Source organism: Melospiza georgiana, chromosome Z (assembly GCF_028018845.1).
Source record: "Melospiza georgiana isolate bMelGeo1 chromosome Z, bMelGeo1.pri, whole genome shotgun sequence".
Classification (NCBI taxonomy): domain Eukaryota; kingdom Metazoa; phylum Chordata; class Aves; order Passeriformes; family Passerellidae; genus Melospiza; species Melospiza georgiana.
In genome coordinates this window covers 64,306,081-64,560,616 of record NC_080465.1, presented here as the reverse complement: position 1 = coordinate 64,560,616, position 254,536 = coordinate 64,306,081, and the positions used below count along the sequence as shown (strand labels likewise).

The following is a 254,536-nucleotide window of genomic DNA, read 5'->3' as shown; positions in this document are numbered from 1 at the left end:
CAGCCCCATGCTCACTTTTCTTGAGTGCAAAAGGCTCTTCAGGAAACTGCAGAAATACTACTTTCTCTTTACTATTGATTTTGATGCAGAGATAAACCAAGAATAAATAAACCAAGAATAAAGTTTTGGTTTAAACAGTAGTCATGACAGACTGAAAAATTTGTAGGAAACTTTTCTTCAAATCTTTTCACATACTAAGAAAAAGTTGCACAATAAAGCAGCAGATTATTGGACCCACAACCATCAATTTTTCTCATTTTGAATTGATGAATTTGAATATTCTGTGGATTTAATACGAAGATCTTGAATATTATCTGACTTTTAGGACTTGCCTGGCTTTACAATATTTTAGCTTTTGAATGTTTTAAAGTTGCAATTGGAAGAAAGATTTTAGAAGTCACAAAGAATAGTATATTCCATTTGGCATTTAACTTGTTAATGTCAGGCAGAATGTAGGACTGTTGTCTAACAGTGGTGCAATTATATTAGGCAGCATCCACATTTGTTTCTGTTGATGTCCTCTGATAACAGCTGAAGCTCAGAAAACAGAAAAATCTAAAAAAATATGATTTTTTTAGAATAAAGACTGAAAAGAAGATTTCAGCAGAAGTATTTCTAACAAAACTGGTGTTCTAATACAGGTTAAACCATTAAAAGCAACTTTGTACTTTGGTGTTGATTAAAAAAACTAATGCTCAAATGTTAGTCATTACAAAATTTTATATTTGAATTTAAAATAAGAAATCATATTTCCACTACAGCTCATAGTAAATTTTAAGCTGTAAGGGGGCTTTTTTTTTGTGATCTGTGATTTGTTTGGTATATTTTGTAAGTGTCTACATATACATACGATTTGGAAGTTATGTGTCCCCAGTTTTTATATTGACTATTATATTGATGTTGAAGTGATCAGCATTGTAAACAGTCATTGGAGTAATCATCTACACAATGTTTGGCTCAGATGCTTTCAGTTTCTGTGAGCATTTAGAAGAGGTTCCTATTGTGTTTTTTCTTTTTAACATAATTTCATAGAACGCTCCCATATAATTCCCCATCAGATTATACTTCTCATTTTGCAAAATATATAGTTTCCTTTGGCTCTTCTTTTTGGAAGCAAGCCAATATATCAGAAAACTTAGCTTGTCTGTGAAAGAGGTAGTTTGATTGCGTCTCTGCAAACTGAGGGTGAAGTTTGGTCCATATACCTGCAAGGTAGTAATTCTGTTTCCTGTGGGTGTCATTTTAAAATCTGACTTTGGGGAGACATCTGCTTACATGAATACATATACACTTTAAAGAAAGACATATCTTAAAGACCTTTCTTTAAACAAAGATCTTTCTCTCAAGGATCTCTAACTATTTGTCTGCCTTTGAATTCAGTTAAGTAAAATGACATATAGATATGTCTTTAAAGTCAAAGACAATGTAACTCCTGCCCTGATAGTGTTGTTTTCCAGAAATGTTGCCATAAATTTAGAACACAGATATATTATGCACAAAAAAACCCCAAAAAAACTGTAGGCCAGGCTGGGCCTGAGCGCTTCTCATTTCTTACAAGTTTTGAAGGTATGCACAAATCAGATGACCTTTTCTTGGCAATGCTCCTATTGCCTGCAAGAGTGGGTGGCTCCTGCATTCACAGCAACATTTGTGAGAATTCTTATGATGTAGAGCTAGCTCAGTGTAGATTAATCGTATTCCTTCTTTTCAGTATCTGTCAAGGTAAATACTACGTTACAGTATGAAATGGGGATCCTTGCAAGATACTAATCTGTGTTAAAATGTAGTTTATTTAATTTTGTAGCTATTTAATTTTGATCAGCATGAAATATTAAGTGGATGAAACAAGAAAAAGAGGCATTTCAAATTGTTCCACCGTATATTTTTATCCTTGCAGTAATTTTTCAAAATGTGGACGCACTAAATTCAAGAAGTCCAGTAAATCTGCTGGCTGATGAATTATGCCTCAGCTTTCTTTTTATGTTTTTTGGGAATGCTGATTCACATTTCACTAAACTGTAAATTTAAGTATATGATGGAAGACCTTCCACCCCTCCCTTTTATATTTCAGTAATAAATTATCTTTAACATAATTCAAAAAAATTTCTGAGATCTTTCTTACTACAAGTTCTGTACATTCTTTAAATTGTCTTTTGATTTCTAAATACTGACTTTAGATTGAAACACATGCCTACTAAAACATGAAATAAAAACCCCAACAACCTTATAAGGGGACAGCAATAAGCCCCACTAACACTAAAATTTGGGTTCATGTGAAATGAAAGATGTGGAAGTCAGGTTCTTTCTCCAACTGCTTGACAACTAGAGTGGAAGAGGAAATCATGTGTGTCAAACCAAACCACAGGAGTTTCTGATTATTAGAGTCAATATTTGTTTATGCTGAAAAGCACATACAGGGATTTGTTTTATAATTCTGGTGGGTTCAGGGAAAAAAAAGTCCTGTTTACTCTGTTCAAATAAGTCAGGCAGTAAAGTTTTGAAAGAACAAAACAAAACAAAAAATCCACCAGAGTATTTATAAGCTCACTTTTTAATATGAGCTTAAAAGAAGCTTACTTAAGAATTCAGTTGGGATTATCCACAGTGAAATGTTGTTTTGGCATCTGCTGCATTGGAGATGTAGCTTGAACATGTGAAAAATATTCAGAAATTGAAAACCTCATACTCAGGAAGTTTTGGGTTTTTTTGCTTTCATTCATTGTTGTGGTGTATTTGGAGTTATTATTTTATTGTTAGTGCAATAAAATCAAAAGGGATATTACACATGTATTTTCTAGAAATGGACTTGTATTTGTTGTAGTTTTGTCAGTCTATTTCCTATTATTTCTAAAGAGTAAAAGAACACTTTCAGAATTTTTCTGTTCTTGATAGGTGTAAAATGAAATAACATTTCTGACAACTAAGGGAAACAGGTAAAAGTAGCATACAGAGAATAATGCAGTTATTTTTATCTTTAATCTCATAGTAATAAACATCTATTCTATATTTATCACATGGTTTCCAGCTCCTCTTTTGTTTTAGTTCCACAGTATTAGTTTCTATTATTTCAGTCAATATAGCAAGAATACTTCTACCCCCATCTCATAAGCCAAAATTTAACTTACAGAAGAAGAAGGTAGATATTTTAAAATACTTATTAGTTGTTCAAGCACACAATACTTATTGTGTGCTCAACTCTTAGAAAACTTGGTAAATCAAATCAGTCTTGCAGGTTTTTGAAATATAGATGTCACTGCTTTAATATGACAGTCTTTCTTATTTTTTACTGCAATTTTAGTTCTCTGATGTGAAAAGCCTGTATAGCCACAAATGTAAACAAGGAGCTGACATAAATGAATAGCAATCAGTTATCAAATCTGCTACATTTTGTATCTGTTTTCTGTTCTTAGGATGCTGATGTCAGTTATTTTTTGCTGAAAAATTGTTCCCAGAGATAAAGAAAAACCAGTCTGCATTGGCCTGGGCCTTCTCATCAACTGTGGCCACATCAGAGTAGTCCGTGCTTCCCTTATTGCCAGATCATTTGCAAGATCTGTTATGCTTTTCTTCACTGTCCTCATCATATCTTGACTTATTCTGGAAGACAGTTTGATCTCCCAATTCATGGTAATTACTTCTGGGGAAAAAAAATTCAAACTAAAAATAGGCAAAACCTATTCTTCTTTGACACTGAAGACTGTGTCAACAGTTATAGTGCTCTGCCCATTTGCCTCCAAAGCATTGTTTCTGTTTGCAGATCAGAAAACAAACCAGTGCTTCAAAATACCCCAGGTATCCCATTTAGATGTTAATATGCAGTCGTGATAATGTGCTTAAGGCTCAAGAAGAAAAATCAGAGAAAAGTTCTGCAGGAAAGGAGTAACTTTGTTGCCTAAAGGAAGTCCGGCTGTGTTTTTTGTGTCAAAGATTTAGGTAAATGGCTAAAACCTTTCATTTCTCAGGTTGCCACTGAAAAGAATACGATTTAGGTTTGGCACTTTGCAGGTATCCCAGCCTATATGAGGCTGGCAGAAAGGAGGAGGAGATGAAAGAGGAGGAGAGATGAGGAAGAGGAGGGGAGGCTGAGGCACAGAGAGCAGTCTGACTTCTGAGCCCTTCTGCTGCTGTTTTGTCCCACAGAGATACTGCCAATATCATGTTGTTTCTGTGGCCTGCAGCGTGAGGCAGCAATATGAACTAAAACACAACTGCACAGTGGAGTCAGGGTGGCCTGGTTTCAGCAGGTGTCTCACCTGATGGTGAAGAAAGAGCTGCTTCTCCTCAGATGACCCCTGCTATGACATTCGAAGTGTTAATGTGCCCTCTGAAAGCATCTGAGCAGGAAACAGTCAGGTCAGCCACTGCTAAGGAGAGCAAAGGAGGTGCAGGGTGGTCAGCTAGGAATGGCCATGGATTCCTCCTGTCCTAATAAATGGATATGAGGCTGGCCTTGAGCAACCATAGGGAAATGTGGTCTGGATTGACTTCAGGTGGCCTCTGTGCATTCAAGGAGCCCAGGCTGACCCTCAATGATTGCTTGGTGTGGCTAATTGGAATTAAGGTTGATATCAGATGACACATCTGCAGGTTAATTTGTTCTGAATAGGACTCCAAACAACTTATTGAATGAAAACAAGGAGCAGTGTGATCCCAGGGAATTTACTGAGTGTAAAGCTGGCCCCAGGCATTGACTTTAGATGGCCCCAAGCAGATCACCAGCTATCATATGGTCCCAAGGTGACCTCTTTTATCTAATTTGCTAGCATCTTGACCTCAGATGAGGTCAACATTTGAGCCTTGGGGCTCAAAAATGAAGCCAATTGGATCTTAGAGTGACTCCCATACGTTACTTAAACTCATGTTTTCTTGAATTGACCTGTGCCATTACTGTGAGAGTTGACTTTACATGACTCTGCAGTAAGAGTTGCATCTTCAGTTGATCTCAGATGACCTCAGACAGGAGTAAGGACTGTGACTGACTTATTGGCACCAAATGAGGGGCAGGTTGATGTCAAATGACAAACCAAAGAGTTAATTGGATCTGAGGTTTACCTGAATGACTTCTGGGCTCTGAGCAAAGGCTGCTCTGACCTCACATGAACCCTAACAGGCCCTCTGGTGACCTCCAATGAATCCTGATTGCTTAATTGGATACCAAACAGACTTTAAATATTTGCCCCGCCTCCAAAGGAGAAGAGTGATGACTTTAAAGGACCTCTGTGAAAGTCAGAGGTATGTCAAGTCTGTCAAGATCTCTGTGTGTCAGGTTGACCTCAGATGATCCTAGGCTCCAAACAAAAGCCTAGCTGGCCTCAAACAGACCTTGCATGTACCTGGGTCTCATGATGGTGCCAGAGAAGCCCTATTTGACAGGTTAACTGACCCCTCAGGTTCATCTCAGGCAACTCTACAGAAGTTATTTAGCTCACAAGCAGATCTCAAATGACCTTCCTGAGAAGTGATCATAGACCAGGTAATTGATTCTCATTTAACCTCTACTGGTCCAAGGAGTTAATTGGATCTCATGCTCATCTCCCGTAAAATGGAGATTCATGTCCTATAGAAAAGAAAATACCTCTATTCAATGTCACTCAAAAGTGTCACCAAGATGATAAACAACACAGGCACGAATGCTTTACTTTGGCAAACATCAAACATTCTCTCTGTCCTTTATGGAATGGTGTATCTCGAACAGGATCCTTACCCATGGTAGGTCTGCTTATGTGACCTTCTTTTTGTCAAACCCTGTCCTGGCTACAGAAAACAGGGGCAGAATCTTCTAGCACTGTCTGTTCAATACCACCCACATCATTGCTGGGGTTGTAGTTTTGACATGACAAAGATGGGGGCAGAAACGGAAAGTTTGCTATTTTTCCTGGCTGACTCTGGAGCGTGTGGGAGCAGGATCAGAGCCACAGGGCTGCTGGCACCAGGAGAGAGCCCTGGAGAGCAGCAGTGGCAGTGCCCTGTGCCAGCCTGGAGAGCCCCGGGCACTGCTGCTCCAAGCTGCAGAGACCTGCTCGGAGATGTGGGGCTGCCCTCAGCCCTGGGACACAGCCACCACGCCAGGAGAGCCACAGAGGAGCCCAAAGCCCAGCTGGAGCACAGGCAGCTGAGTGGACGCTGCTGAGCACAGCTGAGAACAGTGGGCAGCATGGCACGGATAATCTAAGCTCCCAAGGGGATAGTTTTGTCCTAGTTATTTGTTGATTTGGAGTTGTTTTTTTTTTTTTGTTTCTTTTTTTTTTTTTTTTTTTTTAATGGGGAGGTGGAGGGCAAAGTTTGGTGGTGAGCATGCTTGAGGGGTTTAATCTTTCAGATGTGTTTTAAATCACTACAGACTGCTTAAATCTTAAAGGAGCAGCACACAGAGTCCCTTCCAGAGCATGAGGGTAGCCTTCACTCTCCAGGGAACCTGCTTTAATTAACTAAACAAACACCTCAGCAGTGTTTAAATAAATAAATAAATAATAAACAGTGGAGTGCTCATGCTTCAATAATTTCATGAGCCTCCCACTTGCTTGTTTGTTGCATCTCATTCCTTCTTTCTTTTTTTCTCATCTTTCCTACTCTAAAATTGTTGTAGGTAAGACGTAAGGATCAAATTGGTCTCTTTCTGCTTGTAAACTGGGAATAAAGAATAGCGGCCTCTGTTTACTGCTGCAAAATACCAAAAATCTGATGTGCTTTTCATCACAGGTTGCATTTCAATGCTGAGGGAGGCAACTGCTAAACTCAGACATTTATGGTAGGACAAAGTGATTAGATTGTCTTCTGCTGGTATCTCTGTTCTGGAAAGGTAGACAAGCTAAACAGTCACCTCTGTATTGAAATAATAGAAAGTGTAAAAAACCACATTTGCAATCAGAAAGTTATACTGATATTGATATTACTAGCATCTGGCAAAGCTTAACCTCTTAATTTGATTTCTATTGAGTGCTTCATTTGAGTTCTAAGCCTTTTGTACTGTTTTTTTCAGGATCAGCACATAGCTTGCACAGTGGTTGCACTTGGTTTCCAAATATGTGAGGCTGGACATGAACTAGGAGAAAACTGGATTACTTTTATTTTGCAAATCTCATATCCTATAGCTTCTTGCCACCACATCCACCCAGCACTATTTACACAATCAGTTACACCAATAACATGAGTCTAGATTATTTTTGGTTTTCTTAAGAATAAGCAGACTCAATGGCATAGAAAAAAGAAAAGAAGAAAGAAACAAAAAAATCCAGAAAAATAATCCTGTCACAATTTTTTTGGGAGACTCATATGCCTGTTAGATTAGATTTGGAAATTAGAATATCAACTGCAAATTTGACACCTCTGTTTTGCTACATTTGAGCACAAAGCTGTTCTTCACAGATTAATCCAGCTACCTTTCCCCATGCAGAGCAAGAAAGTCTGTGGCTCAAAGGGCTTGTGTAAAGAGAAACTGTGGAAAAGGATTTTTGAGTTTACATAGACTCTCCTGACTCTCTTCTCCTCAGAAAATGTAGATCAAGGCTGCAGAAAGAGCATCCAATTGCATCCTGCAGGTCCGTGAAGAAGAAGAAGAAATGATAGACTGAGCTAGTGCCAGCTTTCCAATTAAGATACTGTAAAATCAGCTAATTTTAACAAGGGTATATGTTAAAAAAAATAAAAAAGAAAAACCAAACAAAACCCCCCACAATACCACCTGCACCCAAGCCTCAAAACCAGGACAACCCCAAAAGTCCTTATAGAAGTTTAGATGTTTACTTTCCAATTGCAGAAAAGAAAAAAAAAAAAAATTAAGAAAATGGAGTGTGTGGGGAGGAGGGAGGAGCAAGGTGAAGATCTTTTATTTCCAACCCTGCAATATCAGGAAGCACAGCTAACTCCATGTGATTCCAAACCCCTCTTATCCTGTAAGTCTGCTGTTTCATACAGGGACATGCTAGAGTGAGTCTTATGAGGTGGTGACAAAATTTCTGTAATGGCTTAGGGAATCAAGTATTCATATTTTAATTAAGATTACTGCAACAGCCTTCAAATAGGGCTAGAGAGGTGTGATTTTTTTGGAGCACCTGAAGTTTATTGCTTGGCTAGTGAGCTCTGGAGTGTGATGTATAATACACAAAATAAATCCCCTTTAAATAGCAGCTGGTAGGTGTGAAAACTCAATTTTCTTTTCTTTTTTCAGAACTGCATGTGTTACTAGGGCATGTCTGAAGCTGAGGATTCAGACACAATAGTTAAGGGAAGTTTAGATGCCCTGTGAGGACATGCCTGCAGTTTGAATCCAGCCTGAGGTCCCAGAAGAACTGAGATTTTGGCAGCCTTCTTGATTTTGGTAGTACCCTCCAGGGCCTCTGACTGTCACAGCTTAGCAACTGCCTCTCAGCAATTCTTGATGTTTGGAAATGTTACACCCCTTCCCTCTCCTTGGAAGATCAGGACTTCCCTACAGATTGCAAAATGGCTTATGGAATTGCATGTTCTAAATATTGCTATTCTCTTCAATTTTCCAAGCTCAAGCTTATGCAAAAATGGCTCCTATGCACTACGCTCTTTGAATCCATGTAATGAGGAAAAAACTCTAGATGATGACTTCTTGTTTTAAAGATGCGCCATTTATTAGATACTGGATTCTATTTAGTTTTCTATCTTGAATTTGCGGTTCCATGCACTCTGCTTCATTACCTAGTGTGAAATCCAAAGAGGCAGACACTAACTAGTTATTTCCAGCACTGTGCCCTCTGTTCAAATGATTAGGCAAAAGGGAAAATATGCTTCCATCTCTTGCTGTTCTAGACCATGCTGAATTGGAAGATCCCATGAAAAATCCCATCTCTTTTTTGTTTATCTCAGTCCTGAATTCCAGTCCCCACCTACACGTTGAAGTCAGGTTAGTAAAAGTATTATGGCACTGAGCTTCCATGCTGACTCTATGATAGCTTTTCCTTGAATTTCTCCATTATCTGAACAGCCCTGTTTACCAAACTTATTATCCTTCCCCCTTGGTTTTCAAGCTGAGAGAGCAAAAGGAACTTCATTAATGGCTCACAGATTGATAATTAACAATTTACATGTCCCCTGTAAGGCTGGTAAGCAAAAGAATTGCTTTTGGACAGTGAAAATACTGGAGAGAAGGAAGTGGGAGTCAACTTACGTGGTTAAGTTGTGCTGCTTCATTAATCACAATCTATCTTTTATCGCATTGCTCAAAGCCAAATCCATTCTGTTTCTTGGGAATGAGTTAGATTAAAATCAAGTGCTGTTAATGCATCTTTGACATCTGGTCTAGCAGCTGGCTATCACTAATATTGCTCTTTAGAAATGTCAGGAGCCACATTTACTGTGACCATTCCAGTCCTTCTGATTTAAGCTACTGTAGAGGGCAATGAATTACCTTAAAGGAGCTCCTCCGGAAAGTCCTAAGTTTTATGCTGGATCCCCTGCCAGCCTCACCACTTCATGAGTATGAACAATCATACAATTGAACTGATTTGACTTTGCTGCTCCTGGAGTTTCATTGCTTTTAACCTTGGGATGTAATGATGGTAATGCCACGCTAAGTGCCCCTCCTACCTGGGTTTGTCTGCTCAAGTAGAGCACCCATTCTTGTTAGCTGAAAACTGCACTGATTTACAGAGAGAGGGGAAATGGATTGAGCATGATTAATACCACTATGTATGCAACCTATTTTCTTGCAAGGCTTTTGAAGGTGGTAGTCCTTCAGAGATATTTATTTCTTTATTAATTGTAAGCTTGTGCCTAAAAAAGGCTGGGATTTCACACCCTCTCTCCCCCAATAACATCAGTCTAAAGCCCCTAGTCTCTCCTTTCTCCAGGTAGACTTGAATATGGACTGCATTAAATTTGGGGGCAATTGTTCCCCTCTAAGGAAAGTGCAGTGGGAGGAGAGTGCAAGGGGAGAGCAGCAGAGTGACCAAGTAAGTCACCACTATGTGGATCCTGATGGTGTCCAGTCCTGATCCCTCTGGGCTGAGGGAAGCCCAAGAAACACAGAATCTACCAGGTTTATGTTTGTTCACAGTCAGGCGAAAAAGTCCAGGTTCCTCCTGTGGGGCAGGGAGTTTTACACTAGATGATGTTAATGCTTTGGCTCATGGGACACTTCAGGAACCTTTGAAGATGGTTTATGACATCTTCAAAGATGTTACAGCAGCCTCTTGCATCAGCAAAGTTGAGTCAATTATGGCTCATTAGCAGGAATGGATATCTTCAGGCTATGTGTGAATACTGGAAAAGCACAATTTGTCATGGAGTAGAATGGATCTGTTAAGTGTGAAGCACTCCTAACACGACTGCTTTGCTGGACACAGGATGAAATACACGTTTTAACTGTGAGTTGAGAGTAATGTGCCAGCAGCCTTCTGTGTTGCAATGCTGCTCCACATTGAAAGGAACAGCACCTCAGAGATCCCAGTTCAACATAGTAGTGGAAACAGGATCTCTTGGAAAAAAGCCTTAAAATATACTGGCAAATGTTTTTAATGCCCCGAGCTCAGCTAACAGAGACTAGTCATTAGTTCAAGTGGTTCAACCCTACGTAAATTGAAAACAGAATCAGAGATACTGTCTGTGCTTTGGAGCAGCACTTGATGGGCACATTTTGGTTCACACTGAGTGGTAAATAATGAGTTGTATACAGTCATCAAATGACTGAAGAAATTTGAAAAGAAATTCTTTTATCTGTCTTCTGTGATGTGTGCTGGTTCCTTCCATAAAAGAGATACGGTTTTCTTTTAAATTTAATGAAATAATGCATCATATTGCTATAATTTTCTTTTACTTTCCAACGCACTATTGCTCATAGGAAAAACTGTGGCCACAGAATTTTAATTACTAGATTCAACACTAATTGCAATTTTTAATCTTTTGACTGTTTACACTTTTATTAGCTTCAGTCACAAATGCTCTCAGGAGATTTTTGGTGGATAATGTCTTGCTTAGGGGTCTTAAGGTTCAACATTTCTAAAAGTGCAAAGCACATTTCTATTGCATTTCCATTTCTATTTATTCTCACTGAATGTTGTCAAATTAAAAGAAAATTAACAAATTTAGATAACCTATTTCAGACAAATAGTTTTAAATCTATTGATTCAGTTCACTAGTGTGCAAAAGGCACGATACCTCTGCTTTGCTAGCATTTGGAGAAGGCGAATGTTTTAGAACAGCTGGATATCCTTTAGCATGCAGCATTGAAGGTTAAGAGTGAGGAATTTAAATCCTGATTTGTGAACAGCCACAGCTTTTCAGCATATTGTTTCAGTGAAGTCACAGGACAGCTGAATTTTCCCTTAATAATGTGAAGGTTGTTACAGTTCTAACTAACGTGCACAGAACAAGTCACTGTGAGACCCTGGAACAATCACTGTTCTGAGAGAGAAGAGTGGATTTCATTAATAATCCAGATGGAAGCAAGAGAATGAGGAGGTAATTGCCAAGACAATAGGTGTTTATGTGACAACATGTGAAAATTTTGAAATAAAGATGAAATCGGGGCTTATTCTGCAAAGTTGACAAGAAATAGCTAAATATGTATATGTACAAGTGTCAAATTATCTGTTTGCCTAGAAGTGAGTAATCCATGATCAGAGTCAGCATCCCTAAAATACAGTGTTTAAACTTGGTGGTGCTGTCATTTCCTGGTAGGCCCCTCAATTACCTATAGAAAGGTATTTTGATTTAATTTTTGGACATAAAATATAAATTCCTTATGGCAGTATTTTTCAGCACAATGTTTAGCTGCTAAAATGTTCTGTACTTGACAAAGGTGCATGGGTAGCTACACTCAGTTACTTAAGCACAAATCTTTGTTTTCACAGAGGAGGTAGTGATTTCTTTTTATATGGCATGCGTTTAAAAGCACACACCAGCTAATACCACTGACTTTCTAGGATGTCATTCCATTTGATGAAATGCTCCTGAATGCATTGCTGCAAGAAAAATTGGGAGGGGGGTGGAAATTACAAGCCTAGTATAAATGACTGACCTAACTTCTAAGACAACAGTAGATTTTTATTGGTACAGGAATACCAAGCATGTATTTGCAAAAACTTTATAGAGTTACATGTGTGACGTGCTGTCACAAAGCAGCAAAGGATATACCAAATCTTGTTTGTCTCAATCACTGAGTTGTCCAGAGGAACCACACAAAGCTGATCAATTATAACTGCAATTTTAGCAGTGCTGTCTTTATAACTGGATGCACTTTTGAATGCCAAAATACAAAAAAAACACCAGGGTAGAGGATGCAATTTTTGAAGCCCTCTGATAAGGCTTCTTTTATTAGTCTGATGAAACTCCAGATTAATTCAGCATTTGCTTAAATCTGCTACTGATTAATTAGTGGAACTGGAAGCACGTTACATGACACTTCATTAGGACTGAGCTGAATCTACTGATCATGGAAGTGCTCTCTTAAGTCCTTAAGTAATGCAGTTATTGTTGGGAAGATTTTTGAAGGCAAATCACAGTAATTATTTCTAAATCACTGATAGTGTTCAGTCTGTTTACTTTCATACGCCCACAATTCCAGGCATTCATATTAAATATAGATGCTGTGCACCAAAACCTTCTGTGGACATCTGAACACCAGCACACAGCTACACTGGAGTTTCCATAGGTTATTACAAATGTCAATGTACTGGAGAAAGCCATGAGGAGCAGCAGCACAATGTCATGTGAGGCATCCAAGAACAATGCAAACAGCACCAGTGCACCTCTCTGGACAAATGAATTGAGCCCTAACAGGCAGAATGTGCAGGTGAAGGATTTGCCAAGATTATAGCATACTTTTAATGCACATCTGTAGGGGGAGGTAATATTTTTATTAGACTGCCCACTCTAATTGGAGTAGAAGCCTTCTGGGATCAGTCCCTTCATTGGGGTTAACTGAAACTCTTACGTCTCCTATAAATTTCACTTCTCTCCTATATGCAGACCATTAAAACCACAATTAAACTCCTGCAGGCATAGGAAGGTAAACAGACATTTGTCAGAAACAGAAGCAAGACCTTTAACACCAACATTACAGCTACACCTGCACCAGAACAAGTCAGAGTTTGTCCTCCCAAAGCAATCTGCAAGCCAAAGGACTTTTTCAAAATGTACTGGGTATATGAGAATGGGAAGTGAGATTAACAATAAAGGAGTAAGAAGGAAGAGAGGCAGAAAAATTGTTTAGCTAGATTTTGATTAACTGAATACAAATACTGGACTGTTTTTAGGATGTTGATCACACTTCATGAGACAGTTTCTGTTACAAAGATGTTGTCTGAAGAGCATGTAATTTATGATTGAATGCATCTATGATACATCATGATCCAGGAGGCTGCATTTGCATGGGTTTGTAACTAATTGAAGTATGAAATAATTGTAAGTAGGTAATTTTTCTGGGACTGGCAACTATAATTATTAAATGTTATTTTGTGTAATGCATTGTGTTTCTAGAAAGCATATATTCATCCATCTACCTTCAAGAACCTGCAATGTGAAAAATGTATAAAATAGTTCATTCTTGTAGGAGGAGATCTGTTGTGGGCCTGCACATACTGAAATATGCAATGACATTTAACCAGCACAATAGTGTAGGAAGTTATGCCCTGTAAGACTTTTATGTAACTGTGTCTAAAATAATGTGTGTAAATGCAGCACTCCATTTATTTCATATTGCTAGTAAACTCTTGAGCTTCATCATATCTGAAATAAAAATGTTTATATATGAACTCCCCATTACACTTGTCTGAAATTTTTCCGAATTGATCTTAAATATTTACAGTTAGTATCATTAAAAGGTACTGATTACAGCCTTGTCAGCTAGACATACACAGACGTAAACAAATATTTGACATATTGACCATTTTAAATAAAATATCTTCTTTTAAATAAAGTAACCTTCTGTTACACTACTGAGCAGCTTGCTGTCACACAATTGTTTCTATGTTGTTTCGCTTTTCGACTGGCTGAGGCTTTCCCCCCAAAAAACAGAGAAATAAATAAGTACAGCAATTTCCATATTCAAAAGTCACAGCTGTTAGTTAAAATGCAAAACAAAGACTCTTTACCATCAGCTGATGTCTCAATATGCCACATACCATACCACCTACCATTGGTGAGGAAAACCCCTGAAAGTACAGGCGCCCTAAAAGTACATTACCTTACTTAGAATGGTAATGGCTGGAAGGAGATCTTGGTCTCGCTAAAGCTGCCCTGCTGTGGGTATGGACACATGATGTTAAGGACTATTTTCTCTTTTGAAAATGCACGCACTGTACCTTTTCCTGATAGATATAGGTAATTTGAAGGGACAGGAAAAAAAAAAGCCCAAACCAAAACCTACAACAGAATTTATTTTCTTTCTTTTTTTTTTTTTTTTTAATTTTGCATTAAAGAAAGGAACTTCATCAACACTGATTGTCATTTACAGAAAACATTCAAAAATCATGTGTGCATTATTATGAAATGCTAACAGTGTTTAACTAATAATTTACAGGTCATAAAATAAGACAAAGATCTATTACATTCTAAAGTAATATAGAACCTTTTCATTTGACATGGATGCTGGTCCTACAAGATTCATGATAAAAAAACCCTCAATGGTCACTTTCTAAATGAATCAGGCTGTCTTTTTACTCACATACACATAAATTAGGTCAATTATATTAAACAAGGGAGCAAGATCAGAAGAGAATTGCAGATGTAAAAATGCTGGATGAACCCCTGGCACTGTTGAAACCAGTGAAGTGTTTGTTGCTGGTTTCAATGGAGCCAGATTTTTACCCAGTACATCATGATTCATTTGCAGTTCTGCTTTTTGCATCTACAAGCCAGTTAAGATACATGACAGTTATTACACAATTAAGATTATTAAAAAAAAATAAAAAAATCACTGTTGACTCTATGAGGCATTTGATTTTAGAAAGGAACTTTTATTTGTCTTTTGAGAGTGATTAATTTTGAGTGTTACTCATTATTTTATTAGATTGTTTATTATCATACTTCTTGACAGGCAATGCAACTCTTGTGTGTTACCAACAGTGGTAAACATGCTTACCAAATAAAAAACAACACACGCCTAAAATTAAAATTAAATTGATTTACAACAATATAACTACAGCCAAGCACCAAATAGCTCAGGGCTTGGATCCTGGATCCTTAACATCTCATTTCACTCTAACAAAATGAACTGGAAATAGGATAAAAACATTAGATATTTGAAAGTGGGAAGTATATGAAAAATCATTTCTTCTCATAATCCTAAAAGCATTTTCAGGGATATTCCAAAAATATTAGAAAGCTTCATTTAAATCTAAATATCTATCTTAATTATGTTTTTATTTTTTATAAATTGGTAATCACAAAATACTAGCCATTAAAGTCACATTTGGATGCCAGAACAGCATCTAAGTACTTTGCTAATTATTTATGCTCCTGCCTGTATTACATTACAGCTGTTGATAAACTGGACATAGTTTCTTTTTTCCATTATGATCTTTAAAATGTGCATTTGGTGAAGATCAGTTATGGCTTCAGATTACAGCTAATGAGTGACCTGACTTCAAATCTGAATAAGAAATTAAAGGCATACAAAAATATTTTGCTCATTGGAAAGAGAGAAATGTTTCTATTAATATAAGTAATGTCAGAAGGATTCATAAAAGCCATATGCTATAAGGAAGCATTATTTCCTTGAACAGCTTTTCTTGAAATCAGTCAAATGCAGTCTGCAGGAATTATTATAGTACTCACTGTACAGATTTCCTGGGATCACATTTCTCTGACAATCCAACACTTTTTTCCGAATTATGAACAGAAGCATGCACTAAATATCAACGGCTGGTCAAAAGGCTTTATCTATTACAATCAGTTTCCATAAAAACTGAAGAGTACATTACACTTACAGGAAGCAAGTACATAATTTGCTCTTTGATGTTTTTCCTCTTTAAAAAAAATCCAACATTACAAAGTCTTATGTTTAAACAGAGACATAGAAAAAATCAGTGTATTCACTGTCCCGAGTTATTTACAGCAAAAATTACAGAGACAGCATACATAGTATTGGACCTTCCACAAGCATATATTAAAAGTAATTACATATGAAAAAATATTTTATTTGTCTTCTACATTTCTACAATACATACTCAGGTTTCTTTCTTCTTGTTTTGTTTGTTTAGTTTTTAAGTAACTTCTTTAGTGTTAATCAAATGAGGCAGAGAGTGCAGCTGTAAAATAAGGGATTTTGTTGCTGTTATGATTCCTATGTTCTTTATATTGTCCATTCATTACAACTGAAGTAATTAATTTGACATGGGAATTATAGCGATTAGCATAAATCTCAAAATACCCAATGTATTTGATTTAGCTGAGTGTTGATAACAGCTTAGAGTTCAGTTGTGCTTTATCTGTTGCCACAAGTACAATCACAGAGCCGCTCCAAACGTGTACTAGAGGTCACATGGCAGTCACACAAGAGGCAAAGACTATCATGGCTAGTTCACTGGCTATGCTACTCAGTGGCTTTTTAAAAAATAAGTGCACGAATAAATCCCCATATACTGCATGAGAATGTGTGGTCCACACTCTGTAGGGTTAAATGATTATTAGCTTTTTTTACTAACAACAAAACAACTTTTTTGCCTGATTCTGACATTGAAGTGACACGTTAAAAAAACCACAAATGTAGTGCATCTGAATCTGAATCCCCAAAGTCAACAGCCTAATGTAGTTACTTTGACTTAATTAAGCTGCGTGTCTAATCAAGACAAGTATAAGTGCTTTTTTTTTTTTTTTTTTTTTTCCTTCAAATAAGCTGGTTTTATCCAAAGCAGTTGTCAAGGTAAAGCCTGTTCTTTCCTGTTCTTTCCTGTTCTTTCCTGTTCTTTCCTGTTCTTGGTGGTTAACCATCTACTCCTGCTTGTGTTTCAATGCAGTTGCATTCCTGTTGCCCAAATAAGGGGCAAATGTGTTCCTAATATTGAAAACTAGGAGCCATTTTTTAAAATTCTCTCCAGACAGAGTCTTATATTGAACATACTTTACTGCCGTCCATGTATAGTCATAAACAAGGACCTCAGCATTTTCTTGAAGCAGAAAAAAATTTCTCAACAGCAGTACCTTCATTCATAAATTAGCAGCTATATCCAACAAATCAAAAAAATATGCAAATCACCATGATATCTACATTAGTTGAATTTTTTCTTTATGTTATTGTACAGAAGACCACATGCAAAGCAAACAATTTCTGCAAGTACAGTTACAAAGAAACAATTACAATTTACTTATTGCTGCTATATCCAACGCTGTTTTCTTTCACTTTCCCTATGTGCTGTGCTTGAACTGTGAGGATGATGAAATTATGCAAATGTTGTACATCACGTCACTGAACTCACTGTGAGCAGTATTATCCTCGCTGCCTGCAGTAACACCCAGGAAATACTTCTGCTTTCCCAGAGGATGTTCAGCCTGCCTTTTTAGGAGAGTTACTGATCTGTGAGCTACCACTGTGGAAGTTTTAGTCCTCTTCTTTTCACCATGGCTCTTGTCTGCAGACTGCATGCACAAGTGGCTTCCAGAGTGGCAAACAGCTTCTGGGATGATAACTTACTGGGTGTTGGGCTCATTGTCACACAGTCGTGCAGGGACAACACGTGCAGGGACGATGCATGCAGGGACAGCACAGCTAAGGGAGAACATGAAGGGAAAGGAGGAAGGAGCTTCCTTTCTACCACCTGGGTGGAGCTTCCCTTGCAGGTTGCAAGCACTGATCAACTTTGAGAAAGAATGGAGATGAGTCATTTACTACTCCAAGCCTCGTTCACTAGGAGCTAGGAGTGAAAGGAAAAGGAAAGAGAGGCCAGATCCTCTGACCAAAAGACTGAACCTTTTAATGGGAAGCTATCATGCTAACAAGAACTTCAGTCACTTGGGCATGGCTTCTAGCAACCTGAAGGATTAAAAAAAAAATTGCAATGGGATGCTTGGCAAAGAATATGATGGTGATGATCCTGATGCATAGGGATGCTGGCCTCTTAACTCCTGAAGTGTCCATCAGTCTTCAAGGTGGGGAGGGTTCAAAGGATGGAAGGAGTCAAAAGCCACACATACTCATTGTGATAACAGGAGCAATGATCATATTCAGAGCTGAGGAAAACCTCTTGGTTGAAGACATGGAATTAACTTAATGACTGGCAATGTAATCCATTGCAATTTATCCTTCTGTGTGTGTTCTTGTAATGACAGAAAACCTGTGGTGTAAAGCTAGGGATAAGCACATTTCAAAACTCTAGGAGGTGGGAGTACTTTTCACTAGCATAAAACGGGGTAATGTTTTCTTGATGTGAGAAAGGAACTAATCATACCATGGAGAAGTATTGCTACAGAGTCATGGGCTAGCTGTGATTTTGTGCATCCCTGAGAGAAAATGGTAGCTGTTAGCCACTTGCTCATGTCTACTTGTTCTTCACAGTCACTTCTCCATGTCCCAGCTCAGCGCTCTTATCATTGCTGACATATTTATTCCATGTCTTAACCTTTCCTCTTACACACCTGCAGCAAGTCTGAATATGAGCTCACATTAATGGTACCTAAACTGAGTACTTTGCAACTTTGTCAGTTGTCTAAATTCAGTAATCCATACAAAGCTTGCTTACACTTTATTCCCAAAAGGACCTTAACATCAGGAGCCGATGGGTCAGTAGACTCTGCTGACTGTGAAACAACAGGCAAAGTCTGACAGATCCAGCTGAGGAAATGCTGACAGTGAATTCAGTTTATACCAATGTTACTTCTAATCATTGGCTTGAAAGCCTTGTCTGGGTCACGTTCACTTGAGCAGCTCAACCCACATCCTTCAAAGCCTCTAACATTCTCTTCCGTATGACACTGTTATATTTATAGTTATTTTCAGTAATGAAACATCCCTGAGTGGCATAGAGTGCAACGTTTGCATCGAGCAGTGATTGTCATTTACGAAGCATGAAACTTAAAAAGTAAAGACAAGGACAGGGCCTCCAGCACACTGTTCCTAATGGAGATGGGATTTAGTTTCTAGAGTGGAGGCAGAAGGTGCTGGGACAGGCTGGTAGGTGTAAATACATTAGTATTTTATTGGCCAGGGAAAAGCAAGCTGCTCTGTCTCAGGGTTCCATTTCACACATCCTTAGACATAATGGATTGGACAAAAAAAAAATTTGTGTTTCAGTTTGATCTTATGAGCTATATTCCTGGGATGTCCAAAAGACAATGACTGAAAATAGGAATGACCTTTCAGGCTGGACCTTAGCTCTTCTGGAAACAGCACAATCAATGCAGAGTGAGAAGGGAGGAGGAGGATTGGGGGAGCCTTTCAAATGACATTTGAAACACAGCTTCAGAGGGGTCAAAAAGTCAACAGGGAAAGAGGCTATCAGCTGCACATCTCTAGCTAAACTGCCTTACCAGTTTGTGGGACTGCTGCAGTCTTAGAGAAGCTTGTACAGCCCAGTAGAGGGAGGCCAGGAGGCTATCACAGAGGAGCACTTTGCATCCTCTTTGTATAGAAGTTGTTACATCAGAAACCCTGCAAACTGTCCCAAAGGGAAACACACCCCTACACCAGCTGCCACAGTGAAACTGAACAAAGAAAATCACGTAACAAAGCTCATCTTCATGGGCAGCTCTGGCAGCTGCTCCACCTCAGCACCATAACCTGGCACTGGTGCCCAAGGTGCAACAGGACCATGCATGCCCTGCGAAACTGAGCTGAAATAACAACAGGGAGCTTGAAGTCAAAGCATTTAGGAGAGCAACATCTGCCTTCTGCTCAATAGAGCTCAAGTGGGACCTCTCCATGCCAAGGGCCCCAGTCTTGCTATCAGCTGAGCACCTTCTTTGCTGAAATGCCTCAATTTTTGTTGAATTTAGTTAGAGTTAAGGGTCTGAAAACTTGCGGAATCAATTCATTCATGCTGTTCATTCACAAGCCAATCAAAAACTGTACTTTGCTTTCAGAAACAGGTTTTCTCAACTGAGGTGCCTTCTAATACCATGTTTCTTTTCTAGCAATTTCCATTAGAAGGAAATATGAATCTTACAACTAACTGTTGTAGGCAAGAGAGATACTTACAGCAAAATGAATTCTTTGTGATAGTATAATGAACACTGTACATCTGCTTCCTCAATGCCAAAGGTAATTTAGAATAATATGACTGAATTACTGGAGAGCAATGCTAGTAGTAGTAGATTCAATACATGCTTTAAATATATGCTTTAAATATGATTTCAAATAACCTTTTGTTACAGGTCCCAGGTTAATCAATCATTAAAAAACGTGTCTCATTTGAAAAGTCTGTCACTAAAAAAATCAACAAACATATCTAGTTATTATAGAAAGAAGATGTGACGAATTTTAGTTTTAGACACTTATTTGAAAAGTTTCAGGTTTTACCGTAGACTACCGAAAGCCAAAAAAACTAAAATGAAGAACTAATATTATGAATTATTAAGTTATTTACTAAAATTCATGCTATTTTGTCCTTAAAAGTCTATGGACAACTTGAATATGTGAAGCCCAATATCAAGAATTTGAAATTTTGAGTGTAAGTGACTGTGTTAGCAAAACCAATCACAAAAATCCAGCCTGTGGCATGTGATCATTATGCGTTGTTCCACACTCAGTCAAAGAAGGGCAAAAGAGGTACTATACCTATGTGGCCAAGCCCAAGTGACAGAAAATTAAATAAAATCTAATTGCAGTTACCATAGCACAGTTCCATAAATAAATAGTGTTTGAAAATGAATTCTCATTTTCCAAGTAAACCACAACACTATTTGCTCAAATCCTGTACTAATAGTAACAAAAATTTGTTTGGCAATAATTGAAAATCTCGGTAGATGTTATTGCCTATCAATGACAATGAAGATCTTGTATGGCAGAGTATTAGAAGTTTTAGGACAAAAGCCAAGAATTCACTTTTATTTCTAAACTGGATATTTCTACCTTTGTGGTCTCTCACAAGTTACTTAATCTTTTTTCTTTCATTTCCACATCTTTAAAATGTGATCATAATCATTACTGATTGGAAAGGTCATGACATTGCAGTGATATAAGAATAGTGTTTTAAAGATTAAAGGCCCTGCAGATAATGATTAGTGTCATTTTCGCTGGTGACCTCCATTTAGTTATCTTGCCTGAGTAGTAATTCAAAAATCCCAAGGAGCAATTAGCTTATTAGAGAAGAAAACAACATTTTCAAGATGTAACACACAATTGTGAAGGACTATTTATAAACATGACAAACCTCTTTATTAAGCAGCACTACGAACAGTAGTATTTATCGCTTATTCTATATTTCTATGGGTTGGCTAAATATATACTTTTGATATACTGTAAATGAATTTATAAAATATTTCGAACAATATGTGTGTGTTCTTGTGGTGGGAAATCAAGAAAAACATGAATCCCCTGCAATTAAAACTGAGCACTTCTAGAGTTCAGTATGACTCCATGTTTCTCCCAATAAATCTACACAAATAACATGTAGACATTAAGTTTTCATATACACATACTTGAAATTTGGGATCTTTTTCTTGGATTTGCCCTATAAAAAGGGCTGCAAACAGGTAAATCACCTTGTAAAGGAATGTCAGTCTTACTGTTAGAGTGGTATAAAGAAGCATCAAGAGAAATGCTTTATTATTTTAATCTAAGACATTTCAAGGTACTCACTAGAGAAATGTGTTCTGAATTTGGAGTAAAAATGTAACTTTAGTAACTGCTGTTCTATATAGCATTAAGAAATTTTGAAGAGTATGTCATATTTGCAACAAAGTTCTCACAACAAAATTTGCTGGACAGATTTTTTTTTTCTAAGTTGTAATGGACCTGCACAGAAACATTTATTAGCTGAGAGTTTGTAACTACTCTTGTACCTGTTCTGGCACTGTTAAAACAGAACAAATAAATTGTGATATTCTCAAGACTTGATTCTGCCACAAAATACATATGCAAACTTGCAATGGAAGGCAAGGGAGAGCTCTCAAAGTACTTGAAATAGCCTGTGAATTATCTGCTCATGCAGAAGAGAGAAGCCTGAGACCAGAGCTGCCTGAGGCATTATCACTACAACAGACCCGATTTTCTTCACCCACCTCAGGGGCCACCTGTGTCCCTGTGGGCTCCCTGTGACACTGCCCCTCCATGAGCCTGGCAAACAGGCAGGTCCTGGGTGCTTCCCCTTGCCTTGCACTGGCTTCTGCATGGTTTGAAATAAAGAACATCTGCTTGTGATCCTGGCTTCACTTCCTTTCCTCTCTACTGCCTGCTGCTTCTTATTTCTGCTCTATGCCCTTTGCTGGTATCCCAGAGGAGACTGCTCTGAAAAAGTTCACAATGGGTAAAAGTGGTGGTAAAGGGAGATGTAGCAGAAACTGAATCCTTCTTTCAAAGCTAAACCATCTGTGTCTTGTACTACTGGCAGAATGCAGATACATTAATAATGACTGCTGATTAAACTTAATTAATCCAGAAGATTAATTCCATGGCTGCCTTCCACTCCCCTCTGTGTTTGCCTTTGGTTTTGCAAGCAAATGCATGTACAGTCAGTTCAGAGACAGACAATAAGAAAGCTCCAGCCCTTTGCTCCACTCCTGAAATGCATTTAAAATAAATCCTATATATGCATATATATATATACAGTTATATACATACAGATATATACATACATATATGCACGTGTTTAAAACATACACAGATGTACGAGTGTAATGGAAACCATCAGTCCCATCTAGATGATGACTGTCAGAAACAGTGACAATTACACTGTTGTTTGTAGTAACCATGGACTTCACTCACTTTTGACTTTCTTCCTCCTTCCCTCCTTTCCTTCAGAGATACATTTTAGGCTTTCCATGGTTTTCACTGAGCTTACTACCTATCTTTCTAATGAGTTCAGCAAAAAACAAACCAAGACTTGAAACTACTTTTCAAACCAGTATATATAAAACAAAATCCTGTGTGAAATCACAAAAATGTACATATGGGATTGTCTAAATTTTTACTCCATGTTTCAGATACTTTACTGAGATCAGGTCCTACTTTTATATATGTTATCCTCCTGTAACAGTGAGAAAATGAAAAAAACCCCAATCCTATTCCTCCTTTCAGTAAACCCATCCAGACAAGGCTTTTGCACCATTGATACATTCCTGATGTTTGATTTACACACAGCACGCATGCACTACATTACGCACATCTCAGAAGTAATCCTGTCATTACAGATTGGCAGCTGACAATTTAACTCTGGCAAAGCAAATCTTGATTGCCCAAAGTAAATCTAATACATTACTTGGAGAATGGGAAATACATGAGAGCTGGGTTGAGCATCCTTTAAATGTAGGCATGTGATTTTAAGTTACAGCATGTATGCATATAATGCATACACACGTATGTACATACATACACATATATATGTATATATATGTGAGTGTGTGTGTCTTCCATATATGCACATAACTTCCAAGACAGCTACAGATTTCCACATGCATTAAACTATCTAAAAACATAGAACTAGGCAGTCTAATAAGTGGAATTTTCTTAAATTATATTTTAACAATAAACAGCAAGAGTAATACTGCAAAGTACTGCTCTATTATCATGTATATCTACAATAAAATTCTAGGAACAGTTGTCTCCCAAAACATCCCCCAATAAAAGTAAATTAAAAAAAAGGTAACACCCAGTGTCCTACATTTTTATATTCATTGTCAGTTCAAAAATGAAAAAAAAAAAACAACACGAAAAGTAAACAAAAGAGAAAAAAGACATCCCCACTCAGAGTTGCATATTTACATTCTTCAAACTGTAGCGGTGAAAAATAATTCTATTAAGTGCAGGACATTCCTAGTGTTGCAGTAGTGACATTTTTAATAATTTCTTCATGAAAACATTTCTCTTTGTCTTACTAGTGATGCATTCCATGACTAAGTGAAAATTCTATTATCCCCTTCACTTGCAGCCAGTGGTTGAGTCTGGATTGAAAAGCTCCTTGTATAATGGAGGAAACAGTGTGTTCACTATGTCTGGATGAGATTGCTTAAATACCTGCAGTTTCTCTCCGTGCAAGTTGCAAAGTGCAGTAATTGTTGGTATCTTGGCTATTAACTGTAAGACATTGAAGCAAAAAAAAAAAAAAAAAAAAAAGAAAAGGAAGAAGGTGGAAGCATATTTTGTATAAATTACACTTTCCAAAATGAACTATGTTAGCTTCTTGCTGAGTAACTGAAAGCGATACTTTAAGCTCATCAAAACCCGCCCACAGGACTAGACATTGTTCTTACTGTGAGAGCCTAGAAACAGCTGTCCCCAAAGTTTTAGCCAAGGGCCAAAAATGCATCTGACAAGGAATAGCCTCAACGAGCACATTTTTAAGGCAGTCACATTCTTTATAGGGTATGAATTAAAATTATTGGTATATTGAACAAAAAATGGAGTAAGAGGCAACAGGGACAAGAGTCAGACAAGCCTCTACACATGGCAAGAACACAGTGCATTTCTTTTAGCTTACATTAATGTGGCAATACACACAGAACTGGCTGCAGAAAGAGAAGAGTCATGCTTGAGGACTGCTTGGTGTTCTGTTTAAAGAACTTACCTTTGTCAATGTCTCCTCATCGAGGTGGTTCTTCTGAATAACATGTTGAAGTGCAAAGTAAATCTTTTCCTGAAGCTTCTGGACCTTCCTTGGCTCTATTAACCAGGCTCGATCTGAGAAAAAGGAAAATAAAAGTTAAAGAATGCACAGTTGTGGGGCATGCTCATGGTGCATACAGGGTACTGTGCTGGCAAGTACCCACAGGAATCATAAATCTCACAGGGAAGGACTCCATCATGGTTTCAGAGGCAAAGTGTCTTAACCCATTAAAGGATCACCTGAGAACTTAATTAACACATACAAAACATACAGGAACAGTGTTGGCTCTGCATCTATTTGTTTAAAACAGGATGCTAGGCATCAAGATGGGAATAGAAATGAAACATGGCTCAACATTTTATTATTCTCTGTTGGTACAATCAGTGTTCTAATTTCATACTGGCTGAAAAACATGTCACGTTATCTCAGTGTTTTAATACATAAATAATAAACTTGCTGATCAAAACAATTCTTTGAAAATAAGATAATTATTCAAACATTATTATATCTCATTATTTACTAGGCTAATATTTTGAGAAAAATATATTCTAATTAAAAATAAAAGGCTTTCTTCATGACAACTTTTCAATAATTCAAAAGAATTGCAAAATGCAAGTTTCTAATTTTTTTAAAATGTTCTCTTAAACAACACAAAATGCAAGATAATCTGGAAGAATAACAGCTACATAGTTGTTTTAAAACCTATATGGCTGCTACTGGACTCAAATCCCACTTGCAGGAGGTTTTCCTTACAGTCTGTATTTTCACAAGTCATAGGTTCTGGAGAAAGCTCAAAGAGAAGAAAGTAGCAGACCCCAAGACAACCCAAACCCATTAATGCAGTGTGCTTGGTGCACCACTGAACCTTCTGTTTTCCCACACTGCAAACTATTTTTTTCTCCCTCACTCCAGACCAATTAGTGGGTATAGATTTTAGCTTTCATAGGGGAAATAGGAAAACTTCTTTTACCACAGGCATGAATCTTCAGGTACAAATTGAACAATTCAGGAAAAACCCCTTTCACTTTTCTTTCATCCATTCCCCATCATTAAAATAAGTCACAAAAATGAATTAATTTAACCTTTTCAATGAACACACACGCCACACAGGCTGGAACCGAATGACATTTTATCACAGGAATAGCACAACTCTGCCGTTTGTCTGACTGTCTCTGGGGAGAGGGGCATGAAAAGAGTTGGTTGCCAAGTACTTCGAAAAGGGAAAAAACCAAACCTCGGCTACTTAAGAGATGATCAGGAAAAGAAAACAGTATTTTGTAAACGTTAGAGAACTGTGTTCCCTGAAGGTAAGCCAAGGGATCCTGTGCCATCAGTGGCCATGGAAATAGAATTAGCTGAGAACATATGCACTTTCTACACAATAAGGTATGTTTAGACTTCAGAAGTTAGGTACTAAACTTTATGCTACTGCAAAACCTGGTCTTTAAATAGTGTTAAATTAATGCCTATTGTGGCAGACTGGAGCTAGAAACATACAGACCAGTCCCTAAAGGTCTACCTTTCTTCACAAGAATAAGTTTAAAAATAGACTGAGGTGGTTAAAGAACAGGTTCATCACTCACCTGTCATGAAGCATGCCGTATTTTACACAAGAGTTCTTAAACTCATTACAAGAGCCAGGTAAAAATTTTTAACAGATGCTAACTTTGTCTCCCAAAATGTGGTTTCTACCACCTGAACACCATCTGTAAATTTGGCTGGAATTTCAGAGGTAACTAGCTATATTCACAGAAGTGCAAGAAAAAGTCAATAGATCGGTGACCACCTTTAAAGGACACAAGAAGCAGTGTAGTGTACTTTTCCTCTTGGGTTTTGAACTTCTCCATCTTCAAAAAGTATGCTGTCCACTAGGCTAGAGAACAGTGTAGGAAAGAAGATGAGAGACAGCTCAGAAACAGACAAGATCTGCTTTTGCCAAAAGGAAGGTGGGAAGAAGGAAAATGCCAAGTCAAAGTCTCAGGAGACAGACTGGCACAAGGGAGCAGCCATGTTCCTGTCTTACCACGTGCCTCTTTTGTATGTTCGAAGGTGGAGATGCCTCTGCAGCCTTTACTGGATTTGTACAACATTTCAGCTTTTGAAATCACAAGTCAATCTAGAGAATCACCTTCAAGCAGTGTGGTCATGTTGATCATGAAATGGAAAATCTGGATTTCTGCTCTGAATTAGGTGGATGAGACACCGGCCTTTGCAACATTTGCAAGACTACTGATGGATTTTACTCATGGACACCCCTCTCAGGTGCCCTTACTCCAGTGGACTGCTCTGGTTTCTGTAAGGGGCCTAAACACTGAGATGAAGGCTGCAAGAATCACCTTTCAGGTGGCGACTTCTGCAGAAAAGAAACCTGAATACGAGTACTTCCTATATGGAATCTTTGTACGCTTGTATTAGTCGATGAAAGGACTGGTGCAGGGACTTCTGTGAAGCAGTGCTTTATTTTTAAATTTTTTAATTTGTTCCCATGATGAAACTCTTTATTGTGAAGGAACTGGACCTTCAAGTGTGGAAGGAAATATTTCTTTCTCTATTGTTTACTATTATTGTTTTTGTAAGAAAATAAATGGCATATTTTAGTATCCGTTCATTCTGGACTATTTTCTCTGTCTTCCCACCTCAAATGTAGCAGCCTAGCTGAAAGGGGAGTTTTTTAGGCAATCGAGGTTTACAGGTTTTTTTTGGAAGGAAGATTGCTTTCACCCATGCACTTGTTCCTGCAGCCCATAATTTCCTTCTTGCTGTGTCTTAGGACTAGTTACACATGCTCACACACTACAGTCTGCATGCACCAAACACTTTTGGTCCTTTTAATTTTTTTTTTTTTTTTTTTTTTGGCTAAAACAATGGGAGATGTTTCATGTATTCTCTGGCTTGCAAACTAAAGGGATGTATGCAGAACTGCAGAAATTAATCAGAATTTTGATTCCAGCAGCTAGCACCCTCTGCCACCCACCCATCTTTGATCTTTTCAGACAGAGAGGAAGGTTGGGCAGAGACCCATTGGGACATTGCTGATCCAAAGTCAGGACATCCGGGGGGTGGTGCAGAGGCAGCTCTCATGCCTGCACACAGCTGGGACACCTTTGAGGTGGCAATCATCAATGTTTGGAGGGTTGTAGGTGCAATATTTTGGTGTAACCCCATGAAGAGTCACTGGTTCAACTACTTCACTTCTGAGCAGACAGTGTCAAGAACTGCTCCAAGTGAAAGGAAAAGGAGTATAGTCCTTTCAGTAGGTGTTGTTAGCGATGAGAATGAATGTGTTGACACCATCTGTGATAGTCTAATTCTGACTAACATAACCCCAAACACAGATGTGCAAAAGCACAAGGTGACCTAGAAGAAGTCTTCAGCAGAAAATGTTTGAAATATCATGGTGTGGTTTTTTTTGTAAGGCATTTTAAGAGGTTAGCCTTAGATGAAAATGTGTATCTATATTGCCTGAGGCATATTTAAAAATCCCACACTAGACTGTGAGCTTGTATACTAGATCCACCTTCTGAGCCAGCTTAAATCACAAAACAGACTTCGTCTGTGTTCAGCCAGCCGTCACTCCCTTAAATGCATGTTTGCCTATGTAGAGTTATGATACATGAATACATGAAAAAGAGCATGTTGCACTTCTAATCACTACCTCTCACCTGGAACTAAGTTCAGACAGGAGTGATCACCAATTTTTGCATTCTCATTCCCAAGAAAAAAGCCCGTCATAGTTATGGACTATATAATCTACTCAGGGTGGTGATTTTTTGCTCCCTGAAAAAGCTAAGAGAAATATGCACCTCTTGAGTAACATGCTTCTTTTCACATGGCCTGGAGGAAGGCCAGCCTGCATTTCTTGTCTGCACAGTCCTGCTCCATGTTTGTTACACTTAGGATCTACCTCAAGTGTATGTAATTCCTGATGGTATATTTGGGTGATTCAGGCATTCTTCCACTGCTTTATACATTAGTTAACATTATTTGATGCAGCTTAAACAGCTATTTAAGTATGTAGAAATAGAGGTGGATAAAAAGCAAAAAAAAAAAAAAAAATCAGTGTTTGGAATGAAAAATTACCTGGTGATATCAGAACAGCAGATGAAAACAAGGCAATTTCCTCCTCAGTCAGCTGTAAGGAACATAAATTCTTTGCAAAGTCAAATGCTTCATTTACCAGATCATCAGAACCTGCAGACCAAAGAGAACAAAACCAATGCTAGAAATCAGCTCTTTAATCTGCAGGGATTGTTTTGGTTTCAGAAAAAGTTGTTCTTGAATTTCTGTACTGCTAAAGCAAGTGCTTTTTATTAACTACTGAAATTCCACCGAACCTGAAAATGGCACTAAAATGTACATTGAAGCAAAAAAAAATACCAAGAATTAGGATCAAGTACAAAAATTGCACAGACATCTTAGAAGAGAGTACTCGTTTTCCTTGCTCTGAGGAATGAATTGGTATTTCTAAACAGTTATTAAACCTAAAGAGGAGGAAAGACCAGCCCTAAATAACATTCATAGATAATTTCACTAATTAACAGTACAAATGTTTATGAAAATTTGCAAAAGCATCATAAAGATAAAAATAAATCAACCAATAAACATTCATAAATGTTTTAAACTTGTAAAGTAGTATGTTTATGATACACACTAAGAAAAAAAAATATGATAAATATAGACATTTTAAAGCAGTATTTCTCTTTGAATTTGGTCCTGTATCAATTTCTGATAGTATCAGTCTGATGGATGGACAAAACACCAACATTTCACTATTAACATTTCAGGTAGCACTAAATATCATGTTGAGAAACCAAGTAATTTTTTCAGTACATGAATCTAAATGAGCTTACTTAAAAGTTTTAGGCAAAACAGTATTTTCAGCAAGTTGTACCAGTTCATTATTTTAGTCTCCTCATTGCTTGGGCTAAAATTGCCTTCTGCAGGACACAATTATTGGGAGGGATTTGATACATCAAACATAACTGAACAGAGAAGATAAAGAGCTTGGCTCCTGCCATAAACTCATGACTCATCAAAACTTCAGAAGGCAAAAAAAAAAAAAACCAACCAAAACCCCTTGCTGTGCTCTTTTATTAGAGAAAAAACACCTATCATTTCTAGCAGCTAATGGAGTCATCCTTTTTTTCTTTTTCTGTTTCAACCTAGGCATTTGGAGACTTGAGGATTCAACATTTACTGGAGACTTCCACTGTGGATCACAATTCTCATAAAGACAAATTTTCTTGCTATGTGGCTCATTGCAATTTGTTGGAAAAAAAGAAGAGCAACATACCCAAAGCTTTAAACATTTGCATCCCTCCATACTTTCCTTCAAACAGAACAGTATTGTTAAGTGGGTTGAAGGCACGGCACATTCTCACCAAAACCACTTCCAAGCAGCCTAGCAGACAGAAAAAAGAGCAAAGGTACCAGGTATTATTGGCTATCAGAGCACAGGAAATCTCAAGAAGATATTTACAAAGTCATCAGTCATTAAAAACACCAGAAGACACAGACAATCTTTGAAGACATTTAGATAATACATCTATGAAGGTGACAAACAGTATTTCTGTTTGCTTTGAGTATAGAAAGGGGTCATTTCTGGTCCGGTCTAACCACCTTTTCTATAGGTTGACTTTTTCACCTTTTGCAGAAAATTAGCAGCCTGGACTGAATCTGAATTTAGATCTTGGGCAAATAATTTCAGTTTGAAATACTTGATCCTGAAAATTAGAAACACTTCTTTTTTCACTCCTAATTTCCAACTGCAAAAATATGCATTTGGAAAAGTGGAAGGAAGAATTTTAACATCCCTTAACTAAATTCAGATTTCCTGTAACATAAACTCTGAATCTGAGGATTCTTCTGCATACATGCTTTTGAGAGAAAAGTCCTCATTTTCTAACTCCTGGTCAGTACTAACAGTAGAAGAGAAAATAAAACCTCATATATTTTTATATGCTATAGCTTAGCAATGTTTTCCAACAGCAGAGGGAGATAAAACTTTTCCTATGTAGTTAGCTTTGCCAGTCAAATGAAATTTCCTGGGGGCACAGTGGTATCTGCAGAATTTTCAAATTACTACAAGATTTAAAAAAAATAGTTTTTGTGCTATAACACCCTTTTTCTAGGAGGCTGCCTGTGTCTCTGTACTGCTTCCCTTTGCAGCTGTGCCCATCATCAGAGCCTAGTCCCTCACCAAGACACAGTCAGGGTGCTCGCAACGCCGAGCTTGCGGGTTTGATTGCCCTGTGGGCCACTTGAGAGCTGGGCTCCATGTTCCTTGTTGGGTCCCTTCCACCTCAGAATAGTCTGTGAGTCTGGTTTTGCCACTGAGGTTAGCTCAGTTGGTGGGAGTCTGGCATTAGTAACACCGGGGTTGTGGGTTTGATCTCTGTTCGGGCTATTCACAGAAAATCTGGCCTCAGTGATCCCTTACAACTCAGAATAGTCAGTGATTTCTGTGTATGGAGTGCTGAATCACACAGGCTTTCAGCCTTAGTGAAGAGATCTCTCTTCAAAGAGAAGGACTTTAAGTTTTAACAAGCTGCCTCACACAGCATCCTAGCTTTTACACATGGACAGAGCAAGAAACTGATATGACAGGGTAAATGTAGTTAATTACCAGTCATGGTTCTTGTGGCTCACTTAGTCGTGCCATTTTGTCCTTCTGGGCTTGGCAGTGTTACTGCACAGTCACGATAAATCTTGTCAGGATTCTTTTGGAGGACAGAAATTACTGAGTCCCTTGATATGAAAGGAAAGTCCTTTTCCCCTTGCCCTTATGCACACACATGCAAACCTGGCATGCAGAGAGAGCATGGCTGGAGCACACTGCTGTAATCTGCTCTCATTTATTCTGAAACCAACTGGCACCAGCAGGAATTTTCCCTCCTGTGCACTGGCTGTAGTGTATTTCTGTAGTCTCATTAAGAAGATTAAAGATGACCACAGAGGCAGGCCCCAGGGATCTTGCCTTCGTTTCGTTAATGACAAGTGGGGATTTTACAGGGGGGCAGATGACTGATTAAACCAGCTCAATTTTCAGGCTCCTTCCACCACATGTCATGTTGAAGACTGCAGTTTTTGCAATGGTTGTGTGTGTCTGCGTGTGTGCGTGTGTGTACTTAATAACCACAACTGACTGTAGAGGGAAGGGAATCATAAGCCAGTAACATTATTAAGGTGGAAAAATACAGCAAGGTTAATGTACTTAATGCAACAGACAGAAATTAGGGCTCCTTCAAAATCAAAATGATTTGCAGGAAAATAAAGGAGAGCATATTTCTAGGGTGCTGGGTGCTAAACTAGTCTCAAGCCTCTGGTGTTTACCCACCTGACTTAAGAAGGAGAATTTGGTCATTCTGGCAGAGCTCCATGAAGCCTGTTATGCGCTTTGCAAACTCCACCACATACTGGATAGCATGGGTGATCTGAATGGCACACTGCTGCCACAGAGCTTCTCTCGTCTTCCAGGAGAACACACACGGAAAAGCAAAGTGGTGAGCAAGCAGGTACATCAGTGCATCAAGAAATTCAGGCGGCCTTGCAGACAGCAGCACTCCCCACACTCCACCCCATACCCAGGCACAGCTAGCAGCCCCTCTTCTTCTCTAGGTACCCAGCACTTCTCACTAGAAAGAAGGCTGTTTTCACAAGCCATTGCCCCACTCATCTGAACTCTGGCGTTGCCTCTTCAAAGGAGCAGAATGCAGCGCACAGTGTTAAGGTGTGGTTCTAATGTTGGCTTTTGTGCAGGACAGACAAATAATGGCACAAAAAATGCACACATTCCACAGCACTCTTAGGCAAGAAGTGGTGCAATGCTATTAATTTGTTCAACAGACTATTTTTCCTAGTTTGATACTTAAAACATATAATTGAAGTATCTGAACACAGATTACATAAAAATTTGGAGTTCCTGATAATCATTTTCCTTGCATACACATGCATGTAAATATAAATAGATGTTCCTAGTTTCATGCCACAGCTCTGCAAACTGTGGTGTGTTTTTATTACTGCTAATATTGCATAGCCTCTCAGATTTCAAAGAACAAGCTGGAGTCTCTCCTGTGTCTTACATGACCAGCTAATGTGCCAACTGAAGTCTGACTGAAGACACATCACTAATGAAGCCAGTGCAAGAGGCACAGAGGTTTCTGCTGACTCTACTACATCTGGGGATGTGACAGGGGAAAATAGACTGAACTTGACCTGAGAATTGCAGGAACAGAAAAAAATGTAGTGTAATGAGATAATTTTTCCACCCAATCTTAAAAAGCTTCAATTTAAGGAGTATTTTCAGCTTGTTATTATCTACTGTTGTAAGTGACAGGTATTTGTTATTAATTTAAAAAACAAATGTGTTTTCAAAATTAGGAAAGGAATTGAGGTTTATGTTGGCTAATTTTCTTAAAATTCTTACAATAGAGGATCCAATAATAATCACATTGAAGTTAACCGAATTTGTGCATGAGGTTTAGATCTGTAACAACAAGCACAGAAAACATTACAAAGAGCCCAATATGCTGGAAAGCTGCTGCATCTTTTTATGAAGTGTCACTGCTTTGCTCTCAGTAACTAGTTCCCCAAAGATAGTGAAAAGTGTATTTTGACCTGTACAAATTCTTGCCAGATAAATTACTCTGTTAACAATTTCAAGCAGAAGATAACGCATATTACAGGGTTGTACCTTGCTCTGGTAAACCTTTATTTCTTCATATGTGTGGGTCTGCCACGCTAGCTGATGTAATTCCTCCATTGTATATTGACATGTCTCCAAATGAGACTTAATGATATTCTGTGCAATTCGATCTGTGAAAAAGAGAATAAAAAATAGCTTGCATGAAACAGTGAACAGTGATCTGCAACAGCAAAATGTTGAAAACAATGAAGGTGTTGGAAAATGCACATTTAAGAAAATTAATCTTTTATTTTCAATGCTGCCTTTCTCATTTGTTTTTAATGTGGAAGTTGATTATTGCAAAATGTTTCAGTATTCAACCCAAAGCCAAATGATCTTGATAAACATTGGATTTGTAGATGAAAATAACAATGACTTTTGTGAAACTATACAGAATCTTCATTCTGAAAGTGATTTAATATGTTTAAATAAATTTCACTAGGAGACCCTGTTTACCCAATTGCTTTTGTCTGCCCCAAACCTATTCAGTAACTGGTGGACTCTTCTAGCCTGGAGAAGAGAAGGAACACTGCTGTTGATTACGAACCCAGCAGGGTACCCCTTCAGGCTTTAGGCCACAACCTCTGCATGAAGGCAGTATCTCCCCTCCTGCTGTGTGTGGGTGTTTGCTTTCTTTCCTAACTGTCCATTTCTTTCTAGTTCTACTACAGGAACTTATCTGCTGAACTCAGTGGTCAGCATGTTTCAGAGCTGTTTCGGTCTCTCAAATTGACTCACTGCTTGAAATTGCCATGAACATTTGCATTACATTGAACACTGCGTGACTCATAAAAGAAGAGTAAACAGGTCTCTTTTTTCTCAAGTTAATTTTAAGCTGGATCATTTTCTGATTGAATTTGATGAGCAAGAACATGGCAGACTGGTTTTAGCAAGGGATAAAAGCTAAAACTAGTATCCTGGGGTTTAGAAGGAGAAATGAAGGACATAAATCTCACACACAACACTAAGCTACCTTAAAGTTGTCCTGAAATTGCAGCCTTAGAAACTACTTCACAACATGGAATGCAGGATACAAGCAGAAAAGAAAGCATTCAATGTTGCCCTGGAAACTCACTGAAACTATGAGTAAACTTCTTTGACAAGTATTTTAAAGCAAACCTTTGCCCTTAAAGCCAATTGAGTGGATTAAAAAAAATTCACAAAAAACTTCCAGCATGAGTTCATTAGCATTAGGAGTTGAAATGTTGTGATAAAACACGTTACTGAAAACTGATGATTTCCTATTTTGCAACTTTGGGTCCTACAGATCTAATGAAACTCATTGCTTCAGCCTGGAAACTTTGCTTAAGCCAAACAAAGGAACAAAGTTGAAGCCACAGAAGTGAGCTGAAGCTCTTGTAGTAGAACCAGCATTGCACAGAAAACATTTGTCAAAAAAGAGAAAAGGGCATTGAAAATGCATTAGCCAAACCTGAGCATGGGAAATAGAAAGACCTAGGTATACCATTGCTCACTTGTTCAGATCCTCAACAGTTTGTGTAGAGTGTAGGGATCTGGAGCCTGGAGTTCCAAAATAAATCTGCCTCTTTGGCCTGAACTGACTGAACTTAGAAACACCAGCAAAAAGAGAAGCCGAAAAAAGAATGCAGAAGTGCATGTTCCCTGTAAACACTGCTGGAGGAGAGCTATTTGAAGGAGAGATGCCTGTGCTACTCACAGTTAATAAACTGCGACTCAGTAGAAAGGTGCTGAAGATAAAATGCTGTAGGTTTGCATAGGAAAAATAAAACCTGCTTAATTGAATTTGCGCAGGTGTCCTTTTATAGGTCAACACTATCTTTAGGTTTCCTAATGGAAGACTTGACTCCAGCCTATAGATAACTAAGAATGCTTATTAACAGAGTGATCTACCCATTGTTCTTTTATAGAAGGTTAGATGGAAGTCTTAACCTTTGAGGTGTTGCATTTTATAATCAAAAGGTGTTGCATTTTATAATAAAAATCTTGAAGATAAATGGGCATCTCTCTTACAATAAATGTCTCACATAATTCCATATTACTGCGTAGACAGATTTCTAATCAGATAAAGTGACCTGATGTCAACATTCTGAAAACAGGACCTTTTTTTTTTCACTGACTTCAAAATTTATTCCATTAACAGTTCTACATGGCTGCAAAGCTCCTCAGCTCCTCTCCTTTTCCTAGTATTTATGTATTTACCTGAGGAATGAAGAGCTGAGAAGCTCTGCAGAGCTTTCTAGGGATGGCATCCTCTGTTGTACCCCATGCATCTTTTCCTTACACACTTATGCTTATGCTGAGCTGACATTAAAACCCATTTAGATGTGCAAAGGCCTGGGGCAATCGCAGCACGCAGCAGCTCTGACTGCTGACATCCAGAGAGGAATCAGGTGCAAGACAGACCTGAAACCCTTGTGCCGCAGGCTAGGCGAGGCTGAGTGCGCGATGGAAAGGGTACACGGGCTCTCTGAGGAGAAGGGAAATGCTCATTCAGCACAGCAGCCTGCCTGCTGAGCCTCCCTGCTGGAGCCCCTGGAAGGAGCTTTATGCAAATATAGCCTGCAGCTGGGTGGCAGAGCTGACATGATGTAAAAAGTAAAAGAAGAAAACCCCTGTCTTGGCTTCTCAGATGGTCCAGGAACAGAAGATCCAACAAAGGCAGAGCAAAGAATGTCACTCTTAATGAGTTCCACACACCATAGCATTTGTTTTTGCCCAACATTTTCAGATTTTAGCATAGTTTTGCTAATAAAGTTGGAGTCAGTGCACATCTTGGCAAATCCCAAGGAGAATGACATTCCTAAACCACTGGCAACAATATAAATGACATGTGATGTAAACATGTCCTATCATAGGTACACTCCTGTACCCAAAATATATGAATTTCTGGGAGACCTGGCAGCTCTGAAATAAGCTGACCACCAAGTTCAACAGGTTAGTTCTCTAATAGAACGAGAAAAAATGGACAATGGGGAAAACAGGACAATATCTATACACAACAGGAAGAGAGATACTGCCCTGATGCAGAGGTCCAAAGCCTATGGAGGTACCCAGCAGGGGTGATAATCTAATAAATAGCTATGTTGTCCAGGCTAGAGGAGTCCACTGCAATTACTTCACATATCAAGTCTTGACTTTCAGTAGATTTTGTTTTCAAAAATCTTGGGCCGTAGATTTCAAGGGTCCCCTATCACTGGGTAACTGCATGTACACAACTAGAAATCCTGTTTGGATGAACTCCAGGAACTACAAAAGACAACTCTGTTCTTGAGACTTCAATGTGAACTGCATTTCTACTTGAAATATTGTCAGTTCCCATTTTACATAAGTTACAGCAGGTTTGCTATATGAAAGGGAAAGCAGAAGAGATTATTCTGGCCACATGGGTGTGAGAATCTAAGTCTGCAACGTCTTATTTTCTAAGGACCAACTGCTCCAACTATTGAGTGAAAATTAGTATTTCTAATGGAAAGAATTCCTGAGCCAGGACAACAGTACACCACCAGCCTGTAAATGGCAGGATTTGTAAAGCTTATCTATCTGCCACATAGGTAAACACAAATGTAGACTAGGTGCTTTACTCCTCCCCGTTTGCCCACCTACTGGCTTTATTACATTGGGGCTAAGTCTCCTATCTGGATCACTTGATCACTTGATACATGAAAATCACAGCATATCCTAGCAGATCTACTCTGTCTGGGAAGCACGGTCCACAGAAAATAATGTTCCCAGTATCCAAACTCTGGTATACACTGGGATGGGAAGCATTTGTATTAGGCAGGTTCATTCTATATCTTAGGTTTTCTTAGTATTGCTAACTTGACATTTTTTCTTGAAAAGCAAACACTTTTTCTAAAAATGCTCTGCTTCATTGAAAAAAAATCTAGAAAGAAGCACTTGCTTCCAGAGAGATAAACCAGAAACGACATACTCAATCAAGGAAATTGCCAATAATTGTTACCAACAGTTTCAAAAACCAGAAACACTCAAACAAAATACATTATGGGGTGTCCACTTACATTTCATTACTGTCCTGCACGTCTCTGACTGGTTTTCTATAATGGCCCACTACTCTAGCTGTAAAGCCTCATCAGTTCTTAGAGGACAAGGAAATCCAGATGGTTTTTTTGGCATGGCTAGAGAGCAGACACCTGAGAGGTCAGGCTGGTCCCACTCCACGCAGCACAGGGCATGCTGCCCTTCCTATAGCAGGGCCTGGTGAGGTCTTGAGAGGTGCCAGACCAATGGGTAGGTTATTTAATTGGAATTTACAATGCAGCAGTTAAAAATATAGAAAAGTTCAATGTATAGTAGGAGATTTCCAGGAAAAACTGAAAATTGTACATCATGAAGCTGAAGAGGACCACAAGAGATCCACGCTGTTTCAGGAAAAGAATGGTTTTTACATTTGTCCTGGCCTACCTAAAACAGAAGACAGAATCAAGAGACAATTCTGTGAGGACTGCCCAGTGAAGTGAGCTATGCAGAGAAGTTAGTGCAACAAACCTGGATGCCTTCAGATGCATCAAACATCACCTGCCCCTCCCCTGGACCCTTCTGTCCCTGGTGTTGGGGTGGGTAACATCCCTGGTCCCTGGTCAGGTCACAGGGACTGCTCTGGTCACTGTCACTGGTCACCAGCCACTGGGGCTGAACACGGGACTGGGCTGTGGCATCCTCCTCTCCCTAAAGCTCTCTGTCTCCTTTGCCTGCTGAGTAGTCACTTCTCCAAAACTTGCAGGAGCTCAAGTGTCTGAGACTGCTGCTTCACTTCAGTGGTGCTGGGGAGTAGCTAAAGAATCATTGCACAGCCCTGACAGAAGGACTGGGGAGTCAGAGAGACTGCAAAAGCCCTATTTCATCAACAAAACAGGCCAAAAGCATATGCTGCAAGAGAAGAACAACAGCACATAAACTTGGGACTTTCTGTTTCCAGTTCTGTTTGCTCTGGCAGGCTTTGCCCCGCCCCAGCCCCCCTTTTTTATTTTTCTCCTGCCGTAGTTTCCTATTTTGGATTTCAGGAGTTATCTCACAAAAGGCACTCTCCAAAGACTACCAATTGCTCATACATTATTGGTGGAGTAGGAATTGCTTAAATACAAGCACATACAGAAAACTGAACACTGCAACCTAGACAGCAATCAAAATCAGCATACCACAGAGCCACAGGGGTCTACCATCAGCTGATAAATCAGTACTGCCTTTTACAGGCACTTGCGATATTCAGAGATCTCCAACTACAATAGTGAAGAAAAACTCCAACTTGAGGTCAAGTACAATGCTGGTGGGGATGGATGTAATCCAGGGAGTGCACACAACATTCACCAGCTGTGAATTTCGCCTGCTAAGTGGAACTCATCTACAGCAGCATTTGTTTCCTACAGTTCTTTTATTTGTCTCTCCTAGTTCTTTTTTATTTGTTTTCCTAGTTCTTTTATTTGTCTCTCTTTTCTCAGGAGACACTCTAGTTTTTCTCAGCATTCCCTTCTTTTGCACAGGGAACTGAAAAACTTTGAAGTGTGCCTTCTAAAACACTGATAATCTTCTTCAATTAAAATGAATAATGAATCTTTAATTTGCCACTTACCCGTAGGATCTAGTTGGGTAGCTAAGAGCTTATCTCAGCTTATATCCTAAGTTGAGCTCTTGCAGGGATCCACTTTGAATTAATGCTGCAGTAACATCACAGCTTTGGCTGGCTGCTGTAAGCATACATAACAAAACTCCAGCCAGGCACTCTAAATAAAATCTCTGTTCTAGGACCTAAAAACTTGCCAAGATAGCATCGGATCAACGCTTTTTTGTATGCTAATTCAAGGGTATTATGACTAAAAAATGAAAATTTTTGAAAACTGAATCATTGAATTCAGACTATTCTTAAATTCTTTGACAGTTGTAGACACAGTGGCACAGCTAATGAAGTAAAAATATCTCTGTGTTTGCTGTCAAACATGAATAATAGGTCTCATTTTTTTTACATGAACTGGACGAAAAGTTTGATTTTTTTTTTCTCAGAAAAACAGGAACATTTTTTTCCTGAAAGTGGTTGCAAAAAGCTCATTCCAGGGTTCATCTGTCTGTGGCATTCTCAATGCCATAATGCAAGAAAGTATTTCCCTCTAAAAAACAAGCTACTTTCATAACCTCTATTTGCTTAATAAATTTGCAGCACTACACAATATGCAGCCTAGGAAGATAGTATGAAACATAAAAACACTCATATGAGACTAGAAGTGCTAGAATTTAGTTCAGGAATAACCTTTACTTTAAGTTACTGAAAGTTTAACGTCACAAATGGAGTCCACAAAGAGTAAAAGCTATGTGTGTGAATTCTCTATTTTGTCTCTCTCCTTCAAAGTAAATCAGTGCTTCGTTTGCCTTTTTAAAAATGCTAATAAATTAACAGAAATGACAATACAATGGAATGAAGTCCTTATCTTCAGGAAACTAGAGGATGGACCCAGAATTCCGTTAGATCCTAGAGGATTTTTTTAAATGCTTAATGGTCTCTAGTTAGTAATAATTCTCCTCGGACTCAGCCAATTTAGCAAAAATTAGAAGACATTTGACTGGCAGCAAAAGCACTAGCCAAGGAAATAGCTGAAGTTCAAATGAACTCTAAAGCCACCATATAATTACCACAAATTTATTGAGATGAGCTGTTTCTTAGCTTCTTCTAGCATAGGTTGCACAAATAAACCCTTATATTAAAATGAGACTGTTCTGAAACAAGAAAGTGGTTTTATTTTTTACAATAAAACATACATTACCTGAAGTGGACATTGTTCTCTATTAAAATGAGAAATATATATGTAATAATTAGAATATTACTGCTTTTAAAGCATGTTTGTGAGGGTTTGCTCTGTCATAGTCTGCAAAAAGCTGAGAGAGGTTAATATATCTTTAAGCAGTTGTTTCACTGTCACAGTCCTCACATTAGCTTTCTATAAAGATTTTAAGCAATCTGTCTACAGAAACATGTTAAAAAGCAATGGCAAAACATTCTACAATGGTTCTATTCTCCAGTAGTGTGGCAAATGAGTTGGATCAAGGTGATGTTAGTGTTTAGTGTCAGAAAGTGGAATAACTTGGTTATCATACACAAGGACAGAATCATCACTGATCAAAAGAAAAGCCATCCATGCAGTCAAAAAGGAACACAAAACAGGGCTCCACACCTTAATATCCTGTATTAACTATTCCTATTTACTTGTGACTTTCATTCCTCGGAGATTACTGCACTATAAAATCTGCATTCTGATAATCAGTTTCAACATTTGTCTCTGAGCCCTGTGTTTTGTCATATTGAATTTTTTCACTGTGCACATCTATGTTTCTTTCTTGTGCATTTCACTCAAATTCTTTCTCATATCTTTTCACTCTTGTATAAAGGAATTGTTGCTGTTCTGTGAAATAAAGTATCAAAAGCTGAATGGACTGATGAAAGACATCAGTACCTACAAAGCCGGAAACAGCATCACAAAACGCAAACCAAGCAGATTACCTTATTCTCAGGAATAAAGTAGGAAGTAGTGAAGTGCATGAAGTGAGTGATGAAAAATGGCAGACAGAAAGTTTGCCTTGGAAAGGCAAACTTAGGATGCTGCATGTATACTGGGAAAGAAAAAAGTTGTAAACCCAAACTTCTGATGCCTTCCTTGCGCCTTAGGATTAAGGAATGATCAACCAGTGCCGCTCAGGACGACAAAGAAATGTAACAGGGACTCCAGGTTAAGCTCTCAAGGTAATAATTACCTTGTAATTATTGGGGCTGATTGCCCAGAAATCAGCCCCAATAATTACAAGGTAATTATTACCTTGTAATAAAATCAGACAAAAACACTGGTGGGAAAGTCGACACTAAATCCATGAAGGGGTTACACGGAGGAGGATGGAAACAACAAGCAGCCACTACTTCAAACCACAGCAATTCTGGCAGATAGTGTGCCACTTCCATACACTGCAGTGACTCCTAGAGCATCACTGCCTTGACCCCTCGATTCTCGTCTGCAGTTCCCCTCTTTGTGGGCTGCGTGTGAGTCACAACCCCAGAAGATAACATACTTCTCTCACACATCCCAGCCCCTCTGTGCTCTGGCACCTGCTCCAGTCTTCTTTTTTCGAGCATTACTTGCAGAAAGCCATCTCCTCTGCTACTGGCATTGCTGGTCCAAAGCATATGACAGGGAACCAGCCACAAGTCTGGTCTTACAACTGGCAGCAGCAGCAGCGTGCCTCAGTACTTACCACACCATTGGATCTACACTGATCTCCCTGTGAGATTTGCAATCTGACAACATTCACAGCACAATGGTATTCCTGAATAGATCGCCATGATATATGGTAATATATGGGATATATTATACGGTATTTTACATATTTTGACTGCTACAAATGGTTGATTTCTAACAGCTTTTTTTGGACGCTCAGTAGAATGAACATATTTTGCCAAGTTTGGTAATGGAAGAAAATATTCTCGTCTTTGGAGAAAAGGAGTAATTTTATATACTTTAAAGGATTAGCAATTTGACCTCTTTAAAGAACTGTATTATGATGTTTAAAAAATGTAGTCTATAGATAAGTTTGTTTTTAATACCATTCAATGCATATTTTCAGCTCATTTGTAAAACAAGCTGAAGTTCTAAGTGAGCTGAAAGGGACACAGAATTGAAATGTGAACATACTCTGATTGTCATCTTTAAATAGGTAACGATGGCAAGACAGTGCCCTGGTGGCATGTGCATAAAATGCACATGTTGCATTTTTAAATGCTCACTAGATGGCAACATTGCCTTTCTTTAATACAGCTGCCATGGTGTAGACAGCAGCCCTGTAAAATTCTGACTGTCACCTTTGTAGAAGGAATATTAAACCATGGCTTGGAAAAAGAAGTGGAGAACATTACACAGGACTAAAAAACATTATTTCTGTTTCACTGTGGGGTGGGTGGTGGCTTTGTAAAGGGAACATAAACATAGATGCAACTGTCACCTTAGGTATGGGCTTTAATTGGTGAGCTCGCTGCATTTTGAATATGGTTTGGAGTGTCCCTTGAAATAGCATCTAATTGGGCAATACATGTTCAGTAATGTTAACACTTGATCTGGCACAGGGAACAAACCCTGGCGATAAAGAGAAAGGTGTTAAGGAATGAGAAACGCTTATCTCATGGAGAAGTGCTTTCAAAACCAAAGCACAGTGGACTTTTTAAGATATCAGTCTGATGCTGATATGCATTTATATATTGCACATCCAACATTAAGTCTTGTGGACATTAATGAAGAGTATAGATATAGAGGAATAAATTAAATTCTTGTTAAGTTAGTGAGGAGATTGCTGAAAGAGAAAGGTGTGGGACTGGCTTTCAAATAGATCTTCAGCAGAGAACTTCAGAATGTTTACAGGTAAAGACCTCCCTTCTTTAGGAGAGAGAGTGAAATAACTCCTGCTTGTACAATATTGCAGCAATGGAAATTAAATAACTTCACAGAGTGTAAAACTGTTCACTGTGGTCTTGGGATGAATGTATTAATACAGCTAAATTACAACTAAATTACAAACGCACAGAATGTAATTTGTGGTTACCAAGAGGACTTTTTTTTTAAACTATCCTGAGCAAGTTGAAAAAAAAAATTAAGGTTTTACTTTGCTATCACTTTTCAGTCCATGTGTGCAGGTCAGAAGAGCTGTGCCTTACAACATAAGGCAGGTGATGCCTCCTCCAATCCACATTAGGCATGTGTCCTAGGGAGTTATTGCTCACCCTAAGATACACATAGCAGGGCAGGCTTAGAAGGATTGGGGAAAGGGAAGGCTCACCTGCTTTACTTTAATTTTATTAGAAATGTAAGCTCTCAAAGCCACTGGGTACAAACAGGCCTGATTTTGAAGAAATGTCATGTAAATGCATGTAAACAATACTTTCATCTACAATTAGAGGCTGGGCTGTGTTATCTCCTGTACACTCCAGAGGTGTCTTACTGACTACCTACACACACACAGCTACAGGGCACCCTTAAGTTTGGCTTGCAGTGAATGCTTAACCAATCTGTTTTCTCCATAACAGTTGGCTAATCATTTCATCTTGTCCTTAAGAAATCACAGGGTGGCAATCTCAACTGCAGTTAAAGCAGGGAAGCCTTTTCATTAACTTTTGCAGACCAAGATTGGAGGCACATATTTAGGGAGGAAAATGCGATATGCAGCTCAGTGGCAGATAATATTATGCACATATATTTAAACAAGATAGTCTTTTAATTTCACCAACTCTAAAAATAGACCTTTAATGCCTCATAATTTAAAACCACACTTGGGAGAAAGCACTGACACCAGGAACTGGAGCTCCCTTCTCACTTCAGAATTGCCCACCCACCAGCTGACCTCTATGATTTGCTGTGTGAGGAGAAAGCCATTCTGCAAATGATCAAATTGTTGCTTTTGACATCGCAAGTGGATTTCACCCCATGGTTTGAGCTCCCACTGCATCATTTCTTCCTCCCCAGATGTGTAGATGGTACAGTGGTCATGGAGAAAGAGGATGATGTTGCCAAGTCCTTGGCAGCATGAGTCCTTGGGATGTGGGCATCTCCCACGCTGATGGAACACACCTGGATCATGCCACCCATGAACAGGACAGGCAGCGACAGAGCCTGCCTAACTCATCTAGTCACTGCCAGATGGTCACCTCACCTATTTTGTGTTCTGCCCACCCAAATCTGTATCAAGTGTCCAACAAGATGCTTTGAGTTAAGGAAAAAAATACATCCCTTTAAAGAAAAGGGATCTGAACTGGAAATGCACTTGATGACAAGTTGAGGTTCTGCTGTCGTATGTGTATTTATGAGGTTTGGAGTGATATCTTTATGCTTTGAGGGATTTTTCTAACATAAGTGGAATATTGATGAGGGCTGTGCCTAATGGGGAGCTACCTGATTTTGTACAACTTCTCTCCATCGTAAGCTCTGGCAGTTACATGAGAAATTTGTGACTGTATCTGAAAATGCTTTTTGTTACACTTAACCCTCTCTTCCATAGGAGGCATTGCCTATCCTGCTTCTCATGGAGATCAGATAATGTGCAGTTGTATCTAGGCCTATGTAACTCATTTGGGGAACTATAATAATACCAAGTACGAGTGACAGAGCCCTATATAACTTTAATCTGTCAGCATGTCTTTCTCCTACACCTATTTGCTAGCACAGTAGATAGATACCAGTAACCATGCAATGCAAGATAAGCGATATTTTCCTCGCCATTCCATTCTAATACTACATGTCAAAACAGTTGCTATGTAAAAAATTTTGCATTTCAAAACTGTTAAGTTGAACAATTTCCATTTCCACTACAAAGTCTTCTGTAGATGAATGTATGTTCGTGAAAAAGAACATTTTCACATTCAAATTAAAGCATAGAACTGTTAAAGATCAAAGTAGCTCTAACCATTTAGATTACTTTTTGGTGGAACTAGAAAATTAACATGTGAAGAAGAGCATGTAAATGATGTGTAAATTATAGAGTCATAGAGTATCTTAGAAAATATTATTTTTATAACTGAATGAAACTGACAGGGAAAGGAAGACTTGTGACTTGGATTTTACAGAGAACTTACTGTTGGATAGCAAGCCAAATATAAATACTAAAGTAATATATGCAATTGCAGCAAGTATTTTAGGTGCAGCAGGGATCATTATTAGGATTTGTTTTGCAAGCATTTAACATTTTCATAATAATCTGAAAGAGAAGGTTCATAGCAGGCTGATTAAGTTAGGAGACAATTCTAAACTGAAGGAAGTCACAAAGCATCAATGAAGACTGAGACATAATGTGACAGGATTGAAAGAATTAGGAAAATAAGAAAGAGAAAATTATACTCAAACTTGGAAATGTACAGTCAACTATATCTTAATTTAAAAATGCCCTACACAGGAGAGAAGTGAGTTTGAAACAAACAAAGCATTAACACCAAAGGAGTAAGTGAATTAGATTTTGGTTGACATGTAATCAGAAACTGCATAGATTACTTTTGTTCTGAGTGCTTGTGAAGAAGTCTGCTCCTTGGAGAGCTTACAGAAACTTCCAGGAACTCAAGACTGAAAGAAGTTCCCACACATTCATTCATGAGGGAAAAAAATACAATAGTTGCAATCAAGATCAGGCAAGTGGCAGTGGAGATTGTGCTTATAGACATAAATTTATTTGAAGAGTGTAAGGACCAGAAAAAAGTTAGGACTGGAAATTTCTACCTGGTAGAAAATAATCAGTGCAGAAAAGAAGCATCATTATCTGGGATACTTTAGTGTTTCGCTAGATCACCAGACATGTTGGTACAAAGAAATTTCCATCAGCCACAAGGATCAATGCAGCATAGCTTTTCTATCTCCTATATATTCTCCATGATTTCATCTAAGAGTTAAAAGCAGTAACATCTATTTAGCATAAGTTGAGTTTATTCCTAAATGTCACTGTAGTGAGATGCAATTCTGCAGTGAAATTTAGGCACACTATAATGTGAAATCAGCACATCCCAGGACTGCAAGACTGCAGCTCTACAGATGGTCCAACAATCCGCTGCAGCATTAAGAGACATTTTCTACTCCTTTTTAAACACTGAAAATATCATTTGCCTGTGCACTAATCCAAATATTTTATGGTGCATCTCTTCCAGTTTTCAGCTGATTTGTTATGCTACATTATCTCTCACTGTCTCCCTTACCCCTCTGCTGTACATGCCACAAATGAAAGACAGCACACTTGTGTAAAATCATAGCAGTTTAGGAGCCCTAGTTTCAATTTCAAAAGGAAAAGAGGTAAATCCCAGAGCCTCTGCATTTTGCTGTCAGCTCAGAGTTGGGCCATTTGCTATGTAGCACTCCCTCTGCTCTGGGTTTTCCCCTGGTTTGTCTGCTTCAGAGGAGGGTGATAAACTTGGAAATGTGGGGTGGATTTACAGCAGGATGTTTTAGAGCTAGGAGAGAAAAAAAAGGGTGAAAAACGAAGAATGTTGTATTATTTCTAAGTGAACCTGCAAGAGACAAAAAGTTATCTTGATTTAAGTTAAAAAGATAAAACTTTGATTGTCTGAAATCAAAAGGTCCCATTGACTTCAGGGGGATTCTCTGGCCACTAAGGACATAGTGGCCATATTCTGTCTTTGCACTCATTTCTGTAACTGAGCACAAACCCCAGCTCATGGACTACCAGAACTCCTGCATTTCTGGACTTCCCTGGCTCTCTCTGGAAACTGGTACCGGTACGCTTTGGTAGTGGGTCTGCAGGGAAACAGCTCTTAAGGACTGTTTGCATTGCCTCTCAGTGTAACCCACAGTTGCAGGACTGAGGTATGCACAAGCCATGTGTGAGTAATACTCATATGGCCATGACAGCTGAGGGAACAAATGCTCATCTCCAATCCTGCACTGTGGCTGTACAGTTTTATTGGACAGTGTCCTGGGCCAAATGTGATAATAAGGCAGGTCTTTGTTTGAGTGCCATCTAAGTTTTAACTTTCTCCTGGACAATTTGCACCTAAAGCACACAACGTGTTATGGCGCTCCCTACAAATAAGCACGCAAGGGCAGAATACATGCTATCAATTTTAGCTGCAACTTCATTTTTTTACCAGACAGTAACTACTATATATCCCACTACTGTAACGTATGTTGAGGGGAGGCCACAGTCCTCAGTAGGACTGAGCACAAACACACATTTACAGATCTCAGTGTAATCCATGTACATGAATCAGCAAAGTTAGGCCAGAACTACAGGGTTTTTTCCATGATTTGAAATTAATTAATTTGTTAAGAATGCTCTTGAAGATGAATTTTTACCTTCTTCTTTTTTTTTTTTTAAATTAAATTCCATTAACAAAGTGTTACCCTTAGATTAAGTTCTCAGTCACAACTGATTCAGCGTATTTCACTTCTTCAGGTACCTAATTAGGATTTCTTTATAATAGAAGTAGTACTTCCAGTGGCTTTGGTGAAATACAACTAGAAGCATTAGATGAACAGAAATCCTCCTTAGACAAAAATCACCTTTAGTCATTGAGTTTCTAACAGCCTCACCTCACAGAGGGGTCTCTGTCAGTTATCAAAGATGAAAGCAAAGGGACAGGCTCTCCAAGGCCTTCGGGCAGAGAGGCAGGGATACCCACAGAAATAAATTCAGAGTTTGTGCACTTTAGGAATTTAGTGAGCGTGCTCACATCTGTGCAGCTGAAGTAGGAACTGGTACTTTTTCACAGTAAGTACCCTAGAATTTGCTGCTGTGGGGATTCTGGGTGTTGACAAGAATACGGATAGTTGGCTGAAGCGATCATTTAACCCTGCCAGTAATGAGCTTATTTGAAACAAGCCCCTTCCTAATTATCACTTGGTTATGATTGATTCATCACCTGCTTTGATGCTCTTATTTAATGAACAGAAATGAACTGCTGGTTTTAAGAACTGCATAATTTTTAATAAAAAAAGATCTGCCTTAACGTTATATCAATTAGTTCCAGACTTGCTTTCTTTCCCATACCCTCTGTATGTGTGTGCACACACACGTGTGCATATGTAACTACTGTGTACCTGTGCATGGAATACCTGTATGACATTTTAATGAAAACAGTACTGGATCTTAGCTTATATATGCACATTGCACTACAGGAATAAGAATTTTTCTTACCGATTTCGCTCATGGATATCCCTGGAGCTAATTGGCCGCTGTTGAAAGAACTATAGGTAAACAAGTTTGGTACAGAGGTGAGGTCATAGATAGGTTCCTGCTTTATCTGTTTGATTCCAGTCATGTCTAACCCAGACTGGTCTGGGGAGGGCTGGGCAGAATCCACGCTGTAATAGCCCTCAGACTTGGGCAGGTCGATGACGTGCCCGTTGGCGTAGGTGCTGCCAGTCTCGCTGTTCAGATTGTTCAAGCCATTGCTGATGCTGCTGCTGTAAACCCTGGCCAGAGCTTCTGCCTCACCACTCTGCTGCTGCCGCTGCTCCTGCAGTCGCTGCTGGTGCTTCTGCACTTCAGCATACAAGCTATCCCTCTGCTTTTTGGACATTCTTCCAAATTTCACAGCTGAAAAGCAAAGCACAATGTGAAACCATTGTCGTCTTCAAATTTTTCTCGATTCCCCTCAACGACACCACTCTTCTGTCATTAACTTTCAGGGTTAATTTTGCTGTGGAAACACCTTTTTCTGTGGAAATGAGAAAGGATGCAAAGCTTTGCGTCACGCACATCTCATAAAGGAAAAAATATTGCGTACTTGATTTTACCAGGTGACAAGAACTCCTGTTTACTCCTGAGGGCCTCAGTCAAGTAATTCACTTCCCACTATGAATGTTAAAAAGACCGTGCATCCTTTTATATCTCTGTGTTCACTGAACAACCACCCAGAGCTGTATGAAATGTACAGTCTGTGAATTCATATCCATTTACTAACTTTCCACAGATCTTTACACAGTACACTAACAAGATTAGTATTCTGGGTGAAAACAAGCCCCAAAAAACTTATTACCGTATCCTTTCAATGGGGTGTTATCTTCCTACTTAAAAAAAAAAAAATAAAAAATAACAGATTTGAAAGTAAACAGCACAAATGAATGTCATCTTTTCCACAGAGCAAAGTCTTAGGGACTTATGCAATCTCCATTTCAACAACCTTCATGCACAAATCCATGCACTCCTTCTGATGAGAAAGGGAAGAAAATATAAGAGGGCAAATCATTTTCCCCAGAAACAGGGTTCATTACACCGAGACTGAAATTTTCAAAGGTGACAGGCTGATTGCTGTGGAGCTAGGAGGAGTAAATTCACAGCCTGTATACACAGCAGATCACAGCTGATTATCACTCTCCACCCCCATCTCTCTATAAATTCTGGTCTTTTACTGGGCTCGATCTTGGGATCTTAGAGCAGAGACAGTTGTTGATTGTGCTCTAAAACAAATGAGAGATACATCCAGCAGAATTCATCAGAACAGGTATGGGGACATAGCTCCAGAAATAAAGAGTTCTACGTATTATGAGGTGTATTTTCTATATTGTGTATTTCCAGTCTGTCTGAAATTTGGATCAATTCAGAATCATATTTATTAGCACATGACTCTCATTTAGCCCTTGAGAAAAATATGAACTTATATGTGGATAAAAGTAAAATTCTTCATTTAGGAAAAAAAACAGAAGAAGTAGAGCATAATATGAAAATACAGTGCCAGAACAACAAGGTGACAGCTGCTTTATTTTCACTTTTTTTTTTCTTTTACATCTAGAGGGTTTTTTTCTTATTGCCAACCTAAGTTTAGTTGCAGCCCTACATTCAGGCTACAAGTTACCTCACACAAACTCAGCCTGCCCCTGGAATCAGTGCATGGTATGCTGCATACCCTTATGGACAATGTGCAATGACTGCATTTTAAATAATTTTGAATAATGCAATTGTGTATTTTCTTCAAATTTAGGGCCTCAGCAATAAAACCAATGCTTATCCTCATTATATATTCATTAACTGGATTCTCCAGCTGCTGTCAATTAGCATCCTGCCTCTGCATGATAAAAATGCATTTGTTACATGGCTGAGAGGTAAAAATCAAATTAAAGTTTTCTGTCAAAAAGTTCACACAGCCAATTTTAAATTTGCAAGAGCTGTTAGTAGCCTTAATCCTAAAGAATCATAAAGACCTTTACATCAACTAGGACAGAACTAAGTGATCTGTTGGAAGAATCACTCCTTTTGTCTCTCTGCAGTGGTCTCTGAATTACTGGTTGGGAAGATGGCACTGTCAGTCACATTAAAATGCCCCTGTGATTTATCTTAAATCATTGGAAGATACTATTTTCAGGAGGAAAGCATGTGCTGTTAAATTGTTGAAATGTTACTTCTTTAATCACCATGAAGAATTAGGAGCTAAGGTGTCAAGTAAACTGGGTACTAGGACCAAAAGGAATTCATGGACTAAAGGCCCTTCCCAGGTGATGCTGGTAAACAAGTAACTTCAGTGAGCCATAAGACACACTGAGGCAGAAGAAGACCTATTATGGTCCAAATTTTGACAAGTTTATAGTCTGTGGTCCATCTAAATAAATAGCGCTTTATGTAACTTCTCCATCAATGACTCAATTTAAAAATACACATTTTGAGTCAACCCTTTAAGAGAGAAAATTGCTTCCAGGAAATTGAAAGTAATATAAACTGCTTAAAAAAATTAGAACATTTTCCTCCAATACTTTCTTACTATATGAAACATGTTTTTGAGCTGGAAACCCCCTGCACGAGGAGTGGTGCCCAGGGCACGCCAGCTGTGGGCAACCTTGCTCCCACTGCCTGCAGCTTTGGCGTGGTGCATGCTCTCAGCTGCTGATATTGGCTGGTCACACCACTGCCTGGAAGGTGGAACTGAGCTCTACAGGGAGCACAGGATCCTGAGATGGCACAGGCTGTGGAGCTTTCCTCTGGCATAGGATATACTTTCAGTACTAAATTAGGAAACTTTCTTCTGCAGACCCAGATAGGGACAGGAGGCAGTGTGCAAGTAAAAGAAATGGGGTTTCTTCCAATGCAAAATATTTGGTCAAGTGCACTGAAAAAAACAAACAGAAACCCCTAAAGATATCAAGGTGTAAATTTGTGTAGGGTTGCATCTCCTTACTACCAGTCCTTCAGAGATCTCAGGGAAATGGATGCTTTCACACATCAATATGAAATATTAAGAAAAATGCTGATGTTTAATGCAATACTTAATGTAAACCCACCTCTCCAGAGATGACTTTTTTGTGCTCTGTGTTTTTGATTAGAATAACATATTTCACTTCTGCCTGCCTCTTTTTGCTCTAAACTGACACTGCTCTCCATTTTGTGATTTTTCCCCACCCCTGCCCATGAAAATAGCCTTCTTTGTTAAGTGCATGGCAAAGATCGGCTCACAGCACACGCCTTACAAAGCACGGAGCTTCTCCTCTCTCTTTTTGCAGAAATCTACAGGGAGTTTGAGTAAGTCAGCAGCCAAGAAAAGTTCCAAAGGGCTTAGATGTGAAGCACGTATTTGACTCCTTACCATCTCGAGACATTCCCAGGGCAAGACATTTCTGCAGTCGGCAGTGCTGGCAGCGATTTCTGTTGGTTCTGTCAATTAAACAGTTTCTCTGTCTTGGACAGGAATAGGATGCATTGTTCTGCTGACTCCTCCGAAAGAATCCCTTGGGGCAAGAGAGCAGGAAAGACCAAGCATTACCACGAGTACATTTATGTGTGTGAGCATGCATGCAGACACACACACACACAGAGGAGCATGAAAACAAATACAGCAAAACCCTGTTTAGAGCACTGCTACTTATGCTGGTATGGTGGTATTGTATTAAAGAACATTTCATTATAACAAGGAGAACTGTGTATTATTCTGTAAAGAATATCATTCTTCTTTGTTAAAACTAAATTATGTTGCAGAGTGCATTTTTACTATGCAATAATGACCCCGCATCATCTAATACTTGCTCCTGATAGAGGAAAGACTTGTCAGAATTTGTAAGAGATGACTTCAAAGTACTTGTTTTGACATTTCTCCCTTTAATGAAGAGACTAACTGTAACTGTAGAGGTAACTGTTACTGGGTACACATAGCATGAGAAGCTGAAGTCTGCTGTTCACTTTTACTTGGCAAATGTTGATCTGATCTGGAGAAGCATATGATTCAGGAGTGAAGTAATTAAAATTCAGTCTTCACAAAAGCACTAGGATATAATGACTGTATCAAGTAAAGCCAACACACAAAGGAGAAAGCAGCACCTTCAGGCACTACCAAGAGAATATAATGGCATTTTCCACGGGCTGTTTGTCTAGAAATCTGAGGGCTAGAGGGGAAGTTTATACACCCAGGTAGGTCTTTATGAGCTGCCAGCCGCTACGAGGTGGTGCCAAGAGCAGCACCAAAAGGTGCTTCTCCTGTTGTGGTAGAAGTGACATGAAGCAGCTGAGCTGACAAGAGAAATGAAACCAGGAGGTGAAGAGAAATTAAAATAAATAGATCTGTACCTAAAAAAAAAAAAAAAAAAAAAGGTCAGGAGTATCTGTATGTCCAGAGGGAAAGTAAAGTAGAGAACTCCCCTAACCAGTTTAGCAACTTTAAATGTTTAAATGCAAGCAGTGCAGGTTGTGGTGGGAAAGCTGAAGGATAGCCTGGCCACTGGCTATGAGTAGTAAAACAGCAGAAATATCATTACTGCAGTTACACCAGTCACCAGAAGTGACACCAAAGTCCTTGTGCCGTTCTGGGGTGGCTTGCAAACACCTTGGAATAAAGCCAGAAAGCAACAGCTGACTTCATTTATCAGGAAAAAAATAGGGCATCTCTGCAGAGGTTGATGGATGTTAACATTGAGCAATGGACAAAGTCACAAGGTGACAGTGCTACAGGCCTCAGCTCACTTGCTACAGCTTGTACATGAATTCTGTCTCAGGTCCTGGCGAGCTGAATGAGGGTGGTGTGGTGTCAGTGGCAGTGACAGGCATGGGGTTCCACCAAATCACTGCCACTGCGAGCACAGAGACCCGCCTGAACTGGGTCGAGCTTGTTCTATCAGTGATTACAGTGCACCTAAAATATAAAATAAATTTTATGACTCATACTTTTCAGAAAATAGATGTCCTTTTGGGGAACTCTCAGAAAAATTCTGGTGGAAACTTAACTGACCTTAGCTGACCAAAACTTTCCTGATATAGTAAAGCTGCCTTTAATTTAAGACTAAATAGATGCTAATTGCATATGTCTTTGCTGAACTTTATAGCCAGTATTGGTTTTGACTTGTGAAGGTTTTCTGTTTTCAGTTTTAAATTTCAGCAGCATCTATGGATTTCAGAGAAAAAATTAATGTTAATTAATGTTAAAGTAATGTTAAAAAACACACTCAACCATTTAGCATTGACAGTGCTTTCTCCTGCAGTACTTTTTGTTCCCTTTAAGGTTGATCTCATCTCAGAGGAATTTGTTTCATCTTTGCCCTCCTTAGGAAAAAAGGACCATATTATGTATCAAGGGTTACATAAGAGAATTAATTTACAGAGGGTAATTAATTTTTCTGAGGAGAATTTTATGTTCTCATTCTCCTGCATAAGATCTAAATGTTGTCTTTTAAAATAGAGGTAATACTTTCATTTTATTTTTATGTTATCTTTATATAGATTTGGCTACATTGTTTTACATTGAAATAATTCAATTTTGTGTGAAGGAAGATGTATTTTATAGCTGAGGAGCTGAAGAGTCAAATACAGATTTCTCAACATGGACAACAAGTCTTTGAACAGATCCCTTCAGCCACCACCCACAGCCAGTCTGAGAAGGGAAATTGCTGAATGAACCACTTTCTAATTCATGACAAAACAGTGGTGGAAAGTACTTTGCTGTGGGGGAAGGCACAGGAAATGATAAAAGGCTTCTTAGCGAAGAAGCAGCTGCAGAGATGTGATGCAAACTTATCTCCAGGTTTCACCCTTTCTGTAAGAACAGTGTCAGACCTGCAGACTCTCTCAGTGGGTCCAGCAGGCCCACTGCGCGTGCACATTCAGCATAAGGCAGGCATGCACACAAACCAACAGCAGTATTTCAGACGACCCTTAAGCACTTAGAATATGGGTCTGCCACAGCATAGCTAATGCAGCAACACAGAGTTAAAGGATTTTCTGTTCCTGGAAGTTTGCAGCACCGCCACTGGCACTGTAATTCTCGGATGTGGTATCCAACAGGCTGCCTGGTGCATGGCTCAACTTGTGTGTATGCTTGTGGAGTGATTCCACCCTCCTCCTTCCACTCATGGCCTCTGTTCCTAATCATTTCAGATTTCCAACAAACCGAGACAAAAAGAGCCAGAAATGATGAGTATGCAGGCTGAGTGAATAGCTATTTAAGTGCTGGGCACTTAAATGGATAGCAGAGCTGCGCTGCCAGAAACAGTGCTCACCTTAACAGGGAGCCCTGCCAGACTGGGATGCCTCCCAGTGGAACTGACACGAAAAACCGACACCTTTTTTTCACACAGGCTCACAAAACAAGATTAGAGTAATTGATCTGATACAGCAAAACTGGCACAAACCCAATAGGAGTTAAAACTTAAAAGTGGAAGAGAATATCTTTATCTCAATAAGCAGTCAACTTACTGAGCACAGTGGTATCACCTCCTCTTGAGGCACACAAAAGGGCTAGCATTAACCCTCATTATTTCTACGGAAGACTATACCCCTAGACAGTCTGTGGGCTCTGAGTACTGAGAGAAGATGCTCTTTTTCTTCTTAAAATAATTTCCTTCCATAGCTTTTGTGCCAATTTTGAAGTATCAGATCAATTAGTTTAATCCTGTTACATGTGATCATCATAAGAAGATGGTTATTTCTAGTCCAGTGCCACAGTAAGACAAAGACACACTGCAAATTGTTCTGTTTACAATTGTCAGTGTTCCTGAAAAAAACCCTTGATCTTTACCAGTATATTGGTTCTCAATGTACTGGCAGTAAAGCATTTCTTTTGCAAATGGGTGCACCCAAATTTTCAGGTTTTTCAGCTGTTCTAATACTTTGTAAAGCATTAGCTACAGACTTGTGATTTCACACTGCAATAGGCACCCATTTTCAAACGTCCTAGCTTCTGTGTTCTACGTACCAGAAATCAGAGACACTGCCTCTCTACCTTTGCAATTTCCCATTTACAATTAAAACTGAAATACCAAAATGTGGTATGAAACTTTTGTTTGTCATGAGTAATAATGTAATTCCTTAGGTAATAAAATTGCAGACAATTTTTAAAATTGAAGCCTTTCTTCTCTCTGATTGGGTCTGATTTGCGTTATTTGAACCAATGCCTGAAACAATATGTTGATATGTCTAAGCAGCAAGTCGATGCATTTCCCCCCCTCCACCCCTTTTTTTAACCTCCAATTCCCAGAAACTGCTCCTGCACTAAAGCCTTTAAGGAAGAAGACAAAGAATCCTTTTACACTGCTCATAATGTAAGGCATTCTTTCTTTTTGAGATTACAATTTGGTCTGCAGATTGTGTGAAAGGAGATAAGAAAGGACCCAGGTCACACCTGAAAGCTCTTAAAAAAGGCTGACCAGAAGTAACATGCCAACTGTAATGCTACAGGGGTTGTATAGGGAACAAGATAAGAAATCCACCTCCTTCAAAGCTGATTTAAGGCAGAACAGGTGTGACTTCCAGTTGCCAGCCTCTACTGGTGTCAGCACTTACACTGCACCAGATGTAATTAATTCATGTTTCAAACAAGGAGGTAGCTCTAAAGACTATTTGACAAAATGGAAAGCAACTAGGAAAATTAGGCATGAAATGCATCTTTATCATCAGTAGGCTTCACAGCCTTTGGCACCACTTGTTTGAAAGCTTGTAAGAGTGTATCACCGTACAGAAGTGCCTGAGGCTAATGCAAATGATGATGACTATGCTGTATTAAAATCTCATACCTTGCAGCCTTCACATGTGATGACTCCATAGTGTATTCCAGAGGATTTATCACCACAAATTTTGCATGGTATCACTTCAATTTGTGCTGAAAGAGAAAACAAGGCAGATATTTTGAGTATATAGTTGTATTAATTTCTTTTTTTCTCAAAATGAGATCTTTAGAAATAGAGAGTAGATAACCAGCCGAACCCCAACAATACAAAAATGCTTTGCATTGTATGTCTGTTTCTGAATGCTTTTGTTTGGAAAATTTTAAATGCTTCACATTATATAGTTTCTGCCACATCCCACAAAACTCTACAACAGTTTAAAATGTCTCACAATTAGTAAGCTTTTTCTCATATTCCTTTTTTAAAGTTTTTTTTTAACTGGTTAGTTTTATAATTATTATAAATGATTATTGCTAATGACAGTCATTAGGGGTCCTAAAGAACAATCTGGATTGTCCTTTCCTACATACTTCAAATATTTGTGACTTTCCATTTTTCTGAGGTAGAGATACAGGGTGTATTTTGATGCCCTTTTTAAAGAAGAGTAGACATGATGAAGTTTTCACTTTCTTCAAATTACGTTCAAGACATGAAGATACCAATACCACTGTCAGAGACAGGCAGGTAAAAGCTTGCTTCATCTTCCTCTCTTCAAACTACTTGCTTTAATCCTAAGTCATTGGCAGGCAAGGCCCTCAGATGGAGTTTAGGTAGCCAGTGGCTATGTGCTCGGAGAGTCAGGTACAGCCTGAAAAATGTTTACATATGGGTGTGCTTCAGATCCTCTTATAAACATAGTGGTCATCTGATTCTGAGAAGGAAAACACATTTCATTGTATTTTAAATTTTTTTTTTTTTGTTAACGCAACTGTTTGATTCTCTCAATTACTTTGAATCCTGTGTCTTTCCTTTGATGATGCTGTAAGAGCACATTAGACATGTAAGGAAAAACTGTGCCTTTATTTAAGTCAGACGAACTGAGAAGAAATGTTAAACTTATTTTCTCTCCCTTTCATTTTCTTCTGTGTAAGATGCATGCCTCCCTGCTATTCTCCTCCTACTTATTTTCTCCTGGCAGATGCTGTTTCTCCATGCCCAGGCCAGGAACAGCAGCAGTTCTCTGCAACTCAAGTCATCCATCAAATCCTTGCGTAGAAAAGCTTTTTTAGTAGAGCTAGCCCAAGCACAAGGATAGGTAGCTGTTAGTACATTTAGCAAGACACGTTTAACTCTGAAATTGATTGAGACAGAGAAACAAGATTATTGTCCAGATGCTAAAAAGAGCATCCCATTTCAAACTTGTGGGCTGTTGAAAAGACTAAAAAAACTGGAAACAAACGATGCCTAAAAATGAATGCAATTGTAAGCTAAGCACTAAATATGCTTGCACAGCGGATACTGTGAAAATATAATCATATAGCCTGGATTATGCCCTGTTTCTACTTATGATTATCATTTATGTCTTTTAGCAGAAGCCAGAAGTTTCCTTCCTGCTACTTCCTTCCTCCCACCACCTTGTAGTTAAACAACCAAAACTCAGTACCGTGTCCCAGTGAGCCACCACTGCCATAGTTCCCACCGAAAGGTGCATTGCATACCCTACTCCTTTATCCTCCTATTTAATGTGGAGGCTTAAGGCATAAACTGCACAGGGGGAACACAGGCAGGCCCTCTACTTTGTAAAGTCAATTAACTATTCCCTTGGGACAGCATATTCCAAGGGACCCAGGCAAGAGGAACTTATGGACGGCTGAAGAGACTTCAGCTCGCCACTGTGAGCTCATTTTCCTGACATACTCTTTCTGATCTACCATAATTTTAGGTTCAGGCAAGTAAACCAGTTTTAAAACTGCTCCTAATCCATGCTAGAGGGAACAGAGGGAACTCCTTAACAGAGAAGCACTTGCAGTTCTTTGGAAATTTTTCCAGGTTGGTCCTGCTCAAAAATTCCTACGCCTTAAGCCCACTAGGATAAAAAAACCTTAAATATGTGCCTCCGGGCGCTGCTCTTTGTGAGGCTACTTTGAGTAACTGCTCACAGGTCTCTGCCTGAGGGTCATGTAGATGGAGAAAGTCTCAGCTCTGGGACCATGTGCTGCTTTATGTTACATTGACATATGTCAATGTCAGAGGCAGGAACTACAATGAAAATATAAAGAAATCTTCAGGAAAAGACAAGACAGAGGAGAAAAACCACCACAAAAACATCAAGGTACTTTTAATGTGACTTGCATATACCATTTGTAACTCTGATAGGAACAGAGAAAGAAGAATTTATCCTGAGACACTGATTGCATTTAGCACAGTACTTTTTACGGTAAGCAAACAACAATTCCATGCATGAGTCTCAACTACAAGCTCTACATTCATGGTATTTGTGGATCAAGTCCCTAAATGCTAAGGCTTTGGGTTTCAATTAATAGGTAAAAAATATTTTAGACTTGTGACTCTTCAGTTAATTCAAACCTTTTTTTGAAGATAACCATTCTATAAATTAGTAAATTCATTTTTGTCTAGGAAATGGCAACCATTTCTTGTTAAGAGAACTCACAGAAAAGACTTCCTTAGGACACGAAAGGCATTTGAATAAGTTTGGAAAAGTGTATTTTGGAACTGTCCCCGACATTTCTTTAATAAAAGAGCCGAACAGTTTCCGGATTCCTAACAGAAATCTTGATTGTACAAGCCAGGTAAAAAAGAAACCACTGTACTCCCAGAAGAGTCTTGAGATACTGTAATGAACATAGAGCATACCATGTTTCTTTTGCAGATAAAATCACAGGTCACAGACTGCAGAATATTCTGAGTTGAAAGGGACACACAAGAATCCTCAAGTTCAACTCTTAAGTGAGTGGCCTGTATGGGGATTGAACACACTGCCACTGCCTCGGCATTAGCAGTTGGCACAGGGCACTACACTTTTTGCACATTCTGGTTTTATTTGTCCACCTATGATCTTACGTTATTTATCTTACTCCCTTCACCTATTAAGCCAACAAACAGTTCAGGGAGCTGTATATCTGACTTTCCTTACAGCTATTATAAAATAAGCAGCTTTCTTCTGAACTCCTTAAAAATATAAAAGGCATTGACCAAGTGCCACTTCCTAAATACTGAGGGCAAAAATTGAATGAACAAACAATTGTGGAGTTGCCACAATGGTAGCTTTCACCAGCACAGGAACAGAACTGACAAATCCCAATGTGATAAACTTGAAGAAGGAATTAGAGCAAAACTACTTAGCTCCACTTCGAAAGCCTTTCCACTTGCCTTCTCACCCATTTTCCTCTGATACTATGAGCAAGAAAAATGGCTCCCACCTCTTTTCAAGCAAGTCTCAATCTGAGCCCACTTGTCCAATTTTTCAGTAAGCACATTGAGATGTACCACTCAACAAAAGCCTGCAAAACCACTATCACCCTTATGTCTAAGAAAACATTTATAATGTTTGTATATATGCTGCACAGTGATTCCCCCCTACCACCAGCTGTAGCATCCTTCCTCAGTACCACAGAGTCATGTCTCTGCAGTATTAATCTCTTATTCTATACTGAAGTTGAAAGTTCTTTAGGACAGGAAACTGCCTCCAGTTTTATGGGACAGTCTAGAAAATGTAATGCCACAATGGAAATTAATTAATTCTATATGACTAGTAATTCTCATCCACAGATGATGGGATAACAACCTGGAATCTAATTCAGTCTCTCATGAAAACAGAAAGTCGGGTGGAATTCTATCAAGGAAGTAAATCTAAAATTGTCTCACGTATTTAAAATGAACAGTTACATATAAAAAATCAGTAATTAGAAACATCTTAAATAAAACATTAGCTCAAATGTGCAGCAAGAAAAATCACAAGCACACTGTTGGGTTTTCTTTTTTACACCAACAGAATATTACACATGGACAAAAAAATCCTAAAGGCAGGAAAATGATCGGGTTTCAAAAGTTATGCGGGTGAATCTGTAATGGGAGACCATTTTCTGAATTCCTCTTGAAAGGAAGGTAAGAGTCAACAAGGCAGTTAATGTGTCAGAGGTGTATTTGTGGGGATTGTCACTCACATGCATGTGATGCCTAACAAAGAAAAACAAAGTTCATATTTTATATAATTTCAGTTTAATACCTGAAGAACTTCACTTGAGAAAGACAGGACTATAATCTCACAGACCTGTAGCTTTGGTTTAAGGGGAAATAAAGAATTGAGGTTTCAGTATTTAGTTCTTGATCAAAAGATGCTAATAAAGCATGCCAGGCAAAAACTTTGAAAAGCAAGTCCTTTCTCTAATTTGTAGATCCAAGCAAGGTTGCACTTGGAAGCATCAAGGCTAATCAGAAAACTGATAGTGAAAAAACCCCAACTGCTTCACCTTTCAAGAATTCCCATCACCCTTTTTTTTGGAGTTCCTTGAAAATTGCTGGTAGATTGGCCTAGTTCACTTCCATGTTTTGATTCCTAACTGATTTCAAATTAAGTACATTCACCATTTTTATCTACTTGTCAACTCTGCCTTTTTTATCCTGACCTCTGTGAGTAGGAAATGCTTTTTTTCCTTGCATGTAACTGTCAGTGGAAGTTTCCATGGTAAGTTAGGCTGGCAATGAGATCTTGGCATACCCTTGCTACTGGAATAGATGTTCTCTAGCTTCTCAGCAAGATGTTAGGTGCTTTGCATTTAATAATCTGAAAATATACAGCTGAGGAAACTACTTATGTTTAGAGCCTCTGTCATACCTCATGCAGTGAGACCTATATAGTTAGCATTATCTCAGCAAGTTAATTAATTCCAGATAATGTTAATTAATGTGCAGATACATTAGCTGTCAATCATAACCCAAATGAGCCATTAGAGGAAACTGATATGGTGCAGTTAACCCAGAAAAGTAATGTTTTCATAAAATCTCAGCACTTTTGCACAGAGATACATTAAACTCTGACTGTGGGTCTTTGTTATAGCAACAGAGACTCTCTGCAAAGCTGATGGCTCTCAAGTAAGCCAGTACATCTCATGAGCACAGATGCACAAATCTCAAGAAGCAGCAGTGCTTGTATATCTCAGTGTTGCACTGGGCATAGATAATAGATGTCATCTGTACGTAATTATAAAAACGTGTCTTGAGATCAAAGTAAGCAATAGCCCTAGAATTTGGATATTGAGAAATCTGATAGATCATTGCTCAAAATAGAAATCGGGTACATTAGTGAAAAGATGAATGCTTTTTCCAATAAGTACATGCAATAGCCATGCCTGATTTCTTTCACTGTCTCACACTCATAGCTGAAGTTCTTTTAGTTTATAACAAATATCACTTGGAAGGCTATTTGGTAATATGTTTTCTTTTGCCCTTCCTCTTTCATGACTTTCCAGTGGGGAAAAAATGAACAAAAAGAACCCCAAAACAAAACCCAACCCAATCCAACCCAAATCAAACCATGATGAATTGTATACCAGCTCCCCTTACAGATCAATTCTGCCTTTTGCATGCCTACTCCAAAGACTACTGAAAAAGAGCGTTTTAGAACCTAAACTTTTTTTAATGGCAAGTCTTTATGTAGTTACTCTCTGCATCCTTACTGCATGCATTTAAAATCTATTAAAACAAAAGAGCAAACCTTAGAAATATGTGTGATGATGATTGTAGAGTGATAAAAAGTTTTAAAATTATGTGCTGTATATTAGCCTTTTTGTATATGAAGAAATATGCTTATATCTGCACTGTAAATACATACTTTGGAAGATGTCTTCCTGATTTCCACGGCAATAGTAATGTCTACTGAACACTGTCAAATGGTATGAAATAGCTGAATATGAGTTCAAATGATTACGGCTGCTCCACAGCTAGAGGTAATTTAAAACTGCTCATATTATCTCATCTTTTTGTATCTTACTGCTACACAGTAATTTTGGGGCAAGTCTGGAAAGAATTATATACTTGCCTTTATATTCACCAGAGAAGGTGAAATTATAAGGAGAAAAAATGAGCACAGTATAACAGCCTTAAGTGCTAATAAGCACTGAAGTAAGAAAAAATGTTTTTTTCAAATACTGTTTCTTTCCTTTCCTAAGTGTAATAAGTACAGTGGATCTAGCTCTATAATTTAACAACTTATGAATGTTACATTTGTGATGATCCAGGGTTACAGATGAGATGAGATTTTCAGATAGATGTAAAATCTTTCATTAGAGCAAGAGATATATTCTTTTTAAAAGAATCACTTTTGGACCTTTAGCTTTTTACCATAACTTAGGAGCAAAGACTTCAAGCCTCTGCAAGGCTGGATGTTTCTCTGTGAAGCAAAGCCAGTTGTGAGCAAAAAAAGGCAACAATTTTAAGAGCAGTGATATAATGTTGGACATAATGATATATTTTGGATCACAAGAATTTTCATTTTCTGCAGACCTAATTATTTCAATTAATTAAAAGAATTTGTATTTTTGTAAAATTTTGTAAATTTGTAAATTAACAAAACCCCTGGATTTTCACCGCGTAATTAAAGGATTGGTGATGCAATTTCCTGGACTCCAGAAAAATACTGTACACTTGGTTGCCATGAATGTCAGCCCAGCCCTCAGTGAAACACTAAGAGATTAGGAATCTGACAAAGGTACACAAATTGCTACCTGGAAGCTCATTTGTTTCTTTAATGTGGACAAAACAGAGCGGCAGAAGTGCATAACAAGCACAAGTGTTCAGGGCTTTCCCAGGTTTTTTTGAATGGTTCACAGGCAAGGATGGCAGCAGAAGAGAAGCAGAACTGCCTGTATCCTCTGCTGGGCAGTGATGGCTAAAACCAAGTACAGCCCCTTGTCCATTATCCCAAAAGACAGAACTCAGGTGCCTTGTCAGAAGCTGTGGCTCAAAACGTGATCCCTCAAAGTCTGTGCTCACAGAGGTCAGAAAGTGCCAAAGGATCAGTAAACTCTGATGGCTCACCCAGCACTCTGTAAATCTGTATAGAAGCATTTTCATTGCCTCTCAATGTGAACATCTCTGTATTAATCCATAAACCATTTTCCCCAGTAATTCAAATTCACAGAAATTATGCGTGTAACTTCAAAGGATGGTACTACAGTAACACAAGTCATTACACAACACAAACTGTTGCCAAACTGATGATCTGGGCTCCACATGTGAGTTAAATCAAAGTTATTTAACTAAATGATCAAGGCCTTATCCTGGGCCCCCTAAAGAGCTCAGAAACTTGCTCTATTCACAGTGAAAAATTTAAGTATATAATATATGCTGAATTATTATGGTATAGTTTCTGTTTCCCTCAGACTCAAGCAATGGTTCTGCTGATACTGCACACCTTCCCTAAAGAGATTATTATGCTAATCCCAAATATTATACTACCCAAGCTATCCTATATTTGACTTCATCAGATCCAATGTTCTGCAAATAATCTCTAGGAGCTTTAGCTAATGTTTATATAAGCTGGTCAGGATGACTGAATAGTGGTGACCATGTTGTCTATGCAATACTCAAAAACAGTGGAAGTTTGGCACTTGGCCAAAAAATAGCTGCCTACACAGAAAATGCACAGCAAAGTTCTTTCCTATCAGAATTATACTTAGTATTTACTCTGCCAAAATGTTTATCATAATTTCATAATAAAATGTCATAATTTTCATAATATTTACTCTGACAAAATGTTTGTCATAATTTCAAAATAAAAGTTAATCATTTAACAATTAAAATATTTTATAATATATCAGGCATTTAGCAGGACATATTATCTTCCCTCTCTACTTCTCCTTACTCAGAAAGCTACTTAGAGTGTGCCAGGTATCGCTGACCTGTTGTTTCCTGAATACAACAATCCACATCTGCATTCTTTTCCCTTCTGAATAAATGGACTAATGAACTCTGCAAAGGAAGGGTTCAGATACCATGATAAACACTTTCAGTCCATTTTGCACGTTGAAGCTGGCTGAAATGGTCATGCAGTAGTCAGGGCCTGTTTTTTGTGTCAGACACGCACAGGTCTCTGCTATGCAGTTACAAAGCTGAGCGACACAGAGAAAGATGCTGCAGGAACACGCTGTGCAGACCTGTTTTCCAGGCTGTGGGATCACACACAACCTTATCTTTCCTCACACCCAGCCAGGCGTTGCTGCTTGCTGGAGTGGGATGGAAGTGAACTTTAGACCTAATTCACCTTGTAGGGGAAGGAGGGTGTAGTGGTTATTTTCAGCTCCGTCCGTAGCAGCACCCTCTTCTGCAGCGCTCTGCCCCCGGACCGCAGCTGCAGCGCACCGACAATCTTTGCAGCCCTCACCTCCTCCCCCTTCACCTGCCCAGACTCATTTGAGCGCCCGCAAATCCCCACGCTTCCAGTAACACTCAAACCTACACCCGTCCACACCATGCAAAACCTTCAAGGGAAATGAGGACTGCTGCACTGTTAGATTAGAGCACTGCAGCAAAATGAGGGTCTAACTTGAATTATCTGGGACTTTGTGTGGCTGCCATCACAGTCAAAGGAAACATTTCCAATCCACTTTCCTGCACCACTTTTCTTGCAACACCTTACTTTAGACACAATATAACTCCTACAAGGCAAAATTATGAGTGACAGAAGCAATAAAAACCAAATAATAGTGATTTCAACCTGAAATACTCTGAAATCATTCTGATGTTGCCTTCTTAAAACTTCCTGAACTTCTTCATATTTCCTTATATTTTTGATTATCACTATGGATTTTCACTTTTGCACATTGCTATTTAAATCTTTGCTCCATCTTTTGAAAAGCATTTAAATCAGCTGGAGATATTCTTGGATTTGCATCTGTTGCTGTTTGAAAAAATGTTGTACTTACCAGCTGTCTACTTACCAATTTAATCTGCCATCTTTTAAAGACAGGAGGAAGAATTAATCTTAGTAAAATTCCAAGTACAGTTGTCTCAAGGGTAGACTTGTAAAATATGTTTAATATCTCCCTCTTTACTTTTCACTGTAATGCCCCACAATGTTAATGAAGTGAAGAATAAAAATATTTCAACTCACCAGTTGCATTAAGTTTTATATTGGTTTGAATATCACACATTTTGTTGTAAATAAATACGACTTCCAGGAGCAGAACAGTAGTCTCGCTACTAGCCTACTTACTTAGAGTTACACCTGTGCTGTTGCAAAAGTGGAGTCTTAACAGACTGCATTAACAAGATTAAATGGAAGAAGTAATAAGGCACAGACTGTTCCATGTCTTTAAAGAAGGGAAGAAGGCTTTTGGAGGCACTAAGTAATGAAAAAATATTTCTTTTTGATACTCTATTCATGTATGCATTTCCTATTTCATTCCAATAATTTTTAAATTTTTTCCCCTTGAAATTCTGAATAAATCCCAGCTTTCCTTTGTCATCAGTTTTTGTTTCAGATATGTATAAAGGTATGGAGGATTAGAGTGGCAGATGTAAGATGCCAAATTATTATAGATAAAATCCCCATGTTGTGAAACATCATGAGCCTACATCTTGCCCACTTTCAGCCAGAGTTAAAAAGTAAGTTTGTGTTTTTAGATGCCACGTGACAGACCTGTCTGAGTTGCCCCTCTTGAATCCCAGGTGCCCTCAGGTTGTACAGAAAAGGGAAACTCAGGGGTAAGCTCTCAGTGTGAATCTCTAACAGAGCTGCTCAGGGCCTGGCACTACCACAATTTTCCCCCCAGCCTTCTATAATGTTCATCACTGCACCCTGTCTCATGGGCTGCATGTGCAAAGGCACACAGCGGCTGCTCTGCCCCCAGCGCGGTGCAGCTGGACACAAAGCAAGATTTACACAGGCTTTCTGTCAAGAATGAAACACAGCAAAACAGTATGTGAGAAAAGAGCATTTCTACTATTACAACTATTACATTACATGCACTGCCTCCTACTAATTAATTTTTCCCTTTTGAGTCTTTGTGGACTTCCTGTGCTTTGAAAGAATTCCTCTTCCCATCCCCATTACATATTCCCAGGCTTTTCTGTGGCACTGTTACCCAACTTCCAGGTAACCTTTCCTTTTTAATCCATTTTCTTGTGCCCTAACCTTCTGCATAAAGAAGTTGTTGGAATAAGTAAGAAGATTCTAACAGTTCTGTATTGCTAACCCTGCATATCAATTTCCTTGGAATTCAGGCCAAAGATAAAACAGAGAGAACTTAATTTTCAAGATTCAGTGTGCCTGATACATACGGAAGACTGCTAATCATACATACTACTGGGAAAAAAAAAATCAAAGTTGCCATCTCAAGCCATCTTTGCTTTGAATGCTTGCTTAGTTTAAATAAAACAGCTGAAAGAATTTCAAATAAAAAAACATATGCAAGAGGAAATATTAGGGGAGAGTTCTGAAGTTTGTGCAAATAGGCAGTATTATTGGAGATTGGGAAAAGTACAGAAAACAAACAAATACATGAGCTGAAAATAGTCAGTCTGAAGAAATATTTTCCCAATAGTACAGAAAACATTATTTGAAGGATAGTAAGGATGAGTTAATTACTTGCAACAACTCATTTAAATTTGCATAAGCATTACACAGCTATTTTTTTCATGTCTGTTCCTAGAATCAGCCACATATAGTCACATACATGTGCTGCTCTGGGTTTATAATCTTCAATACAGTCTCCAACTATTGGCCTGTGGCATTTTGATGAATAAACATTTTCTGGCTTGGTAAAAAACAGTTCACTCTCTATTATTTCATTAATTGAAGCTCTTTGATGTTATGGAGCATAACTTTTCCTGACTGGGTAAATAATTGGTGTATAATTTTCCTTCTGTTGCAACAGTGTTTCATTTTGCTGAAGTACTGATTGCCTAAGAAGATCTTTAAGTCTCACTGTTTCATAAAATATTAGAGTTTCCCATTAGACACACCGCTTTCCTCTCAGATAAAAAACATGGATCAAAGAAATGGCCAAAAGAAATGAACAATATTTAAGTGGCTTTTTTCCCCCTCTTTTCCCTCTGTAATTTGTGTAACTGAAAATTAGTTCTGCATGAGTCAGAAAGAAATAATAGATTGCTGCCAAATACTGTGTACCCTTCTGATGCATGATTTAGTATCAAACTGGTACTGAGCAATGGCTCCAGACACACCAGGTTTCAATTCCAGAACTGCCATTGACTGGCAGCCCAATAAATCTCACTGCACGTCCTGCTGGATATGTGCTGCCTCTGCAGGGATCAGGGTGGGATCTTCAAGACTTCAGGAGCACACTGAACTGCCTCTAACTCTGGGAAAACAGGAAGCTCTTGTAAAATAAGCCACCACAACAGGAACGCAAGGAAAGCACAGATGGCAAATAGGGAGGCATTAATACCAGACCTAAATGGGGGGTGAAGGTTTGGAATTAGCACATTGGGCAAATTCTACAGTGCAGACACAGTAGGAAGAGTGCAGGTGGAAACAACAGGAAGATGCCAGGCCTGGTGAGGCAGATCTGGGTAACCTATCCAGGCAAAAATTCCCACCATGGCAAACGGTGAGAAAGCAAACAGCTGCTTACAGACGTGCCATTCCAAGTTGTGGGAACAGCATCTATGCCTCATGGACGGTGGGAACCTGGACCTGGAAATGGGGTACCTCCAGAAGAACACTTTGGGACCCCCAGGACTGAGCAAACCAGTGTGAAGAAGAACAAGCAGGATGCCAGAGGAATCCATGCAGTGGTATCTCTTGCTGAATCTCTCACTCTTTGTCTTCTCCCTCTTCCTCCTATTCCTAATGCTGTCTCCACCTCACATTAACAATTAAATAAAATCTGTACTATTGATTTTGGTCTTGTTTGCACCTTAATTCAGTCAGAGGCATCTCTTACCAGCTGGATCCTAACAAAGAGCAGGCAGAACTTGGATGAGGAAATCTATGCAATATTTACTTTTTGAAATGAGACCTGATTTCAAGAAGAAAATGGAAGTATTTTAACTCTTACAGAAATATGATGATACGAGGTAATTTTCAGTTTGTATTTCTAGAAGTGTACCCCACCGACTCTCAGCTGGAAAAAATCCTATGTTGAAAAATGATTTCAAGAGCCAAACAAATACAAAATGAATACTCCACTCATCTACAGCGCAGGCTACAGCAAGCTCTGAAATCCATACATTAAAAGCTCCCTTTTGACCATGAAGCTGCCCAATGAGCTGGCCTAATAGCCTGAAGCAAAAGACAATCTCAATAAAAGGCATCCCCATGCACCTAGCGTTCTTTTTAACTGTTTGAACACAAAGAGATCATAGAATCATAGAATAGTTTGGGTTGGAAGGGATCTTCAAAGGTCATCTAGTTCAGCATTCCTGCAATGAGCATAGAAAAGTCATATTTGCACATTCATGACAAAACATCACCCGATCGTGTTCAAAAGGAAAGAGATTTCTTTTTTTGTATGATAAAGATTTTTGAGGTAAGGGTCTATAGAGAAATGAGGTGGAGTTTCTAGAAGAGGGTGGAGGAAATGGAGTAGCTTCAGTGGGTATTATTTTACTGCTGTGTTTTAAACTAGCACATTAAGAAAGGAAGGAATTTGACACCACTTTCACTTATTCCTAAATGAATTAATTCTCTCATCGGTCTAATTTGCTGAGCAGTTAATAGCATATTATAACATCCACAATCACAGAATGAACTACAGAAATGAGGAATGTAAACAATTTATCCCAGTAATTTAGAAAGAAAATAAACTATTGAAACTTTTACACAGAAACTGATTATCAGAGTACAGTAAAAAACTCCCACAAAACTAATAGCATTTTCCTGAAAGACAAATATATTAAAATTCAAAAACTGACTGGGTATTATTTTTTTCTTGGTAAAAACTACTAATACTCAACAACATGGTCTGCTTGATAGTGGAGCCCTGGAAAAAGTTAAAGATAGAATCTAAAATGTTAAGCTTTGTGTTTTCCCACATCAACTGCACCTGCGTAAGCAGTATGATAAATTATATAATTGTTAGATGTGATGATTGTTTAGTAATTAAATATAATTATTATATAACCATAAGAAGAGTAATGAGAACCTATGTTGGAAATTCAGAGGGGGGCTAAATCTATGTATACAATAGAACAATATAAGTTTAATAATTAACATGAAAGTTATGTAACGATAGAGTATAAAACATGATCATTTCGGATGTATGGTCGGAGTCAGATTTGGGTTGAATATACCCCTGGCACCCAGAGCTCTTAATAAAAAGCACCTGCATATAATCCCTCCGTGATTATGTGTTTTTGAACACTAACATGCTGAAGCCACCCTGTGCAATTCTATAGCTCAGGGAGTCCTTCAGCTTCTTGTAGGTAAAATCTGGTTTGGTTGACAGCTGAGGTAAAAATTATTTAGCTAAAGCAAAGAAAATCTGGCCATCACTTTAGAGACAATAAATGTAGAGAGCAGGATGAAGGCGCAGTGGAATTCACTTCCACCTAGCAACCTTACTCTTTTAAGAAGCAGACACAAGATGCACCCTGTCTTGGTTCTGGTCAGATTGTTACTTTTTTTCAATGGACAAGAGGACCACAGATAGGACATGGAGGTTATTCTCTACTGTCTCACGTTGTTGCTGGGGGAGGAGGAAAGGGAGTCTTGTCTGGGAGGAAAGGGCTCCTTCTGGCTGAGTGAGCGGCACAAGGAGCAGTCAGGTAATGCTGGCTTGAAGCTGGAGCGTGCAATTGGGAAACGATCACGTTCCCAAGCACTCACATGTGAATCCTTTGCCCATCATACACACTTAGTTATTAACATTGATCTCATTGCTCTTTCCAGTAAATTGCTCTCATCCCCCTCTGCTCTGTGCTGAGGCAGTCTCCCTCTAAGTACTTTGTGCAGTTTTGGGCATTAAACTGTTGGAGGGGTCCAAAGAAGGGCACCAGGATGGTGAAGGGCCTTGAGGGGAAGCTGGGTGAGGAGTTGCTGAGGTGCCTTGGCTTGCTCAGGCTGGGAGGAAGCAGAGGGGCAGGCACAGATCTCTCCTCTCTTGTGGCCAGGGACAGCACTCAGGAAACAGCATGAAGCTAAGCCAGAGGAGGTTTAGGTAAGATATAAGGAAAAGAGCACAGTATTTAATGGGTATATTATACTCCTTATCATACACCAGCCTCTGGGAAAGCTGAAAAAACCACATTGAAAGCAATGGGTGGGGGGACCTTCACACACTGGGACTTTCACTTAGCCAAGGACACCACCTTAGCTACCGCCAGAGGCTCCACCAATTGAGCTGAGCTGGCCCTGCCCAATCAAAACCTTCACAGATCACAGATGGGATGCACCCTGTGAGGTACATCTGATGAATGTGTTAGGGAAGAGACAGTTTGGATTAGTCCAGGTTTAAGCTAAGACAAACCTGTCTGTGGGACTGTTTTTGCTCAATGACCCGGGTGTACTTGGTATCTAATGCAGTTGGATGGGGAAACATGATGCGTACCTGAAGGGAATTTGATTTTTAGGTGAGAGCAGTCTGTAATATTTTGTTGTATAATATTAGTAGCTGAATGCTGTAACTACCATGGATAGTGAGTACGGACTGCTCCAGATACACTGGTCATGAGCTCGTGATGCAGCTTGCAACCACCCGACAGCACAGCAGCCCTCCTGCCCTGGAAGGGATCTAGGACAGACAGAATCCACAGCCATGGGCTCAGTGAGCTCAACAGATACCTTGGAAAGACAGATATTGACTGTGGAAATTGTGCCTGTGTCTATATCTCTCTATAAATGTTTATAGTTGGAAGGTGTAGGATCAAGATACCGATGGTATAGGATATGGGCTGGATAATGTCTTAGTTATAGTCAGGACAGAGCTCACGATTTGCAGTAGCCAGGAGGGGCTATGGCTAGGATCCAGAAGTTATTCTACACCACCTTAAGTCATTGCCAGGGGCAGGAGTAAGGAAGTCTCTTCTGGGGAGAATGTGTTCCTTCCAGTCAGGTAAATGGGGCAGATGGAGTGGTCCTGTGGCTCTGGTTCTGAGGCTGAGAGTGGCTGGGTAACATGCATTCTGAGCAACCATGTGTGAATTGTTTGCCTTCTACATTTTGTTGTTATTATTGTTGCTGTTACTGCTAATTTTCTTACCACATTGCTGTTTCCAGTAAATTGTTTTTATCTCAATCTGTTATCTTTACTTTTTGTGCCTGCAATTCCCCTCTCCCGGAATGGGAGAGGGGGGAGAGTGAGTGGCACACGCAGAGTCTCAGTGAGAGCACTAAACTGGGGAGTACCATTCCTAAACCATGCCACACCCATAGGTAGAACTCTTCTTCTGCCATTGCTCTTGGGAGTTGTATCAAAAATTATCCAGCTGTCTAGACAGTAGTCTGGGAGTGAGAGAAATGGGGAAAAAAAAAAAAAAAAAAAAAAAAAAGCGTGTTTATCTGTGCAGAGGCAAGAGAGGCAAGACTACTGGTTCAGAACCTCGTTTGGTACGGACTGATGCAGGGTGGCCAAAGTCAGTGAAGCTGTGCCAAACAATATTAATTATATTGACTATAGGTCAGCTCCTCTTTTCATTTATTCTGATGTCACACAACAGTTGAAAAATAAAGTAGGGTGTTATAAAAAGGCTGTAGGTAATTGTATGATTCTCCTTCTGAAGGCTGCCCATGATATATCCCCCCGGTCCTCACTGCCAGAACTGTAGAAAATTGAGCTGCAGCTTCTAGACTGTGGCCCGCACTATTATGAAGAAGATGCTTCTGTTCATTTATTTTAGGAAGTAGGTATTGTCCTTGGGGAATGTGATCAGATGAACCTCTCTCTGTCTTTTGCTTTATATATTCTTCAGCCATGCAAGGTCTGATCAACCTGGCAAGTGCCCTTTCGGATGTTGGCCTTCCTCCTTTGCAGACACAGAACAGAAAAAAAGTCTTACTGTATCCTGAAATCCTTGTGATCTGTAAATCTAAGTCTCTGCAGCCCTAGGGACATTTCAACAATGTGAATCAAGTTCTATTACACTTGCAAGCTAAAGATACAAAAATGGTGATGCTACTTTCTAGTTTAAAGAAAAATCAATAGAAGCTTAAAGAGAATGCTAGTGTTTTAATCAGAGCTGCTATGTATGACAGAATATGGATGGCATAATATATATGTGACTCCCCGAATCACAGCAAAAGGATCAGCACAAGAAAATGGTAGCAGGATTTTCTGTCAGCTCTTTTTTTATTCTATTTTATTTTTTCTGGTAAAAAGTGATTGCAGCAGACTGCATGAAGGGGAGCCATGAATAAGAGAGAGCATGCTCTAAAGGACTATTAGTCCACTGTGCAGTACATTTTAAGTTAAACGACTTCAGAAATGATAAGAGAGGCCATACCTCTATGTACAGAAAATAAGTATCTTTGGACAACCTTATAACATTGAGGTGACAGGCTTCCTCTGTTGGTATGAACTCTTTAGGTCTTTGAAAAACACTGAATGAATGTTAAGAACCAGGGACCGGAATATCACCCATGGAACATCTGGAAAAGAAATTATGAACATGTACAGAATCATATCTTTGAACCGCACTGGAAATGGTGAGCTAATAATAGAGTGGTCTGATATCATAGTTCCCCATTTAAACTTGCCAGATCTGCGGGACTTGCTTTGCCTGACTCTTTGTCTCACTGGTTACTTATTGTTTTACCTTCTAAGAAGAGACTGACGACTCCTGATAAAAAAGTCTCTTCTCTAAAAGGGACAACTCACGTCCCTGACATCTGTAAAGAGAAGTTCACAGCTAAATACATTCAGGAGCAAATCAGGTATTTTAGACTCCTACAGTCCAGATTACAATTTGTAATGGGCCGTTTTCTGGGAAGCTATTGGTTATTCCTGTGGGTCAGTTTAGTTCTTCTAGTGGCCAATACGATTTGCTCCAATATTCACTGGTTGCCAAATTTATTGATATTTTTACTACAATTCAAAAAGTCAGAAAATTTTTAAATTGTGAGTCACCTTCTGAGAAGGAATATGCTGATAGCTCCTTCCAAGTTGAAAGCACTGATCTATATTACACACTTGATAGTCTGAATATGAATGCCATAGTTGGGACACATCGAAGTACATTCATTTGCCTGCACAGGATAAACAGCTACACGCCCCAAATTTTGAATGTTAAGGGAAATTATTTTGATATAGCTCTTTTCTTTGTCTGCTGACAATAAATTTCAACTTTCTGCAGCAACAGAACCATTATCTCCTGAGCACTTGGTCTGAACTGTTGGGAAAGCTATGCTCTACACAAACTTGTGTCTCACAAGAGAAGCAGTTACTGAAGTCATCTGTCAAGAAGAGTAGTGACTACACATTGAAAATAAAAACCAAACTATAAGGATTTATATAAGGTAGGTAATTAAATAAACTATATTAAACGAATGCTTTTTCAAGAGTTTTTTAGTATCTAAATGTAAGCCTTACTCATTTATACCTCAATCAAAGTATGAAATGAAACCTCTTGGGTTTATTCCTATAAACGGCTGTAACCACACTCTGCTTCCTATAATGTGTTTTAATTTAAATTCTAGACTCCCTGTAACCATAACGTCTTGTTGGAAACCTAATAAAGTGGGATAATTTATCTGTCAATGACGACAATCACTATGCATAATTCAGTGTGAAACCTCTGTATTTCCACTTTACTGTAAGGAAACAGTAAATTCTCTCTGGGACCTCTTCATTATATGCATTAGCAAATGGTATTTGATTGGCAGCAATGCTGCTTCTGAACTGTACTCATATCATGTCCCTTCAGTTTGCCAAGCCCAAACACTGGAAACCAAGCAGGGAAATGACAAATATCAGAAATATTTCAGTGGGCATCCTGAACCTAATGAATTTATGCTCCATCCAGCTGGAAGGAGAATAGGGACCTTGTGTCTTACGTAAAACTCAGGTAGTTTTCATGAATAAGAATACTGCCTGCCATATTATAAGGCCAGTCAGAAAGAAAGCATAACTGCTGGGCTTCTAATAATGAATCTCACACTCATCAATAATACACAAAAGAACATCAAACCCTTCTAAAACAACAAGCCCAGAGCTTTGCTGTAATACCTGTGCCAACACTTCTCTGCACTCCTGAAGACACATATTCTGTGGTTTTTGACAGAAAGAGTGAGAGCTTTTAAGTCACTCTTCTAGATACTACCTCATGCCGGTTTCCAAGCACAGCATGTGAATAATAGATGCAGAATTTAACAAATTTAAAAATAGTGAAAAAAAGTTATTAACTAAAGATCATCATTGCAGGCAGAAGACAGATGATAGAGTGAGCATGAGCCACTCTATGTACTGTGCTGCTATTTCAGTTATTATGTTCCACAGAATCTTCAAGTGTATGCCAAGCTTGTGGCATTGTCCTTCAAAGTCCTCCACGGAGGCATGAAATGGAGAGAAACTCCAATCAGTATGACAGCTTTATTCAGACTGGTGACATGCAAAACATTTTCATCCACACTGAGAAACATAAGGGTCAGACCAAAAAAAAAAAAAAGCCCCAAAGATCAGAGACACCTAAGAACTTGGTACTGTGATATCTGTCTCTTGAGACACTTAAAGTGGGATTAGTAAACCTCTATGTGCTTAAATGTTTCTGCAGGCTACAGGCAGTCCTGTCATCTGCCACTGGGTCTGGGTTTGTGAACTGCTAACACGCAAATGCTGGAGAAGAAAAGAGTATCTTAAGTGCCCTGGGCAACATACCTAGGGATGTATTTAATTTTGAAAATTTGCCTAATTTCCTTCTCAACAACAGCTAACTAATAAAACTGTACTAGTGACATTAGAATATAGGGGAAAGAGTGAACAAGCTGTTTTTATAGCAATCATTAGATACACCAAAGGTAGGCATTTGTTTACAGTGAGGTTTCTGGCCCTCTGCCTAAAGTATCTGACATTTTTTTTTTCTGACAAAACTTTAATGAATATAGCTGTAACTTCATTAAGGCTAAATGGAACACAGCTTTGTCATCCTAGCTTTGCAAAATATACTGGGTAGGGTTTTGTTTATTTGTTTTGTTATTGCTACAGGGCAAAGACTAACCTGTTTGTAAGCCCATACCTAGCAGCTTCTGGGATACTGCCACATCTAAGGCAAAGCACTCTGGCTTGTAGGACACAAACACTGATGCAGAACAAGTAGAGCAAAATGTTGGAGCCACACGGAGCTTCAGGGACAATTTGGTAAATAGGCAAACGTGTATTGGTGTACCAGCAGCAATGTATCAGAACACTTTCACAAGGAGGTTCTCATGGTGAGAGGCCTCAGTGAGAACCTCCCTTTCATCAAACGATAAAGCCTATCACCAGCTGTGGAACAAAGGGAAGCAGTAATATCAAATGAATCACAAATACAGCTTCCTGCCATGCTAGTGAAATAATACATTCCTGTCAGAAGCTTTTCATCCAGACATTTTAAAAGAAATGAGAACAAGCTGTAAGAAGAGAAGAGACCACTAGCAGAACAGTGCTGTTACTGTAACTTTTTTGCCGCTGTCGCACTACTCTCTCATTATGTTGGGCATACTTTTCTGGCTTTCCCTTCCAGGAGCTGCCAATGAATTTAGAGAAGTGAAATATAAACTTCTATCATTTACCTCTTAGATTCCAAAAAACCTTCAAAACCAAAGTTAAGGACGAAATCTGTTTGACCAGCAGCGTTAGTCATCTGCATAAAACACAGAAGTGTCCAGCAAAAGGGTTCTAATTAATGTTTCCTAGGCTATGAAATTTAACACTTTTTCACTGGTTTATACTGATTGTTCTTGGAAACAATACAAGATATAACTACCTAATGAGGTAAACTAGCTGATGAAATCTAAGAATACAATAAAAAAGAAGTAAAATAAAAATATTTTTATTGGCATTTTTTATTCTGATATGTGTCCAAACAAGACATATATACTTGAAAGTGAAAGTTTTCTCAGTCTGTGCTGAGACAGAGAACTTAATTTGCTTTAAAAAGCTAAATAAATGGTAGAACAGAACAATCATATTTATCAATGTTACATACTACATTATTGTTACAATATTGTTTGCTGCATTCTTAAAAATAGAAGTACAGTTGTGGTACAGATGCAAAAAAGAGAATTGTTATTAAAAATGCCTTAATGGTACGGTATGCTCAGGTCTGCCTATAATCACCTTTCTAAATGTTTTTCTTCTCCCCACAAATGCTATTTATCGGGAAAGAAAAGTGTGTATCATCTACCCCTTCACACAGGTGTCATGCATAATGTAATTCTTACGATTTTCTGCACCTCAAAAGTGCAACCGTTTCCCACAAGTACGCAGAGAAAGAAAATTACCCTAACTCAAATTACTGTACAAGAGACAGTCCTCACTAATATAGCTCTTATTACTTTAGATGACATTGAATAACTATGGATAGCATTAGTATTTTCAATTCAGGTGGCTCTACACTCAATTATTAACCAACCCTACCTCATGTTCCCTTGGACACTAATTATTTCGGTCATGCAGCTCAGGAAATCTGAGCAAAACTGTAATTCTGGTCCCACTGAGAGCTACCTACCTAGGTAATGGGGGAAACAATAAGCCAGGGATATAAGCCATAAGTGCAGCCCATGCTAACATCTTACTCACTGTAGCTTTAGTTGTGAGGTGCCAAGAAGGCAAAAGAAACAACATTCTGTGGCACTTGAGTTTTTTCTCACACTGTCTTAGCAAGCATTACTAAGCAAATCTGGCATTCAAACTAAAATGTTTTGCTCTGCAGAAAAATGCTGAAAAAACCTTATTAAAAATCTCGTGAAGATTGTTTTGTCTGGTAAAAATCATAAACATTAAAAATGGTAAGAAAAGCAATTCAGGCAAGATGTTTTCAATATATCTACATGAAACATTCTGTAACAAATTTCTCTCTCCACTTTCTCTCTCTTTCTCTCTCTTCTTTAATTGACAGACAGTAAAGTCTGATGGGAAAATAACAGTGTTTTAAATACCTAGGAATGAAAAGCAAATTGAGTTATCACAGTGTAAGATGTAAGTAATTAGACAATGCCAATCCTGTTTTACACAGTTCATTCCTTAAACAACACATCTAGGAGAAAATATGAATCTCCTTTCTTCAAGTGACTCATGCTCTTTTCCCAAAAAGTAGTCAGGGCTATTACTTGTAACAGCAGGCTCTTTGCTTAAGGGTTTCTCACATGTGGATGATGCTAACAGTTAATATGCAACTATTTCCTCTTTGTCTTGTCAAATACAAGTATCAGTAAATAGCTATGAGAAAACAAGTCTTCACTGGGCAAATTTCAAAATTATCTTTTCTGCAGAAAGAATTTCTATTGTCTCTCAGAAAACGCCCCCACAAAGAGACATAAAAATCTGATTGAAGTCTCAACAATATGTACTATGCAGCTGTGTATTTTCATTGATACATTAAATATTCTGCTGAAATGCAACTAGATCACTGAACAAAAACCAAAAAAAAGGCATTTTAGATGGTTTGTGTCACAGTTCCTGACTGGTACCATTTCCAAATTTTCCACATCTGCTGTTTTTGTGGCATCACTTGTCCTTATGATGTGCACACTGCCTCAGCTGGATGACACCTAACAGACTGAATATCAGGGAAGGCTTCTACAGAGGGAGCAAGACGAGAGGCCAGAACTTTCTCTCTACACCTGCCTGAGAGGACATTGTGTTCAAGTGCGAGCCAGCCTCTTCCCCAGGCAGCCACTGAAGGGATGAGAGGACAAGGTCCACTCAGGCTGGACATCTGGAGAAATTTATTTATGCAAAGTGTTGTTAAACATTAGAAAAGACTCTCCTTGGAGTGGGTGGAGTCACCATCCCTAGAAATGTTCAAGAAATAACTGTATGTGGCACTTAGTACTGTGGTCTGGTTGACAAGGTGGTGATCATTTAAAGACCGGACTCAATGGCCTCAGAGGTACTTCAAAATCTAAGTGATTCTGTAGCTTACTGACAGATAACAGCTAATTTTTCTAAGCAAGATGGTCATGTGATACTGTAAGAATTCTAGGAAATATCAACTATTCATTTAACTTTGACTAATTTGCAATTATAAACTTTCACCTTATATCATTCCAGGTGTAAAAATTACCCAACAGCAAACACTCATCTCCATTCTGTGTAGGAAAGGCAGATGACTGTGGTCCACAATGGTCCATTTACTTGAGCAACTCGGATTATCTGTGAAGACATGGCATCCGAGTCCTTCGTGTAAGTAATGCAGCTAAATACAGTCTTGGCAGGATCACAGACACTGGCTCATAAAACAATTACTTGAGAACAGCTATTATGAGCATTATTATCTTTTGTTACCGGCCTCCACTCTTAGTCCTAGCAGGGTGCATGCATTTAAGTTACAATGTATGGCTATTACAAAAGATGATAACCTTTGACCACTTAACTTTTCCAAAAAGGGATGGATTACATGTTTCTCCAATTTAGGTTGATGTGAATTTTAATATTTTTTTCTGATAGGGTACCTACAAGCATCTGGAAAACAGTATTTGCTTCTTTTTCTTTCTCCTCTTCAGAAGAAGTGAAATTAGCACTGTGGCTTGGTGTTCAATCTCCTTTCCCAAAAACTGGGTTAAGATATCTTCCTGCTAGTGTCCCAACCTTTTGACTACCCATCTTATGCTCAAAACCTACTTGCTAGCTTCTTTCCTGAAAGTACTCACGGATTTTTAAATGTTTTTTTTTTAAATAACATTGTTCCCCTCTGCTTCCCAGTAGAAGTTGCAGGCATGTACTCCTTCTTTCAAATTCCCCTTTCTTCCCTAGAGCCAGAATGAACAAACAGGAGACCATCTCCGTTTGCCTTGCCGCTGCCACCTCTGGCTCCTCGTGGAATGTGCAGTTTGGGAAGTGGATGGATGGCAGGTTTTTGGGGCAAGGATCACCCACCTGCCTGCCTGCCTGCCTGCCCACCCAGCGTGTGCCCGTGGCTCCTTCACCTGCCCTACGCACGGGTCGCCCGCTGCGCCTACGCTACATCGCACGCTGGCATCCCTTCTGCTGGACCCTGCAAAAGTGCTTCAAGGAGTTCTGTAAGCTGCAAATATTTATTTGAGCGCAGCAAACAACTGCAGTACCAGGGCCCAGATCGTGCCATGTGGAACTGGAACAGAAGGAGTCCTTGGTAAATATTTTCAGATGAAAATTACCCAGCCACAGCCAGTTAAAAGGAAAACAACAGGCTACTGGAAGATGTCAGAACTCCAAAATTATTAGCATCCACCCAAGGTGCTTTAGGAGTCAAAAGGTATTAAAGATGCTCAAAATAAAACCCTCTATAACAGAATTGGTCCAGACTTCAAACATAATTTATTTTGAATCAAAACTGATGATGAATATCACATAAAGTGCAAAAAAAGGCATAAATGTCATGTGTTGAGAAAGACAATTTTTACCAATCAGAACACCTTGTTACACAGACTTAAATGAAGAGTTAACTAGGGATTTTGAAGCAGCAATCATATTACATTTGATAATTATGTTTTTGTTGACCATAGGTACCTGAAAGTATTTCTTGCCTAAAGCTAAGACATGAGTTATAGCTTTTCTTTATAGAAACTTCAAAACAATTCAAATCAATCAAATGAATTATCCTTTTAGAAAGAGTTATGTTTATGTGGGATTTAAGTAGTAGTTACTGACATATTCAAGAAAAATATCCTGACCCATGAGTCTCTGAAACTGTCATGTAATCACTCTAATTATTTCAACTTTGTGTGTGTCCAAAGTTTCTGCAGTGCGTTGACATAATGTAAGACATGCATATTTCTTTTGATAAAGAAATATTTCTTTTGGACTGTAGGAAAACAAACCTGTTACAGACAGGAGAGTATTGAGGTCTACAGAATTGGCAGTTTAGACTACTTTCTCTGGTACATAATCAAAACCATATTATTACCAGTACTAGCCTTTTATTAAATGAACAAACTGTGATCTCTTCTACTCCAGGGTTCTTGTTTACTAGGTGTTAGTTTACTATAGGAAACCCATTTTGGAACCACAAACAATTACTCCCTCTTAGGACAAAGTGTTTATGGATTTGAATGCAGATCAGATCAGAATGGGCAAGGAAATGGAGATGCTGACACTCCCTTTTACCCAACAGATCAGTTAATGACTGTGGCAGGCTAAGTATTTCTTGTTGCCTAAGGGATTTCTAAGCACATGTCTTTCCTAAACTACTTTAAATGCCTCAGCAAAGTCTAAAATGGGATTCCTATCTCTCTCAGAACTGAAGTGTGTAAATTCTGGAGCGGAAAAAGCTTTCTTCAATTCCAGGACCTGTGAATTTTACAGTACATGAGAGGTTTCACATGACCAAAAATACCAAGTGCAGGAACAGTCATTTACTTGTATTTTCTGTAAGGAAATTTCAGTTCAGAAGATGCAAGTACAGACTCTAGTGTGACAGACTGCCCTTGAGTGCAGAGTGCCTTTAGTAAGTCAGTCAGTGTGGTACAGAGGAATCATGCGCCCAAGTCACTCCCACCTGCACTCCATATGCAAAAAGAGAAGTTGTTGCAATCAGAGTTCAGACATTGCTTCAGTTTTGGACATTTAGGGAAGGAACCCTGTTTGTTTTTTTTTTTTTTTTTTTTTTTTTTTTTTTTTGAAAAGGACATTGCTAAGTTTAGCCATTTTGAGGTTTACAAAGAACCAGCTCAATCAGAGATCTTAGAAAAACAGTCCAAATTGTTACTGTTGTCATTAAACAGGGAGTTAGAGAAAGCTAATGAGAATCTGAGCTCTTTCTGAAATGAGTATTAAGAATGAAGTTAAGAGGGATAAGGTGCCTGGAGAGTAGCAAGGTGGTGGTTGGTGGAGGAGGGACTAGTTTTTATTTTAGGGATGATGCTAGTACACAAGAAAAAACATCTCTCCTGAGAAAAGATCTAATTCAAGCACACTTTTCCATTTAATCCTGGATTACACTGCCATTAATCTCCACATGAAGCCATAGGTTCAGCTTTTTCCTTGACAGGGACTCCATTAACAGAGGCTTCAGTGAACTTCCTGATTTACAGGTAAGCTTATCAGGTGCTACAGCTCTATGTGAACTCTATCTCTCCTTTAGAGATAGAGTGGATAGCTGGCCATGGATCACTGGGAAGCTTAGAAGAGCAAGCAGCAAGAACCATGAGAAATCCTTCTGTGGGACTAATGGAAAAACCTTATTTGTGGCTTCAAATCCATGGTACATATGTGTAGAGGTCCCAGTGAGAAAGGTAACTCCTTAAATCTGTTGCTGGCATTTCTATTTATTTTACCCCAGAGGATGACTTCAGAAAGACAACAGATTTGTGAACTACAAATGAACAGGAAACCATCAGAAATAGCAAAATGTTCCAAGGTAGGAGTGGGGACTAGTTGTAGGATGTTGGGAATATTTAGATTTAGTACTTTGTACACCAGTTAGAAGGGCTTTATGAAACTGTAGAAAAGCTCTCAAACCCCACATTAAAAATTCCCTCTTTCCTTTTTCATTGCAAGAGTACTTTTGTTTCTATTTCTTCTAATTGTAGGTCCTGAAATGGCAGCACCTGAGAATCCAGCAGGTTCTTTTTTATTTCATAAACAGTTAACAGTTTATCTAGAAAAAGAACCTTTATTTCTGGCTCCACTGTCTTGTGGTTAATCTTTGGTGACATAGAAAGTTCAAGCTCCTTACCTGAATGGCCATAACTATTTGAAATTTAACAATCAACTGGTTGAAATACAACAGTAAACAGAGCATAGTTAACCCCCTCTCACTTGATTTGGAACTTACAAGTCAAGCAAAAGTGTAACATTTCAAACTAAACATTCATTTTGGACTAAAGTTACTAAAAAAAATTGAATACATGAATTTCAGTCCAAAGTTTTCATTACAGAGGCTCCAATATAATGGAATTATGAACAAACAAAAAAAATTACAATGAAGAATTTATTACGAGAAATGAAAATTCCCAACACAACACTCTCAAGACTGTAAAGAGCTTACCTAGCTTCATATATTACCTAGATCTATGCTATCCTCTTTTTATCTACAATGAACCAAAGGTAAATTTTCTCTAGATTTAGCCTGCTGACTAAACCAATCGTCTGCACAAATCTTCATACAGCTATGAAATAATTTACACTACAACAATTTAAAAATTTTGTTTCAGGAGCAAGTTAATCTTTCTAAACCACACTGTTTAGATGTAGAAAAGCACTGATGATTATTTTGATCACTAGTGGCTGATGTCCGTCCACCAGTGGGCTTTTTTGCAGTTTTAGTGTGCTGTCCCTTTACCTTGAGAAGGATCTAAGATCTGTTTGAGTTCCTGAGTAACACATCAAGCCCAAACTTCATTTGAGCAGTACCACCCTGGTAATAGTTTATACAGAGTCCCTTCAGGCAATACAGCTGAAAGCTGGCATTAGCCAGTCAGACACCAATGGTGTGCAAGGCTGGACACTCCTTGTGACAGGTTTTTCACTGCTGTTTCTTCTTCTCTGGTTTCTAAAATTCTACTCCCGGCGGGAGGTGCTGCTTCCCATAGCAGAGGGCGCAGGGACTAGTTATCTCTAAGGTCCTTTCCAGCCCCCTAACATTCTATGATTCTATGATTATCTAGCCAAAACAGACCCAGCTGCTGCAGTCCCTCCTCACAGGAGATAGTCGAGACCTCTCATCATCACTGTAGCCCTCTGCTGGACCCTGTCCAGTGGCTCCTTGTCTCCCTAGTGAGGAGCCCAGAACTGGACTCCAGAATTGGAGCAGTCCAGATGTGGGTTCACTAGGGCTGAGGGGGAGGATCACCTCCCTTTACCTGCTGGCCACACTCTGCCCAGTGCACCCCAAGATAGCATTGGCCCTCCTGGCCACAAGCCACACTGCTGGCTCACAGTCAACGTGTCATCCAAGTCAACTTGCCATCCACCCAAATTCCCAGGCTTTTCTCTGCAGAGCTGCTCTTGAACAGGCCAGCCCCTGGTCTGTGCTGCTTCTTGGGGTTACTGCTCCCCACGTGCAGCACTTGCCCTTGTTTATTCTCACTTGCCCTTGTCTGAGCTCATTAGGTTTCTCTCCAGGCAATTCTCCAGCCCATGGAGGTCCCGCTGAATGGCAGCACAGCCTTCAGGTGTGTCAGCCACTGCCAGCAGAGCGGCTGATACATCACACTAGGTGCATCTTTTATTCATTGAGGAGACCCAAATGCAAAATTCACTGCTCCAAGATATAATGCTGTTTTGTGAGTATCCAAAGTTCTTTGCAGCCATAAATGGATGAATGCCATATGTTAACATCTGTATGCAGTTTATCATCCTTGACATACAGATGGGCAACCTTAAAGATGTAACTCAACTACTGTCCAATGAAGGTAACTTGCATAAATTAGAAACATCACACACGGAAAATTTCTGATGTACCCTTATTCTGCATCAACAGGTCCACCTGGACATCCTAAGTACAAAATTCTCAATTAGAGAGAACATCAAGCTTACACAATGTAATTTTTGTGCACACAACTCATGAAAATACACAAGAAAGGAAGGTGAAACAAGTATTACATCATTTGAAGGTTGTGGTGTCACATTAAAACAATGTACTTCCACTTGAATTACATATTCACCTTGCTAAAACTTATCAGCCCTATATGATAAGATGAACTGGAATAACATACAGCTTAAGGACTGTTTGCACAGGTTGACAAATAATAATTATATTCACAAGATAATCCTTCATCTCTATGTACATGAACAGCTATGTTTTTCTTCCAAGCATTTTGAAATAATCACCTAGTGCATTTGAACAATAACTTGTGTTGTGCTTTTGAAACCTTATTCTCCAATTCAGTAAACACACTAAAACCACATGCTGCTCCCCTTCTCTCCTCCCCTCTGCCCTGAGTGCACCAAAGCAAGGAATTGGGGGCACAAAAAGTAACCACTGTGTAATTTACTGGAAACAGCAATGAGATAAGTAAACAAACAGCAGCTGCAACAATACCAATGACAGAGGGTACAAGAAAAGTAACTCTTCACAAGAATCCACCTACCCAACAACAGTCATGGATCTCTGCCATGTTTATTTGTGCGGAAGAAGCCCCTTCTACTTGGGAGACAGTCTCTTTTCTCAGGCCCTGGAAATGTTGTGAAGTGGTTCAGAATATCCTCCATGTCCAAGCCATACCCTCTCCTGGCTACTGCAAAAATTAATTCTGTCCTGGCCAGATCCAGGAGAACTTTTCATAGATATTGTTAAGGGATGAGGCAAATTCATCACCCAACACAGTACACTATATGATGCATCAGTACACTAAATGTATGCATCCTATGCCAAGAAATAGCCATGACCCAGCTAATTCACTTTTTTCTTTAAGGAAAGACTGTGACTTAAGTTTGTGGCGGAGAAGTGGCCAGGACAAAAACAGGAGGAACAGCACTGTGTAAGTGTTTCAGCTGTTCTTCTTAGGCAAAACAACAGAGCAAAGGGAATTACTAATAGTAATTTCCGAAAACAATTTTGCTGGGGTGGTCTGCTCAACACCAGGGTACTTGGAGTGTAAATGAACAGCATTTTCACAAGGAATATGTGCCCACTGTCTACCATGGCAACCTGGCATTAGGCCAATATGGAAAATTGACCCTGAGGGAAAAACAAGTCCCCAGAGATGCTCCTCTTTATCTGAGGCAGCATTGTGTGACTGGGATTGCTGCTACACAAAGCTGGCAAGTCAAGGTTTTAGAAATATGCATGAATAACTACCAATAAAATGTACCTAGCATGAACGTTTTCTGCAATACCATGCAGTCATCTACTTAACTCGTCCTGCATGGCTTTTTTCAATCTCCACCCTTAAAGACAAACTTTACAAATAAGCTATCTTCCCAAAGAACGGGTGACTAGTGACAAAACTTGATTTGCAGAGAATATGGGTAAAGTAATAGGTCATCCAACTTGAATAAGACACCTCAATAGAACCCACATGAGCAGGTATCTTTTATCTTTATCCCTTAGGTATTCAAAAATAATCCTCTTTGCTTTGCCATTTTGTTGCAAAACCAGCAAAAGCAACAATGGTACTCTTCACGACAAAACCCAAAGCAAACTAAGCCAAAAAGTCCCAAGTTATAGTTATACAGATTAGTAACAGTAACTGCACAGATTCCAAAATATTCACAAGCAGAACCTGGCCCAAAGGAAAGTAGATTGATCTGAAAGAGCAAAAGGGAAAAATGGTAATCAAAAATCATCACTGCATAAAATTAGCTTTACAGGGAGATACTGAGAAGCTCATGCTAATGATGACCTGAAAATGGACTGCAGTTTATTGATTCTGCCTTAAGAAAAGGCTCAAATTAAATATATTATACATTATATTAATTATATATATACATATTTTCATTTATCCTTTAGCTAAACAAATGGCAAGAAAAGACCTCCTGGAGTTGTTTAGCCACTGTACTTAGAAACTTTGAATAAATCAGGAAGTTCACCACAGCTGAACAGTGGAGGAAACACATCAAATGTCTTTTTGAACTACTTTTTTAAAAAGAATCTGTTGTAGGTTGACAAGGAAGTGAGTTTTCTTGGGAAGCTATAGTCAAACCAATCAAAATATATTCTGATATATTTATATATATAAAAATATATTTTCATGGGTGCACTGGCACTGCACCAGCACCAACCCAAGGCTTCATTGACAATGGATGCTTCTCCTAGCATATGCAGTCTATTGTAAGTTGCTTTGAAATACTATCTAAATAATCAAATAAATCAAATAAATAAAGTTTTCTGTGATTTTGTATCAAATCTTATTTTGAGTAAAACAGATAAAGAAATATTCTTTTGAAAAGAAGCTTAAGAGTTTTGAAGACTAATTTAGTAGATGAGGAAGAAAGGCTCCAAAATCCTCAGCAGGGAATAATTATGATGAAGAACCATCTTAAAAAAAAAAAAAAGACCCATAATGCACAAAAAAATGAACTAAAAAGACCCTACCATTTAAAAAACACAATACCAATGGTCTGTGAGATTTCAGTCCTAAGGAAATAAGTTCTAACTACTAGAAACTTTGAACAAAACACAAACAGATTAAGAAAAGATTCAAGAGAAGGCTCAAACAATTTACTCTGGTAAACAATTTATTCTAGTTTGATATAATCTACAAATATATTTATGCTGTTTATTCCAAAGACTTCTGAGAAAAATGGGACCTTTGCAAAAATTGCAGGTTGGTATTAAAATGCTATTTAGGAACAAATGCATCTATTTATATTCAATGCTATCTTAACAATAAAATTCTGTCCCACTTACTTCTCAAAGAGCCAAAGCAGACATATTTCTATAGCAAGCAGACAAAAATATGCATTTCAATATAGACATTTTACAGAATATACGTATGACCTGAGAACCATATACTGCCAGTGCCTGCTAAAAATGTTTGCCCAGAGCAGTTGTGGATGTCCCATCCCTGGAAGTGCTCAAGGCCAGGCTGGATGTGGTGTGGAGACTCCTGGTCAGATGGAGGGTGTCCTGCCTGTGGAGGTGGAGGGCTGGAACTTGATCATCTTTAGGGTCCCTTCCAACCCAAAGCACTCTCTGATTCTGTGAATTCACTTGAGCCACAATTGGTCATAGTCAGCATGGGTTTACAAGGAAAAGTCCTGCTCAACCAATTTAAGTTCCTTTCAGCTTTATAATTCAGAGTCAAAGCTGTGCTCCGATTTTATTGTTCAAATGTATGAAAAACACATAGGTATCTTTAAAAGTATATGGTAAATAAAAATCTAGACCACTGACAACACCGCATGAAACATGTTAATTGCCCATGGTATTTATTTACCCCAGTGCCAAACCGAAGGGGCAATGGAAGTCAAACACAGGTCAAGAGTGAGCCTGGCTCAAAAACCTTATGCATTTTAAAACTTTCTTCCAAGTGTCAGTACTCCAGGGAGAGAAATACAGCACATGTGAATGAAATGATAATGAAAACAGAATATAATTTTGACTAGCTTTATTCTTGGACAGTTTTATGTAACCTTACAGAACTGTACTGATCAACTGTTCTCTGTTGAATTACAAAATAGCCCTTCCATTTATGCTCAGTCTTTGATAATGTCTAGTCTCTCATTGTTGTAATCACATTCAAGGTGATCTTTAGGAGATCCTTTCAGACAGTATATTGATTCCCTACAATGTTTTAGGCAACCTTAAGCACTAGTCAAGAATAAACACAAATCTTAAGCGCATCAAGGCCAATTTTCTTTTTTCTCTGCTCTGCATGGCATATCTGCCTACAATATTTTTCTGTTATGAACTTGGCTCTCAGCTATGATATTCATTCATGGATAAATGTCATCCCCATATATTTTAAGTAACCCTTTCTCCTTTATATTTTTTCCCAATGAAAATAATCATTGCTTCTTCACAGAATGTAAATATTTTCTTTTGAAAACTGAAGCTGAAGCTTCAGTGAAACTGAAGCTGGTTTTAATCATTATGTCAATGAAATTCTTCTTAGCAATGAGAGAGATCTTGTTTCCCCAGTGCAGTAACTGATTATTCCCTTCAGACTTGGTAGCAAAGGAGCAGTTCTGATTGTTAAAATATAAATGTTCATAGGAGGCCATATTGTAGGTCACTGTTTTTAAGCAAGGCCCAATCTAAGAGACCTGAACTTCACTTGAATAGCTAAAACAGTTTATTAAATTTATTAAATTTATTAAATTTATTAAATTTATTAAATCTATTACATTTATTAAAACTGGTTTAGACTGCACAACAGTGGATACACAAATCACTCAGAGAGCAAAATGCAACCATCTTTATTGTCTATCGTTTTGCTATTTCTCCTATTTCAGGTGGGTGGAATAATTTGGTTCTACGAAACGTTAACGGTGAGCTGCCTTATCCTTCCTTCCACACATAAACCTGTGCCATAATAAGAAGCAATCTGTAGACACTCTACTATTTAGCATGCCTTCCTTTGCCACTGGGTAGCTCCTGCCACCCTTAAGCTTCTGTTCACAACAAACCTTGTAGCACTGGCTACACTTGCCAGTGTTCATATATAAAACTTCTGGAAGCTCAGCTTTTCCCTGCAAAAGCTCACTAAAGATAGCATTGTAAAGCCCCACATTTTCTCACAATAATCACCATTCTAGATGCACCCAGTTTAAAGTAAAAGAAGTGAGTTTGTCACTTTTAGCTTTGTACACCCAAACACCCACAGAGTCCCAATGAATCCTTTTTGTATTGTATACTATCACCTGGACAATACCTTTAAAACAGTAGCTTTTAAAGCCCTGGTGACATCGTCTGTTACAGACATATCATGCGTCCCATGCCCTCCCTCATGTCATCATGTCCAGCCCTTGGCATGAAATTCTCAATACTTATGTTAGGTGACACACAGAGATCAAGAAACTGTCATCCAGTTAATGGAATTATCCAGTTAGTATCTAGCTCTCACATTTTTCTTGATAGCAACTGTAGGCTTGACCATCAGTGCAGTTTTTAACAAAACAATTCGAAGTATCAGTTGCAAAACGTAACACACTTTTCTCTCATGCAGGTGAAATGTGGCTAGAACTATATAAGCAATTCTGCTCTTATCTCTGGGAAAAAATTTTTTTCTTTTAAAATTGTAGCCGTAGAATTTGCAAACAAAATGCCTTGCATTTGAGCAGTGACAAAAATAAACTCTGGAATGCTGAAATTCAGCAACAGCAGTGGCAACTAGAATAGTCTTTTCTACATCTCCTCAGTCCTCACTAGATGGTTGCTTTTTAACCAGTTTGTCCCTGGGTCTACAATGAGCAGAGACCTCGTTAAAGCTCACAATGCATAGCAGAAGACTCCAGCTAGGTGGGCATCATCTGGTTTTTGTAAAAAAATACATCACAATGAGTACTTAAAGCACTAAAAGATAAAATTTGTATTTTTTCTTTCATGCAGTGTTATGTCGTATGGAGAATTTTAAAAACATAAGATGTTCGTAGACTCAGCTTTTCAAACATAGATAATTTTTATTTACTTTCTCCTAAAATGAGACCAAATCACAAATCTTAAAAAAAAAAAAAAATTATCTTACACCCATCACAGAAAAACAGTTAATTAAATGTTAAAAGCAGAAGTCATTCAATTAAACGATAGCGCCAGCTGTACAAGGATGTGTGCATTTTTATTTCTTGTAACCACTTGAATGCACTGTAAAAGATTATAATTTTTTTCTTGTTTTTTACATTACTATTACTGCAAAATCTGCAAGCCATGAAAACTAATCATACACTTGTTGGTGAGTTGCTGTCGGACATCACAAGTTGTATATTGAACCCCAGTGATGCTAAAGCCATCCCCAATTACACAAGTGTTGGACTTCCACTTGTACCCATGTTCCCTCCCCTACACAGGGCACATTTGTACATATAAAAGTGTAAATACACAGTGATTTGTCTGTATATCCCTGTGACCACAAATTCAATTCTAGCAACCAGTGATTACTGGTCAATAATCCAATGATTATTTCTTTGCATGGTTGCAACTTAGGTTACCATCCATGCAGAATGAATATGCAAAATGAAATCAGGTGGCAGGCTTGATTATTTAAACTTACATATTCAATATTAATACATGTCTATTGGCCAAGTTCTGAGAAGTTTTTTATTAAAATATCATGAAAAGGAGGCCTGTTTCTATTAAATCATATGAAAGCGTAGTGGGATGCTAAAAGGATCTTTATCTGCCTGATCTATGGACCTTCAGGTACACATTTCACTTTCTGAACATCAGTTTCACTTATAAAACAGATAAATAAATCTCTTTGTTTTCAAAAATTTTTGAGGCACTATCAGGTAATACAAACAAAATAAAAATTCCAACATTGTACCTACTTATTTTAAACTGATATGGTGACCGAGCACAACAATTTAATAAATTAATTGCTCTGAGGGTTCATCGCATACAAATAGCTACACAAATATAAGTTATCCAAGGAAGAAAAAGGTTTAAGAAAGCAGTAGGAGAAAAGGATGATAATGATATGGTATATTAAAGATTCTTGGTGCTATTTTAACATATCGAATATTGCTTAACAGTAGTTCTCACTTGTATCATTCAGTAAAAAAAAATTATAAAGAACAGAGCTCCATAGAGCTCACTTTTGAACAGTTCTTAACACATTTTCACTATCTTAAGAAAAAAGATTTAGGAACAACTCAGTGAGCAACACATTTAATTTTGAGTTCACAACATCCAGGGCTTCCTGTTATTTTGCAGGAAAAATACACCCAAACCCACTCTCTAAGATAGAGTGAACTTTGAGGATTCATAGTATTTGTATAATTAATATTTTATAGGTGATAAATTTTAATAACTCCCAGAGACATGATGGCACAGAACATTCATCAGAGGGTGGGCTCAGTCATGCCTACAGTAGCAGACAAATGGGGTCAAGCTGCCATTTCACATTTCAACACATTTGACTTCCTCAACTCAGATTCAGTTTTAATGCACCTCAAGATGCTGCTTAACTTGCTTTTTTTCCCAGCTAAGGAGGAACACTCTGAATTTGAAACGGCCAGTAAATATGAATTTGATAGTCATGTTCTCCTAAACATCTCTTTCCTAACATGGATCTCCTTTACAGGAAGGAGAGGACATTTTAGATTCATCTCTAGCTCTAGGAGGACTCCCAGTCTCTTTAGGCAATTTTTTTGCTAAGTGTCCAGGAATCTGGTGCACCAGGTTTTCCAGATCTGTAGGTGGCACTGGAGTCACAGCAGTCTTTCCAATGTCAACTAAACAAGTGGATGTAAAAACTGTAGGGCAGGCAGCACCTAAAATCTCTCTTGTCATTCCAGTATTGATCTTGAATACAGAGTAACATTTGGAGTGTCTAAAGCATGTGGCAGAGCTTGGTACCTGAGAGGAAAGGTCTCATCTGGTTCATGCCACAGGCCTGGCACAGCTGTCATGCAAGACACAGCTGATCTCCTGTTCCATCTTTCCCCTGACAACCGAGATCCAGTTGTAATTTACCCACCTGTGTAGCAGGAGTCCTTGTAAAATATATGTATTGTGTAAGTGGCTGTGCCTCAATCCTAGTTGTTCTAAATGAGCTACTGCTGTGAAGTCCTTAATTGGGCAGCAGCTGTGGCTCGTGAAGGCAACTGGGATAAAAGGGGGGAGGCTTCCTGGTCAGGGAGAGCCTTGGAGGAGCCCTGGCTGAGAAGTAACAATGACACTGCTGAGAAGAACTGCTCATAAGGTATGGGACTCTAGAAATAATATAACAGCAATGTGAATGCAATATATAATAGCAATATGAATACAATAACCTGTATTTACTACACCTCAGCAGACTGCTTCAGCTTCAAGTGCCTGGAGAGAGCCTCCTGCCCTATCTTCTCTCCAGACTCCATGCTATACTGGTATTCAGGCACGCAGTCCCAGCGGGAAGTGTCCCCTTCCCATCCATGTGTGGATTCAACCACAAGAAAGCAAAATTCAAGTGCCTGTCATCAGCAGTACAAATAAAACAAACCTATTGACCAATGAATTTTAAATACTTCCACAGACCCCCCACTCACAGCGTTCACATACCAAAGCCTTTGTTTAGAGATGCAACCTTCATTCTATAAAAAAGTAGGTCAGGTAGCTAATAGAAACAGATTAGCATCTGAAAATACTTAGCAGTGAAGTCAACAAGTTAAAGTCCCATTTTGGAATATGAACAAAGTCCGAATTGGTGATTTTGCTCAGGGACCGGTCATAAAAAAGAACTTCAAAACTGTTCCCATTTAATCAAGAAACTACATTCTCTCAGTTTTTCATTTCTACCTCATTATGAACAAACCTGTTACCTTAATTTTCTTCACAATAGGTGTCTACTTGTTACTAGCATTTTAGGCAAAGAGAAGCAAACCAGGTCAGGAAAAAGGATTACATGGCCTGTGTGAAACCCAGTTCCACTTCAGTTCTGGGTAAGGAAAGAAAAATTGCTTTATTACTGGTGTTCACATTGCTGCCTACCTAAGATTAGATCTACTACTACTACTAATTTAAACCTTCAAGGTAAGAGGATTTAACAGTGAGAAAAATTCTCTCTAATTCTCTTACCTCTATAAATGGCTCCAATATGCTTACCAAAGGAGAAGCTTCTATCTCTTAACCATGGGTATACTTGCAATCACATTAATTGCTCCACCTTCTTTCTGCCTTCTCTCACGTTATTACAGCTTTAGATTCACTAAAAGCATTTCCACTGCAATTAAACCTTTCTGCAGGGCTATCTACTTTTTACATACCTGTTGCTGTTCTAAACAGAGTGGATAAAAAAGGATTATAATTCATGATTTAATGAATTTATTCTCTGGACCCTTTATCTCCATTGGGGCAGTGATGTAGTTAGATCTGGAAGCAGAAAGCCAAAACATGGAATTCTTTGCCACTTGAATGGTTACATAATTTTAAGTGTAAATTATCACCTAGATGTATTTTACTCCTTCAGGAAGACTTGTTGCAGCCCTTTTATGGATGGAAGGCTCCACCGTATGCAGAGCATATTCCCAGGTTACAATGCATCTTTTTCGACAAAGTCTAAAGTAATTACTACATGAAAACAAAATGCAGAACTTGGGCTCCAATACAGTATATTCAACGACGGCAGGATGCTATGATTTAATTATTTTCAATACAGCAATTTCACATACTGTAAACCATTCTCTCAGTGGAACAGACGATATTTGAAAGATCTTAACTTTAAAAAACTGTTTCAAGAGGAGGGAAAATACTCCCTTCTCCTCCAAAACTATTCATTTCTCCATCTTGTAGAAGGTATAGGAAACAAATACATACTAAAACATAAAAATAATTAGAGAAATTGTGTGAGGACAGTAAAAATTTGATATTTTTAAAAACACAATATTTATACCTCCTCCAGCCCTTACACTGCACTTTCAGAGGCAGATTTTCTTCTGTTGTAGTCATATAAATTGAGTTCAGCTCCTTTGTTTTGAATTGAATTACTTCAGGCTTACCAACATAACCAAGATCAGAGTCTGACAAAGTGGCTATCCCAAAGGGAATCATGAATACAAAACAGCAGAGAAGGAATCAACTCTCTGCAGGACCAGTCTCCTCTTACATTCACTGTCATTAATGAGAAATGCAGATCATCATCTGACTCAGTGATGAAGCAAAATACTGTATTTTCAAAGTGCTCCTGACTTAACAATTGGATCACACGAACCATCCCATGGTGTGAGTGTCATCATTCACGCTACAAAATGTGCACAGCACACAAGAAGAAGGTTCAAGCTATCTGGAGATAGGAAATACTAGAAACAATTTTCGCCTCTGGTGTGCATGCTTTATGATACAGCTGTGAATTACAGGACTCAGTTATTGCTCTCCACAGAACTGCACCTCACACAATACACAGGGTGAGTGGTGTTCATTGAAAAACAATGAATCAATAGCCTGTTTTCTGCTAGTTGTTCAACGTTTGGCCTGGAGTCTTATTTACTATACATACTACACGATACTGCTCTAAAAAGAAAAATCTCAATTTTCTCATTAGCTTTTTTTTTTCTAATATTCAAAGGTATTCTAATATTTAGAATTATGAATATACTTGTTTTTACAGTATATTAATTAGATAAGCATATGTAAATTTTAGAAAGCAGCAGCTGAGGAATAGGGAGACTGAAGTAAAAGAAGTAAATCTCTTCAGAAGTTTCCTTAATCAGATGATTTACCTTCTAAGATGCTGATTTGTCAGTTGTTTATGAAAACAATTTTGATGAAACCTAAAGGATGTGTTAATTTTAGGATGTTTGCCGTTTCCTGACCATCAAAAGCTACAGAAAAGCTCACTACCAGGGAAGATGATACTCAGCTACAACAAAAGAAGTGAATGTTTCAAGCCTCTCACAGACCTCAGGAAGGCAACACCAACTGCTGACCAAAAATTCCAAGCAACTGGCCATCCTACTAGCCATGAAGCAGTTGTCTTCGCAGCTCATGTACAAAATACTGTGCTCTTGGGGTGAACCTCCATGATAACGGAAGGATATGTATGTCTGTGAATCAGGGAACTCCTACCTAACCATCAGTGTTTTACGGAGTATCTGAAGCTGGAAAGGACCCTTAAGGATCATCACATCCAACAGCCTGCTTCTGGAAGGACTAAAACTAAACTATAAAACTATATAACTATAACTATATAAAATATAACTATATAAAACTAAACCACACAGCTAAGAGTAGTTCAGAGACTCCATGAACTCTGGCAGTCTTGGTGCCCTGTTCCAGTGACTGACCATGGCCTCAGTGAAAAACCTTTCATTCCCACCCCATTTGAACTTCCCCTGACTCATTTCACTCTTTTGCTTTGTGTCCTATCGCTGGTCCCCAGAGAGAGAAGACCAGTGCCTGCCCTGTACCTGCCCTAAGAAGATGTGCATGGTGATGGGGGTCACCCCTCAGCCCCCTTCTCCAAGGGGAACAAAACAAGTGACCCTTCACTGTCTCAGTCACTCCTGTCTGGACGTGCTCAAGGAGTCTGACATCCTTCCAGGAATGCGGCACTCCTACAGTACTGGGGGTAAGGCTGCACTGGGGCAGGGCAGTGTGCTCCAAAAGGCGAGGGTTAAAGGGCAATTTCCCCTCTTGCCCCCAGTGTGTTAGTGTGTCTGATGATTGGGACTGCTTGGTGTACAGCACAGTTCTTACAAAGCAAGTCAGGATGTGGGGAATTGCAGCACAGGGGCATGAATGCCTTGGTACAGCTCTGATTTAGAAGAAACTGTCAACTGAGAAGACTGAAACTGTAAATTACGGGATTTGGTTCCTGATTTACTTTGGAACCCCTTCTAAGCTGCCATAAACAATGTGCTACATGCACTTGCTAACACGACAGGCATTTCTACACTCAGGGGCAAAGCACAGCAAATCTGAAAAGCTTAGTTACTGGGTTAGCAGCAACACAGTTTTGTTTTGGTCGTGACTTCAGGTTCGACAATAAGATTTACTATTCTCAAACCTTCATTCTGTGAGTTAAATTCTTTACTAAAATTTTCCAGGAGCAATTGTTGATAAGGAAATCTTAAGTTTTGGGGGAAAAAAATGGTCCAAATTATTTAAATTTTAAAAAGCTATTATCAGTTGTAATTGGAGTTCTATGATAGCAGGATAAAATGCTAATTTTATACATACACATTGATGTAAAGTGTTTTTGTGCAAACAAATGAGAGGTGTCACATCCACTAGGAATACAAGTATTTTAAAACATTAAATTATCACTGTAAGTTAATATTGATATATTGGTAGAGGACTACAAGGAAGAAATTCAGTTTGAATGACACATATATAATTTGCTGGAGAATTGGACTTGTCATCCTCCATTAAAGGAGAAATTATTACTGTCATTGTTATTCTACAATTTAAATGGGGACCACCTCGTTAATGCATTATGAAGTAAATTTCAACACTCTTCCCCTAAAAGACTTCACCTTTTCAGACAGGGTCACGAAGTGACCAGCAAATGGACCACAGGTTCCAGGGGCAGCTCAGGCAGACATCACACACTTTCCACCTTGCCCTGGTGGGAGCTTCACGAGCAGAGCTGCTGTGTTTAAGTGCTCACTTGGCATAGCCCAGCCTCAACTCGTGGGATGTGCAACACCCCGAGCTCAGCACATTCCTGGGTGTGCAACACCCTGAGCTCAGCACACTCCTGGATGTGCAACACCCTGAGCTCAGCACACTCCTGGGTGTGCAACACCCCGAGCTCAGCACACTCCTGGGTGTGCAACACCCTGAGCTCAGCACACTCTGGATGTGCAACACGTCTGAGCTCAGCACACTCCTGGATGTCCAACACCCCGAGCTCAGCACACTCCTGGGTGTGCAACACCCCGAGCTCAGCACACTCCTGGGTGTGCAGCACCCCGAGCTCAGCACACTCCTGGGTGTGCAACACCCCGAGCTCAGCACACTCCTGGGTGTGCAACACCTCTGAGGTCAGCACACTCCTGGATGTGCAGCACCCCGAGCTCAGCACACTCCTGGATGCGCAGCACCCCGAGCTCAGCACACTCCTGGGTGTGCAACACGTCTGAGCTCAGCACACTCCTGGGTGTGCAATACCCTGTGCTCAGCACACTCCTGGATGCGCAGCACCCTGAGCTCAGCACAGTCTGGATGTGCAACACCCCGAGCTCAGCACACTCCTGGGTGTGCAACACCTCTGAGCTCAGCACACTCCTGGATGCGCAGCACCCCGAGCTCAGCACAGTCTGGATGTGCAACACCCTGAGCTCAGCACACTCCTGGATGTGCAGCACCCCGAGCTCAGCACACTCTGGATGTGCAACACCCTGAGCTCAGCACACTCCTGGGTGTGCAACACCCTGAGCTCAGCACACTCCTGGATGTGCAACACCCCGAGCTCAGCACACTCCTGGGTGTGCTACACCCGGAGCTCAGCACACTCCTGGGTGTGCAACACCTCTGAGCTCAGCACACTCCTGGGTGTGCTACACTCGGAGCTCAGCACACTCCTGGGTGTGCTACACCCGGAGCTCAGCACACTCCTGGGTGTGCAACACCTCTGAGCTCAGCACACTCCTGGGTGTGCAACACCTCTGAGCTCAGCACACTCCTGGGTGTGCAGCACCCTGTGCTCAGCACACTCCTGGGTGTGCAACACCCCAAGCTCAGCACACTCCTGGGTGTGCAACACCCCGAGCTCAGCACACTCCTGGATGCGCAGCACCCCGAGCTCAGCACACTCCTGGGTGTGCAACACGTCTGAGCTCAGCACACTCCTGGGTGTGCAATACCCTGTGCTCAGCACACTCCTGGATGCGCAGCACCCCGAGCTCAGCACACTCCTGGGTGTGCTACACCCTGAGCACAGCACACTCCTGGGTGTGCAACACCCTGAGCTCAGCACACTCCTGGGTGTGCAACACCCCGAGCTCAGCACACTCCTGGATGTGCAACACCCCGAGCTCAGCACACTCCTGGGTGTGCAACACCTCTGAGCTCAGCACACTCCTGGATGCGCAGCACCCCGAGCTCAGCACCAGGGCAGTGCCTCTGGGTCTGGGGCTCACAGGACACCCCGCCCAATGCCGCACTTGGTTCAGCATGCTGTCACCTGCTGCTGCACCTTCTACTGCTTGCTATGCTGCACAGTGGTTTTACAAACCACTTCAAGAGCACTTGAGGACAAAGAAGCTTGTATTTTCTCACCCCCCTTCCAGTAATACACAACACATTTGTTCAGGGATTCATTAGCAGAGCGCTCTTTAACATAAATCTAGAGAAAAAAATCCAGCAGTGGTTCCTTAAGCTATTGCTCCATTAACATTGGGAGTAACTAGTCTGCAGGCTGGAGATTGCAAAATGCTTTGTCCTTTCTACTTTGCAAAGCATTATAACTCATTAACAAGCCCTGCTAATTGAATTTGATTTAGTGTCAACACTGTCACAATCACACAGAAGCACACTACTAAAATTTCAATCCTGCTTGCTGTGATCATTAAGTCCCATTGTCAAACAGAAGCTCTGCCTTTGTGGTGAAGGTTGTCAGATCAGACTCACAGGGGCTCTGCATTTCAGATGCTATGTGAAATACATAAAAAGTGGCAAAGCTACCACCTAACATGTAAGATTAATAGAGAAATTAATTAGTTAAAATTACATTAATAAATGCTGCTGGTGGCTTCTTCTTCCATTTCTGATCTCAGTTATCCTCTTCAAAACACAAAATCCTGTAGACCAACAGAGATTTTGAAAGAATGAGTGTGCTAGGGAAACGACTAGATTTTTTTTCCCATTTAAATCTCCTTTCAAATAAACAGAACAAAAATATGGAAGAAAAAGGTAGATTCAAAGTACATAATTGAGAACTACAGAGTTTCTAATATAGTGAGCTTGCTGGAAGATTTAGGCTATATATTTTTTTGGCTCTTTGTCTAAATGAAATAGATAAGTAGCAAACAAATGTTTCAAATACTCTATCTGGGGGCTTTTGGTTAGCAATGATACCCTTACTAGTAATAACATGAAACAAAAGAAAACGAAATCCTAAGAACAAATATTGTCTAGATTCTGACCCTTAATGAAACCAAAAGAAAAATATTAAAAAGCTGAAGGTTCTATTCAGAATTGTAAAGAATCATTAATGGGACTGACCGTCCAAGCTGACTTTCCACTTTGCTCCATCAATGGCTTAAGGAAACACACTCTTCATTTTCAAGACTAGTGAGTATTTAATCATGTACATAAGGCAGTTTCTTTTCTCTCTGGATGGAGAGGTGCATGGACCACTGGATTTTCATGATACTCCACCACATCTTTCTATTTTAGTATTTTACATGCAGGCACATATCTATCCCTCACCAATGTGTGTGCTTGGGGCTTCCCTGCCTCAGCAGCAGTGTCATTAAATCCCTATCTCACAGATCACAAGAAAGTGACATAAACACTGAAGTACTACAAAACTATAAAGTCATACTCTTGCAGCTGAGGGACACCTTATTGGCACCAGGCAATACGGTGAATCTATTGAAATGTCCTCTGGAATCTCACCTGAAAACTTAAAACAACCCCAAACAAACAAAATAAACAATCAATCAAAAAATCCAAACCAAACAAAAAAACAATCATAAGATTCCCCAAAGACACATCTGATGATTTACCACCTTATGTTGATCCTGCTCTTTGTCATTTTCCACAGCTAAATTCCTGCGTTACAGAAATTCAGTCATTATATCCTCAATTATAGACTGTAACATTTGTATTACAGTATTTTGTCCCTTTTTTATTCCTATTATGGCCATGTCTGTTTTCCCTATAGTAGATCCCAAATGCTGTACATCCCTAATAATCATGCTATAGTCATTAATGGAAATATTCAATAAGGTCAGCACAGAAACTGATGCCCAAGGAATTCCCCTAGAAAAAATACTCTATTCCCTCCATTACTGTATGTCCCTGTCAGCAATACCTCACGTTGTCTTACATGGAATCCCAAAACCCTGAGATGAAATAAACCCAAGCTCATAGTCAAGATTAATCCAGCTTTTCCACTGATAACTGCCTGTTTATTGTCTACCTGTGTTTTGAATGATACTTATCATACATTGAAAGTTAAATCAAACAATCTGAAATGGTTCAGGGAAATGTTTATCTCACAAGAATACACTCTCAGGCTTTATCAAGAGCTTTCTGTGAAAAGTGGAGGCAAACTAGGTCTCCCCAAAGATGTACTTTGCCACATCCACACATGAAACTCAGCCTTAAGGTGAGCTCTTGCAGAGCTCTAACCCAGCACTGTTCTGTGCAGCCTGGACATAGCCTAAATATCTCCACTATGAAAAGGTAACTGACTGATTTTTGCAAGTTTCCTTTCTAGCATCACTGTTCATTGGTGTCACAGACTGAATAATTTTCAATCGTGTAGAATTTCCTCTGGCAAGTTACAGCCTTACTTTTACAAAAGCTCTGGTCATAAGAATAGTGCAGTAAAATATTGAGGAATATTTTGATATTCAGAGGACAGTCCACTCAAAAGCTGCATCACATAAGTGTGTCTAAAAATACTCACTGCTGGTCTAACACAGTATATATACATACTTCAACTTGCAGAAAAATAAAGCAAAACAGCATCTGAGCAATCTGCATGCTCTTCTGTCTCCTAACTCAAAATCTTTGCGGTTAGCTATTTTTTTTCCATCTGTTGATGCTAATACAATATTATGTGGGTTTTTTTTTAATGCAGAACCACTCCCCTTCCCCTCCCCTCCACATCCTAGGAACTTATTAGTCTTCTTCTTCTGCGTAAAACACATATTCTGATGATCCTGCAGTCTGTCCTTTCCAGATAGGCAATGAGTACAATAACTCATCTGTTGGACAGTTCTTTGTCTCGTCTATCAGATTCTGAATTTCTTTCTTCCCTGCTGGGCTGGAAATGATTCAGCTTTGATAAGAAGCAATACTGTGCTGCTTACAGATTGCTTTCACCCAGGCTGGCCGTTTCCCTTCTCTTTTCATGAATTCTATGGACCCTTATTCTGTGTCTATGAGAACATCCTTCCCTATCAGGGTTTTCACAATGAATTGCTGTCACCTCTCCAGACCTGGCTTGTAGAAACTTACCAACCAGCCCTCTCTGTGTTCTCTTTTCCCTCTGATCCACCTTGAGTCCTCAGAAGTGTGCTCTTACTATCCAAGGTCAGAATAACATGATCGATGACTTGCTGTCTTTTGTCCCTATCCTACCCTGTGCGTAGAGAGACTAGATATGCTTCTGAATTTTCTTCTCTTTTCTGCATCCAAATCTCTGGGTGGAAGAAGAACTCAGAAACCTGTTTTAAGCATTTGCTCCCCAAATTGCGTGTGGGCTGCTGCCTCACTTCATTCTTGCCACCGTCTAGACTATTCTGTGAAAAAATCTAGTCCTTATGTAAAAGAAACAGACCAGACGTCTCAGTTGTCTAGTATCTATTTTTAAATTGTGCAACTTTGTGTCATTCCAGTTCTCAACAACTACATGAAGTATAAAAAGATGTCCATTTTTAAGCTGCCGAAATCCAACCACTTACATAAGACATGACTAATTACCAAGAGGAAACCAAACTTCCACAGTACAATTTTGCTGTTTTAAGTTCTGCACCATTCTCCCCATCATCTGGCCAGAGGAAATAATTGCCAATTGCTGGGCTGGCAATGCAGGGATACAAAGACTTCAGTTAAGATCAAAAAAATCATCAGAAAAAAGGTTATTTTGGTTTGATGATTTCTGACGTTCCTGAGATTTTTACACCTAATGACTGAATTATCTTTACACTGGGGGATTACAACTGCTAGTATGGCACTACAGTTTATAAGTAGAAAATACCTTCCATTAAATTCACAGATAGCACACAGCCCAGATTTTTTCACTAGAAATGGCTTTCAAAGAACTGAAATGGAAATAAACTGTGAGGGATGTTTCTTCTGTTCTTCCTAAACATGCCTTGATATTTTCTAAAGGGCCAGGAAGAATCACAGTAGATTCTGAGCTGAAAGGGGCCCACAAGGACTAAGTCCAACTCTTAAGTGAATTGAACGCACAACCCTGATGTTACAAGCACCATGCTCTAAGTTATCCCTATTTTCAGAAGGAAGACGATGAAAACACCATCATGGGACCATTTAATATACCTCTCCTGATCTGAAAATATTTCTCATTAAATGTTTACTGCATCAAAACTTTTTTTGTAAGTAAAGAAGATCAGGTATTTACACATACATTTTAGTTATTGTCTCAATGAGACCTTGGCAGCTTAATATGACAAAAAGTCAAGTCAAAGTCTGAAGTGCAGTAAGTCTCAATGGTATTATGCCCTTAAAACAGAAACTGATGTTTCTAAGACAATTCCTATAAAGCCATATGTCTTGTCAGTGAATAAAACAGCAATTCTTAACAAAGAGTAAGTAAGTTCAGACCTGAAATCTTTTGGTCATGGTAGTAATGTTCAAGAAACAAGTTAATGAACTGTACTGTATGGTCTAAGTATCATACAAAACAATGAAGATGTATTTTTGCATTCAAGTCTAAGGATCCGATAGCACCATGGAAAACAATTATGTCTTGAGTTACCAAATATTGCAGAAATTTCAAGAGAACTGCAGTATGAAGTTCTACACGATTGCCTCTCAGGTTATATATTTTTTAGAGATGTGATCATTTTTCAAACTTTGCACATCAAGAGTTTTGGCACTGCCATGGGGAACTTTGTATTAAAAAGATTCCTGAAACTGTTTATATGGTGAACTGTTCACAACATAGTTCTCAGGTAGCTGCCACTTTTGTTCAGCAGGACAAACTTTTCAGCACAGCTGGAAGTTGTGGTATACAGCTTGTGAAGTTTGAAGAAAGGAGAAAGAGCCTGGAATGACAGATTGATTTACAGGAATACCTGCTTAGATTCAAAAAACCCCAAAAACGCAAATAAAAACATATGGCTTCATCTCTCTAGATTTGTGAAGCACCATATAAATATATCTGTTCTAAAATGGGGAACAGACACTCAAACCCATGTACATAATCTTGAAACTGCCAATTGAGCTGAGAACTCAAGCTGAAGAAGTTGATCTCCATCATCCCTGGCTTCAGCTACTGCAATCCACTGACTGCAGAAGATTGCTAAAGTTGTTCTAGATGTGGTGGGAAGGTATTTTTCTACCCTGTGGAAATTTTGGACATTTCACAGGCCTTCTCATTCTGAAATAGGAAATTACCTCACAGAATCATCTGAGCTGGAAGGGACCCACAGGGAACAAGCCCAGCTCTTCAATGAATGACCCAAGCAGGGCTCAAACCTGCAAGCTTGGTGTTAATTAGCACCATGCTCCAAACAATGGAGCTAACCTCTGTGGCTTAAATTCAAACTCTCTTTAGATGTAGTTTATGCAAAACACGTCAGACATATCAGCTTTAGAACAGATCATGACTTGGGTAAATCACTTATATGAATGTAACAAAATTTAATTCTGTCCTGCTTCTTCCAAAAAAAAGATAAGACTTGCCCTCTTGTAATGAAGATGATCTCCTCACTACTCATCCACTGGCGATTCTGTCCCACTTAGAGTTATGCTACCTTGAACTAATATTGAAATACTTATTGCAGTAAAGACTCTTACTGCTTTACACCAGAAGTCCATTTGGCTAGTTTACCCTTCAGCAAACACTGTGTGCCACAGGAGAAGGTTTTGCTAGTTCGCACTTTCTGTCTTCACAGCTCTTGTTCTAATCCAAGTATTTTTTCCTTGTAAATGTGGCATGCCTGCTGTCAGAGACAATTTTGATTTTATTAAACATTCAACAATTTCAATGAATATTAAACATTTTCAGACTGAAAAAAAACCCCAAAAAATTACAGGATACGTGTCATCAACTCAAAAATTTAGGAATCTCCACCTAACTAAAATCAATTGCTTTTCAAAATTACAGTTGTCAAATGTTCTTCACCAATATCACCAATAAGTTCCTGCATTACAGAAATTCAGTCATTATATCCTCAATTTATAAACTATTATAGACTTGTACAAGATGCCTTTCCACTGGTGCAGGAAAAGGGATTTCAATACAGTCGATCACACTGAAATACTACCTTATTTCATAGTGTCATGCCCCAGATTTGGTTATAAAATATCATAAAATTGAGGACTGATAGGTGCATGAAACTAATTTAGAGGAACATAAGGCAAAGGTTCTTTTACTCTCTCAGACTTAGAAGTATTTTTTCTATTTGGTTTAATATCACTTCAGTAATGATACTTAATAGCACTATGGCTAGATTTGCCCACTCAAACAGTTTTGGCTACCAATTCAGTGTTTATCAGCACAGTTTATCACACACCAGTGTGTGGTGGTTCCCTGACCCCCACAAGTTACTGGGTGACTCATACTGTAGAAAATGCAGTTTGCAGTTTTCTACTTGCTCTAATTTTTTGCTTTAAAACTAAGCTCTCTGAGTGACCAGAATGCTTTTGTGGTGGGTCCCACCTTAATTCCAGCACTGACACTATCCCTCTTTCCTTGGGCACTCAGAATTTGGAGACAAGCCCAGGCATATCCAGTTACTTAATTAATAATACATCACAGTTATTTCAGAAAAGTCTCTGATTTCTTTAGGCTATAGTGTTTCTGTTAATTGTCTAATAAACTATCATGCACCACAAACCTTAAGAAAAGCGTGGATTTTATCTTAACACTATGACAACATAAAAATCCACTCCATGTTTTTCTCCTGATGTTACAAGCAAGAAAAACTCTGGGGCAAACCCTCAAAAAAATTAAAAGACAGGAAAATCAGGCTCTAATTAGAAACTTACAATGGTAAGGCTCAGTCAGAATTATTTTTTAACAGATTGGGTATCAAGTAGAATAGAATGTCCCCATTTTAATGCACTCATGAATTTATTGCACCAGCTGGATGAAGCTATCAGCTGTATGATGAATCACTGAATCACTATCAGCTGTATTGTGTCATGGGTATTTACACAATCCTAAATGTGAAATTTACAAAATACCATGTAAAAAGATAATCTGGATATAATTCCTTCATGTACAGTCTTATTCACTGGAAACAGGTCAAGTCTAATTATAACAAGGTTGAGCTTGGTCCAAAAGCTATGTCTTCCCATATACAAAGACCTTGTATTTGTTGAATTTGTTGACTTCTCATGGTGGAAGATGATTTTGTTTTGGGTATTTTTTTTTTTTTTTGTTTGTTTTGCAGTCTTTCTGACCTGAAGTTGTGGGATGCTCTTTCTCTTATACTTTAGCACCCAGACATTGCCAGGGTGCTTGCAGGTGTTGTAACACAAAGCATATACCATCCTACCCATGAACCTACCCAATGGGAAGACTGTCTCCATCCAAGTAATAACACTAGTACCTGTGTACTAGCCAAAAAAACCTTGGCTGCTCTAAGACTACAGCTCAGTGTGATTATTGATTTGCTGATTCTACCACATGTTATTAATTTATTAATCTGTCTGACTGCAACTTGAAACTAATTAAACTAACTTAAAATTTATTTTCCACAATTACTTTTGGAGAAGGCTAAAACCAGGGAAGGAGAGCTCATCTATTATTAATGAATAGATTCATAAATGTCCAACGAGGTTCACTTGACATGGTTTACTACAGTAGCTTAAATGCTTTATATTGATATAGAAGCATGCCAGAGCCAATCTGGTTCCATCTAGTGGAAGTTACTTGACTTGCTTGTAATTTAAATGTTTATAAAACATTACCAACCATACACTAATTTATATATCTTGCCATAACTGAATAAATCATTAACAACTGGCTAAATGTATCCAAACATAGGCTAAATAACCCACAACAGCTTATGAGAAAGCAAAAAATTACTAAGATCTCTGGAGATGGAGCTTAGGTCCATAATAATTAGTCTTTGCAGAATCAGATTCCCTACCCAACTCTAGTGACAGTCTGAGACTTATGAATACTTCTTGAATGTACAAGAAGTATTCATAATGTGACAAGCACACCATTAGCAGGGAACAACAGGAATATTTTCCTAAAAGTCCTTTTTTAAGACTTATGCTTGCATTGTAATATTGAAAGACTATGGTAATTTAAGAAAAGAAGACTTACCGTGTTAATTAGACAATGCAAATCTATGTGTTTACATGAGGTAAGAGGTGTGCATGTACCTGTGTATACTCTCACACGTGCTTCCTTTCCTGCTCAATTGCCAGAGAGATAAATCTCTGCCATGCATGAGAGGAGTGAGAGGTGGTCTTGGCCTTCTCAGGTGTGCACTGTACTGCTCGTGAGCATTCCCTGCATGTGGAGCACCTTCCAATACTGGCCTGTCACCACCCAGCTGTGTGTGCCCCACAGGTGCCCGACCTGCGCAACGCATGCCAAGTAAAACTCCACACTTCGGATTTGTACTTGTACTTCAGATTAATATTACAGCAACCTTAATGGAGCTATTAACTCACCTCAGCAGAGCCTGGCCAAGTTTGCTCCTATGACTTTAGATTTGAGAATTACAAGATTAAAAATGCTATTTATAATTTTTTTTAAACTGGTGTAGAAGGTATTAACAAAATCTTGTAATTTGTTAGATTAGTTACTTGTGAGTTCCACCTAGGCTAAATTATTTATGAATGCAGTCCCACTTGCACAGCATATCAGCTGTACAAGGATAATTTTTAAAACGTCTCTGATGACCAGCCCACCTTCCCTGCAAACATCCACCATAAAGCACCTTCACAGGGTCCAGAATATGACTGTGACAGCTTGCATGTAAAGAGCAACATTTGCTGCTTTTTTTGCAAATTTTTTAGTTGCGAATACATGATGCTGAGATTAATGAATTTCACCGCTTGGATCCACAGCATGAATTCCAGAAACTTGGGGGTTCAGAAATGCTTGCATTTTTTTGATGACTCAAAGTACTATTTTCTATTTAAAAAAATCCCAGAATGTTGAACAGCAGAACATTTCTAATTTGCCTTATTTTGGTTTTGTTTTAAATTATGAACAGAAGATTGAAATCTACAGGTTACTTTTTGTGAAAAGTAATCTGTTATGTTCTAATTGGATCTTCTGGAGAGAACAAGAGATTGTTCTGTTTATAGGTACATTCATTTTGTCACTTTCCTGTATCACTAGATAAAATAAGAAATACCATCATCAGCAGCAGCATCATCATCAGCATCATCATCATCACATTGACTTTAATTTCTGTAAAATTAATGTAAATTAATGTTGCAGTCACAAATACAAAATGAAGCCGTTTTTATTTGACTCATTTTTCAAAAAATGTTGTCTGTGTGGAATTGTATTTAATTTTGCATTCTACCATGTCATACATATTCAACATCGTTACTGGAGACTGAATTTTGATATGTGTTTCTATGGGCAAAGATGGAGGAAAATGGAGCCAACTGACATTTAGCAAAAGGATTAGAGGGTTTTGCTACTGACACATCATAAACTGTTTTTCAATTCAACACATACAGTGCAGCTACAGAAGTTTTAACAGCTAAAATGAGACTCACAAGTTAAAAAAATTCTGAAAGCCTTTTAATTAGCAGACACCTAATCAGGTACCCTCCACAGCAGCTCGGCCAAAAATCTGCTTTCAGTCCCTGCGCATAAAACACGGGCCCGCTGTCCAAGAAGTGCCAATGACCTGCAGTTCCCCAGCTTTCAGAGCATTTTAACAGGCAGCTGAAATGTTAGATGACCTAGTCAAAATGGGGAAGCGGGCAAGAAATAACCTCACAGAGAAATCCAGACAATCAGACACATCAGACTGAGGTGGGGGGAAGAATTGCTGGCTGATACTAATCTGGCAACCTTAACCACGATAAAAGACTTTTATAGAAGCAACAAGCATGCCATTGGGGATTTGAGGGCAGATGTACAAGATGCCTTTTTAATTTTTGCATTCTGTGAACTGCAAAAATTGTTCCTGGAGTATAAAAAAAAAAATTGTAGATAGATCTGCTAAGAGTTCAGAGCCTGTTACCATATGCAACACTTCCTCTGAATATCTTCTACTCTCACACCAGGAAGTAATATCAATTTCTGCATTCCTGTAAGCAAGAGTGACTTGGGCATTTTATAAAATTGTGTGCATGCTCTATTGTGCATGATTTTAGCACTAACTTTCAAGTTTAAGGTCTTCAAATGGTTTGGTTTAGTTAAAACTAGGAAACTAGGATATTTCCTAAGGCTTGCTCCCAGACAAAATTTTGTGGGAGGAAAAAGAAATAAAGCTTTTGCACTCTGTAGTTCTACAAAATTCATAGAAGGATCAAGATTTGAAATTATGAGCTTTTATGTATCTTTGCATGCCCTTCTTTTTGGTGTCAGCCTAATTATTTTTCTTGATAGTCATAAAATCTGAAATTTCTTAACAGTACAGTTAAATACAAAAATGTACAAGTGTATATTAAATTCTCTATCAAAGAGAATGTTTGAATAGAGAATATTTGAAAGAGAATATCAAAGAGAAAATTTCTCAATCACTCCTTTAAAATATTATTCCTAACCTTCTAACTGTTTTAATAAATTCAGCAAATTTTACATGGACCCCTAACAGTTTCGGGATTATACATTTTGACCTCAATTATATGACAACTATTTGATTACATAATTACCACAAAAATAACTGAAATAAAAGACCTGCAGGAATCTTTACGAATTTAAAATTATCATAGATTCTGCAAAACATTTTAGATTATTAAATCAAGGTAGTGTACAGAAGGTAAACTCAAGGCCCAGTACTATTTTAAAGGAAAAAAAAGGAAGGAGAAAAAAAAAGTATTTCAGTTTTAAAAAAAGTTCAAGTATTTAGATATTTTCTAAACTTTTTTTTATTATTAATTTTGTTTCATGTTTTTTCTTACTTCAAAGCAAATTCATATTTTTCTGGTTATTACAGTGGGCAATTTTGCAGAGATTCTAATTTAATGTACAGGCCAGCTAACACTGACTATTATTACTGTGTCATTAGGAAATAGCTGAATACAGTAGACACCTTGGCTTTTTCTCTATTAATGTATGTGCATGCACACACCCATTTATATACACAGGAATGTGGGTTGGTGTTCAGACTTTAACCAGTGATTTATACTGAAGAAATTTCAGTTTCTGTAGGAAAAACTGAAACATGCAAATTTAGGTCAAGGTATTAATTATGCTGACATTGTCTATTAGGCTTTATTTAACATGACATACCTAATAAAATCATGCAACCTTTTTTTTTTTTTCTTGCTCCCACCTTCTTGGGCAACATTATATTCAATATTGCAATGCAAACATCTCATTCTTTGTGGTGCTTCCTACCAATTTAATAATTTCTACTGCTTGATGGAGGCATTATGTTGTCACAAACAGATGAACATCAAGTTCTCTGAGTGAAAACAAATCACCCTAAAGCTTGTAAATTGTAATTAAACACCTGAAGTCTTGGACATGCACATAAACTTAGCATACCCTAAACATTCTGTGTAAATGTGAGTTAACATTAGTAATAAAAATATCTAGTACAAAACACAGTTATGCATTGTAATAAATTTTCCTGTGAAAAATTTATACAATCATCCCAGTATGAGTGTAATTCCTGTCTTTGCATGAAGCCCAGACAAATAACGAGTAGGCAGAGGAGAGCTGAATGTTTTTATAAATTCAAGCACTATAGAGGGATAATATGAAATTAACTTCACTTCAGATGATTATATTAAGAAATGAACCCCAAAATGTGGTAAGAATTTCAACATCTCCCAAATGTTGCACTCTAATGTATAATGTCATTTAAGCTTGTGCAAATGTTATTCACCAATTTATAAAACAGCACGTGTTTTAACCCAAGTATTGAGCAAACAACACTGATTTTAATAACCCTGTAATTTTTCTGTTTTCACAGCCTCTCACCCACTACCTACAGTTTTCCCAGCATTTTTCCTTTATATTTATTTGAATAGAAAAAGAACCCCAAACCTCTGCCTTGCATATAAATATGTAAGTTTATGCAAAATACACTCTCCTGCATTTTCACAGCTTCACAGAATAACTAATAAACAACCAAGAGAAAACTCTTCATCCATTGTTGTTTCATCACGTTCATTTGCATTTTCTGCCTGTTGGAGCATTGTGTTTAGAGAACTAACGGGTTCGTCTTAGTCCCTATGACTTCCCTGAATGTGGTTTTACACATCCTAAGGCTTTATTTTCTTTTCACTGTGCAGATGAACAAAACTTTTATTAATATTCCTAACCAAATCAATTTTCAGACTATTTGAATGTAAATGGGAGCTTTACTGGACTGCCTGTTTATCCTAGCTGTCTGCAGAATAATTGATTGATCTGTGCATGCTATGGATCAATAGCAACATCAGCAGTTGCTTAACCATTTATGTTTGCAACTTACGTACTGTAGGGAGGAGCAAATATTCCACTGGCTAGCTAAGCCTTATCAGTCTGCAGAGATCAGGAAATCTGTCCTGTGCTTCCAGGGAGATTTCGGCATTAAGAATGATAAAGACCCTGGCACAATGTTTTCTAACTAATCTATATGAAGCTCCTTAATGGCTCAGAAATTCAGTGTAGAATTGGTTAGCTCCATGGTTTAATTCTTCCAAAACACTTTCCTCAGAAATGTAGGTTAAAGTGACATATAGGCAGAAGATAGATGACACTTTGTAACAATACAATACATGATTTCAGTGGAGTCTAGCTAAATCTTGGCAATACAAATACAGTAACTGACAGGATTTTCAGGCTTAAATATATATTTTTAAGTGCCTAAACTGTGTATTCAGCACTGTTGGCTTGATTTATGTCTTCTACAGGAATTCTGGTAGGCTTACAGATACTTACTCCTTTATTTCTGACATGGGAAGCTGCCATGTCAAATCCACATTCAGAAGTAGCTAAGCATTACATTATTGGCTCTTGTTTACAGTTACTTAAAAAACAAAACAAAACAAAACTAGTCCAAGTCCTGGTTCAGTTTTGTAGTACTGTAAACAGTCAAAACTTTCAGGAATTAAAAAGCGTAGTTACTAACAAAATACTGCCTTCTTGATCACAATGGCTCTCATAGTTATGCCTCCAGTTACTAGCTTCAGACCTGTAATATTTTAAGGAACATCTGCTCAGTATTTTTGAAGGGATCATGAAATAAATACAAATTTTTATCTGTTTCTATTTCTTTATGGTTTTTGCTTGTTCACATGGGGAGTTGTGTTTTGTTGTTGCTGTTGTTTGGTGGTTTTGTGACAGAATTTTACCTTCTCTCTGCATTACTCCTGGACTAGTTGAATTCCTCCCGAAACAGCTCCTGAACATGGGTCCTTTTACAGCTGAATAAAGCCTGGTGAACCACAAGGGACAAAGGTCTCTATTGAAGTGTATTTTAAAAGGAAGACAGCCAGTCCTATGCTGTATTGAGCAGCATTGTTGAATAGAATATAGCATACTGCCTCTTTGACAGGCTGAAAGAAACCACACGCCAGTTCTGATTTCAGACTTGCACAGGACGCAGACCATGTTCTAGCTTCAGCACATCAGGAAATCAAACAGTCAAAGGAATGAGGAAAAGGGAAACTGGGGAAGAAAGGAAGGTTCAACCTGATTTTGTTTTCATCCTACATAATATTCCTAGCTTCAGCTTTTCTCAATTTACATATTCATCAGAGCATTGGATGGCACTTTTCTGCTTTGAACATGGTAACATAATGAGAAACTACAAACAATATTCTGTTTAACACCATTTAACCCCAAACTGTCTGGGGAAAACACCACACAATCTCTTGTTGCTTAAGTACTATGGATCATCAGAACAGGCAGATTAGTTTTTCAGCTACTTTCTGTTTCTTCTGGAACTATCTGCTTTAATTCATTCTTTAACAGAAAGGGAACTTATCTACAAGCTTCAGTCAGATAAGGATTCTGTGAAAGGAATAATGGCTTGACATTTATTTCTAAAGATATTCAAATGCAATTTTCAAATAAATTAAATGTCAGGTAGCAGCATGTTCTGTCCTCACTTTTACTAAGGATTTATGGAGAGGAAGAATTAAAAATTATGCCACCTAGGTGACTACTATCCTAAACACTCAAGAAAAAGAAGAGAAACAGCGAAAAACATTAAAATGTTTAGATGCATACAGGGCATGACAAAACAAAAAAAAATCATACAGAATATAGTCTGACCCATATGCTACAAGCATAATCAGTGAGCTTGATGGAGAGAATATATGGACTGTTCTTAAGAACAAGTATGATTTTCAAAAGAAATGTTGTTAAGTTTTACAATTTTGCATTAATTTCTCTCATATAAATGATTTCTAGATTGAAGCTGGTCACTGATATATCATGTACAAAGTACATGGCACTCGAAGGTCTTAACTTACCTCCTAAAATGGTGACATTTAAAAAGTTAATGGCAATTTTTAGTAGTTTGAGTTGCTCATACTTACTCCAGGCATGACCACATGTTACATATCTAGCATAAAAATTAGCTTAGGTTGTTAACAGAAGTAGTTTATTTCCAGCCCCCAAATAAAATTATAGTATTTGTTAAGATATATTTATACTGAAGTTGAACCACACTCTAAATCCCAGTTTCAAAAACACCCAGACATCAGCAAATTATTTGGGAAGCTGAATGCAGATTTTGACTAAAACTTTATGCAAAATCCTTATTCTCTCTCTCTCTCTCTCTCTATTTCACTCTCTCTCTCTCTCTGTCCCTCATCTTGCTAGAACAATCTTTTGATGCACATCTGGACGCATGAAATGTCTTCATTACAGGCATTTACTGGTGCAACAGGAAAATTTTTAAAGAGATAGCCATACACCTGCAAATGACACTGTACTCACATCTTTTCATTGTACACAATTTCCTCTGATCACATCCAAGCCTCCTTCCCTATGCATGCGTTACACATGACAATAAAAAGGACATCATTTTTTGAAGCCACATTTCATTGGTTGAATTATAGCAAATTGTTTAAAAGTAAGATGCACAGACAGCAACTAAAACACATTACTCTTAGAAAAGCAGGATGTGTCATGCAGGATCAGAGAAGAGAGTCCAACATGCTTGATATCCTCCTTCCATGCAGTACAGCCCTAATTCTTTAGGGCAATATAAAAGCCTCCAGAATTTCACAAATCCCAGCCTTAGTTCCAGAGCTGGCAGAACCACAGAATCATTCAAGATGAAAGGGAGCTCTGGAGTCATCTTGTCTGACCTCCTGCTTTAACAGCAAGCTGAACAAGGCCTTCCTGACTCACAGCACCACTGAGTTGATAAAGGAACACACAACTTTTCTGTAATGCATACACATGAGATATCAATATTTCTGGACATAAAATGGCCCACTATCAGGCAGAACTATCTTAATACCAGTTTAGGCTGACCTCTCCTTTTATCTATGAGTGAGGGACAGTTTATCTCTATCAGCACACCCCAGCTCCCGGCACAATATAATGTACTTAAAGGCTTCTACTGATCACTTCATTGGTTGGGTATGACCGAATTTTATTACTTCATCTTTGAAAGCATTTCAGCTCCACATCATTCCCTGAAGTTGTGGTCCTGTTACTTTTTCTCCAAATTATTGTTACTTATCTGCAAGACAGAAAGGAGGTAAAGAGAGGTCCTATCTCATTAAAGGCCATCAAACTTAATTTAACATGTGCATGACTACAGAAGAATAAAGACAGAAGACCTGTACCTTACGCCAGTCTAAACTGATTTCTTTAATGCACAAAAAGAAATTTGGAATGATTTCCCGATTCATGTTTTTAGGAGCACATATATAAATCAGATTTTCAGTTGCATCCATTTACAAAGCCAATTCCATCAATGGTTTCAGTGGAATTAGTATGAAATTAAAAAGAAGAACATAGCACCTTTACTTCCCCTCCCCTTCCCTAATACAAAACCACAAAGCATTTCTAAGCACACTAGTAACTTGATAACTTGATTTCTTTTTTTTTTTCTTTTTTTTTTCTTTTTTTTCTTTTTTTTTTTTTTACTTAGGGATTTATATTACCAACTATTCATTGACTTATTCAAAGGAAAGGGAACAGAAGACATTCTCCTAAGTAAAGCTTTCTGTTCCCTGAAAAAGCTTAACAAGAAATGGATACTTTAGGAAGGGATCAAGGACAAGAGGTGTTTCACACTGAATAGAAAAAGAAATCTTTTATAAACAGTTTACGTTCTGCCTAGCACATATCCAATGGCCATTTGATTGTGTACCTGCTATTACAGAGGGTAGCCACTAGCTTTAACTAAATCTTTGTAGAATGTTCTCACAGATTTGCACAATGACTTACAAGATCACTGGCAACAGGAACACTGCCTCTTCCCCCCAGATTTCACACTCATCAAGACTCAGACCTTGCCCAGGCATCTCCCTGAGAAGATTGGTTTTGGATAGCTCTGGAGCAACTGCTGAAGTTTTAGATCCTGAACACTGACTCTAGTGTTGGTTATCACACCTTGCACAGCTGATACCAGGCAGAACTGGCGCTCTTCTTCCTCACTGGTTGGGTGGCTGTGAGTTGCAAACATTGCACAGTAAATAATCTACATATGTACAAGAAGCTGCAAAAATCCCAGTGAATCAAAGAGCTCATAGCAGGAAATGTAGGAACTTAAAATAAAATAGAATATCCTTCAGCAGTTAAAGAATGGGTTTTAACCACCTGAACACCTGAAGATAAAAGCACTTTGAATACATGCTTACCTTTTGAAACTAAGGAGTAACTTGAAGAAAAGTTATCTCATGGATTTGCCTCCATCTTTTGGAAGGAAACACTTGCAGACTAAGAAAATACAATTTTGTTTACTTCACTGTTGTGATATGAAAGAACAAGACGTACTTTTGACTCAGCTTTATGATTCTGAATGTTGCTTTTGCTGACTTGTGACTTTTGCCCCATAAAATGTGAAAAGAGCAGGGCATGTGGGTACCTACCAACCAAAGCTGCACAGTATTAATAAACAACTGCATTTTCAAGACTTTCACTATAGCATGCCTGTAGGAAGGGCAAGTAAAACAGGTCTTGGACAGAAAGCTTGCTGAGGTAGTTAAGACTAAAATGGAGAACCTGCTATGCATGTTCTCAGGAGATTATGCTTATTTAAATAAATGTTTGTGAAAAATGGCTTCACTGTGAACTGCATCAGAAATATAATTGTACCTTTGAAATGAAGAAACTATATAGTCATCAGGACTCCCTCCATTCTCTCACACGCTGCCCCGTTTTCTGAAAGCATTGGCATGCAATGAACAATCATTCCTAGATCTCTCCTCAAAAGATGGTTTCTTTGCCTTATGAAGAAGTATTTAGAGTCCTGAACCCTTTTCTTCACTTCGAAATAATTTTATTCCTCCACCTGCTCAAAAAAGGTCATCCTTATGAACTGAGGAGAGCAGGATGGGTAATTCTTTATAGAATTATTTATATTTATATATTCACATACCCTGTAACACCTCTGGAAGCTGGAACTCGCTTATTTACGTTTAACTGCTACCCCTGCTAGTGGCTGAATTGCATGTCCCTGGGGTTCTTCAAGTCCTGCAAAACATAACCTTGCTACCCCAACTAAAAAAAATTACATGTGAAAGTTATGTATTAAAACTTTTATGGAGGGAAGATAAATCACAGACAGCTTGCATTCTGGAAACTCTGCAGTTTAAATTTGACTGCTTTCAGAGTTATCTCTGATGATCTGCCTCCTGGAACCCCTGGCATGGGGACATTTTAAACATGGCCATATCACTTCAGAATTTACAGTGCTGAAAAAATGTATTTTTTCTCACAATGGAAAGATCAGCAAAAATTCCTGAATTTATTTCCTACTTCATATAAATTTAAAAGATTCTTTCATTTTTGTCAAGACTCCAGAATTAGGTATATACCATAGTATGTTGATGAACTAGGTATTTCCATCAGTTATGTTCACTAAAAATATGAAATCTCTGAGGCTTTACCCCCTCTTGAGAAAAGCAAGCCATTTCAAGTCTTGTCCCTGCTTCACTGATAGCCTAGACCATCATTACAATCAGTATCAGGCCTAGCAAACCAGGGATCCAGAACAATACACCCTGCATAATTACAACATTGGATGGTTTCAAAGCTGCTACTTGAACCTGAATTTTCTAATACCAAAGGTCTGCCTGGCTTCCATGCCAGTCTCAGTGACCAAGACTGTAATCTGTCCTTTTATGAGTCACTCACAGCCCAGGCTGCTACAGCACAGTGCCATTTTCTGAAATCTTGCATGTTGGCACTTCAAAAAAGCAGCAACTGCCTCTCGAGCAGATAGAATTGTTTCATGTCCAGCCTGGGGTCTGTGATCTTCACCAACAATGAAGCAACATTTTCAGACAGTGAATGACATTGTAGGAAATAAACTAAGCCCAGACAGTTATACACAAACTGTAAAAATAATTAAAAAAAAAAATCAGATAAGCCCCTCAAATGCAGTTTCAAGACTGACATGTCCAGATTAGTGGCTGGTCTGTAAGTTCATGCTCAACTGTCTTCAGTTGAGACACTATTATTTTATTTTCATTTAAATAGAGTTTTAAATTAAAAGTTTAGGGCTAGGGCTGAATAGTGGTCCATACAAAAATCTGAATACCATTTAGGTATGGTGATCAGAGAAAGTGTGGTCGCTATCACGTGAAATGCAATGTCATTGACATACTCGACAGTCTGATACTGCAGTGCCCCAGGCAGATCTCCATTAGAGTCACATCACATGACAGAAAACAGAACAAGTCTAACACGGAAGTTAAACTAAAACAACATAAAGTTGTATAACCTTATTTACTAATTTGTCTTTCTATACATCTCTCAGATTTCTGAACTGACAACTGATTTATTTTAATTAACATTTTCAGAAGAGGCCGTAAGACTGACACAACTAGTCTTCGGTATTTTCCGTAGTCTCATGTTAGAGAGAATAAGCACATTTTGTTTGTGCCCCATAGCTTTTGTCAACAATAAAAAGGCTTAAAAATCCACTTAATTCTTACACTTATTTATTTTAACTGAAGTTTTATACATTTCAACTCCATATCCCTATTTCTATGGTTACTAACGGCTTCATTCAACATCAAAACGTACAAAATTCATATGTTCTTCAACAGCTCTTTGAAATATCTTGTTTCTAGAGTGCCTGATCAACTGCCTCTAAATGAGAGCCACTGCGTCTAACTGGAATGGATTTGCTGGCATGTCCAAACATTTTTATAATTCAAATGCTACAGACAACCAATGTAACCTCTAAAGCTACTTTAAACATATCTCTTATCCATGTCACTAATTTCTAACTAAACCATGTATTTCCATGTCAAAGACAGATGATGGTATTTACCATATCTACACTATTCTTCTCCTGACTATCTATCAATTCACAAACCTAAATCTTTATCTCAAGATTGTAGTTTTTAGATTTGTATATTCAAGTTAATGCAGTAAGAAAGAATTTAATTTTTAAACAGGCCTGAGCTGAGAGGACAAAAATATGTTACAGAAAAATAAATAAACATTACAAGAAATTTATTTTGTAAGGTTTGTTTTCAATTCTTCCTTGTTTGGCTTCTATCTACTCGTAAATACAGAAATATATGACGTCTTCTTGAGAAAGAATGTTTTGGGGGAATTAAGGGGATTAGGTATAAAGTATTGGAATGGAAAAGGCCACTGTTTTCATCTAAAAAAATGGAATGTTTTACCCTGTACTCTGGGCTTCCAAATTGCCAAGCTTGTGATGGGCTGTCACAACTTAGGCGTGACTGACTGGTTAGAGAGCTTGCTGATCTATATGGAGAGGTGAGAATTTGTCACTGTGCACAAGCAGAGAGATCAGTCAGATATAGTGATAGATCTGTTCTTTGCACAGGTTCGTATGCTGCTATATTATGGGGGCTCAGTGGCTGCCAAATCAAATTCTGAGCCTATTTCTGTGGTTGAAAAAACAGGAAAAAGACATAGGCATGTCCTGACACAAACATTTTCTGTAGAAAAAACCTCTTAGAACCTCTATAGTGCTGTGCTCTCTCTTCCAGGGCAGCCACCGTGATCCTGGAGTTACTGAGTAATCTCCTCCTGCCCCTGCAGTTCACTCACTACACAGTCCAGCATAGCACAATGTGGAAGCAGGTATCTACCTCTCCTGGGCTGTCAGTAATGAAGGTATTTTGTACAGTTAAATGTGCCACTACCAAAGCACACAAAACAGTAGATAACACTGTAAAGAGAACCTGGAGATGGAGAGCCTTGAGGCTGTGTTTGAAGTAGAGAACAATGGTCAACTTGATTTTCCTAAGGCTTGCCTTAAAACTGCAGAGCCATTGCTGGAAAAAAAGCAAGTCCTGAGTGGGCTACTCAGACAAAACCACCCCTGTCTAGAAGCACTGTTAGTGGGGTGTTCAACCTGCAATCCCATGTCTGGATGACACTGACTTTTGAAGTGCAAGCATTGCCTTATGCCAGCATTACTCAGTGGACTGAGATAGTTTATGCCCCCCCCAGTAAAGAGCACAGCTAGCAGCGAGAATGAAAGAAAATCAGTCTCTGCTCAAATCTGACTCCCCAGGCAGGACCTCATGTGACCTGCAGGAAGAGCCCTTTTGTCTCTCCAAACCTACCCTACCCTGAGGAGATGCTATGATGTCTCGACTAAGGATGAGGGTTACAGTTTACAGAAAACCACATACAGCATCCACTCAAAGTGAAAAATAAAAACACAGGAGTGAAAGAAGGGATAAGAGCGTGGAGATGGATATGCTGGGTGCCTGCATACGTAGTGCTCTATTCCTGCCCTGTATCCTCCTATCTGTTCTCTCTTTTGCAGGGGATCCTGTGACTCTCTCCACTGCAATCTCCAACATGTTGTGCTTTGTCAGAACTCTTGACCATAGGTCAATTAGACCTAAACTTTACTGAAAAGTAAATTTAAATACTTAAATTATAAAAGCACATCAAAATCACAAGTACCTTGCAGCTAGAGATACATTTTAATAGAACTGTTCTGGCAATAAAATTGATAAAGTGAGGTGAAAGGCACACAAGATTTACAGAAGTAATTGCCAGCCCTTCTCTGTGCTTCTTCCAGAGAGCAAGAGGCCTAATGTAGGTCAATGTCTGACTCTCTTTAGTGCTTTTAGACAATGTTGTCTATGCCTTTCTGTAAAATTTGGCTGGTGGTCTCCTATTTGTGGTGGTGCTTTATAGTCTCAGTTATTATTTTTTTTAAGCTAAAAATAAAGGAATAACTTTAGAAAGATAGTATCCACTCCATCAAGTGTATTTAACCATGCTGCTTAAAGGCTGCTTTTTTGCTGAGGGACAGAACACTCCATTCAGAACATCATGTTCCTTACCACTCACCAAAGGAATAGCACTAGAATATATTTTACTTTTTTCTGCGCTATATAATAGTAACTGTATTAATTTTCCTTTCTAGGGATTAATGTAACTTGTATGTAGCAATTTGCAGTGATGGGACAAAGAACCATTGTTCCTCAATGATATTTCCAGACCTGACTGACTTGCGGCTTGATCTTGGGCAAGGCATTTACCACATCATCCACATGGACAACTCTGCTAGGGCTCCAGGAGCAAATTCATCTGAGAAGCTGCCATGCTTCCAACTGCCTGAATGCACCTGCTAGTCTTCAGAGGAGAGACCTTGCTGCAAACACAGTGCACAAACTTGGTCACTGGTTTACTAGATGGTTTGTCCATCACTGGGGCACTGTGAAGCGGGCCAGCTGCTCAGTGCCATGGCATAGCTGAAAAGCAACATAACTGTCTGCTTACACAGAGTGAAATAACCACTGCCTCCACACCTGAAGCACAGCAGTGTTACAAACACTGTATTGCTCACAAGAGTCTTTTTATTTGGGGTTCCACTGGAAGCAAAGGGAACACTGGTTTATAATAAAATTAGCACAGCCCCTGAAACAAGAAATAAAGAGGGCTCTTCTAGTCCTGCAACAAATCCTGAAATTAAAAAATACTGCACATTTTCAGTTCCCCTGAAAGCAGCAGCAGCACCAACAACCAGTAAACTTGTGAACAATTATTGTTATGTGTTGTGCTGTTTCTTACAGAAATGTTTGTTTGTCACTGGTGTCTATTTAATCATGCCTGTTATGCTGGGTTTTAAAGCTTAGTAAATAACTTACAAATCCACTCTGGTTTTAGAGAGGCTTGTTCTTTGTGAAAGCTCAAATGACTGGATTCATCAAGGGCAAACTTCACACACAGTGCAGGCCTAATCCTTCTGTGTACTGCAATATGATAAAATCCAAGGTGGCAGGAAGAGAGTACACCAAGGAGACTTACCCTGCTGGTGCTGTTGGAGTACTTTCTTACTTTTCTTTCTTGTAGAACTGACTTGTGAACTAACACTGTGCTTGCCACATAAACTGTCTGTCACAGAAACGTATTCTTCCTGAATAATACAACTGACATGCAGAGTCATATTTAACCAGAGCTTATTGAGTCAACACACAAGAATAGGTTCAGCAAAAGGATTTGTGTATCAATATTTGTATAAACCCTAAGGGAACATGATGCAGACTTCCACGAACGCTGTGTATATACAATCACACAAGGTAAAAAAGAACACCACTGTCAAATCTAGGGTTTTTTTTGATTAATGAAAAACTTCCATTATTTTGCTTTTGACCACTAACGATTCAACCAGAGCAAAAATTGAGAGAACGTGACCAAAACATGACCTGAGATGTGGCTATATAAACACGTGTACCTCCCTGTGTATACATCCATATCTGAATATGTATTACATATCTTATTTATAACTGTATACATGTAGGTAGATAGATACACACACACAGAGATAATTTCAAGTAGGCCTTTCTAGTATGGTGGCAGATTTTCTCTGAACCTGTAATTTATCAGTGACTAGATGTTAGCAATAGACAATGCTCCCACTTCACTTTTTCGCATTTGTACAAATCAACATCAGTAGATGCATTACAATCTACTGCACTGTATGGGTGTTTTCAAGACTTGACAAAGGACTGGGAGAGCTGCCTAAAGAAAAGTAGCCTTGATAGAATGCACAGCCCAGAATCTGGTTTCAGCACACTGAATCAGTTTATTTTCAGCCAAAGAAACATGTCAGCTTGTCTAAGAAAGGTCACAGGGACTTCTTTGTGTAGGGCTAGCTTTAGAAAAGTTGAAGAGTTACCAAAACACTCTAAATGCATGAACTCCACCATGAGTTGAGCCAGTATTCTCAAGGCAGACTATTTCAACATACAAGTGCCTCACTCTATCCATGTGACTTACAGACTGAGTCTCAAGGACTGTGTGTACGAGTGTGTATCTCCCACTATGACTAGTGGGAGATCCTCAGACCACCTAACAAGACTGCTGCTTTTCAAGGTCAAATGGTGTGATGACTTTTGACATGGCAAGTTTGTAATTTCTAACAGTTCTGTTTTCCACAGAAATAGCAGAGAGCCATAGATAATCAGGCATTCCCTAAAATTTAAAATTTCTTTAAAAAATACCCAAACCAAACACAGAAAAAACCCTCCGTACTTCAAAATAATTCACATCATGCATAGTTGGAGAGGTTTCTCTTCAAAACACTTTTTGAAGGATTGACACCTAACTATAAGCAAATTACTACTACGCTAAATTATATTAAAAAGTACTATTACACTGGATGTATTTTATATATGTATACACGTTTTCTATATATATGTATTTATTCATACACCTGGGATGTGGCCTAATTCCTAAATGACCCTGTACTCTCCATTGAAAATGTGTTAGATTAAATAAAAGAGTATCTGAAACCAGGAACATTTGGGGCTGACCGTACAGCTGTTATTCTTTGAAGATTAGTAAATCAATCTGCATTCAAGAAGTATGCCATATTCCACATCAATGTTTTTATTCTCTATACTATATATGGTGAGAAAGAAAACTCCTAGAACCCCAAAGCAGGTACTGAAAGCAACTAGTGCAACCACTAGGCAGCTCAGTTTGATTAGTTGTCATCAGCTCGGTAGAATAATTAGAAAAAATGCCAGTGTGCTGCTTGTCAGCTTACAGCTTTAAAGAGGTGTTAGCTCATACTGATTGACAGAACTGCTCTTTCCCAGTACAGCAAATGCAAGAGTACACTATAGCAAACCCATAAATATTAATATGTATCATCAGGTTTACCACTTAGGAGTGTCACCTTATGATTAATGGGCTGAGAGCCTGTGAGCTATAAAGCAAAGCTGAGTTGAGCAAGATGTGCCTGCAGCCTGAAATGTAATTCCTATGGCACATTTCAGCACATTGGCAGTTTTAGAAATAAAATAAAAAAATTAATAACTATTAATCATCATATACAGAATGATTAACTGTTTTGTACTAGCATACAGAGGGAGCCTCCTGTTCCATTTCAGAGAGTTCACTACAAACAATCTTTCATGTGCATGCTAAATTCTTACTTGCTCTGTGCAGATACTAAAGCTGCACTGATATTTTTGGCAAAAGCCAGGATTTGCCAAATCTTCCAACAGGCTGGCTCCTCTTTCCCTACTGACTGCTTCTTCAACTGCACTAGGAGGTCTGACCAGTGCATATGCCCTTGTAAAATCGCACGTTCACATGCACAGGCAGACCTAAACATAGTGACACATCCAAATTTCAGGAGATCTCCAGAACCTTCTCAAGTCCCAAATGCATGCCATTGGGTGAAAAGCTACTTTATATAGCATGCTTTGCTTTACGTAGGACACCCTTTGTGAGTCAGACCTCTCACAATACAGCCACTATGTGTACCAGGAACCTGCCGAGAGTTCAGCTTCATGTCTGATCTATTTCATGCAAGGTTTATCTTTTTAAATGGAAAGATGCTTTTAGGGACTACTGTGAGAGGGACTGAGATTACTGACATCACCACCACAAAGTTTCTAATGCCATGCAAAAGAAATTATTTGCTGCAATGCTGTAACGTCTTTTTAATACAGATGTATTTGCTAATGGAAAACTTAATTGTGTGTTCCTTAAAAAAATTTATAATTTTATATCTAATATCTATGTCTTGTTTACTACAAAGCTTCCTATACAAAAAGAGTCACGATATATTCCTGTAATCACTTCCATCTTATTTTTTGAAAAGAAAGGTTAAAAACTCTCTAAAGAAGGACAATGTGTAAAAATGAAATAATGATGCCAGAGAAACCAATTGGAAATGTTTATCTTTTTACTTATTCCATGCCAGCCCTATTGGCCATTATAAAAAAAACCCAAACAAACAAAACCAGTCCCACAAAATAACACGTTTCAGTGCTAGCCAGTAACAGCCATATCAACTTTCACCAAAGCTGATATGCTTGCTGCGTGAAACAATCCCATTATTTACAACAATAAATAAAGTTTAGTTTATCAACTAAAACTTCTTTTCTAATACATCTCCATATAAATTAGGAAAATTCCCCTACTTTATATAAGACTGTAAGAAATATAGAGAAGAAATGTGCCCAAACATTTCTCACAGATTTTTCCCAAGGAGTGTTTCAGCTTCTGGTTAGTGCACTGCCCCAGTCCTAGCAGAAGAAAAAGAATACAACATCACACTTGTTTTGGAACAGGGTTGAAAATAATTACAACTATAGGGTTCTGTTGTACTTCCATGATGCTGTTCTGTCACGTGGAAGTCAGATTTAGAAGCAAACACTGGTTTCTGTAATTTAGCCAGCATGATACACACCATGCATCTGTGCACGAACAAGATGGAGAGCTAGGATCTGGATTTACACACCCAGACACTGAAATTCAATGGCTCATCCTCCTCCACATAAAAGTGACAGACCCATGTAGCAGGCATGAATTTGAAACCTAGAGTCCATGCAACAGCTGGGAAATATTTAACTATTAGCAGTCTGGAAACTAGAGGAAACTCATATTCAGGAATGAGTGCCCATACAATCTGTTAAATGAGGAACAGCCAATGTATAGTTTACCTTCAACACAGTAAAAACATTTATGATTTTCCTTTTCATATGGTAAAAACTTTGACCATCTTTACACATAGCCAAATCTCTTTTCTTCCCTTTCTTGCTTCTCAGGGCCACCTTATCTAGCTGGTATTATGATCATTGGGGTGAACCAGCCATCTTGCTTTTTTTACCAAGTTATTCAGGGCTTTGCTGTAGCTAGGCTCTTCATTAGTGCTAGAAGCACTACTGTGATACAAAAGCACCGTGCAGACACTGTGCAAAGAATTCACTGTAAATGTGACCTGAAAAGTTGCAGGAACTTTGGGTAAATGTCTGTAAACACAAGCAAAGACCTCACAGACAATTCCTAGGTTACCACGTCAAAATAGACCTATTCTACCTAGATATTCCCAGTTTTATTTAGCTCCCTGAATCAGTAATTCTTAATTCCTTACAAAGATATTTTCTTCTATCAATGAAATACTATCACTCTGGCAAAGGCAAGAATTTTGTTTGTATTCAAGAGATGATTATAGGGCTTATTTAAACCTCTCATACAGCATTACTATCATGAGTAATTTTGGGAAGCAAGTTTTCAGAATTCTTAATCTTTCTCCTCTCCCTCTAGCATTTACTTTGTTGTTGTTCTGGGGTTTTTTCTCCTTCTTTCAGCAACTTCCATCTTTTGAACTAATTTTACCATGAACAGTTTTTTATTAATTCTCCTCCCACTTTTTTGAGTTCTATCCTGCCTAGAGGAGTCTTGCCTTCAAAACAACAAGGAGCTGTCAAAATACTTCTTTTAGATCTCTGTCCTCCCTACTGCAGCATCATCCTGGATCCTTTGCACTCAAAGTCTATTAGTATGGGAACATCAAACTACATGAATCTGGACCACAGAATTGAGCACCAAGAGCATAGTTATTCAGTCACAAAATGCGCATTATAATGACAAAACCAGTATGGCCTTACTGAATAAGAATGTCAGAGGTAATTATAGAGCATTATTTTAATTATTCCATGTTTTCCCTGTAGCAAGAGTAGGGAAGTGATGATAATATAGAAACAACTCAGGTAAGTTATCTAATTGCAAACTGGCAGGTCTTTAAGCATGGACAGTATTAAAATATTGTCACACATTACAGCACTACAATAGTGCATTTAGTATTACAAATATTTAATATTGCAATACTGACTTTGGAAAATGGCTGTGTTCTGCTTTTTAAAGTAACCTGTTAATGTGGATATAATAACTTTTCATCCTAGCATTACATATGCAGACCCCACAGATTCATGGCAGAATATAATAACTGTGATTCTTTTAATCCTGATTGCACATGGTCTTTGTATATGATGTATATGTGCATGCTTTGTGTATGATGTATATGACTGTATGCTACACTACATTTTTGAGGTCATTGACAATACTTTTGAAGGGTAAACTACAACACTTAACACGAGACAGAGAAAACCAAACTGTCCCTTAGTGACCAACTCAGTTACAGAGTAACAGAATTAGATTCTACAGGATAAAATGAACCTCAGTAACGTGAAGAATAGCATTGTCCGAAAACAACTGTAATGGTTGAGAATACCAAGCATAATCCCAGTGTAAAATCTCCCTTATGAAAGGTCAGAATCAAAATTTAGCAGGGAGCATCTAAATAGGAAACCTTACTAAATACATGTAGATATCAGCAAGGTCACTTGAATTTAGGATTTTGGCTTTGATTTTTTTTTCCTCTTTAGCTTTTTAGCTAAATTCACCTGACAATTAATACCTCAGTGGCTCAACACAATTCAAGAGCAGTCTTCAGATGCAGGAGAAACAGACACATCTGATTACACCTAATTTTCCCCTCATGCCATGGGCGTGGACTGGAGGAGGAGAAAGTCAGGCCCTGCATCTCACCCAAGAGGACCAGAAAGGCGAAGGTGCTACATGACACACCACACCTCACATGGTTTCAGACACAGCTGGCAGAGCTGAGTGCCATGTAGGAACATAAATAAGATACTCAACAAAATCCTTTCTGCATGAAATGTAATGCCTGCCTCTCACGGTAAGGAAGTTGAGGATCAAGAATGGATGTGTCCAGCCTTGCTCTAGGTGGGATGTCTGGACACCCAGGCAGTCTGCATCTAACTTCTAACTAATTGGCAGAAGGCTTTTTGCGCCTTCATTTGCCTCTGCACACTGCAAATCAATCAAAAGTATTTGTGGGCTTTCATCTGGGTTTTTGTTGCTGTTTTCTTTGTTTGTTTGTTTCTTGTAACTGACAGATTTCCTGTTATTTGAAATACAATGCCTGGAGTAAAGTTTAATAACTGTCTCAAGAGACCTGTTCTTTTGTTCAAAGGGAAGCCAAACAATGTTTGTTCAATTTTTAATAATAATCTCATTTAGATAATAAAGCCACCAAACAAACGCTCTTGGGAATATGCACGTGTTAGAAATTACTTACAAACCAGCAAAAATGACACACAGTCACAATGTTCTGAAAACAGAGCACTGGCAATCAGAACCCTATGGCGTACAAGATGTATTTTCAAATGATGTTTCATGAGGTTTGACTACTATCCACAGCAGTGGCTTTGTAATCCATGAGGCTGAAAGCTGCACAGTTAAATTCATGGAAATTCCCATGGAAGCTTAGCAATAGTCTTCTTTTTTCCCTAAAAAAATAGGCATCTGTATAGACCAGAAAGTTTTCTAAATAAAAATATGCATAAAACAGCACAGTAGGTGCTTATGCCCTTTGAGAATTCTGTGGGTACACCTCCATGGAAATTAGCAGCCCACACTCCAATCACTTAGAGTAAGACTATACAGCAACACAGGTGGTTTTGCAAAAATTCACAATTAATTGTTAATGACTGGAATAGGTATTCGGGCACTAAGTAATCTCAGCCAGCAAAACCAAAAAGATTTGAAGAAGCTTCCTTTCCTACTGCTACCCTCAAGGTCACCAGAACAGCAAATTTGTATGTGCTTACAATGAGCATGGCATGAAGTCTGTGCATCAAGATAAGAACAGTTTTATTTTGTTTGTTTGTTTATTCATTTATTAATTTTATTTTTGTTATAAAATTAGCAACCACTATGGTACCAGAAACAGCCTGATACAGCCCCTTTGGTCATAACTGAAAAATTTAAAAAAAACCTGCTCAATTAATCAAAAGGTAACTAGTCCAGAATTAAATTTTGGGGGTCTAATACTTAGAGGTGCTGATCAATCCCCTTAGAGGCACTGAGCAAGCTCATGTACCACAGTAGCAGGTCACAGAAACAGTTCCCCATGACCACTATAGCACAAGATTTGGACTTTGGAGTTATTAATTGAATTAATGTTTTTTTTTTTTTCTTTTCTTTGTGTATTATCTGTCTATGTCCAGTTTTGTGAGTGAGTTTTACACAGACACAATATTGACAAATATCTAAAAATACTTTTAGAAATCATTTCAGGAAAAAAAAGACATATTTAAGTTTCTTCATGTACCTTTCACATGCACTTTCCGAAACTAATTTAGGAAAAAAAAAACCCAACGAATTTCCATAAAAAAAATATTTTCACGAAATATTAAAGAATGTTAAGGAATTTTAATTTATGAATACTTACACTACGAAGTCACTTCTTAGAATGACCTTCATTAGTTAAAGAACATATCAGATTTTAGAAAGAGAATGAGCCCACCTGGAATTTTAAATATCATATATTGGGGAAAAAACCATAATGCACACTCTAGAGATTTTAGATTTTTTATGGAGGAAATTTGGCAACTAAACATGAATAATTGAAGGAAACTGCAGTTCTATTGTGTGTGCTTGAGAACACAGAAGAAATTTCTTAAAAAAAATTAGTTTGACTGGATTCTGTAGAATTAATTGCAAACATACACCAAACATTTCTCACCCATGTCCTGAACATCAGAAATGAAAAAGTCTTGCGTCACAATCTGTACACACCATGCAAACCAGCGAATGAAGGCAGATAGGTGTTCATGCTTCTATTGTTTTCCACAAAAGGATATCACAGCCATTACTATTTGCTCCCAGTTTTTCAGTTGTAAGCAAACCTTTTTCCAATAATGAAAAATCAGTAATCCACAAAATTTTTATAATGTTTGTCTTCCATTTCACTGAGTTTTTAACAATACGTGTAATGCAGAAATTTGGGGTTTTTTCATTATTTTTACCATGAACTACATGATGATGTTTCTGTAACTACAATGCACTGAACCAGTCACTGTCATTTAAGTTACACACTTTTTTTTTTTTTTAATTACAAAATTACAGAATACAAAAATCCATTGCTTGCTTAACATTCATAGTTACTGGGTATTGAAAACTGCATTGCCTACCTTAGCTTTAGAATCTGTCTAGTTTAGAGTCTGTCAAGGCTCACTTATGTTATCTCTAATTTAAGAGACAACATTAAGTACGCCTTGACAGACTCCAAAATCCTATCTTAACTATGTTACACGTTCTACATACTACATGTATTCACAGTACTTGGAAATCTATTTTTTCCAATTTCAACTAAGTTTCTAACTTGAGACAAGTAAATTTATGAGTTATTTCTAGTATTGCAGTTGAAATGGAAAAGGGAAAATTCAGGCTACCCCATAGTATGAAAACTAGTGTTTCTGTTGAAAATCCAACGTAAATGATTTGACATAAAAACAGTATTAGGTCAGAATGAAAGGCAACTAAGAGGATAATCTTTCTATAATATTTCCTATGCCCTGAGTTGAACAACTTGGTGTCTTTACACCACACCAAGTGTCTAAAGCTTTATTTTGGCACAAAAAAATCACTGCAATGGGAACTCTTGTGTACAAGGAGAGGTTACAGTGGTAGAAAATACATAAACGAATTACCAGTCTGAACCTATTCCTCCATAAAATAGTTTCTGAAGTCAAAAGAAACATACAAGAAACATAAAAGGTATCTGCGTAGCTCTCTTGATGATGGTAACAATTATCACAATTCAGATTTCCCTATACCAGAGTAAATACTCCAAAGCTATTAGCCAAAGTCCTAAGATTTTAATAAAAATCCTGAGAATTCCCAAAGATGCTGCGACCAATTAAGGAAAGCAATGAGAAACTGCAATTGAACTTCAAAGTTTTTAGCATTATAACTCTGGTAATTACAATTATATACATTTTTGGTTAAAATAAAAGTAACATTTAAAAAATGCCACCAATCTACTGTGGTGAAAACGCAAACATTTTGATAGCTTTTCTACATGGTTCTCTTTCAAAATATTAATGACCTGCAAAAAGGTCTTACTCTGTGCTGCACTGAAGGCAAAAAGAGTAAATGAGCCAAAAATGCAGGGAAAGACTCCAGAGCCTTTTTATGTCTAATGAGCCAAATGTTTGAGACATGATTCTGGGAAAAGTCCCAACAGTTTATTTAGGGCAGTACACTAACATCAAGTAAAGGCAATCAGATATCAGATGACTTCATTGTTTGGTTTGTTTCAGAAATATTATGACAACTTTTTAATTTGGCAAATTCTTATTGCCACCCTGCCTATTTCAGCAGGAACCTCCTCTCCTTCCCACAACTTTTCCTCTTCTTTTTGCAATCACTCTTCATTTGTACCAGCGGGTGATATGGTGCGGAGGTAAAGTGGTGACTGCATTCAGTTTCAGCTGTTGATGTTACAATGCCCCAAGGGACATCCTATCTACTAAAAGAAACTTAAAAAATACCTTGACCTTGATATAAAAACGTGCAGATCTCAGCAAATTAACCACCAAATGTCCCAAGAGTACAGAAATGGTTACTCCAATTTTACAAAGGAATGAAGCTGAAATGTAGCAGGCTAAAGAACTTTAGAAAGGTGATTCCTGTGCATCTTCTAAACATCCTGCCCAGCGCTTCCAATTTCATTAGAAAATTTGGACGAAGTTGGTAAATCAAATACACGTACAAGCAAGAACACAGGCAAAGACTCAAAAAGATAAAAAACTCAGTTACCAACAGCTCACTTACCAGTCACTCACTGACATACAACAAGAATTGGCGAAGTGACCATGATATGATCCAGCAATCTTAAATAACACATTATTAAAAAAATCATAGCACATGTACATTAAATGGTATTGGGAAATTGACTTTTCTTTGTGGAGAATTAGCAGCAATAGCCTTCTTACCAAGTGCAGTTCAGGCATACAAGTAAATAGAGCAAATTTCAGTAGTGGCAAAATATTCATTAAAACAAAACACCAAAAGAAAATTTAGAAATAAAAGCAAGGGCAATGATGTAATAGAAGTATCAATACATTATTATTACAAAAACTACAGAAAATTGACATTTTCCAGACTGGAGGTTCTTACAAAGAGTACTGAACAGAAAATTTTATCATTTAAATACTTCAGGCTACTAGAGACATCATGATGTTACTATTTCATGTAGTGACACCAGAATTTGGGACATTTAATAAATCTCTTCTGGTTAGAAAGTCTGTATTTTACCATTATATGTCTGATTGTGTTTTGATTGCTTAGCTGAATTTCCCCAAGAGGAAACCAACACGACAGAATATCTTTCAAAAAGTAACAAAGAGCAGAGCTAGCTGAGTATGCACTTCATTAAATTTCTAGTGATTTATTTAGTAAATGTTGCCAACACACAGAAAGAGATGTTATCTGTTAGACCATGTATCATCATAGCTGGAGAGAGACAATTAAGACACAATTTCCAATAGGTCCATCACAAAAGCACATCTGGGATAAGAGAAGAAACAGAGGTAACTGCTGCTAACCTAGAGAAAAGATCAAAAGAAACAGACCAGAGGCCTAGCAGAACACATTGCATACAAGGTTTACACACAGCAAAGTATTTACTACGTGGTTGAGCTCAGTCCTCTTGTCTGAAATGGAAGGTGAAGTGTACTGAGGAAAGGGAGGTTAAGAGAACAGTTACAGGCTTGCACTGGCAGTGCTTGCACTGAGTGCTGTACAAAATACAGGGCCAGGTTTGCACAGATTATCTCAGTGTTATCACAGCTGTGCACATTCTGAACAACAGTCTTAAGCAATGGAAAGCAGTTTTCCTCAGACATTACCTAAGTAACAGCAGAGAAGTGATGACTAAACACAGGCTATGCTGCATACACTGTAAATGGTTCCCAAGAAAGACGTATCACCGGCAGAGGAAAAAGGCTTGGATTCACCTTTATTTCAAACCTTATTGAAGTCCAATGTTAGAAACAGCCAGGAACACCCAAAAAAACAGCAGAAAAGACAAGATTGCTGAAGGGGAAGGACTTAAAATATTGAGACTCACTGAAGTAACTTAGCAATGCAAGGAGAAGTGTTTGGAGACATTTATAGAGATAAGAAGAGAAAATGTAAGGAGTACACAAGCAGAATTCTATATTGCATTGCTCACTTCTGCATGCAGGCATTGCTCTGAGTATTAAAAGAAAAAGAAGGGAAAACAAAAACAAAAAGAATACAAATTGATTGCAAGGATCGAGGCCTTATTTCTTTCTGAAGCAGAATTTTTAACAAAAAACCCCATCTTCACTCATCTGTGTGGAAGACAGCTATACAGCTCAAATGACCAGTGCATCTTTGGATACCCTCTGTCTTTGTCTTAGCAAATTGAAAAAGACTGAGTGAATTTAGTCAAAAGTAAGCCAGGAAGATCAAGTTTAGCTAATATAAAAGAATAAATTATTCAATTAGCTACCTAATATTTTAGGAGAAATCGCAATTAATCCCCTTGAAATTCTGTGAAATATTTCTATTGTACACAGGCAACAAACTGAGGGAGAGAAATAACAGATACTTTGAGATGAAAGTAAATGTCATATTCAGTAATACTTGCTCTATTGTCTTCAATGAATTCAACAGGAACTGTCTGAAGATCAGCCTGCTACACAGGATGGCCCATAAATTAAGGTGCATTAACTTGATTATCTCAACAGCATCTTGGTGGTGCGGTAGGATAAGAAAGACCGAGAACCCCGTCCTGCTGCTCTTCTACTGACCCACTCCCCGCAGCCAGGCCTGCTGCCAGGGCCAGAGCCACCCGCTGGGGACAGCACTGTCCCCACGCTGCAGAGCTGCTGCTGAACCGCGCCACTCAGCACAGCACCTGCACCAAGCCCGAGTCTGGGAACTCTGTGATCATGTGGATGCGTACACCATACAAAACTGGGAACTTGGAAGATGCCTTGCCTTGTTACAGTGCACAGGAAAAAAAAAAACTGTGGTAACAGAACACTCCAAACAAAACAAGCCATCCTCATCCCCATCCTCATCCATCCTTATTCATTTTTGGGGACGTTGATAATCTTTTAACATCCCAACTTAATGTTTGGCATTTGAAGCAGTATATTTAGAAGACATTCTCATCATTCCATCAAAAGTGAATGATGACTTTTTATTTTGACACAGATGTCTTAATTATTGTTTTTAAAAATATTAATACAACTCACCCATTCATGCAAATTATCAGCTGGAGAAAATGATCACAACTTCAGCATTTTCAACAGAATAGTGTTGATTAATACAAGTTGAAAATCCAGGCAATTATTTTTACTGCTGCATGGTATGACAGCTAAAGTCTATATATGTTGAGGAATGAAGACACAGTAATATTCACCTTTATGAGCTCACAGAGGTTTCAAAGATGTTATAAGGGGTCATTAGTATTCTTAGTTTTTCTTCATGTCACTGTTCAATTTTGGACTATCTGTTATTTAGTAAAAGATGGAGGCAAGGTGAAGGTCAAGGGACAATGAGAGAGAGCACAGTTCTTTAGCATTGTCACCACGCCTCCTTGGAAGGAAGATCTCGGTTCAGTCCCAGACTCAGTAGATACTTTATCCAGTTAGTTTCCAATCTGGAAAATAGACCCAAGATTTGAGTATGTAATCTGGATGTTCAGTCTTGCTCTCTGCAGTAAAGGATCATGCTTGCCCTATTTCTGACTCAGTGAATCTTTAAAAGTATTACAAATGAGAACCATCAGTTGTCAGTATACAGCTTGCTCTCTAAGGTATATCTCTGTGTATTTATGGATTTGACCCTCCAAAGAGCACAATGCAGAGGAACACTCTCTACACTGTATTATGCTGAGAGATACAAAGAAAGGCAGCAGAAAATAGGAACTTTTAATTTCTGCAAAGCTAAATGTGGAAAGCAAATGTCCTCACATAACTTAAGGATTCTGCAGCCTAAAAGAGGCTTTTAGTGTCATAATTATGTAGTTGACCACCTATCATAGGTGCAAAACTGAATTTATAGTGATTTGGTGGAGAATAAGTTTTCATAGCATGAGAAAAATATTGGTGAACTTGCACCAGCACAAACTTACCTTCAAAATCAGTAGCATTGCAATGAAATCAGTAATTTCTTTTAATATATTTAACCTTTTTGGAGACAACATGAGCTCAAATGAGCTCAACAGGAGACAATATGAGTGTAAACCCACCAAAGAGCTATGTATATCCAGGATAACCACTGACTAATTTTGCAGACACACCATCAATGACAAAAACATCAAATAAACTAACTTAATCTCATTAGAAAGCCTGAACTGCACACATGACCTTTGCAGATTCAGGGGTCTAAGCTGCGCCAAGGGAAATAGAGGCTGGATACTAGGAAAAAGTTTTCTTTCAGAAAGGGTGATAAAGTACTGGAATGGTCTGCCCAGGAAGGTGGTGCAGTCACCATCCCTGGACATGTTTAAGAAAAGACTGGAGGTGGCACTCAATGCCATGGTTTAGTTGAGGTGTTAGGGCAAGGTTGGACTTGATGACCTCAAAGGTCTCTTCCAACCAAGAGATTCTATGTGTATGTCTGTGTGATTCTGTGTGTTTAGAGACCCATAAAAGCTGAGCCTAGTGAAAAGCCCTATTTCTAAGGGCTAGAGCTATAGAGGAGGAATAATCCATGTACAGGGAGAAAAGCTGACATATGGAGATTGAAGAGGAAAAAGTAACTGCAAGTGGAGAAGAATGCAGAAACATCAGATGAAAGAACGAGACTAGTGAAAGAGAAATACAAGTCAAAGTAGAAGTAAACTGGAACAGATGGCTGGAACCTTATCAGAGGTTGGCAAGACATCATTTTGGCTCTAATTTACCCTTTTCACCTTGTTCCTACAAAGTGATGTTTGGGAAGGAGGCCTCAGACATACAGACTAATCACTTCAGTAGAAACAGTAATATTCTCAGCAGAGTCACAGAAGAGAGTGAAAATGGGGAACAAGGACCTCCCGCCTGACTTCAGGCTATGCCTTCCAAATGTACACTCCAGAAACTTTTAACATGCCTGTTCCCCTTAACTTTTTCTGCTTAGAGCAGGTATCACAAAATCATCATGAGATGGTGAGAAGCCTCCTAATGACACTTACTCACTGTTGCCAGAATGACTCTGTCTTGAATTTGAACTTCTGAAAAACATTAAGTGAATATTTCTCACAGACACTAGACTTGTAGAATTCACTCCCAGTCTCCCAATTTGTTCTTTGTATTTTACTGAGCAGGTGAATATAATACTTGTTGGTGCAGCTGCCTTCTGCATGAACCCTGTTTTTGCTTCTTCAATTTGGTAAGTGCTTGACTGATCTACACACATGAAAAATGGACCAGAATTTACACCATGCAGCTATGTGAAGGTCAGCATTAAAATAATACCTACATCTGTTAGTAGGGTTCTGACATACACTGCTTTCACACTGTCTATTTCTCCTTAGATGGTCACAGCATCTCTCTCAATCAGAGTTTATTCTACAAGTGTCCCATGGCTCTGCTACCAAGACCTACTCTGTTTGCAAATTTAAGATAATCTAAGATATTTTATAGCACTGTGATGAAAAAGTTAAATCACCAATAATGTTTCTAATCTGCATCTACATTGTCCTGACAGAACACAGCTGGGAAACTTCCTCTGGGCAGAATTTGTTGTGTATACTAACTTTGGCTTTAGGCCATTCCTGGAAACACCACTTCCTCAGCATCCCTAAGCCTGCCAAGGAGCAGTCTTCAAAGTGCTTTCCCCAGACAGCTGCTCCATAGATTCACCCCAGAGCAATGCCCAAGAACATCTCTGCTTCTACCACAGACAGTCCTTCCTGGCCTGTCTACAGCTGGCTTCTTGCAAAACTGAACACAGCTTCCAGAGGAGGATCATTCAGACAGAATTGCTAGAGACTGAAATGTGTCACAAGGAGAAAGCTGAAAGCTGAGGAAGGGCAAGACTAACACTGACTTCATATGATTTCCTCCCTCCAAGATGATTACTGTAGGACAAAAAATCAAGTCAGCAGTATCTATTTGCTGATCTTCACATCACAATTGCTACAAAACACATGCCAGAAGATATCATACCATTTCTACAAAAAAAGATAGCAATAGTTTTTTAGTGGAGTTCTTAACCTTGGAGATGGAAAGATGCTGGATAGCCACAAAAAAGTTATTGACTGTTCAGGGACAGAGATGATACAGAGAATATTTCACTTATAAGACAAGAAGAGAAAGTGACTCCACAACATATTTTAAAGCCTTCTGTCTCTCAGGGTCTCTCAGAGCATATCACAGAACATTAACAACAGGCTCAACAGATACATAGAAAAATTCTGTGCATCACTTGTAGCTACAGCACCCAATCTGATCCCGCTCCTGACCTTCTTCTCCGCCCTGCTATCTCTCCCCTCTTCCTCCAACTTTTCTGAATAAGCAAACAGACAACTCACAAGACTTTACAGGTTTGACCACTATATCACCCTGTCCTAGTCTAGTGTCTGTTAAGCTCATAATAATTTGGTCTGCCATCACAGAATAAAAAAGATGTCTGTCCTTTCCTCCTGTCTGTGTATAAGTAGAGGAAATATGGTATTTGGCATTCCAGACAAGATATGACCAACACAACCTTTAAAAATATTTCCCTAGTACAACCAGTTTGGTGATGAGCTGGACAATAAACATATAGGCTGGGAACACTGCAATAATCCTTAAGTCATTAGAAGAGTCAGCATGTAATGCTTTTGTGGCAGGGAATTGTCCTGGTGTTTTTTTCACCTGTCCAGTGTTTTTTTCATCCAGACTTAGTGTCTGGAAAAAAACCCCGTTATTCTTAAACTGAAATGAGATATATCTTTCTTTGATGACAATAGGGTTTTTTAGTATTTACTAATGGGTTTTTTTAGGATTTACTAGTATTTACTAACAGGGTTTTTTTAGTTTTAATTGTTGTGGACACAGAGGTACAATTAATTTAACAGTCTTGCAGAAGACCATAGTGGAAGACATTTATTTTGCTATTGCCCATTTTCTGCTACTGTCCATTTCTCACCTTATGGTCTTGGTGGCCTCAGCGGCATTTTTCAGGTTTTGAATATCATAGCACTACACAATGTGCCATGAACATACCCCTTCTCCAATACTTTGAGCAGCTTTCAGAAAAAAACCCCGAAACAGCAAAACCAAAACAGATGTTTAAGGAAAAGCAGTTTTTTGTTTACCTTTTCCTTTTTTGACATTGAGAAGAGTTGTAGCGAGTCTTTACCTACAGACTGAACAAGGAGAAACAAAGTACTTGATCCTTACCAATAATAAGCTTTATTGGCCCTTGCTGAGTGTTAAGTGAATACATTATCCTCTCTCCTCATTTAATGTCCTGGTAATTTGGCTTAAAATTCCCCACACTGCTCTATGACAAACCCCTTTGTTGCTACTGAGTTTTGCTGACATCCAAAGGGTTATATGAAATCCACATGGGGGGGCCAAGAAGACAATGGAGGAATCTCCTAAAGGACGGACAATGGCATTAAATGAGACAGCAAAGACACATTATGGAGTGGATCATGGGGGTATGTATGGAGCACCAGCTTTGGGTAGCATTGTGATGATCTCAGTGGAGATGCTTGGAAAGATCATGAATTAAGTATTCACCCTGATGGCACCCCAGAGACGATCTCTGGCAACTAGAAGGAGCGAAAGACAACAAACCACAGGAATTCTTTAGGAGAACTAAAACTATTTGGACATGGTTACTTAAAAATGGACACACAGCATCCATCTCTTTCTCTGCCGAGTGAAAGAACATTCTTTGCATTTGGAGAGAACTTGGTGAAAAAGCAAGATCTTGGACACAATGTAATTATAAAGAAATTATAAAAAAATAAAACATAATGCTCTACAGAAAATCTCCACAGTAATACTGGCAAATTAAGGAAAACTACAGAATTGCGTTCTGGCAACAGAGATCAGAGTACAAATTGTAATAAATTTTGCACTGCTGTGGAAAACCTTGCGCAACCTGCTCACTCGGTATGATCTTACTGCTTCTTTCTTCAGTAATGTTTCTCCACAGAAAGACTAAATAATAGGTTAGGCCTATCCATTATCAGAATTTGAATGAAAACACTAATGCAGTGTAATTCTGACAAGCAGAATCATGTATGACCTTTGAAAAACGTACGTTAAGAGAGTATTGAGGAATAGAACCAGAGACACATTTCTAAACACAAAATAAATGGCTAAATTCTGGCTTACCTGCCTACAAACATGATGTGCAATAGTGAAGTATTTACATTTTGATAGAGCAAGATAGCTGCATGTTTGCATGCTGACAAAAGCTCTCCTTCAATCTCTGCTTCATATTGTGTAACTAATTTAACTTGGTTAAGATAGCACAACTAACCAGACTTTTATCAAATGACACCACACCAAAACCTGCTTTTGTCACTTCTGTTTTTCCAGCCGTAACATAGCACACGTAGTTCTAATTCAATTTCCTTTTCATAGATTTTGAGTTCCTGCTAACTCCTAAATACAAAAAAACCAGACTGAAAAAAAATTATTTTAGAATGGCAAGGCAATATTTTAATCCCAAAGCTTCTCGATTATTCTTAGTTTTTGCTTAAGATGTAATACTACCAATCAGATCCCAAAATGTTTTTGAAAATGTCAAATACGCTCCCTTCTTTGGCAGAAGAGAGCATTGGCACAGTGCCTTTGAGGGATTCCTAATCATACTGCAGATGAAGATGGGATTTTCTGTTGGTTTATTTTCAGTTGTTTTTCTCCTCCACCCAACACAGAGGGGATAAAATCTCTTTTGAAAATGAAGGAAAAAAAATCAACGCAAACACTAGCTTCCCCTGCAAGTTGATGTATACGAGAGAAAACAGAAACAGCTCAAGTATTTGTTTAAATATTTTTCTAAGATACCCAGAGAGAATTTACTACAGAAAACCCTACGGAATCAAGCTGCTGCACAGCACAGCTCTTGAAGCCTTTACTTTTACTACTGGTGCTGACCAGCCAGAGAAACCAGCTGTATGTCCAGATCTTTAATTGAAATCTGCTGCTGAGGGGAATTGCTCTGTGCTTTCAGCTGGCTCAAATGGGGCTGCCTAGCAACTGCAGAAACAAGTTTCAGCAAGGCGGGATGACACAAGCCATGACCGCCTTTGTGGGAACAAGTTTGTTGAAGTAGTATTTACTAGTGAGACCTCCTCAGACAAGGAACAAGAAGCAAGTCAAAATCAGATGATAAATAAAGTATAAATATGACTATATTAATAATGTGCATTTTTAAATGCCTGGTTTTGAGCTGACTCAAATAAGCTTTCCATATGCTGTTGACAAACTTATGTTTTATTTATCAAATACATTTTCACAGGAATGTTAATGTTAAGTATCAACCTGCAGGACAACTGGATCAGCCACAGAAGTACCAATAAAACCTCAAGTTAAATCAACTAATGAGAGATGCAATTAATCTAATTTTAACCAAAACTGTATCATCGCATCTGTCTGTAACTCTGAACATCAAAGCAGTATTTCTGTGTTGATAGCTGAATGCTACATTTCTCCAAAGCAAACTTCCCCCACATCTGAATTTTTCACATTCTACTTCTGATATAGCCACAAGGCACATTTGTAGAGTGGTAAAATTGAGAGCTGATGTCAGTACTCAGGGGGTAAAGGGTCATGCTGGGTAAGATTCATGGGGGTACATGAACGTACGATACAACTTCATTCATGATGAAAATATACTTGCAAACTACAGGAAAAAAATTATGCAAAAACATCATGATAACCCTAAATCAAGAGGGCCAGAAATGAACTTTGCAAAATTATCTGCTAAATGAACGTAAAACCATTCTGAACTCTCAAACATAGGGAAGTTGTTCAAATAAAGGAGTAAGAAAGGTCATACTCTGAAGTTTTGAGACTCCTGAGAATGAAATTCTGCCGTGTTCAAAGAATTAGATTCAAAATGTGCTTCTAACAGTACGACTTAGTAAAAAAATAATATTTTAGAAGCAAAATTATTTGATACATTTGTCTTTAATGGTTTTCTACTTGTCACTTAAGAATAATAAAGGCATTGCTCTGCTACAATACACATTTATACCATCTCCTCATTATCAGAACCGGATAATGAAACAGTATCTAAAAATGAAACCAATTTCATCTCTAAAGTTCAGCCCCTCTTTAGCAGAAAGTCCAAATCAGGAGTGTTTCTTTTAAAGGATTTACAGAAGCAACTACAATACCAATATTTGTGGTGCAAACTTGCATCTTTGTTCTGCTCACTCTTGCCCACTCTCTTTTTGAATTTGCTATAAAAGCTAAATTAGGTCTCAGGGGCACTGCACTACTAAACAAAGATCTCTTCTAGCCCATTGTGATGAAGTAAATGTACTCAGGAGGGAAATGTACTGAGAGGCTAAACAGTCTTCCCCAAATTCTCTCATTTTTGCATGGAACTCTTTATCCCACTTCACAATATCACTCCCACCAAGTCATACACTTGCCCCTCCTGCTTCTAGTCTTACCTCTTTCTCATATATGTAGCCACATGAATGTACTGAACTGGAGTAAATGTTTTTTTGGCAGACTTTGCTAAGCTATTTCAACATTTACATGATTCTTTTTATATATGTATTGAAAAATAACTCTTTTCTAGTAGTTACTCTTTTCAGAACTGACTTATTTGAAGAGAATATATTCACATTTGAATCTCAGCCCTATTATGATTTAATAACAACTCAGTTCTTCTCTCCTAGTGCAGTCCTGACTGCTACTGTCAGTAATGACAAAGTTCTAATACCTCCTCAGCTTCAGCTTCACTACCACATGATCTTAAATTGCAGACATACTTTTACTATACCTCACTGTGAAGGATCCCAGCTTGCACTGGGTGGGAAAAGAAGACCAAAACAAATTCCAACAAAATCTGAGCTGTATAATCCATTTCCTCCTCAGTTATGAAAACAAAATTATTTAAAATTTTAAAATATCAAAATACTGCAAAAGAAAAAAGCCAAGACTGTTGCACTGAGCTAAAAAGTTTATTACACACCCTCATATATGTCACATGAAATTTGGCATTAAAGATTTTAACACAGGCTAGTGGATACCACTTCTGTTGGACACTGAGAAAAGTTTGTTCATGCATATTTAAAAGAATAATAAAAATAAAAATTGAAGTAACTTTTCATCCAACAGAAAAATAAAAACTGTTTCAGAATTACTGATTTAATCCTGGGCTCCACATAATACTAAAGAAAAACTTCATTTTTCAGCTCCTTTTTCTATCTAAGAAACGTTAGAAGTTTGTGGTATGTCTATATTTAAATACTTTTGACAGAAAAGTCCAGGTAAACTAGAGATGTCCTAAGATCACTTATGAGATGTACATAATAGAACAGAGATTCTCATGTTTCTGTATTAGTTAGCAAAGCTTATTGTAACACACAGAATTCTCTCTACTTTTTGCAAAATTCTACTGCTCCCATCATTCCTGCTGTTCCCTTTTAGTACGTCTGGTCAGCTCTTGAGAGTTTTTCCTAAAATTTGTGCATTTTGTAAGTGCAGAGTCAAATTCAGTGCCTGACCACAAGAAGTAAATGGAGATATTTTATGTATTTGTTACATAATACTATGCTTTATTCACAAATCTTACTTCAGAAGCAAACCTCTTCTACCAAGTACAGCCATTTAAAATTAATGGTAGACACAGAGACTGTATACAGATTACACATGAAGGTTCAACACCAGGTCAGTAGCGACTGAGCAAAATAAAAATGCCACGGCACTTGGTGGCCCGCATGAAGTAAGCTGGTGGTGTCAGTCCAGTCCTCAATGGACTGAGTTCATTAGGAAGGAAAAACAAACCCCACCACATAGCACTAATTGGCACCCCTGTTGTCACTGTCAGCGGCCAGGCCAAGGTTACAAGAGCCGCAGGAAAAGGGTCCTTCAAGGTCACAGTGGAGGCACAACGGGGAAGCGGCACGGGAGACAGCCAGCGCCAGTGCCACGGGCAGCCCAGCTCCCTGACCTGCGCCAGGGCTGCACCAAACACCAGCCTGAGCAGGACTGGGCACACCAGCCACCCCACCCACGCAACATCTGCACGGTACAAACCCCTACAGGAACAGATCCCCAGCCTCTGCAGATCTGGCACCTTTTCAGTTAAAGAATACAGCACGTGTGAAGGCACTTAAGAGCAAAAAATGCCTAGGAAAGTTCCCATTGAACTGACTGACAAAATGTCTTTGTACAAAAGGCTTCTGCTTGTTTTCCTTAATGTACAAGATGCTGGCCATTTCTGCAACAGAAGGAAAACTATCATTTGTCACATCAATAGAAACCATCATGAGGAACAAAGCAAATTAAATAACATAACTCAGAATTCTTTCTTGGTGTTCTTGTATATGAATAGTTGCTAAATGCCACTACAGAAAGCATTAATGAGTGTGTCTGTAGTTATGGAGTACTCGGGTATGGAGACTCATCTTCAGTCTGCCTTTCTAATGACTCTAATGAATTATGTGGAAGGATCATGTTCCAAGCTCACCCGTAACACCTCAATAGTTCAACACCTCTTATTCTACTGAGTCTGCTAGTATGCCTGTTAGAGAAGCAGGTCACAACATTAACAACCACAAAGAGCAGAAGAATGTGAAATGTACTGAGAAGTAGCCAGTAATCAGAGAGCAGTGGAGATGGAACTTAAATGAATGCAACACAAAAAATCTAAAAAGGTTAACTGCAATAAAACCCCAAACCATACATTGTAACATAAACATAACAAACATACATTGTAACAACTGTTTAGCTCTAAGAGAAAAAATGTGATATATGGCATTTTATTTTCATTTTTCAATCTTCATTAGAAACTAAAAATATGCAGCTATTAAAGGAAAATTTGTATACGTGGATGTGCATATATCTCGTACTGTAAATGTTTTGCTGAATTCACATCATGGGAAAATAATATCACCTAGTTTTTAAGAAACTGATTAACACATAAATGTATCAAAATACCACCTATACCCTCACAAAATAAGAAACATTTATATACAAACATCTAAAATCCAAAGCCTTTTCATTTAACTTCCTGAGCAGCATGTAAAATATTAATTGATTAGTGTTCCTTAAAATATCAACAGTCAGGCTTTAGACACAGACAAAAATAGCCCTAATCCTTAAGTGAAACGTAACTCTTAACTCATATTATTCCTGACAGTAAACTAAGAGTTCATCTTTTGTCTTGCTTCCACAGTGAAACATATAAAAAATGCTTTTTTGGACATTATGAAAAATCACAATATGCATTTAATAGCATTTGTTTCCTGGAATTATTTTATACTGCTGCTCATTTGTGCCCAAAAGACAATGCAGGCTAAGACCGGCTCAAAATCGGATGCTTTCCTAAACATTTCAGTAATAGCACAAAGACTCTGAGCCATATACCCTCCTCTAGCTCAACTGATCCTGTGAGAGGATGAAATAGATGCTAACGGATGACAGCTTGGCATTCTGCCTGTTTTATGCTTAGGACTTACAGAAAATTCCAGGAGGGATGTGGGAAATCAAGAGATTTCATATAAATGTACCTCCTACACTTTCAGTGTAGTTTTCTGAAAATGGACATCTTTTTCTTTTTGGTCATGGGGATTTCTGCAATTGTTGTGGTCTGTAATAAGCTCTGTGGGGCTGCTACAGAAGGAAAAGTTAGTCAAGGGCTTATTCTTAAAAATCACCCTGTTCTTGGACAATTGGAGAGCATTTTAAGAGCATTCTCCATTTCTCTTTTTCTTTTGAGCATGGAGAGAAGATCGGAAGATGTTTTTTCTGTCTTACAAAAAATATTATGCTACAATCAGATAGGACACTATTCCTTTATCATGATGTATTTCCAGCATCTCCAAAAGCTAAAATCTATGTAACAAATCTGTGGGGTTTTTTTAAAAACAACAACACAAAATCAACCAAACTAACCACTCAAAACCACCAAATCCCCACAAAACAATCAAAACCACCAACCAAACAACGCCCCCAACCAAATAACAACAACAACAAAAAAAATCAACCAAAAAAACTCCCACACCCTTCCCCCCAAAACACCACATAAACAAAATAAACCCAACAAACAAATTGAAAGATACCAGCATATTCTTTTACCAGACAGGAGAAAGAACAGGTGCTGGGAAGCAGGAAGCAATAGGGAAGCAGAGATTCAGCTCTTGAGCACCTCATCTATTTCCAAGGCTACAAGCATAAAAATGTCCTAGAGGTACCTCATGGAGATGTAACCGGGCCAAAATTTAACAAGCTGCTTATTTCTTTGTAGCAGGAAATCCCAAGTAAACTAACCAAATGAAAGAAAAGGTTAGAAGGAACAACTGTAACACACAGGGACATATGATATATAATTTAGGGAACCAATTATACATTTTCTAACAAGTGAATGAATTTCAGTCGCAAGTACCTTTCTGATTGTAAAGCTTTTCAACAAAAGTGATTGAAAAAAAATCAGAAAGAGGAACAGAATAAATGATATAAAGACAGGGAAAAAACTCTAATCAAACCTAATTTGATTTGATACAGAGTTTAAAAAGATTAGCTTTGGATGCATTTTGCAAATGACATTTCAATTTCACAATAAGTAACTTGGCTGAAGTGTGGTGAATGCCAAGCTTCTACAGACAGCTTACATAACTGTATATGTGATGCCCTGACTTGCAGCATTCCTGAGTAGTGGAGCTCTGGATATACACAGTGAAATGAATGGAAGTGGATGTCTAATGTTAGCATTTAGCTGAATACCAAATAGTTTGAAGTCTCATTACAACAAATTTACATGCAACACCAAGTAACAGGAAGTAGCACAATGAATACATTTATATTTACACTTATATATAATATTTGTTCTTTTCTTTGTTTTTCTTCTCTTTTTCTGTTACTTACACTTCTCTCATTTCCAATAGCAGGCCCACTGTAGTTAACTCCACTTGCAATGAGGGGAAATTGAAAAGTCCAGCACTGTGTAGTACAGGACTGTTCACATCAAAACCCCTTCCATCTCCTCACTCTTCTGTTTTATATTGTTCTTTTCCTTTACATTTCCACTTACTTCTTGAACATAACTCTATTTCAAAACAGCATCTTTCTATTCAGTTTGTTGTTTATACAAATTCACCATCCTTTTTTTCCTCCCTATTCTCTCTCGCTCCTGATTGAAAGCATACATTTCTCTCCGTCAGTTTTATGATGCAGCTGGTACAATATTTTTCTCCCCAATTCTGTTGAAGCCTGAAAATAGCTTGCTGCAAAAGGTCTTAGTTAATGTGTTCTGTTTTAATGGCACTTCCACTAGAGCTCTTAGGAATGCTGATTTAGAGCACATCTTGGCCAATCATATTAAAAAAAAAAAAATTGGAATTTTGGCAAACGCAAATCAATGATAGACAAAGAAAGTGCCTTTTGCATAGGTACCTGAATTAGGACAGCACAAGTTCTCTTCCCTCTTATCCACTGAACTCAAAACTGATTAGTTCTCCCATTTTCTAAAAACCAGTGGGCTGTAAACAACCAATGAGAACATATTGCACCTTGATTTTTACAAAAGGCGTCCCAACAAAGTCAATCGGGAAGTCTATTTCAAAGACATACAGCTCTGCAGTTACAGATTTCACTCAGTTGATGCAATTTACTGTAGTAGACATTTGCTTGAAATATTATCACATATAAACAGTTTCTCAGAAAAAAGCTTTGTGTGGTTATTGTCACTTCTCTAAATGTTAGAGTGAATATTGCATGCAATACCTTTCTTTCTGTTCTTTTATTAATATATAAATTACTAATTAAATTCTGCCTAAATTATGGAGATTACTAGATACCTTTGAAGTTTTATTTTTAATACTGTTAACAGCTGCTATAGCACTGGTAATGCCTCTCTTATCCACCAGTTCTGAATAAGGAGTTTATTTTTGTAAGCATGTAGAGTTGCTTTACAAATTGTAGTAGAACATGATGTTGACATTCTTCAAGCCATGGAATAATCTGTAGTTTAAATTACTCTCAGTGGATGTTAATCAAACATATTTTGCCTCCACTGACATCGTTGTTTTAATCTTCCTCTGTATTCCAACTACTCATGTGAGAGATTGATATAAACTGAATTTTAAAGAACTGGCTATGGCTACAGGGAAACTAGCATTCTAAATAAAATATATCGATTTCTGAATGAGAAAATTCTGTGGAAGTGTTGCTAATTCTTTACTTTTTTCAATGCAATAATAATTTTAAGTCCTATTGTCCCAGTAGTCTAGTGAATATATCTAAAAAAAGACTTCTGGTGCAGTACTGCGTACATCCTACCCATAGTACAATATTTATTAGAGGTTTGCCTACATTAAACATAACAGTTAAGCTGTTATTTCTTGCATCACCTTTCCATTTCCATATGCATTCCTATAGAGAGAATGGTTTATGCAATTAAAAGGAGAAGTCTGGCTTGCTGACAGGCACGTCCAATGATAGTACATGTACAGCTTATATAACACACTGAAAGAAAACAATAACAGGTTTAATATAACTTCCTGAACAAACTAAATTAACTTCTTCTTGTCCACCAGTGGAACTCTTTCCAGAAGTTAGGTGTCTTTTCTTCACAAAGATGATATCAATGTATGGCTTTGTGCCTTATTAACACCCGTCTCCTCTAATGCCGTTACTTCTCTGTGCCACTAGACTGTGCTGCATTTGTTTACATTTGTGCTGCCACTGCATTTGAGTATCCAGCCTCAATTCTTGTGCATGGTCTCTCCTTTCAGTTTATTCCAGTTACTTTCAGTTCATCCCAAGTAATTACCAAATACAGCTCATTGTACAAATATTGTACAAAGCCTCCCAAACAATGCGCACTGAAGTAAGCAATGCTTTTTATAGCCAGCTGATGCTTCATTCTTCCAGACTGACAAATATGAAAAGAAACAACAGAGCACTTGTTTCACTAGTCAGCCAGGACCTGAAATGTAATATTTATTTTCATTTTCCATCTTGTTTAGAAAAGCAAAATCAGTGCTGCACTGCTGACATGCACAAATGATCAAGGAAAAATGTGCTAGCAGGAAAGTCTTAGGATTTCTAAAATGCACTTCTGTGGCAGGCTCTCAAATCAAAAAGCTGACTCATAAATTTACCCTCACCTAGTAATACTACTTGTATTTTCCAAGAAGGAAAGAGAAGACAACACACATCATTATCTCTTAACAGAACTTTTAATGAAAATATGGTCCTTAATTTTGTTATAGTTCACCTATAGTAAAATCCCCTAACTGTCCTTCTCCAAAAGATCCTTATTTCTAATAAATCTTCTGGAAAAATATTTGCTGAACAGTTCTCAGTCTTCTAGCTAAGACATGCAACCAACTTTGGACTGAGACTATAGCTTCCAAATATCTCTGAAACAAGTGTGCACTTTCAATGTGTAATGCACACTAAATAATCTAACCTTTGAAAACTATGCAGGTGCATAAAGCCTATCACTCTTTACCTCCTGTTGTAGTGGGAATAATAATTAAGACTTGCTTATTTAAAAGCAGCTTTGTCTTTACTTTTTATTTGAAGTTTATTTTAGGAGAACCATAATTTCACCTGAGACCAACAAAATGCAATATGCTACCCACTTGACAGCTCATTATTTTGACAGTAGACCGAACTGCAATTTAATTTTTTTGCCTTCTTTTGATCTGTTTTTCCCCCATGAATGCCTTCACTAAAAAAAACAAAAAAAAAAAAGTCCCAGCAAACAAACTAACAAACCCCCCCCACAAAACAAAGAGAAGAAACAAAAATGAAAAAACACCAACAACTGAAACTTGTAACAAACAGATTGCTTGTAAAGATGTTTTTCCTCTAAAGGATTGCTTCAGAGGGAGGGAGAAAATTCAATGTAATGGGAATGCATGTCTTGTTCATAAGTGCCACTCTGAAGGATAACCTCACTTATGAATATCATGGATTAATGAACCAGAAACATGACTCCTAAAAAGAATAATTTTGTTATGGAAGGAGTTTGCTTGTTCAGGAAACCTAAGTGACCATGGGTAACAAAAACAAATCAGTTAAATGTGAAATCACCTGAAGAACATCTGTAAGTAGACAGACTTTTATATACTGAATTTGTAATAATCATCAAAATTGCCCTTAAAATTACATTGCTCTTTAGCCATACTAAAATATTTATTACCCTATGTAGCATATTCATGCATAAATACAATACAAATATATGTATGTTCCTAATCTTTACTTAAAGATATTTCCAATCTTTGCTTGGCCACTATTTGCTAGCAACAGCAGAGCAATGAGCATGAGCGTAACAAATAAACAAAGTAGTTTGTTGGTAATTGGCAGAAAAACAATGTTTTTGAATACTTTTTATGTGTCAGCCTCAGCAGATAAAACATGTATCATATTTCCAGCATATATTGCAAACAGCTGTATATTGCAAACAGGAAGGTGATTTTACTGAAAATTCAGAGCAAGAAGACTTTTTCTAATTTGGCATGCTTCTTATGATATCAATTCCTTGTGGCCTTATAATCATTCATGCTGCTTACAATCTCAAATCATTGGGTGTCCAAGGGACACAGAACAAGCAGTCATAAATTCAGCTTGCCTTATTACTGTGAATAGTCCCATAAAACCTCCTTGAACTACTCACATATACAAGACCCATGACAACTCTTCATAAATGGGTTTGTCTGTCAAGCAAGCATAATTGATGCTTACTCTTTAATAAGTATATGTTTTTAAACGGCCGCGATCCAGATAAACATAAATTTACATTTTAAAAAGTTATTGCGTTTTTGTGCAGTAGTAAAAGTGTAGATCCTCCATAAAAATTGTATACATGCATTTTAATTGGCAATTCATCAAAATAATTCACAATTAACAGCAAAGTAACAACATTTATGTCAAGCTAAATTAGCGTATATACTTGTAACAGAGGCAGAAACAGCTGTTAGTCTGTTTGCATAAACTTCCAGCAGCATGTGTCTGGCAAAGTTAAGCACGAACATTTCTGCTTCATAAAAAATAGTTCCAAGACTGAAAAAATGTAGAGGGCCAAATGTCTCATTAATAGGACCACTCAAGTGAGTAAGCATTGTTCAGTCAAACAAGGACCAGGCCATCACAGCTGTACTGTATTCTCAATCCTGTGCATAAATTAGAGTTTTTAATATGCTCATGAAACCAATATTAGAAACAAACAGAGAAATTGCACGATCCAAAAGGCACCTTCTGTCTGCCACCCCCAGTGACACTGTGTGATGTTTTATTCTCCAAGCTGCACTGCAGACTTTGCCAGACTGCATACAGAATCGGAAGAAAAAACAACATTGAACTTTTTTAAACACAGAGCACAAAGAACAACATTTTGACATCTACAGCTAGTCTATGAAAGGCATTATGGAAAGCCCCAACTGTGCTAAATGTACAAAGCTGTTAAAATTACTGTTTAAAGAAACTGATTTTAAATTCAAATGTATCAGTTTTTTAAATTTACACTTTGATTTAAGTTGATATAACAGGTTTATTAGCAAGCTCAACAGCAAGTGATCGAAGACAGAACTTAGAACTGTAAAAAAATGTACGACCACTAACACACTACTGTTATCTCATGACTGTGTAGCAATGCTCAGACTTTCTTATCTTTCTCAATTATTTCAGTTTTGAAACTGGAGCAGCTAATATATCAAGCACAATTTACCATAAATGTAACACCTGTGATTTTCCTCATTAAAAGCAAAATTGACTGGTTCAAGGGTTGAAAGGGTAGGGTATGGACTACAAAACAGCTAGTTAACATAACCATTATACTGCTTTACTGATAAAACTCATTTCTATTCACCAGATGATTAGTTCAATCAATATTTACTCCTGTGTGCATCTTCAGCTACAAAGCACATATTCTTCAATTTTGCAGTGCAGACCTTCATTTCTGGGAACTCACTGCACCACTTGTGTGGTAGAAATTTTTTTGATAACTTGGGAATCTTTCACCCCTTTGAACTGTTTTCCTGTATCGGGTAACCAATGTGCACACTATGGCAGACGCTGGGTCCCGAAATTGTTTAATAAAACTCACTACTGTTGAAGGTATACCTTACCCACATGTTTCTGCAGATGCAAACGTCACTATGATATACAGCCATACCTCCCATACTGCCCTAAAGATCTTCCACGAATTATCACAAGTACATTTCAAAGGAATCATGACTTCCAGAATTCTTGTCTACTCAGAACACTTTTTTCCTGATAGATTCACTCCTAAATGCCAAAAATAGTTTTTAACCATAATACACAATTTAAATGACCTCTACTACTCCACTGTCAAATTAAAAAAAACCACAGCAACTTACAGCTCGCCACTGGATTTGAAGAAGACCAACAGTGGAAGTCAGATATTTTCCATACCACAAAAAAGAAATTATTCTCAGCCAGTGCACATGGTATTTTTGCAGTTTTTAAATTAACTGTCACTCGACTTCCATCTATGAAAAACAAATGTAACTTTAAAAGAATAATTATATTATGAAAAAATTCTTATAAAATATCTATTTGTTATTAAATCATATAGTTATCTATTGATGAACTTTCATTATATATTCTCCTTTGATCCCTAATATAAATTGAAGATACCATATGGAATGTAAGTACGATCCAATGCAAAGTAAAAGTATTGCTGAGGTAATAATGGGCACTCATGCTTTCCCTTTTACTTTTGTTCCTTCTGCAGACGTGTTATTGTTTATTGACTATATACAGCTGTATTTTTTATTACATGACACAGTTTATTACTGACTCACAATTTTCAAAGCATTTACTGACATTTATTAAATTTTACCTGTGAACACCTAACACCAGAAACTTGTGCTTTATCACATATCAAGGAGTCCCAATGAAGTCAAATAACATTATTCAATTAAGGAGTTGCTAGATGCACTACACTGTGAGGACAAACTGGGTTTACAATGGTAGGGTAAGGTCCTAAGTCCTTCCTTAAATACTCAATGCAATCAATCAATTTTAGAATACTAATGTTACATATTACAAATAGAGACATATTTACTTTTCCTGGAATAAACTGCAAAATAATTTTCCTTTGAAGTTAATGAGTCTATAAAGATTCCCTGCACTCATCTACTCAAGGAGAACTTCTAAGCAAGCCCATCTCTTTATATGCGTTACTTAATAAGCTGGCTTAGAAATACTGCGTGTAGAATTTGAGCACTTTTATGTCAGTCATGCTAAGAAAATGGAGTAACTACATCATGCAACATGTATTATTGCTCATCCTGACACCAACAAGAAAAAACTACACATAAAACTCACTTAAATAACTTGGCTTCAGGGAGTTGTGGTGCTTCTTTTCTTTAGATGTAACAAAAAAAGCTTTAGTAAGATTTTCAACTAAAAGTTAAAATATTACTTTTGTAATAAGTGAAGTACTTGGGTACTAATGTCACTTTCACAATTCAAATAGATACAATCACAAAATTGACTTTTGTATGTGTAAGAGTACCATGTTCCCAGAGTAAAAGTAGATATTTTGACATTTTTTTTGCCACAGTAAACCTTCCACATTTGTGTAACAGCTGCATTATACACAGAACTAACTTTTAATAGCTTTAAACTTTACAAATAATTTTAGTAAGAAATGAACTACAAGGAAAAATATAAGACATTTTTCAGTTAAATAGCACAATCATTTTAGTGCGTTTTCTGTTCTCTTTTTCTAAAAAATATACTGAAGTACACATTCTACGTTCTTAACTCCCTCACAGGGTGTTGCCAGAGGTGGGACAGATGGAAGGAAGACTGTGATGAATGCTCACTGTAAATTTCTTTTACACCTATGTTTGCCTCTATAAAATACTGGTATAAAAGTCATCAACTCCAAAAAAACCCCATTTTTCCATTCAGAGGGAAATATTGGGACCTACCATACCAACAAATGCTCAGTGCCCTGTATATTGCTCTACTATAATTCAGTATGGCTACATATGCTTAATGGGATTGAAATCAAGGTTTGAAGTGCAGAAAATTATTATTTTGGATGGAACATGACCAATGATGGTAACAACAGCTGAAAACTGGCTTCCACAGGATGGGATAACTAACAGTCTATGTGACTCTCCGGTGCTCGGGGATTCAGCAGAAAATAGCCAGGTTAGGTATTTTCAGGCACTTTTTGGCCTCTGTCTCCAATGTGGAGCAGTAATGAACCACAGCAGCCCCTGTACATCCCATATCCCAGGTATTCTGTGCCAACTGCCCCGACCACAGCTTGGAAGCATCACAGCTCAGCTGGGAAAGTTCGGGGGAACAGACCACATGTTCAAGACTGAGCGCTTCCTCCTTCAAACCAACTGCAAATACAGCTGAAAACAACTACATCCTTACAAGAAGGCTCACAGCTCTCTAAAAGCATCAGTCCATGGGAGCTCACAATCTGTGAACTGTGACACTCGTTTATTTCCATTATTTGGAAAGCCACAAAGACAGATGCTCAATTAATGTGTAATGTTCCTTTTTAATTGAGATGGTATGAAGCACTGCTCTTGCCTTGACACACACCTGTTGCAAAAACTTCACTTTACTGACCTCTTGCACATGATATAAATAAGAATGAAATCTGCCTGTTTGTTTGTTTTTCTCCTCCATCCCCCCCCACCAGCCCTTTTATCCCCACCTGTAAATTCCCCATTGAGTAAGCATAAATACAATGCAAATACTAATTTGCATTCTAGGGGCAGAGCTGCACCTCTTCACATTGGCTGACAGCACGGCTAAAGGGGTGGCAGAGATGGTTAAGGAGCTGGGGCAGATCCCGCAGGAGATGTAACCAGATGTGCAGCAAGATATGCCTCCCTCTCCCTGCCCAGCACAGCTAGACCACCCCGGGCCTTGTTTAGAAGGAAAGTGTCTGAGGAGAGGGGGGACATTACTCATCACCCTTGTACAGGCCACCCCAGGGCAGGGGAGGAGAGGCATGGGAGCCACAGCTTGTGAGGATGAGCTGCCCACAGAACGGGGAGTTGGGGCTCCTGACCAGGGGTCACTGGATGGGCACTTTTTTAAAAACAGCCCCTGAGACAATGACCGGCTTTACTCAAATTGGAGGCGCTCTGGTGCGCAGAAAAAGAAAGAAGGAAAAAACCCAAACCAAAACCACAAACAATACCAAAACCCACACAAACCCCATAATCAAATAAATAGAAAATCTCCAACCCAAGCTGCAAAGCTGCAACAAGGGCCACTTTACAGAATTAAGTGTTTTCCCTTGTTTCCTGTTGGTCTTAAGAAAAACAAACACCGTTTAGGAAGTTCTTGCCAGATGCCCCACAATCAACACCCTAACAAAGAACGCTGGGTGAAAAGAAGGTCTTTTTAAGTCGATCTGTGCCAATGTCATAGCTACAATTCTTTTAAAGCCAATTACACACGTGTGATTTGTTAGTGCTTCTAACACATGCTGTTACAGGAGATGACATCAAATAAGCCGAAATTATAGCTAGAAGTTCTTTACAGTACGTGTGTGTGTGTCCCATCCTTAAACAGAAGATCAAGAAATCTGCATGCAGCGCCGCTGTCAACCCCCAGCGCGTCCCACTCCCCATAAGCCCTTCTCCTCCGTTCCAATACCCTGGTAGCGACTACTTTTTGTCCCTTCTACCATGCCATGGGTGAGGTAAGCAACTACCCTACCAAACTGGGTGACAAAGGGCAAGGCGGAAGATGGGACGCCCGAGGCTGGCAAGGGTTGTTCCTGCCCCGGTGCTGGTGTTCGTCCAGCCCGGGGATGGGGCCCAGGGGAGTCTGGTCTTGGGAGACAGGGAAACAACGCATTCCCATGTCCTTCGCAGCCCTACACACCCACCCAGGTGCCCGACGTGCCAGCACGCAGCCTCTCTCCATCCCCACCGGACACCGGCAGCTCTCCATGCCCGAGGGTGTCCCGTCGGTGGCGATATTCTGTTCTCCGGCGGGACCCACACCGAGTGCGGCTGCAAGCCCCGGAGGAATCTCTCCCGCCCTCCAGGATCGGGCTGCGCAGGCAGGACAGGCTCAGGACCCAAAGAGACCTGCGGGCACGGGGAAGGGGTTCCCGGGCAGCGCAACCCTTGTCGCCCAGTTGGCAACCCATGAGGAGTGGGGGCCTCCAGGCGACGTGCCGGTTGGGGAACAAAGTCGACGTAACTTTTGGGGAGAAAAGGGGGAGCCCCTCTCCGTGCTGGCAACGACCCGGGACCAAGCGGCAGCGGGTTCCGCCGTACGGGACACCTGCCGCGCCCCGCGGGCAGCTGCAGGTGGGGACCTCACATCACAGACACGGCCAAACCCCCGAGACTCCCTCCTGCCGGCCCTTCTGCCCCGGGCCAGGGCGGCGCCGGGCTCCCCGGGACAGCTACGCGAGGGGTGTCGCCCACCATCCGCCCGGAGCCTCCTCGGTCTGGGTCGCGGCCCCCGCGGGCGCAGGAATCAAACCCTAAGCAGCCACGCCGGCGGGCGGGCACGATCCATCAACTTTCTCCCTCGGACCCTCTTCCCTAGTACGAACCCTCTTCTCCCGCCCGTTCACCAGCAGCTTTCCCAAAAGACAGCCGCTCGCCGGCCCGCTTACCTCGCATGGTGTTGGTTCCCCGCTCCGCGCAGTCATGAAGCTAGGAGCCCAGGAACCGCACCGCACAAATCCCGTCTCAACACCCGCGAAGGTGGCAGCGGCCGCAGCTCCGCTCCGCCGGGAAAACCATACCTCCGGGGCGGCTCCGCGGGGCGCGGCTCCGCGGGCTCCCTGCCGCCGGGCGCGCTGCTCCGGGGCGGCCGCCCCGCGACTGCCCGCGGCTCAGCCTCTGCGGGGGGCGCCTGGCGGCCGAGCGGCGGCGAGGGGCTGAGCAGGGGCGGAGAAGGAGGAAAGGAGTTACGTTAGAAAAAAACAGGAAAAACACGCGGAGGCAGAAGAGAGGGGGGTGCCGCGTGGATGGCAGAGCATGTGCGCTTTCACATGACAACGGCGCCCCTCAGCAGCTCCCCGGTGCGGATTTCCACTGCGCAGCCACAGCAACGCACGGAGCGAAAATGAGACCCAGTGAGAAAGCGGCAAAGAGGCTTATAGCGGGGGGTGGGCGGTGCCGCCGCCGCCGCCCCGCCCGCTGTCAGCGCCGCCGCCAATCGCCGCGGCCCGCCCGGCTCCGCCGCCGCGGGTGGCCCCGGGTGCCGCCGCCCGGCCCGGCCCGGCCCGGCCCTGCCCGGCAGCGCGGGCTCCGCACCGCAACTTGCGCTCGCCCCGGGAGCGCCGGCGGGTCCTGCCCGGCAGGCGAGGCTGGGCGTGGTGGGGCAAGGATGGGACCGGCGTGCAGAGCTCTGGAGCTTGTGGAGGAAGGCAGCGGGCGCAGAGAATCACCCCGTTGCGGCGTTAGTGAGGACGCGGTGTCTGCGGGGAGAAAGGCGAAGGCGCTCGGTCACCACGGTGTGACCCTCATCGGAAAACTTCATTTTCCGACGGGAATGGGAAAGTTTGGTGGTGAGTCATTTTCTCATTAAAGAGGGAATCTGGACGTCGAAAGCAATTTGTTTTCCGGTGTAAGACTAGCAGAAGGTTCTGCAGAAACCGGTGTGTTTTTGCGGCCAGCAGGATTTTCACGACTCACAACTCTCCCCCTGATTAACTGATAGACAAACTGATGTTTGTCCCCCCAAAAAACAAAAAACCCAAGCAAACAACCCCCCCAAACAAACAAAAGAAACAAAAAAGGCAACAAAAACCACCCAAACAAACAAAAAGAGTATGGGATCTTTTCAATTACTGTTTTGTTTTGGTTTTTTTCCTGTATGATAGATCATAGAACACAATCGAAGCTCAGTAAAACATCCTAAAAACATGTCCCTATTATCAAGGTTTACAGTTCCTAGCTCTAAGCCTAACATGAAAAAAAAGCCTCTGCTTTAACTAAAATGTATATAGTAACAAAGTTACTGTATCAACATCATAAATCAAAATAGGATAAATAGTTCAAACTGTTTAATTGAGACACACCAAAATAGATTTATTTGTTCCTACATGAATTATCAGACTGAGTTCTATTAGGTCTCTTTTGCAAGAGGTCATAGGTATGATGTCTTTTGCTGTCTTAAGACTTATTCCAGGAAAGATACAAAGTGAAGTGCCCACTGTTAGTGCAAAGTGGCAAAGCTTTATTCTTGGGGAACAAGATTACAGCGTTTAGAGGAAGCAAGTTCGTGTGGTTAGCCTGTTTTAAACACCTGTTTAAATTGCACCTGAAAAAGAAATGAAAGAATCAACTCTGCCAGTATTGCAAATGTCTAGATTTACTTGACCATGGTGAATTTTGACTGTATTCACTGTAGTGAACACAGGGTCAGTAAAAAAAAAAGAAAATTCTTAATTCCTAAGATATTAGATTTTATTTGTATTCCTCACTACTGTATTTACGAAATTTATATACTGCATGCAAAGTTGTTAGGACCTCATCCAGAAACTTTTACCAATTACTTGGCTTTTAGTCTACTTATATCAGCACACCTTTCAATAACAGTTACGTGCTCTCCATCTTTTCACTTCACAAGAAATGGAATTTACAGTGGCACATTTTCTTTTTAATTGGGATTTTAGCAGATGTGGCTGGTGGCAGTTAGGCTTGCCTCCAGGATTCTCTTCTATGGATTTTCCCACAAACCATCTCTTCAATCTGTTCCTCCTGTTCAAAAGTTTCTGAGGTAATTGCAATAAAACAACTCTTACTCATCACTTTGCAAAGCATGTTAGGAAGTCTCATCTCATAATAGGTATCATTTATCTGGTATCTAATATGAAATTTAGTGAACAGTGCTTATGGCTCTTACAAAAGCAACTAGGAGAGATAGCAGAGATTCCATCTACTTGTTGTATTGGAACCAGAACATTTTTTTTTCCACTACTGGAGATTCACCTAGCAGCAGGAACAAAAGACAGGTGGATTTCAAGAGGAGGCATGCACTCTCTTTTCATATTGTTAAGACATCTTGTTCTTGATTATGCCAAAATGATTTTTAGATTTATTTGTTTTCAAGGTGCATCTTAACACCAATCAAAACTTTATTAGGTAAATAACAAGCTATCCACTTGCTGTGCTGTGCATTCAAAATACCTTACACTATTACAGTGAGTTCTGGGTCATCTTTATATGGGATTTGTGTGGTGCTTTTGACAATGGAGAAAAAAAATCTCATTATTCATTCTTAGCTTGATTTTGACAAAAAGCTTTTTTTTCTCTTTTTCTTCTTTTTATTTTTTTCCTACAAAACCCACATAATTTGGGCTCTGGAATTAATTTACATTTCTCACTACCATATCAAGTGGCAATTTTTATTTATTTACCATTTTCAGAAGCCTTGGTAGATTTTTAGTTTATTCATCTTTCTTGTTCCAATATAATATATGTACAATGATGTCTGAGACAACTTCACTAGCTAGGGCAAGTTGTAAAATTTCATTTTTTAAAGTATTTATGATTAAATATTGTCTAATAAGTACTAGTAATGGTGGTGAAAGAATTAGATGTTATAAACATGTGTGAACTTCAGTGAGAGTCAGACAAATTACAAATACTGTATTTAAAAATACAAGGCTGCTTGAAACTGTTATATGTTGAAGCAGGTAAACAACACACAAGAAAGCCACATGATCTGAAGTCATACAGAAATTTAGATAATATTTAAAAACTGAACACATACTTTCAATAGTTAAATAAACTGTACAGTTTAGCCCACTATTCTTCAAAGATGTTAGTTATCCTAGGTTTCAAAGACAGCCTTTTTGGGTTTTTCTCATTTCAAGTGAGTGATTCAGAGAAGTTTGGAAAACATCAGACAAATATAGTTTAAGTACAAAAAATAATTTGTTTTACTTCAAAATATAAACTAATATTCTATGGCTAAAGAGCTATATTATTGCTATTATATTTTCACTGCAAAACAACAATGAGGAATTGATTTTCAGAATATTCACTTACATTAGCACCTTTCCAAGCACAATCTTCTAAGACAGTATTTAAGGCTACATAGTTTTATCATTTTCATAACTTGCAATATGTTCATTAGAGCTATAGCAAGTTATGCCTAATTTAGTTGCTTCATTAAAAAGTACTGAATAAATAGTCAAAACAAACTGTATCAGGCAGGTCCCATTTAATTCCCCTGGGTATCAGTGGCTAATTTCTGTTGGCATGAAAGGAAGCCAGATGCACCCCATAGTCAAAATTTATTTCTGCGATTCAATAAGAGTAGCATGGTCATAATTTTCTTCATTTGTCTACAGCTTCATTGCCAGACATTCCTAACTTCATGTAAATAATAAAGATTTTCCAGTTTTTCTTTTTATGACTTTTGCACAAAGTTATTGACAGACTCAGGAATATGAGCTTCTCTCATGCATTCTTCACTTTAGATTAATTTTCTGAAATTCTTCCTATCTCATTATGCTGCCTGCAATCTGCACATGTACTATATTGCCTTTGTCTCCTATAAAGACTTATAATCATTATGCAATTTTAAACCGTTTCCACAAAATATTATTAAATTCAAAACTCTGCATTTTCTTCCAAACTAGTAAAATTATTTTAAAAGCAGCCCTAGAAAATCCTGACACAATAAGGAACAACATTTAGTAATTGAAAAATCTTTATTTATGCCAATTTAATTTTAGAAACTAAGTATTATGCAAGACAGGACAACCAGAAAGAGGAAAAAATTAGGTGAAAAACTATGTTTGACTTTTTCCTCTGTCTTGTGAAATGAAAAGCAATCCCTAGCCACAAATAAAGAAGCTCAACTCCTGTAAATACTTCATGACATCTATTTCATTCTGTCTCTTCTTCCCTGCCTTAACGGCAGAAATTGTGTCTTCCTCTGCTTTACATGCAGTGTCAATCACTGATCATGTTATAAAGTATCCCAATTGAACATGGAACAGAAACAGATACTAGCTGAGATACTAGATACCATCACCACCTCACCCCCTGACAAACTGTTCAGCACCTGAAAAAACTGTCTGTTAAGGATATAATTGCTGCATTAAACCTAGAACACCAAACTTTGAAATTATATTTTGGATTCTAAAACCTAGCTAAGGAAGGTGCTAAATTTGACAGTAGTACCTATGCCCAAGTAACCTGAAGTTTGCTCTGGAGAAACTACAGCATATTCAAACATTGATGAGAGAGGAGGCAGCAGTGAAAGGCTGTCTTCCTGCAGCAAAAAGCCTGCCAAGAGGCAGTGACCTTCCAGGATTTGTGTCCATGTTCTCCATCCTTGGAAGGTCCAAGGGTTCCTAAGTTGTTGTGAGGCAATCCAAGACCAAGAATGGGCTCCAATGAAGGAGATAGAAAGATAAGAGTTGGAAGGAATATGTGACCAAAAGAAAGTGCTGTAGGAAAGAAGCATGATGCAGGAGACCTGCCCTCAGATCAGTGCTTCAAATCCTCCTGGCAGCCTCTGAGGCACTAGACACTATAGCCTGGGAATGAGACTCTGAGTATCTTCAAATGTATATTGCTCTCATTAAGTAGTTTAAGGTTTAAATGTGAGCATGTATTACAAGCAAACATTTTTCCCTTTAAATGAATACTGACCCTGCAGCTAACTATTCTTTCAGCTTCATGGAAACAGTTTGATTTTTCAAATTTGTAATACTCTTTTACTGGAAAATTGCAAACCCAGAATACAGTTATTTTTATTCATCAATAAATGAATTAATTTTCTAGTGGAATCTCAGTATTCCTATTCTTATTTATGCACTAAAGTTTTACATTATAAAATCAAAGAAGTACAAAACCTTTATTCTAAATTCTTTTTCACTGTATGAACAATTGATGTTATTTCTGAGCTAATATCTGTTCAGAAAATCATCGTATTTAGTATATCAGATCTGTTTACACAGTTTTTAAAAACTGATCCTTTGCTATAGGTAGCATATAAAAGCATTTGCATGTTAGTAATTGTCTTCTAAAAGAGGTAAAATAAAGGCAAACAGAAATATTGTGTATTCATTTGAAAAGAGAGTATCACTGAAACTGGAATCTTGGATATAATAGATAACAAGCAAATGAAACAGAAAAATTTAGAGGGCCTAACTTTCTGGATTTTATAGGAACCATGAAGCATATTGACTGAGTAATCCATAACATTCTCTTGATCATTCAGTTGTTTATTGTTATGTCACAATAAGCTAGTAGTACCTGCAGAACAAGGCTGGTGGTAAAAGGCTAATTTGGACTAAGCAATTTTAAAACAGCTGTACTCCCTGGTTTTGAACTGAAAAGCATATATTTATTTATAATTTTCACTCAACTGAGAAATATTTAGGGTTCAATTTGTTGCCCTGATTTCACTTTTGGGGCACTCATATCGGGTGTACTGTTCTAGACTCACCTTGTGTGCATAATGAGTCCACTGCTAGAGACCATAGCCTTAGTTGTAGCTCAGAGCAACGGCTGAAGTCAAGGATGCTTAAGGGCTTCTCTTCAAAAGTGCCCTTCCTTCCTTCCTTCCTTCCTTCCTTCCTTCCTTCCTTCCTTCCTTCCTTCCTTCCTTCCTTCCTTCCTTCCTTCCTTCCTTCCTTCCTTCCTTCCTTCCTTCCGACACTTCCGACACTTCCGACACTTCCGACACTTCCGACACTTCCGACACTTCCGACACTTCCTTCCGACACTTCCTTCCGACACTTCCTTCCGACACTTCCTTCCTTCCTTCCGACACTTCCTTCCTTCCTTCCGACACTTCCTTCCGACACTTCCTTCCGACACTTCCTTCCGACACTTCCTTCCTTCCAACACTTCCTTCCTTCCTTCCGACACTTCTTTCCTTCCTTCCTTCCTTCCTTCCTTCCTTCCTTCCTTCCTTCCTTCCTTCCTTCCTTCCTTCCTTCCTTCCTTCCTTCCTTCCTTCCTTCCTTCCTTCCTTCCTTCCTTCCTTCCTTCCTTCCTTCCTTCCTTCCTTCCTTCCTTCCTTCCTTCCTTCCTTCCTTCCTTCCTTCCTTCCTTCCTTCCTTCCTTCCTTCCTTCCTATCTTACTTCCTTACTTCCTTACTTCCTTACTTCCGACACTTCCTTCCGACACTTCCTTCCGACACTTCCTTCCGACACTTCCTTCCGACACTTCCTTCCTTCCTTCCGACACTTCCTTCCGACACTTCCTTCCGACACTTCCTTCCGACACTTCCTTCCTTCCGACACTTCCTTCCGACACTTCCTTCCGACACTTCCTTCCTTCCTTCCTTCCTTCCTTCCTTCCTTCCTTCCTTCCTTCCTTCCTTCCTTCCTTCCTTCCTTCCTTCCTTCCTTCCTTCCTTCCTTCCTTCCTTCCTTCCTTCCTTCCTTCCTTCCTTCCTTCCTTCCTTCCTTCCGACACTTCCTTCCTTCCTTCCTTCCTTCCTTCCTTCCTTCCTTCCTTCCTTCCTTCCTTCCTTCCTTCCTTCCTTCCTTCCTTCCTTCCTTCCTTCCTTCCTTCCTTCCTTCCTTCCTTCCTTCCTTCCTTCCTTCCTTCCTTCCTTCCTTCCTTCCTTCCTTCCTTCCTTCCTTCCTTCCTTCCTTCCGACACTTCCTTCCTTCCTTCCGACACTTCCTTCCTTCCTTCCGACACTTCCTTCCTTCCTTCCTTCCTTCCGACACTTCCTTCCTTCCTTCCTTCCTTCCTTCCTTCCTTCCTTCCTTCCTTCCTTCCTTCCTTCCTTCCTTCCTTCCTTCCTTCCTTCCTTCCTTCCTTCCTTCCTTCCTTCCTTCCTTCCTTCCTTCCTTCCTTCCGACACTTCCTTCCTTCCGACACTTCCTTCCTTCCTTCCTTCCTTCCTTCCGACACTTCCTTCCTTCCTTCCTTCCTTCCTTCCTTCCTTCCGACACTTCCTTCCTTCCTTCCTTCCTTCCTTCCTTCCTTCCTTCCTTCCTTCCTTCCTTCCTTCCTTCCTTCCTTCCTTCCTTCCTTCCTTCCTTCCTTCCTTCCTTCCTTCCTTCCTTCCTTCCTTCCTTCCTTCCTTCCTTCCTTCCTTCCTTCCTTCCTTCCTTCCTTCCTTCCTTCCTTCCTTCCTTCCTTCCTTCCTTCCTTCCTATCTTACTTCCTTACTTCCTTACTTCCGACACTTCCTTCCGACACTTCCTTCCGACACTTCCTTCCGACACTTCCTTCCGACACTTCCTTCCTTCCTTCCGACACTTCCTTCCGACACTTCCTTCCGACACTTCCTTCCGACACTTCCTTCCTTCCGACACTTCCTTCCTTCCTTCCTTCCTTCCTTCCTTCCTTCCTTCCTTCCTTCCTTCCTTCCTTCCTTCCTTCCTTCCTTCCTTCCTTCCTTCCTTCCTTCCTTCCTTCCTTCCTTCCTTCCTTCCTTCCTTCCTTCCTTCCTTCCTTCCGACACTTCCTTCCTTCCTTCCTTCCTTCCTTCCTTCCTTCCTTCCTTCCTTCCTTCCTTCCTTCCTTCCTTCCTTCCTTCCTTCCTTCCTTCCTTCCTTCCTTCCTTCCTTCCTTCCTTCCGACACTTCCTTCCTTCCGACACTTCCTTCCTTCCTTCCTTCCGACACTTCCTTCCTTCCTTCCTTCCTTCCTTCCTTCCTTCCTTCCTTCCTTCCTTCCTTCCTTCCTTCCTTCCTTCCGACACTTCCTTCCTTCCTTCCTTCCGACACTTCCTTCCGACACTTCCTTCCTTCCTTCCTTCCTTCCTTCCGACACTTCCTTCCGACACTTCCTTCCGACACTTCCTTCCTTCCTTCCGACACTTCCTTCCGACACTTCCTTCCGACACTTCCTTCCTTCCAACACTTCCTTCCTTCCTTCCGACACTTCTTTCCTTCGTTCCGACACTTCCTTCCTTCCTTCCTTCCTTCCTTCCTTCCTTCCTTCCTTCCTTCCTTCCTTCCTTCCTTCCTTCCTTCCTTCCTTCCTTCCTTCCTTCCTTCCTTCCTTCCTTCCTTCCTTCCTTCCTTCCGACACTTCCTTCCGACACTTCCTTCCGACACTTCCTTCCGACACTTCCTTCCTTCCTTCCGACACTTCCTTCCGACACTTCCTTCCGACACTTCCTTCCTTCCAACACTTCCTTCCTTCCTTCCGACACTTCTTTCCTTCGTTCCGACACTTCCTTCCGACACTTCCTTCCTTCCTTCCTTCCTTCCTTCCTTCCTTCCTTCCTTCCTTCCTTCCTTCCTTCCTTCCTTCCTTCCTTCCTTCCTTCCTTCCTTCCTTCCTTCCTTCCTTCCTTCCTTCCTTCCTTCCTTCCTTCCTTCCTTCCTTCCGACACTTCCTTCCTTCCGACACTTCCTTCCTTCCGACACTTCCTTCCGACACTTCCTTCCTTCCGACACTTCCTTCCTTCCGACACTTCCTTCCGACACTTCCTTCCGACACTTCCTTCCTTCCTTCCTTGCTTATATATAAACAGTCAGGCCAGAAGTATTCAACGTGTCTATTGTTGGCCTAGTTTATTAAACAGATGAGAAAAGAATCAGGTTTTTGAAAATACACATATTAAAAAGCAGATTTTTTAAAATCTTCAAGTATATTTTTGAAGAGAAAAAGAGCTTACAGATTGCTTACCCCTATTTTTGGCATGATACATTTACAGGCCAGTGCAAAGCAAACAAGATAGTTACTCAGATAACAAAAATAATCTCCAAAAGCAGAAATTATTGTCGATGCTCCCCTTTCATTTAAAAGAGCTGTTTCTATTAGCACCACTTTAATTTATGCAGTTCATTTTTCCATCCAGTTCATAGGCCAATCCCAAGAGGGAAAAAAAAAAATGGCCCCTGCTCTATCCCTTACATAAGGCAGGCAGATTTAACAAGTCTTGATCTGAGAAAGTAGTAATGCAAATGCTCAGGATTAAACATGTGGTTATGTGCTTTTTTTAAAATTAGAATCTGTGTCAGAATGCTTATTTAGCTACAATTCTAATATTAAGAAAATCTTCTTGTGTTGGCTGACCTGATACAGAAAGTGGCATTGTTTTGATTGTTCCTTTTGTTTTATACTCTTATGGTAAAATACACTGAGTATATAAATATTTGTAAGAGAGACATAGATTAGCTAATAGACATTTAATGTCTTATTTCCAAATTTATTTTTGTGATGTCTATTGTGATAAGATATGACCAAGACCAAAAGAAAACTTCTAGATACAGTGATATAAAAACTCTGAACCACTCACACTTGTGAACAGATACACACAAATGAGTTCTCATAAGATGTATTTGAAACTAATAAATGCTGGTATAAATTGAGTTCTTGGCGCATACACTATCCCATGGTATTGTTACTCTGTGTCACTACAGCATGAAAGTAGAAAATACTTAAATGATTCAACTGTTAAAGATGTTCCAACTATTAAAGATGTTGGGACCTCCAGCTATAGCTGGCTTACGGGCTGATAAATGCACAGGTTGGACAAAACTAAGCAAGACCAAGAAGCTAATATTCCTTTAAATCTCAGTTCTCCAGGATGGCCACTTGCACCTGACAAACTGCAAGTGTTCTCCACGGGTATCTCCAGTTTAAATCCCTGGAACAGGAAAATATAAAAGCCCACTAGGACACAGTGTAGCATAAAGATGCAAGCCAGTTTTAAATGAAGTATTTTGGGTACTGGCAGCAGTCAAGCTGTGATAGCAGAAAGCTTACTCTGTGCAAGAAGTTTATTCTGCTGCATGGGCATGTTTAGCAGCCTGTTCTGCACTTCATGCTATTGTGAGGTGGCTGCTATGCAATGTTTTGCATAATACCTGCCATGCAAAATGTATCCAATAGAGCAGAGGCACCCGACAAATAACAATTAAATGGGCTAGAACTACACAGAAAAAGAATATATATAATACACATTAAACATGTAATTAAAGGTATATTATACACTATAAAACTATAATTGCATAGTTTATTCTAATAATTTCTGCCAATTCATTATACCACTTGCCCCTTTATCAGAACTTTTCTGTGTAAAATGTGGCTGGTCTTGAGATGCATGCTTTCTAGAAAGAAAACATTCACAGGAAAGAAATGAGGCATTTCTGAAGGAACACTACCTGTAGTGGTGCATGTGTGTAAATGAAAAGTAAATCTCCAAACACCTACAGTTATTGCAAGTTTCTCAGATGAAATGAACAACTTCAAGACTGCTGCTGCTAATAGGACACAATGAAAAACCAGCAAAACCTCTCTCTTTGCTGTTAATGTCAGTGACAAGAAGATCCTGGGTACCCCAGGCCCATAGGATGCCACTGCATTGCAGGGAGATATCTGTTGTGTCACATTAGCTTTTTTTTCAGGTAGGCAACGAACAACTGTACAAAGAGGTATCAGGTTATTAAGCAATATGGAAGCATGATAGTAAGTTCAATTAACAGAAAGAATATAGAAACATATGGAAAATGTTCATGTAACAACAGCAGGGACACAATTTTCAATACAGAATAAATAAGAAATAAAGGATAGGTTTAAACTCCTATATTTACAAATTAGGGATTTTAAGTAGAGATTAGAATTACATAGGGAAACAGAAAAGTACAAAAATAATTGCCTTCTTAACCACAACAAATTGAAATTAATGTAATGTTTATTCTCCTGTCATCTTTCCAAATGTTTACCAATTCATAAATGCAGCCATTTTAGCTACACAAAGTAAGCAATTTACCTTATGTGAGATAGAGACTCATACTGCTATCTATTATAATATTAAAATCACTTATTTACAAGAACAACAATAGACAATAATGAGGAAGATAAGTACTAACAGAGACAGGAACAGAAATTAAAAACAAATGAAATTAAGAAATAAAAAATTAAGAAATTAAAAAATAAATTTAAAAATTAAAAAATTCAATTAAAAATTTAAAAATATCCTTTAAACCACTGTATGATACTTTGGTGCCTTACTTGGTACTTCACTATATCATGTTTTATATATAAGATGTTTTTTGTAACTCTGCCCAGGACACTGCACACCTTACTAAGATAAGACCAGAGAGAGGGAATACTGAGGGGATAGGAGGCTACATAATTCTTCTTGTAAGTTTTTTGAGTTTTAGAAGAACTTGCATATGTTACACAAGTTCTTTCTACTCTGTGCAATTACAGTAGTCTGACCAGACTGAAAATGCTTGGACTCCACAGAAGTAGTGATTTTTTTGAAGGCTGATAAGTGCTAAATTTGGGAAAAGATCTTAAAGCTTTTTCTTTCAGCTTTTGAAGAAATCTATAAGCTGTTGAAATTTTTATTTATTTGCAAATAAAAAGTAGAGTTTTTTCAATTTTTGGAGAATAAGTATTGTCTTAAACTATGATAACTCCTATACTTCTAAGGGCTCAATAGAATGTACAAGTACTATGCATGTATGACTGTATATATAAAAATAATTTAATAAAGCTTTATCTTTAGGGGAAAAAAGAGTGATGTTAGAAAACTTTAGTAGTGTATTTTCAGCATCACTTATGTAATTGTTATACATTACAGACATTTTCAGACTGTCATATTCAATGTTTCTTTTAGATTGCGAAGATACTAAAACAAGAGTCCACTAACAAGAAACAAAAGAAATTAATGTCAAGCACTTCTAAACCTCTTCAAAATTACAGGAAGTGTCAAAAGAATGATGAGAACAATATTCAAATGACAACTGTAGAAACACTATACAAATTACAGTCATGTCAGGTTGTTCCTTGCAAGCTCTCCAAATCATAGTAGGTTTGTGTTTCTTTTTCTGTCATTCAAAACAAAAAAGCAAACAAACAAATGAAAAAAATCCACAACAAAACCAAAAACAACCAAAGAAAAATACACACCAAAATTCAAAAATTAAAAGCCCATTTTCATTGCTTCCTTGGTGTTAATGACCGATGCTATTGAAATAGACATCTTTAAAGAAGTAGCCACTTTTCCAAATACAGAGAATCAAACACCAAACAGAAACAAATCAAATCACTTCTCTGTGCACATCCCCCCGGCCAGCTGGATTATATGTCACATTTGGAACAGTTTCTATGCCGAATCAAACCTTTCATTCCCAAATATACTGGTGCAGAGAAAGCCAAGGGCCAGATTTCTGTTTCAGTCTTCAGCTATTTTGTTTCAGAGTAAGATCAGAAGTCAACATTGATAAATACTGTTTTGTCCATAGACATTACCCTCTTGCTCCCACTAAATCTCCTTTCAATCTGTTAGGTTTTTCTGCAGCATTTTAGAGCTATTCATTCAAGCCTTTGTCTTGCTGCATCTGTGTTAGTTGATGCCTGACTTATAAACTCACCCTGCACAAGGGTCAGTTTTATTTCCCTTCAGCTCCCTACATAATTTGTGTAAACCACCAGAGGAGTGCCTAAGTGCTGGCAGCAGATAGCGTGATATTCAGCTCTAGCAGTCCTACATCTTACTATGACCTCCAGCCTGGCCAGGAAGGAATGAGCTGGTCAAAACTAAAGTCCAGTCCTATCTGGAAATAGCAGAGAAAATTATTTCGTAAGGTCAGTCCTGCAACAGTGTTCTGAAAGTGAACATTGTTTTGTGTGCAGAGCATGGCTATTGATGGGTTCTTGCTGATTTCAAACTCAAGCCAAAAAGTATCTGTTAAAACATAGTAGTCAATAATGTCTTCATAGGTAGGAAATTCCTTCCAGCTCTGCCAGAAGAATGACTTCCTGTGACTAAACTACAGCCTAAAACAGAGCTGGATGTAAAACCACTGATGAGTAGGGAACATCAACTTAGCCAGCTGTTGTATTTCCTAAGTGGCACAGGTACCACAAACAGAGGGACCTTCCACTGGTTTTATGTAGAATTTTTAATTTGAGTCAATGGCTCTTTCCTTATATTTTTGGATGATCCCAGATACTGCGGAGACTGCTTAAACTTGTGGAATGATGCATGTGTTCTTTTACACAGGAGGGCTTTAAATGATAAGCATACACAAATGGAAGATGAGGACTATGGACTGGTCTTGAGCTTGAAATTCATTTATCAACGAGGACCATAAAAAAAATTGTTTCTTGTGAAAACTGCATTTTCTGAATTTTCAATTTTTCTATGCCTGTAGCTATAGTATATTAACAACACTTCTCCCCCTTTCACTTCTCCATTTCTTTACACTGTAAAGTACATTGTTTTGGTTAAACAGTTCCACCAGCTATCTCATTCTATAAGATCTGAAAAACACCATTTTCTAAACACATAGTAAATACTGTGAAATTGTGCAGTTCAGGAAGCATAGTTTTCTTTATACATGCTATAGAAATAAAATTTTGAGTTAGTATGCTCTGTTTGCAGAGTCTGATTGTGATGTCACTGAGAAACATCTGCATATAGCAGTGGTTCTTTGACTGGAATGAAAGGAAAAGACAGAATGATAGGAAAGGGAAGGGAAGTTCTGGGAAGGGAAATTAGAGAAAGGGAAAGGGAAAGGGAAAGGGAAAGGGAAAGGGAAAGGGAAAGGGAAAGGGAAAGGGAAAGGGAAAGGGAAAGGGAAAGGGAAAGGGAAAGGGAAAGGGAAAGGGAAAGGGAAAGGGAGGATGAAAAGAAGTAACAGGATTAAATGAAAACTATATGTGATATGGTCAAGCCATTTAAGCACTGGAGAAGCTAAACACTCATTTAAGTGACAAGTATAGTATACTTGTACTGATACGTGGCAGAGGAAAAACTGTGAATTAAGAATATTGGAGAAAAGTATAATTTTTGTTACCTTAGTGAGATTTAAGGATTTACAGAGTTGTCATCCCAGATTTTCTTCTAATGGCATTTTAAATAAAGATCCCAGAGAAACAAATATTAATTGGTGAAACTGAGAATTAATGATTAAAATGTAGTGTCTGAGGAAAAAAAGCTGCAAAAGACATAAGTGAAAGAAAGTACAACGCCTAGAGGAAAGAATATTGTGTGCAATTTGGAAATAAAACCTGTCTTTTCCTTGATACTTGCAGCTTATGAAACTGTTGCTTGTGTAATTTTTCTGCAACTTTCTGCAACATTCATACTTTGTATTGCCTTGTAAGTGTGATCAAATCAAAGTCAGAGAAGATGTAGCGGTTTGGTGTACTTGCTTAGATGTCTTTTACCTATCAAAGCTGAATTTAGGCAACGCCAAGCACTGGTTATATTGAACTGCATATCCTGCATTAAAAAAAAAACCACAAAAAGAATGAATATGAAAATAAAAACTGTTATACCAAGTAATTTTGGATTTGCTGTATTTTATGTTAATTTTTTTTTTTAAAGAAGAAAATCTGATCCTAAATATCAGCTTTTAAATATAATACAGATCCTAAAGCCACATTAAACATTAACAAAAGCTATTTATCAAAATAAGAACATTAATAAAAAAAAACACTGAGTGTCACATTTGACTAGTTGACAACAAAAATAAAACGAGATAGACATGAACATTTTTCTCCTCAAAAATTAAGAGCAAAAGAATGGAATCAGCATTCAGTAGACGTGATGAAAAAATCTGCAGAAAAACATATTTATGAAGTATACTGAAAGAAAGGATTATTACACTTACTTACAATGAAATCCATATGGTTTCCACAAGGACCTGTTTGAATTAAGGCATAATTTTTAGACAAAGCAAGACTAATTTGAAATTTGTCAGCAGTGAATAATTTACTTTGTCCTTTTCTAAAGCAACATTAGCAACAGTTTTTTGTTATCCTATTAGAAATCTAAGATAATATCTCCAAACTCAACTCATGCCATGTGAATTTACTGGGGTTTTATCTTTAAAACTTACCCTTTTCATTGCTGTCTTTCCTTCTTAGTGTGACTTGCTGAGTATTTTGCTCTATAAAACAGGTTATAGAGCTGGAAATGGTCTGTAGCATGGAAGTTAGTCCTGAAGCTCCCACTGGGAGAAATACAGGTTTTGACCAAGTGGCTTTATCCCTAAGTCCAGAAGTCTTTGGAATAGAGGTGGTGCAACAGCTCCAGCTCCAGCTCTGGCTCCGTTGGCACACCCTGGTTGCAGCAGCTCTTCCGATTCACAGACTACTCATAGCAAGCATAGCCCCAGCCAAGCCTGCGAAGCCAAGTTCTGTTCTTGGTCACAAGGATACAGCTCTGAGGAGATGATGGCCTGTTTTATTCATTCGTGGTAAATACCGGTGTCAATGTCTTTGGATATGAAATTACCGTTCATTCAAGCAACTTCTCACTCATGTAATATTACTGTCCCTACTGAAATTATGGGAAGATATGACTAAGAGAAGACTTCAGAACTTTGTAAATATTCAGTTAGAGTATAATTTGCTACCAAATTGAAACTTGTTTGAGATTGAAGCAGAAGCAACTGTGCTGAATTTATTGGAACTGCGTCTTGTTTCAAACTGCCTCATAGCTTTATTTAAAGATCTGCATTCTTCAGAGAGGAATTTGGAATAATAAATGTTTCAGCCAGGCTGTGTAAAAAGTGTAGGTATTTCCTTTCACCCTAGCATGAGTTTAGGAGAATCAGCTTTTATTCTCATATATACTTGATGCAAGACTGCTAAGAAACATGCTGAGATTTTTTTGCAGTTTTTGCTTTCCATATCTGAAAATAAGCAGTGATAGTAGTGCTCCTGTAGTCTCAGTAAATAAATATTCCACCTTAACTGTATTCTGAAATTTACATATGTGCCAATTCATTATTTAGGCATAATAAAAAAAATTAAAAATTCATCTTTATTAAAAAGTTATGGGGTTTGACAAAATATCCTAGGGTGAAGCCAAGGCCAGATAACACTAGCAAACTAGCTGTGAACTTCATTAATGACTGATTTCCTCAAGATTTAAATAAGCTGTAGCGTGATTTCAGGCATATTTGGAAGAACAGCTGTTTTTAATTTAGACTTTCAGTCTTTATCTTTAGTCTAACTACCTTGGACTACAGATTTTCAGCAAAAATCCTAAACTATTAAATTGGCAGCATTAGTAAATCCTAAACTAGTAAATTCAGCTAAAAATCTAAACATTAAAATTAGGCAGAGAAGGCATGAAGATCTGAAATGACACATACTCCTGCTTCAATATGGATAGAACTGATGGCAACTAAAATTCACCTCCAACATACCCAGGAGTATTTTCCTGGCATCTCTTAGGAACTTTTCTCTCCAGGCTTTTCTTTTACCACTATTAAAAAGGCAAATGCAGTCAAATAAAAACTAATATAAACTCCATGCAAACAATTCATACAGTTTCAGTATTGCTCTATTTTACTGAAGCAATGCAAAGGATAGTACTATCAGCACAATGCTTAAGCAGCAGCAGTAGATTTTGAATAAAGAGCTCTGCATTCCACTGGCAGCTGAGGAGATCAAACAGAAAATATGTCAGCAGTATAGACCAATGCATTATCACCCCCTCCCTCTTGCTGCATAACTGTGCTTCATAATGTGCCATAACATTGGCAAGCGCAGCTCAGAGCTTTTTAAGAACACAAGGAAGCTCATGAATAATGGTTGAATCAGGAAAGTGATAATTAAATGAGACAACTGAATGCCGGTGGAGTCCCCAGTGGAAAACCCTGTTCAGTGAAGATCATCTTCATTTTCCTGGGTTTAACGGTACAACACTTAATTTTTCAAACCAACATTTAAATGAAAATACTGAAGTTCCCAAAAAGATAAGAGGTATTTTCCTGTATGTAAGAAGCTCTGTTTTAAAATGGAATGTATATTATGTGCTTCAAATAGAAAAACAAACAAACAAACAAAAAAACCATAAAAGCTTTAATTCTTGATTCAGTGAGATAAAATATTTTGTTCATTTACCTAATTAGTTGACACCATTTAATTTATATTATAAAATGTGGCAAACAATAATGGGTAAATTGTAAGCATCTTGGCTTAAATGTTTGCTTCATGTTTCTCCTTGTATTGGAAGTATAGTAAGTTTTGTTCCATCTCTAGTTTCACCTACTTTGTGACCTTAGAGCAAACATGTTTTGCTGCCATTTATCAGTGGCCAGTCTCAAATTTTTATACAATAAGCATCTCTACTGTCTCCCTGTCCTGTCACCAGGCCAAGCTCCTCCTAAGGTTGTGCTGCAAGGAGAGGCTGCCATGCTCCTTGTGCATTAATCAACACTCAGTGGGTCTGAGAGCCAGGAGCTGCAAGCTGTACACCCAGATCCTTTTCGGTTTCGTACTCTCCAATTAAGTGCTCTCCACAGATCACCCCTTGAAACAGAAATGAGAAATTAGTCTTGTAATGGAACAAAAAATTGCTTTTTGTAAAAGCACTAAAAGTCAAAGTGATTAAATGGCTTGACATTCATGTGGACATGATGGCAAAATCTGACTGGAACACAACAGTTTTTGTGACTTATGGTGTGTGTAATATACATTCATTCATCCATTTTTATTTGAAATAAAGTCATGTCTTGTTCCTTTATCACCTGACTTGTCATTCTTAAAAAAAAAAAAAGCCAAAACTGACTGACAATGGATCTCAAGATTGCATTTTGAACAAATTCAGAGGGTTTTTTTTTAAATTGTTAGTTTTTCTGTATCTTCTTGAAAGGATATGAACTGCCTGAATTAAAAGATCTAGAAAAATTATTTGTGGTATGCTTTAGTTAAAACACCATACAAACTATTTATTTATCATCTTTATGTGATTTTTTCAGTAAAACTTCAGTTTCAGTCTTTGTCATGCTGGTAAATGCAATGGAAGTTCAAAGAATCCTTATACTGCAAAGGATAAAAGCTCAAAGGCTTTATCACCTAAATCAAGGTGATGTAAAAGCAGTGAAGATTATTTATTCACAGAACCTTAATCCATTGTAATCAAGGTTCTGGGTTGGGCATATAAGATCACAAACTGCTCTTAACACATACAAGAATAATTAATAATACAAAATTTCTTTTTTTTTCCAGTAAGGAAACTTAACTTTCTCTCTTGCTTTGCCAGGTGCCTCAGAAAACTTGGCCAATGCAGATTTAACATATAATGGTTGCTCACATGTATTTTTAGACTCTCTTAGTTGTTCCAGATCCACTTTATGGCACACAATTCCAGTATGTTTTCTACCAGAAGAAATTGAACGTGGTGGTGGCCTGGTTGCAGAGATGGGGTGGAGGTTTTTAGCGCTGTGTGGGTGCGACCACAGGGTTCATTCCATATCATCACCTTCACTGCGTTCAGCGGGACAACCTGGGCACCAGAAAATAGTTCTTCTTACCAGGCTTGCTGGAGCAGAGTGGACAATTGCCTTAAAAACCCGCTGAACTTGGTTCCTTCTACTTGGTGCTTCTGCTGTCCACCATCTCCCCGCTGTCCCATCTCTCCTCTGGAGGAGGACGGTGCTGAAAGGGACAGCTCTGAGGCACCAGGGTAAGCACCCTGGCAGAGGCGTCTCACACTCACACACACACAGACACACACAGAGACACACACACACATCACATGATGTTACAGAGATTTGCAGGTGGCAGCGCAAGCAACTACAGAGAGCTGAGCTCAGCTTTTTTTGGGCTGGGGACTAGAGGGGGAATGTGAAGCTGTGGGAGCTCTCCTCACCACATTACCTTTGTTTCCCAAATAGCTGGTGTGCAAGCACCACCTTTGGGAAGCTTTTTTTGTTCTCCTTTATTCCCAGTGGTGAAAACCCTTGTGTGGGTAAATCACCTTATCTTTTTTGTAGTCTTGTTATTAAAACTGCTGCTGTTATTGTGGTTTTAGTAAATTTTTATTGCAACTCATAATTTTGCATTTACTGTCCCTTACTTACAGAAAGGGACTGGGGGAGAGGATGGCTTGTTTGAAGTTTAATTGCCCCGCTGGAATTAAAATCAGCACAGACAGAAGAACTTCATAGGTTAAAATACCCTTTGGAAAGCCGGAAAACTCTGAATCCCCTCAGTTCTCAGGAGAACAGAATGATGTGGAGCGATGATTTAAATGGTTATTTTCCAGCCATATTGGTTCTCTGGTGCACTGTGGTGGCACACAAGCAAGCTGGTGGAACAGCAACTGAAGGCTCTTGCTTAGGATGGCATAACTACTAAATGCAGCTCTGCACCAGCTTGATGTTCCTCCCACATACTAGAAATTAAACAGCTGAATTAAAAACTTCCTAGGTTTTTGTTTCATTTTAAGGATTTTTCAGTTATATTCGGGGGGGGGGGGATCACTAGGAAGCAATAAACCCAAACAGATTTTTTCCATTTATCTGCTGAACCAAAGAAGAAAGAGAAAATACAGTCTAGTCAAAGAGGACACCCTAAATCATGCTTCATATTTTTTCAGATAGTGCATATGACACTGGCATTATGGAAAAATACGTAAGATGAAGTTATGCAGAGTGATGTTGCCAACTACACATTAGAGATGGGTCAGATTATTTATATGTGACTTCAGAAGGGTAGTGTAGAAAGCTCCTTAGAGCTTCCCATATGCTAATCTGCATAAAAAATGTTGGGAAATGAAGTGCAATATAAAAAAGAAATTTAAAATTTTGGTCTTGCTAATAAAGTTAGAGGTGTCAATAAAAATAAGACAAAAATTCCTTTCCTTCTAAAAAAATAAGGTAGCTTTGTGGGAATAGGGTACCAGAATTTATTTCAACCTTGGTGTTTTGTAGTCTTTAGGGGGAATAATTTTTTGGTGAAGAGGCTATTGTTATCCTCTCAAAGAGATGAGATTATTGCCCCCATTTTGTTCCAGATTTAACTAAAGAATATTTGCTTTAGGCTGGGATGTCAGTGAGAAGGAGAAAAAAATTATGTGAAAAAAAGCAAAAATGGGTAAGCACCTTAAATAATCTTTAAAAGTTCATTGTTCATTGTGAGGGCATCTTTAAAGCTAAAGCTATGTGGCATTGGTTTAATTTAGATCAGATGTGAAAAATTTTACAGTATCATTCCTGATGCCAAAACAGATGAAGATATCTGGAAGCTGCCATAATCTCGTAATCTACTGAATTAGGAAGGATCTGAAAACCACAAAGTTTTGAATTACTACCTTTTCTTTGCCACTGCCTTTCAGGTTAGCTTGAAGCATCTCTCTTAAATGGCTGCAGTATTCGCAGGTGTAGGAAAGCCATGACAATTTTTAACTAATTCACAAATTTATCAGGAGAAAAGATAAATCTTGCTTGGGAGAGAAATTTATAGCTGAAACCATCAAATGACTTTTTCTCAAGTTTGCGCCTGTACTGAGACTGTGAGTAACAAGGCACTTTAATTCTGACAAAAATGAGTGAATACAGCCCCAAATGTAATATCTTGTCTCTTATTAGACAAATGTTTGGGGATTTTGTTTTCTTCAGGTGTCCTAGAATAAATTTTATAAAGGGGCAATTTTGTTTTCCTTTCAGATACAGAAAAACCTCAGAGTTAGGAAAAGTCAGAATTTTATGGATTGAGCTCTTTATTCCCAAGAGTTAACACTTCCCATCTTCATAAAAATTCATCTTAGTGAAGTTATGAATCTTTCCAAAGTGGAAGTTATCACCTGGCTAAGTTAATATTTGCAAGAGTTTAGTAAATAAAATCTCCAAAACCAGCCTCCCTTAGGATGTGGCTTGATCACTCTTTGCTACACTTCACATCTGCTATCTCCAGCAAAAGTATTCCATTGATCCCTGTTTTTAATTAAGGAGACCTATGCAAATCCACACTGATTTTAGGACATAGAGTCATATTAAAAACTGTATGGAGGTCTTCCCTGTCTAAGAGCAGGCAGCCAACTTTCTTAGTTAAAAGTACAATTCCTGACTGAGACAGAAATCTTCAAATTAAGTTAATTTTAAAATTATAGCAGTTATTGGTACAAATAAATAATTCTGGGGACCCAGTTTCATGCATTTCACTCTCTGAAAATCAATACAGTAATGACCTTTTTGCCTTCTGAAGCAGATGTGGTGCATGGTGAGCTTCTGGGCACATCCTGCTCCCTCACAGAAGCAACGTGGCACTGTCGGATTGCCAGCGTGCCTGTCTGAGGAGCACTGCTGAGGAGAAGGAAGCTATGCCAAAGGCACAACAAACGAAAGTAAGACCCCTTTACACAATCCAGCACCGCAAAATTAACAAAAACCACTAAACCACGGATTTCCACTAATCAAAATATCCTTTGACTTTTTTTTTTTTTTGAGAGGCAAATGTAAAATAAACAGTTAAGAAAACATAACAGAGGAGAATGAGATAGACGTCAAACAACTAAGAAACCTACAAACACTAGATGAGGGTTTATAAGCAAAAAAAAAAAAAAAAAAAGACTTATAGTCCAGAAATATAAACCAGGAGCTTCAATTAACTACATTTCTTCCTCACAGAAAATGCAGGAGTCCTTATGTGCTTAAAAATACTGACCCAAGCGGCGCACGCATGATTAGCCAAGGGGGCCTATGAGCCAAAGAAAAACTTTGTTGAGGTTTGGGGTTTTTTTCTTTCTTTTCTTTCCTTGTTACTTGTGGAATTTTTCCCATTGAGTTGCTAAGAAGCACTGAGGGCTGGGTGCTTGAGACAGCTGGGAGGGGGAACTCCCGTTTTTGGGAGTTTCTCTGGGGACGGGGGGACAGAGATACACCACAAGAGAAGCAGGAAAAAATTTCAAGGGCTGGGGAGATAGGGACTCTCATTTGCTCTCAGCTTTCGGAGGAAGACGGTGGAGCTGCTACTTGGGAAAGGAATTTCGCTCCCACAGCTACAACCCCGCCGGGAGCTGCCTGCCTTCCTTCCGCTGCCGAGCCCGCACCCCTGCCCGCCCGGACACCCGCAGTCCCAGCTATCGCCGCGGAGTTTTTGATAAGTCTCATACACCACCCTGGGATTTCTGCTCATGCCTGCCGTTCCAGCTTGTTGCTTCTGAGAGTCCTGGAGTCGCACCGAGACCGGCTGGCCCGGGGCTCTGTGAGGCAAAGGCCGTCCTCCACCCCTGCCCGTCGGGGCCGAGCCGCCATTGCCGCGTGCTCCCCGAGCCCGCGCCACAGCGCCCCCTGGCGGCTCGGGGGAGGCACCGCGCCCGCCGGGAGCGGCAGCGCCCCTGCCGGCCGTGCCCGGAACTGCGCCGAGGGGAGGCCGAGAGGCTTGGCCCGGGTTTGGGCCTGCTTGGTGTCAGTGCCGGAGCTGTTGGTGTTTGTTTGCCTTGTTATACGCACTGGCAAAGAACTGTTGTCCCTATTCCCGTATCTTTGACTGAGAGACCCTTAATTTCAAAACTGTAATAATTCGGAAGGGGGAGGTTTGCATTCTCCCTTCCAAAGGAGGCTCCTGCTGTCCCTAGCAGACCCTTGTCTTTAAAACTGAGACAAACTTCTGTCTCATCGTTCTTGAATTCCAGTGCAATAATTTAATGTCTTGATCACATTGAAAATCTATTTGGACAAGTTTCCTAAGCATTTAGAAAGAACTAATTTTTCTAATTTGTGTGACAACTTTTGTTTGGTATTTGTGTTATGTAAGTCACAACTGGAGTATAGAAGCACTTATATCATTTGTTTGTTCACGTGTACCTCAGTCGTGTTATGTTTGCTTAATTATTTTATTATAAAAAGGCTAAACAATATTAAAAGTAGTAACAATTTTAATTAAATAGTTTAGAAAAGATATAAACAAGGGATAATTTGGTTCAAATAATAGCGCATAAGCAAAACAACCGCGGGGTATGGAGGGCAGGGTTCAATGACTCTTGCCGCTTCACGTACAAGCTTGTTAAATGAAAATCACTCTTTATATGCTATGTGCCAATGCCATCTCCTCCTATTTTCAGTTCGTCACTTTTCTGTCTCCACCTTCATTACTACTTTTACTACGCATGCGCTACTACTCGGTTTGGTGGTCGCACAAGTCTTTGGGGGTCGTCACTGATGAATGCTCTGTAGTCTTCTTCGTTGTCTTTTAATTCACCTTTGGGTTACACATGCACACTAAGCTAGTACAATGTAAGCTAAGACTGACGTATCACTGCGTCTACATATCAAAGCAATAAGTTTCTTATAATTAGCATTTTCTTGGACTCAACTAGGTTCTTGGTCATTTTTAGCAACTGTATCTTCAGCTTCTTTCTTGTGGTCTTTGAGAACATCTGCTGGGAAAAGGGCGGGGTGGAGCTCCTCTTTTCTCTCTCTTTTTTGGCATTACAACTTTTAACTATTAACTGTTTCATTATTCTCAAATATTAATTACTGTATCAATATTGATTACGGTTTCAATTTCTATCAGCATGAATCATACCTATTTATCACAGTGGTAAAGAAGAATGGGTAAGAAAGATGTGACGTAAGAAAGATGTGATGATTCTCCTGATGTCATATAGCCTCCACAGATGAGGAAAAGCTGATCTAATTAGGCAGTGTAATGGTTCTATTATTTTGAATTTTAGAAGTCCTTTTTTTTAAATTATATTCCATGAACCATTTTCAATACCACAGTATCTATCTGCAAGGTATGTGACTTTTCTCCAACTTAAAAAATAACAATTAAGGTCTTTACCTAGAGCCCAGCACAAAATATTTTTGCCCAAATGGTGGATTTTTCACAGCTCTTGATCCATCTTGTGAAACGTGGTTCCATTGAAACTGTTCTGCAGCCTTGAATAAGGCATCTGAGTTAATGCTCCAGTAATTATATCGTGTAATATTAGAGAGTTGATTTCATAATGCCTTAATTAAGGCATCATGTTATCTGCATGTACTTTTCAGGGACTAAACACTTTAATTTATGTGCCAGATTTGGTAAAAAGATGTCAATTGTTTGTGAAATGAAAATAGAAAATGTTTTCTAGTAGTGCTTTGCTTTTCTCCTCCTCTCTGAAGACACCTGTTATATAACGGAGAATACAATTTTAGTGAGCCTGAAGGTTCTTTTCTCTTTTTGGTGCATGTCCCTTTCTCCCATTAATTTTGCATAACAAACAAAAAGTTGCAAGCACTTCTCTGAGACTTAGAGACTGAATTTTACCAACTTGCTTCTTGTGGTGAGTCGATCTGGCTTGTAAGGTGTGACTTCCATAAATGTAACTTATTTGTCAAAAGTCTTCTTTCCTTTATGACCTACTTGCCCTGTAGACCTCTTCCTCAGTTAGGCCTCATACTCTGCTTATTTGTCCACCAACTTTAATCATCATCACTTTCAAGTACTATCTGTCAAATGAGATTTTGCTTAATTTCCTTCTTGTTTGTATGCATTGCTCCTGAGCTTGGAAGAGGTGATCCTCAAATACCAGGCAGCATTCTTGTGCCCCTCTGCCCTCTAGGGCTCTGTCCCAGGTAGGTCCATGAAGAATGTGCTCTCCTGAGTCCAGAGCAGGGAGCTTGCTGCATGCCCTCCTGGTGCCATGAGGACCTCACCACTGTCCTGTGGTCCCTGCAGACAAGGCCATCTTGGATCACTACAATCTCCACCAGCTCCTCCCTGCTGGTGGGCACAAAGTCCAGCATGGCAGCTCTTCTTGTTGACTCCTCTGTCACTGTGTAAAGAAGTTGTCATTGAAGCATTCAAGGAACCCTCTGGGATTACTTGTGCCTCACTGTGTTGTCCCTTACTCTGTTGTCCCATGTTGTCCCAGATACCATGGTAGTTGAGGACCAGTGCTCCTGTGTGCCTGTGGAGGGCTTCATCTGCACCATGATAATGGCTGGGTGGCCTGTATCAGTTCCCCCACTATAGTGTCCCCCGTCCCTGCCTTCCCTTTAATCTTGACCCACAAGCTCTTGGTTGGCTCTGCATCCTTCCCCAGGCAGAGTTCCACACACTCCAGCAGGTCATTGACATAGGGGCTATGCCCCACCTTTGTCTCCTAAAACCTTCCATTCCAATGCTCTGGTCATGGAAGCCACCCCACCCTGTCTCTGGGATGCCAATGATATCACAGTGATGCAGGTGTGCATGTCTCTAGTTCCTCTTGCTTGTTCCCCATATTATGTGTTTTTGTGTATAGGCATCTGAACCAGGTGAAGGCCCCAGATAAAACCAGCTCACAGGCTGGAGTGTCTGGAATGCCTTGGCATGCTTCCAGATATCCATTACAAGTATTTGCACTCAAATGGCAGGATTGGGATAGAGAGGTGCCCCGTGTCCTTTAACAAATCTGGTTTGAAGCCCCCTTTACCAGTCTGGCAAATCCCTGACCAAAGATGCTTTTTCCCTTTGTCAGATGGACCCTCTCAGCCCTTGTAGGCCAGGCTTGCCAAAGCAGGTCCCATGGTCTGAGTGACCCAACCATGGTACCATTGTTCTAAACAGTTATTGACCTGCCAAAATCATCTGGCCATTTCAAGCACCTCTCCTTTGACCTGGAGAATTGATGAAAAAAATAGTTGATCTTCAGAGCCCTTTACCATTTATCCCAGGGCTCTCTAATCTGTCTTAATGATTCCCAGCCAGCTGCTGGCTATGTCATCTGTGCCCACAAGAAATACTAATAGTGAATAATAATCCTTGGGTTTAGCTAGGCTTGGCAGCTTCTCAGTAACCTCCTTGATTCAGGCTTGAAAATGGGTCAGATATGCCTCTATGCCCCTTAAAGTAGACTTACCTGCTACTATCACCTGCCACCTTTTCTGGGGTGTTAATTTCTTGATTTGTGGAGAAATGCTCCTGTTATTTCTGGCTGTTCTTCCCATATGCTGGGTGTTGCCTCATTAGTCTGCAGAATTATAAAGTGGTTTTGGGTGGTGATGTCAGCTGTGTGGGAACAGCTGAAAGGACAAAATATCAAAATGATTATATTTTGGCTATCCCAGTTTCTTTTTTTCAGAATCCTTGACTGGCAGTTATGGGAATAATTTTTTCTTACAACCATTATTATTTGAGGTTATTGCTTGCCATCTTATTTGACCATCAAGGAGATGCTGCATATCCCATTTAGGTAACTATTTGCTTTGTTCTTCAAGTTGCTTATTGTAGAAAAAACCACCAACTTCATAAACATGAAAGGCTTATCTGTGGATTTAATGCAGTCCTCAGCCCTAAAGGGAAGAAACTTTCTACTTCCTAGTGGGCTAGGAAGCTGTTCTGGGTTTTTGCCAAGCAGTATTTACTTTCTCAGCTGATTGTATGGTCCATGTGCCCAAAACTAAATGAAATATCAAAGCAAGTTGATAGTCTGTTGTATCATGACATGAAAGGTTCACCATTTCAACAAAATCTTGTAGGGAAAGAAGAACATAAATCCTCCAAAGCTAATTATGTAAAAGGTGGAGATTAGCATAGTTCAAAATGATGTTCAAGTATTTCTATTCCATTTGTTTTTCCTGTGTTTTGTTTTCATGAATAAATTAATTTTACCATGAGCAATGAAAGGCAGAATCAAAGAATTTCCTTGTTTGGGACTTAAGTTTGTGTGAAAGAAACTGATTGCTTTCTGAAGGTCCAGGATAGAAAGAAAAATTCCTGATCAGTCAAGGGTATTGGGTTTGGAGTGGTACCACTAGAATGCAATATACAGCTCTTATAATTTCACTGTTTACACTGTCTTCTTTAACAAGGGCTCATAGATGTAAGCTACTCAAAACTCAACTAGATCCTTCACAATCCTTCCCTACTTTTATGTCTTTTTTTTTTAACAAGGGTTTTTTCTCCTTATTAATTTTAAAAATAATACAGCATTTGCATGGAACGCACAGTAATTTTTATTGAATAAAAAAGCTGCTTCTAGTGGATTTCTTGTTGGGAAGAAAACTTTCCAGAATTATTTCTCTAGACTCTCTCAATGCAGCAGAATGGTGTACTTCGAAAGAAAACATCCAGCCAGTATTCCAATAAAATCTTGAACACAGAGGTTTTATTAATTTCTTATCATATATATTACAAAGCCTGTTGCTATTCTTTTTCCTCTAATTTTTTGCTTCATAATTTTTTAGCAAGCCCAGTTCCATGACTCATTGCATTTAATAACTGCGTTTCCATTACATATACTTCCAACCATTGCTTTTCTGTCTTCTCTCCATATTCCCCTTAACAATTTTTTTTAATACTAAAAGGACTGAAACAAGAATTTAGAGTTAAATCTTTTTCCCTACTCCCTTAGGCTGTGAAGCTGAATTAAAGAAACCGTACTAAAAGTAATAATAACCACTCCTAGGTGTGCCATAGTGATATCAGTTGTCAGAATGTCAATGGGAATGTGAGGACTGAACTTGCTGTTGCTGCTATTGAAGGAAAATGAATCAAAAAACCGGAAAACCATCAACATCAGAAATCCTGCATCTCAGACCTGAGAGGACCTGATACAGAAAAATCAGTCTTCCTAAGAGAAATACATATTTGCAGTAGCTTAATGGAAATTTTTCCTGTCAGGATCAGATTTGAGTACATGTTCACAAAGCGGGTGCAGCATTTCTGGTGCAAATGTACTGGACCCTGCAAGAAAGATGATAACCTCCCCCCAGACAAAACTCCAAAACAAAGAGAGGGAATCGCCTCTTCCAAGCTCTCTGGGATACTGCAAGTGAGCACTGTAACATGGCAGAATTTATGAGTGTGACTAATACAAGGTGACAGCTCAGTTCAGATCTCTCTGCCCGTCTTTAGTGAGACCATTTTAATGAAATGTTTGTTTACTCTTCAAAAGCTGAACTCAGCTTGCAGGGAGGGCCTATTTTGTATTTATCTGAGTCTGATCTGGAAGAGCTAGATATTTAAGTGACTAACAAACCATAGCATTGGTGAGTTGGCCTCTTATGGGAACAACAGCTCAGAAAATAACTGCCACCTCTTCACTACAGGCAGCGGATTCCTGCCTTCAGGAGAGCTATAGCTATAGGAGTTCCCAGGGGAATGAACACAGGAAAGGATGAAAAAAGATACTTCAACAGGGATTATTTGTGAACAGTGGTGGATGGGCTACTTTCAGCAATTATTATAACAAATTTACACAATGTTGTCACCATTCCCTAAATAATATAACTATTGCAAAATGTTCTTTACAAGAAGTGGTAGAGTACAGTTAAAAGAAAAAAAGGACTAAGAGTTTTAAGAGAGCAAGAATAATAATGGTGATAGGTAGCTGCATACAACAGCAAATACATTTTTTATTGCATTTAACCAAAAAAGGGAGAAAAAGGTTCCAAATAGGACAAGCACATTTCAATACTTGGATGCTAGAAATCTAGGTGAATTTTCTTTCTTTTTATTTTTCCCCCTTGGATTTTGTTCCAAGACAAAATATAAGTGAAGTGAAGATGTGCTGTACTCTGCTTATAAACCCACAGGATCATAAATCAAGGGTCCCAACTAAGACTAAGAGTTAAAAGGAGGGAAAGAAGAAAATCACAGGTTTTAAAAGCACATCTTTTTCCCAAAAGACTGAAAAGATGTTAGTCAGCATGGCATCTGAATTTTTTTGGGGCTTTTGCATGGCAAAAAAGAAAGACACACAAAGATTAACTATAGAAAATAGCACTGCATGGGGTACAACTGAATGCCCCCGGCTTTCCACTACATTCACAGCGTCACAAACCTTTGCAGCAAGACCATCATTCTCTGATGCAGCCACAGCAACTTTCCAATAACTCTGTCTAGATCTGCAACCCTGCACCAGGCTTTCCTCCTCCCTCAGCTGCACCACCATGTGTCTGTTCCCTCTGGGGCACAGAAAACCAGTTAGCATGAGCTGGTCCCATGAACCCCAGCTGTCCACAGCAATGTGGAGGCAGTTGGCTTGGTGTCACCTCTCTGTCATCGCACGCAGGTTTGTCATTTCTCCCTTGCAACACAGTATTCCAGCACAGCTAGGCTTCTGAATTTTCCCCCCTTAAAATGCTGCAACTCAATGAACATAAATACTAAAGAATATAGTATTTTTCTGAGTTGTCAGCATCCCAAAAGCTGTAACTAACAAGGACAGATCAAGTTCTGCTACTTTCATTAGGAAATAGGCAAATATTTCAATATGAATTAGAGTCCAGATTTAGTAAGAAAAGGGTGTAAAGGCACTGTGATATTCATTTAATCATTGATGAGTACTCATATAACATTTATGGCAGCCAGTATCAGTGACAGTAAACGCAGTAAATATGTCTAATTTTATTGGATTGTTAGGATATAGCAATCTGATAAGAGTATACACACAGTGTTTAGAGTTTAAGACATGGTGTTACAGACTTTTATAAAGTGCTCTGCATGAGAGTTACACATTTTATTGTTAAGCCTCATTAATTTTATCACTATCATTTTATATTACTATGAGTTACAAAATTGAGGATGCATATTTTGTAAATATTTTCTAGTTAAACAGTCTGCTAGCTGGCAACATGACTTTTTAAACCTCTTGTGAGGTGGGGTCCAATATTGGCATTTATTTCAACAGTAGTAAAATGTAATCTTACATGTCCTGGCCTATGCTTTTTTGTCATTTTTCCCTCCTCTGTGAAGAACACTTTCAAAAATTGCTTTTACGCAGTCCTTTTTAATGGATTTTCTTTGCAAGGCTTCTTACGTTGAAACACACCAAATATACAAGCAGAGATTTACAGATTATGCACAGAAGATACTCTATAAAGAATATGTCTACATGCTTTTCTGCATCTATATCACAAAAGCATATGGACAGATAATCACACTTTCGATTTCATATACTCAGATGAAAGAGATTTTTTTTCTTATTTCAGCTTTATTTTTCCTCTCTGCTCTGTGTTTCTGAATAAAAATTTTGTGGAAAGTGTAATATTCATGATTAGGATATTTTTCCCTTATCCCTTGGATGCTGGTTAAAAGCTGTTCTCCCAGCAGCAGCTAGATCTTCACCATATTCTAGCTCAAAAAAAATACATTTATACTTACTTGGATGGCAACAGTATTCCTATATCACAAAGAAAGATAATGAGACTTTTATAGATAAAACCCAAATTTCACTCAGATAGTGATTTTTTTTGTCAGGCAAAGATAATATTAGTATTTATAGTGAAGTAAATAAGTCTTAAATTTCTATAACGCTGATTTCCATCTCTGAATGGTTTTTAAATACATTTCCATAAATACTTAAAATATTGCAATGCTTTTGAGCCCATAAGACCCAGACAGAGAACTGGAAGAAAATTCTATTTGATTTTCACCTTTGTTTGGCAGTTTCACTGAAGAGTGTACTGCATTATGTAGCATTAGATGTCTTTCCAGACAAACACACAGACCTGCATTGTATGCTTAACATTATGCTGCATATTTTATATTAAAAAGATACAATTGATAGCCTTATCTGCTGTATTTCAATATTACTATGTGGGATATTTAACTCCATCCTGTAATTGAACAATAGCTTCTCACTGTTCCAGTAGCCTTTATTTTTACTTTTTCAGGTAACCTTTCAAAGCCAAAATATTCTGGAGTATCAATTCAGGGGAGAATATGACATGCTATTGAAAAGAACACTAGTAATTCAGGCAGCAGATACCTACTATTACATGGTAGATGTAATATTTTTTTGATCTTCAAAAATGTTTTAACTACAGCAGTTTTTTGACCTGAACATAAATATGATCCCCATCTAAGCTTTTCTTATTCAATGCAAACCAATTTGTCATAATTTTAAAATTCTCTGTGACAGAAAAAAATTTTAGGCTTATTGTTCACATTTCATTCCATAACCTTCAAAGGTAACATCTTCTGCCAGACTTATGTACTATTTCTGTATAGGCTGGGATTTCCAAAGAGGAACCTGGATAAACACAATGTCATTTACTTATGAAGGCATTTAGAGCCTTCATCTTCCTTCATCCAGTTAGAAAAACATGTGATAAATATGCCACTTTTATCACTCACCATAACACCCCTCATAACACTAATCATCAAGAGGTGCTAAAAAGCAAAATTAGTTTAACCAGCACAACCTTTGTTCTTATCCAGTCTTAATTTCCTGTCCAAAGGTGGGTTTTGAAACACCTCTAAAAGTCACTATTTTCCCCAAGGAAAAGAGGAAATAAATTTAAAAATTTTTATTACTTCTGGAGTACTATATCATACCACTTATCGCAGAACTGAAATAATTGCTCACACTATCAACAGCACATCTAGAAGGGAAAAAGGTGAAATAGGGTGTGGCTAGGGCTACATCAGTCCTTATGTACCAGATCTAAATCTAATTGTGCACCTTTAAACTCTCCAACAATATCCTTGTTTTGTTCATCCAGCCGTGGTAGCTGCATGGGTTTTGAAAAACTGTGATCTCAAAGAAGATCAAGGGATTGATTCAGAACAAGTGTAAGTCAGAAATTCTCTAGATAATAAAGACCATAAATTCCCAAAGCAGACCATTGTGCCAGCCTGGGAAGAAGTTTTGGATTAACTTCTTCATGTCAGAAAGTGATTAAATAGTGCAGCCTTAACACTGAATAACTTCATGTGCCATTAAAGTTTGCCCTGAAGAATTCCAGGCTTGGAAGGGTAGTGTTTAACAGACTAGATGTGATAGGAAATGTTTTGCTATCACACACTTACTTTTGGGTTAATATCAGAGACTTCACAGAAATTTTTAGGTCAGTATAACTGACAACTGAACATATTCTTAAATCCCCGTGATGTTTAAGCTTGTGGTGAATTTGTGGTGAATATGTGCTCTAGGCAGATGATTAACAATTTCAGACTTTTGTATACTATTTTCTGAACTGTGATGATGCAGAAGGCTGGGTGTGCACAAAGGTGGTCAAGGAACCAGCTTTCTGATGTGAATGAAAGTGGAAGATGCACCATTATCTCCAAGGTCCTAGAGCCTCTCTGCTGTTAGACAGCCAGATCTGGGAATTCACTATGCTTTTAAACCTTGACTCCTGTAAGTATCCTATGTAAAGATCAGTACCTTTAAACACTGAGCTACAGCACAGAAAAAAACTATTCTGCATATGCAGATATCAGAAGGAGTTTAATAGAATTTGAGCCATATGACCATTTTTGAAAATATTATTCCCCAAAACTTGAATGCAGATTCCTCTGTAAAGGAAAAAACTTCCTTAACATATTAATTGTATTGGTTATGGTAAACCTCTGGATAGATTTGTGAAGCTGATTGTCTTCCTTACATGAGTAAGGAGGAGGCTCTTAAACTCACTGGTACAAATTCTCTACTGTCTTGGATTAGTATATCTCTGCAAAATTCAGAGTGAGACACATCACCATAGACAAAAAAATAGGTCAAGAATGAGACAAAATGAACTCCTCTTATTCTGAAATCCATGTGATTCTCCTTTCTTGCATAGGCTACATTCCAAAACCAGGCTCCAATTTTGAACAGGAGTTATGTCTGGTTTTGTCTAGTTCTTACTGTAGCTTTCCATATTCCACACACACAATGACAGATTTTTTGCCTGAATGAAATAGAGCAAGAAGGAAATGTAGTCCATTTTGACTTAAGAAGCCAAAGCTTAATTAAAGTACTGGCACATTCAGTTCTCGTACAGACCTGAGTAAGTTGTTAAATAATTCCAGTCACTGATAATGATTCCTTAAATATACATCCAAAAGAAAACAGCTTCTATTGGCACATTTTTCCTATTATACAGTACTCTTATAACACTGGATACAATCTGAGAAACTATGTGATATGCTCATATATGCTGATACGCAAGGAGTCTGCTTTGGAGTACTCATATTACACAAGAATTCTGCTGTATGTTTTCAGCACAATTAATAAACAACATATACATTGAAAAGGCACCATGCTCATAACGTGTCAAAAAATAGAATGAGAAGAGAAGAGAAGAGAAGAGAAGAGAAGAGAAGAGAAGAGAAGAGAAGAGAAGAGAAAAGAGAAGAGTGCTAAATCAGTGATCCATACTTAAGTATGAGGTGATAATAAGTATCTTTTATTCTAAGCAATGCCTTTTTCTCCACTTTTATAGATAGGCTGGAAATATCACACCTAGGTCAGTTAAGAGTACGATGTCCCTTTACTTTGTTAAACCTGAATCAAAGCTTCTAAGAAAGCATTGTGTGGGGAGTATAGGGGTCAGTGAGGAAGGCATTAAGTCTTTTCATTAGAGAAAAGTGATGTTATAAATCTTAAGCTCCTTCAAAGGCTCTCAGGTAAAAAAAATATGTTCCGCTAAAGGTAGAACAGAAAGAAAACCCAGACAACCTTCCTATCATTATTCATAACAATTGAATAATCAGAGAGATACACATATTTGACTGGCTACAGCATATTTTCTGGTTTGTTTTGGTTTTGGAAGAGTTAGTTAATCAGAGCTTTTTATTTTTCAGTTTCAAAGGACTAGACACCTACTGACCATGAGCATCCATGATGGAATATGATTTAAACTCACAGTTAGAGATAGTATTGATTATTTTGGCTAATATGAGGATAGGATGTCTTATATCTATATTTCCTTGGTCTAAAATCACACAGGCCTCTTCTTAACCTAATTTCCATATGTGTTTGGGTTCTAGAGTAAAGGAAGAAAAAGTATTAAAGTAATGAACACTTAAATTTTATAATATTTGGGTAAGGGAAGTGGTTTTTGTTTGTCATATTATTACTAGAGAGCAGATGGTGGGTCAGATCACTGCACCTTTTCTTACATTCTGCTGTTGCACTGAAATCATTCACCTTCAATATCTCAGAGATGCTCCTGCACCCATATTGCCTTCTAAAAGTGTGATATTCACAGATGATGGAGGTCTCATAAACTGGAATTACTTTCTCCACATTTTTCTGGCTACATGCTCCTAAAAAAAACCAAAAAAACCCACCAACCAAAAAAACCCATTATGGAGTGCAAAGGCCATTCCTTGCTACACCTTCTCCTGCTTCTGGGAACACACTAATAGCCTGCAGCTGTGCTAGCTGGAGATGGGGGGAAAAAGAGTAAATTTGAATGTCTTTTTCTTGTCCACTGATCTCAACAGCTGCTTGTGGAAAGGATGAGACAAAGTTCAGGTATTTTGCCACCAGTATCTTCTCTGACAAGTTCATGCCAACTCAAATTCAAGATTGACTTTACCAGAAAAAAAATTTCATTCCAGTTTTCCTACCAAAATCTCCGTGCTATGAAGTCAGTTTCTGTGAAAAATACTATACTCCATTATATTTGAAATTTGGAAGATATTTCAAATGGCGTTGTTTTCAAGGTGGCATTCTTTTCTGTAGCATCTCCCAGGTGTAGGAATGGTCTTCCCTCCTTAGCTTGGGTGATTTACAAACAGTCAGGCCTCTGGCGCTTACTTGCTCCTATCTTATTTTCCAATAAAATATTTCTAAAACTGCTGAATGAAATAATACATTCATTCTCTTTTTACATAGTAACTGGTGCAGTTCTCTGGTCTTTTGTTTCTAGACTGCTACTAGGAATCTTTTATCCATTTCACAGAGACCCAGCCCTCTTGCTTTGTGTAGTACGATAAATGACACTGCTATATTTAAAACATAATACAAATATTAAATTATGAAGATCATAATTGCAGTGTATCAGTGAGATAAAATTGTGCATCTTCTTCATGATGAAATTGAATATTTTTGCCTCACAGATTTCTCATAATTAACATATTCAAATATAATTGCTGCACTAGTTAATCTTTAAAAATTAAATTTTGCATGTGTTGTATTTAAAACCCACTAGTGAAGTGTCTCAGAGATAATCTGTTGTTTTCCAGTTTTAAATTTGAAAATAAAGAAATTTGCTGTTTCTATACTTATTATGCTGCAAATTCAAGTGGGAACTGCTTCAAATGGGAGTCTCATAAAAGAACAAGCAGCTTTTCTATTTTAGAAAAAAGGGTGATTTTTAATTTCCTTTCCAGCTCTGGAAAAGGGCTATAAGAGCCTGAAATAATATTCACAGAAGTAATTCTTAAGTGTCTGTCCATCTTATCTTAAGATAAAAACCCCACAGACACTGAATTTTCCTGCAGTTGCTACTCAGCATACAACAAATGGAGGTAATCTGTTTGAGATAGCTGTTAGTTAGCGCAAACTATATTGGGTGCTCAGGAGCTGTCTACTAGTTTCAAGGTATGTAGAGAATGAGACAGCTAGTCATTTAGCTAGAGTTTTAATTTAGCTAATTTTAATTTAGCTAATTTATTTATGCCAGCAGTCTGATCTGTACCTGTGTTTGGTAGAAAAGTTGATTTAAATGACCCCTGGTACTGCAAGCTCAGCATATCATATGAGAATTTTCAATCTTAATGGAATTTGTGTAAATGAACATATATGTATGTGTTTGTGGTATGATTTTATTTAACAATTTCTTATGTAATTTTAAGTTCTCACACTATAAATTATTATCTTCCCATAATTTTGGCATTAGTTTACCCAGTAAAGGCAATTTCTTCATTTTTATAGAGTTCTTCTTTTGAGTCCTTTACTCTCAAAAAGAAAGGTTCATAAATAGTGGACTTTTTGGTTTAGTGCCTAACCAACATCTTCTATTGTTGTTGTTGCTGTTGCTGTTGTTGTTATTTTGGCAATTAAAATAGTTTTCAAGCTAAATCTGAATTATTCCTATGAGTGTAAAGGAAAAGGTATTTCATAAGAAAAGAGATGATGTTTCCACCATTATTATTGTATCTAACTCCCAACACATTAACCCTGCAACCCTGCACAAAAAATATGTCCAGAACACAAATTTTAGTCCTTCTGTCAAGGCAAAGATTTGAGCCTGATTTGTTGTTTTTCTAACAATAAATAACTTTCCAAAACTTCTACTTTTTATGAAAAGTTTAGGTTTTGGTTGAAATACAAGGAAAGAGAACAATTAAAAAATCTCATTGCTGAAAATTCCTCTCCTGAGGTAACAGAAGCCACTATTCCATACCTTCTCCATTGAACACCTATTAGATTTTGAGCAATGCATAGATGGCTACCCAGAGCATGCAAGCTCTCTCCACAGGATATAAGTTTTCAACATAAATCCTTTTATAAAATAAGTCAACAAGGATTGAGAATCCAAATCTTCCTTCACATGTGTGCCTTAAGTCACAAACTGCTTAAGGGCCACACAGCTGCACACTCACTAACTCCACCACTGGTGGCATGTGGGGGAGAGTCCATAGGGCAAAAATGAGAATGTTTGTAGGTTGGGGTAAAGCCACTTAAAGAAGGAAAAAAAGAAAAAGGAAAACCCCCTCCAAATTTTGCAAAAACCCAATCTCTCATCACCAGAATATCAATGCCCAGGCAGTACCCATGCAAAAGAGACTTTGGAAGAATTTTCACACCTCTCCATTCTTTACTGCTGAACATGACATTCTAGGGCATGGGACAGATCTCTGATTAAGGCAGTTCAGCTGCCTTGGCTGTGTTGGCTGCCTTGCCTGTTCTAGCCAGCCTTCTCACTGAGAGGAAAAAGAGGTAAATACAGATGGTCATGATGCTGTGCAGGTACTGTTTAGCAATAGCTAAACATTGATAGCTAAAACATCCGTGAGTATCAACACAATTTCTATCGCATAAGCCACAGCGCCACATGGGATACTGTGAAGAAAATAAACTCTAAGGAATTACAATTTAGACCTTATTCCATATCATTTGTATTGTGCTCAGGTACTGCATTATTTAACCTATTTCCTAAAACACCACCATACTCTGCCCTACCTTTTGACATATGTACAGATATAATTCCCTTCATTCATTTCATGGGTGACTCCCATTCAAATATCCATTAAAATGTCCATTCAGTAGTTTAGTCCTTCCTCAAATTTTGATGGTCATTCAAGACTGGAGAGATGCTGTATTAGGTCCTTGCTGCATTTGCCCAATTCCTTATTAGGTTCTACCTCCATTTGTTGCATGGCTCTTGCTTTGGTACTTCTGACATAGAACTAGGACATCACACAGCAATGGCAACATACAAGCAAGACCTCAGATGATTTTCACCCAAAGTAAAACCTCCTCAGGGTGCACACTCAATTTCCCCATTGTTTTGTGTTGTCCACCAAGGTCCTTGAGCAAAAAGTGTCTTGTGAATGGGGTTAGCTTTCCTTAATCCATGCTTTCTCAGAGTCACTAATGTGCACTATAGTAACTGTATGTCCTTCTGCAATGTGTGGGGACTTTGTGTGGGCAGAACCACGTTGTAAATTTAGCAAACCCTCTAGTGTTAATCACCCAAGTGACCTCTGCTGGATTTGTATCCCAAATGATTGAAGGTCCCAGCACCCATCACTCTAAGTATAGTTTTTAATTGTTCAATTAAAATTTGGTATGTGATATGTCAAGGTGTTTGTGAGCACAATAGGCTGATTTGATTTATACTGGAGTACTTTCTTGCCTTGAGGCTTATTTTCCAAGGTTCAGAATGGTGTTTCTGGCAGTGGAGTTGGTCACATCTCATGTTTCTGGCCATCTGGTAATAGTTTCCACTGTTGTAAGCGAGTGGCAATAATCGTGGCATGTTCCTGGTAAGGGAGCCTCCCCATATTAGTATCTCAGCCACCATCCTCTGTGCCAGAAAGCCAAGCTTTGCCTGTTTGTGTCTTTTGAATATGGCATGTTTTGCAGTCCCAGGATAACCTGTGCAACAATCACAATCGGTCATATTCACCCTAGGAACACAATGCTGCATTCCCTCCTTGGTGTCCTGATGCACAATGGATCCATTGAATGAAGTGCTGATGTCCTATCCACCAGTGTTTTGATCACCAGCCTTTAACATAGCACTATACAGAGTGCTTAATTGCAAAGAAAATTAACTCCATCCCAGCCAAAACCAGTGCAAAAATAGATTAAGATAAGCTGACCTAGCTATTCATCTGAAGATGATTAGCTTTCATCTGAAGCAAAAACCACCAAAAGATAAACTATAAAACCTTTTCCACGGGGACTACCAATTTAGGGAAAATGTTCAAAATGTAGGCTAAGTTAACTTTCTTTAAAAAGACTGTGGCAACGCTAGGTTTTCTAGTCTTGATCTTCCTTACATTTTTTTCCTTTATTGCAGACTGTGAAAATGGCAAGGCACCAAAACATGTTGCACCAAGGTGTTCTGGATGCCCCATCCCTGGAAGTGTTCAAGGCCAGCTTGGACAGGCTTTAGGCAACCTTCTCAAGTGAAAGGTGTCCCAGCCTGTGACAGTGGGTGGTTGGCACCACCAGATGATCTTTAAGGCCCCTTCCAACATAAACCACTCTATAAGCTGTGAAGGGCTGTGATTGGCTGGTTTTTGCTTGTTTTTATTTGAAGCACCTGTTGGTTACTTTTCAAAGATGCCTAAATCAAATAAAATCAAATCAAGACAGTAGAATTTTTCATATAATTTTAAATTTGGTTCAGCTTTGCATCTGCCGATGTATCTGCCAGATGAAAATGCCGCCTTTTAGAATAGCAAACTGTATTCAAACAAAAGATTAAGCAGTAGACTTTTGGTAGATATTACTCAGAGAAGAATGTGAAAGGAAAAATGTAACTATGTTACGCTTATTCTGTAACTTAAGACTGAGCATTTCACTTCAATTTCCTTGCAATAGCAAGATCTAGCATTAATCACTGATATGAGGTCTTAAGTTAAACAAGTATAAAAACAGAATTCTTATAAGGTGGGAAGAAAAATGATTACTTACTGATAAAAGAAAAGGAAGACTTTTTTAAAAAAAGATGGGTTTCATGTTTTTGTCTTTTTTTTTCCTGATGTCATGTTTTGAGACATTGACAGGAAGTAGGTTTTTTGTTTTTTTTTTTGGGACGTGCTGTGGCCACCAATAGGTGTTCAGATTTTAAAATTGGCACCTGGTGTAGCCAGTGAGGTTCGGACACGCCTCTGAGAACACACAGGGGTTAAACGCAAAGCTGCTCCCCGGGGAAGCTCTCTTGGGACTTGGAGGGAAAGAGGTCGGGTCTCCCTCCCCCACCCAGCTGCTGCTGCTGGGCGGGCAAGGGGCAGCCTGGGGCAGGCCAGGGGCTGGACAGAGGTGGGAGGTGAGGAGGCCCTTGAAGATGGAAGGGTGGAGGAGCCCCAGGAGACATCGGGCAGCCATCCCCCCCGCCCCCGCAGGAGAGAGAGAGGGAGAGCCGGCGTCTGAATTTGATAGCGGCCGGCCCAGGAGGAGAAGGGTGGGGAGTGCGGCGAGAAGGTGCCCGGCAGGGCAGCGTGGGAGTGCCGGGGCTCTGGGACAGGCAGAGACTGAAATTTTTAACCCTTTTCTTGCATGACCGAAACCTTGCAAATGCTGATCCTCCTGGAGCTGAATGAGAAGAGCGATAGAGATGAGATAAGAAGGGATGAGCCACGAGGGAAGTGCAGAAGACTCTTGAGTGGGGGCAGAGATGATGGAGTGGCCTTTTGGCTGGACTTTTCTTGTGTGGCCATAGACAGAACCATTTTTTTTCCTGTGACACAGAGACTGCATTTAGGGAGAGGCAGTGCCTCAGAACCAGGAGGGTTCAGTGTGGGTACCCCTCGGCCCCAGGGGGTGCAAAAATTTGTGGGGGACAGATGTCCCGAAGGAGAGACTGTGGCTTTTTTGGAGTGACACAAGGCATCCTTGAGAGACAACCCTAGAAGCAGCTCTGGTCCTTGCACAGTGATGAGAGCACTGGGCATGGAAGGAAGATGTCACGATGGCAAAGGATTTTCCGGGCGGTGCTGAGTGACATGGAAACACACGAGGTTTCAGTGTGTTTCCGGGGAAAGCCTATGGTGCAAGAAGGACTCCTCTCCTCTTGATGAACTGAAGATTGAGTATTCTAAAGGGTGGTGCCGGACTGAGAGTTGGTGATTCGGGGGAATGTATTGCATTGGGAAATTTGGTGGGGAGGGAAGGAGGAAAATGCTTTTGTAAGGTTTTCATTTTCCTTGTGTGTGTGTTTTTTTTTTTTTTTTTTTTCTTTTCTTGTAGTTTAGTTATTAAAGTTTTCTTTATTTCTAAGTAGGAGCCTGCTTTGCTTATTCCTGGTCACATCTCACAGCAGGCACCAGGGAGAGGGTATTCTCATGGGGGCACTGGCATTGTGCCAGTGTCAAACCATGACACCTGGCTATAATTAAAAGGGGCTAGTCTGAATTCAGAGATCGATAATGTATTTTATAATTGGTCATGAATGATTTTTTTTTTCTGTAATGAAAAAAAATGTGTGTTTTCTTCTTAACTACTCATTCCACATTCCCTCAGGGAACATATGTTTTTTCTCTACAAAAACTGAGCAGTTTGTATAGTTTAAAAGAACCATTGAAATGGTCTTTTCAATTTCCTTTGATAACTTCACAAATGTTAACTTTATCAGCATTTATACATTAGAAGAGGAAATTTCCTAGAGAAATATCCAAAGAGACATTTTAAAACTTCTTTTTGTATGACCTCAACTGTTGCTTGCCCTGTTCACATTTAGTGATGATTCTATCATGAATCACTTGATAATTTTATTTCTGTTTAGAAGTAGGCAGGGTTGGAACAGTGCCCTTCTCTTTCATGTAGCATCTAACCCAGTTTGGATGCTAGAGAAATAGATTCAAACAGAAATTATTAATAATAACGTGTGACATGGGCAGATCAGAGCTGTAGGCAGAGGCACACAAACATGCAATGAGACACTTCATTTTGCTCTTGTGAATTCCCAGTATATTCTTACTGGACAAGTGAAAAACACAAGAGAAACACAAGAAACAACAGCAATCTAGCATAAGAAGAGCTATGAAAACTCCTTACTGTGACTTGCACCTGGATTGCAAGCCTGATATTATTGTTATCAGCTGACAACGAGGCCAGTCTTCAAAATGGTTCTACAGTTGAGTTTTACACTGATAAAGATTCTAAACCTAAATTGTTACGGCTCTGTGGGACAGCATGGGTTCAAACCTGTCTCATATGCTATAAATACATGTCTCCTTTTCCTCCTGTAACTTCAAATTGTTATCATTAACTATTATTAATAATAGGATCTGTGAAGTGAGCTTCTTTTGAAAATCCAAGAATCAAAAAATCCTAAAATTTGCTGTCACACAGCACATTATCTTAAACAGACATGGGATTTTTACCTACCTCATCCTGAAGTCCTGGCTCTGAGATTTTTTTAGTTTATTAGATTGACTGATTATAAACCAGGCAAGATTTCCTCCTGGAATCTTGTTTGAACCATATGTTTCAAAATAATTAGCTATTAGCTAATGGATTAAGAAATAATAAAATATATATAAGAAATAAAATAATATAATAAAATGTGAAAAGCCAAATATGAGTGAATAGTAGTCCTAAATGCAAGATGTAGAATTGATTTACCTCCTAGTAATAGTAACATATTATTTTTAATAACTTTTGCAAATGAAAAAACATGTGCACTGTCTATTCTACTGCACACCCTTTATTAAGAAATTAATACTATTATAGTAGAGATTAAGCTCTAAGCTCTAATGGAAGTTCTAACTGCATGCAGGCTAGGAGGCCTTAAAAATGAAAGTTATCCTCCTTCAATCTCTGATACTGTTTTAACAGAAAACACCCTTTGCATTTAAGTCAGTGCAATGAATAAGTCTGGTGGCATTTTATTCATTATTTTATTGTCTTTGGGGTCTTGTATGATTAAACCTACTGAAAATACTAACTACATTCTGATTTGTCTATGTATCATATATGTCACATTTCTAGTTCTGTTTCATATAATATGTATAACATTTTTACTTCTCTGGTTATAACATTTTTTCATTGCTTATAAGACTTCTCTTTTGAGTGTTGGAGTGACTAGCTTTGGAAAAATAACCAATTTGTCCCATGTAGACCAAATATTCAAAAGAAGAATATACTATTTTTTGCATGTGTTTCTGTGTGTTTCTATGTGTGTGTACACCTGGGTGTAAACACACTGTTATTATTTACACATATATTATTAATAAATTGTTTCTTATTCCTGTTTCAGACTTCTGGTGTTTCCTTCTCTCACAACTGACTCTGTCAAAGAAGACAACACAGAAAATTCATTCACTGGTTGAGAAGATTGAAATTAATTTGCAACTTCTTTACACAGTCAAAATAAATAGAATCCTTACCATAAACATGTAATTCCTTAAACTTTCCTGACATAATATATCTTCTTGGAAGTCTTGTGTTCTGGCACTTAGCAGTCCAGTAAGACTGAGAACCTGAGACATTACTTATAGGATTTTATAATAAGTAAAGAGAATAAGTAAATTCTCTTTCAGAGAATTTCTGGAATCTCTCTGGGAATATTAGGAGGTATCCATTCTCGGAGCACATCTCTCTGAGGTCCATAGGACTTTGCTTTCCCTTGCAATAAAAATGACATAATTAATACTCTATACATCAAGTGTAGAGAATCAGAGGCTTGTCAAAGCACCCAGGTTACTGAGACCTCTGCATGTAAAATTCCACCAATTTGAAGTTCAAAGGAGTTTACTGTGCTTAGATAGCAGTATAAAATTTTGCAGCTAAATCACCTTCCTTGTAGAGCTGGGGACCATATTCAACTCTTTCACCAAACATCTTAACTAAGATCTATCTTCATATCACAGAGGAAATGTGTCATGGTTTAGGAATGGTTTCCCCAGTTCAGTGCCCCCAGACCATGTTCCTCTCTCTCTCTCTCTCTCTCCTGTTTTCCTGTCCCTCTTCTGCCTCACTAGAAACACCAATGAGATAATAAAACAAACAGTAACAGCAACAATACTAATGACAGAGGGTACAAGAAAGAAAAAAATCACATGGCACCTGTTACCATACCAGACAACTTCCTCTGCCATGTTTACTTGACCAGAATGGAATTCCTTCTCCCCAGAAGAGAGTCCCTTCTCTGTACCCCCATCAATGACACAAGGTGATGTAGAATAACCTCTGGATTCTAACCATGGCCCTTCCTGGATACTGCAAGAATTAACCCTGTCCTGGCTAAAACCAGGACAAAATCCATCAGGGAATTTATACAATATACAATTTGTATATATACAAATATACAATGGATGTGAAAGAACAGGTGTAATTGGCATGTGAACAATAAAAAAATGAAAGTAATTTTTATTTGCATCACTTAATGAAAAAGAGGATATAGTAAAGGAAAGACAAAAACAATCAGGGAAGCACAAATAAGAGAGGAAGAACAACATACTAAGAAAATTGTTATGAATTTTTGAATTTTTTTTGCCACATTGAACAAATATATTCGCTTCTGAAGCTACATATAAATTGTGGTTTAGGAATATTGTGGCAGAATCACCAAAATCTGAAATCTGCATACTCAAGAGGGTTCAAAAGAGCTGGTTTGTACCAGCCATCAACATGGTCTGTTGTTAACGATCTTTCTTCCCTAACCCAGTTTCAAATAACATAACTGTAAGTTTGTAGTGAAATGCAGTTCCCTAACTCTCATTGATGCCAACTTAATTTCTCTAGCACTATTGGTATGTTTTACATGTCAAAACTAAAGATGGCAAACATTAATTGTTAAAAAGGTATTTAATTTCATGTTATCTAAATTTATTTTGTCTACTTTGATCTTCGTTCTCTGCGTGCTTTATTTTACATTGCAACAGAAGCATGAAAATTCTTCTAAGGGAAAAATGTGACCTGCTTTCCTAAAACAAAATGAAGACAAGCAGTTATTTAGAGCTAATATCTACATGTTGCTGATTCTCATTTGATTTGATCCTTTCCAGTGTGGACTTGCCAGTGCTTGGAATACAGAAATACAGATGATGAGAGAGAAGAAAGTTCAGAAACCTTGTCCCACTATGGAGGACAGATATAAGATTCATTGCTTTCCTGCCAGAAGACAATGAAAATACATAGAGTAATTGTAGCAGGAATATTTCGTGTTCAGCAGAAGTAAGACAACAAGCAGTTTCCATTTCTCTGTCCTAACTCACTCCAGGACAAAATCATTCAGTTTCACATTTGATTTAAGCAAACCATCTCAATGTACATTAATGGAGACATAAAGCCCATGCAGCCAATTTTCATGTGACCTCATCAGAATTGCAGCATCCACCTCTATGCACGCAGAGCACAAGAGCATCCACCACATTAAATGTTTCTTAAGTGATCATGCGTCAGGGCTCTGGAAGCAATTTGGCTCATAAATGGGGATTTCAGGAATATTAGTCCTGCTTGCTGCATCTCTTAAGCTACACTGAGAACCTAGCTGCTTAATATTTAGAGAGAAAAATACATGCTTCAGGTCTAAATGAAGAAGTATTTCTGACCAAACTGAAACCTAAAGGAATTCAAACTCTGAAATTTACCACTAAAAGCCATAGCCACAGTAGCTCATAAAGCTATGTACAATATCCTGCACCCTATATTTTTAAAATTTTAATCACTGTCTTTCATAATTTATATATTTCTTATATATTTGGTGTATATCCTACCTTATTTTGTACCCCTGTTTCCTGGATGCAGAGACAAGGTGGTGAAGCTTTTAGTGCTGTTTTTTCAACACCACTAACATCACAGCAGGGAGCGGGGGTGGAACTGGAAACAGAAAGTTTGCCATTTTTGCCTGGCTCTCTTCAGGAAGAAGGTCCCAGGTCAGCCTCATGGAGCTAGTCCCGCTGCCACCACCAGCTGCTCCTTTTTCCGTTCCTCTGAGTTGCAGTTTTTGAGGTTTGGGACTGAAAGATGATGGTGAGCCCAAGATACCACTCTGAGGAAAAGGAAAGGGAGCAAGAGTGGCAGCAGCAGTGTGAGGGCAGAGCTGTGTGGGGCCCAGGCCCCCGGAGAGCTGAGAGGAGCATCACTAATACTGCAGGGGTCCACGCGGAGCTGATCCAGTGAAATGGAGTGGTCAGGGGGAGCAGCACAGGTGATCCAGGTTCCAAGAGGTTTTGTTGGCCTTAGCTTGATGTTGTTTTTGCACTGGGGTGGGTGAGTGCAGAAACACTGGGAGGCATTAAACGGTGGAAGCTCTCCTTGATGTTCACATTGCTTTTGTTTTTTCTAGTACCATTGGCCCCAGTGCAGGGCCAGCCCCCAGCTTGCCTTCGTTTGGGAAACCGTGTCACGTGCTGTCTTTGGGAAACTTTTGTTTGTTTGTTTGGTGATTTTTTTTTTGTGAGTAAAACACCTTTTCTCTTTTGTACACACTTTATCATTAAGATTATGATTATTGCGATTTTAAGCAAACTGACACTCCAATTTATAATCTCTCCCAGTGTTCTTCCATTTTCAGAAGGTGCAGGGGCGAGAAGGGATCAGCTTGAGTGAGTTTAATGTTCTAAATAGGATTTAAATCCAGCACACCCTCATAAGATTTTTGGAAGCATTTTGCTGCATTTTATTTCATTGCTTATTCCAGCCATAAAATAACTTAATTTTCTACAGCATTCTTTCTCTGAATAACAAAATCAGCAATTATAGCCATAATATTCAAAGTGCTTACCTTTTGGGAATACATTTTTGCACAAGTTTTTTTGTATGCTGAAGACTGTAAAAGTATTCTGAATATTCACGGGCAATTTTCATGCTTGCATCTAAAACATCTGAACAACCATTACAAAAAGGATGATTTGTAATTGAAGGTTTATGATTTTGAAATGGAGAATTTTTTTTTTCAAGGAAGTTCAAATCAGGGTATTATAAGCAGACTTGAAACTCAGCCTTTACTAAAATGCGTTTTGAAATTCATGTCTTGTTTACTGCCTTCTTTTCTAACCAAATTTTAATTTAATTGCTTACATGTCTGACTTTAAAAAAGGCTTATGTCTAAGCTGAACAATATAGACTCCTCAGGGACCTGTACATGCTATCTACTTTATACCAAAAACTTAAATATTAAGTGGCCCTTCAAATAAGTTTTTGCTACTGTTTCATATGAATTTTTCTCATGAATCTTTTATATAAATTTTCTGGTTTTGCTATTACCCACTTTCTAATCTTCATTAGACTATTTGTTCTTATTTGTTTGGTACTTTCATTTTTCTTTGTTAAATTGCAGGTCTACTAATCATCTTTTTATTTTAGACTTCTGTGTTCTTTCTTTTTGACTTAACTATGTTCTTTCTACAATTCTAGACCTTCCCATTTGACACACATTAGTCTACCAAACTTCATTATTTTTCATCATCACAGTATAGGTGATTTAAACAAAATATTTAATTTTAAAAATTTGAAGAATGTTAATCTTGAAGAAGAATCCCATGGTTAATTGGAGGAGTTAATTCTAAAAAAAAGCAGTATCACGAGAGGAGGGTTTATGTTCCTTTACTAAAATTTTTCTAGAGTTATCCTTGCTAATTCCAGCTGTTTACAAGGTATTTATCATGTGAAGCATTTCACAGAATCACAGTATAATAGAATGGGTAACTAAGGTTGGTAGGGGCCATAGGGAGTTATCTTCTCCAACCTCCCTGTTCAAGCAAGGTCATCCTAGAGGACATTGCATGAAACTGTGTACAGCAGGCTCTTGAATATCTCCAGTGACGGAGACTCCGCACTCTCTCTGAACGATCTGTTCCAGTGTACAGTCGCCTGCATGGGGAAAAAGTCTGTCCTCATATTCAGATGGGACTTCCTGTACATAATTTTCTGCCCATTGCCTCTTGTCCTATTTTTTGGCATCACTGAGCAGAGCCTGGCTCGATCTTCTTGGCATCCTTCCTTCAGATACTTACATTGATGAGATCCCCTCTCGGCTGTCTCTTCATGAGGCTGAACAAGCCAAACTTTCTCAACCTTTCTTCATAAGAGAGACGATCCAGTCCCTTAATCATCTTTGTAGCCTTTTATAGCCCTCGCTTTGTAGGGCTCCTCCCTCCAGGAGTTCCCTCTCTCTCTTGTACTGAAGAGCTCAGAACTGGACACAGCACTCCAGATGCAGCCTCTGGAGAGACCCTTCTACTAGGTTGACTAGAGGGGCAGGATCACCTCCCTCAGCTTGCTGGCATTGCTCTTCCTAATGTACCTCAGGATATCATTGCCTTCTTGGGGCCCATTGCTGGACATGGGTAGTTGTCATGGACAGTTTGTTGTCCACTGGGATCCCCAGGTCATTCTCTGCAGAGCTGCTATCCAGCAGGCCAGCCCCCAGTTGATACTTGTGCCTGTGGTTATCCTTCCCTAGCTATAGGACCCTGCATTTGCCTTTGTAGAACATCAGGGAGCTTTTCTCTGCCCATTTCTCCAGTCCGTCAAGGACCTTCTGAAGGGCTGCACAACACTCTTGTATCAGCCACTCCTCCCAGCTTTGTGTCATCAGTGAACTTGCTGAGAAGGCATCTTGCCCTTCATGGAAGTGAATAACAAATAAGTTAAACAACACTGGGCCCGATATTGAACCTTGAGGGACACCTCTAGTGACAGGCTCCCAAATAATGATAATGATAATGATTTCGACACTATAGAATTTGACATCGAGACAGTTCTCAATCCATTGCCCACTCATCCAATTCACACTCCCTAAATTTGTCTATGAGGATTTTGTGAGAGATAGTGTGAAAGCCTTTCTAATGTAGACAATATTCTTTCTAAAGGTGCACAATTGCTCTTTCATTATCATGCAGGTAGTGGTTTCATCATAGCAAGCTATGAGGTTGGTCAAGCATGATTTATCTTTTGTGGCTCCATTCTGGTCCTGATCACCTCCTGTCCACATAGATAGAGATGGCCTCCAGAATGAGATTCTCCATCACCTTTCCAGGAACTGAGATGGTTGGTTGTTCTCTGTGCAGTCATTCTTGCCCTTTTTGAAGACCAGTGGCATTTAATTTCTTCCCATCCTCAGGCACCTCTCCTGAACTCCATGACCTTTCAAAGATGAGAGACATAAAGCCCACACAGCCAATTTGCTTGTGCAGCCTTGTGGTTTCCACCAGCTCTCTCAGCACTCGTGGATGCATTCTGTCAGGGCCCTTGGACTCATGGATATCAAGTTTGCCTAGATGATTCTAGCCTGAGCCTCCTTCATCAGGAGTTAAGAAGAATTGGGTTAGAGTCTGTCTTCCAAGTTTCCTTTACCCTGGTCTGCTGGATTAGCATTTTCTGAGGGATGATCTTGTCAGTGAAGATTGATGCAAAGAAAGAATTCAGTAAGTCTGCTTCCTCTGCACCCCTTCTTACCAGGTTTCCTTCACTAGTAATGGGTCCACATTTACCTTTGTTTTTTTTTTATTACTGATGTACTTGAAAAAGTAGATCAGTACAAAAGTACTTCTTGTTGGCCTGGATATCCTTGGCTAGATTTAATTTCAGTTGGGCCTTGACCTTCCATGACTTTCAGGTGGACCTTGACCTTTCTACTTACTCAGACAACCTCTCTATATTAATTCCAAGTGGTCTGGCCCTACTTCCATCTTCTCTGGATTTTCTGTTTGTGCTTGAGTAATGGCACGAGTTCTGTGTTCATCCACACAGGCCTCTAGCCCCTTTGTCTGATTGGGATACATCATGCTTGAGCCTGCAGGAAGTTACTCTGTCCCATAGGATTCTTCTAGGAAGATTACTGAAGAGGTTAGCTCTCCTGAAGTCCATGGTTACCGTCCTACTTGCTGCCCTGCTTCCTTCTCATCTGAAACTGAACTCCACATTCTCAGGGTCCCTTCAGCGGTATCTGCTGCCAGCCCTCACTAAAGACTGAGATGAGTTCAATTGGTTAGAGCACAGTGCTGATAACACCAGGGCTGTGTGTTCAATCTGTATACAGACCATTTACTTTAAAGTGGAACTTGGTGATCCTTGTGGGCTCCTTCCAACTCAGGATAATCTCTGATTCTCCAACAAGGCTTCTCTCTTGTTAGGGTAAGGTTAAGCAGCGCATAATTCCTGGTGGGATTCTCCCCTACCTGAAACAGGAAGTTGCCATTACTTATTTCCAGAAGCCTCCTGGATTGCTTGTGTTTTGCAGTGCACCCTTAACTCCAGCTGATATAAGGGTAGTTAAGAACCAATGTTTCTGACTTAGAGGCTGCTTTGAGCTGCCTGTAGAAGGCCTCATCCACTTCCTTCTCTTAATCAGGGAGCTTGTAGCACACATTCACACCAGTGTCACCTTTACTAGTCCCCCTTTTATTCTAACCTATAAGATCTCTACCCACTCTTCAGACACAGAGCTAAATATATTCCAAGTGTCATCTCATGTGGAGGGCAACTGCACAGTAGGCCATATAAGTCTTCATGATAGAGCTTTCCCAATTCCTTAAACCAAATCTGAAACCAAGCTAATTACATCTTCTGCCTGCACATGTATAATCATAAACAAATTTCACATATATTTTGGTCTTTCAGCAGCAGTCTAATGAACTAGGAACTTAAAACTAATTGCTTCTACAAGGAGATTATGAAGATTGAGGAAATCACTTCAATGGCACATATTGATTTATCTTAAGTTCAATAACACAGTCATAATTTTAATGTGAATAGTGCTTAGTACTTCTCTTTTTATGTTAAGCATGCACCATTACTCTGAGAAAAAGCAATGATGGCTGCATTAACAATGAGCAGTACTCCCTTTTGTTAATTATTTTAATCATTCTAATATTCATACTACAGTTTTTGTAAGTAATGAGAGATATTTTCCTTTGCTATTACCAAAACTGAACTTTAAAATCATGGTTTGGATATTAAGTTGTTTGGCTTAGATACACATTTCTTTGAACCTGGTATAGCAACCCTTTATTATGTACACAATATGTCTGTTCATGTAGGTGTAATTGTTTCATAGCTATAATTTACAGATTCACACAGATTCAAAATCCTCTTGCTTTTAACGATGTTATTGTAAATATGTTTTTGTTCATTTCTTTGAAGACAGAGGAAGTGAAGACATCCTTAGCAGAAAAAATGGTCAATCTTATTACTTTCACCCCAGCAACGTTACCTTAGATTTCACCCCTTATCAAAATCTTTACATACTTCTTTGGGGTCTTCAATGCTGGGTGTCCTTTTTAAGTGGCTGTTCCTTGACTCCCACTTGCGAGTAAGCGCAATATCATTGTTTTGCATAACTTCTGCTTTGTCAGGCTCACGGAGCTAAACTGGCATCCTGCTTGCATTTTGCCTGACTCATATTTGCCTGAGTTTCATCTTTCATCTATTTCACCAAAATAGAATAGTTGTGCTGTTCTCTTCTCGTTCAGCTGTCCTTATTTGTGTCAGTCCTTCTTCCTTTCACCAACTGTGGAGGCATGTGTGCTTGTGTGTGTGTGGTCAGTGCTGCTGCTTGCTGCCTCCTCCCGCCACCCACTGGGCTCAGTTGGTGTCAGCGCAGGGTTGGACCGCTGCCAGGATGCTGAGGGGAAGGAAATGGACTCACTGGTCATCGAAGAACAGTGCCCCTTGCCCTGCTGGTCCCAGCTGCAGTTCTGGAGCTGTCACTTCAGCACTGTTTGGCTTGGGAATGGCCCTGCTGCCTCTCCTTACTGCCTGGTTCTGCAGACATGTCCCGGAAAGGCTGGTGGTGTGGTGCCAGGGTCTGCCCTTCACTTCAGTGAGCCAGACAAAATGGACCCCTTTCTAGTTGTGGCCATGGGTTTTTCCCTGCCAGACCCACACCAACAGCTGTAACACGAATGGCACCTGAACAGACAGCACAGAAACCCTCAACACCATTGTCTCTGTACCCAAGACACAGAGTAAAGAACGTTAGTGAATTAAATGTTCTCATATTTTGTGCCCTTTTACCCTTCTATCCCTTCTTCTGTCACAGTATTTCCATCGTTAGCAACCTCCTCTCTTTTCTGACAGTGCCAATGACCAAGGCGACTTGCCATGTGGGTGAATTGTCAATGCTATATTTGTTTTGTCTGGCTAGCCAGAAAGTAAGGTGAAAATTGAGAATGCAATATTTTATTTTCTCCCAACTTACCCTCAGCTAAGGGTGTTACTGTCTGACCAATCAGTGATCTTTTCTGTATTCAGAGAAAATTGTCATTGAGACCTGTTGAGTTTGACTGAAATTACACAGTAGAGAAAAAAGTGTGCAGGCGGGAGAACTGATGGATATGCAAAAACCTAATAAGCACCGAACGTCTTACCCAGGCTGACAAAATGAATGAAAACTACACCTATTATTGCCCACTTTCATAGCATAGATTAGGAACCTTTCTATAACTGCTTTTGGTATGATACAGTGCCAAATGTCAATGAGACAACAATTGGCTTTTTAACCTAAGTTGACTGTCTAACTAACTTGACTGTCTTTCTGAAATTCCCTGTTTCATGTTTACATGTTTCATGCTTACATGCTTCAGTTCTTAAGAAATGGTCATCACATCTTCTCTTCTGATGTATAGTGAAGGAGGTAAACACTTCTCTCCCATGCATGGCTCCCTCAAATCTGTTTGGTCATGTAGCTGAAGTCAGTGAGTCAGCTAGAAAAAGAAAAAAAGAACCATTACTCTTCAAGTGAATTTCAAGCCCATTTTATCTATTGGCTGACGAATTATCTGACATGTGATAAATGTTTGTATAAAGAAATAGCAGGAGGAATGCACATAACCATCTTCTTACATGAACATACTATTTACGCAGTATTTAAAAAACTTTAAAAACTTTTATATAACATGCTGGTGTAAGTATTTTTGACTACTTGACAGCATTACATTACAATACTGAAAAGGCAAATCTGATGCATTCTATTCCCTAGCGACAAAAGTACATGTGTATATATATACATTTGCTGTACTAATTAAATGTCATCAAATCAAATACCAATATTTAAGATTGTTATAATCTAGAGAAGACTTTTTTGGTGTTTCTGTTTGAAGCAACAAAGTTTTCAAACTGTTAGCAGCCTGCATTTTTGCCAGTTTAGCTTAGGAGAGACATTTCTTTTTGCTGGAGATCTGAGATCAGAAAACAACCATGTTTAGGCACCAAAACTCAGCAAATAAATTTGAACTTATTCTGTCACCCTTTCAATAAATCTCATCAGTCCCTAATGGACTCAGTGATGTATTGTGCTGATAGTTCCATCGAACATTTGATTTATGGCTAAATATTGACTTAAAACTTTGCATAAGAAAACTGGTTAAATAAGGAAAAAGAAGTCTCCCAAGCCATTTGAAAATATTCACCCTAGTATTTGCCTGGTTTGTTGTCTTTGCAGGTCAAATTCATTAAAATGAAAAAGCCCAGTCTATAAATTAAAAGCTCGATTAGAAAATTGAAACTGGACCATTTGGGAAAATATTTTAAAAAGGGCTTGAAACCATGAATTGAAAATTCCTGAACTCTCAGATGAGAATCATCTTAGGCAGAGATGGAACTGTTGATATGGCTTTCTTAACTGTCTTCTATGTTCCAGGAACATTTTTGGATAAAATCAATTGCTCAGTGGCTAGGTAACAATACTGCTTGAAAGCATCTATGAAATTTCGTGCTTGTGTTCTGAAGCTCTTTTCTCTGAAGGGATCCTTTCTCAAGAGAAGTTTTAATTTCTCCTTTCGTCTCACCAGTCTTTCTGGTTATCTCTTTGATCACATTCATAACAGAAAATATTTTCCCAGTTTATTTATTCACTATTCCTTTCATATAAAACTACCTTACTTAGTCTTGTCTTAGAGGCAAATCTTTTGAAGCTTTAAGGACAGTGAAGACCAACATGAACCTACAAATGGCAATTTTCCTCCTCTTTCTCTTCCACTCTGTGGAAGGGATAAAAGACTTTCAGGGAAACCACCTGGTGTGCCCAAGTTAGTCCCTTGCTTTGAAGTGTCCCTGAAAGAAGGAGTACCCTGTAAGAGAATTTAGTTTTGTTTAAAGACATAAATGTCTCTGGAAAAATAGACTTTCTATTAAATTAATGTTTAAGGATGAACCTTTTGTTTGTCTGTGTATTTGTATTGTATTTTCTGTGTATTTGCTACAATGCTTTCCAAAAAACACCCTTTTATTGATAATATGTTGAATAGGCAGAGTGTTTGAAGGACATCGTCATTGTCTTCTGCACATTTGTTGAAAATGTCCTCAGTAAATGTAAAATGTTTATATGTGCTAGACTCTCCAGAAATATGTGCATGTGGCTGGACAAAACACTGTTAAAACGTATACACAATTGTAGTTATTGAGGTTTAAATTCTCATAAAACAGTAGTGCAATAGTTTAATTCTGGATATTATTTTAAAATTATTTAATATTTCATGGTGCTCAGATTCAACAAATAAAGCAATAAATTTAGTTTTCTTTCTGTTATCATACTTGTTGCAAAAGTTTTTCTGCTTTAAACCTAATACAGAGAGAGCACTTTAGCCAAAGCTTTTTAGTTCCTACTTTCCAAGTGACATCCAGGTACAGAATACTGACAGTTGTCTGTTCAAAGATTGGTATTTACTGATACATTGTCAGCAATGAAATAAGTGGCTGAAATGCAAAGGAATCAAACATACATCTTCACTTTAAGCAATAGGTTATTTTTTTGTCTGAAAGTCAGATATACCAATGCTCATTTCTATGCAATGTTTCCTATGCAGCCAAGAAGCAGGCAGAGAATCAGCTACAACTGCCTCATATCGAGTCTAGGAGACAAATGTAAACAATTGTCATGGTTTAAGCCCAGCTGGAAATTAAGTCCCACAGAACTGCTTAGCTACCCCTACCCAGTCCAGTGGAAGAGACAAAAGGCAGAGATCCAGAGCTGAGATAAGAATCACTTACTGCAAATAGCAATAAGATAAAAAACCAGCATCAATATTAATAATGAAAGTAAAAAAGAGAGTGATTTACATACAAAAAATGACCACCGAGCCATCTGACCTGGTCTGGTGCTGTGTGTCCCTCTGGGACAAAGAACAAAATGGCTCCCCTCCCTTCCATATGCATGTTTGTTCCCTCCCAATCTCAGACATTGAAAAATAAGATGGGACAAACTGCTCCATTTGCCATTCTGTCCCCCAGAAAAGGGTAAAATTCCCACAGATCCTCTTGAGCCCCCTTTTTCCTCCACCCAAAGTCATATCCCCTTCTTTCCAAATGTAAGCATCCCTTACTTCTGCCCCCCAGTGATGATGTGGGTAATGTAGAACAAGAACCTTGACATGTCTGTATGGCTGAAGGCTCTGTTCCCTCACACCCTTGGCCAAAACACATGTATGTACAGGAAAAAGAGCTCTGACCACCACAGGAAATAAACAGGTTAAAAGTTCATTCATTGTGTCTCATTTACTTATTTTGCCATGCCATTGCATTTTGAAGGACATGGCAAGTAATGCAATACAAAGCTGGAGCACACCTCCTCTTACTGTTGCTTATAAACTTCCTGTCTGTTTCTAAAAAGGTTGGCTTTATTAAGAACACAAATGTGGTTGAATTGCTATCACAAATTCCTGCAAACATTGTATGCTGTGGCTCTTGACTTCAATGAAGATCTCTTTTTGCTGTGCTGGTGACATAAGTCACCAAAGCTAGCAGAAAAACAACATACTTGAAGTGTGACTATCAACCCAGTTGTGTGAACTTGCTCAGCTGAATTAAATGGCAAATATAATCTGATGTCCAAGAAGCAGAGAAAGCAGGCTTGATTTCCTCATATTTCCCTTCAAAAAATGTCAGCATTCTGCTACCATTTTGAGCACACACAACATCCATTTCAGTCACAATTCTGCTGGTTATAATTTTACTGGTATTTGTATGAACCTTTGCACACAGCTTCTCATGAGAACCTTCCCAGATGAAGTCAGCGAGGCGGTCAGGGGCTCGGACACAAAAGGGTGAGCGCAGTATAACCCACTACTGTGTTAGTAAAAAGGCATAGCACTTATACCCAGAGGAATGAAACCATGATGGCACCATAAGAACACAAGAATTCATGTCCAGTTAAGAAGAGTGAATTCTGCTTTAAAGAACTGAGCTGTATATTCAACACTTTGCCGCAACAGTTTTTGGCCTAGTGTGGTGTTTTCTTGTAAATAAGATGCAAGTACTTGGAGAGGTGTGCTACAATACAGAAGTTGGAGTCATTGACAAAAAAAGGAGTCCTCCACAATGGTAAAATCCTCATAAAAGGAAAAAAACCCACAGCAGTAAACCTCTGATTTAGCAACATATCTACATATCTAAAGCCACATATTAACACATGACAAGAAAAACACCTGTCTTTTCAAAGGCTTGTCACAGTTTACTAGAGATCAAATATATACTCCTATAAATTACTTGATACCATTATAAATTTCCTATGCTTCTCTATTTTCTACTTTCTCTATAGGAATTATATTGTCACAACAGGAGCAAATTATTGTCACAAAATTTAGAAATTGCTTATGGTCATCTACACTGTCACTACTGACATTGTTAAGGTTTGCATTAGGCAAACAAGGGATCAGAGAAAAATTTTCCTGAAAATGGCATGAAACAAGTCCATGGGTGACACAACTAATCTTGACTGAAAATTTAATTCTTGCATTTGCCAGAGCGAATACAAGAAGTCCTAAAGGAGGTTTTTTTTTTTTACTGTCATGGAAAAAAATCAGTTAAAAACATAAAAAATAAAGGGGGAAATTAGAATTATAGGCATATGACTACAAATTGCCATTCCTAAACTTGCAGTGAGATCAATATTTACTGTACCTAAACTTTGGAGCGCAGCCAAAGAGCCAGGGAAAGACCACAACAGAGACTGACTGTAAAGCAGTGATCTTGAATCAGTGTCCTTTGCTTTCATTGGTAAGCTCTCCATTGCTGTTAAATGCATTCTGGAGTTTAACAGAAGACTTTTGACTTTTTTTCAGTGTGCACAGTAGGATACACTGATCAGCTTGAGCAATTATATCTTCCTACTCCTTAACTGTTGAATTGCAAATTAGCTATAAGAAAATGATGAAGCTTCTTGCTGGTTTACTCTTCTCATCAAGGGAATTTTTTGAAATGATAGTAAAAAGTCCATGGTTATCTCCACTAAAATAACTTTAATAATATTATGATCCAAATATTAAAATTGTTAGAGATGCATCAGCAATTGTTAGAGGTTCAAACAAGACGATATGCTGAAGCCAGTAGCACAAATTTTTTGTTAACAGTAAATGTGAGGTAGAGGGAGATAGCAAGAAATAGGGAAAAGCAAGAGAAGGAATGAAAGTAGGAAGGTATATAGTCACCATTCATTGGATCCCAGAACAAGGCTTGATGTTGCAATTGCACTGTCTGGTGGTTGCTGTCCTGCCCTGACAGGGGTAGGGGAAATCCAGAGAACAAAGGGTTCAGGTGGGAATGTCCAGGTGCCTCCCCTGAGGGGTGAGGAGCTGAATGAGGTAATGTTGTGTATCACAGACCTGTTCAGTGAGGCCTTCTGAGGCCAGCTGCCTACATCAGAGCAGCTGAGTCCATCACAGCCATCATGGCCTGTCAGCAAGAGCTCAAGACCCGTGAGTGAATGTCTGGGTGCTTTTCTGGCAGGGGAGTTTTCATGCCCGAGTTCGCTTTCATAAGGACAAGGAGACAGTACCCCATTTCCAGAGTTCCTCCCTCACCTTTCTCAGCACTGAGCTTGTGGCCTGAGGTGGTGGGTGTGCTCTGCCCTCTGCACCTGGGCGGTTACTTTGCACTTCAGCAGCTTGACTCCTGATAGTTTAGCCATCACCCTTCCAGGAAGTCTGCAAGCCATCTTCCCAAGACTAGGAGGAGTGTAGTGGGAAGTGTTTGTTTAAGGAGTAGAATGTTTCTCCTATTTCTGTAGGAAGTCTCAAGCTCTTAAAGAGATAGTTTTCATGAGCTTGAATTATACATTTTTACACTAAACAAGAGAACTTGATGACTTCCTCCATCTGGGAGAATGTCCAAATGAAAATGACTATCACTGATGTCCTTGTAACCTTGTTAGATGTTCTTTATTTTCTGGCCAGTCTGTCCTTCGTGTTGGATATAGTTTGTCCTTTCCTCATATCTGCCACAGAGCTGCCCAACAGCAGAACATTACCATTAGGGAGGGAATGAATTGTTCTTGCACATGGCCAAAAGCATTTGCAAAGCACATGTAAAGGCTTGCTTTTAAAGAATTTTTCTGTATTAAAAAGATTTATATAGTTGAAAAAAGGATATAAAAAATGCTACTGCTTTTTCCTCTTGAAAAGTGATTCTGTTGTCTGCAGTGGAGATATCCTGTATTTACCCTGGTGGGTATCAACTGTACTGTTCTCAGTGTACAAGTCAATATTCAAAAGCATAAGAATCTTATTCATTACTTATTGCACTGAGATATTATAATAAACATTATGGCAAAATGCCAATTTGGGTATTTTGATACCTAAATTTCCATCATAGTTTCTGTTGTCTTATATATTACAACAGTTTTATCATTATGGTGCAAGGATTCAGCAGCGCCAGAGTTTCATACCTCCTTGATGTTTCTCATAGGCAGCTCCTCTAAGCACTGGCTGTTCTTGGTACTTGCAGCAGCCATCTGACTCCTCTCTCCACCAATCCACTCTTTTATTCCAATAGTTCTTATTGGCTACAGGTGTGGCCTGTTAAATCAGGCCTGCTCCTAATCTTTAGTGATAGGGTCCAGTTACAACTCACTGGGGGATAAGATTGCATTCTACATTACCTTCATTTGCCCATACTGTGTCCCCCTACAGTTTCAGCTGATTATTGTGTACTTCCTTATTTTCTGTCTTGGGCTGCCTCTGACAAGGACTGGCATGCTAACAAGGGAGATGGATAGGGTGTAAGATTGTGGTTTGCCTTCATAATGTCTCTAGGACCATAAAGAGATCCAGAAGGTTCCTAAAAGATTCCCAAACACCTGGATGATAAGCCCATGGTACACATACAAAAGAAACCAACTAGTAAAGGTGTCCTCCTTGATTTGTTGCTTTAATTTAATTTGTCAACAGAGAGGTTCTTGTGGCTGAAATGGTTATTGATGGATGTCCTGGCCACAGATCTCATGAAGCAATCATGTTTACATCTGGTGGCAACAGGAAAAGGGTCAGAAAAACTTCAGCTCTAGTTATGAGGAGAGCAGATTTAAGGTTACTCTGGGAACTACTTTATGATGTCCTCTGGGAAAATGCTTTCAAAGATGCTGGAATCCATCAGCTGTGGCCACTTTTTAAGCCTCACATCCTAAAAGCACAGGAGCAGGGAATTTCAGAATGTCAGAAGCCAAGCAGACAAGGCAGAAAGCTGGCTTGCATGAGCAGGCGTCTTCTTCTGAAGCCAAGGCAAGGAAATAGAATGTATGACTAGTGGAAGCAAGGTCAGGTGACATGGGAGGAATACATGTGAGATTCTGCTTGCCAATGGGAGAAACTTCATGCGGACAAATCCTGCTGGTACTGAAGTTAGCCAGTACTGTGGGGGACAAAAAAAGTGCTTTTTTAAATAAGTCAATAGCTAAAGGCAGTTCAGTAATGACTTTGTCCTGTTTCAGCAGGATGAGGATGGTGGCCTTACAAACAGGTACAAGGCAGAGAAATTTTTTACTTTCTTTGCTTCAGTTCCTCCAAACTAAAGATGGGCTGTGGAAGTGCCAGTGTACTGAGCTGAAGGCTGTGAGAGTATGAGGAATATGTTCTGAGCTGAGGCTGTGAGAATGATAAACACCCAGTTACTCCTGAACTTGTGCAGGATTTGCCATTCCAGATGGTTGTTGACTGGTGTTGAAAGCGAAGGGAGACGACCCATCCTTGTTGATCAGCATCGAACTCCGATTTATTGATCTCACTTACACACTTTTATAGTGGTGTTAATTAAGCTTATACCTATTACAAAATCTGAGCTCATCATAGGTCACAGATTACACACCAACCCCTCCTTTTGTTTTGAATACCTGTGGTTTGTTATTGAAACCAAGATTTGTGTTCTCACCCTGATATGAAAGTTCTCAAGGCCTCCATGTTTGTCAACTTTTGCTTTCCCAAAACTTATCCAAGGACAAGATATTTACTTGTTATTAAAAACAACCTGAGAACCTCTGCTGTTTACATAAACATGCCTGAGAAATTTTGTTGTTTACAGAAACAGGCTGTGAGAATTTGCTCCTCACAGCTGCCTTTTACTTTTCCATCAGCTGTATATGATTATGGCATGTCTGAACAAAACTCTATAAGCCATTTCTGAGCAAAATTCTCCAACAGACTGGTCACTTGGGAATCCCCAGGACTCCATCCTAGCACCACTTCTCTTTCTTCTTCTTAATGAATAACTTGGATATAGTACTGCAAAGTATACAGACTAAATTTGCCAAGGACAATAAACTGGAAAGAGTTGTCCAACCCCTCAAAGGCAGAGAGGGGTCAGTACAGAGAGACCTCAATAAATTACAGGCCTGGACAATCATCAACCATATAAAGTCTGACAAAGACAAATACTGGATTCTTTCTGCACCCGGGATGAGACAGCCCTGGATATGTGAACAGATTGGGGAATGAGAGGCTGGAAATCAGTGCCATGGAAAGGGACCTGGGCGTCCTGGTCAGGGACAAGTTGGACATGAGCCAGCAGTGCCCTGGCAGCCGGGAGGGCCAAGCGTGTCCTGGGGGGCATCAGGCCCAGCATTGCCAGCCAGGCAAGGGAGGGGATTGTCCTGCTCTGCTCTGCTCTGCTCTGGGGCAGCCCCACCTCGAGTGCTGGGGGCCTCAACATAAAACAGACATTGAGCTGTTAACATTTAAACATGGATGGTGAAGGGTTTGGAGCAGAGGCCATATGAGGAGCAGCTGAAATCTCTTGGTTTGTCCAGCCCGGAGAAGAGCGGACTGAGGGGAGGCCTCATCACCGTCTTCTTCCTCATGAGGGGAAGTAGAGTGGCAGGGATCAGTCCCTCCTCTTAAGTGACCAGTTATAGGTCTTGAGAGAACGGCATGAAGCTGTGTCAAGGGCATTTGGTTGGATATTAGAAAAAGATTCTTCACCCAGGGCATGACTGAGCACTGAACAGGCTACCCAAAGCTTATGGGACAGCACCAAGCCTGCCAGAGTTCAGAAACATTTGGGCAATACTCTCAGGTGCATGGTGTGATTTTGGGGGTTGTCCTGTTCTGGGCCAGGGTGTGGACTTTGATGATCCATGTGGGTCATTTTCAAGTCTGGATGTTGTATGATACTAAGATTCTCTGATTCTTGGACTTTTTTTTTTTTTTTTTTTTTAAATACCAAAATGTCATGGTCTTACAAAAGAGACATACTCAGATATATGTCAAAACAGATCACTTTCATTTTCCCCTTTAGGTCAGACATACATCCTTTTCCTCACAGGAGCTATTTAGCACAGAAAAACAGATTCAAAAGCCTCAAGTGTCCAGTATGAATCTTATCAGATCCTTAACCAGTGGCATTGCTTCTGTGTCCTATAATAAATCAATTGTGGCTTGACTGAAATGCACTGTAGTTTTCTGTCATGTCCATTATATATTTTATATATAACTTGAAGTCAGATACCAATCACAGATCATAGGATTATTGTATTGCCACTTTTCAATCACATTAGTAAAGCCCATGGTGGATATTTCTGTTAAAATTTCTGTTAGTCTGTGTTCATCAGCAGGGAAATATTGCTGAATTTTAAATTAATACCAACACAGTGGTTGTGTAACAGTTTCATGTTGTTAATTTCCCAAGCAAATATAATAAATTTTATTATTTGAATGTATTATGTTTGTGTTTCAATCTGTATTCTTGTAAAGAAGGCATATTTTGCATGCGATTTTTTCCCTTTTTTTTTAATGGGACTGATAACACTGTAAGTTCATCTGCTACCCCTTGCTGGGCTAATTATTATAAAATAATTGAGAGCTGTAGGATCATGAAGATCATGTCAGGAGGGAAAGAGAAATGCAGTGTACATCACCTGTACAACAAACTAGTAGCAGAATCTGGAATTAGTGCTCTCACCGTGGAATTACGGTACAATTTCATAGTGTAGGATACCTCAACATCTTTTTTGTAGGCCAGGTTCTGTCTATTTCTGGTCACCAGCAGTATTTACCAAATAGGTAAATACTATTTGGTGCTGCTGTAAAAGACTTACCAATTGATTTAAAACTTTTTAAGCTGGCTGTTGATCCTTTCAATTGAAATTTACAGAGAATTTTGTGTAAGAACTAAACAATAATAAAAAAAAGCAACTTCTTTTAGTACTTCTAGGAGGAGAAATGTTGTAAACTCAAATTGAATTCAACAGTTAAGGAGCAGTTAAGGAGACATAGGATCTAATTTCCTTTCTCCCTGGACCACCAATATGTTTTGCATTTACCTCTGCGCAGCATTACACTACAAAGCCGTAACAGGTGCTTTTTAAAAAAGGAATTTTTTATGTATCTTACATGTAGCTGGCAAAAGTTATTTCTGTCACTTTATATGCAGATTTGTTTAGATGGATAGCAAGCCCAGTAATTTTCAGTGCCTAAGGCAAATCCTCATATGTCCCTTTTGCCATCCTTTAGGTTTTGCAATAGATGCTCAAAAGGGTGATCATTAATTCTTCCAAAAGTTTTTCAAAACCCTTGGTTTGCATTTTCATTAATGCAACTTGTGGTAAGATCATCACAGTTAAACAGTAGAGACAAGTGAATTATATTTAAAACTACTCAGAGAAAAGGTCTTTTTCCTTCAAAAAGACGAGCTCCCGATCAATATAACATTTTTGGCCAGTGCAAAGGAAAAAGAATTTATTGGGCACATATTGTGGCATGGGTTCATGCCAGGTAATTATTAGCATTGACTCCATACTTCCAGAAGGCAGATCAATTGCTTTATTATACTAATACTACACTATACTATACTATACTATACTATACTATACTATACGACACTACATTATTAAGAAACTCAGCGCCAATACAGACAGACTAGATTGGTCATTGATTCCAATCCACCATTACTATTGGCTAATTAAGAAATCACCCTTTGGTAACCAAATCTCCATAGCACATTCCACATGTTCACAACAACGGGTGCAGCAAATGGAGATAAGAATGGTTTATATTGCTTTTCTCTGATGTTCTCACAGTCTTCCCCAGGACAATGCCTGGGGAAATTGTGCCTTTCTATGAAGAGAGCTGCGGCCACAGCCACTTTGTGGAAAATAAATACAGGCAAAAATTCTACCTAAAACCGAATTACCTATTACTACTGTGAGGCCTGTGGAAAGATACGCTTTGATGTATCTTTTAGTGTAAATTTTGCTTCAAAAAGAGAGAACCCTACCCAGTCAAACCCCAACGTCTATCACTATTGTGAGTGGCTGATCTCTTAATCACAAACTATTTATTTCAGAATGGATACAGGGTTCAAACCAACACAAATATTCTCAGAAGTCCCTTTACAATGCAACTTTCTGCAGATCAAAAAAAGAATTTTTTTTTTTCCCCCCAGGTAAATTACAGAGAACAGGTGCAGTATCACTCAGCTGTGCTGTACAACCAATAGCATATGACACCAAGAGTAGGTGGTGACATGGTATTTTCTGCTACTCTTTCTCTGGAGGAATTCTGACATATTTTCATATTTTTGTCTTACAGTAGGATTTACTGTGTCATTGGGATTATTTTTTCTTTCCTTCCTTTTTTTTGGAGTTTGACTCAAGGCTTGAGCTCCAGATGTTTTATTACTTTTGTCTCAGATTGCTGGCACTTGCTTTCTGCCCACAGTTGTAAAGCTGTGCATTTCTGGCTTCTTGGATTCCCTGTTTGGAGGCTGGATTATTGTTTGCTTGGCAGGGATGGCTGTAGGCGTGTGGGATGGGTGCTGCTGCATGAGGATCTGCAGTTTTGGAAGCTGTTTTTCCGTAATGCTTGGCAGCCCCTTCTGGCTTCAGTAATGGGCTAGGACCCCACAGGCATCTTTAAAGATGAAAGGAAAGAGCTTCTCAGTTATCCAAATTGCCAGATCCTGATTGCATCCCAGGTCACACTGCTTTGCTTCTTCATTCCTTCAATGGAGGCTAGAGTGCTGACTAACCAGTTATCCCCAACTAAATCCTTTCCCTTTCTCGTTTTGGAGTCACCCAGCTGTCATATCCCACTATTCCTGTATTTTCTGTTGGTTACAGAGGTTCTCAGGCACAGCACCCTTGACAGTGCAAAGTATTGCAGGGCCATGGATGCTGTAAAGCTACTGAGCTGCTGACTGGCACTATACCGTGCCTCCAATAAGGCACAGGAGCTGGATCGTGTGTGCAGGGGGCCTCTGCCTCCTGTGCAGGTCACCAGAACCATCAGAGGTTAGTTACATTGGAAAACAGGAATTTTAGAATAGCAAGAACTCATGCTCCTCCAGAAGACATCAGTATTCTTATTAATACTATTGCCAGTAAGGCAAAGAAAATTGGAATGAAAGGAATTGCTGTCACTTTCCCAAATATGTAAAATGAGTGCAGTAAAGAAACCATGTTGTTACAGCTGGCAATCATTAGTACTGGCAACACAGGCTTGTCTTGACAAAATTACAGTAGTAATAAACAATGTCTTGCCTTAAATAGAAGTTTTCTGCTTTTGAAGCTTGCTGCTTTTACTTACACAGGAAGTTGGGCTTTGCTAGTTTGTTATTGGAGCCAAAGTCTTTTGTTGTGTGCTGCTAGGATTTGGTGAGGGCTTGTTTTCAGCATTTCCTCCTCTAAAATGTAATTTAGTTAAATAATTAATATTAAGCATTTTTTTGAGAACATACTTGTTGCTACAAAAAAGAGACCATGAGAGAAAAAAGTGGTAAAAATGATAACATTTCAAAAATAATCACTTTGATTTCACAACATATTAATTATCTGGCATTTCCTACTACATTTAAATATTTGAAATGCAATGTGTTTGATCACTGAGATTCATGGTAAGCTCAAGGTTTTCAGTTCTGGAGAGATGAATTCTGCCAACTCAAACAGAGGGAGTGGTATGTGGTTGAAGCTATCTTGCTATAGGGAAAGTAAAGGCATCACCAGGGAAAAAGAATGGGTGGGAGTGGGGTTGACTTGTGGTACATGGCACCTCCAGCTGCTCTCCCAGTAGCAGCAGCAGTAAAACTGACTTCTTTTACTTGGGAGAGGCAAAGCAAGCAGGAGGCCAAACTCACTGTACTCTCCATGCCCACTACCTGCAGCCTCAGGAACAAGATTTTATGCCCTTGCACTGATTAAATGAGATGTTGTCATTTCTCTTTTTCAGTAGATAGCTAAAGAAAAGCCATGGTCAGTGGATGCTAACATCTTCATTTCAGATAAATGCATAAATCTTTTTCCTGACAAATCCTAAGCATTCCTCTCAAGAGGAACATGTGGGATCTCAGTGCCTCAGGACTGATGTGCAGAGTGACCGAGACCACCCTTGGGGGGCTCGGGAGTCCTGGAACGTTGCCAGAAGTGTCTGGTGGCTGGACTTTGATCCTACACAGGAGATGACACCTGTATGAGGATGGGACGATTTCACTGGGGTAAATGGTGAAGGGATAAGTTAATTAGAGTGTAAAACACAGGGTTTAGAATTTCTGTACAGGGGGTTTAGAGAAGTAAGATGGAGGAATTGGGGCGTGTCCTGTCCTCCTTCTTCTTCTTCTTCTTCTTCTTCACCTCCATCTTCTGTGGTGATGGTGGCACTTTGGGATTGGTTATTACTAGAAGTGCACTGATCAATAAGGGTGACAGGTATTGGGGGAAAAAGGTAAATACTGTATACGTAACTTTGAGTATAAAGATAGGTGACTGCCCCGGGGGCTCTCAGTGTGCCCATGGCTGACATGCTGTGCAGACCTCTGTCGGGCCGAGAGAAAATCTTTTAGATAAACAACTAATAAACACTGAAGACCGAGAAAAAACCTAAAGCCTCTTCTCGTCCTTTGAAGCGCAGGCTGTCCAAGGCCATCCCTGAGCCTTTCCAGGCCATAAATCAGCTGAGAGAAATCCGGCAGGAACAGATATTTATAGAAGGAAGGTGAGAAGGACTGTCTAGATATTTCATTATATATGAAGTTACATGGAATCTACCTGATCTCTTAGTTTGAGGTTCTGGGGGTGTTTTAGGATTCAGCATTTAGACTTCAGTATTCATATGTAATTTTTATTAGTAGCCTCTGGACCAACTAAGAACAAACACTAGCTATTGATGAGTCATTCTCTGAGCTCTTTCTTTTCTCCATATTTTTCAGTTCTAGAATTATGAGGAATTTAGCTACCTCAACTTGTTTCTGTTAATAGGAACAGAGTTTAATTCAGCAGAGACCTCAAAAGTGTTTTCTGGTTTAACCACTTGTTGTCACCAGAGATACTAGGCTGGAATTTTCAGCAGGGACCACCTGAGACCCACTTTTCCATGGCATTCTCCAGTTGACAGACTTGACATGAAAAAGAGGAAGAGCTGTTAACAGAGAGTTTGAGAACAGTTGGAACCTGAAACAAGTTCTTACTGATGATCCAACACCACCTGAATTTGATAATTCCTTTTTTTTGGACAGATATATTCCCAGAAATTACTGGGATGAAAATTAAACCTTTTGTTTATGATTGCCAAGGTGGGTTATTTCATTGGAGGCTTTTGTTTTTTTTGCTTTTCTTGTGTTTCTGTATTTGTCTTTTTAAAAACAGCTACTTTCATTCTTTTGCCCATAGCTGCATTGTCATTTAGAATTCCCTCTGTGATTTTTATTTTCATCTTTCTATAAATCCTAACTAAAAAGTAACCAGAAAAAATTATTAATTATATTTAAATTTCAGTGTAATCCAAAAAGCATGGCTGTGGATGATTTCTTTTCAGTCCTATGATAGAGGACTCTCTGAAATATAGCAACATTCTGTATAGAGAACCAAGACAAAAAACAATAAACCAAAAAACTGACAACCTCCGCATTTAAACAATACCTTAGAGATGGAATATTTATCTTTACTTTTGTAACTAAGAAAATGGACTGCTCTTAGCTCCCAATGGTAAGGACCTATTACAGCACACAGGAGGTGCCCCTGATTCATACAGGTTCATAGTATTACTCCAGAACCTTTACCAAACTTTCTCCATGGAGCCTAGTATGGGAAAGATTGTTTCAGCTGATATGGCCTTTTAAATTGCCATATCAAAAGCATATCTTGAAATGAAGAGACAAATGAATTTGTTAAGTCTCAAGTGTTGTCATTTTCATCCCTGGGTGAAGGGTTTGAATGCAACCTCAGCAAGTTTGCTGATGTGATGATCCCTGAGGGCTGTGCTGGCCTTCAGCAGGACCTTCTCGGGCTGCAGATTTGGGTGGAGGGAACCCCGATGAGGTTAAACAAGGGCAAGTGTGGGGGGCTGCCCCTGGTGAGGAATAACCCCAAGCACCAGCACAGGTCAGGGGCTGGCCTGCTGGAGAGCAGCTCTGCAGAGAAGACCAGGGAATCATTGTGGTTGACAGGTTGATATGAACCAGCAGTGTGCCCTTATGGCCAGGATGACCAATGGTATCCTGGGGTGCACTGGGAAGAGTGTGGCCAGCAGGTCAAGGGAGCAGATCCTCCCTTTCTACTTGGCCCTGTTCTGGGCCCCTCAGTGCAGGGAAGACAAGCAGCTATGGAAGAGAGTTCAGTAAAGGCCATGAAGATGGTGGGGTCTGGAGCATCCTTCTTCTGAGAAGAAACTGTGGGAGCTGGGCTTGTTTAGCCTGGAGAAAACTGAGAGGGGATGGCATTAATGTAAATAAATATCTCCAAGGTAGGTGTCCAGACTCTTTTCAGTGTGGCCCAGTGACAGGACAAAGAGCTAAAGCCTGCTCAAGAAGTTCCACCTCAGCATGAGGAAGAATTGCTTTATGTTGAAGGAGTCAGAGCACTGGTACGGGCTGCTGAGAGGGATCATGGATTCTCCGTCCCTAGAGACATTCCAGGCCCACCTGGACGGGTTCCTCTGTGACCTGCTCTGCATGACTCTGTCTTGGCAGGGGTATTGGAGTAGATGAGCACTAGAGGTCCATTCTGCAGTGAAACCCAAGAAATATTATTTTTGCAGTTCCCCAGCAAATCATAAGAAATATGAAAAGGAAGGAGAGAATCTCCATGTAAAATACTATCTCATTTGCAACTGTTCCTGTTTTTTTTTTTTTTTTTTTTGGGTTTTTTTTTGGTTTTTTTTTTTTGGTTTTTTTTTTTTTTTTTGTTTTTTTTTTTTCCTGGCAAAAGTGGCTTGGAAATATATATCAAAATTATTTCTTACAGTCTAGTGTATGTTCTCACTATAGTCAAATTAAAAAATATTGAGAAACTAACCTAACATGTTATTTGGAAGCAAACATGGAAGAGATGATTAGGAAGGATAATTAGGAGGTAAATGTAGTGCATTTTTACTCTAAAGGTTTGTTATCTACTTAAGTCTGTACAGAATGAATTAGAGATGGTATATGCATAGGCGCAACACTTGTATAATCTCATTAATATGAACTACTTGCTTGTCATCACAAATGGTTTTGCTCTTTCCAGGAGCCCTTCAAGTTTAGTTATGAGGATCACAGACTTTCAATGGGATCAAATAGGAGGCCCATTTTTCAGATGATAAGTAGGATTATGAGTCTGCTTCTATTTCTATCCAAATTGATGCTAAGACTAAGTATCAATTTGCAGAAACCAGGCTTGTGATCCCACAGAACATCCATAGCAACTGAGAAAAGGAGACCATTTCCTGACTACTACTCCTGTGCTTTAACTACAAACCTCCTCTTTGCCTCAAATTGTTGCTCCCTCACTTGCATAGAAAATTACACAAAAGCTTCACTAGGTCCAGGACAAAAAATTACATAATTCTGCTTTCCTTCTTTTGTTTATTTACTTAGCCGGTAATGGAACAAGATGATAAATGATCAAACAAGACTAAGACAGAGAAATGGTAACACTCCAAAAGTTCAGGCTGTTCTACAGAGAAGCTGTCAAATGTTTGCAGCTAGACAAATTAATTGTTTCTGAGAGAACACTTATACACTGAACTTGGCGGGCTGTGAAATTTTAATGCATTTGATCCAATGGATTTATCAAAACATAGTCCAAAACAATATGTAAGCAAGGAATCACAGTTCCTGCAGCTTTATGAGCTTTCTGGAGTGCCCAAGGTAAGGTTTTATTTATTCATCTCTTTATTTATTCATCCATTTTTGAAGAAGCTTATTTTCCTGTCTTGTGGATCCAAAGATGTTCATCGCCAGACACTTTGATGCCAATCCACCTTCACAAAGAGAAAGCTCATTTTCATAAAGAAGTCGCATTTTTCCCTAACGTTGCATTTTTGGAGTTGTGCTCTCCACTCTACATATTGCAGAGAATATAAGACTTGTCTTTTCTCTAAGCTAAATAAATTGCAACAATTTCTCCAACACTTTCCCCATGAAATCTAATTCAAATCTATTTTTACTTGTTTAAGGTATCTAGGTTGACTAGGTCATGTGCTGCTTGCAACTCAATACTCCCTTACTTCATGTTGGTGCTCAAAATGTAACTGGGCTTTTCTGTGTAAAAACTGGAACTTGATTGCACTTGTTTTATATTGATATTTATTTTAAAATAGTTAATTTTATATTAACTATCAGTAGAATTAGTTTTATTACATTCTTGAAAGTCACTGAAGTTTTACCAAAACAAACTGAGCACTGAATTAAAATTATTTATTGAATAACTTTTCCAGTGTCCCTTTTAAAAAGGAGTCACATAGAAAAGATGAGAGGTGATGGGTGTAAATGACTCCTGGGGAGATTCTGATTGGACATAAAAAGAAAATTCATTTCACAATGAGATCAGCCATTTAGAATGATGTCTCAAGGGAAGTGCTGTATTCCCCAACAGCAGATACTTTTTTGCAGCAGTCAGATTCCAGACATTGTTCTTGAATCACTCTTTTAGAGAGCATACAGCAGTTCAGGGCAACTAAAGATGACAAAAATTGATTCCACACCACCCACACATGCAATTGAGTTTATTCCAATTGAATTAGGAGCTTTCTGTGGGATGTGGTATCATACCTGTGCAAAGGATGGAGCAACAGGCTGAAATACTGACCAGCTTCTCTCTTTCCAGTGACACGTCTTATGGGTGCTACAAACTCTCTTAGATACTGTACAGCTTCACTGTGACATCTGAGGTTCTGCATTGAAAGTAGAAACAAAAGTTGCTGCTTCCTTCCTCTCTTCTCAATTTAGTAAAAAGCCTAATCATTTAAAAAATGAGTAAAGAATTAAAAAGTGAGTGTGAAAATTGAAAAGTATTTACATACAACAGAAAACATACTCAGAGCTGAGCTGGCAGAGACTACAAAATTTTGGTTGTATTTATGAAGCACTATTATAGTCTGTATTTTGAATTGTATTCTAGGTTTATGAGAGCAAAACTCTGTAACTCTTTCCAGGTGGTGGTACACCAGCTGAAAGTAGTCTGGGTAAAAAGCTGCACTATTAAAGTCAGAAGGTAACAAAAATATAGAATATTATGGGCAGACAGTGTGAGCCAGGCTGCCATTATATATTTGACAAGTTAGTACATAATTTTAGCTAAAAATTTAGTGAGATTGAGAGAGTGGGGGATTTCTTTTGAAAGTCTCTGTGTCTCTTGCTAACATTTAAAAAATGAAATATTTTTACTTTCTATTTTAAAATGGATTTTCATTTACCTAATTTTAAAAAAAGGTAAAAAGCACCTACATTCTTTGGAAAAAAACCCCAACAAATAACTCTGAAGCTAAACATGAGGCAATAATCAATAATTAATAATTCTGACTTCAATAAGTGGAGAAAACTGGGGATAGGTATTGCTTATACTGTATTGCTCTAGTACAGTAAATTCTACAAGCCCTTCAGTTAATTGTTGCTGTAAAGATTTAATGAGATTTTATAGAAATGCGAATTTAAATAGTTAGCATCAGTGAAAATTACCAAAATCACACTTTTCCAAACAGTTCATACGTGATGAACCAGCAGACAATAGGCTGACTTTTGAAGCTTACATTTTCTTAAAACAAAACCTGCTCTTGATGCTCACTATGATGTTTTATTCCTCTATAAAGTTACTACTCAAATATGGAGGCTTATCTGTTAGTGACTCAGGTTCAAGTAAGGTAAGTCTAAACACTTTTACCCTGTCATGAACCTAAGTGTTTCATATTTTAATTGACAACATTCACATCGTTGAGCTTTTCATTTAGACTTTGTTAAAATCTGCTCAGAAAGGCAGATGGCTGGTTGTTATTTTTAATTCACAAGCAATGTTAAATATATGCCATATGTTATAGAACTTTTCAGGCACAGCCTTTTGAATGCTATCACAATAAACTTACAAAATTACATAAAAGGGAAATCTGATAGAGAACAACACCATTGCAGTTCACGTTTTGGAAGAAGGAAAAAAAAATGACCAGACTTCCTTCTTGCTAAAATATAATTATTCAAATCACCAAACAATCTTTGGAACATCAAAATTGGTGCAGAAGGGAAGTATTTGTGGGCTTCTGTTATCTGTTCTGCATCTAGGAAAAAGTCTTATAATACACTACAGGCATTAACTGAGATGTTTCCTTGTTAAAAAAATATTCATGATGTTTTACACTACTGTATGGGGCAGCTTGATGTGTAGGTTAGTAATGAAAAAAGATGGGCTGAAGTAAAAATAGTTTTTAGCACAGTTTGAGGTCAGAGCTGTTGTCAAAAGAGACAATCAAGCTATATCTTCCCTAGAGCTGGAGCTGTGGAAGCTGTAGCAGAAATTGTAAAGCAACTCTGAAATATTTTCTTTTTCCAAAAGCCATACCTAATGGATATATGGCAGCCCACAGTCTGCTGTAGCAAAGAAAAGTATGCCAGGCTTCAGCAGCTAGTGGAAGACCCATATTTGAAAACACTGCATCCAGCATATTCCTGAATTGCATGTGGACTTCCGGCCTGTGAGTTTTCGGGAGCAGCTCAAAGAGACAGACAAGGCAGTGTGTATAATAACAACCTGTTGCATTTAATGTGATACAGACAATGAGATGTCTCCCAGGGAGGGAATAACAACCCTACAGGTGAAAGCTGGGGAGAATGGAGTCTTAGAAATGTTTCTGTGTGCGAGCAGGGGATGCAGCCTCACAAATCCAGTGATTAGCTGTGCCTGAAGCTCTCCCTGGAGAGTCCAACAACCAGCCCTGAAAAGGGAGCACATTCAACAGCTCCTGTGCTCAACTGTGCACCCACAGTCAGTCTGGACTGCCATGTGGAAGTGTCAGTTGGGCTGGCATGAGCAAGCATTGTTTATTTGGTCTTCTGTCTTGCATGGCAAAGTTGTGGGGGTCCTGACTTTATTCAGCTGCTGAACACTGCTTGAAGCCACTGGAAGTGAAACTTTAAAGTAATGGTATAAATGTATGTGCAGAATGCCAAGAACATTTCTATATAGTGTGGAGATGGATGAATTATTCATTATGAATTATTCATAACACAATTTTTGACATTTTGCTGGAATAAATTTCCATTTTTTTTAATTATTCACATTATCACCAAATAATTCCTGAACTTTTCATTACTAGACATCAGAATACTTTCATAGGTTCTTGGTTTCTTTCTTCATTACTCATCTTATTCAATGACATCTGATTAATCCAGCCACTTCTTTAATTTTTAATATCTTAGGCCACAAATCCAGTAAACTAATGAGATCCAGCACTGCTGTGAAGGCTGTTAGAGAAACTGCATAACATTTTTTTTTAGAAATATTTCCTTTTGTAAACACAGACTCACAAAGGTAGATTTGGTTATAATAGATAGGTTTCTAGAACTTGCAACAATATTATTTTTCAGTATTGTCATTGAGACAACTACCTGTTGAAGTGGTTTCAGAACTACTGGCTGACATTCACATTTCTTAAATGGAATTGATCTAAATCTGGTTTTCAGGTAAATATGGGATTAGTTAATTAAACTCAGTGAAGACCTGTGACTGCACAAGCTGAATAAGAAATAAATTAATTCAGAATCAGAACTCATCTTCAGTGGTGTTCAGCTATAAATAGGGGGAACAAATATAGATTCAGGGCTATACAGTGGTTAGAGTCTAGAAATTGCATATAAAGCTCTACAGAAGAAATCTATATTTTCCTACCAGCCCTCTACTTGGTATGCGCCTAAGGAGCAAAACTGCTACTGAAACATCAGAGTTTTTGGGACTTACCAGTAAGTAAAACCAAAAAAGGTAAAACATGTCACAACAAGTAGTTCCAGTCAATGAACTTGAGGTCTTGTGGCAGCTTTAGACTACATCTGCTAAAAGCACCAGTTGCACATATACTCCCCTAGATGCTTTGGGCTAATTCCTATTTTTGCAAGTTAAGTGGTTGGATGAATAAAAATAAGAATTTTTAAAAAGTATAAGAAATACAACCTTTTCTTGCCCAGTTTCCATGGAAATGAAAGTGGAAAGACTGCTGGCAGTCAGTAGCCGAGTGTGAGAACTCTCGCTTGCAGATGTCAGTTCCTCACTCTTCACTGAAAACTGCAAGCGTTGGTTAAAAAAATCAGCTGCAAATGATATCTTCAAAACTCTGTGGATTAAAAAAAAAGTTGATAAACTAGTTTAAAATGGGAATATTAAAAATGTAAAAGTCTTTACATTTCCATCCACCTGGCTGCTGAGACACTTTCCTTTTATAAGCAAAAAAAGTGGTGACTACATTTTCAGTTACTATCTTTTTGGATTTCCCTTTGGCTCAACAGTTTGAGTTGATCACTTTGCTGACTGTGCTGAAAGCCTTTCCACTGAAAGGAGGCACATGATTTCTTATTGGTGTCATAAAGCACTCATGGATTCTGTTTAGATATAGATTGCTAATATTTACATTAATTTAAACATAACAGAGACATTAATAGATTTAGTTTTAATTCAAGATGTGATTGTTTGCATATAATATCTTTCAAGTAAAGAATACTAACATATTTCAAATAAAGATTGAGAAACTTTCTCAGTGTCTTGCAAGAGTCACAGTTTGGACACGAGTTTACAATTGTTAATTGTTTAATGTAAAATTAAAAAAAATAAAATTCCTTTATATTAAAAAAAAGACCAGAAATGTGTTAGTTATAACCAGTGCACATTCTCTGTAGCCTACAAAAACTCTCCTTAATGCACGTATTCCCCTCTGTATCTCAACAGGCAGTAGTTTACCATTCTTAAGCACTACATGGAGAATAATGACTGGGAGGGATTTTCCAGAAGATTACAGTCTTAAAGACTGTGAGTTGTTTTTTTTTATGTCATACAATATTTATTACAATAAGGCATGATTTTCCCTGGAATGACTGTCTGCTAATGGGCTAAATGAATAAGCAAGTAACTCATTCACAAACAGCATCATTAGGAGCTGAGGTAAGCAGCTGATCTTGCTTGTTCTGTACACTGAAGCCTTGAGACTAGTTTTCCCTTTTTTCCTTACACATTAATTCAGTTTTTGTGGCTGCTGTGGCAGGTGGAGTATTTTATATTCTCACATCATTAATCAGGTGTGGGTTACTGTGGAAGATCTACAAATGCCCGTTGAGGAGATTGAGACAGTGTAACCCATAACAAACCAGCTGCTGCACCATGAGGCTGTGATGGAACCTAGGCCTTGGTAACATGCTACAAATATTGTGAGGCATCTGTGAGGGAAGCAGCATCACTTATGCAATGAACAAGGTTATCACTTAAACCACATGAATATAAGGGAACAAAAAATGAAACTGTAGTAAACTTTCTAAATGTATGATAATGAGTATAGCAGAATTTAATACACAAAATCTCCCAGTCTCTGCTTCATGATCTGACCTAGGAAAACTCTTCTTTCAATTTTCTGAACTGATGCAATACACAATTATAAATTTTTATTTTTCTCATTTTAAATTATAAAAGAAAAACAGAAGTATTTTCCTACAAGCTTTTCCTTTACTCCCCTTTTTAGCTATACTGACTTCAAGCAACCTAGATTATTCACCAGTTACCCAGAAAAGAGATTTAGTTAAATCATTGTGTGATTACTTGGTTCTAGGCTTATGTACAGGGAAGCACTAGAAATGAGAATGAAACCACTGCAGCAGAGCAGAGGAGCTTCATAGTGGGGTTCTGCAGGACTTTTTCCTAGGGCCACCTCTCTTCAGCAACTTCAAAAACAATTGGAAGTAATGCTAAGTTTGCTGATGACACTAAACTGTCAAGTTCCTCAAAGGCAGAGAGGCCCTGCAGAACGACCGGGAAAAACCAGAGAGATGGGCAATCACCATATGAAGTTTAGCAAGGACAAGTACTGGATTCCTCACCTGGGATGAGGTGAGGAATTAACCCTGGCTGTAAGCACAGCCTAGGATAGGTGCAATTAACTCTGGCTGTGCACACAGCCTGGGGAATGAGAGGCTGGAGAGCAGTGCTGTGGAAAGGGACCTGGGTTTCCTGGTCAGTGACAAGTTGGACATGAGCCAGCAGTGCCCTGGCAGCCAGGAGGGCCAAGTGTGTCCTGGGGGGCATCAGGCCCAGCACTGCCAGCCAGGCAAGGGAGGGGATTGTCCTGCTCTGCTCTGCTGTGCTCTGGGGCAGCCTCTCCTTGAGTCCTGTGTGCAGTTTTTAAAAGAGACATTAACCTGTTTGAGACCCTCCAAAATTAGGCCAAGAGGATGGTGAAATATCTGGAGAGGAAATCTTGAGGAGTGGATGAGATCCCTTGGTTTATCCAGCCTGGAGAAGAGGATACCGAGGGCACATCTCGTTGTGGTCTTCAACATCCTCATGAGGGGAAGTGGAGGGTCTCTTCATTCTCATAGCATGAAACCAAGTCTAGGCCTTTTAGGTTGGATATCAGAAAAAAGCTGATCCCTCAGAGGGTTGTTGAGCACTGGATAGCCTCCCACGGGAAGTGGTCACAGCACCAAGCCCGACAGAGTTCAGGGAGTGTTTGGACAATACTCTCAGTCACAGGCTGTGATTCTTGCAGTGTCCTCCACAGGGCCAGGAGTTGGACTTGATGATCCTGATGGGTCCCTTCCAACTCAGAATATTCTGCCATTTTGCCTGCAAAAGAATGCTCTGAGGGCATGCAGGACAGCATAATGATTTTGCTGTTTTTTTCACTAAATGTGAGTACAGCAGGCATTTAAAAGATATTTTGACATATATGAACTTCTAGTGAAAGGAATGAAGCTGCTAAGTGATTTAACTAGTTGGGAGTGGTGTAGTTTCAACCAAGATTTTAACCAACCTTTTTGACTGTAGTCAAAAAGCAGTTTTCAAAAAAGAGTCAGAGATCTCCTTCTTTTTTCCACCATGCAATAACCTCATAGTTACCCCTTCTTTACCCACTATCACTGTAGGCCTGCTCTCATCCTTCCTACTTGTTATGGCTTCTAGTCCATTCCTTGCAAACATTCTTTTAAGTGATGGACATGATGAGATAGGTCAACATATCTACTCCTGCTGGAGTTTGTGGAGATAAGTGCAATTAAGAAGTTTGGACCACACTGACTTTTTTGAACTGTATTTTCTTATAGCAAAGATGAAGCTCACCTTCCCTGGGTAGCTGAGCTATGTCATTGCCCAAAGTAAGACACTGTAAGTGATTCAGGCCTTTATTTCTTTCCTGAGGCTTATTGAAACTGTCTTTACTCTTGAAGGTCAGTGCTTCTAAATAAAATACTTTTTTGTCATCTCTCTTCAGAGTGTCTTCCAAGCCATTTGTAATTCTTCCTCATTGTCCTCTCTCTTCTAGACCCTTTGTCTTTCTTGTTTCCTCATACTGTTTTTAGCAGGAATCTTGCATTGATGCTGTGGCAGTTTTTTGCTTTATTTAATATACCTTTCATATATTCTCTATATGCATAGCTTACATATTTTCAGTCTGATACTGTAACTTAGTTCTGGTATTTCTCTAGGCAGGTGGACAAAATCTTCTAAAAGTCTCCCCATTGAAGGCCTGAAGCTTTCTGCTATCTTTTTTCTCCATAGGAGCCAAAGCTGGAACCAGCTTTCTAGGACATATTTTTATAAGGATACAAGCCTCATCTGAGGGGGAGAGATACTTCAAATTGCCAGAGCAGGGGGACATTACTTAATCTATTAAGCTTCTCATACTTCTTCATCAGGGAATCTTCATCAGGTGTGTTAATTTGCAAAGTTTATAAAAATTGTATATGTGTCACATGCTGTAATTTCAGCATTTTACGCCTTGTTGAGTTGTGCACCGTAAGGATCCTTATTAAATCAGGTAAAACCCCTTTCATCCACTTAACCATGTTGTAGCACCAGAGAAAAAGGCATCACCATAAATGAAACTCTAGCTTGAAATACCCTCTCTCAGCTGATTTTTAGAAGGCTTTTCACAACCCGGATGCAGCATTCAGGAAACTAAGGAAATAATGTAATCTGATTCCATGCTCTGAGGTGTGAAATGACTTTTTACTGGTGGTAGGGAATAGCTCACAATCTCCAACTTATGCTGTACAATACTTCTTGTTTAACTAAACATAGCTTTTGAATGAGACTGCAACAGGAGACTGTACAGAGAGAGGGACCTGCCTAGTCCTCACCCATTTACCTTTGACTTGGTGTGACCAAGGAGTTGATACAGCACACTTTGTTATAATAGCAATGTCACAGCTGCAGAGCTTTTATCATCCTTTTTATGGCTTTCCAATTTGCCTGGTTGCCCTGTTTCCTTCAGTATAATCAGCTATTTGCAGAGGTGGTATTGCCAGCTGATGATACTGGCACTTGGCTGATGTAAATTAATTTACATCATTAGTCTGATTCTTAGTACTGTGTTGCCCTCAGAGCACTGATATCGGACAATGAGACCACAGAATGAGATGAAACTCATGGCAACAAAGTAGTAACTTCCAAAGAACATGATTTCCTTCTTTCTACACAAACTTGTAGTTCACCTTGACCATGACCTACATCTAATTTAAGAGACAGTAAAAATTAAGTATATATTGCAAACCAAATTTTTAGGTAATTATGTGACACATTGGACAATTTAAGCTTTAATTTCTTACTGCTCCTATAAGCACAGTGCCAATATGACAGACACCCTTATAAATGTGGTGATGAGTGACAGAGAGTTCATATTCACCTACCATCTGAGATTAGGAGAGATCACAACACCGAAAGCTATGTATAAAAAATTGTGAAGTAGCATCACATTACTGACAGATCAAAACTTTCAGCTTTAGTGGGCACAACCATTTATAGTTCTATGCTCTTCCATACTGCCCCTTGCTCAAATTTTTATTCATATCAAATGTTTCATACATTTGTAAAGTACAAGGTGCCTCCATGATCAGACTGGTTATCTACATGATGTTACAGCAGGAGAATGAATGGAGTTGCAATTGTTTGATAGCATCAATATGCAAGTAATAAATATTGGGCTGTTAGGGCTGTTATTTACTATATCAACAATATAAGTGTAATTTTTTTAAAATTCCAGCAACATATACACTAATCAAGTGCTCTGCCACTTTTTTTACTGACCAGAAATCTTCCTCTTCTGCTTCTCATTCAACATTCCTGAGCACACAACACTGAGATCAAAGGAAGATTTCATCAATTTCAGTAGACTTTGAATAGAACTAAAAGAAAAAAAAATATTGCAAGTATATAATAAAATAGTATACATTTAAATTTTAATAGAGATGGGCAGAAATGTTCTTATTTTTGTTCCATAAACCCTATCTCCTGAGATAATTGAAAACGTATTCCCTAATTTTTCTTTTATGGGGACTGTGGTGGAAAAGGAAGATATAGAAAGATTCTTTTGAAAAGCACATCTGAAATCTTGGAGACCATTACCAAGTCATTAGTGAACACAGGCCCCTGTGATGACATTTTGCTTAAAAATTGTTAATCTGAACTCAGGAGCTATTTGATTCACAGCAGCAACTACTGCCAATTTGAACTGTTTGGTGGTGCACATTCCTAGTTGTATTACTTTTCCTGTTTTCTTCCAACTAGTTCTGTCTAATTCCTCAGATGATTCAGGCTTATCTAAGTTTTGGAAGTAACCTAGCTCCATTTTATTAAGAAAGGGGCTTTAAAATAGTACTTTGATTAACTATCTGTGCCCTCCATCTGCAAGACTTCTTCAGTCAAATGCTCCGTCACAAGCCTGCCACTGTAGCTCATGATTGTGATGAAATGTCCCAGTAGAAACTTCTTTAGGCAGGCAAGATCAAAACTACATCTCCTGAGCCAGTGCACCCAACCAGATTTCGTACTGACCTTCCCCCAGGAAACAGAGAACTTTTCTTGTAATTTGCATACAGCTGCAAACTGTCGCTAAGTGCAGTCTTGAAGCTTCCCCCCATCAGCTCCTTGCAGCATTTTAATCAATAACTTCTAATGGCAAATGACAGCAGTGAGACGGGCCACCCTGCTAACTGTAGGAATATCATAAAAATTGAGAAATAAACAAGAAATGTCACAAACTTTCCAGTGAATGTTCCATGACATACTGTTTGTGTTAGACCGCTAATCAGTTTTGAGTCTATGATAAATTTGAATACTAATCCCTTCTGAATAGGGATTAAGCTTCAGCGTGTAGAGGAGGGATTCATTAGAATTCATCTCATCAAGACACAGCTTGAAAAAAGTTGCATGGCACTCTGTACCTCAGACCTTTCAGTGCTGACAACCAATTGCCAAACCACCACTGAGTGCCTAAAATCAACAAACTGTAACTTATTAATGCCCATATTTTCTCAGTCAGAAACTGATGACATGTTGTGTTGTTGTCTGGAGAGGACTATCTTTAGGCAAAATGCTTTCTGGTTAGTTACACTAGACAAACCATCAAACAGTCCTGAAAAAGATGACAATAAGTAAGGGAAATTCAGTGGAGATCATGTTGACAGAGTATGAGCATGAATGTTTTGAGGCCCCATCTGTTGATTTATGTATCATTGGACCACTAATTTCACTATTGTGCAGGCTCACAATAGTGAAATTACTTCATTGATTCAGCATGAATCAGACTATGTATTAATGCATTGCAGGAATACCCTTTCCCAGGAAACATACACACTCTGGAATAGCTTTGACCTTCTCCAAACCATATTCATGCAAAGGCAATGGTGGCTAATGCAAGATGTGGTGTGTGCTTAAAAGCAGTTTTCTATTTCTTTCGCTACGGGGTAGAATCAATGAGTGTTTTGACCACGAAATTAGTAGGGCAAACTCTCTAAACTTTTAGGACTCTTTTCTCGGTGTCAACAAAATTGGGATAGCTTTGATGAACATATGTAGATTTACTGATCTCATAAACTGAATATATTTGCAGTAGTCGCCAGTACACTCTGCTGTTGCAGGGAGAAATGTCTGCAGGCACTCTTAACTAAAATGCTTTGTTTACAGCAAATTGTGCATGGCAACACAGCGTTTACAGGTCTGCATGCTCTACAAGTGCAATATAGCCATACTTAGGGGCTCTCTCACAAGTGACTCCCTTTCTCTCTCTGTCTGACAGTACCCCAGCAAAACAGTCAGAAGAAGAACAAAGGGCAGAACAAAGGTAACCTTGAGACATATCATTATTTACAAGTGTCAGGTTGTAAGGAGCACTTCACAGCCCAAGCCTCATTCATTATAAGCAGCAGAAGTGTTAGCTAATTAATTTGAAATGTGTGTAAAAAAATCAAACAAGAATTCAGATGTAGAATCCTAACACTGTCACACCAGCTGGTGTTGACCACTTTTGCAGGGACTGCAAGCTTCAAAATCAATGTGCTTATCTCACTGACCCCATAATGGAGTTGCTTCATCTGGAACATTAGATATTGACCCATTTGGGTTTTGCACCTTTGGCACACTCTTCAATATATTCTCTTCTTTTGAAGACAACTTCAACCTGAAAGTATTCTTTCAAAGAAAGAAAAGTGGCCATACAATATGCACATCTGTGTGGGAAAAAGAAAAAATAAAACATCACTGTAAATGAAAGTTTCCACACACATCACTGCAAAGCCGTTCAGAAGTGCTGGCACCAAGCGCCATAACATTGCTGATGCTAAAGTAAACTGTATTACTAGACAGTAACTTCGACAATTTCAGTTAGATTCCTGTTATAACCTGAAGCTTTTGCACATAATGCACTGATATAGAATTTTGGCTATTTAGGTCAAATATCATATAGTGTCCCAAATAATTTAAATTGTATTGTCTATTTTCCTTGTCTATGACTCATGACAGAAAGACATATTTTCTTTGAAGTTGGTTAGACAGTGTCATGCAAAATGAAATGTACAGCAATGTCAAATGTTAAACAAAAAAAACCCCCAAAACAAAATGCAAAAATGCACGTATGAAAATCTAAAATAGTTGCATCCAAAGATCTTGGGATTATTGAGCACAGGCAGGGATTCTATGCTTTGAGGTCCTAGCAAGAACATCTGTTTCACCCAAGACCATCCCTACATCTGGATGTTGCATACAATTTAAAAAAAAAATTCAGTCAAACCTTATGATGTAATTTCTGCTTCAATGTGTTGAAGATTTTTCTCACAAATTCTTAAAACAGCAAGCCTAAAAACTCCCTCCCTCCAGAAAACATCTTAAAAGGAAACTTATTATTGAAAAAATGTTGATTTTTTTTTCAACAGATGAAAATTCTGTCTCACAAAGCTTGAAGTATTTACTTATTGCACTAGATTGACCTTCCAGGATGCTAATGGTAACATTAGCTTTTTACAGAAAAAGCAGCTATGAAACTACAAAGGCCCTTAAATAGTACCTTTTCTGAGCAACTGGAACATTCTCTACCCTACATATTCAGTGACAATAAGTGCCCAGCTGAGGGCAGGGAGAGGAAAGCCCAGAAAGGTGTGCTAGCTGGCAAGTGCAGGGCCAAGGGCCTGCTCTGTCTTAGCAGTTGAATCTGACCATGGCTGACTTGTCAAATATTGTCACAAGTCAGCTCTGAATTTGGATCTTGTGGTCAATTCAAATTGTGGCTAATCACACAAGAGGCAGACAAGAACAGTAATTTCTTCTGCAGTACAGCCAAACTTTCTCTAGTTATCAGAGATGAATTCTAAAAAAATGTCATCCTAATTGTATTATCTTCCTGGTTTTCCTGTTGTCATCATATAACTCTAATGTCTTTCAGAAAGCACACATATGAAATCTTGTATTCTGTCTAATTTTGCACTCGAAATTTGATGAATTTGTTAAACTACATTGAACAGGGGTTTTGTTACAACATAGGAAAAATAATTGTGTGTAGTACATAGGAGGGGTGAAATTTAATGTATGAGACTGAATTTTAAACAGAGACTTATTTGCTAAGAGATTAATTCAAAAGGAGAGTTACATTGCCATCATTTCCTAATGGAATATGCTTCAAGGTGTATCTGAAAAAATAATCCTTCCTTATCCTATATTGGCATGGTGAAAAAAATCTCTCTAAGATTATCCAGCCTTTTTTGGTACTAATACAAGATGACAATGGTCTTGAGAATTATGCTAGTTCAATATTAAATTATTTATATCTTGAAAGCTCTCCCTTACTCTTGGGAGATTTGCAATCCACCAGATGTCACTTCCAGAGTAGTGTTCCTGATCCCAATCTTTCTCCCAGCTTTGTTCTAATACCCTTAAATTAGTTATGTTTCAATACCTGTAAGTAACAACTTCAGTTCTGACTCAGTACTTAGAATATCTATTGGTCATAATTATCATTTAGCACTTATTCTGTCAAGCTATATACAAGCAGCTTGTCAATTCTCCTTTGTAATCCTCCCCTTATTGTCCTGCTGATCTTCAAGCTGTTATTTTCAAAATTTCCTTACCTATAGCAAGTAAATCTCCCAAAGTGCCTGTAACAAGAGATCTATAGCCACTGTAAGATATTTAGGATTACTTTCTCTGTGAATACTCCTGCTTGTATAGGTCAAAATATGTAAATTTTTAGCTCTGTGTTTTTCCAGTTTAAAACATGTAATCTGTTTTGGAATGATCAAGGTGTTCTGTCCCATCACTAAATTATCTTGGAATTGAAATACATGAAAGTGGTTAGCAGTGCTCAGAAAAGCAGCAGACCATTCAGGTGGCTGTATGCTTTCCTTAGATCTTAGGAAAACCTTTTGTTTTCCATCTGATGGTAGAAAGCTGAAAGGAAACTCTGTAACACCCTAGATTTTTTGTCCACACATGGATATTACTTGTCTTGCCTTTTATTCCTTGCACAATCCCTGCTGGGCTGTACTGTACTGGCCATTTCCATGGAAGAGGAGTTTATTAAGCCAGTCTTTGCTACCAGCCACATAACACCTCTCCTAGTTCAAATAAATACTCCGCACGGACCAGCGTTACAGCTGTTACTGAAAAGGGATGGAGACACAGAGGTGAAGCTGTATGCCATGGGGACTAGGTGAGGTTTTAAGTGTTTCACTCTTTCCTAGCAGTGCTCCCCTTCTTGTGACTAACACATACCACTTGCCCTGCAGGGACTGGTTTCCTGATCACACTAGGAAATGGATTGGTGCAGGGCCCAGTTGTAAGCTTTTTGCCATAGGTGAGTGTCTAAAGAGGGATAATCTCCAGCTGAATGGAACATGTCAGGGGACAGGATGAGCACCAGAGGTGCAACTGCATCTGCAGTGTGCCATTCCTAATAATGGCCTGAACCATCTCTGGGTGAAAGTCACAGCCCCTCTGGAGTGTGTTTTGTATATACAGGTAATGCTATTGCCCAGGGAAACACAGAGCCACACAATAAAATGTGAACAAGTTTAGTCTGAAGAACATAAAAGGCAAAAGAATATTTGTCTGTAGTAGAGACCTGGAAAGGAGTAAGATATTTTTAATCTAGTTGTTTTCTTGATATTTTACCTGTTTAGCAGATCTCAACAGGTGCATTTTCCAAGTATATGTCCACTCTCTGTGAAACCCATGTATACTTGTATTCACAATACGGTTTCACAGGTTTACTGCCCAACTCAAAAAGGTTTATCCTCAATTCTACATGTTTTACAGTATATTATCATACAGCTGAAATTGCTGACAGCAATTAAATTTATTACTACTGTTTCATGATTGGTTTGTAAATGCTTCTGTATTTCCCATGTTAGCAATTCAGGCTGAAGTGTTTTTTGGTTTTTTGTTTTTTTTTTTTTTTTTTTAATTATATTCAAGAGCAAGCCATGCTTGTTTCAACAAGATTTATAAAAGGACAAGTATATGTCCTCACTCAAGTTAAGAACAGACCATCAGCTATTGGAAAAAACAAACCATATAGGAATTCCATCTTTGAAACTTGGCCAAGAAAGATGGCAAGTAGGGATGTATACACTTTATGCCCGAGTCTCACATTTATAGGACATGGGGCAAACATGCTTTCACACACAGTGACAGCTCAACATATTTTTAAAAAATTCTTCAGTTTGAATACAGTCAGTAGGGACTTTGCAGCTAAGCCATAAGTGCTGAATGAAGCTGGGGTCTGAGAAGAAAATAGATGGTGTCTGACTGTGTAATTAAGGTACACACATGAGGGATGACCTGGTGGGTTGACCCTGTCTGAATGCCAGGTCTCCACCAATGCCTATCACTTCTCAATAAAAAAAGATAAAGCAACAGGCTGATGGGTTAAGATAAGGACATGGAAAGATCACTCACCAACTGCCACCATGGGCAAACAGACATGACTTGAGGAAATTAATTACCAATTTATTATTAAATTAGAGAGGAGTAACAAGAAGTAAAACCCTGCTGTCTCTGTCTCTGCTGCAGCTTCCTCTTTGTGTGGAAGACTCCTCACTCTCCTTCCCTGCTGCAGAGTGGGAGATAGTCCTCTGTGGACTTATCCAGTGTGAGTCCTCCCCAGGGGCTACAGTTCTTCACAGACTGTCCCAGCATGGCTTTCCTGCAGGGCAGCAAACCTACAGCATGGGCTCCTATCTCCATGGGCCTGCAGGCCTTGCCGGGCACCCACCACAGCGTGGATTTCCCATAGTGTCACAGCCTCCTCCTTCAGGCAGCCAGCTGCCCTGGTGTGCACTCCTCCAGGGGTTGCAAGGGGATCTCTGCTCCCCCCTGGGCTTTCATGGGCTGCAGGGATGCAGACTACCATGCTCTGGCCTTCACCAAGGGTTTCTGGGGAATGTCTGCCCCTGCAGCTGCTGCACCTCCTGTCTGTCCTGCTCTGCTGACCTTAGTATGTGCAGGGCTGTCTCTCACTCTCCTCTGCTCTGATTTTTTCCCCATAAATACCTTTTCCCAGAGTGACTGCTTCTGGTGAGGATGGGCACAACCAGTCCAGCAGTGGTGTGCCTTGGAGCTGTCTGATGCTGTCTCTACAGGATATGGGGAAAACTTCTGGCTGCTATTCTGAGAAGCCACTCTTTTTAGCTGCCCAGAACCAAAACCATGCCATGCAAACTGAATATGAATGAATTAATAGTGCACATGCCAGTTTTCTCTGGCACTTTTCCTTGCTTTACTTTACTTAATTGTCCTGTAATGCAGTTGTGTTGTTATTAATAAATAAATAATTAAAAAATTATTGTTGTGATTCATAAGTTAAATATCTGTATGAGTCCAAGGCTTGCATCCTTCCCTCAGTGTTTGTGAGAAGACAGCTTTGCCTGATTTTCTATTTGCCACATGTCATTATTATTTACACAAAGCAATTATTGTACCTCAGTGATAAAACTTGTCTTTACAGAGCTAGAGGCTGCTTTTACTTGTGACATCTCCAGCAGAAAATACTTATCTCCACAGAAAATACTGTGCATTTTCTATGGTAGTTTGGGAGAACTATAGCAGAACATAAAATTCTTGAATCGCACACAGTTTGTGTCAAAGAAACACTGCAAAACACATCTGAAAGTGGAGGGAATAAGAGTATATTATTAATTTTGTGGCTTGCACACTTCTATGCTATCCAGCGTGAATGGTTTTTGTGGACACAGAGCCCGATGAAGTTCAACGTCTTCATTAAAATCAGAACAAATTTCTAATTAAGCTACTTCTACAGCTTAGAAGACAACACGGGAAAGATTTTTTGCAGGTGCTGTATTCACCATTTTATTCAAGTATCTCAAGCATATTCAGAATTATTTCTGTGATACTTCATTTTAATTTGTGGCTCTTTCTCATTCATACTATTCCTTGGTCAGTACCAAGACATGGCACAATGTTCATAAATTTAAAGTCAGACTACATATTTAGACCCAGTATGCAAAGTAGTGTTGCAATCAAATTTGTACAAAGTCACCCTTCAGAAGATTTATAATTCAGTGGAATTATTACAACTTTTATGAAGTTTCTGGTCCAGTTAATTTTCTTTCCTCAGAAAGAAAGTCTGTTTCTCATCATCACTGTGAAACTGCATGATTTTGGAGAAGAAATACTGTCCACTACTAAAGATAAAGCAAGTAGCAGACAACATTTATTCCAGGTATAGCATAGCAGTCTCACTGTTATTATTATAAGTAATCCATTGAAAAAAAATTTACATGTAGAGAAAATCTTGGAATGTATGGAAATGAGAAAATTTGTAACAAATGGTAGACAATGCCATTAGGAAATTCTTTCCCCTGTACGACACAGAAATTAATATCAAAGGAATGAGGTGAGAATTTGATTTGCTTTCAGTGCAGCGCATTGGCAAGTAATTTGATAAAATATTGTAGGGGTTTTTTTTAAAAACCTCAGCTTTCTTCCTGGGAATCCGATATTGAAATTGTAGTGTGCACAAAAGCTACAGACACTCAGCTCTATAGTATTGATAAAAATATGAATCTAGTTAGTAGCAGATTTTTTTTTCATCACATCTCCTTGATCCTTAGCTGTGTGGTGGTGAATGCACTCAATATATCAGCCAGGGATGAAACTAGCTCTCTTTTTGTGCTACTTAGTCACTTGTGTATTCCATCTCCTATATTACCAATGTTTATATCCTCTCAAACTACATACAAGCAGTCCTTAAAATGATCCCTAAAGAAAAACCAGTGAAAATATCTAATAAATGGTATGAAATGATCATAAGTACAGAAAAGTGAAACTCCTAGAGCTGAGCCTATAAATATCAGACTTTAATATACGAGTATGTATGTATCTACACACAATTTGGAGAGAGAAAAATATGCATCTCATTTCTTCCTTATTTCAGTGTTTTCATTTGTAGCATTCAATAGGTAGATTCTTCTGTCATACATAACTAAAAGAAGAATTAGTCTCACTATTTCTTTCCCTAACAACCATTGCATAAGGCAGCCATAAGTTTGTTGGTGGTACAGAGGATGGCTAAATTATTTGATTTTTCTGGGTAAAAACTACCCAAGAAACACCATAGGTCTTTGAAAACTTACTGCGGGGAATTCCTTTTTCCTTCATTAGAAGGAGTTAAAGGCATTGGTATCACGTCCATAACAGCTCGAACAATTACCTTGGCTTCACTAATTAGCATTTTTCTACTCTTTTCATCCAACCAGAAAAGCCAGAAATCTGCTTTAGCAGGACTGAGTCTGATCGCATCTCTTTCATTTGGAAATCCTTGTCACTATTAGCATGCAAACCTGAAATTTCAAGAGTCAGAGAGGAACTCAGAGGAAATTATTTAAAGTGAATTCATTGCTTAATTTAAAAGGGAGATATAAATTTCTATAAGAAGATTAATACTTTCCTCATTAGTTATCAGGGTTTGCTGTCAGATGCTGTGATCTCTGCCTCTGTCAGGATACAAAAAGCCAGCTTCAAGAAAAGAGAAATATCCCCATATCCTCTGTGCAGCTTTTTCAGTTTCCTGAACACAGCACATATTTATTACAAGACTGGACTGAAGCCATGTAGGACCACCCATTCTATGTAAAACTGTCTAGCTTTTAATGAGGACTTCTGTAAAAAGCAGACTCTACCCCACTGCCCTATTTAAACCAACACATTGAATGCGCGGTGTTTAATAAAATACATTATGATATTTTGTGCTATGTTGTAGGAATCGTGAAATTTGTAAAAGATTAATTACATAGTACAGATAACTGGTTCTGAAATATGTCTCAATTAATTTGCACTGTGTGTTGTTGAAGTTTGCGAATACAGATGATGCGAACTTTAGCCTAGCTGCAGTACTGCATTTTGTTAGTTGTGAAATTCAAAACAGAAATATCCATAGAACTTGGTTTTGTTTTCAGGGTATGTTCTCTCTTTGACCTTTTGATTCCTAATGTTATCATAGTTTGGCAACTTCTAGTGAAAGATCTGTGTGGCCAGAAAACAAGTTAATAATACAAGAGTTCCCATTTAAAGAAGCCATTTTAAAATGGGAAATATTTATCTAAAATTCGTTTAGATGCAAGCACTTTCAGATGATGGAGTTGTCTGTAGCAGCTTTTGCTACCATTTACTGAGCTGTGGGTTTAGGGATGTGACACAAGATTAATTGTAATATCCACTGTCTAGCAAGGGCCAATACTTGCAACCTGACTGTGGAATCAAAGAGGTACAACACGCTGCTAAACACTCCTTATTTCCTGAACTGATTGAGTAACCTGATAATGCACAGGGGGTCCATGATCTGATACAGATAAGTTAGCAATGATTCTTATGCTACTACGTTTGAAAGAAGTTTTAAGAGTGCACTACAGAATTATGTAACCAGTGACATCACATAAAAAGAACAACTGCAGAAACCTTTAACACAAAGAGTATGGAATATAAGCAAAATGACAAAAAATTCTTTTTGGTTGATATTTGATAGCTTAACCAAACAGTGTTAAATACCTTCGCACAAGTATTTAATTTTAGATATATGCACAAGGCATGTCTTATCTGGCTTTTTATGAACTCTGGTAATCACTGAGTCCAAGTTACTTACCATGACAGTCATTAACCATCGAACACTTCCCATTCTCTAGCAATTTCCCATTCCCTACTTTTCTATTAAAGGGAATCTATTGCAAGAACCTACACTGTTCCATCCCAGATAAGAGCATCTTCACTCTGGCAGCCAAGGGCAGGTTTACTGGGCTGCATGCACACCATTGCTACCCTGTTCCCCTTTCCTTTGAGTCACCTTAGAGGTAACTTCACGCTGGGGACTCTTTGGGGACACTGAGATGAGAAGAGAGCAGAATGTGACTGTGTGTTACTACTTTCAAATGATTTACTCAATAGAAGACCTGTAGTGAGTTGGGGACAAGCAACTAATCCCCTTTTGAGAGATGAAAAATAGACACAGGGAAACATTTCTGAAGTATGGTCACATATTCCTACTGAATTCAGTGTAAGGTTTTTGTTTAAATAGGCTGTTTTCTCTCAAGTTGATTTGAATGTTTGGAACATTGGACCAAGCAGTCTGCATGTTATCATACTTTTACAAAATCAAATGGATAACTCTAAAAGGGGTTAATCTGAAATCTTTAGAGTTCCACGACCAAGAAGTTACAGAGGAACTGTAGGATTTTAAGGAGTCTCACCCTTTTTTTTTTCTATTTACTTATGAAGCAATAAACCAGTGGACTATTGAAACTGATATATCTGGAATCCACTAGATTACTAATATCAGCTATATCAGGCTGCTATCTTAAAAGAATGATAAATCTTAATGAGAAAACAAATGAGAAAAACTAAAACATGCAAACAAATTATAGTCTGCAATATTGGACTTGATGATCTTGGAGGTCTTTTCCAACCTTAACGATTCCATGAATATTTTTCTTAGGTTAAATTTAACACCAAATAATAATTAAAACAGTAGATTTAGTATCAAGTTAACCTTTGTGTCTGTGTTGCAAAAATCAGGTCACATATGAATGTGAGGTGTAAATTATTTTAGGTAAGTGGCACTTGTAATGATACCATACAGATAGTATTTATGGCAATTAATGAAGATTATTTTCAATGGGAAGAAATGGTGACAACCTGGTTGTGTTAAAAATGCCAGGCAATTCACCTGCAAGCTGCATAACCCAGGTAGAGAGCAACGTTTTCCAGTGTGCTATTGAAGTGAGGTAGAGGACACTGACCGTCATAGAGGGCAGGGCCATGATAAGGAATAAGCTTGGAATCTGTCTGAATAAATATGGTATTCATTGCCAGGCCATGGATGTGCTTGTACAGAGCTTATGGTATCTGGCATTAGAATAAATGATGAGAGAGAAAGCAAATGGTCTGTGCAAGCCAGACTGTGGCTGCATGGCAAAAATACTGGCATTAATTAAGGATTTCTTTGTATTTGCTCATCCTAAGCAAAAGGAGAGAAAGAGACACCAGATTTTTCTGCACTCTATTAATTTGTTGGAGAAGTACATATTTTGTCACATTCATCTTGGCATTTACATCTTCCACTCTACCTGGAAGCAAGGAGATAATTTTCTATGGTGTCTGGTCTGTTTTTAAATTGAAATACTTCTCTATCTCTTTCATGTAATGACTTAATAAGTTCATATCACAATCTTTTTCATGTAGTAGAATGCATTTTATCTCCAATAAATTTATTCCTTAGCACCTATAATGAAAAAAAGTAAAATGTAAATGCCTTTTGAAAGATTGTTCTGCTTTGCTGAAAAGTAAATGGAATTTTTTGAAAACTAGGGCTCTAACAGCTTCTTGCTAAAAATATATGCATCTGTACCCCTGTGTGTGTTTGTGTGTGTGTAGGAGGAAGAGACTTTTGTTATTGTTATACTGGGAGATTCTCTTGGTTTAAGAATGGTTCTCCTCATTTTTTTCCTCCAAACATCAAAGACTATATGTTAAGATAAGAACAATTTACTGGAAACAGTAAATGAGAGAAGAAAACAAGCAGTGACAACAATAATATTAACAACAAAAGAGTACAAAAAAGAGAGTGATTCCCACAAAAATGCTCACTGACCTCAGTCCAAGCACAGCCATGCCAGCCCAGATTCCCTCTGGCTTGGGACTGGTTCCCCCTGCTACCCTGACTGCTCTGTCCACCACTCTTGCTTGACTGGAAGAAGCAGGAGAACCCCTTTCCCTGCCTCTGGCAATGCTGTGAGGTGGAGCAGAATAACCTCCTAGCCATGCCCCTTTCTGCCTTTGGCTACTGCAGAAATTAACCCTGTTCTGACCAGGAAAACAGAGGTCTCACTGTTTAGTTACCAAGAAATCTATTGACAAGACCTATTGTTTGATGGATTTAATATTGTTTATTGTTCAGTTTTTCCTGCATTGCTTCCTATGTATTAAAATAGTTTTGTAGAATAAAACAGACCAATTCTAGCTAGCAATGCTCCTGATTACCATACAAGTTCAGAACACTAGTTACCTCTAGTAATTTTTTTATTCCAGAGGGATATGAAAGGTGAAAGAGGTAGAGAGAGATAGAAAGAAATAGGAAGACAGGTGCAGAGGGCTGGAAAAGAGAGTGTGAGAGAGATTAGAGAGAAAGATAGTCACCACCATGTGAATGTCATGGTGTCCAGCTGATCCTTCCTCTCCCAGGTCTTCTTGGAGCTGTTCTTTGGAAGGCACCACATTTATACAGTAAAAGCCCCAGATATCCAGGGGGCATGGATGCTGTTCCCACAACTTGGGTTGGCATATGTATAAGTGGCTTCCTTCCCCACTGTTTGCCACTGTGCAAATTTTTGTCAGGATAGGTTACCCAGATCTGTCTCACCAGGCCAGAAAATAGCATCTTCCTGGTTTTGCCATCTATACTTGCCTCAAGCTCTCACAAAAGGAATTCTTTGTCTGGCAGTTGATCTTGTGGGAAGTCCCTTTTGTGCCTTTGACAGTGTTTTGAGACAGGTAACTGCATTTTGTTACAGCAAAAAGGCTGTGCTCTGCTAAAGTAAATGCACACAGAACTTATAGGCTGCTTCGGCATTTTCACTGAGGATGAGTACAGGAAATACCACCACTGGAATATTACACAGAAAAAAACCAACAGTGAGTATAATTATACTATTTTTCTGTTCTAGGGAGTGACTCTCCTTCCGTGTGGCCTGTTTTGCATCTCACAAGTTTGGAAGAGACAAAAGTAATGAAAAAAAGAAGTAGAAGTACAGTTGAACCTGTGTAACACCTAGCTTTTCATTTGAGGACTGCCAAGTTTATGATAACCATGACAGAATCTACCATGGAGAGTTGCTTGTCAAATTTTATCCCATCTAGTCCAGGAAAATGCAAACTGAGAAAGAGGATGTCTTTGTAAGGCAAGATAATTTATTTATTTGTGGTCATTTATTGACTTTGAAACTTCACCACTGTTAATGACAGGAGGACACAAATTTAGCCACACAGTCCTGTAGTTTTATTAGAGCTTTGTGCTTAGTTGTGGCCTTTTTAGAAGTTGTGGAGAACTTGATCTGCGTGTGGATAAATGACACAACTCAGTCTAGGAACTACAAAGTTTCTTAATTAATATTGTGAATGAGAGAGTGTTTTTCAGAAAAATAAAAACTTTTGTTGGATATAGTTTGTTTACTTTTGTCCTCCCAACCTTAGAGCCTTTTGTTTTGCACTATTTTGTGTGCAAACACTTTTAGCCTTTAGGTATCTAATCCATATTTTTATAATCTATGAGTTTGATGCCATCAAATCCATGGCCTTGTTCTGTTCCTGCAGAAGTCAATGAGAAAATTGGCTCCAGAGGGCCTGGAATAGGGTACAGAGGCATTTAGGAACCAGATAATTAGTTGTTGCTCTCTTTCACCAATTCATAAGTCAAAAGAATGTTGGAAATTTTCTGATTCCATTTAAATCATTGTGAAAACTCACTAGGACCAAAATTTGACTCCATGCAAATTAGAAATGATGTAAAGAAAGAACAGTGAAAAGAAAGAGCAGCAACACATGACTTTTTGTATAGCACTGGCAACCATTTCAAAGCAGTAGGCAAGCAGCTCTCCCACTTCTCTACCAGAAGAAAAGAAGCACTAAGAATTGCATCAGTGTTTGAAAGGGCTACAAACTTTGTTTCTGCCCTTGCCAGAAATAACTTGTACTCCTAAAATCTTCGAAACTTTCCAATGAGATTCTTAAGAGAAAAAAAAAGTCTTGTAAAGTATTTGCTGACTCTCCCTTCATTTTCAGCTGTACACCCTCGACGTGTGTTAGTGAGGCTGTTAAGTTGGAATGTGATGTCTAGTCTTGAAGAATATGAAGAGCAGTAAGTCTGCATGATTGTAGGGTAGTGAAATTCAATCCTGTTTGAGGAGAAAGGAGAAAAGAGTGCACAAATAATATCATTAATGAACTCTATTTGCTGGACTTTAAAATAAAAGAGAATGCTTCAGAATAAGAGACAGATTTAACTCCTAAATGCATTTAATTTTGGAACTCTTTCAAGTCATCTTTGAAGATCTAATATCAAAACTGTTCAAAACTCATTTCTTTTCCTTCTCATTTATTCTCAAACCTTCAAAACTCATTTCCTCTGCCTAGTGTTTTAAAACTGCACTTCTACATTCAAAATAAGGAGAAGGAACCTCCCCTTTGTAGCTTCTCTTTTATTGAACTAAATGCCTAAATGGCACAAGGGCAGCAATTATGCCATCCAAACCCATCATAACAGAACTCTAGGGGTAGCAGTGAAGCAGACTGGAAAAAGGAAAGAGATATCAAAAGTAGCATGAGCTTTATTTAATTTATTTCTTTATTCTTCCATGGGGTTTTGGGGGATCTTGGGATTTAGAAAACTGTCTTGCTATTATTTTTCCCTTTGTTATTGCAATTATACTCAATTAAGGCAAGAAATGCATTTTGGGACAGTAGCTGTACAGTAATAGTCACTAATAAGTATGCCACTTATTCATAGTCACATTTTTGGTGCAGGTCTTGAAAAAGCTAGAATTTTGTTTTGAAGTTGATTTTATTATAACTTGCTTTTTCTAGGTGACTAGGTGACCTTTATTTTAGTAAGGACAAGTTACGTATAAATATTTTGAAGCACATTTCACAGAATGAACAATATTATCTACCATACTAATTTTAGAGGAAACTTATTTCCATGCTTATGGCAAATTAAAAATGTGGTAATGTTTTTGCAGGGATGACACAAAAATTAGCTTTTTCCAGGGGATTAATCTTATTAGTTTTGATAATTTCTGCCCAAAAAATTATGGTCTGGAAAAATTGGAGCCTAGAAGCAGTCAGTGGGCCTTGGATACTGGAGAGCTATAGGTTAGAAACAAAACATCCTCACAATATATAATATCAAACAAAACTCATCCTACTTCTACTCATTGTGAGAAAGAAAAATAATAATGATCATTATGAGAAAAAAATTAATTGATTAGATGGAACTAAGACTATGTATATGTTAATTGGCTAAAGTAGAATGAGAAATGTGTGTGATGGATCTTCAAGAATACTGGAATTCTGTGTGTCACTTACACCATGATTTCAGCATCACCAGAAGATAATCTTATTTGAATTACTTGCTGTATGGGATCTTTAATGATGTCAATGGAAAAATAACTCCACCAAACTACCATTTTTGAGACAGTACGATTTTTGCAATATTGAAGTGTGAAAGAATTTCTTTAGACTTACCTGAACTGAAACAACAGACCACAGAACTTGACAGTATCTCAATGTATTGTCTTGCCTGCTGCTGCCCTTCAAGTCAGGCTGTGTTTGAAAAAGCCCATAGTGCCAAAACACAGGGCCACTTCAGTGATATGTTTTCATTGTGTTCCGAATCTCTCAGCCAGCCTTCCCAGCTGAGCACGGACAGAAGGTTTAGAGGATTGTTTAGGATTGAAGGGATCTCTTTAAGTGACCTGGTCCAGGCCCCCTGTTCAAGAGTGGTAAGTGAGAGCTGACTGTCCAGGTGCCTGTGCAGGTGATTTTTTTATCTCCAGGGTTACTGTCTCCGCAACAACTCTGGGCAACCTCGACCAAAGTCTGGCTGCCCTCACGGGCACATCGTAGAGAAACGTGCAAAGCAGCAAGTGCTCATCTGCATCACTGAAGTCAACACCCCCAAAAACACCTTCTGGATTTCAAACCAAGCCAAACACGGCAGCTGTGTTGAAAATCAGCTCTGTCTGGATCTGGGTAGGGGAGGCCATAGCCCAGACTCATCTGCAGAGGCCAGGTTTGTACACACACTCCCCCACAGCTGAGCTGGGGGAGGAAGTTTTTGGGTGTGTGAAGGTGAAGCCTCCGGTCTGCCTAAGACAGAGGGGATGAGCACCCACTCCTGGAGGCTATAAGCAGACACTGTGGAGATAGAATGCTGCTTTTTAAGATGCCAGATATCCTCCCTTACAAAAATCTATCTCAGTTGCAAAACTCGCAAGCACCCTGGGAAGGTCACCTTCACACAGAACGTTCTCATGGGAGGCAGCTGGCATATTTAGGTGGTGTCATCTCACCTTGGGAGAAGCCCAAGGTGCCCCCCCCAGACTCATTCCTGAGGCCTTCCACCAGAGGCTGTGCTTCTGTGACCCAAGGGTTGCAACAGATCCACAGTCTGTGTCAAATGACAGCGCAAAACTTGCCCCCACCCTGAGGAGATGCTTGGGTGTTCCCACTGTACCTGAACATATATTAACCCATTGAACTCTGTTTTGTGGGACCCCCACCACCAGACGACCAGAAGAGGAGTAATGGGACACCACTAGATCCACGGGGATGGTGATACCTTTCTATTTAATCAGTCTCAGTCACTCTCTTTCTCTCCCTGCATCTCTATTTTTCCTGTTTCTTGCTATCTCCCTATACTTTATTGACTTTATTGACTTCGAGATGTGGTCTCAATTGTATCTTGATTTGTACAGAAGTGTCTCTCTAATAATGGTAATAATTTCATCATAAAAGCCTTTTTGGAGACAGGAGAGATACTTAACACACTTGGTCTCTCTACTCCTAAGAGAAATGTCTGGGAACACAGTTTGGCTTTAAACACTTGAGAGTTTGGTGGCTCCAAATAACATTTTCTTTGCATTTTAATTCTAATTCAGAAAAACCTCTGTATTTTATATATGACTTAAATCTCAAGTCCAAGTATCTGAAACACTAAATATTCAAAACAAACCAATATGCTGCATCCCTTGTCCTCCTGGACTGGAATCTTCCACTTAAAAATGTTGCAGTTTTGGAGTCCAGGAGTTAACCTCCACTAAGAAAACATTTTACATTATTGATATTTACCTAATTTGGTACTTTGAAATCATGAACATATGCCTCATTCTGGGACACTACTACAGTAAAATAAATTACCATAATCTCCACAGTAGTCAAAGCTAAGTGAACCATTAAAGACAAACCAGCTCAATGAACCAGGCAGCAACAACAAAATAAATGTACAGTGAAAGCATGCCTAAGGCAACAACATTTTTTTCTCACTCCCATCTCTGCTACTGATTTTAACAAAGGACAAAAATGTCCAATAATTTATTTGTTGGCCTTCCTATCTGGACTTCCAAGACTTCCAGCCAAATTTTCAGCATAGCCTCTTGGCTTGACATTTTCCACTGTAAGTTTGGTCTTATGTGAAGGTACTGCATGCTTTCGATTCCATTTCACCAGATGATGCATCCAGGATGAATTTCTACCTCTGACAATGCTATTTGTGTGTGTGGGTCCAAGTGTGAGCATGTATATAAGGTATTTGCCTACTTACCACAAAAAAGTGAGTTCCATTTAAGACATTATACTTGCAGTTCTACTGCACTGACCAGAGTGGAAGACCCTCTTGGGTAACTTCAGAAAGCTGCAGTCTACAGTTCACTGAGCTTGCAACCTTCAGACCTAGGTCTTTAGTCTGTTTAGTCCAAGCCTATCCAGTGTGGAAATGTGCCATGCAGGCCTGGTATATTTGCAACTATGATGGAAATTCCCTTTTTCAAGCTCTTCAATAAGTGACAGCTGTCGTTAAGATTATCTAGAACTAATTGAACACAAAGTCATTGTTCAGCATGAGAATTCGTATCATATTTTCTGTAAACTTGCTGCCATTTCCATTAGAGAAAAAATGTGCCTTTTGTCTGTGGCCATCCTGTTTGAAGAACAAAAAAATTCCCATTCGCTTATCTGCCAAATTCATCAGCAGGGATGTACAGAGTTCTTTGGTAGTGAGTCCTTTACCATCCTTGAGAAAAATGAAATTGGATTTCACTGAGATGTACAAGAAAATGGATTAAACATATGAAATATGGGTGGGGTTTTATCAAAGCATCTGAAATGGTGTTGAGATTTACCTCTGTCTCTCTCACATGTAGTTTGCCTTTGCTGCTAGTCACAGCCAGTACCAAGGCTAGCCATCAGTGGCAGTAGCTGCAGGAATGCTGAGCAGTAGCTGGTGGTGCAGAGAAATCAAACTGCCCAGAAGAAATTTTGCTCCTCTCTGAATTTCATTTCCCAAAGTAGTCAAAAAAGAAATTAATCACATTATTTCATAATGTAACAGATGAGCTCAGGTGAAGAATAGGTTCTTCCTCTCTCCTGGGACGTCTGCAAGGCAGACTGGTATACCTATTTCCAATGTCTTTCCCTTTCAGGCAGTGAATGCAGGAGAGTTGTACCACTTAATAAAGACAAAAAAGACAATTTTAGCTGCTGAAATTTCAGAGCTTGAAAATGCAGAGCGGATAGAGTCCAATGGCTCCAAAATCAGGTAGCAAATACACCTATGCTGACTTTGCTATGATTTTAAAAGCTTCTTATTTTAAGCTGAAAGCCAAACATGAGAGGAATCATAGGATGCTGCTTTTGTGCTATGCTTTCATCTCTAGGGCTTCACAGATGATGCAATGGCAATTGGTATGGAGATACATGACTTTTGGCATTATTGATCACGTCTGCACTATCAGACATGATCAATAGGCTAACTGGCAAGTCTAATCCCAGCATGCATTAGGTTTTAGCAAGCTGCACAGTCAGAACAATCTGGGGTCACTTTTAGTTTTGGTTTAGGAGAATTATGAGGAGTTTATTGGGTTCTGTTTGTTAAACTAGTATTACCCAACAGCCTTAAGAAGATAGAAATAAAATAAAATAAAGTTACACTAGTGACAAATCCTTGTCTCAGTGTTCCCCATATTTTAAAGATGAAATTTTTTTTATCCATGAGTCCCTTCTCTGCATGTTCTCACTTGGTTTTTGACTTGAAGGACATCTGAGAACAACGTGGGGGAGTAAGACAGAGCCAGCTGCTTGTGGCAAATAACTGAAAATATCAAGAGTTAGAAGTAAAAATAACAATGAGGCTACTGTGTTCCAGCTATTAGCAAAAAAGGCCAAAACTGAGTTTTCACTGAAGTCAAAGCATGCCCCAAATAGGCCAGTGTACAATTTTACCTGGTGTGTATTTTTAGTTATTCACAAAAGTTTATATAAACACTGTCTACATTTATCAGGTACAATCACTTGCAAAAAACCCCCATGTGACCCAGTACATTTCCAGAAGATTAGATAGGTATATTAGGTTCATATTCAAAAAATTAGTATTTTGCTTAATAATGTTTTTCAGAATATACAAAAGTGCATGTGAACAGTATTCTACCCACAGTGTCAGTATTGTTCTGCACATAGCAGGTCTCAGAAAAAGCACAGGTAGCAAAACTTCCTTTTCCCAAAATGCACTTCAATATATTTTAAGTATAAAAACCTAATTTAAAATAATGTCAGCATCTTTTGCCTGTAGAATATGAGGCTCAGCATCTTTAAATTATTTAAGAGCTCCTTAGAGAGTCAGTTGTGCTTATAATGTCAGATTTGCTCAAAGAAATGGAAAGAGCAAAGCAAAGTGTTGAATAAGGACTTCCTGTGTGATTTTACCAAGTTATTTTTTACTGCCTGTAATTGAAGCAGCATTCACACCTCACACCATTTTAGCCAAAAATATATGTTGTATAACTGCAACTTGTTTTACTTGGTTTTGTTTTTTTTTTTTTTTTCCTGTTTTATAAATAAACTAGCTCCACTGAACTGCTCTTTTCCCCACTGGAAGTCATTCACAAATAAATACAAGATCTATCAAGACTCAATTGAAAGTACACTTGTAAAGGGGCTTACAGATTTTTATGAATGTCTCCTCCTAAAATGAAAAATACAAACTATAAAGGAAAGAGTTTACTACTATAATCTCTGACATATTTTGTTTCCTTTATTGTGATAGAAGGACCAGAGCTAATACTCATAAAGCCACCTTAACAGTTTCTATTCAAGCAAATGAATATATTCAAACAAATAAATGACAGGACTTGTCACAGTTTGTCACTACAAATGCATTTTCAAGTTATAGCCAAAACCTTTATCCTAGTATCAGCCATAATACTAGGTTAGATGAAAATAAAGGTTCTTGTTAGTGTTGTCTTTTTCATTTTCTTTTATTTTTTTGCTAGGCATTTTGGAGACCTCTAGATGAAACCAAGTTTGTGTAAAGTGTGTTATATTTTCCCATGCTTAAGTCTCAATTTATAATTTATTTTAATGTCCTTCCCAGGCACCGGTGTTTTACTAGTAATATAGATTAAGGATGTGAGAAATAAAAATTAGAAGAGTGCCAGGTACATAATTTTATTTAAATGCTCGATAAACTTGCCACACTTAGTCTTGACTTAGGTATGTCTTCTAATTTAATGAGATGTCACAATTCCTAAAATCAGATGGATAACTTAATCCATATACTGAACTTGTCTTTAAAATAACCATTCAGTTGTTGCAACTAGAAATCTAGCCTGCACTTAATTGCATGAATTTACCGAGGAAAATTGGCATAGGGCTGCATTGCTGTTTTCTGCAGCTAGCTACACCATCATGCAGACCAGCAGCACCTCATGTGCTCTTTGCAACTGGGATATTTCTTATGGCTCTGTAATTAAAAACAAACAAACAAACAAACAAACAAAAAAGTCGACCAATCCTTCTTTGCTTTGAGGCTCTTTCAGTACTAATGAGGAAATTGGAGTACACAGACAACATGGATCATAGCTAGAAAAAGGAGAACAGGTCAGCTCCTACTTTACCTCAAAACACCTTGCACTGGCAGACCATGCACCGTCTGTGCCTGAGACACTTTGTGTTAGAACTAGAGCACAAGCTCCCTGGGGAAGCAGTGCATAGCTTCATCTGATTTTGATCTGAGTCCAGTCACTATTGACTGTCTGTACACAACAACAGGGATTGTACCACTCATAATGTTAATATTCTGCAAAGTATTTCTCATTAACTGTACAAAGAATGCTCCTTTTAAACAAAAACAAAAACAAAAAAAAATAAAAACAAAACAAAACAAAACAAAAAAAAAACCACTCAGTAATCACACCCTCTGACCCAAGGAGCTTTGGGCAGCAGCCTTGGCCTCTGAGCACAGCCCTCTCTGCCGTCACTCACGGGTTGCCAGGTGCCTTGCATGTCGACACTCAGCCAGAGCCGCACTTCGCCTCTGCTGAAGTACAGCCACTCCTGCAGACAAGAGCTCCTCTCCGGGCCCACCATTCCCTCAGCACCACTCAGCAGCTTAGCTCTGAGCCTGAGGACTATCCTTTACACTGTAAGATGCAGGCTGAATATTTTTAAAAGGATCTGGGTATTGTGAATTACAGAGCAGCAGCAGGAGCAAAACGAAATTAAATGACAGAACTCTGTGTCATTTTTTCAAGTGCTACATACACCATGGATAGATTCTTCTACTATCTCTTAACTTTGACTAACATGTTATGTATTCTGTGCCCAGTGAAGTGAAATGCAATCAAATAATTTGTTATGAAGGGTAACATTTTCTGCTGTGTAGAGATCAGCCAACCCACAGCTGCCACAGGCTTCTAGATTAAGGAGGTACTGAAGACCCAGTACATGGACCACTCACTTGTGTCTTGCTCTCATTCTCTGATTTTAATACACCATTTGAGATTATACTGTATGGTACTAAATAGCTCAAGGCAGAGGCTTAGCTTTAACCTTTAAGCCTTGTACATTGAAACCTTACCATAGAAGCAGCACTTTACTCATGCAGAAGTTGGAAGTTGGGTAGATCTGAAATTATTCATTATTTCTTGGGAACAAAGCTGTATCACATATTCCTGAATTCGGTTTGACCACTGTTTCTTTCTTCACACTTCAACTTCCTTCTTTTCCCACCACAAATGATTTTGTAACATGGGAGAATTGGGAAGAATTATTCAGATGCCAACATTAGCCTTGGGCTATGCTATTTTGCCTTCCATTTTTTTATCCCTTCCAACTTTAATTATCTCCTCTAAGTGTTGTGCCAGTCTCATCTGGCACAAAATAGTGAAGTTACACTGAAAGCCATTGTTCATTTAGATAGCTATGGATTCCTTGGCCTTCATTGTCATGTCTGACTTCAGCTTCTGGAGGTTGCCATCTCATCTACCCTACATCAGTATGCTGGCTGTGACACCACCTCTCTTGGCATTGCAAAAAGGATTCCTACTTGCAGCAGTGCTGGGACAGCAAAGGGGCCTTTGAAGTAAATTCAGGCCTTCTTTCAAAACCTGTCTGTATTTCAGAAAATTTATTGATTGTTTTGGTATTAAGTTCAGTGACTAATTTATCTTGAGATTGCAGGGAAAAATCAGAGAGGAAACAAGTTAGAGATGACAGCAGGAGAAACATTTTGATTTACTTTATTTCTTTGCTAGCTTCAACTTGCTATTGCTATTTCTATTATTTTTATCTATCAAAGCAGAAAATGTTCCTATTGCCATCTATTATTACACAATACAAAATAGCTTTTTCTTAGCTATTGAATATTAGCTATGTTATATTTTATATGTATTCATTTTAACAATGGTGTCAAAAAACCTTAAACATGTACTTGAGAATTTATTCAAAGTTTGAAGGCAAAGCAACTTTCAGTTTGAAAATGGCACTTGAAAAAGATTACAAACCTATGTGGAATTCCCAAAATATCTTTTCAGAGGTCTCCATCAGCTACACCATGGTTAAGTTGAACTAATTTTGTTTATATATCGCAAAACATCTTGAAAGGTGCCAGAGCAATTTTTTCTCCATAAGGGGAGAGCTTAAAAGTATTGAATGAATAAGAAAACCCAAGATGTAACAACTGCACATTTTGGAAGCCAGCCAATTTTAGACTTGGTTTTAGGCCACAAGAGATATATGAAATCTCCCAGTGGTAGTTTTAAGATTTGAGTTTACAAGATATACTCTAATGACCTCCTATCATAGCTCAATTTTTAATGAAAATAATTATTTCCCATATTCAAATTAATCTATTTCTAACCTGTGCCCAAAGGTCAAAATATTCCAGATAATCTCTCTGAGCTTCATCACAGAGTGAAATAGAAATTATTTAATGTGCAATATACATTAGGAATCACCATCTTTGGCAAAGAGCACCACATACTGATTTCACAGATTGCAGAGCACATAACACAGAAAAAAAGAGTGGGGAAGGCAATGCCTATCTGTACACAAACCCTCCTTGTTTAAATGAAACAGTGAGCATAAACATGCATAAGGACTCTGTGTCTAGGACTTGGTTACATCTGCATCTTCAAACACTGGCATAAGTTTTAATCAGCATACCTGCAAAAAAGTTGTGATTTTGAAATAGATGAGGAGAAACACATCAAAATATGTAGTTTGATTTTGCTTATGAAAGTGCATTTTAAATGGCTTTTTTTTTTTTTTGGAAAGGAACTTTTTTTCCCAAGAATGTACCTGTGAATAAATTCTACCCCAAAATCCCAAAATATGTCTCTGGTTTTGTTTTCTAGAGATATTATCTTATCCATAAGATTCTGTGCCTTTCAGATAGCTCTTTCTATCATCTATCTATCTATCTATCTATCTATCTATCTATCTATCTATCTATCTATCTATCTATCTATCTAT

At 38.7% G+C, this 254,536-nt stretch overlaps 1 protein-coding gene across 1 annotated transcript; it reads right to left on the bottom strand.

Moving 5' to 3' along the window:
- Positions 1-19,872: 19,872 nt before the first annotated feature.
- On the bottom strand, positions 19,873-152,859 carry RORB (RAR related orphan receptor B). Its single transcript, XM_058044446.1, has 10 exons — positions 152,770-152,859; positions 55,782-55,867; positions 51,374-51,515; positions 47,995-48,396; positions 33,355-33,476; positions 31,999-32,131; positions 29,956-30,063; positions 28,743-28,853; positions 24,624-24,736; positions 19,873-24,133 (listed from the first exon to the last, which is right to left on the bottom strand). Exons 1-10 carry the CDS (start codon positions 152,774-152,776, stop codon positions 23,978-23,980), a joined length of 1,380 nt encoding a protein of 459 aa, XP_057900429.1. The 5' UTR covers positions 152,777-152,859; the 3' UTR covers positions 19,873-23,977.
- Positions 152,860-254,536: the final 101,677 nt, after the last annotated feature.

What these genes read in the sequence shown, in the direction of transcription:
- RORB (XM_058044446.1), bottom strand. An exon ending in TAAAGGTTTACCAGAGCAAG is followed by an intron (nt 32,132 to 33,354) that starts GTACAACCCTGT and finishes TTCTCCTGGAAG; the next exon opens with ACGAGAGAAGCTCTGTGGCA. An exon ending in ATGAGGAGACATTGACAAAG is followed by an intron (nt 24,134 to 24,623) that starts GTAAGTTCTTTA and finishes AATGTCTTACAG; the next exon opens with TTAATAGCCAAGATACCAAC.